Source organism: Saimiri boliviensis, chromosome 8, assembly GCF_048565385.1.
Source record: "Saimiri boliviensis isolate mSaiBol1 chromosome 8, mSaiBol1.pri, whole genome shotgun sequence".
NCBI classification, from domain to species: domain Eukaryota; kingdom Metazoa; phylum Chordata; class Mammalia; order Primates; family Cebidae; genus Saimiri; species Saimiri boliviensis.
The window spans coordinates 68,676,183-68,964,540 of NC_133456.1; the positions used below are offsets into that span (position 1 = coordinate 68,676,183).

The window sequence follows — 288,358 nt, forward strand, 5'->3', positions numbered from 1 at the left end:
TCTTGCTGTGACCGGGCAGGTGTCACAGTGGAACCAGCGATGGCACACTGTTGCGTCTGTGGAGGAGGGAGGGGCTGGGGCAGGGCGGGTTCTCCTGCTTGGGTTTGTCTGCTGGATGTCACGTCACAGACCTTTCTGTTGTTCCCTGGATCTCAGTTTGCTGACAGCCCCCTTAACACAGATAAAAGCAGAATGGGTACATGCTACGTCCCGAGATTTAGGTGTTTCTATGACACTGTGTCTCTAAGGCGTATGAGTTCTCTATTGCTGCTGTGACAAATTACCATGAACTAAGTGGCTGAAAATAATACATGTATTAGTATGGAAAATCAAGGTGTGGGTGGGGGAGCTTTAGAGAGAATCAGTTCCGGCTTTTTCTAGCTTCTAGAGTCTGCTCACATTCCTAGGCTCATGGTCTCCCCACACCACTGGCATCACAGCAGCCCCTGCTTTCACAGCCACAGCTCTTGGCTCACTCACTTCCCTCTTATAAAGACCCTGTGGGCCAGGCATGGCTTCTCACACCTGTAATCCCAGCACTTTGGGAGGCCAAGGTGGGTGGATCACTTGAGGCCAGCAGTTCAAGACCAGCCTTGCCAGCACGGGGAAACCCTGCCTCTACCAAAAATATAAAAATTAGCCAGGTGTGGTGGTGCACGCCTGTAATCCCAGCTACTTGGGAGGCTGACGCAGGAGAATCGCTTGAACCCTGGAGGCAGAGGCTGCAGTGAACCAAGATGGTGCTACTGCACTCCAGCCTGGGCAACAGGGTGAGACTCCATCTCAAAAAAAAAAAAAAGAAAGAAAAAAAAAGACCCTCGTGATTACATTGATCTCACCCAGATAATCCAGAATATTCTTCTCAAGATCCTCAGCATAATCCCATCTGCAGAGTCTCTGCTGCCATGTGAAATAACATACTCACAGGCTTTGAGTGTTAGCCTGTGAACATCTTTGCATGAATATTAGTTTTCCCACCACATAGGGTATGGTAATCGGTGCTTAAAAATCCATTCAGTGCTCAATTTTTTTTTTTAGAAGAATGAACCTATCTTTTTAAAAATCCAAGTAAATGACCAGCGTCAGTGTTTTGCTGTACGTTCTGGTGAGGGAGATAAAACAATGAGGGAATGATTAAGATAGTGAAGGATTATTTGCTACCAGAGAATGTTGAAGTTTCTGGGACAATGTTTGAAGCCCCCTGTTATTCCCATCCATTTTCTTTTCTTTCTTTCTTTCTTTTTTTTTTTTTTGATAGAGTTTCACTCTTGTTGTCTAGGCTGGAGTGCAGTGGGGTGAGCTCCCACACCCTCCGCCTGCTGGAGTCAAGGGATTCTCCCGAGTAACTGGGATTACAGGAACGTGCCACCACGCCCGACTAATTTTGTGTTTGTAGAAGAGATGGGGTTTCTCCATGTTGGTCAGGCTGGTCTCACACTCCTGACCTCAGGTAATCCGCCTCTGCCTCCCAAAGTGCTGGGACAACAGGCGTGAGCCACCGTGCCCGGCCGTCAACCTTCTCTGTCTCATCGTGCCGAAGGGGGGGTTTCCCAGTGTGAATCTGCACTGTTGAATCTTTGGTCCTACTTTTCAGTGCTGTTGGTGACACACTTCAGTTGTGGTGGGAAAGCCATTCTCATCCCTGGTGCCATGGTCATTTCAAAATCAACTAGGAAAAGCCTGTGGTTGTGGCGGGGAGGCGTCCAGGTGTGAAGTCAGCTCTTGTTTCCAGCACTGACTAGCTGTGTGACTTCGGAAACACATCATTTCCTGAGATTCTTTTCATCTGTCCAGCGGGCATAGTAATACCTAGGGTGCGTTACATAAAGCAAACGACAGTCCGGTGAACACAGGCCTGTTCACACCACCGTTTCCAGCCATTTGGCATTGATTTTATGGAGGTTTTGACAATTTGTTTCAGTCTAAAAGATTTTTTAAAATATCAGAATTATGCCAACATTGATGACTTTTTTCCAAGAGTATTTTTCTGGAGATAGTGTCATTAAGTCAGTTAATTTTGTTGGTGTAAATAGCATGGCTCATCACCCAGTAAACAGTAAACATCTACTATATGCTATGCATTCTTTTCTTAGAATGTACCTGTAAATAAAGGTAAGATTCCTGCCCTTGTTTCATTTTATTTCTTAGCAAGGGGAGATAGATACGAAACATGAAAAGTAAGTAGAATCTATAACAAGAGGTATTAAATGCTGCGAAATAAAACACACAGGAGCGGTGAGGGTGCAGATTGCAGTATACACAGGGTCTGTAGGAAACAGAGCATTTGGAGGTGAGATTTGAACCGAGACTTGAAGGAAGTGAAGGAGTCATCCCGGGGGGTATTTGGGGAAAGAATATTTGTGGCAGAGGGACGGGCTGGTACACAGGCCCCACAGTGGGGGGTGTCTGCCGTCAGAGGGGCATCAGAAGGCTCAGTATAGCTCAAGAGGAGGGAGCGAGGGGGAGAGCAGCTCAGAGAGGGGCCAGCCTGCCCGGGCCAGGAAGCCTTGGAGAGGGCAGTGGGGCGCCCTTGTAGGGCCAAGGGCAGAGCAGTGACCCAGTCTCACTGAAGTTTCATGGATTCAGATTCATAAATTCATAAGTTCAGATGAGATGCTAGGAAGGCAAGGATGAAGACTGGGGCTCCTGTGGTCGGCAAGGTGGGAGGGTGATGGCTCAAACAGGGTGGGAGCAGCGAAGCTCGTGAGAATGGTCACAGTCAGGATGCATTTGAAGGTGAGACTGCAGATTCCCTGATGCCCAGGGTGTAGGCTATGAGGGAATAAGCATAGCTAAAGCTAACCTCAAAGTTTTCATCCCGAGGAGCTGAAGAGTGTAGTTACGGTGAACTAAGTCAGGGAAGGCTTGGTGGGGCTGGGGTGATGATAGTGGAGAAGGATGTCCAGTTTAAGACACGCTAAATTTGAACTCCGTGGTTGATGTTGAGTAGGAAGCTGGATATCCAACTTGATTTTGGGAGAGAGTTCTGGACTAAAGATGGAAACTTGGGACTTGGCATCTTGATGATATTTGAAACAATGGGACTGGGTACAGTCAGCAACAGAGGAAGACAGGACACAGCAGTCCAGGGACTGTGAACACGGGGCGTTTCCACCCAAGAAGCTGGGGACAAGGCGAGCTAACGAAGGAGGCTGAGGAGTGACCTTCTCGGTGGACGAAGCCGGAGCATGGTGCCTGGAGTGGACGCTGAGAGGAGGAGGCGTCTCACGGACACGAGTGATCCACCTTCCAGTAACTGTTGTGGGGTGAGTGAGCAAAGGGCTGAGAACCCAGGTCCTGGGTGACCTCCGTGGGAACGGTTTTGGAGGCACGGTGAAAGGGTGGGTTGAAGAGAGAATGGGAGGAGAGGAGCTGCAAATGCAGCCAGCTCTTCGAGGAGTTTCAAGCCAACGGGAAGTAAAGAAGGGAGGGGTGGCTGATGGGAAACGGGGTGAGGTCAAGGGAAGGTTTTTGTTGATAAATGTGAGAAATAAGTTGGTCAAATAGAAAACGAAATATTGAGGGTGTAAGAGAGAGATGGAAGCTGTCCTTGAGCTAATCTGATGTTCTCGAGCAGGGAAAAGGGGATGGGATCTGGTGACAAAGTGGGGAACTGATTTAGACGAGGACACAGCAAGACCGTGGGAATGGAAGGCAGAGGCCAGGGCAGTGGGGAGCTGACTTGGGAAGGACACAGACCGTGGCGGCAGAAGGCAGACCAGGAGTGCAGCTATTAGCGCTGAGAAGACACAGTCCTGAGAGAGTCTGACAGGTCTCTTTTTCCTGCTTCATTTTCTCAGCAAAATAGGAGGCAGTTTCATCAGCTGAGAGCAATGGTGGGGGAATTCAGGGATTTGAGGAGAGGAGAGGTGTCAAATAGTCCCAAACTCCACTTGCCAACAAATCTCACCCCAATTGCCACATAAGAGGAAACTTTCCCGACCACCTACAGATACAGGAGCCCCCGATGTGTTCTCATGGTAACTTATTTGCCTTGTGCTAGTCCTTTGTAGCACATGGCATTCTTATTTGTTAAAGTATTTGTGGGTGTCCTTTCACAGAAATCTAAGTTCTTCCATGGCAGTTTTGATTTCATTTACTTACTATTGTGTCCCACGCCCAGAATGGTGCCAGCACATAATTTGTACCTAAATATTTATTGACCGACCAAAAAACCAGAAGACCCTAAAACTGAAATTTATTTTAATATTTTTATTCTAAAAGAATCACAAAATTCAATTCAGGTTAGATAATATTTTAGTCTTAAAAAATTAACAAAGGAGGAAGATTTTTGAAGTTTTGTTGTATATCCAAAAATGCATTCCTGATTTCCAGATAACTCATGCAAAATCATATGTAGTGACATTCAATAAAAGGACCTTTAGCCAGTAGTACAAATTGGATTCCATTTGATCAGAAGCAGTTCTGATCCCCAAATCCCATTTTGAAAGATTCCTGAAAAGACCTTGAAGCTGCAAAGTTTATTTGAAACCATAGTTTAAAACTGCACAAATATAAATACATTTTAATAATGTGAAAAAGGGAAGGCATGCTTCCAGTAATAGTACAAAAATACTACCTTAATCTTGGTACGCAAATTAGAAGCCAGCTGAGTAAACACATCGATATGATGAGGTTATTTTTATGGTAGTAATTTTATTTCAAAGAGCAATGCAGGGAAATACTAAGATGAAGCCTTAATATCCAACAGAGTTGTGCTATGATACATGTTATTTCGCTAAATCACTGATACAGTATCACATAATATGCCAATAACTTTAAAATCCACCCCCCCATTGCCATTAATTTACTACAGGGCACTTAATTTAAATTGGTATTAATTTAGTACCTCAATGTAAACATTTAATTTTTTCTTATCGATTTCAGCTTGAAAATGAAATCCCAAGATGTTAAACATTTGCAAGCATGATGAGGAAGCATCACAGAAGAATTTGTCTGAAAACAACATTTTTAGATTAGATAAGTAATACTCATACGAAATATATAGAAATGTCTTTTCTAAATAGTTAAATGTTTGTTACAGTTTGTAAAAAGTTTAATAATGGGTTTTTTTTCAACCAATGTAAACAAATTTGGGTGATGTGAATTGAAGAAAGTTTGGGTTAGATGATATATGAGGAAAATGAAGGATGTTGGTAAAAACTTAGGTTTGCTGTATTTCCTTTAACTACTGGTAATGTAGTCCATCATGGGCACATTTTTCACGTGGCAGAGTTCTTGTGTGGTATCTATGTAAAAAACGTTCTACATCTCAGTGAAAATGCCAAATGCTCACGTTACCTCATCGGGTGTGTGTACCTCTTAGTCTTTTTGTGTGACACCATTTCCCTTTCCAAGACATTCGAAGACCACCACCACTCCCCCAACGGATGATACACATTTTACAGTTGAGCAAAGACCTGCCTAATTGTTGTTTTCATCTGACTGTTTGGAGGGCAGGCTAGGTTTTGCTGTGACATTCTGCAGCATTGCAAGCTAGTTTTCTCTTACAGAGAAGGTCCTTAGAAAACAGTTCTGAGACTGGCACACTTGTCTTTGGACTGAGTTATTTTGGTATTTCTGCAGAGGGTGCAGGGAGTGGAAACTTCATTCAAGGCAAAATGCCACGTGAGGTTGTTAAACCTCACGGTTTTTCTTTTTTTCTCCTCTTTAACTGTTTAATTCCTCCCCACAACGGTCTTTGCTCTGTGTGAATGTGTAGAATTCTGGGGTGTATGGAGTGAGGAACAGAGCTGTTCTAACGTAAGACCCTATGTGCTCACTAAACTTTGCTCTCTCCCTTTCTGGTCTCCTCATAAAATAGGGGTTACAGGAGAAGACAGCAAGAGGATTTCAGAGTTGGTTGTGAGTGACCATGAAATCACCTCATCACTCTCTAAATATCATGTTTTTAGACCTGGTGATCAAGTCCAGCTTCTCATGGGACATTTAGCCCAAGCAGTTCACTACCATACAAATAGGGCTGCATCAGAACACTGTTGTGACACCTCACACACTCACGATGTGACATTTGTGGAAATTAAGGCCCCATATCTACCTGGCTGTGTGATGATTTTGGTGTGCCTGACATTACCCCAACCTCCTCACCTTATTTAGAATATCAGTTTTTCTAATGTATTCCTAAACTTTTAGAAAAATTTTAAAATGCATTATTAAGAATTTAGAGTCCAGATCTTTATATGCTGAGACAGTCAACAAGATTTAGTTTAATAGTATCCAGACACTTGGATTTGTTTAGGTTTTGGATCTGTTGTGGCTCAACTGGTTTTTAAAAAAATGTTTAGATGTCTAAGTACCCAGATTCTTCAGAGGATTAGGTTGGCACTGGGAACCCTGTACAAAATATCTGCCAAGTTCAGTGTGACAGCACGAAATGACCTCAAGGATAGGATAAGAAAAGCAAACAGTCCACAAAAATGCTCCCTTGTATGGAGGCAAGGAACAGTAAAGTAACCTATGAGACTTAGTCATGCAGTGTGTAAATTTACATTCAGTCAAGTTATCTTGCATGCTTTGGTTAACATTTGAGTAGGCAGATTTGCAAGTACTAATGCATGCAATATTTTTGTACCTGAGGTTATATGTTTTGCTTTAAAAAATTGCATTTTTACAACCTTTATGCCAGAGTTTATCTATGAACACTCTTTAAAAAAAAAAAAATATATATATATATATATATATGTATGTAGCTACTTCTTAGTTCAAAACAGTTTAATTTCAGCCAGTTCTATAACTACTGAGATGATAGGAAATGAATTATTTTACAAGGTTGAAATCATAAGTGTGCATGTGTAACCATTTCTAAAATAAGAGGGTTCAAAAAGGATGGCATCTACAGTAAGCCTTTAGAATACCCTGTTTCTAGAATGTTTTAGAAGTATCTCAAGATATGAAACCACCACCACCGCTGCCAGAACAGCCAACTTAAAGTCCAGTTCAATCTTGGGGAACAGATTCAGGGGCAAATGAGGAAAGGTCTCAGCATGATCAACTTGCCTCTCTGTATTCCCAAGCTCACGAAGTTTATGATAAAGAGTTCGGAAGCTCTTATGATAAGTGGGACTAGCTGCAACTGTGCTCTAGTCTTGCTTGTATGGGAAGAATATACCAGAAATATTTATCTCTACAAGTATTTAGCCATGGGGCCCATGATTCAATATAATAGTTCTCCTAGAAGAATGAGGGACGTGGCGTGAAACTCTGAGGTGAGTGTGTGAAACGTAAGTGGACGTTCCTGCCCAGTTACGTTTCCACGCTTTTCTCTTCTAGTAGAATCCGGATTGGCTGGGAAAGCACAGCTCATCATTTTCTTTTAAAGTTTCTTGGTGGACAAGATCTGCCCCGTTTTCAGGAGTAATGGGGAGTGAGTTCTGGAGGAAGTGAAGGGAACGAATCAGTGTGGCTGGCCCAGTAAGAGGGATATTTATTCCTCCTCCTCTCCCGTCCCTCCGCCTCCTCCTCACCAGAAAGGTACAACGGCCCGTAGAAGTCGCCTACTAGGAGTGGTTATAACATGTTTTGAAACTCAGCAGTGATCGCTGGCTTTCTCTATATTTTCATCCAATTTACCAGCAAAGCCAGCCCCTGAAAGTCACTTCTGTGTAACTGAGTGGCCATTCTAGTAAAAAATTATCTTCTAGGAGCTGTCAGGCCATTATATCTTACTACATGAGAAAGGAAATGCAAAGCCTTCTCAGAGTCCCCTGGAAGGCAAATGAGGATGCCTTCCCCTTTCAAATGGAAAGAGTAATTTAAATGACAGTCTCACGCCGTGCCAAAAATAGTTTTGCAAAAAACTAAAGTAGATGCCCTTTAAAAACCCAAACATTCACCGTATATGATTTACACAAAAAGACTGTTCTAGAGTCTTGTTACTTATTTTTTGGTGGTGTTCTAGTCCTATAAACTCGTTCATTTTTAAATAATGGTTTTTACTTAATTTTGTAAAAGATATTATTGAAAAATGCAACTATTTTCCTCTTGGGCCGTAATTCTGGACTTCTTGACAGCCTATAAGAATCTTAGATCTGACGGATACTAGATATACTGGAGAAAGTCCTAGTAAAATGCTCTGCAAATTGCCAAATGATGGTGAGAACGGAAGATGTCTAGTCTTGCCTAAAACTCCTTGGAGTTTGTGTTCCAATAGCAAAATAAAACCTGGGCCACAGAATTTGCCACCATTTAGCAACAGATTAATTATCTGACATTTATACTAGTTTCAGGCTTTAAATTCAGGCTGCAAATTCAGTTGCTGCTCAAAGTGTAGAATGCATCACGGACAGAATGCTTGCAGAGTTTGCTTTGACTCCTTTGTTCAGAGGATCCTCATGGACTGTTGAAGCCGCCTTGCTGGCCAAGGTATGGAGATGGTTGGAGGAAGGAGCAGAGGGGGAAGGATGCTCTTCCATCAGGCATATTTTCCATCAGGCATAGTCAAGCAGCCCCTGCCGTGACTTGGAGGCTGTCTCCGAGAGTCCCTACTGGACTGAGTTTCTCAAATTCTACAACTCTCAGATGCCATTCTTGAAAATAATGTTGAGCTTCTCTTTGCTGCTGAGATGGCAGCGAAGCAGGGGCTGAGGCTGGATGGTCGCTGCTGCCCCTGATGCCGGAACACCTCTGCCTCCTGCTGAGCAGCTGGAGCTGCTACCTGGCCCAAGTGAGCTTTGACGATGAGTGTCAAAACCCGGCATTCCCATAGTGCCCTCCGCGCTCTGTCTTTATAAACTAGAATAGGTCATAACATACGTAAGCCTCCAGGATCTGTAGCTTCTGTTCGGCTGAGGGCCCCTCACAACCCAAGGACTTCAAATGTGACAGAGGAGAGGATTTATTCCTGCACCTAGCATTCAATTTATATGCGTGTGTGCACACCTGCCCCTCAGGAGAAGCTAATGACTCAGGCAGTTAGACTGTTTCAACCCCAATTCTGTGGAGTTTTTGTTGCTGTTGTTTTGTTTTTCACTGGGCAACTATAATCATGAGTGGAATGAGCTATAACTAATCAAAGAACAAAGACAAACTTAGGATCAGACTACATTGGGAAAGGTTCTAGACAAAGGAAGGAGCCAAGGTCAAGAAGAATGGGCTAACTTTCCAGACCTGACGTTGGTAACATTGTATTTCGATTAGCATTTTGCAAACAATGTTCCTTATTCTTTAAGAGCATGCTCTTTCTTTCTTTCATTTTTTTTTTTTTTAAGACAGAGTTTCGCTCTTGTTACCCAGGCTGGAGTGCAATGGCGCGATCTCGGCTCACCACAACCTCCGCCTCCTGGGTTCAGGCAATTCTCCTGCCTCAGCCTCCTGAGTAGCTGGGATTACCGGCACGTGCCACCATGCCCAGCTGATTTTTTTTGTGTTTTTAGTAGAGATGGGGTTTCACCATGTTGACCAGGATGGTCTTGATCTCGTGACCTCGTGATCCACCCGCCTCGGCCTCCCAAAGTGCTGGGATTACAGGCGTGAGCCACCGCGCCCAGCCTAAGGGCATGCTCTTTCATATCAAGTCACTGGCATCCAGCTGCACTCTCAGAGAGAGTGCGATTCTGAAATTCGGTTTGAAGATGTTGCTCTTCCGTCACTTAGAATGCGAGGGAATAAACAGTGCAGATTATTATGAAACTAAGAACACATACTTTTTAGGAAAAAATGTTATTTATCACTCTTAATAAATATTATGTAAAATAGTTATGGTTTAAAGGAATATTGGTGTGCAGGGCAGTTATAAAGCCAGTAAAAGAGGACCCTTCAGCAAGTTAAACTGAACTCAATAGAAATCACGAGATCACCAGACTTTCTCCCTGCAGAGAACGTGTGGAGAGACAGTACCTGTGTCTTCCTTCTGTTCGTACAGTCCCAGAAAGCATGTGAATGAAAAGATCTGTTTGCCATATTTACACCTACGTCATCATATCTGCTTTAAGAAAAACACTCCCTCAAAACCCTACACTATGAAAAACTATTTTCAGGAATTGTTTATTTGGTCCGTTGATCTAATGAGGCTAAGTTCTCAAATCTTCCACCCCCAAGTTAAAAATTGGAGCAACGAAACAGAACTCCAGCAAGGCATAGATAAGATATTAAAGTGCGTATGTACAATCCCAGAAAAGTTTAGATTGGGAACAGCAAAAATTTCTAGTGCAAAAACCGCTTCTGCCAGCAAAGCTCCCTCTCTGGAATCAAGGGCTACAGTAAAAGTTAAAATTGGAACAGGTTTAAGCAATGCCTGTCTTTAGTCACGAGTTAATCTATGTGCATGCACCAGTGGCCCCAGCTCAGTCTTGCAAAAGGAAACAGTTCAGAAGCAGCCAGGCTTTCCCAGTCTGAAGCAGTGCTCTCTCCAGGTTTCCATGAACAACTCAGATGTGGCATCAGCTGCAAGTGGAGACAGAAACCCAAAGAACACACGTCGCAGTATGCTTGCGGCTTGTGCAGAGTAGTCCATACATGGCTTCTTCATCTCGGTTTGTCTTGAGTCTCTCAAGTCTTCTTTGGAGCCTGACCTTGACGCTCTAGACAGCATTTTGTGCTTTTGGCTCTGAACAGAGACTGGGCATTGTCTGTAGGAATTAATTTCCTTGGGCTATATGACCATGGGCTTTCGAATATTTGATTTATCCTTTTGAAATTCATAATAAAAGCTTTTCATTTTTCAGTACAATTACGCAGATCAGAGATGATTAGTACGGGTGTTACTCCTTCTTCAAGGATCCAAGTTGAAAGCTCTTAAGAGGACATCCAGGTCACCAAGACTCGCCGCCTGGAAGAGTTCCGGTTGGTCCATCAGAGACAGTGCAATTCTGAGGGCAGCCCAGATGTTCCCAGAGATCGCAGGATGAGGGACTTGCTGTTGATTCCTGCTCTTTCTTTGCAAACTGAGGGCAGTGAGAAAATTGCTGACCGCTTCTCTAAGAAGGTAGAGAAACAGATATTTTAAAATTCATCACATTTCAGAGTTAGCAAATGTAAACAAAACAAAACAAAATTGGATTAAGCGATTTTAGCCTAAAATCACCTCCTGTGGCGTTCTGGATGGTCAAATGAACAACTTTCTAATGCTTTTATATTCTTTAGTGAGCAATCATTGTTAAATATAAGAAAAAAGAAAAGCAGGCTGGGCATGGCGGTTCACACCTGTAATCCCAGCACTTTTGGAGGCCAAGGCAGCTGCATCACTTGAGGTCAGAAGTTCAAGATCAGCCTGGCCAACATGTTGAAACCCTACGTCTACTAAAATTCAAAAATAGCTGGTATAGTGGCATTTGCCTGTAATCCCAGCTACTTGGGAGGCTGAGGCAGGAAAATCGCTTGAACCCAGGAGACGGAGGTTACAGTGAGTTGAGATTGTGACACTGTACTCCAGCCTGGGCAACAGAGTGTGACTATCTCAAAAAAAAAAAAAAAAAAAAAAAAGCAAATTTTATTTTAGGACTGTCAAGTTGGAGAGAAAGAATAATAGCAAAACCATGCAAATTCATTAACGCATTCAATCTCCCCCTACTCCAGGAATGATTTGAACACTTAATCCATCTGCAGATTTGATGTCTACACCTAGGTTTACGAGGAAGAATACAGCCCTGCTTAAAAACACAGTGGCCTAATTTTTTCCATTAGTGATGCACATAATGGAACACTAGAGGGATGAGTTTATTATTGGGCACTGGACTCGAGTCCCAGTTATTTAGCAGGAGGCAAAGTTCTTGTCTTTCCCAAGCCTTACTTTCCCTGAGTGTGTAACAGACATTTAAAGATTTTGTGAGATGTGGTTGGATCAATCTACATGCCAGCTCTCACCACTAAGATCGGTAGTCCTGAGTGGGTCTGGAGAAGCTTGGGGATCAGTGAGGTCAAAATTATTTTTATGATAAAACTAAGATGTTATTTGACCTGTTGCTTTCTTTTCTTTTCTTTTTTTTTGCATGCTTACAGTGGAATTTTCCAGAGACTGCTGGCGCATGATTTCAACGGAGGCATGCAGAAGCAGCTGTGGGAGTGTGTCTTCTAGTAAGCAAGACATTAAAGAGACTGGCAAAAATGTGAAACAGTATCATTCTTCCCACTAAACTGCTTTTGTTTTGGAAAATTATTTTTTTTGCAAAATATATTATTTATGATAACATGCAGTGAGTTTTATTTTTTTAAATTTATTTTTATTTTTTGAGACAGAGTCTTGCTCTGTTGCCCAGGCTGGAGTGCAGTAGCACAATCTCAGCTCACTGCAACCTCCGCCTCCCAGGTTCAAGCGATTCTCCTGCCTCAGGCCCCCTATTACCTGGGATTACAGGTATGTGCCACCGTGCCTGGCTAATTTTGTATTTTTAGTAGAGATGGGATTCCACCATGTTGGCTGGGCTGGTCTTGAACTCCTAACCTCAGGTGATTCACCTGCCTCAGTCTCCCAAAGTGCTGGGATTACAGGTGTGAGCCACTGTGCCTGGCCAGGTTTCATTCTTTTTAAATGAATCGTTAAAAATGTTTTTAGTTTAATTTCTAATATGGTAAATACTGATAGATGTAACCCACATAAACAAAAGCCCCTTGAGGTTCTCAATACTCCTTAAAAGTATAGAGGGGTCTTGAGAACACTGAGTTAGAGACAAGCTGAGTTAGATGCTGTCCGCAATCCTGCTGGCTCCTCCAGCCCACAAGTCCACTCTGCTGCTCAGGTGCCAGGTGAACCTGCTGGGGCTGCCCTCTTCAGGACCCCCACTCCACCCCAGCCTTGTAGAGTGCCTCTGACAAACATCCTTCCCAAGAACGATTACGCCACTTTAATCTGCATCCACTTTACTGTTCTCAAAAACCTTTCATACGCTTAATCTCATTGAGTCCTGGAAGGCAGGTATTAAGCATCTGGTAAGAAACTTAGAAAGTGACGCTGGATTTCTAATTCTAACACAAACAATCCAGGAACTTGCTCATTTATATAGTTAGATCTGCCTGACAATAAAAGGAAAGTGAGAGGCGGTCATGGTGTATGTGGCAACCTGGATAATGGAATGGAGTGCGTGTCCTAGTCCCCCCACTTTTGGGTTTCTTGCAATCAAGCAAGAGAGGGCAGTTTATAAGTGGATGGACACAGGGGTCTGCCTGAGAGGCCCTTTTTACCCCCGCTTCACAGATGGCAGCTCTACTGATGTCCCCCAGTTTTCTCTCATAGGCTCAGAGCTGCAAGAACCCAAGGGAAAGGAAGATCTTGAAAGCCTCTCATTCTCTGGCTTCTTCCAGCCCCAAGTATGTGGTGATGTGGAGAGAAGCAGAAGGGTTGAACTTACCCCAGCAAATGACTCCAGCCTCCCCGCCATCACCCGTAAAGACAGTCTAAACCTCTCCCCTTGCTTGTGAACTCAGAGTCCTTTCGGGGGACTCAGAAGGTTATACCTGTGTATGTGCGAATAGTTTTCGAATGTTTCACACACATATGTATAAGTAAGTTTAAATCGTTTGTGGACATTGTCATGATTAATAAAAAGCTCACTCACTGAAAAGCATTACGTTACAGCTTTCCCTCATTTTACTCATACTAAAGTATTACTATCAAGGGGGTTACAATTTTCATCAAAAGGAGTCCTCAGTTTTGAAAGGGTTAAGACTGGCTGGTCTCAGCGCTACTCTGGAGCTCTGCTGACAAAGGTGTAACATTTTGGGCTACACCCAAGTTTCACACCAACAGTCTCCTCTCCTTTTTGTGACTGTATATGTACCAGGGTAGTGCTCGCCTTTGACTCTCTGCAGAAAATGTGAGGTGACAAGCAGCAAGTGTCACAGCTACATACACCGACACCTGCCGTTCTTGAGGGAGCGGCCCCATGACATTTGTGAACTGGAAAGTACTTATGTCAGCTCCTCACTTCCTTCTGAGCCCTTTCTCTGTTGAGGGTTGTTGTTTCCGAGCCTGCACCTATACCGCTTTGCAGAATCCATTTACCATTTATGTCTCTCTCGCCGGGCACAGTGACTCACGCCTATAAGCCCAGCACTTGGGGAGGCTGAGGCAGGCGGATCATTTGAGGTCAGAAGTTCGAGACAAGCCTGACCAACCTGGTGAAACCTTGTGTTTACTAAAAATACAAAAAGTAGCCAGGCATGGCAGTGGGCGCCTGGAATCCCAGCTACTCGGGGGGCTGAGGCAGGAGAACTGCTTGAACCTGGGAGGCAGAGGCTGTAATGAGCCGAGATCGCACCACTGCACTCCAGCCTGGGCGACAGCGAGCCTCCATCTCGAAAAAAAGAAAAAAATCTAATTCTCACTTGATGGTCTTTTTTTTTTTTTTTTTTTTTCTTTTTTTTTTTCAGGAAAAAGCACAAAATGCTTACCATTTCTCAGATTTCCCACATCTGGCATGACAACAAAAGACCCACAAAACTCAGTTGATATGTTCCAAAGAAGCCAACTGAGTAGTGTTGCCAGACTTAGCAAATAAAAATACAGAATGCTTCATTAAATCTGAACTTCAGATAAACATCCCTTGGTATACATGGGGGACCAGCTTCACAAACCCCTGAGAATACCAAAATCTGAGAATGCGCATGTCCCTTGTATAAAATAGCACAGTATTTGCATATAATCTGCACATAACCTCCCATATACTGTAAATCATCTCCAGATTACTTACAATTAATAAAATGTAAATGCTATTGCATTTGTTATACTATATTGTTTTTTAAAAATTGTATTTTTTAATGTATTCAATCCACAGTTGGTTAAACCCATGGATGTGGAACCATGGAGGGGTGGCCCAGCTGTACAGGAATATCTCACGCAATGTTTGGAAAATACTTACACTAAAAATGTACTTGTTGTTTATCTGAAATTCAAATTTAAGTGAGCATTCTGTGTTTTATCTGGTACCCCTAAAACTAACTTGCTCCAGTATGGAAGACTTTCTGCTTGGGGATTTAAAATTTACGCCTTAACAGAGTTGGCCATTTTTACCAGTCATGAGCCTTCATGGGCTCCTGCAAATAGTGACCCTGATGAATTTCGTAACCGTGAATGCCAATAAAGTACTTCATTGATCCTGCAAGTATTTTTTTCTAACCCTAAGAAGTTACAATTAAGAAAAACTCATCTAGGAGCTTTATAAGAGCCTCCTTTAACTGAGGCTTTATATGTGTATAATATATAGTGTATCTAGATAATATATAGTGCATACAGGTGTTTAATATATGTGTATGTATCAAATACAGTATATAAAATATATAGTGTATATATAACATGTATGTAATGCTTGTATAACATTCCCTTTGAAAGAATTATAACAATCACATTATATGTTTTATATATATGTTATATATTTCCATCTCCCATCTCCCTTGTTCTAAAAAAAGGGACTCTAAGGTGTCTCATAAAATACATATACACGACATATTTAGAAAAAAAATGAATGAAAGCGGTAAATAGCAAATCTGGTTGGGAACATGAGACGAAGCCAGGAATGAAGCTAGGATGGGAGGCGGACATCAGGGGCTGGGACAGCTGGTGCGTGGTGGGTGGCACACAGCGCATAGCAGGTGGCACACAGCGCGTGGCGGGTGGCACACAGCGCCAGGCTTCTGCACAGCGACGCACAGAGCCTCTGCAGTGGCACATTTCACAGTGTCCACAAAATAAGCCACTTGATAAGGAGCCATTCAGCTCTTTGTGGTTTTGATCTGAGAACATCCTCCCAATGTAATCCAGTGACTCAGGCTCTTTGTAAGAGTTTGTTCGTATAGGGCAACACCTGTTCCCTAGGCCCTCAATGTTTGCCAGTGGCAAAATGCATCAGTGTAGTTCAGAAGCAGTAACTCTTCTGGGCTTGAACTCCCAGCCTCAGGTGATCCGCCCGCCTCGGTCTCCCAAAGGGCTGGGCCCACTGCGCTTGGCCTCTCTTTTTAACAAGTGAAGAAATTGAGGCTAAAAATTATATACTCAGAGTCACAAAACTGGCCAGGGCTGTGATGTTAACCCCGGCTGGCCTAATTATTAAAGCCTGGCTCTTTCAGAGAATGAGAAAGGCTTTTACATTTTTCATGGGGTTCAAAACGAATATTTAGTTCCTTTTCCGATTATGAAAGTCAAACCTGTTTGTTTAGAAAATAGAAAAAATGGGAAAGAAAGAAGAAAAAAGATGACCCATTCTTTCATTATCTGAAAGAAATAAAGGTCGTTTGTAGTCCCTGGTCACGGGGAAAAGGCGGGGCACAGAGCTCAGGGTGTGGGATGAGGGTGAGGGGCGTTTTAAACGATGAACCAGTTCTGTGTTTTCCCTTCCTCCCAGCTAACTCTGTTGGAATATTAGTTCAGAAAACCTGGATTCTTGGTTTTGCTTCGCTAGACACTGGTTCTGGGACTTTCTGAAATCATTTTGCTGGGCGCCCCTAAGCCACACCCCCAAGGCTCTTATTTCCTGAGGCGGAAAGTGAAAGATTGGCTGGAAGTTTTTCTCGAAAGTTGCCCTGGAGGCTGCTGAAAACCCTGATAACTTGTCCTAACCCAGGCCGATGAATCCAGATCTCAGGGGCCAGGGACTGGGAGTCCTCGTCTCCCCAGACGCTGAGCAGACGGCCGCTCTCTAAAGACTGAGACCCGGAGCAGCTCAGGGCTCCTGCTGACCCAGGCCTTGGGAGCCGCAGGCTCCACGTCCACCCTCACCAGCAGGAGGAGGAGGAGGAGGAATACCCGGACCAAGGCAGGCGTTTCTGCTCGGAAACACCCTCTGGGTAACCAGCCTGAGGCCCGCGGCCACACCTCACCTGTAGGCGCCCAGGTTGATGCAGCTGATCCCCAGGTTGTATCTGGACCGGATGAAGCCCGGCTGGATCTCCAGCGCGCGGGTGTAGGCCTCCACGGCTTCCTCGCTGCGGTCTCCGTTGGCCAAGGTCGCCCCGAGACGGTTCCATAGTGAATAGTCCTGATGACAAAATCAGAGCTTTCTCACAACCCAGTGCGAGCCACAGCGGCAGAGCCCTCCCAGACTTCTCTGCAGAGAAAGGAAGACGGCTAGACATGGACTCAGTGCTCATGGTGGAGACCGTGGCCAGGGGAATTGCTACAAAATCTTCACGGACAGTTTTGTCCAGTGACTTTCACTCATTAACAAACAGCCAGCACTGGAGGCTGTCATGTCATCCATGTCTCTATTTTAGGTATTTCAGTATTAACAGCCACGTAGCACATCGTTAGTACCCATCACTTGGAACCACGGGAGGTAGAAGGACTGCCGGCCGTGAACACTGGTTAAGGAGAACACTGGTTTCTAGGTGCGCCTGCCGTCTTACCTCCGGCCGGACAGTTAAGGCAGCGTTAAATGCATCTATTGCTCTATTAAATTCTCCACTCAGGTGGAACAGGACCCCGAGCCCTGTCTGTAGGTCTGGGTCGATCATATCTCCATTTTGATGGGCAGCTTCCAGATATAATTCCTTCACTCCTTCCAGAACAGAGCTACGAGAGAAAAAACCAATTAGATTTGTAATCCCAACAGTCAGAACAGAAATGATTTACTGTTAAATCTCTTGACTCTATTTCAAGAAATCTCTTCATTACAGACTGGAAAACTTTCCTTAAAATAACTTAATAAGAGGATTATTAATGCTGAGTGTTTTACAATATGGCTGATTTTCATGACGTGGGTTGTTGAACACAGATACAGACTGCCGAGTAAGGTCTTCCCGAGGAGAGTTCTGCTCACTGTGAGCGCCAATGTGGAAACCCCACAGCTAAGTTTCCCAGGGCCTCAGTGAGCAAGAATTTGACCTAAGGATTTATTGTTGGCAGAAAACAAACTTTCTAGAAGACCAGACTTTCATTTTTCCCATTCCTAATTCTCAGGCTTGAGAAAACTTGGAGCATTAGCATTTCTTATACTTTACCTTGGGTGAATTATGTGTCCAAAGCATTTGACTCTAAAATGTGGCACTCAGATAAATGCCTGTGTGTGCCCGCAATGTACGCCATGTGCCTGAAGGAGGTTGGCCCTGTCTAAGTGTCAGTCTTTCTAATGAGCGATGCTCCTCAAGCAGAATTCCCTCCTGCAAACCATTCTGGAGTGGGTGGTGTCAGGGACGTGAGGCTCATTAGTTACCTGTTAGGTGATTCATTGTATCTATGGGTGTTTACTGCCAGCTGGAATGTAACGGGAAGGATACCTATCAACTGGGGACTTAGACATCCTGCGGGTGAGGCCTGGGGATCCCTTCTTGCTCTTCACAAGGTACTTGTACTTGGGATTTTGCTTAATCCAATTCTTCAAAGCTTCACAGGCATCCTGCTGATGGCCAGTGTTGGTATGACTCACGGCCAGTGCCATCAGTGCTTTTAAGTTGTTGGGCTGTAATTCTAAGCACCTGAAAAAAAAGGAAGCCAATTTCAGATTTTTTTTTTTTTTACTTCTAACAGTTCTTTAGAAAATGTGGGGTCTTTATTAACTAAATACTGCAAAAGCATTGTTAAGCTTGTTACGTCAAGTCCTTGGAAAGCACCATATTTATCCACCTAAAAACAGAGACCTCAGCATATTTTTAAGACAGTTAAAACTTACCCTAATGACTGCGAGGTTTGGTAATTTTAATAAGCGGCTTTAAAACTATGTGGCTTATCCATGTACATGATTTATTAGTGGTTAAACTAATAAGATCTAATGAGAAGTAGGGGATATCATTATTTTAATGCTGCTCTCTCTTTTTTTAAAAAAATGGAATCTCACTCTGTCCCTGAAGCTGGAATGCAGTGGTGTGATCTCTCTCGGCTCAATGCAAACTCTGCTTCCTGGCCTCAAGTGATTCTCCTGCCTCAGCCTCCTGAATAGCTGGGATTACAGATGCCCACCACACCCAGCTAATTTTGTATTTTTAGTAGAGACAGGGTTTCACCGTGTTGGCTAGGCTGATCTTGAGCTCCTGAACTCAAGTGATCCACCCACCTCGGCCTCCCAAAGTACTGGGATTACAGGTGTGAGCCACTACACCTGGCCTTTACTATCAATATATTAAAGGTATACATTTATACATATAATATATAAACGTTCTCTTTTATATTTGTATATTAAGTGTATAAATGTGTATATTTATACATTAAATACATAATGTATAAATAGATACATACAAACATATAACATATGGGATGTGTGTATATATGTACACACAAACATTAAAGGTACTTATATATTTATACATTTAATATATAAATATAAAAGAGAACTGACTTGAATGTAGACATCTAGAGATGAAAGACTGTGCAGTGTTTTGCAAAGGAGAGAGGAATCCTTGTGGGGTCAGAACTGCCAATGTGGGTTTACAGGAGACAGTGGCAAAGCTACTCCCCCCCCCATTCGATTCCATTGGACTTTAGCAGGGGATTTCCAAATTGAAGGGCATGCAAACCACCTGGGGCTCTCATAAAATCTGCATTCTGATGCAGCAGGCCTGCTGGGGTGGTTTGACAAGTTCTCAGGTGAAGATGCGGTCTCTGGATAAGACTTTGAGTAGCAAGCCCTAGGCAGTACCTAATGCCGCTCTGTGGTGAGCCTAATCTCCCAGAAACTTAGCCGCGCTGGGTAGAGAGGTTCCTAAGACTGGATGCACATCACGAACACCTGGTGAGGTTTGACAATGATTGCTGCCTGGTTCCCAGCCCTGATCAATTAAATGATAATCTCTGGGCTGTGCTCGGGCATCATTTTCCCCTCTAAATGATTCTAATGTGTGTGTGTATACAGGGGTAAGAACCAGGGGATCTACCTTGACCTTCCTGACCCCCAATTCTCTCATCTGTAGGAAAAGGCTCTGAAGGCAGGGCCATACGCTAGGCATTACCTCATCAGATACCAACAGAATCTTGAAATCTAGGTTTCCAAGACTGTAAAGCCCTAGAATTTCAAGAGTCTAGAATTCTTACAATCTAAGATTCCAAAGCTATAGGAGTTGTACACATACATTATATATGACCATCCATATAAACATATACATATAACAGATGGTATATGTGTGTATGTATACATATATATGTATGTCTACACACATATATTCTCTTCCTATAGCACTATATTAAAGGTACTTACAAGAAAAGGTAGGGAAAGGGGAAGTCTGTTTGGTAGAGGCTACTTTTCCAGGGTTTAAATAGGACTCTAATCAAGTAGGGTGTAATATTACACACACCCTCTCTTCCCATCCTTCCTTTCCCAACGTCATGCAGACCATTAGTCAGTATTCCACTTCTGTTTTTTTTGAAGAATATTTTCAGATGTTTCAGAAGTCTAAAAAGTTAAAAGAAACTATTCAATGGGTCTGCTTTATGACTGGGCTTAACACGGTCTTTCTCTGGTCCCAGTCACTGTCCACTGATTTGTAGATAGCAAGACATGGTTAGGAACGTTGTTTCACTACAAGCTGTTTTTCAGGGCGACGTGTGAGTCATATGCGGCGTCTCAGCACGTGTCTTGGCTAAATTCTTTATATTGTACTGCAGTAAAGATCAAAAGACACATCTGAAACAGCAAGTCCATTAACAAGCATCCAGCAGGCCCCTGATTGTGCACTTAGCTTCACTTACCTCTGGAGGGCGACAATAGCTGCTTGCTCGTTTTCATTCTCTGCCTGGGTTATCCCGAGGAACTGCCACGCCTGGGAAAGACAACGGACGTTAATACCGCAAGGTGAAGCAGGATTACCAACGGGCTTCGGTTGGTTTGTTTACCTGGGATGGGTCCCCTGTGCAGAGCAACCTGTCTCAGATGTGAGATCTGCATAAAAGGGGGAAATGTCGCATGCATTTCTTCATTCAGACTCTCTTGTGACGTCTGGGTCAAAATCCTCCGTCGTTAGTTCAAAACCCATTCAGTGTTAATCCTTTCCTATAACCCAGTGTGACGGAAGCCTCTGCATTTCTGAGATTTCATTATATTAGGTATTTTAAAACCCAAAGATAAATATATAAAATTCTACAATTATGAGAAAAAGGGGTGGAAAAATAGCCCAGAAATGTAGCTAAATAAAGTTTACAATAAGGAATCTCAAGATGTACAATATGAACTTTGCTTGTGTGAATGAAAGTCAAACAGTTACTAGAAAAATTCACAGGAGATTCAGGAACTAGGAAAAGCAAAACAAAACAAAATCTACGATGTGTTCATTCCTCTAATGTAATCACTGTTGAAACACACAAAACACACATAAACACAACCATAAGGTAGACATAATTTTATAGTCTACATTTACACATTTCATTGTCCCTTAAGCCCCTTTTCATGTTTCAAAATCCTCATAATTTTTAATTTGGATTTTGTTGAACGGACATTTGATTATTTACCCAACAATTTCCTTATTGCTCTAAGTTGGTGGAAATCATTTGCTACTGTAAATAATTTGAAGAACATCTTCAAGCAGATAGCTTATGTTTTTACATCTAGAATTAAAGTTTTTAATATAGCAAATTTTCTTTATATGATCATAAGAACAGTAACTGTCATACTTTTCTAAGAGTAATACTCACAAGCAAAAGTCTCTTATTATACACACTGTCCTCAGCTTTGCTGAGGGTGGAGATATATTAGGGTTGTAGGGATTTAAAAACGTTTGGGGAGTGTGTAACTCTGCCTCCCAAGGCTGGCAGAGTTATACGCTCCCTAAACATTTTTACACACTCCCATAATACCATTTTAAAACAAACCTCTAGGAAAGCAGTTATCTTAAAGTGTCATTTGAATGGTTTTGGCTTTTCCCCTTATGGGTTATTATTGGATATATTTTATAAACTCATAAAAATACTGATTATGCCCCCCTCCAAATATCCTTTATTCTTTAAAATCTCTTAAACGTACATAGAGCAACCTCTATTTTGACTTCACCTTCCATGTATCTTAGAATGCTTCTTAAGAAAAGCTTGATGAAATTGCCTTTCTCTGGGGGCATTTTTCTAGACAGTGGCCATGGTGTCATTCTCACTGTGTGCAGTATTATTATCTCAGCTTGAAGGTCCCCATAGATTCAGAAGCCCTGGGTCCTTGTCTGGGGTTCATTAGTTACCATAGGCTCTCATTTTCTCATTTATGAATCTGAGATCATAATACGTCATTGAGAGAATCTTCTAGGGCCCTTATGTCAAATAATATCGCATATTTGAAAACACCTTGTAAAACACTTAGCAGTTACAAATGTAAGATGGCATTATTATTTTTGGGGGGTGGCCTATAGTTTCATATTAGTGTAATAATTTCCTCTTCTACAATGAGCATATATCTTTATTTTATTTTTGAGACAGAGTCTTGCTCTGTCACTCAGACTGTAGTGCCGTGGCATGATCTGGGCTCACTGCAACCTCCGCCTCCCAGGTTCAAGCAATTCTCCCACCTCAGCCTCCTGAGTAGCTGGGATTACAGGCACAAGCCATCCACCCAGCGAATTTTGTTTTGTATTTTTAGTAGACACAGGGTCCTTCCATGTTGGCCAGGTTGGTCTTGAACTCCTGGCCTGAAGTAACCCCCCTGCCTTGGCCTCCCAAAGTGCTAGGATTATAGGCGTGAGCCACCACGCTCAGCCTATGTTTTAAAGATTCTAATATTTTGGTTCAGAATTTCAGCTTTCAATTCGATCCCATTTCACTGTAAACCTTTTGACCAACAAGATATTACAAGATTTAACTAGTGACCAGTTTACTCATTCTTCCTATATCAAGTACAGCCAATGATAACGATGAAGGCGAATGTTGATGTGCCAGGCACTGAGCTGAGCACTTTCTTTGTGTGAACTAATTTCATCCTCGCAACACATAGTGAGACAGTTACAATTAGGATTTCCACGTTACAGATGAGGAAACTGAGGCTTAGAGTGTTTAAATGACTTGCCCTGGGTCCCACTGCTAACAGGGAGAACAGGGATCGGAAGCTATGCAGCTGGGGTAGCATGGCCTGGGTGCTTAACCACTAGTCTACGTTGTGTTCTCAGCACCAACATACACACCTGTGCCTACAATTTCTGCAGATTCCCTTGGAAACATTCTTACATGATGATTCCCGAAAATTACAAACGAAAGAAGAAAGCATCACACTCCCGCTATCTTAGGATGGGCCTTTGCAGGTTTGCGAAACCCAATGGACGCGGGCGGCAGAGCTTCCTGCTGCCCTCCCAGTCTGTCTCATGGCTCTTCTCATCTCTGAGAAAGGGGTTTTTCTAACACGCAATCCGCTGGTACACCTTTCCTGAGTACAGGCCCCAGTGCTTTCCCACAGCCTTCAGATGAACGTCAAATCCTTGCCTATCTCTCTGCCATTCTCCCTCCCCTCTTCCACTTCACACGATGCGTCACGCCCGTCTGCCTCCCCACGCAGCATTCTCTGGACATGAAAACGGGACTCCTCTCCTGCCTTCCAGTCCCACCCCACGCTGGCTTCACTGTGCAGACAGGCTGATGTTTTAGTCTCCCAGCACCGTGTGCTCACGTGGACCCCGCATTGATCACACGACACCCATGTTGCCACTTGTCTTCCCAGATAGACCGTAAACATGTTTTTCCAACTCATAACTTCTCCCAGCGTTTCAGTATTTTGAGCCAGGACCCGGCATAATTTTTGGGACATGGCATGTGTTTAATAAATGTGGGGTGAGTGAACCAAGGGTGATGTACAGTGTGACATAAGAACCAGACATCACGATACACTGTCCCTTGAAAACAACTGCCAGGCGCAGTGGCTCACGCCTGTAATCCCAGCACTTTGGGAGGCCCGAGGCCAGTGGATCCCTGAGGTCAATAGTTCGAGACCAGTCTGATCAACATGGTGAAACCCCATCTCTACTAAAAATACAAAAATTAGCTGGGCATGGTGGTGGGTGCCTGTAACCCCAGCTACTTGGGAGGCTGAGGCAGGAGCACCGCTTGAACCTGGCAGGTAGAGGTTGCAGTGAGCTGAGATAGCGCCACTGCACCCCAGCCTGGGTGACAGAGCAAGATTCTGTCACAAAAAAAGGAAACTGCTGATGAGCCTCCAGGTTGGTGATCTTGATTTTTTGTTGCCTGTCCCCAACCTTTATTTATAGGCACTATTGACACTGCCGATTAGAAAGTAGGTTAGAAAACAGGTACCTATTGGTAACTTTCAAACCAGTAGGCTAAGCTAGATTAACTCCTCTGGGAAGCTTTACTTGATGGAAAGGCAGAGTTCAGCGTTTTCTGCCCCTTGCTGGCACACACCCTTCCTGAGTCTGGCAGAATGAAGGGAGAAAGGTACCTCTGCATCGCCAGGGTCCTGAAGAATTGCTGCTTCCATGAACAGGATGGTGACCGGCAGGTCCCCTTCCTTCAGCCTTTTTAAACCTTCTTCAAATGCTCCAGGCCAGTCCTTGAAGGGGTTTTCAGTGTGAAAGTAATATCCCTGCAACACAGAGACAGACCAGTGCACAAGCCATTGATTTCTCTTTTCATTGTTACATCCAGGAAGAATGTAAATTAAAAAGTCAGGAAACAACGGATGCTGGAGAGGATGTGGAGAAATAGGAACGCTTTTACACTGTTGGTGGGAGTGCAAACTAGTTCCACCATTGTGGAAGACGGTGTGGCAATTCCTCAAGGACCTAGAAATAGAAATTCCATTTGACCCAGCAATCCCATTACTGGGTATACACCCAAAGGATTATAAATCATTCTACTATAAATACACATGCACACATATGTTTATAGCAGCAGTGTTCACAATAGCAAAGACTTGGAACCAACCCAAATGCCCATCAAAGATAGACTGGATAAAGAAAATGTGGCACACACATACCAAGGAATACGATGCAGCCATAATAAAGGATGAGTTCATGTCCTTTGCAGGGACATGGATGAAGCTGGAAACATCATTCTCAGCAAAGTAACAGAAGAACAGAAAGCCAAATACCGCATGTTCTCACTCATTAGTGGGAGTTGAACAATGAGAACACGTGGACACAGGGAGGGGAACATCACACACTGGGGCCAGTAGGGGGATGGGGGGGCTAGGGGAGGGACAGCATTAGGAGAAATACCTAATGTAGAAGATGGGTTGATGGGTGCAGCACGTGTATACCTATGTAACAAACCTGCACATTCTGCACAGGGACCCCAGAACTTAAAGTATAATTAAAAAAATTAAATATTTATTTTGATTTTTAAATTGAACATTTTAAATTTCTGCTTTTCCTTATTATGAATGTAGCACATTTTCATTGTATAAAGTTTAGATAAAACCAAATAATATCACAAGATACAAAAAGAATGACAGGTATACAATGCCACAACCTAGATATGACCACTGCTAGTATGTTTGAGTTTGCTTTCTTCTGATATTTCTTGTTCTTTTTGTGTTAACAATTCTCCCTCATGATTTCAAAGCACTGACTCCTCACGTTTTCGCCGAGTGCTCCCACCCACCCCCGAAACACGAGCCCCACGTGCTGGATCTGTGTACCTCCCGTGGCCCTCTGGGGAGGTACAAGCCACTGCCATAGCTGAGGGAATTTTGCCTTCACCCTGGACCAGCTTTTTTTTTTTTTTTGAGATGGAGTTTCGCTCTTGTTACCCAGGCTGGAGTGCAATGGCGCGATCTCGGCTCACCGCAACCTCTGCCTCCTGGGTTCAAGCAATTCTCCTGCCTCAGCCTCCTGAGTAGCTGGGATTACAGGCACGTGCCACCATGCCCAGCTAATGTTTTGTATTTTTAGTAGAGACGGGGTTTCACCATGTTGACCAGGATGGTCTCGATCTCTTGACCTCGTGATCTACCCGCCTCGGCCTCCCAAAGTGCTGGGATTACAGGCTTGAGCCACCGCGCCCGGCCCACCCTGGACCAGCTTTTGCCTGTGGGGGGCTGTATTGCCCCTGTTGAGAATGCATGTTTTAAAGTTAAAGGTTTTATAACTTCAAAAATTTAAAGAATACAGAATGTACAAATAATTGTCTGGTATTTTCTATGAGTATATGAATTAAACAAATAGGCACATATTACATACACAGTCTTACAGCTTAGGCCTCACTTAGATTTATATTGTGATCATTTCTCTATGTTATTAAAATTATTCCTATGGATAGATATATTTATTTACTCAATTCCCTATTGATAAACATTGAGGTCATTTAAAATTTTTTGTTATCATAAATAAAACAACGGTGAAAGCCTGATGCACAAATCTTTGTCTGAACTTACTTATTACCTTAGGGTAGACTCCCAGAGGGATTTATTAGGTTAAGGTTATGAGCTGTTTTTAAGCCCTGGATATATGTAGCTAAATTGTTTTTGAAAAAATGTGTCCCCCTTAAACTCTCATCTGAAGTATCTAAGAGATGTTATTTGTTGCAGTTTTACTTGCATAGGTCATCATAAAATCCTTTAAATTTGATAGATACAAATAAGCTAGTGTGTTGATGATGTCACTAAGGTTTAAAAGCAGATCCAGTGGAGGCCTTTGGGCTCTGTAGGTGCTGAGAAAGACAAAATCCACGATCAGCCACAAGGTCTGAGGGCTTATGTGGAGTTAGTGTGGTTACGGGGTTCATAAGTGCCACAGACCTCAGGAGCACGAATGACAGCCCAGAGACTGATGATCTGAATCAATGTCCTGTGTTCGCACTTAGCTTGGTTTCCTTGTAGAAAAGAGTTACTTTTAATGAGATGGTTGTTCTAATTTTATGAGATTACTTGGCCTATTGAGGAACAGAGTATTTGGAGGAGAGAGACATTTTAATGGCTCTGTAGATTGCAGATCGACTAAAATCAGAGACTATTCACCATCACACCCCCCATACTTAGTGTAAGAGTAAATGCTCAATAGATATTTGTTGTATAAGCAAAATATCATAAAAGTTGCCCAGAACTGAGTCTTACTGAGATGTCCTCCACCACAAAATAATAATACATCCTTATCTAAATACAGTTTTTCTTTTTCTAAATTTATTTTGATTTTTGTGGGTACCTCGTGGGTATATGTATTTATGGGGTACATGAGATATTTTGATACAGGCACACAGGCCTGCACATATGTGATATGCGTAACAGTCACGTCAGTGTAAATGGGATGTCATTGCCTCAAGCGTCTATCCTCTTTATGTGTTATGAACAAGCCAGTTACACTCTTTTAGTTATTTAGAAATGTACAATAAGCTATTGTTGACTGCGGTCACCCCATTGTGCTATAAAATACTATATTTTATTCATTCTATGTAACTATATTTTAAAAGCACTGACTCTTTAGACATGTTTTATCATTAACCATCCCCAGCTCCCTCCCCAACCCTTGCCTATTACCTCTCCCAGCCTCTGGTAACCATCATTACCCTCTATCTCCATGAGTTCAACTGTTTCATGTTAGTTGCCACAGACAGGTGAGAACAGGTGAAGTCTGTCTTTCTGTGCCTAGCTTATTTTACTTCAAGTGATGACCTCCAGTTCCATCTGCGTTGTTATAAATGACAGGGTGCCGTTCTTTTCCGTGGCTGAATATGACACTATTGTGTATATGTACCATGTTTCCTTTTCCTTTTCTTTTTCTTTCTTTCTTTTTTTTATAGACAGGATCTCATTCTCAGCTCACTGCAGCCTTGACCTCCTGGGGTTGAAGTGTTCCTCCCGCCTCAGCCTCCTGAGTAGCTGAGGACTACAGGTATGTGCCACTATGCCCAGTTAAGTTTTTTCCTTTTCCCTTTCTTGTTTATTTTTTTCGATAGAGACAGGGTCTCACTCTGTTGTTCCGGTTCACATTGCTTTTATCCATTCGTCTGCTGATGGACACCTAGGTATCCTCTATATCTTGGGTATTATGATACATACTTTCTCTAGGTAAGAAAATTCCACATCTTTCTTCAAGTTATTTATACCTAATCCTCAGTGTTCGCCCCAACCCCATGAAGTGCTTTTTAAACACATAAATGCTAGAGCAGCTGGGACTTCAGGAGTGGTTTGGCTGGTTGTTCACTGTCCTTATGTATTTGCTGGGGTCCTATCGGGGAGTATCTCTAAGGAATGTTCTGGGGACTTGACCTCGTTGGGAGAGAGTCTTCTCCACGGCATTTGTTTGCTAGCTGTATAATGACCACCTGTGAAATACGGCCCAGTCTCCACTCCACTCCCATGCACTGTATAGTGACCACCTGCGAAATACAGACCAGTCTCCACTCCACTCCCATGCACTGTGTAATGACCACCTGTGAAATACGGCCCAGTCTCCACTCCACTCCCGTGCGCTGTGTAATGACCACCTGTGAAATACGGCCCAGTCTCCACTCCACTCCCGTGCGCTGTGAAATGACCACCTGTGAAATACGGCCCAGTCTCCACTCCACTCCCGTGCGCTGTGTAATGACCACCTGTGAAATACGGCCCAGTCTCCACTCCACTCCCGTGCGCTGTGTAATGACCACCTGTGAAATACGGCCCAGTCTCCACTCCACTCCCATGCGCTGTGTAATGACCACCTGTGAAATACGGCCCAGTCTCCACTCCACTCCCGTGCGCTGTGAAATGACCACCTGTGAAATACGGCCCAGTCTCCACTCCACTCCCGTGCGCTGTGTAATGACCACCTGTGAAATACGGCCCAGTCTCCACTCCACTCCCGTGTGCTGTGTAATGACCACCTGTGAAATACGGCCCAGTCTCCACTCCACTCCCATGCACTGTATAGTGACCACCTGCGAAATGCAGACCAGTCTCCACTCCACTCCCATGCACTGTGTAATGACCACCTGTGAAATACGGCCCAGTCTCCACTCCACTCCCGTGCGCTGTGTAATGACCACCTGTGAAATACGGCCCAGTCTCCACTCCACTCCCGTGCGCTGTGTAATGACCACCTGTGAAATACGGCCCAGTCTCCACTCCACTCCCGTGCGCTGTGTAATGACCACCTGTGAAATACGGCCCAGTCTCCACTCCACTCCCGTGCGCTGTGAAATGACCACCTGTGAAATACGGCCCAGTCTCCACTCCACTCCCGTGCGCTGTGTAATGACCACCTGTGAAATACGGCCCAGTCTCCACTCCACTCCCGTGTGCTGTGTAATGACCACCTGTGAAATACGGCCCAGTCTCCACTCCACTCCCATGCACTGTATAGTGACCACCTGTGAAATACAGACCAGTCTCCACTCCACTCCCGTGCGCTGTGAAATGACCACCTGTGAAATACGGCCCAGTCTCTACTCCACTCCCGTGCACTGTGTAATGACCACCTGTGAAATATGGCCCAGTCTCCACTCCACTCCCGTGTGCTGTTTAATGACCACCTGTGAAATACGGTCCAGTCTCCACTCCACTCCCATGTCACAGGTATCACTTCTGTTGTTGGCGTATCGACAGGTCTCACATGCCTGGCTGTCAGAGCATGATGTGAGTAGCCCAGTTCTTGCTCCTAGCCACCCTCATGTCAGCTAGTTCGGGAACTCTCTAGCCAGCGGGAGGCAGGCTCTGGTCGGCTGCCACACTGTCTGTCTGAATGCTGATATCAATAAGAGCATTTCATTCTAACTTGGCTTCCTTCAGGCACTGGATAATTACATTGTCTCATTCTATCAGAATTTCTTCTAGGTCACAGCGACATTCAATTGTCTTTTTAATTCCTGTGTTTTTCACAAAATATCTATTGACTAAATCTATAAAATATGATTCCAAAAGCTAGAGAAAACTAGTTGGCATGTAAAGAAGCAGCACTGGTTACCTTCTCACTAGCCGAGATGGTTACTTGGTTCTGAGCTTCCTGGTTCTCAGATATCCAGTTCCTCCGAGCCATTTCTTCCCATTCCGCTTGCATCTTATCCCAAAACTCGGTATCTGACTGGGAGACAGGAAAAATGAACAGAGATTGATTTAAGAACATGCCACGTCAGCTGTTTGTTTTCCTAATAGATGAAAGATGCTTCTCAGGAGGAATAAAATGGTGACATCCAGTTGATCGGCATAGCTGGAGAGCTTCTGGAGTGTGCTCATGGGCCAGGGCATTGGGGTGGATTAGCTGTGGCTTTCTCCAGCAGGAAAATAACTGCCATCAGAAAGACCAGGATCACAAATGCCAAATTCAGCTGAAAGCCCACTACTTACACACAGTTCCACGTGTGGGCACTAGGCCACATTTTAGGAAGAGCAGTCTCTCCTAGAATTGCTCCTAGCGTGTGAGGAATTAACGTGACCGCTTTGGGCCTGGCCGAGCAGTGACCTGGGAAGACAGCCAGGAATGGACAAAGGAACGAAACAGGAGTTGATCCTACTGCGTGTCAAGCACTGTGCTGGCAGAACACCGAGCCTGGAGGGCCACGGTCCCGAAGCTGGGACGCGCGGGATCTGAATCCCATCTGCCTTCCAGACCCACATTTGTCAGCTTACGGCAAGCTAGGTCCACGGGTGCTGAAGAATGAGGGACCCTGGTGTGAACCCGACTGATCCTCTCCAAGGACTTTTTTTTTTTTTTTTTTTTTTTTTTTGAGATGGAGTCTCCCTCTGTCACCCAGGCTGCAGTGCAGTGGTGTGATCTCAGCTCACTGCAACCTCCACCTCCCGGGTTCAAGCAGTTCTCCTGCCTCAGCCTCCCGAGTAGCTGGGATTACAGGGGTCCACCACCACGCCGGGCTAATTTTTTTGTATTTTTAATAGAGACGAGGTTTCACCATGTCGGCCAGGATGGTCTTGATCTCCTGACCTCATGACCTCCCACCTCGGCCTCTCAAAGTGCTGGGATTACAGGTGTGAGCCCCCGTGCCTGGCCCCTCTTCAGGGACTTATGTGGCAGGATGAGTTTTTGAAAAACACTACTTCATGTCCTTGTTTCCTTGTTGTTTGCCACACATCTTCTGTAAGAGAAATCAGGCCATTTGTTCTTTTCTTCCAGGGAGGTGTGCATTCCTAGACTGAAGAAGATTTTTGCTGCAAGAGCTGTCCCTGGTGGGCCTCTATTTTATCAAGCCTGAAAAGCGTACTTTAGGTGGCCCAAGGGGCAGGAGGAAGCAGCAAGCATCTTAAAGAATTTAAGAGATACAGGGCCTGGGAGCAGTGGCTCACGCCTGTGATCCCAGCACTCTGGGAGGCTGAGGTGAGTGGATCACAAGGTCAGGAGATCAAGACCATCCTGGCTAACATGGTGAAACCCCATGTCTACTAAAAATACAAAAATTAGTCGGGCGTGGTGGTGGGCGCCTGTAGGCCCAGCTACTCAGGAGGCTGAGGCAGGAGAATCACTTGAATGCAGGAGGATGAGGTTACAGTGAGCTGAGATCGTGCCACTGCATTATAGCCTGGGTGACAGAGGGAGACTCCATCTCAGAGAGAGAGAGAGAGAGAGATTTTCCAGGTTAGGGAAAGAGAAGGAGGGTGAAGGTTCTGAGGAGTGGGAGGCTGGTGTTCAGTTTTAGCTATTTCCCAGGCAAACCAGCCTGATATCAGAGAGGATGCCCGAGGGTGTGACAGATCGGGCACACTTGAAGCCCTGTTCCACATGGCCAGGAAACAGGGCGAAATTCAAGGAACCACTTTGGACTTGGATGACTGTTAGTGGTCACCATGACAGATGGCAGGGGGTGTGGGGAGACTTAGTCTTTGTTTTCTGACACTATATAAGCCTTCCATATTTCATGCCCTAGACAAAGTTCCCTGCCAGCCTGGTAACAGAGACACTTGGAAATCGCTTAATTTTCTTAAAGAAAACAATGAGCATTTCTAGAACACCTGAATCTGGGACTGAAATTCATACTCTTTACAAATTGCACACCTCCGTTTCTGTTGTGTGAAGGTCTGTGACTTGCTGACACACCCTCATACTGACTTGAGGTCGGCCTTCCCCTGTGAACCATTCTGGTCTGCCTGGGCGGTGTTGTTCTGCAGTGAGAGCCCTTCTTCTGAGTGGCTCTGAGTGGTAATGATAACCTTATTTCTTTTAGATATAAATGTTCATGGACTAAGAACCAGCTCAATACGATTATCCCAGCCTACTAAATAAATAGTAGGTCTTGCTCCTGCTTTATTATGTCCAGAATTCCCATTCCTCCCACAGAAACGGACTCTGCCCCTTTGGCAAACGCCTCCTCTCAACAAGGCGGCAGGCATCTTGACAGCCGATGCCCATGATGCTGGGAGGACACGGAACAGCTACTAGGTATCCGGGTTCAGCTCAAAAATAAAATTCAAAATTTCTTTTCTAAGGCTTTTTCTAGTAGAATACCACACTGTACAAACAGAATTATCTCAAATATACAACAGCAAAAGCTAGATGATCCCAAATATACAACAGCAAAGGCTAGATGATCTCAAATATACAACAGCAATGGCTAGATAAAAGACTAGGAAGAAATATGCCACCATATTAATAGAAATGTGTCTTTGAATTGAAGAAATAATGGGGGATGTTTTTCCTCCCTCTTCAAACTTTTCCTGCTTTCTGAATTTTCTATGAGCATGCTTTGCTTTTATAATTAAACAATAAGGTTAAACACAACACAACAAAAATATCTTTCCTTTTTTTAAATACCTTGAAACCTGAATTATTAGATACTAACGAGTTTGGAAAAAATTTGCGGGGATTCATTTTTGAAATAGCTTTTCAAAGATGCAGGTTTAACCTGCCTGCAGTAGAAAGGAAGCCAAGTCTACCAAGTGAATTTTTATACTGTTTGCTGACTTCCCCAGACTCCCACTGGGTGACGTGAGATGCCGATGACTGCACATACTTTCCAAGGCAAATCCGTTCATCTAGTGAGAGTCCTTGGAATTTAAAGCATATTACCAGTCTTCTGCATGAAAGAATGAGAAGGATTTAATGATGTGTACATCTGAGTTACCAAAGGATGCATTACCTTTCCTGCAGCTTGAAATCAGAGCAGTAGATACATATAAATAAAGCTGCTGGGGAAAACAGACCACCTCAGCTGAGGTGGAGCTGCTGGGCTCTCACTTAATGAGATACACCAGAACTCACTGTTACCACTTAAAATGAGTTACTGCTGACTAATCAAAGTCCACAGCACAGCTTTCATTTAATTACAGAGACTACCTTTAGCATAATCAGTTTTCATCCAGCTGCAGAATCCGGACTTCATTCACATAGCTACAATGAACGCTGCTTTCCCTCCAGGATTTTAAATGAATTTTAGAGAAACCTGAAACATTTCAGTTCTAAAGATATTAAACATAACTGAGGGGATTTCATTTACTGATGATTTTCTTAGCCCTCCCGGGATTTTGGTGGATTGCTGTTCATACTCCGTGCAACAAGCTATCTGCTTACATCAGAAATAAGCTATTACTTGCCCTCCATAACCATTTCTAAGAATAGCCCTCTGATGATAAAATATCGTAGGTACTCGTAAACGCACTAGGACATGCAGCACGGTGGATGAGGACAGCGACTCTCCCCTTGGACGGGCTTGGGGTCAAATTCTTGTTCCGTCATTGCCCTTTTGTAGATATCTTAATATTCCTTTTTTTTTTTTTGAGACGGAGTTTTGCTCGTTAGCCAGGCTGGAGTGCAATGGCGCGATCTCGGCTCACCGCAGCCTCCGCCTCCTGGGTTCAAGCAATTCTCCTGCCTCAGCCTCCCGAGTAGCTGAGACTACAGGCACGCACCCCCATGCCCAGCTAAGTTTTGTATTTTTTTTTTTTAGTAGAGACGGGGTTTCACCTTGTTGACCAAAATGGTCTCGATCTCTTGACCTTGTGATCCACCCGCCTCGGCCTCCCAAAGTGCTGGGATTACAGGCGTGAGCCACCGCGCCCGGCCATCTTAGTATTTCTAAGTCTCATTTTCCGTATCTTTAAAATGAAGATATGATAGCAATTTTGGTTAGTTGTTACGACAACTAAATGAGAAAATGCATCTGTGGCATAAAGGACATGGTAGACGCTAAAAACTCTCGGCGTTCTTGCATTGTGTTTTCAAAGCATTGAGAAAAATACAGAGAATAAAACAAAAATCACCCACAACTGCAAAGCTCAAATAAAAATGCTGTGAATAGTCTGGTGTTTTAACCTGCCATGAAAACATATTATTCTTTGAGACACTTTCCTTCTCTTCATTTAAATCTTTCCCTTCCATCTAATTATTCAAAAATAGGATCAAGGTTAAGAAAACTATGGTGAAGCATCTATAACGGATTGTATGTAGCAAATTAAAATGGTGTTTATGAGCAGTTTATTAAAATATTGATAGTCCTTGAGTTATAATGTTTCTTGCTAAGTAGTATAACCACAATAATAGAAAACCAATCGCAATAATGGTCCGAGGGGTGGGGGAGACTGCAGGGAAGCCACTGTAGAACTGCTTTTATGGGGTACCCGCCCCTTTTATGGGGTACCTGTCCCTTTTTCTTGTACTTTTTACCATTTCCCAAATTTTCTATTGCTAGCATGAGTTATTTTGGTGGAAAAGTAAGATTTGGCTTAAAAAATGCTTACTTCTTTTCAATTTCAGTTCCCCCATGAGGTCTTCTTCAACATTCCTGCACTAGAGCAATCCTTTGCCTCTGAATTCCTTCATCACTGATACTCTGTGTTAGTGGTTTGAAAGAAGATATATGCTAGAAGTTGAGCAAGTTGTTTTAACTCAACTGTAAGTTATTTTTCCTCTTTTGTAAAGTGAAAAGATTGCGTTCCTTAGACAGCAGCTTAGGGTTCTCTACATGGACTGACTCAGATCAGAATAAGGCAGAAGAAGGATCTCAGCACAGAATCACATTTTTTATTTTTGAAGGGGGCTTTTAGTCTATTTACTAATCTCTAAAAATTATACTTTAAAATGTTTCCCGAAAGTACACTGGACATTAATTTCCTTCACTTTTTTGATTGTAAAACTGGAAAAAAAAGTTTTTTTTAATAAGAACCAGGGCAATATTAATTAAACATTAATTAAATTAAAATATAAAGATAAGAAAAGAAGCAATTTATTTTAGAACAGGAAAGTTTACGGGATGGCAACATATTATCAATTCCAATTCACCAGTTTATTCACTCATCTAGTTAACATAGAGCTACTTTTGATTTTGTGGTCAAACGTAAATGTCAGAAAGATCTTGGGTTTGTGCTACAAAAGAACGAATCAATGTGAGATTATGAGCCAATTCTGCCTGGGAGGTGTCTGGAATTCTTTTTGCCTACTAGACTTCCATTGATTAACTGTCACTGGATCAAAACTTGAGAAAACCAAACCACACCAACCAGGTCTGCACATACAGAAGCAAGAAGCAGTACTTCGTTTACACGGCAAGGAATGAGCACCACTATGTAAGTCTAGATTAAAAACTTGCCATGCCGGGCGCGGTGGCTCAAGCCTGTAATCCCAGCACTTTGGGAGGCTGAGGCGGGTGGATCACGAGGTCGGGAGATCGACACCATCCTGGTCAACATGGTGAAACCCTGTCTCTACTAAAAATACAAAAAATTAGCTGGGCATTGTGGCGCGTGCCTGTAATCCCAGCTACTCAGGAGGCTGAGGCAGGAGAATTGCTTGAACCCAGGAGGCGGAGGTTGTGGTGAGCCGAGATCGGGCCATTGCACTCCAGCCTGGGTAACAAGAGCGAAACTCCGTCTCAAAAAAAAAACAACAACAACAACAAAAAACAACAACAACAAAAAAAACTTGCCACAACATGATTGTGCTAAAGGGAAATTATGTGCATATCGGTGTGGGGCTTCCCTGCCCTGGGGTCCAGCAGTCCCGGCGGGCCAGTGGGAACTGTTTCTGCTCACCACATCCCGGTTGACTAAGAGCTCAGCACTAGCCAAAGATCTTACATGGCTGCCCCAGGAACATATTCCACCTGGAGCTGCCTCACAGATGAGCAGTGTTCTCACAGAGAATGGGGTAGAATTTCAACCAGTCAGAATTAGTTTGAGCTCTTAGTGCTGTGCTGGTGTCCCGTGTAGTGAGTCTCACTGACATACTGGAGTCTCTTCAGGCGTGAGGGACCTTGGGCAGGCGTAACCCTCCTGACGAAGAACAGGCAAAGGAGCATCTCACCTGCTGACACAGTCACGGGGGATGGCGAGAGCTGAGCGAGCCGGCCTCGCTTGGTTTGCAGACAGCAGAACTAGGATGCATGAATGGCAGGTCTGGGGGGACGAATTTCTATCAAATGCAAGACAAAACTGCCTGAAAACGGAATGGGCTCCCCGGCATTAGAAGTCTGCAGGGATGGAACGACCCATGCGAGGAGGGCTGGAAAGACGATTCACAGGTCGGAAGGAGATTCCACCTAAACAATTCTTTGGTCTCTAGTAACTTCGAGTGTCTCTGGTTGCAATGTTATTAATGAATTGATTTACTGAGCCAAACAGGAAGGCCCCAAAGTAGTCAAATCTCTGAGATAAACATAGATCTGTCATGCATTCCCCTTTCTCAATCTAAACAGTACAGGTCTCAGTATTGGTGAGGGCATGCTGTAAAAATAAGATTTAAATTAAAACAAAACAAAACAAAACAAAACAAAACAGTGTAGGAAGGAAAACAGATGGGTTTTGGCCTCAGGTAGAACAGGCTGGAATTCTAGCTAGGCTCCTTGTCATGTGACCTCGTGCAACTTAGTTCCCCTCTTTAACTCAGTTTCCTCATCTGTAAATTGTAAAACTTCTCTTAAGAGTGCCTGAAAGGGTTAAGTGAAACCATGCCTGTGGAGTGCTTAGAACCTGCAACATCTAAGAGCAAAGGGATCGGCGTTAATTTAATTTTATTGCTTAGAAACGAAAAATAATACTTCCCAGGTATAGAGGGAATGCAATCTCATCAACTGTGACTTGCGTGGGTCAGAAGTACTGCAAAACAAACATATTGGTACTAGCATTTAACACAGATTTTTCTGGTTGCCTCTGGGGTAGACATGCTTCTTCCTTGTTTCAATGGAGGCAGTCATCACTGCAGTTGCTGGCAGGCACCTGGGCAAATAGCCTGAGGGGCTCGCCAAGCAAGGTGCCAGCAGGGTAGCTGCAGAAATGTGAGGAGGAAAGACCGGAAAGGACGGGGAGCGGAGGAAGGGGCACAGGAGGCTGGAAATAAATGACATGAAGTGCAGTTTGGCAGAGGGAAGTCAGGAGCCATTTCTAACAGGAAATCTGAGATCGTTTTCTGTTATTTCCTTTCTCTTCCTCCTTCCCCGACAAGGGGGCAAACAGAAATGGAATATTAAAGAACAAAGAGCAAAGTATGTTGTCTAAGTAGGAAGGAGTCACCTTTGAAAGGTTTTTAGCTTATTCATTAGCAAACAAATGTCTTTGCAGAACTGGAATTTCACATGATTCCATCTGCGTTCTGGCTCCTGTGGCACTTGCCTTCACAAAAGAACGTCTGCCTGCTAACGTGCCATGGACTACGAGGAAGCTTTCTGTGCATCAGGCACGAGGTTCTGCGGGGCTAGCTTCTCAGTGGCTGCTTTTTATAGCAGGCAAGGAGGGGCAGGTCACCAGAGCTCCTTTACCACGGGCATGAGGAGGTGGCGTGTGAGGAGCTGGGCAGAGGTCCTCGGTTCAAACCTTGGCCACGCTCCATACAGTAACAGGTCACGTGATGAAAAAAGACAGCAGTCCCTGAACGGGTTTCTTTTGCTTTAGATGTGTTTAAAACTCCTGAAAACTCACCGAGAAGCTCTCTGCTCATTTTAAAGAACAAGGTAGGAGACACGTTCACTAAACCCACACTGCGTGTTTGTCACTGGGCTTTGCATTACGAGAATATTTAGGAGACTAAACAAGCCAGAGCCAACACACGGAGGTGTGGACGCTGCCGTCAGGAAGCTCAGCGGGCCGAGAAAATCAACAGAGTGGAAGCTGTCATTCAGGGCAGGGTGAACAGTAAGATGCAAAAGGAGACGAAGCTAGAGGCTCAGTCTCACACTGTTTCTGTAGTCTATTTTGATTTCTATTTTGTGGTGTTCTATTTTGGTTTCTGGTAAATGACAGAACCAGAAATGATAATATTTCATTCTGTTCTTTGACAGCACATCGCGTCTTCCCCACACGGCTGCAGCAGGTTTTCTGGTCTCCCGTCTCCGCAGCACCTTGCCCGCTCCACTGAGAGGTGGTCTACTGACCTGCCGCTGGATGCCTGCCTTGTGAACAGAACACAAGTGGAATACCCTGGCGAGCCTTTGGAGGCTAGGTCCTATCAGGTAGTACTGTTTCTGCCTGCCTCTTCTGAGGACACTTACCCTTGGAATCTAGCTACCACCTGCCAGGAAGCCCAAGCCTCAAAGAAAGGCCACGTGGAGGAGTTCCAGCCATCAACCTCAGCGATGTTTCGAGTAAGGCCAGGCATGATCCATGCATGAATTCGTTTGTGAGTGAGTGTGCCTTCAGATGACTGCAGCCTTCAAGCCACTCTGAGACCCTGTGGAACCAAGAGGAACCGTCCTCTCTGAGCTCTACCCAAATTACAGAGTTTTGGGCACCACAAATATTGCTGTTTTGAGCCACCAGTGTTGGAGTACTGCATGACACAGCCACAGTGACTGGAACATCTTTTACTGCTTTAGGCCAGAGGACTGCAGAGGGGGAGGAAGATGAGGCTTAGACAAGGGAATTTACTTTGCGGGCTTCTCTGGAGGGTTGGGAGGCCAATGAAATGCAGGAGTATCTCCCAAAAGACTGTTCTAGGGACAGAGTTCTGTGGCCAAATGAGCTTCAGCTACCTTAGGGTAAGTTTTAGGCTGCAAATTAGTAGCGCACAGGCCAGATCCGACAGAGCTCCAGTGACCAAACTTTAGTAACCTCCCCTCAGTCCTCTTCTCAGCTCGGTTACAGCCCCAGATTTCCATATCTGTCTTTGCAGAGTCTAGTTTTAGCAAGGATCCTGCTGAGTCAGTCTAGATAGAATTCCTCTCTTGATACCTGATTGCCTCTGCATCTGATCAAATCCCCGGGTGATGTCTGATCACCTGGCCTGCCTTCAGCAAACATCCTAAAAAGGTGGGCTCCAGTGAGAACACCTGGACACAGGGAGGGGAGCATCACACACTGGGGTCTGTGGGGGGGGGGAACTATGGGAAGGACAGCGGGGGGTGGGAAGTTGGGGAGGGATAACATGGGGAGAAATGCCAGATATCAGTGATGGGGAGGAAGGCAGCAAACCACACTGCCACGTGTGTACCTATGCAACAATCCTGCATGTTCTTCACATGTACCCCCAAACCTAAAATGCAATAAAATATATTAAAAAAGGTGGGTTCCACCAGAAACCCCTCAGCCCCTGAGTCCCTAAGAAGGGACCCCCTCAGTCCCTTCTTAGTGATTCCCCATTCACTGTGTCTGCTCTTCTCTGGCGGTAAATCCTGCTTGTTCAGAACTGAGCCCAGTTTTGCGCTGAGGTCTTCCCCTGCTGCTGCAATCATTTCTGAATAAAATCTGCCTTTACTGCTTTGACTACCGTGTGGCTCTGGTTTTTCTTAGCAGATCTAGCCCAGATACACGTTTTCTCCCTTCTTTATCCTGGATGAGAAGTTTCACGTGAAAACCCAGATTTCAGACATTTTGTGAATATCTGTTAACACAAGGCCCACATTCCCAGAAGCAGCAACTTTCGGATGCTACACGTGGTCTCCACCATAGTCGCCACCAGGCCCAAGCTTTACCTGCCTGGCCCTGTAGCTAACTGGGTTGCAATTTCTGGATGTAAGTAAACAGGTCCCTTACTATGTGACTTCCCAGGATCTTCATATGCTAATGTATATTTTAAATCTCTGAGGGGGATGTGAGTAGGAGTCTCCTAAACCTATTTTGCCGTGAACTATCTGCATGTGTGTGAGTGTAGTGTGTGTGTGCGTGTTCTCTAGAACATAACTTAGAAAACGTTGAGATAAAGCCTCAGTGTATGAGCATCTGAAGTTCCACAAAAATAGAGACCTTTGGTGGGCTAATTTCCGTGTATCCCGCCAGCAGCTCTCAGGGAGGGACAGGAGTCTATGACAGTTTGTTTTTGTGTGATTGCTCCCAGTGAAACTCATCTCCAGCTAGCCAGCAGGTTTTCTCATCCTCACATCTGCTGTGTGAATCAGAATTCTTCAAGATTTTGTTGCTGTTATTATTCTAGAAAGGGAAATGAAACCCAGAGTGTGGAGAAAAAAATTAAATAATTTTTGGTATGTTTCTGAGAAGAAAGCTCATTTGACATATTCATCTTCTCAAAACTAACCAGTCATTTAAAATGGCCTTTGCAACTGCATATAATTATGTATACAGAACAGACAAAGACTGGAAGAAACATGAAAAAATAAAAACAGTTAATTTGTTAGTCTGGTGGGATTTCCGGGGAGTTCCTGACCTCTGCCAACTTCTTCCAATCCCCTCTTCTGTTTGTTTTTCTGTTTCAGTTGATGCTGACATACTGTAGTTGCTTTTTAAAACTACTTAAATAAGAGAAATTCTCTGATTAAGAAATTACTTTCTGATGACCAAAAATTTATAAGTTCTATGGTTGGTTCAGGGTCTGCAAAATTAATAGCGCCAAACTGCCTTATATTGGGAACAGTGATTAAGAGCAGAATTTTGGAGTCGGATCAGGTTAGAATCTCAGTACTTCACGATGGTGTGACCCCAAACAAGTGACTGAACGTCTCTATGTCTCAGTTTCTCCACCTTGAAATGGGAATGACACTTTCCTGACATGGCTGTTGTGAGCACTGAGTGAGAAGGAATGTCACGGTCTGGCTCGGAGCATAGGAAGTGCGCACCCAGGGGCGGCATCACAGCTACAATAAGCAGCCTCGTGTCTAGGAACCAGCAGGGTCTCTTCTTCCTCCTTTCCTGTCATGCAGGCAAAAGTCAACAGAGGGGTTAGTTTAGAAGCAGTTTCCTTTGTAATATTTTTTTTTGGTGATAAAGAATTTAAGCCTGCTATATCTTTTTTTTTGAGACTGAGTTTTGCTCTTGTTGCCCAGGTTAGAGTGCAGTGGCACAATCTTGGCTCACCGCGACCTCTGCCTCTGGGGTTTGGGCAATTCTCCTGCCTCAGCCTCCCGAGTAGCTGGAATTACAGGTGCCCGCCACCACACCTAGCGAATTTTTCTGTTTTTTTTTTTGTATTTTTAATAGAGATGGGGGTTTCAGCATGTTGGCCTGGCGGACCTCAAACTCCTGACCTCAAGTGATCCACCCACCTCGGCCTCCCAAAGTGCTGGGATTGCAGGCGTGAACCGCCGCCCGGCCTTGAAGTTGCTATATATAATGCCCGTGTAGATACTACCTTTTACTTTGTGGAAATACTTTTTTCCTCTCATTCTTTTGTAATATTTGAAAGAAAAAAACCGTTTCAGTCATTTTGGGGGGAAAGGTCCAATTTAACGAATCACTTACATTGTATGATCATATTGCCCTGACATTCTGATTTCCTCCCTTTTTTAAATGACTACCTGATTGTCAAAACGGCTGACGAAATGTAAAGGCAAGGTCTAGATCTGCCTTGTTATCTCATGAGGCTACTGAGTAGGAGAACGGTTGGCGCTGAAATCACACCGGCTGACTCAACAGCAAGGCAAAGGTTCTGAAAAGCGGCAGGAGCTCCCAGCCCTGGACCTGTCCTGGTGGCATCACGTGGGAAGGACAGCATGTCTGTGCTTCCATGAGCGAATATACAGCCATCCGTGGCTACTGTGGAGCTAGGTAGCTTCAGTTACACCCAGCAATGCCTCAGAAAAATTCCAGATGGCCAAAATCGCCCCACATTTTCCTGGTGTATTATTTATTGCCCTATGAGGATTAATTTGGATGGGATAAGAGAAATGTTTTCTCTGCCCAGGATACCAGGCATTGGATCTGGCTTCCTGGCAGCAGCTGCCTCATTCCTGTGTCAAAACACAGAAGAGAGGCTCCCCAAAAACGCCAGGCCAGAGACTCTACTGGCCAGGAAGAAACCCACTCTCTGAGCACTGTTTCCCACAGATCCTGACAGGATCAGAGGAGGCTCTAGATGCACCAGTGTTCCTCTGTTTTCAGTCACTTGCTAGGCTGCACCTGCATTCATCTCTGGCGTATTATGTAAGTAAGATCACATTTGGAAAGCCAGGCATAACATTTTAAAAAAGAAATATGGCCAGGAATGGTGGCTCACGCCTGTAATCCCAGCACTTTGCGGGGCTGAGGCAGGTGGATCACAAGGTCAGGAGTTCAAGACCAGCCTGACCAAGATGGTGAAACCCCATCTCTACTGAAAATACAAAAATTAGCTGGGTGTGGTGGTGGGTGCCTGTGATCCCAGCTACTTGGGAGGCTGAGGCAGAGAATCACCTGAACCCGGAGGTAGAGGTTGCAGTGAGCCGAGATCATCGTGCCACTGCTCTCCAGCCTGGGTGACAAAGTGAGAGTCTGTCTCAAAAACAAAAAACAAAAAAAAAAAAAAAAAGAAAGAAAAGAAAAGAAAAAAGAAAAAGAAAAGAAATACATCTACAAGATTATAGTGCTTTTCCAATGTCTTCGTAAGATGGATTTTAAAAAATATGAAACCTCTTTGAGGGTATTCATAAAATTTGAAGGGTAGCATCTTCTCAGAGTAATTGTATACACCTTCACATTTAATTAATTCATTCAGCAAACACGACAGCAAGCCCACTATGTGGGAGGCAGTGTCTTAGTGAACTAGAGTGACGCTTCCTGCTGCTGGGGTCTGCAGTTTGCTGGGGCACAGACAGAGGCAATCCAGCATTATAAGGGCAGGGGCAGTGGGGGGAAAGGCTCTGGGAGAGGAGAAAACCCACCCGGCCCTTCGGAGTTCAGCAGTCTTCCTGGAAGCAGATAACATCCACTGAGACTCTACAGTTGAGCAAATGTCAGAAGGTAATGGCATGAGGAAAGAGCATTTCCAGTCGGAGGAACAGCACGTATAAAAGCCAGGAGAAGGACGACGGGACACATTTTGGGAACCGACTGTGCCGAAGCCAGTGTAGACTTCCAGGCAGAAGGATGTGGATCAGAGAAGACCTTACACTGTTACGTGAATGAGCCTGGACTCTGTTCTAAGGACAAGTGTGAAAACATTACTCAGATCTGTGTTTTAGAAAGATGGCTCTGGTTGAAATGAGGAGGACAGAATTGTAGGGGATTTCATTCCCCACACTGAAGGCTACAAGACGGCTATGAGGCTTTTACAGTCGTCGATGTAAGAGACGATAGTGACCAGGGTAGGTGCTGGCAGTGGAGAAGAAGAGAAATAGGGAGATTTGAGAGATCTTTAATAGAATCAGTAAGACTTGGTGTTTGATTAGATGTTGGGGTGGGGGATGGGGAGAGGGAGGGAGGGAGGGAGGGAGAGAGAGAGAGAGAGAGAGAGAGAGAGAGAGGCTTCTTATTTGGGGCATCCTATTCCCCACCTACCTACCCACCAACCTCCCTACTTACTTAACACCCACCCACCCACCAACCTTCCTACTTACTTATTTTGCTTTTTAGCTAATCTTCAACTGTTAAACTAAATAATGGCTTATTTGAATCGTAGCTAAGACAGAGGAGAGTGGGGAAAGGAACAGTTATTTATTTTTTTTTTCCTGCTTATTGTCTGATGGAATCTGGGCCTTAGGACACCCAGTCCAGTTCCTCCTATGGGGATGGATTGTGGCAGTAGGGCCAAAGAGAGAGAAATTAGGAAGCTATTGCAGTAATCTGGGCTTAGACTGCTTGATTACCGTGGGAATGGAGAGGAAAGGGTGAATCTAAGGTTTTCTGAGTGAAAAAATGAGAGGATTTTGTGACAAAACTGCATTCCCTCCTACAAAGAACAGCAATATTGAATATGTATAGTTTTTAAAGAGCTTTCAAGTGGCCTTAACATATTTGACCTTTACACGCTACTTGTCCAAGGCCAATAGCTAGCTGACGGCATAACCAGGGTCAGGACCCACATCTCAGTTCTTACTCCTGCACACTTTTCATTAATGCAACCTTGCTTCCCCGCGATGCTCTCTGCCTCTCCAGCCTGGTCTTTGCCTTAAGGATTGATCAATATTGTAGCTTGGCAAATATTACCTTGGTTGGAAAAAAGAGCAGAACAGAGCCCTTCCGTCTACCTCTTGTCCCTTAATTTTCTGAGACAAAGCAAGTTCATTCTGTTTAGAAATACAAGGTCAGTGATTCCACTCTCTAGCCACTTTCCTACCAAGAATGAAAGAAACGACAATTGAATGTTAAAATGGGACTGTGTCAGTTTTGGCTGTGGTTCCAAAAGAATGAAAAAAGAGAAAAAGAATGAAGCAGTAGGTAACCGACTACCTCGTCTACCTGTGCTGGACTTGCAAAAGGAATGGTGAAGCCTCTCTCTCTCTCTCTCTCACAAACATCCACCCCCACACACATACCTCTCTCTCACACACACTTCCACCCACAGTTTCTCATTTACAACATTAAAAAATTTTTCACTAATTATTTTTTTGCCCAGGCTGGAGTGCAGTGGTGCAATCTTGGCTCACTGCAGCCTCAGACTCCCTGGCTCAAGTGGCCCTTCCTCTTCAGCATTCCAAGTAGCTAGGGCCACGGGCACATGCCATCATGCGTGGCTAATTTTTCTTTTTCTTTTTTTGTGGAGACAGAATCTCCATATGTTGCCCAAATTGGTCTAGAACTCCTGGGTTCAGGCGAACCGCTGTCCTCGGCCTCCCAAAGTGTTAGGATTCTAGGTGCGAGCCACTGCACTCGGCCCAAATACAGGCTTTCAACATTTCACCTCTAACTCTGATGAAATGGCTGAAGTTGAAGGGGCCAAGGAAGAGCATTCCAGGAAAAGAATGGAGGACGTGTGTTTCTCAGGGGTCAGATCTGGACCACCAAGGAGTGAGGCCACCTGGAGCTATCTTGAATTCCACCCAGCTGCCTTCCTGGAAGGGTGGGGATTGGTGACAGTCTCACTGGAATCGCAGGAGGATATTCCCTGCAGGAATCTCAGAGGGACTCACAAAAGCAGAACATGAGAGAACGTGCTTGTGGTAAACATTCCCCAAGCTCAGAGGGCACCCAGGCTGGCTCATGACTGTGCCCACCACACAAGGCTGGGTCCCTTGCTGCCCTCACTGCTCCGGCCCTGCTGTAGAGGGCTTGGAGACCATGGCTAGTGAGCAGAGGGGGAGGGAGCAGGGTCGGGAGCGAGAAGGTCCCCTGTGCAGGGCACTAGGCCTAAAGGTGCTCCTAGCTCGGGGAGTGGGAAACTCTAAATTGTGGCCGTGACGGAGCCATACAGTTATTATGGAGGACTGGATAGCTTACTGATTGAAATGACACTGTCCTTGAGACCAACAGCGTGTATGCTTTTTATCCTCTTAGAAGGACTGGAAAGGCGATGGGACTGTCACGGGTTGAACTGGGCTCCTCACAACGATATTTTTAAGCTCTAACACCCAGAATCTGTAAGTGACTGGAAATCGCTTTTGCAGATGTAGTCCGGTTTAGACGAGGTTCTCAATCCAGTGTGGCCGATTTCCTCATAAGAAGGAAATGTAAACAGAGAGGAGACGCCACATGAAGACGCGCGAAGGCGCAGAAGGAAGACGCCCCGTGAAGGTGCAGGTGGGGACTGCAGTGGTGCGACCACCACCAAGGAACGTGCGGGGGCAGCTGTGTTCTTAGGCTATGAAGCTGAAAAAGCCACTTCCTGACCTCAAGGGCTCACAGTCACTTGGAAGGAACGGCTGGGTGCTGAAAAATATTCTGCACCGAGTCAGAAAGCGTACACTCTGGTCTTGGGGCTACCGCTCCCCTAGAGACGTGATCTCAGCCCAGTGAAATAACATTTCCTCATATCCAAATGTTTGGAAAACTCGTGTGACTTGTGAAGAGTTATACCAGAATTAGGTGATGTTATTGTTGTTGGTGTTTTTTTTTTTTTTTTTTCCTAAATAAAAAAAGTCTTCTTCTATCACTTGCATGTCCACAGAGATATGAGACAGGGCATTAGTCGGCAGTGGCCACTGCTAACCAGCACAGCAGAAACGATCTAAGTTCTGAGAGGACGAAAGCGCAATGGTGGCTTTGTCTTTCTTCTCTGGGCAGCAGAGCTCGTGATGTATTTTGTAAAAGTATTTTTAGAATCTGAAGAACATTGCTGACTCAAGAGAAATGTGAAGGTCAACAGTTGCATCTAAAGTTATGCTGCTACGACATTTGAATAATTAAAAGATTGTTTCCAGGGATAATTGTAGTCCCACATTCTAACTAAATATTTAATGAAAATAAACTGTAAACAGGCTCTGTTTTCATATGGGGAGCTCCACAGAGCCCGTTAACTGTCCAGATGGCAGGGAAGAGGATGAAAGCAGATTTAAATTAGGGATCACTGAAATCTCCAAAACCAGATTTAAAGTAGGGATCACCGACATCTTCAAAATCAGATTTAAGTGGATGTTAGGAGAATATTTTAGAGACTTCCCAAAGTGCACTGAAAATATGAGAAGAGAAAGATTTTTACTTCATTTAGGTATCTGTATTGGTATTTTTGATCAAACACTTCAGAAATTTTTTAGAAAATAACGTAGGCAAACCAAGTTCATTGTAGGCAAATTTGAAAAATACACGAACAAAAAGAAAAAATAACCTTCTGAATTTTGCTGTCTAGCCATAATCACTGAGAGCCTCCAGTCTGTCTCACTCCAGGTTTCCCCTGACACCCACACAGGAAACCTGCTGCTCATCAACTCTGAATCCCAGGCCAGTGATATAATTCTGTGAGCTGTAGTTTTCTCACGTATAAGAAGGAGTTAAAATGCTTTTTAATGCCTTAACTTCAGGAGGAACATGTTTTGTAACACTTATAAAATATTTAGCAGAGTGGCTGGAACATAATAAATGCTCAGCAAATGTTAGCTTGATACTTACGTTGTGAAAATAGAATCTTACTGTGCACATAATTTTGTAATCCTTTTTTACGGATATATTTACAGATCAATAAAGAGACCATTGATTTGGACTGAGCTCCTATCCCAGGCCCAACAGACCCAATCAAAATGGAGTGACTCATTCTAAAGTTCCAGGCCACCAAGACTCCGTTATTTATTTCACCTTTTGAGAAATCAGGAGAGAGAGAAGAAACTCTATATGCTGAAGGTGAACAACTCCATAGAAATTTCAAGGGACACGTCTCCTTCCTTATATGCAGGCCACACAGAGTTTACCGAAGTGCCTGATGCCATAGCTGCGACCTTCAAACTGCAAATCAGAGTAAGTTGCTGACTTCTGACGATTGACAGCTTTTCCCAAGACATTGGAACAAGACTCCTCATCACAAGGAGACTCTCAACTCTCCTAATGTTTCTTCACTTCCGCCTCCTTCCTTCACTTGGCAGGATAATGCTGTCACTTCACACTCAGTAGCTTCTGAGAATAACTTGATGACGTCCTGGATCCATTACGTCATCATGCCACACCCAGATCTTTAAGTAGCCTAAGAGATCCTTTCGTCCCCCGTGGCTAACTTTAGCAATGTCTCTTACATATCGTTTGTTCAGTTTGTACAAGTGGTCTCTTTTGTAGAGTTAGACTTTTAGACCAGCTTGTTCTCACTATCTGTTCTGATTTAACCCAGTCACGGGAGGCTAAATAGTGGAACTGCTACCTCTAGTAGAAATCTGTGCAGTTGCTGGCACTTCTTACTGCACATGGAAAAATCCATTGGGTATTGTCAAAACTCCATTATAAAAATTAATAAGATCGATGAGATTGTGCATGTAATAAAAGTGTTCGGAGCCCAGAGCTCAGGGCTAATGCTTGCATTAGTCCCCTGGACCCATGCTATGTATATATATATATATATATATATATATATATATATATATATATATATACCTGCCTCGTTAAAACAGGTAGACTCCTCATCTGGTTCACAGTTTGATCTATCAGATTTTAGCTGATTTGGTTCGTGAGGCCCTGGCTAAGGAGTGCAGTCCAGACCCCCAGTATTATCCTCCCGAATGCGTGCTATGGTAGTCCTCAAGCAGGCTGCATTCTCCGGAGAGTTTCACATGTTTGCATGTAACCATCCATCAAACATCTACCTTGGCCTTCCAGTGTTTGTTGAAAAATCATTTTTTATACATAGATTGTTAATAAAGACGTTATGTATCTTTCCTTTCCAGAATAATCTTAAAATGGTTTTGAAATTCTTCAACATTTCTGGCCTTTTAATGGCATTTGTTCTTATTAGCTAGTACTAACAAAGATTTTTTTCCACTTATGTTTTTGTTTGTTTATTTCAATAGCAATTTGAGACAAGGGAATTAAAAACAGGTTAAAATCAGAGAACTCATACAATTCAGATTTCAGAAAATTAAAGTTTCCATAAGTTGCATTTACCTTGGTTGCACTGGGCTGCCTTTGCACACTGATATGTCCTCAAAACACATACATTCAATTTCAAGCGTATGAAAGAGTTACGGTGACCTTTACTAAGCTTCTCTTAAAAAAATGTCAACAGTCACTTTTTTTAAAGCCAAAAATTCATTTGCTTCTGATAAGTTCTGTGAGTTTGACTAAAAATTAAAAGGTTTATGCTGGATGTGGTGGCTCACGCCTGTAATCCCAGCACTTAGGGAGGCCAAGGCCGGTGGATCACCTGGGGTTGGGAGTTGGAGACCAGCCTGGCCAACATGGTGAAAACCCATCTCTACTTAAAAAAAAAATAAATAGCTGGGCATGGTGGCATGTGCCTATAATCCCAGCTACTCAGGAGGCTGAGGCAGGAGAATCACTTGAACCTGGAGGCGGAGGCTGCAAGGAGCTGAGATTGGGCCATTGCACTCCAGCCTGGGTAACAGGAGTGAAACTCTACCTCAAACAAACAAACAAACAAACAAACAAACAAACAAAAGAAAAGATAAGAAAAAAGGTTGAGGTTGTAGCCCTACATCTTTTATCAGACCTGGGACGTCGTATGCACATGACATCACTATCCTTGTTGCTGCAAGGCTTGGGTTTGAATCTTGACTGCTGTCTAATAGCTGTTAGAATTATTTTGAAGATTAAGTAAGATAGAAAAGGTGTGTGCCAAACAGCACAAGCATGACAAATAGTAGATGCCTGAGGCTTGGAGAGGATGGTAGGAGAAGAGCAAGTGAAGATATTTCTCAAAATAAGACATTTTAAAAAGAAAGACTTTAGCCATCTATTGATTGTTTTTACTTAAGAAAGAAACATTTTATATACATATATACTAAAATATTACCTTTTTCCTCAGTGTTCTGACATAGCTTGCTCTCTAATGACAGGCTTTTAAGACAAAAAAGTTTCCAATACAGGCTGTTAAATGTATTCATTGCTACGGAGACCACAATCTCTAAACTAATCGAATCCAGACTTTGATAAAGAAAGTCTTTCTCATTTGAGAAAGAAAAAAATCCACATTTTTTCCAGTAGAAAGAAGAGAGGATACATTTTGCAGGTGATATATGAGATGCAATGTTATTGATTTTCCTTTCCATTTGGCCTTGAGGCAAGGAAATATAAGGGTTTGACTCTAAATAAAGAGATTCAAGAAAAATGCCAGTTCTAAGAAGATGATTCAAATTTATTTACAAAATTAGGTATGGATTAAAAAACAGTGACATAAATTAAAGGTTTTCAACTAAAGACTTAATTGTTCCCAGGCCTTTATATTCTTTTTCTTTAAATATACGGTAATTCAGCTTCACATTTTTCAAATGGTGACAAAAATACCAGTTGTATTATTAGCTAAAAATGACATTAAAGATGAGTTGAGACCCACTTCTCAGTCAGCGTTTTACGAATGTAATTGCTGGATTCCAAAATAATAAACACTGTCACTTGGTCAACTTTTTCCAAAGGAAGTAAGACAGAAATGTCACATTGAGTGCTAGGCCATTAAATCTTAACCAAATGTAGCTATTGTGCTCAAGTCTTGTACTGAGAAAAGGAAATAGGATTCTTCTGATCCATTCACAGAAAGCTGAGTTCTATTTTTCAGTGCCTTCTGTACTTTTCCTTCACTTGCATTGAATAGTCTGTGATTATCTCTCTGCGCACCATTCCAGGGAATGGAGATACAGCAGGAAACCAGGCAAGGCTTCCTGCTCCCTCAGAATTTCCAGTCCGGGGAAGGTTATTACAATAAAAATACACAAATAAATGAATAATATAATTTCAGATAGTTATTAGCACTGCAAAGAAATAATTATTAGAATAATTATAAAATTTTTTTAAAGAAAAGTTGATGAAATAACACTTCTCAAAGAAGGTACATCTGAGACGACACCTAGATAACCTGGGGAACAGCTTTCTAGGCGGAAGCTGCAGAGATGAGAATGAGCCTGGACGGTGGAAGGGTAGAAAGGCCAGTGTGGAGACGGAGGAGACAAGAGGAAATGTCAGCGGGGCCAGGTCACATCCCACGGGCCGTAAGAATTTTGCATCTTATTTCATTTGTAATGGAAAACTATCATCGAGTTTCATTTGTTTTTTTGAGTTGGAGTTATGCTCTTGTTGCCCAAGTTGGAGTGCAGTGGTGTGTGTGATCTCAGCTCACTGCAACCTCTGCCTCCTGGGTTCAAGTGATTCTCCTGCCTCAGCCTCCTGAGTAGCTGGGGTTATAGGCGAGCACCACCATGCCCAGCTAATTTTTGTGTTTTTAGTAGAGACGGAGGTTCCATCATGTTGGCAGGCTGGTCTTGAACTCCTGACCTCAGGGGATCCACCCACCTCGGCTTCCCCAAGTACTCGGATTGCAGGTGTGAGCCACTGTGCCTGGCCTATTGTCAGGTTTTAAGCAGGGAAGTAATAGGATCTGATGTACACTTGGGGAAGAGACCTGGAGTGCTGTGGTGAGCGGGGACTCTAAGGAAGCAGGAGTGAAAGCTGGGAGACAGAGCAGGAGGCCATAGCAGGGGTTCAGGCCAGAGATGCTGCTAAAGTATGGAATAAGGTTTGAGCAGGTGGTCTGATGCCATTAGTTTGGAGGTCTTTCCAACAGGACCTCCTGCGGAATTAGCTGGGAGCCTGAAGGAAAAGGCAGGGCATCCTCCAGGACTACAATGTGAGAAGATCATGGCGCAATTACTGAAGTGCGGTAGGGATTGGTGGGGATGGAAAACCAAGAGCAGGGTTTTAGATATGTCAACACAAGGAAGATTAGACACCCAGGTAGCAGTATTGGCAGGCAATGGGATATTCATTCAATTTTGGATCTCTGAGGAGAGGTCAGGGTGGAAAAACCAGATTAAGAGCCATCAGGATATTTAAATCTATGGGACTGAAAAGAGATGGCTAAGAAGAAAAGGTAGATGGAAAAGAGATACGTGTCAGGGAGCCAGAAAAGGAGACAGGGAAGGAACAGCCAGTGAGGTGGGAGAAAAGCCAGGACCTAACACAGGCGTCCCCAAACTACGGCCCGCCGCATGCGGCCCCCTGAGGCCATTTATCCGGCCCCCCGCCGCACTTCAGGAAGGGGCACCTCTTTCATTGGTGGTCAGTGAGAGGAGCACAGTATGTGGCGGCCCTCCAACGGTCTGAGGGACAGTGAACTGGCCCCCTGTGTAAAAAGTTTGGGGATGCCTGACCTAACACAACGCATTGCCTGGCCCAGAGCCCACGTTCCACTCCAGTCTGGGGAAGGAAAGCTTGAATCATCCGGTTTCTGCCTTCTCTGCCTGCTTCTCCGTCTGATCTCCCGACACCCGCAACCCAAACCTGCATTCGAACCACACACTCATCTGTGCCTCTGTACGTTCTTCACTCTGCTTCGAATCTTTCTCTTTCCATTCTGCTCCCACTCCCTATTCCAAATGTGTGTGTGATGCCTGTTTTGCCTTCAAGTATCAGATTCCATGGGAAACCTTCTGTCTGTGTAGGGCCAGGTGAATCCCTTCTCTATGCACTCCGAGGACCAGGGGCTTACTTGTGTTATAGCACTTAATATGCTGTATTAGGATTCCTAGTTATCTTTATCTGCTACCAGATTTTGAGCAAGTTGAGGGCAGAGATGGTGTCTCTTATTTCTTTTTCTTTTCTTTTCTTTTTTTTTTTTTTTGAGATGGAGTCTTGCTCTGTCTCCCAGGCTGGAGTGCAATGGTGTGACATTGGCTCACTGCAACCTCTGCCTCTGGGTTCAAGTGATTCTCCTACCTCGGCCTCCTGAGCAGCTGGGATTACAGGCACATGCCACCATGCCCAGCTTTTTTTTTTTTTTTTGTAGGGGTGGAGTTTCTCCATGTTGGTCAGGCTGGTCTCGAACTCCTGACCTCAGGTGATCCACCTGCCTCAGCCTCCCAAAGTGCTAGAATTACAGGCATGAGCCACCATGCCCTCCTTGCTGTCTCTTATTTCAATATCTCTCATGCCTAACCTAGGACAGATGACAGTCCCTTAGCAAGTACAATGCTAGTTAAACAAATGAATGCCTGATTAAATTTTGGGAGATTAATTCATTCAACTTCTTAAAGTACTTGAAGTTGTTTTCCCTCACCTATGTATCACACTCAGATTCTATGAGTAGGTTACTGCCTCGTTTATCAACCCAGAACAAAGTAGCGTGTTCTGGTAACATGCTGAGAGCTTCCTATTTGGTGCATATTTTCCTGAAACAGAAGATGCCTTCTGTATGTGTCATATACATATTTCATACAGGAGAAACCTCCTTCAACAGAGCTTTAGAAATGTATCCATTTCGCCACCACAAATTAGATGTCACTGGTATCCATGAGATAAATAGCGTTCAGCATGGTTCAAGACATGCCATAAATGTTCCTTGGCAGTCAGCATAATTTACTGGATTTATGTAAAATGTTCCCATTCCTTTGAAAATACTCCAAAGGTCCTGTAAAAATCATGACATGGCCCAACAAACTGGAATAATTTTACTGGATCACAATGCTGCTCAACTGATCTCATTTTAACAATGAGGCAATATTGTACCTGCGCCAGCTGTTCAGAGCTGCTGCCTTCTAGCCTGCTGGTGCTCAGGCACAGGTGTGGCACAGCTGTGCTGCGGAACCACGGCTTTCCACGCACTCCGACTGAGTTAGGGCCCTGCCATCAAAGTTCTGTAACTAGGACAGGTAACTGTTCCTAGTTTCATTTGCAAATGAATGGACACAGCAGGACGTCAGACGGGTTCACATCGAACGGTCATAAATATACAAAGAACAAATTTAGCCTCAGAGCTAGTGTTAGGAGCTAAAACAGGAAGCTGTCTGATAAAAATTTTAAAAGAGGGCTTATGTTTATGTCATCCATCCTTCCTGAGTCTTGGTACAATTGTAAAGAGCATCAAACCACATTTTTTTTTTTTTTTTTTTTTTTGAGATGGAGTTTTTGCTCTTGTTACCCAGGCTGGAATGCAATGGCGCGATCTCGGCTCACCGCAACCTCCGCCTCCTGGGTTCAGGCAATTCTCCTGCCTCAGCCTCCTGAGTAGCTGGGATTACAGGCACGCGCCACCATGCCCAGCTAATTTTTTGTATTTTTAGTAGAGACGGGGTTTCACCATGTTGACCAGGTTGGTCTCGATCTCTCGACCTCGTGATCCACCCGCCTCGGCCTCCCAAAGTGCTGGGATTACAGGCTTGAGCCACCGCGCCCGGCCAAAACCACATTTTAATAAATATTTTATAAATGTTTTTATAAATAGAACAATATTTAGAGTCATTTTATTGAACCTTGAGAATCTACCCAGAATACGCTTTGTAACATGTCCCTTCTAATTAGTTTTGTTGAGACCTGTTCACTTCAATAATAGACTAAAGAAGGCAGGAAAACCACCGCAGAGTGATGACTAAGTAAAGCACCGTCCACCACAACAACATTAAAGGATGAAAACGCCTTGTCCTCAAGGGCTTCCCATGACACAGAGTAGGAATGATTCTGGCAGGAACTGGAAACATACTCCGGGCAACACGGCAAAGAGAAATCCTGCACGTCCCCCCTTACTTGGAAAGGGGCTTGGTAGGTAAAGATTTGGCAATGAGAATTTAGTTGGGAGCTGGTGACGTAAGTTCACGGAAGGAACTCAATCACAAATGCAATTGTACAAGATGTTCTCTTTTCCCATTGCAGCTTAAATTGCTGCAGCAGGAATTTAGATTAGACATAAAGAAAATATATTCTGATTGAAACGATTGCAAGACATCGAAATGGGATACCTGGGAACGCTTCGAAATTTCTTTCTTAGTGATCACTAAAAAAAGAACAGATACTCAGGGCTGGCCCTAGGCAACGATGAAGAATCAGACTCACAGATCATCACGGCAGGACAGCCTTGGAAATCAAGGAGTCCAGAGATTCCCAAACTTGTCTGCACGTCGAATCACCTGCAGATCTTTCCCAAATTCAAAGCCAAGTACAGCCAGGACTCACTAAATCACGGCCTCTGGGGATGGGACACAGGTACCCAGACTTGCGGAAGCTCAGCAGGCAGTGCCAACAGCAGCCGGTCTGGGTGTCATGATGTAATCTAACAGTCTCCTGCTACAGAGGAAGAAACCGTGGCCTGCAGAGGGAAAGGACTTTTCCAAGACTGCTGGGGTGGCAAGGAGCGGAGAATTAGAACCTGTCTCCTGACTCTGATCTAATGCACAAGGCATATTTTACGACAACAGGCAAACAACATACTGTATAAAATTAATACATTCTCATAGATAAATTTTTTTTGAGACAGAGTCTTGCTTTGTTGCCAGGCCAGAGTGCTGTGGCGTGATCTCGGCTCACTGCAACCTCCGCCTCTTGGGTTCAAGCAATTCTCCTGCCTCAGCCTCCCGAGTAGCTGGGACTATAGGTGCCCACCGCCATGTCTGGCTAATTTTTGTATTTTTTGTAGAGACAGGGTTTTACCATGTTGGCCAGGATGGTCTCGACTTCTTGACCTCGTGATCTGCTGCCTTGGCCTACCAAAGTGCTGGGATTACAGGCGTGAACCACCGCGCCCGACCGATAATTTTGAAAAAGTATTGAAATTGTCAATGAAAAATAATGATTCCATCTCAGCACCCAGGGGCACGTTATTCATCACTGCTGATACTTTTGCATCTCCTACTCTTTCCCCAAGGTTCTTGGGGACTTAATAATTTTTGTAAAAGTTAAGGTCAGCGCTTACGGGAAAGGCTTTCTGGGAAGTTACAGGTACAGATGGTGCCTGGGGATATGGGGTCACAGACCTACCTTTGCCTCCCCTTCCGCCTATGGACACACAGCGTGAGGTCCCATCTTTCCTAAGACCTGCATGTAGCCTGATAATTAAATGGGTTCAGGATGGATTATGCCAGTTCTTCCTGAGTAATGAGGCAGAGGCTGGGTGTAAAAGGCCTCCCTTGCAGAGGTGGTGTCAACCAAAGTTGGACACCCGTAGTCAGGTCTCTGGGACCAGAGGAAGCTACACGGAGAAGCTGCATCTGCTTCTGCTCATGTGACCAATTTGCTTCCATCATGCTCCGGATCCTTGCCTGAATAAATCCAGAACCCTGACTTTACAGCAGTCTGTATTTATTTGAGTGTGTGTGCCTCACCCATTTCAGGCAACCTGAAGGATGCAAAGCCATTATTTAGAACGGGGTTATGTCTTTATTATTTGATGCAAATAATCACTGTGATTTGGAGCTATAAAATGAAACTTCACAGATGAAAGAAATAACTCTAATTTTGAAGATCAGATTGTATTATTGCCACCTGGCTAGTTGAACCTTCAATCTAATTTGTAAGGTGACTTAAACCTCATTCTTATAATTCAGTGTCTATTCATGATAGGTAGAGAACAGATGTTTTAGTATTAAAAACAGCTCATTTTGGAAAGGAAGACGTCGTCTTTAGAAGACAAAATGAGTCACAGACAAGGAAGAGGTTAACTTTAAATGCATCTTTCCCAAGTGTGTTCTTTATTCACTTTGGAGGCTACATAAATGTCTCTAATAAGCACCCTGCTACCATTCCAGTTTAACTGGTGGAAACACACTCAGCTTGGTCACACCTGGTCTGTGAAAATTCAATCTTTTTTTTTGCATTTAGGTTTAGAAACAGTGTGATCTATCTGCATCTCTTCTGTAGGCAGATCAGAGATCCAATCCTGTACGTATTTGCACGGTCATGACTTAGACGTGAAGGTCAGGCGTTCATTCCTTTTGTACGGCTACTCAAGCTCTTTGATGTAGGAAACAACTTGTGTGTAATAATCATGATATTCTAATTTTTTGGGCTTGACTTGGGGTTATTTATTCATTTTTTACTCTTTTGATACAAGTTAACTAAGATAGGATATCCCTATAAATGTTTTATTCCAGATTTCACCATACGACTCAGCTTTCCACAGGAGGTCGCATGCATATCCAGTTATCTGCTGTGGCTCATGTGTGGTGTTAATACTTTCTGGGTGTGTTTGAACACTCCACGGCACCCAGTCCCTTTCCATGCCTCCAGTTCTCTCAGTCCATTACAGGTAACTCTGCCCTTGCCACTGACTAATGGATATTTCCAAGAACATCAAGTAATTTTAATATAAATTAAAACAGATTGATAAAAAAATCTGAGATAAGGAAAGAAAAACATATTTCCAACCAAATTCCAAGTTCAAATAATTTTTAGCACTGTTTACCATCTGAATTCAGAATCTCCTTCTTCTAACACAGCTCCAAGGAAAAGTGCAAATGCTGCCAATAACCAGCCGCAAATACCTGCTTCCACGGCCCTCAACATCTCTGGATTTCAGCCCCCTCTCTGCCGTGATGGGTTGGGCCCTATAAATCCCTGATATGAGGCCCACATTTTAACATGGCCTGTGACATTTCACAGGACAGTACCAGAGGTTCCAGAAAAGACACTGGGCAATGTCATTAACAACTATGATGGGCCGGGCACGGTGACTCACGCCTATAATCCCAGCACCTTGGGAGGCCGAGACGGGTGGATCACCTGAGGTCAGGAGTTTAAGACCAGCCTGGCCAACATGGTGAAATGCCATCTCTGCTAAAAATACTAACATTCCCCAGGCGTGGTGGGTGCTTGTAGTCCCAGCTACTCAGGATGCTGAGGCAGGAGAATCACTGGAACCCAGGAGGCGGAGGTTGCAGTGAGCCGAGATCGTGCCACTGCACTCCAGCCTGGGTGACAGAGAGAGACTGTCTCAACAAACAAACAAAAAATCCAAAAAACTATGGTGGTTAGTTTAAAAAATTCGTTATTAATACATAATATTTGTACATATTTGTGAGGCGTATGTGATGTTCTGACAGATGCATACAATGTGTAATAATCAGATCAGGATAAAGAGTGTTTCTGACAGCTCACACACTTGTCATTTCTTTGTGTTGAGAACATTTCAAATCTTCTAGCTATTTTGGAGAACACAATAAATTATTGTTAACGACAGCTGTCCCACTGTGCCCTTAAACACTAGAACTTATTCTTCCTATCTCACTGTATTTCTGCACCCATCAACCAGCCTTACTTCATCACCCCACCACCCTCCCCAGCTGTGTCGGTTAATTTTATGTGTCAACCTCACTGGGCCGTGGAGTGCTGAGGTGTTTGGTTCACACTTCTGGGGGTATTTACGAGGGTATTTCGGAAGGAGCCTAGTGTTTGTATCCACAGACTGAGTAAAGCACATTGCCCTCCTCAACTGGGAGAGTGTCTTTCAACCTGTTGAGGGCCCTAATGGAACAAAAGGCAGAGGAGGGGAGAATTTACTCTCCACCTGGTTGGGTGAGCTGGGATGTTGGTCTTCTCCTGACCTCAGACTGGGTCTTATACCATCAGCTATCCTGGTCCTTAGACCTTCAGATTTGGACTGAGCTTACACAAAGGTTCGCCTGGTGCTCAGTCCGACCTCTGCACTCAGACTGGAATTACACCACAGACTCACCAGGGTCTACAGCATGCAAATGGCAGCTCTGGAGACATCTCAGCTTCCACAACTGTGTGAGCCAATTCCCGATAATAAATCTATATATGGAGATATCTATCTATCTATCCATCTATCCATCTCTACAGATGTAGATGGCCCTCTCCCTCCCTCCCTGCCCCCGTGTATATTATGTATATTCACCCACCGCACCCAACTATTAGGAAATATGTCTGAATATATTGATACATCTTCCATTGTTGATATAGTGTGATATTAGATGGGGTGAGTGGATATATATGTGCATATATATTTATATATAGATATCTCTATATTATTATACGGATATTGATCAACAGATATATCTCCTCTTGGTTCTGTTTCCCTGGAGAACCCCAACTAATAATTTAAGATCTAAGGTGTTGATGACTGATCACCTGGGAGGAAGAGGTAGAACTGGTTACCCTCCCCCATCAAAAAGTGGGCGAAGGATATGAACAGACACTTTTCAAAAGACGTATAATGAGGCCAACAAACATATGAAAATATGCTCATCATCATTAGCCATTAAAGAAATGCAAATCAAAACCACATTGAGATACCATCTCATGCCAGTTAGAATGGTGGTCATTAAAAAATCCACAGACAACAGATGCTGGAGAGAAAGTGGAGAAATAGAAACACTTTCATATTGTTGGTGGGAGTGTAAATTAATTTAGCCATTGTGGAAGACAGTGTGGCAATTCCTCAAGGATCTAGAACTAGAAATTCCATTTGACCCAGCAATCTCATTACTGGGTATATACCCAAGGGACTGTAAATCATTCTATTATAAAGACACATGCGCACATATGTTCATTGTGGCACTGTTTACAACAGCAAAGACTTGGAACCAACCCAAATGTCCATCAGTGATAGACTGGATAAAGAAAATGTGGCACATATACACCATGGAATAGTATGCAGCCATAAAAAAGGATGAGTTCATGTCCTTTGCAGGGACATGGATGAATCTGGAAACTAACATTCTCAGCAAACTGACACAAGATCAGAAAACCAAACACTGCATGTTCTCACTCATAGGCGGGTGTTGAACAATGAGAACACATGGGCATAGGGAGGGGAGCATCACACACTGGGGTCTGTTGTGGGGTGGGGGCCAGGGGAGGGATAGCAGTGGGTGGGAACATAGGGGAGGGATAATATTAAGAGAAATACCTAATATAGGTGACGAGGGGATGGAGGCAGCAAACCACCATGGCATGTGTATACCCATGTAACAATCCTGCATGGTCTGCACATGTACTCCAGAACTTAAAGTATATTAAAAAAAAGAACTGGTTATTCTCATGGAAAAGGATGATTCTCTTAATCAATAGGAAGTATTTATTTGTTAAACAGCTGTGTACCCAGCATATTATAGCATAGCATATGAATAAAGTCAAATTTAAGGTGTCTCTTTGCCCCCAGTGAGTTTACTCACTTTCCATCGAACCATGTATGGCTGTGTACTTGAGTTTCTACATATTAAACCAGTGAGCAGCTTAAGTGCTTTTAGTCAGAAAAGAGTAGTCACTCAGTATTTTGATTTTACTTTATAAAAGGTTTTTGTTGAGACAAATTTTGGCTTGTTTGTTTTGAGACAGGTTCTCTCTCTCCATTGCCGAGGGACAAGCAGGACTCACTGCAGCCTCAGCCTCCGGAGTAGCTGGGACTGCCTGCATCACCACGCCTGGCAAATTTTTAGATTTTTTTTGTAGAGATGGGGTCTTGCCATATTGCTCAGGCTCATCTTGAACTCCTGGGCTCAAGCAATTCTCCTGTCTTGGCCTCTGAAAGTTTGGGTAAAAATTATTTCTTATAAAAACCAGAATAAGCAGATAGCTCTATTGACTTGAATACAGAACTAAAGACTAAAACTATTTTAATGCCTGGCTTCACCATAAGGCAAAAATAAAGTGTGTGCCCTGCAGATCTAATTATGGTTCCTTTTCAATAAACACAGAGTAACAGTATTCAATGCTACAGAAAGTTTTATAGAATACTGATGATTGATTTAACCAGTGAAGCATTGCTAAGCAAAAATACAGGATTCGGAGCATTCAACAGAAATAAAATTATGTTATTCTTCCTATAGAAACAAAAATTTGGCTGAGTGTGGTGGCTCATGCCTGCAATCCAAGCACTTTGGAAGGTTGAGGTGGGCAGATAGATCACTTGAGTTCAGGAGTTCAAGACAGCTAGGGCAACGTGGCAACATCCCGTCTCTACAAAAAATATACAAAAATTAGCCAGGCCTGGTGGTACATGTCTATAGTCCCAGCTACTCAGGAGGCTGAGGTGTGAGGATTCCTTGAGCCCGGAAGGAGGTGAGGCCAAAGTGAACTGAGATTACACCACTGACCTCCAGCCTGGGTGCCTGAGTGAGATCTTGTCTTAAAAAAAAAAAAGAAAGAAAGAAAGAAAAAAAGAAAAAGTTTTAATAGTAACTGCATTCAATAGTGAAATACATGTGACAGAGAAACAGAGGGATGCTTTCTAATATTCCCACAACTCAAAGTAACTAGGCGATCAGAGCTGGAAGGGCCCTGTGGCAGAAAGTGCTCACTGCCAATCAAAACGCCCTCTAACTGTGGTAACTGAGCTGTTTCTGGTAAAGCATGTCTCAGCTTCCCTTGTATTGGGGTAGGGTCCGCGGGGATGGTAGCAGTGTGCTGTGCCTGACTCAGTACCTGCCGGTGAAGTGTGAGGAGATGAGAGTGGAGTCAGAGCTTTCAGGAAAGTGCTGGAACTACCTCCCCAAGCGCCCTCTTCCCTGGCCTGGAATGGAGCAAGAATCGACCACGCAGATGAGGCCGACACCCTTGGGGATGGAGGAACAAGAAGTTACGAGGAACTCAGGACCTGGGTAGTAGCACTGGCTAGATCTCTGCTAGTTTGGGACTTCCATTACACACAAAAGAGATAAACTATATTGTCTGAACAACTGCATTTTTGGGAATCTTTTATAGGTATTAGTGTTACCCTAATTCATAGATGCACCTCAAGAATCATCAATACCAGTTTCCTAAAAGTTCCTTTGCAACGTTTGTCATTTCTCTACTTTATTGCTCTTTAGGCAATGTATTCTGTAATTAATACATTTTTTAACTTAAATAGGCCAAATCTCTTAAGCATTGCCTAAATTATGTCTGTGAAATCACCAGTTTGAAGTGCTAGCTATGTTTTTAAATATATATGCAAACAAACGCACAATTATTAAAATAAAATGTTTATCTGTTTTCCATCTGATCTCACAGTACATGAAATCCAATTTAATTTCAACCATGGATTTTCCTGATGAAAAAGCTGAGGCTCAAATGCTGCATTTTCAAAATTAGAACCAGGAACTACATGTACTTTGAGGCTTTCTCCACGTTCATTATTACACTGCTTTACTTTTTAATTGTAAGTCGGACATGTGACTCTGGACACAAAGCCTTCCAACATATGGTTCAAACGACTTGTAAGCTACATCTGATTGGTGTTTACAGAATCTCTTTGAAGAGAAAAGAGTAAAAGTTATTGTCCTGGTCATCAGTGGACAAACAGAAGCAGAGGAGTCTGCCACTCCTCAAGGCTGGCTCAGACAGAGCTTCTGTCTTTCCATGTTCATGTTCTTCTCCACCTGTTTGCTTGCTAAGTATTGATTGATGAGATCATGTCTAGAATGCAGAGCCTAGATTTCTCAGATTCAAAGTTAAGGGAATTTTCCAAGCTACTTTTTGGTCTGGAGGTAGTCTACAAATCTGATGGTCTCGAAGAGTTACCTGTGAGTAACTAAGGTTTTGTTAGAATGGGTTAAGTTAAATATTTTTATTACTTTAGGATTTACATAGCAGATATCAAAAAGAAGTGAAAGAATATGGCAACTACCCATAAAAAAATACAAAAAATAATTTTTTTTGTATTTTAGTAGAGAAAGGGTTTCACCATGTTGGCCAGGATGGTCTCCATCTCCTGACCTTGTGATCCACCTGCCTCAGCCTCCCAAAGTGCTGGGATTACAGCTGTGAACACCGTGCCTGGCCGGAAGTGCTTTCTTGCTGTATCCTCACATGTTTGTGGGACACACAAGCTCCCTCAGATCTCTTTTATGAGGGTGTTTTGCTCCTTCATGACCTCATCCCTTCCCAAAGGCCTCATGTCTTCATACCATCTCACTGGGGATTGGGCTTCAGCCTATGAACGTTAGCGGGACACAAACGTTCACACCACAGCAATTGCCTCTGTTTCTGAAACAAGGAATTACTAGTTAGTAGTAAACTTCTTCACCGCCCATGTTCTTATAACAGTAATTACCAATTTGCTATGATTTTTCATGAAATGTTGTTGGAGGCGATGTTAGCTTGAAGCCTGAAGAGGGGGCTATCTTGAGGACTGTGTCCTCTTCAATAGGACATATCCATGGAGATTGTCATGAAGCAGGTGTAGGGGCTTTGCGGGAGCAAAGGCAAAGGGTCCTCAACCAGCTCCTTGGTGAAGGGCTGAACCGAATGTCCCCCGGGAACATGGCCTGTCATGAAAAAGGTCTTCATTTATTCTCCTTTGGGGGTCAGAGAGGACAAGCTTAGAACTAGCTAGAAGAGGGGGAACAGTTGAAAACGTCCCATCCAGAATGAATGAATACCTCGCTTCTGTGCTACAAGGGTAATCTTCCAATTCTGGGAGCGCTAAAAGGTGCTGGGAGCGGGGATAAGGAAGACTGCAGCGGAACGGATGAGGCTGGGGACCGTGAGTAGTTATCCATGGCTGCTCAGCAAAGCACCCTGCACACAGCAACTTCAGACAACACATGTTTACTCTCTCACACTGTTTCTGAGGGTCAGGAATTGGGGACTCACCTAGCTGGATGGCTCTGACTTGGGGTCTCTTATGAAGGTGGAATTAAGCTTCTGGCTGGGCCCGCAGTCCTCCCAAGGCAGGTTGAGAGAATCCGTTCACAAGATGGCTCTGTGACGTGGTAAGGCCAGGAGGCCTCAGTTCCTCACTAGCTGTTGGTGGAAGGCCTTGGCTCCTCACCACATGGGCTGCCGAGGGTCTGCATGATGTGGGAGCTGGGTTTACCCAGAGCAAGTGATTGAGGGAGAGAGCACGGAGGAGGCATAGAATACACAATGACCCATCTTGAAAGTCACACGCCGTGACTTCCACTTTGTTCTATTGGTGAGAAGTGAGTCACCAAGTCCAGCCCACACTCAAGAGGAAGAGAATTCATCTCCCATAGTTTGGAGGGAGTATCAGATAATTTGTGGACATGTTAAACTGTCACAAGTCACGTTTCATGTAAAGCTAAAGAAAAGAGAACTGGGGGACGAGGAGAGCTCAGAGCTCTGGAATTGAAAGGTCTCAGTAGAACGTAGCAGTCTCAGTTCATCTGCCGGAAGGGTGTCAAGGTGTGCTTCCTGCTCTTGCCGCTGATGACTGAGCTGTACCCTCCTTCGTCCACACGTCCTCATGCTTCCTCATTTACGCATTTCATTATTCTTTAAAACAATTGCTTGTAAGAATGCTTCCTCAGGGTAAGAGTCAAGCCGTGAAAACGTTGCTTAAAGGCATAAAACAAGCATCATGGTAACACTGGAGCTCAGCGGGATGTGATTTTGAATCTGGGGGAAGAGCGCATCCTTTGTTAGGCGGTCAGTAAGTTAGCCGTGTATCACAAGCAACTGATGTTTAGATGAAATTGATGCATTAAAATAATAAACTGTTAATTTGTTCATTTATCCAGAAAAAATTTGCAGCAGGTTCCATCACAGGTGCTGGGAGCATAAAGAAGAGTGAATAAAGGAGGCCGCAGACTGGCATGGGAGACGGACGTGAGACCCGTAATAGCTGCATCCCACGATAAGCTATACTTGCGTGAGCACCTGGTTTGTATTTATCTGTGATTCTTCACCTTAGTTACTCCTTAAGGGCAGAGTTGGTCCTATTCAATTTTCCATTACTAGCACCCAGCACAGTGCCTGGTCCACAGAAGGAGCTTAAGGACGTCTGATGCATGTGTTGCTAAATCCAGTGCATTCTAAAGGTTGCAGCACTTAGAGAGTATAACTAGCGAAACATGATACCGGTTGCTGGCTGGCTCCCTCCTTTCCCGCGAACGGTGATGAAGTAGGTATTTTTGGCTTTTGTTTGCAGGTGTGCCGACTTCTTACGTGACCTTCTCTCTCTTCTGCAGATGCAGCATAGTTCTCTCCAGGAGTCTCCACTCTCGGGAGGCAGCCTTGGGCCTCGCTGAGCTCTGGAAGCTCCTTCGCAGCCTCTCACTCCTGGGTCTCCCTGTGCGTCCTTCCTAGGGATCCCGGGGAGCGGACAGTGCATTTAAGCTGCTGGCTGTAAGGAAAATCCAGGAGGACGCATAGACGAAGCTCCTCTCTCCTTTGTTCAGGGAAGATGCATTTTATTTTTTAAGCCCAGAACAGGAGTATCTACCTCTGTCCTAAAATTGCAATACTGTAGGCAGAGATAATTTTTCTTTTCTCTTCTTATTCTTCAGAGATAAGGTCTCATTCTGTCACTCAGGCTGGAATACAGTGGCATGATCAGGGTTCACTATAGCCTCTACAACCTCCTGAGCACCTGGGATGATAGGGATGTGCCACCACGCCTGGCTAATTTTTCTATCTTTCCATAGAGATGAGGTTTTACCATATTGTCTAGGCTTGTCTCAAACTCCTGGGCTCAAGAAATCTGCCTGTCCAGGAGTTTGAGACCAGCCTGGGCAACATGGTGAAACCTCACCTCCCAAAGGGCTAGGATGACAGCCTAGGATGACAGGCACGAACCACCACACCCGACTTAATTTTTCAGAATGATGTTAAGCTATGGAGGCAAAGAGCCTCCCTCATATGAGGCTTTCCTAGAACTAAGAGTTCCGTGCAAGCTGGGCAATGACAGTCTTTGCACATCAGCAGGTTCCCAGGTCATTCACTACAAATAACATGCTTACGTGGTTTTAGTTGTCTTTTCTCCAAGAATGGACAATGTATTTTAGGGCATTTCAGCTCAAAAATTAGTCAATTTGCACATTTCTAGGTATTACTTAATTTAAGTGAAAATGAGTTCATACCATGTAAAACACAAAATAGGCCCAATGTTATTGGCAAGATTGGTTAGAGCCTGCATTCTTATAAATGTGTCTCAGACTGACACTGACACCAAGCCACCTACAGAGGACACTGCAGCCAGGTCCCAGGCAGAAATCTGCATGCTCCAGGCAGAACTGTTTACATCAGCTATTAAAATGGAGACACCATTATGACGGAGGATTATACGGAACTTCACATACACTAGACAGATGGAAAAAAGTGTGACCCATACAAAGTGATTGACATTCATTTATAAACAGATTCCATTCGCTTCATTCATCCATCCATTCATTCCACAAATACTTATTGATTATCTGTAGGTACCAGAAATTGTTCTAGATACTGGGGTACAGTGGTAAATAAGAGACAAGGCCCGTTTTCTCCAGGAGTCTGAATTTTTAAAGTAGAAAGACAGATCATAGACAGATAAATAAATAAAAACAAACAAGAAAGGACCCAGTGATAAATGCTAGGATGAAAAACCAAGGCCCAGGTGATGTGATGGCAGCTGAGTGGTCAGGGGCAGTTTTTCTGAGGCATTGGCAATCCAGCTAAAGTTTGAATGGCATGAAGGAACCTGCCCCTGGGGGAAGAGCACTCCTCAGAGACAGAAGAGAAGGTAGGGACGGTGGGCAGTGAACTCGGGTGTGGGAGAGGAACAGAGACAAAGGCAGGAGCCAAAACACCTTGAGCTCAGTACCGGGACTGAGCAGCAGGAGAGAGAGCGGAGAGGTGGCCAGGGGCCCATCGTCAGGCAGGACGATGACGAAAAATGGAACAGGATGTGAAACAGGAAGAACATTGGAATCAGATGACATAAAATCATAAGGCAGAGATTTTGGAACAATTCAACTCGCTCCAGGCATGATTTTCATCTGGAGCTTCCCAGGATTGAAAATTGCCTCTGATGAAGGCAATCTGCATCACCATTCTTTCCTTGTCTTGAAATAAAGAAGAAGACACTTTCAGTCCTTTTAAGAATCTCATATCCCACTGTAGAGTCTCTGACTTACAGCTTTCCCCTTGATTACCAACAGAATACATCTTTATGATGGAACATTTGGAAAATACAAATAAGCCAACAGAAGAAGGAAAAAAACCATTCCAAATCCAGCCACCCCAGAATAACCACTGGCAACATCTGGGCACAGAATCTGCTATGGTCTGAACGCGCGCTCTCAAATTCCTGTGTTGAAAGCTAACTCCAAAGATGGTATTGAGGGAGGGCCTTTGGGAGGTGGTTAGGTCATGAGGGCGGGCCTGTCATGAATGGGGTTGGCGCCTTTACACAAGAGGCCTGGGGGGTGTGTTAGCCTCTCTCGCCCTCTGCCATGTGGGGACACAGCAAGATGGACACTGCCATCCATGAGGAACCAGCCCTCAGCAGACACCAAATCTGCTGGCAACTTTATCTTGAACTTTTCAGCCTCCAGACTGCAAGCAATACACTTCTATTACTTATAAATTACCACGTCTCAGGTGACCTTGTTACGGCAGCTCAAACGGACTACGACAAACTATCTTCATGTTCACACGATGCAGTGGTTCAGAACACAAACTCCGGAGTCTGGGCGAGAATTGCTGCTCTGCCACTTGCTAAACTTGTTTTGAAATTTGCTAGTTGACTTTCAGTCTATCTTAATTGCTTATAAAATGCTATGTAAGTGTCTGCCATGTCTTAAGCCTCAGTTCTCTCATCTGCAAAGTGGGGAAGTAACCTTACTTTCTTCATAGGACTGCTGTGTTAGATAAGCCATGGAACGCTCCTGGTTTAGGGCCCGGTATGTAGTACATCCTTCTGCACGTCAGCTTTTACGCTATTATTTTGCAAAGTGGGGATTACACTGTAAGACTTTCCATGCATAAACTACTATTCCAATTATCACTAGGCATTTTTAATCATTACATAGTATTGTGCTATAAGGATATAATTCAGACAAACTCTGTTACGGGACACTTTGGCTTTTTCCAAATTTTCACTATTTAATGAAATTCTACAGATAAAATATTGCAACTTTCAGGTTACTTCTCCAGGACAAATTCTGCAAAGTGACAGGGTCGATGGGCATACATATTTCCAAGACTCTTTTGAGGCATATTATTATGTCTTCTACCATGAATTTAGATAATACCTTGGATAAGAATAATGTCTGGAAGTAAATAATCCACATATGTGTGCAGTTTTGAAGGCATGATTTACCATGAGCTGAATGGAAACACGTTATCTCCTCCCTCCCCATGCATTCACACACGTTCTTCCCCACACCTGTTCACACCTGTGGTGGGCACCACCTCCCTTCATTCCTCAGGGAGGCTTCTCAGCACCAGGCTTCTAGTTAAGCAACTTTGCTTACTGTTTTCTGATTTGCTGGGAATTCTGTACTTACCGTTCTTTTAGACATAAACTCATAAAGTTTCAGTATATTGGGAATCCAGGCCGCTCACCTAACAGGCGATGTGACAGCAACACAGAGTGAACAAGGGGCGTGTCCAGACTGGTCCCGTGGACCACACAATCGTTAGACTGCTCAGTCATGCTGGACCATTTATTTATCTGTAGAACCCAGACCAGCAGCCAGTGTGGTTTGCTGGATGAATAACTGCTTGAAGTAACTTATAGCCTCCTAGGATTTTGTAACAGGAAGGGATCATAGAGGCACAAAACTGAAGCCTGCATTGGTTAATGAGATATAGGTTGTTATATAATATTAGTGACAAGTTGAAATAACAACTCAGTTCCCAGCACAGACAAGGAGAAGCCAGGAGATGTGGCTTGCTGGGGTGAGAGGAGCATGAAGAGAAAAGCCTAATTCTGACTTGCTCCAGGGCGGGCAACACTGAGACCAAGCAAAACTGCAACTTGGTGGCAGGCCAACTTCAGCAAAATACAAGAAAGGACTCTTTGGCTGGGCGGGTGGCTCACGGCTGCCATCTCAGCAACTTTGAGAGGCCGTGGTGGTGGGTGGATCACAAGGTCTGGAGATTGAGACCATCCTGGCCAATATGGGGAAACCCCATCTCTACTAAAATACAAAAAATTAGCTGGGCGTGGTGGTGTGTGCCTGGAGTCCCAGCTACTCGGGAGGCTGAGGCAGGAGAATCGTGTGAACTCGGGAGGCGGAGGTTGCAGTGAGCTGAGATCACACCACTGTACTGCAGCCTGGGCAACAGACCGAGATTCCGTCTCAAAAAAAATTAAAAAAATAAAAATAAAAATAAAGAACTTTTTGATAATTAGTACTGTCCAAAATGGAAGTGAGTTTTCTTGAAAAACAGTGAGTTGCCCCTAATTGGAAGTGTTCAAGTAGAAACAGGGTGATAATTTGTGAAGTGTTTTCATAGAAAAAACTTTTTGGTTTGTATGGGGGATAATGACTTCTAAGGTCTCTACCAAGGCAAAGATTAAATGACTGGGGAATACATATATCTTGATAGATATTTTTATCTTGTTGATCTGTTACTGTGTAATTAAGTCTTTGAATGTGAATTCATTAACTTTCTCATTACAAATGAGACTTGATAAATTTAAATTTCTTTACTTACCCAAGATTCAACAGGTTTAAAATAGTCTTTTTAGTGGTATTTCAGTGTGCTATGCACAGTAGGAGTTCAAAAGATAAGATTTAAATTAGCTCTTAATTTTGGAAAACCTACATTTAAAGTAAATTGGGCTACAGGCGCTATGCATTTGAACAATTTGATTGAACTCAGCTGGTCTCAATGAAATACATCAGCTGATCACATTCAAGGGCACTAAATATTCATTAGCTTTTTTCTTTATTTAAAAAAAAGCTAAAATTAAGGAATTTAGGTAGAAAGTATTGTGGTGAGATAAAAGTGTTCTTTTATTGGCTTTCTGAATAATAATCTGAAATTGCAGCTGGAAGTCTTTCAGAATAGAAAGAATCCTTTTAATATGAAACTGCAAATTTTATCACACTTCAAGTATAGAGGGACTGAAAAACCACCCTTTAGTGTAATCATTTCATCCAAATTCTAGGAAGACAAATCACATAAATGAACCATATTCTAGAAACGCTTTCAATTTTCAAGATTTCATATCCGTCATAGAAATGGAGGTTCCAACAAGTTCCTAAGTTCAGTGAAAAGCTCCACTCTCAAACAGCAATCTAGCAAAGCTCTGATGGGTTGCAGAGACAGCATCTGTGATGCACTCTTTCGGAGTCTACCCACGAAGGAAATGGATTAAAAAAAACAGCAAAAGCTGCTTTCTGTTTATTTAGGTTTTTTTTTTTTTTTAAACTTCCCTTCTTTCCTCCCTTCCTTCCTACCTCTTCCCTTTTCTTTCTCGCGCCTTCTTATTAGAAGGCTAAATATAGAAATCAATGTTCCAATCAGGTATTCATTTGAATTATCAACAATGTTTTGGACATTCTTATAATACAATTGGCTCAAGTCGAGATGAACTATCCGTTAGCTAGAATATTCCAGCCATGCCCTTTGCTCACCTAATTAGGAAAAGATATATCCTATGAGCAGCAAGACCTTCGGTTTCAGACCCTGTGTTAGATGCGAGAGACAGAAAAATATGAGGCATGAACCGTGGCCTCACAGAGGCCCAGCAAATCCACAGCACTGCTTCACCACAGAACCTAGACCAGACTCAGAGTCCTTTCTGGCCCAAGACTCCTGACAGTTATTGGTAATCGATCGCCAAACTGACTCCCGACAGTCTCTGCTCATCTATTGCCAAATTGGCGTAAGGGATCATATGTATCTGTCATCTCTGGTGGGAAATCCAATGTTCTCAGGTACACTGATTGTACCAGATTCTGTACCAAATGACTGTCTCATTCTGACAATCACAATCATAGCTATTTCATGTCTATAATGGAAGACCCGTTTCATTTCTATTTTGCCGACGTTTGGTTTCTGAATGCCATTCTCAGGAGCATGAAATAGAAAAACTGAATTTGAAGAAAAGTTACCTCCACCGCCGCTTTCGCCCTTTCAAACTCTTCTTCTAGGGAGTGGTTTCTCGAGAGTAGCGCGCTTCCCCAGCGGTGCTCTTTGGTGAGCCGAGCCTGGAATCAAGCACACACACGGTGTGTTGGAATCACGTGACACCACACAAACAGACAGGTACTTTCCTTTCCCATTTCACTTCCCTCGCCTGTAGGAATCATCTGTGGTTGATGACATTTTGGAGTACTGTCAGGCACGGTGCTGCCTAAACCGAGGTGACGTCCATAAATACGTGTGAACATGCATGCGTGATCCTTCCCACAGTGGGTCTCAGCCCTGGGCGTATTAAAACCACTCCTCATGCCTCATCTCCCAAAGCTCTTATTTTAATTGGCCTCTATTCCAGGCCTTGACATTTCAGTAAACCTCTCCAAGTGACTCTGATACACAGCTAGGACGGGCAGTCTCCATCACAAGTCTAGTTTGAGAATCTGATAGTCAAGCTTTCCGCTTGCGAGGAAGATCGGCCTCCGGGTGAAAGCATAAAAGCTGCAGAAGGGAAAGTGGCCTCCAGGCCTCTCCCTGTGCGCGCACAGCAGATCTTGGTGCGGAATTCTCTTCCTCTGCTGGCATTGCCTTATGCATCATTTCTTAGGATTCTGCTCTCTATTAAATAATAATGAACCACTTAGATATCAAAATCATGTCTGATAAGGCCAACTGCTTTGCTACAATTAACAGGCAACGTAATACCTACATAACTTGGCCAAACGCAAGGATTTTCAGAAGACCTTTCCCCAAGAGTCTGCTGTAATTTTAAAAAGGTGATTAATTTTTAATTTCACAAAAAATACTTACTTTGAAAAAAAAATCAGTCATGGAAATTAAGAGGTGGACCACTAGACCTTTCTGCAGTCACACAAACATTTGTACAGCCAGAGTGCTGTGTATGGTAACACGAACAGGAATGTGTTTCAAACAACATGAAACATCAGAGGCTTGCCATTCTTTAGTTTCTCACTCAACAATTTATCTTGCAGAGTTTCTATTTCTGTGTTTTTGGTTTTGGTCTACTGCTCTGGTCAACCAGGGATCCATGGGGACAGCAAGCTTGTCTGGCAGCTTCTGTACTCTGGATGCCCAGCACAGGGCCTGACCTGGAGGGAGCGCTCACATAGCCCACGGGCTTCAGGTTGAGGGATGCACTGAGACAAGCTAGGCCCTGGGGAAGAGGAGAGGGCCTTGGGGTAAATTTCCCCAGCCCTTTGGTTGTAGAGTGGAGGTGGGGTAGGGTGAGTGACTTCTTGGTGTATGTGTGTTAGGTCTGTAGCAGGGACGCTCAACCCTGGCTTCCGTGGGAATTACCTGAACAGGCCTGGACCCCACCGCAACCTATTAAATAAGAAATTCTGGGGCTGGACCCTGGGCCTTTTGATGTTTGAAAAGCTCCTCTGATAATTCTGAAAAGCAGTCATGGTTTGAAAATCACGGTTCTACAGCGAAACTTTCCTCTGCACACAGCACTCGCCTCCACATCGCTCAGCTGCTCTCTGTTCGTCTTCCTACCACTGTCGGTCCTGTAGGACACCCCCTCTTCTCTCATGACACGATAGCACTACCAGACACTGCTCTCAGTACTTTAGACCAGGCGTCCCCAAACTTTTTACACAGGGGGCCAATTCACTGTCCCTCAGACCATTGGAGGGCCGCCACATACTGTGCTCCTCTCACTGACCACCAATGAAAGAGGTGCCCCTTCCTGAAGTGCGGCGGGGGGAGCGAATAAATGGCCTCAGGGGGCCACATGTGGCGTGCGGGTCATAGTTTGGGGACACCTGCTTTAGACATTACAACGTATTTCACTCTTTCAGCAACTTCATGAGGTAGGTATCATCAACTCCATATTCAAGATGATGATGTTGAGATACAGAGAACTTAATCCCCTTGCCCAAAGTTACACAGCTAGTAAGTGACAGGGCTGGTGCTTCAAGGCCATGCTCATCACCACTGCCCTGCACTGCCTTTCCCAAGCCATGCTAGGAAGACAGAAAACACAGAAAAGCTGCCCCTGGGGGGGCCAGCGCATGGGTGAAGAGTCAACCTGGAAGCCCTAAGAATACTGTGGATTGCAAGCAATAATGATGTGATTGTAACTGTAAACAACAGTGTTGGGGGGTTGCTTTAATAAATGTGGAACGCTTATTTATTGAAACATTAATTTAATGTTTTAATAAATGTTTCTTTCCTTGTTGGGAATACTCAGTAACTCCCAGCAGACAGTAGCTGCTCCATAAGTAGTCGATAAATAGTTGTTGAAAATATGCTGTCAGTGAAGAGAGGAGTGAATGAATTAAAGGTATTTTCTCTCCTCAACCCCAGAAACTGTTTTCAGCCAAGGTTCTCTGGTCAGTCCAGGAGACTAAGGGGAACTTACAGGAACCTGAGAGGGGTCTTGTCTTTTCGTCCTGGATCTGGATCTGGAGTGGCAGAGGGCTGTGTTAGCAAAGTCCAACTGCCTGGGCTTCAGAAGTGGGGAAGAGCAGGTGACCGCCCGAGGGGGCTGCCTAGCAACACGCAAGGCCCACAGACAGCACAGGGAGAGGCACCTGCACGGGTGTGTGCAGTCAGAGGTGGGAAGAGGGAGGGATGGTGGGGCACCTCTGGGCTTGCAGGAGTATCTGTGCCTCACCGTTGGGTGGCCCAGGCTCATGGGTCACCACGAACAAGAAGTCTCCCTTTCTAGGCCACGTGAAAGCTACTAGCACCTCCTCCTAACCCAGACACCTGATACAGGGAAGGTGACCTGAAATACGAAAGTGAGATCAACTATCATATCATCCTGGCAAGTGGGGTCTTAGGGTCAGATTTAATATCAGCAAATAAAAGTAACAGGACATTGCTTGTGCTCCAGGGTTGTGGCAGCAAATTCATACTCATTGTAAAAGCAAAAGAACTTATGATAGAAAAATGTATGCCCAACTCTGAAAAAGGCAAATTGAGACTGTGGGCTTTCTTCATATCATGGGAGAGGATTTTCTGTCTTCTTGATCCTTGTATTAGTTTCTTATGGCTGGTGTAACAAATACAAATTACCACAAACTGTTTGACTTGAAAAGACAGAAGTTTCCTCTCTCAAAGTTCTGGAGACTAGAATTCTAAAATCAAGGTGTTAGCAGGGCCACGCTCCTCTGAAGGTTGAGGGGGAGTCTGCACCCGGCCTCTCTGATTGCTGGTGGCTTCAGGCATTCTCTGGCTTATGGCTGCCGCCCTCCATGCTGCCTCCTCTTCTCTCTCAAAACTCTGTCTGCCTTACTCTTACAGGTACATGTGGTTGCATTTAGGGCCACCCAGAGAGTTCAGGAAAGCCTCCTTCTCTCAAGACCTCTAATTTAATCATGTATTTTGCTATATCTGGCCACCTTTCACTCAACTACAACCCTGATCTGACACTTTTGGGCCACAATATATTCGATGAACAAATATAAGCAAATATAAAGGGGAAGATGGCTCACAGCCTTTTAAGATTAAGTTGTTAGGATGCTGTACCCCAGTAGAGATGTTAACTCTAAGGATGACATCTTACTGTCTTGCAAAAAGTTAGCCAGTCTTGTATCTAACTAGGCAAACTCATTTTGACATTTCTTTCCCAGCTGGATATATAAAGCTCTATTCCTCATTACTTTGCTTTTGCAACCCACTCTATTATCTTCCTATGAGTTCCTTCATTAATAAAACAAACAAACAAAAATTTCAAGTGTGGACACATGATAAGAAGAAGCAGACTACGGGAAGATACATATGAGTAATGCTGATAAACTGGTTATATTGCTTAGCAGTATAGAGAGGAATGGGGAAAAAACAACTGCACATTACACTCATACGTTAGAGTTGCAGCATCTTGAACACAGTGATTTCCAAGCCTTTGTGGGCATCAGAATCACTGGAAGGCCTTGTTAAAATGCAGATTGCTAGGCCCCACCCCCAGGGGCTCTGATTCAAGGTCTGAGGTAAGGCCTCAGACTCTGCATTTCTAGCAAGTTCTCGGGTGACACTGATGGTGTAGGCTCGGGAACTGCACAGACAGCCTCTGATCTAGACGCTGGCCTTGTGTGCATACAGCTCACAAGTGCTCTGGAGTTCACTAACGGACTCTCACATAGCCACTTCTTTTCTCTTTTGCATGGTTTTGAAGGATGCTCCACAGCTCTAGCAAGCTCCTGGAAACGCCTGGGCTCCACAAATGGCATTTCAATCAGTTCAGCCTAACTGGATGATAAGATACTGCACTCTCCAAAGAAGAAAGCACTAAGTTCCCCTGACTGTTGACTGTTCTGAATGATAAGCACTAGGTAAAGAGAGAGAAGAAATAATTTAACAGTTTTTTTTAAAGGAATGCTGTGTTTCATTTTCTGTATTCAAAATTATGATTGTGATCAAAATTATCATTTGAAAATGTCTGTATTTGTGGCTGCGCCTGTTCTAGCAACGCTCTGTTGGCTAATCACAACGACCACTGTTCACAGCTTCTTGTACAATTGCCTTTATATTATTGCTGGAGGAGAAAAAGCAATGTTTAACTGCAGCAAAGGAAAATATAACAACTAGCAGACCTTGAGTGACAGAGTAACATGGTCATTAAAAGCATACTCTGGAGTCAGACTGCCTGAGGCCAAATCCTGGTTTAGCATTTACTACTAGCTGGTGACCTTGGATAAATAACTTAATCTATTCTCATCTGCAAAGCGTGTGTTCACAGCTTGAGTCCCTGTTAGGACTGATGACAACAATTCATGTAAATACGCCATGCACAGCACATAGTATGTGCTCAATACAACTGTGCTCTCACTATTCTCTTTCTGGTTAGTGCCTATCAGGTGTGACTTTTGGAGTACTTTTGCTTAGCGGTTGGTGGTGACTAATTGGAGTCTTATATTAGAATAAATACTTTCCTCACTGACATACTCAGGATTATTTTTTTCCTTAAACAGTCAACAAACATTTGTCACTGAAAGTACACACAAAAAGCTGTCCCTTGTATGTCAAATAGCCAATTCCTAGAGCTCTGTATAAGGCACGGCAGCAGACAGTCCATCTCCCTTCAACTGCGAAATTCTATGTTGCAGAACATCAAGGCAAGTGCGTGCTGATTTGTGAACAGTCTATTATCGGGCAAAGCTAAAAACTATTATTGAAACCAGTTTTAAAAATGATCCAGAATAGAATTTTGCTTTTTTTTTTCTGCCGTTTTAATGAACTTCAGCTGCTATTTCCACATTGTTAAATTTGATAAGCTGTTTTCCCTTTTTTTGTTAGGATCCCTTATTTTTCCATTTCCACAAATATTTGAGAATGTCCTGTGCACAGATTTCCTGCTGTGTTGGAAGCGGCCCTTCGGATTCCCGCCTGCCCGCCCGCCTTCTTTCTTCCTCACTTCCGTCTTGTTTCATTCCCTCCTCATTCATCTCTCACTGTGTGTGGCCTGGAGGGAAAGGCCATGTTGAAAGGCTCCTGCACTGTATTCCCACAAGCAAAACTGTTGATATTTATAGTCTATCAATTGTTTCTGTTAGACACAAAGATCTCAACGCTTCTCATAGTCTAACTCATCTTTCCAGCCTTTTCCTTGCCTGGCGGAGAGCAGACATTCAAGCACATTTGTTGAACTGAAATGGAATGAAACGGAAGTCATCAATGTTTCTAAAAGTAAGGGCTTGAGAATCATTTAGGGAGAGGAAGGCACACAATTGTGTGTGGCCTGAAATTAGATGACAATCTTTGTTTTACAAACGAAAAATTGTTTACAATTCGTTTTACAAAATTCTGGAATAAAGTGATACACATTCTTTAAAATTACTTGTATCAACCCTGTAAAATAAGTAATTATCAGAGTTTGCAGTGAGAAGGGAAACTGTGAATTATCTCTGGTGGATAAGCATGATGTGTCTGATGGGAGGTGGTCTGTAGTTAAGAAAAAAGGCTTTATTATTTATTTTTCTTTTAGAGATGGGGTTTAATCATGTTGCCCAGGCTGGTCTTGAACTCCTGAACTCAAGGATCCACCTGCCTTGGCCTCCCAAAGTGCTAGGATTATAGGCACAAGTTACCGTGCCCAGCCCAGTAACAAAGGATTTGGGAGCTAATGGGCTTATTTGAATCCTGGATCCTTTCTTCTTTAGCTGTCACCTGGGGAACATTTTGCTAAGATGCATTTTTCTTCTGTGAAACGGGGATACTATTAGCTCCCAAAGTTATTGTAAGAATTTCAAATAATATATAAAAATAGAATCACATAGTACACATGTGCAATAAGTCACATGTGCAATAAATCACAGCTATTAACATGCATTTCCTTGTACATTACCCCTTTAGAAATTTAGAAAACATACCTCCACTTAAAGTTTCAGTTACTCTGTTTGGGACTGAAGGAAGTAAAAATATTTTATTCCAAACTGTATTTCTTTGACATAATCTGAAGTGGCCCTGGAAAGCTGTCTTCTGTTGGGGAAATCGCATCTGTGGCTCTGCAGAGAATCTGTCTTAATGCAACCAGCACTTCCTTTGTCCAGACCCTGGAAAGACGGACTGAGTCTGACCCCTTTAAAGGACTGCAAGGAAACATTTATCGTGTCTTCTCTCTGAGACTCCTACCTGCCAGAGGTTGCATCTATAGAGTGAGGCCGCTTTGCTAGGCAAGCCTCTTTCCTTCTCCCTCCCATAACCTGTCCCCTACCAAAACGTGTTTTTGGCCATGCTCTGAGCTCATGTTCTCTCTGTAACCTCAAGATGGTATAGAAGCCTCTGGACCTCACTCAGCAGGGATGGGGGGTTGGGGATGGTCTTCGTTCTGAGGGCTCCTGTGTGTAGGTGGTAAGAACATCTGTGTGCCTTTTCTCCTGTCAGCCTGCCTGCCTCATGTCAGTGACTTTTCAGCGAACCCCTCAAGGACCAAGGGCTTTGATCCCCTCTGGATAGTCCCAGAATTTAAATTGTTCTGGTTTGGAATTAAGGCTACGTGAATGGAAGTATTTGTTGTACCGAAGTCAGCAAAATCAATGAGTTACAAAATTGTGACTTGGCACTCGGAGAATTGGCTGCCGTACATCCCAGCGGAGTCTAACCGAGGTCGCGTCCCAGCGGTGTCTAACCGAGGTCGCGTCCCAGCGGTGTCTAACCGAGGTCGCGTCCCAGCGGAGTCTAACCGAGGTCGCGTCCCAGCCGAGTCTAACCGAGGTCGCGTCCCAGCCGAGTCTAACCGAGGTCGCGTCCCAGCGGTGTCTAACCGAGGTCGCGTCCCAGCGGAGTCTAACCGAGGTCGCGCCCCAGCCGAGTCTAACCGAGGTCGCGTCCCAGCGGAGTCTAACCGAGGTCGCGTCCCAGCGGAGTCTAACCGAGGTCGCGTCCCAGCCGAGTCTAACCGAGGTCGCGTCCCAGCCGAGTCTAACCGAGGTCGCGTCCCAGGGGAGTCTAACCGAGGTCGCGTCCCAGCGGAGTCTAACCGAGGTCGCGTCCCAGCGGAGTCTAACCGAGGTCGCGTCCCAGCGGAGTCTAACCGAGGTCGCGCCCCAGCGGTGTCTAACCGAGGTCGCGTCCCAGCGGAGTCTAACCGAGGTCACGTCCCAGCGGAGTCTAACCGAGGTCGCGCCCCAGCCGAGTCTAACCGAGGTCGCGTCCCAGCGGAGTCTAACCGAGGTCGCGTCCCAGTGGAATCTAACCGAGGTCACTTCCCAGTGGCATCTAACTGAGGTCTGCAAGAGCTTGTCTTGGAGATCCCCTTCCAAGTGCCCAAATGCAAAGAGCCTTGCACCATCAGTCTCCAGAAGAAGCTGAATTATTTTCCCTTTGCCTCACGTATCACTATCTTAACCTATTTGTGGAGAAAGGTAATTTTATATTGCTTTCTGTGTTTTTTCTTAATTCTTCAAGTGTTTTCTAATTTTTTGGGAATGTGTGACTTTTTAAAACAATTAACTCCAGGGAATTTTGGTTACACAGTTTGGGTAAGTGTCAAGATACCTTATTCTTAAAGATATAGAGATTATACAATTTAATATAATCTCTAGTCACTCTGATTAGCGTATTGTTGGGGCTCAGGAAAATGATACGCCAAAACATGGCACTTTGACATGCTGGGTACTTTGAACTAAAGAGGCAGCCTCGGAAGCAAGGTGTCTCTGACCTTCTCCCATTCCCCTGTCTCTTGCCCCTCTGCCTCCTCTGAAGCACAGGTAGTGACTTTCTCTGAAGTTCCCAGAAGGAATGCAGTCTCAGCAGAGAAGATTAAGTCCCAGGAAGGAACACGAGAGCCGACACCACACCAGCTCAGTTAAAGATCCTGAAACTTTTCTGCACCTTAGCAGTGTGCCCAGACTTGCTGGTTTAGGATTGAGAATGAAATGCAGATGATAACACATGGTGAAGATCAGCCTTCCCAATATGGCTTTTGTTATATATAGATATCTATATAAATCGACTTCTTACATATTTTAAGTTCAGCCTAAAGATTTCTCTGTACGTAGTGAAATAACCTAAACGGAAGTGTAAACGGACTGTAACCTACTCTTGTGCCAATCAAGGCATTTTGGCTGATCGAAGGGGACCCAGATGAACTTTGCCCCAGGCTGAAACTGCCCACACAGCATTGACAAGAATTGCATGCCAGGTTCTGGATAGAATATAGTGATAATTAAGCACTAATCAGGCTGCGCTTTGTCCCACTTCCTTGTGGCTAAAAGTCACACAGCAGCAGATACTGACCACTTATATTCTTATTGTTCCTACAGACAGGATCTCTGACATTCAAATCATAAGGCTTTTGTTTAAGGATCATTAAGATGTTTTCAGACCCTGAATTCCAGCAACCAGTGTGAAGACCCCCACAGCAGAATGGGGTCAGCATGAGAACACGGCATCTTCACCTCTCTGTCCTATGACTTCCCCCAGGTAATCATTTCTACACTTCTGCCCAATCCAAGACACGTAAAAACCCTAGTCCTGAACTCCTCGGGGAGAGGGGTTTGAGGTTTCCTTCCATGTCCTTCTTCAGTGACACTATGATCAAACCTCTGTCTGTGTTGCAACTTGGTATCTTGGCTAGCTGACTTGCACTGGGTGATGAACCTGTTACAGTTACGAGGCTATTGTCTGTTCTTCAGGACCCTTCATTTCCCCTAAAAATCATTTCCTCGTCCTCTAAAAGTACCAACATTTGCCACGTCCCTCTCCTCTAGGAAGAGCACATTTTGGTTCCAAGCACCTGGCCCTTCTCTGAGCTTCCTGCTTTGTGTGACTCTGCCTGCTTTGGCATCAGGCTGTTTGCCCGCCTTTTTTCCTGTTTATCAGTTTGTTTTGTGGACTCAAATTTCAGAGGTGGAAGGGAAATTCCTTTTATCCCTACAGGATTCAAAACACTATTTGAAAGAGGTTAGACTACGTTTTCCTTTTCCTCATCTTGTGAAGAAAATTTGAAAACATCAGTTCTCCACATTGTGAGCTTCCAGTTTCTCTGTGATTCTGAAGTACAATTTTTAAAGGAATCTGGTAAACAGGTCTTCACCTGTGGGGTCACTGCCTTAGATAATTTATGTTAGCTTGAGAGAGAGGAAAACATCTTGATTTTCCTGTGAGCCATCTAACTTATACTTTTTTTTCTTTTTTTTTTTGGAGTCTTGCTGTGTTACCCAGGCTGGAATGCTGTGGCACAATCTTGGCTCACCGCAAGTTCTGCCTCCCGGGTTCAAGCAATTCTTATGCCTCAGCCTCCTGAGTAGCTGGGACTACAGTCACGTGCCACCACACCTGGAATAATTTTTGTATTTTTAGTAGAGACAGGTTTCACCGTGTTACCCAGGCTGGTTTTGAACTCCTGACCTCAAGTGATCCATCCACCTTGGCCTCTTAAACTGCTGGGATTACAGGCGTGAGCCACCATATCTGGCCCCATCTGAATTATGCTTTTAAGGTGAATTTTTATACCATCTTCATTATTTTACTTTATCTATATAGATAGTTCATAAATGAAAAGACAAAATATTTATGCTTCTAACAGTACATTATTAAATCAACTCCTTACATATTTTAAGTTCAGCCTAAAGCTTTCTCTGTACGTAGTGAGCCATAACCTAAATGGAGGTGTAAACAAACTGTAGCCCACTCCTGTGCCAACCACATAGTTTCGGCTGATCAAAGTGGGGTGATTGTTCAAACCGGGTTCAAACAAGGCAGATGCCACGCTGTCATCAATATGGCTGTTTCTGTTCCCCACTTCGGTTTTCTAGACAAGTTATAACCAGTGAGACCGTTCCTGTTCCTCACTTCGGTTTTCTAGACAAGTTATAACCAATGAGACTTTCTGTTCACCACTTCGGTTTTCTAGATAAGTTATAACCAATGAGACTTTCTGTTCACCACTTCGGTTTTCTGGACAAGTTACAACCAATGAGACTTTCTGTTCACCACTTCGGTTTTCTAGACAAGTTATAACCAATGAGACTTTCTGTTCCCCACTTCGGTTTTCTAGACAAGTTATAACCAATGAGACCGTTCCTGTTCCTCACTTCGGTTTTCCGGACATCACTGTCCTTTCACTGCCTGTAAATCTTCCACCAGGTGGCTTTGCTCGTCTCTCTTTGCCAGCTCTGGCTCAGGAGGCTGCCTGATTTGTGAATTGTTCTTTGCCCTATCACTCTGTTAAATTTAATTTGGCTAAGGTGTTTCTTTTTCTTTTCTTTCCTTTTTTTTTTTTTTTTCTTTTTTTGCGACAGGGTCTTGCTCTGTCACCCAGGCTGAAGTGCAGGGGCTCACTCTTAGCTCACTGCAGCCTCTGCCTCCCAGGCACCATGATCCTCCTACTTCAGTCTCTTGAGTAGTGGGGCTTACAGGCCTGCACTACCATGCCCGGCTAATTTTTGTGTTTTTTTGTAGAGGCAGGGTTTTGCTACGTATCCCAGGCTGATCTCAAACTCCTGGGCTCAAGTGACTCACCCGCCTTGGCCTCCTAAAGTGCTGGGATTACAGGCGTGAGCCACAGTGCTCAGTCAGATTTTTCTTTAACATCTTTCTGTCTTTTATTACAAGTAGAGTAACCAGGTTATTCTCTTGCTGTTTGAGTGACTTGGTGTTTCAGATCTGTAAGTCCCAAATTCATGAAATTTTCCTAATTTAACCATAGGCTGAAATTAAAACTAGGAGATTAAGAATTTTCTTAGTTTAGGCAAATCTGCCTAGGTAAGCAGGCAATGTTTTTTAAAGAAACAAGCAAAGAATAAATTCTTTACAAAGAATTGATAACTCTCTAAGGATTCATTAAGAGTTACCTAGATAGAAAACTCTCATTGTGCATTTTAAACTATGTTTTGGAGACAATATTGTCTCAGAAAAATTTTGTAAAGTACTTTGTCTGCGGAAATAAGGTGTCCTTGGTGCGCCAGAGGAAGGAGGTACGAAGCTGGACCACCAGCAGGAGGGCAGCAGCCACCAGAGTCGTAAGAGAAAGGCATCGGGGTCTCCATGGCAACCAGGACCCGCTGACCTTCCCCTTCAGCTCCCTGGAGAACAGCCTGCCTGTGCCAAGCCTCACCCGCTTCAGAAACAAACGTTTTATCGCCCCATTAAATTGTTCCAAGAATTCCGGTTTACGAAACAGTACCAATTACTTTAGCTGAGCCTAATCTCTGCTGTACTCACCAAGAAATGCTTTTCTGATACAGTAAGTGCAATAAATTTTCTTTTAAAAAGCACATTTAGAGTGAGCACAAAGGGAAAAACGACACTTTCATGCTACATTTATGTTCATTGAGGTTTGCAGGGTGTTTGTTCAGGAAGTGAGTGGACTTGTTTTCCAGCCAAGATCTGGGGGCAGCACCAGCTCTCCGTGGAGAGTGGGTGCTTGCCGGGGGCCGGAAAAGTTTCCAGCGGCCATTTGCTAAAGATTTCTGTCTGTGTCCTCCCTCTCTCCGCCACTTACTAGTTGTGGCTCACAGACAAGTTTCTTCAGGTCACTGCACCTTAGTTTCGCTGTCTATAAAACGGAGGTAATAATTGAACTGACCTCATCCAGCTATTTAACAGAAAATGAGCTAATATATAAGAAGTCCTTATTATAGCAGTCAATAATATCTGCTATTATATCTCTTTATTATGTTATTATAATTATTAAATAACTATTATGTAACTATATTATATAACTATTATATAAATATTATATAACTACTATATAATTATTATATAACTATTATAATTATCTCTTTATTTCACCTCAGATAGTATATTTCCTCCTTTAGTTTCAGCATCTAGTAAGCTCAATTATTATTATGTAACTATTATATAACTATTATAAAACTACTATATAATTATTATATAACTATTATTATAATTATCTCTTTATTTCACCTCAGATAGTATCTTTCCTCCTTGAGTTTCAGCATCTAGTAAGCTCCAGAAAATTTCTCTTGTTCATTTTATCACACTTATTTTCCTTAAGCACTGAGTCTCCTCTCAACCAGACTGTAGAATGCATGAACTTGGAGGCACACACTTTATGATATCTTTGCGGTTTTAGATCAAGGCCTTTAAAAGTCTTCAAGGGAATAAAAAGACTCAGACTGACTTTGGCCTTCTTAGAACCACAGGAGATACGGTCTTCACTGTAGAATATAACTAGTTATAAAAAAGCTAGTTGGCCAGGTGTGGTGGCTCATGTCTGTAATCCCAGCACTCTGGGAGGCCGAGGTGGGTGGATCACAAGGTCAGGAGATCGAGACCAGCCTGGCCACATGGAGAAACCCCATCTCTACTAAAAATACATAAATTAGCTGGGTATGGTGGCATGTGCCTGTAATCCCAGCTACTTGGGAGGCTGAGGCAGGAGAATCGCTTAAACCGGGGAGTTAGAGGTTGTAGTAAGCCAAGATTGCACCATTGCACTCCAGCCTGGGTGGCAGAATGAGACTCCATTTCCAAAAAAAAAAAAAAAAAAGCTAGTTAAACTGGACTTAAGGGTTAAGTACTGGACATTCAGACCTGGCTCATACCCTACTTCCTCCAGTGATATAGTGGAGTGTCCCAGGAAAGTACGTTTGATGTCACTGAGACTAAAGAGTATCTTTAAAGTGAGGTTAACAACAATTCACAGCATTATTTGAGTGTTACACATAACACTTAAAAACACATTGTAAAGTCCCTGATGCTTACTAGCACTCACAAATAGCAGCTATTATTATCATCATTTCTGCTAATACTATAATAATATATTTTCTTAGCATGACATTTATTTTCATGTGACAGGGTACCAATGTGTAGTGTGTTCCACAGGGCATAGATGTGAATGAACACTCAAGATGTAATTTCCCCTCCATCGAGTTCTGTTATGTAAATAGTGCTAATAATAGAGTAGAACACATTTTTGTATTGCAAAATAATAGGACAGTAAATGGTAGAACAAGGAAAAAGTACTAAGTACACAGTGAATTCATTAACACACTTTCCAGCCAAATGTGTAGATACACGCAGATAAACCTATATTTCAGCTATTTCAAGCACTGAGATAGCTACTGAATGAAACAGCACGTAAAACACAATGTACAAAAAATACTTCAAACCTTTTGTACCAAATTAAATAAAACATGTATGCTATACGGTATCAATAGGAAAAGACGGGTTCACTGAATAATCCGTTTTGTTACCTGAGTTGGAGCCACTAATTCCAAGTCTGAGGTCGACTCAGAGTTGAGAGCGCTTTTCCCGCCACTCAGTTCTGGTTGAGATCTGTGCTCTGAGGACCTATAAGGGATGCATTAAGGAAATTAAATGTACCTCTAGAACCAAATTAAGCTATAAATCCAGCCAAGAAACCGAGGTCTTTGAATCATTGAAAGCCATGATGTCAAAGCTCTCATCAAACTTCTGACGATACAGATTAAGTGTTGTGTATTTCTATGATAATGGCCACTTGCACTTTCCGAATGTAAGAGGCTACAACGTGCTAGGTGTTATTATCTTGGATTGACTAAAAACTCCATTCAACTATGGGCATAAAGTAAACAAATGAAATACATTTTTGTTACAGAAATCCTATTTTATTAAAAAATGACATATTTTTTTGAGGGGGAGGAACTTCCCACAGAGTGTCTCAGGAGAGATTTTATCTTTCTGTAGAATTTGAAATGTCGTGATAAGTGAAGGTGTGGAAGGTAAGGAGGAGACAGAAGCCGGACCCTGCCCTTTAGGAAGCTTCAAAAATACGGTATGACTCGGGTGGCCAGACTTTCTCATAAGCGTCCATGCCTTATTTTTAACTATTTCATTATCTGATAGTGGATGATTGAGCAAACCAGAAAAAGGCCCCTGAATAAATTGCAAACATTTAAGCATTACTTATGTAACACGTTGACTATGCTCATGCATACACATCTGTTTTTACTCATCAGCACAGTTTCGCATTCAGAACATTATTAACAACGTTGAATTACAAGTCTCTCAAAACTCTTACTGACTGAGTTGAATTAATTTTTGATGGTTGAGATGAAATAACCCACGCTGGTAGAAGCCACAGTAATTAGCACGGGTATATAGGGGTTACATGTGACGCCAAGTATTTGCATTGACATAACTCATTGGTTATTTCAGTGCCAGTCAGAAAGCTGATACACAAATGGGCATTTTCTGGCATTGAAGAACCTTACCATAAGAGCTCTTTTGATCCAGTTCTGGATGAGCATGATTTTCTCTCTGCCATTGGATGTCCCTTGCTGTTTCGATCTCCGTGAAACTTCACATCATCCCACTTTTCCAGCTGTGTTTGAATGTCTAGTAAGCACAGAGGAAGGGGGCGAGCAGGCGGGAGAGCATGTGGTGCAGAGAAAAGAGAGATTTGTTAAGATAGAAAAATCTGATCCAAGTGAACTTCATTCAACCGATGTTCTCAAGCCCCAAGACCAACCTTTATCTTTTCCATGTTGCATAAAAATTAAAACTTGTGCAGCTAAATAGATATCTCCTATTAAGAGAAATTGCATTGCTTTTACAGTTAAAGCAACCAAGCTGTTTAACTGAATTTATTTCTGAAGCTGTGTGCATTGTGAATCTTGCATATGGGCCTGTGTGATCTGGTGTGGAACACGGATCTGGAGGACTGCCCTATCAGTCTCTGGCTAAAGAGGGGGCTTCGGGGCGTTTCCAGCATGATTCCAGAAAGAAATTCTATTCAAACAGATGAGCTTCAACGTTAAAAAGAGGTGGGAATAAACCAGGACACGTTCACAGCTTTTGAATAAAGCATGTAATTTTCCACCGAAGGAGGGCATTTATAACGGGGGAGAGAGAACAGAGGCAATGAGGGCAGCCAAGGGAACGCTGGAACCGTTTTACCCCTGTGGCTTCGTTCCTACACATAAAATTCTGGCTAGATTCTCTCTCATTAACAGGTGTGTGGCTGTGCATAAACCACTGAAGCAATCGTGGGGTTCAGGTTTTTAGTTTATAAAAGGATCAGGTCAGGCATGGTGGCTCATGTCTTTAATCCCAGCACAGTGGGAGGTGGAGGCGGGTGGTCACCTGAGGCCAGGAGTTCGAGACTACCCTGGCCAACATGGTGAAACCCTGTCTCTACTAAATGCAAAAAAATTAGTGCGGTATGGTAGCGCATACCTGTAGTCCAGCTACTTGGGAGGTTGGGGCAGGAGAACTGCTTGATCCCAGGAGGTGGAGGTTTCAGTGAGCCCAGAAGGCATCACTGCACTCCAGCCTGGGTGACAGGGTAAAACTCATTCACACACACACACACACACACACACACACACACACACACGATAGGTTTGCAGTTGATGTTCTCCAAGGTCTTTTTTTCCCTTCTTTTTAAAAACTGTGGTAAAATATACACAACAAATTGACCATTGAAACCAAATTTTAGCGTACAATTCACTAGCATTAGTACACTCACACTGCTGTGTAAGCATCACCACTGTTCACCTCCAGAATTTCTCATCATTTCAAACCAAAACTCTTTACTCATGAAATGCTAACTCCTGATTCCCCCTCCCCCACAAACCCTGGTAAAATTTATTCTACTTTCTGTCCCTATGAACTTGGCTGTTGTAGGTGACTCATACACGTGGAATCATACAATCCAGGTCTATTCTTCCTTATGCAAAATGTTTGGGACCAGGAGTGTTTCGAATTTGGGATTTTTTTTCTTAGTTTTTGGAATACTTGTCTGTGACATAATGAGATATTTTGGGACTGGGACTCAAATTTAAACATGAAATTCAATTATGTTTCATATACACCTTACATGTACAGCCTGAAGGTAACTATGCAGTATTTTAAATACTCTTATGCATGAAACAGAGTTCTGACTGTCATATGAAGTCAGGTGTGGAATTTTCCACTTACAGATTTTGGAGGATTTCAGATTTCTGAATGAGGGATGCTCAGCCTGTATCTGTCGTTTTGTGCCCAGTTTAGCTCACTCAGCACGATATCTTCAAGGTTCATCGTAGCGCGTAAGCTATTCCTTTGCAAGGCTGCATAGGTTAACTGTATGTATATACATTCTGTTTATCCTCTTGTCTCATGATGCGTTTCAGCCGTTTCCACCTTTACACTGTTGTGAGTAACACCGCTATTCTTAAAGGTGCTTTTTCAACTAAGTACTTTTATAGCTTCTTCAAGGACTTTTTTCTTCAGAAGCAGAGAAATAAATGTTCATCATCTGCATGTTTATTGTGTTATACTGTAATATATCGGTATATTACTTTTTAGGACAACGTCTTACTCTCTTGCCCAGGCTGGAGTGCTGTGCTGCAATCATAGCTCACTGTAGCCTCAATCTTTTGGGCTTAAGTGAGCCTCCTGCCTCAGCCTCCCAAGTAGCTGGGACTACAGGCTTATGTCGCTATGCCAGGCTAATTTTCAAATTTTTGCAGAGATGAGGTCTCACTATGTTGTCAAAGCTGGTCTCAAAGTCCTGGCCTCAAGCAGTCCTCCTGCCTCAGCCTCCCGAAGTGCTGAGATGTCAGATGTGAGCCACTGCACCCAATCAATGTATTAACTATTCTTACGTAAACTTATGAATGTTATTAACTTACTTGTACAACTGAATAAACCCAGATGGTGAGGAAATAGAAGGGACAGTTATAAACTTTCCCTCCAAAGACAGACCTCAAAGAGGGATGGCAGGGAGAGGGTTCCTGTGCATGCCACTCATCTGAACGAGCGCTTGGTTCTCGTCCTGTTTTTTACAATCGATTCCTGGCAGAGCTCATCTACACCCAGGTTCCAACACCCATGCATACCCAGGCTTCTGATTCACTCCGCTCTTTTCCTCCAGTTCTAGAATTCTAGACGTAACAGTCTGTTGGAGGTATCCAGGAGAAGTCCCATCACTTCCTCAAATGTAGCAGGTTCAAAGCTGAACTCAACAGTTTGCTCCTGCTCTTCCTCTCTCTTCCGGCAGGGAGCCTGGCACATTCTATCTACACGCCCCCACTGGCTCACATACACGTATTATCTGAGTTTCCAAGTCTTGTTTTTATATGTTTTGAAAGCTGTCTCTCTCTTATTATCCCCCTTGTTCCTGTCGGGTCTCTGCAATGCTCTCCCTGCCCCGATTCCTCATCCATGCATCCACCAGAGCCGGATTTGTTCTAACACAGAAACTGCTGCCGTCATCCCTCTTAGCAGAACCCTTCAAACACCTTCCCTCCTCCCCCAATCTTAAGGGCACGGCGTCCAAGAACTCCCATCATCTTACCACTGGGGACTCTCAGACGTTTTCTCTCGCTATTCTGCCATCCTTGAGTACCACTGAAATATGTGTATTTACTTAAAAAGACATCTTTCCGTGTTTATCTGTGTGTGAACCCCTTTCCTTTCTGCCCCAGGGATGCCCTTCCTCGCTCTCCCCACCTCTCTCCTGATCTGTCTGGAATCTGGCAAACTCCGACGCATTCCTGAAGCCTCAGCTCACACAGAGCCTCTTCTAAGACGCCTTCTCCCACTGGCTGGGGCCATGGCACGAGGAGGAGGCTCAGGCAGTAGTAACTGATCTGGGCTTTCCTTCATTGCAGCATATAGTTAATCTTTTATTATAATCATTTAATCATTTTTCTGTCTCCCTGCTAGACTGTAAATTGCTAAGGCACAGAGAGCTTACATCATTTATCTTTGTATTCCTAGTGCATAGTATGTGCTGGAAATATGGTAGACACAGAGAAATGTCTACTGAACAAACGAATAAATTAATGATGACAACTTATCATGTATATATCATAGTAATAAGTAATAAGTGATGTCACGTATAGATCTAATTTATCCTTCACAGCCTTATGAAGAAGCTATGATTATGATCTCCTTGTGAATGTATAAACAATATTTACCTCCCCCCACATATATACACACACACACAGCAGTCAGTCACAGCCAGGGAAGATTCATGTTCCCCTGGGCTTTCTAAAATACCTGTCACTGTTCTTTTCTCGAGAAACGAGGGCTTAATGTGTCCAGTTCCAGGAGCTGAGAATTCAGCTGTCTTTTCTCAGAGGAGGTAGAATATGGTGGAAAACGTATGGGCTTTAAGTTAAGCAGAGCTAGGCTCAAACTTCAGCTCTTCCTCTTATAAACTGCGAGACCTTGGGCAAATTGCTTAAATTTTGAAACTTGGTTCCTCACATATTTCAAAGGATAATTTAATGAGATAATATACGTCAGTAACGTAGTGTGGTTCCTTAGGCATTGTAACCCACCATCAAATGGGGGCTGTTATTATCGCAATGCACAGATTCCCACACACATTTGTCACACACTGTTTCATCCGCTGACGCTGGGCCTTGCATTAGGGTTGTTTACTCACAAGTCCCCCTTTCTCATCCTAGGCCAAGTGCTCCTAAAGAGCAAGATGCATGTTTTATCTTTATTTGTGACGCTAGTGTCTAGCCTGACGTACCTATCAATAACTCTATATTTGTGGGTTGAATACATAAATGAATCAACCAGTTATGCAAAGTTGAGCTCCCAATGGCTCTATAATTCAAGCCAGGTCCTGCCCCGTTTCCACCATGGAAGACGCCTTTTCTAGCCCTTGTTCACTGTTTAATGCCATTGGTGGAACTTTCCTCTCGTATCCACGCCAGCACAGCAAGTTTGAACATCCACAGCCACAGGTGATTGCCTTACCTAGATCTAAGGATGAAGTCTCTGGGGCTCTGAGAGGTTGGCCTCTCTGCTCAGCATCTGTGCCGATGAGGTCAGATACGTCGGCCTTTTTCTTGAGGGATGAGGTTTTTGATGAGGGCTCTGACTTCTTGGCTTTGGTTTGGGTCTGAGAGACTGGTTCACTCAGGTCGAGGAGATCTAAGCCAGTGGTCAATACTATCAGAAATGGAAGAGGTTAAGAGAAGCCCATTTATTACTCTGAACTTATTATTATTATGATTATTTGAGATGGAGTCTTGCTCTGTCACGAGGCTGGATCACCGCAACCTACCCCTCTCGGGGTCAAGCAATTCTCCTGCCTCAGCCATCAGAGGCACGCGCCACCACGCCTGGCTAAGTTTTGCATTTTTAGCAGAGATGGGGTTTCACCATGTTGGCCAGGATGGTCTCGATCTCCTGACCTTGTGCCCCACTTGCCTTGGCCTCCCAAAGTGCTGGGATTACAGGCGTGAGCCACTGTGCCCGGCCTGAAGTTATTTTTTAAAATAGGTTTCAGTTGGGTACAGAAAGATTTTGTGTTTGTAGGATAGGTTAGAATAAAATTAAGTCAGCTCACCACTGATTTATAAAGACTGCTTGTTAGACTGGGATGTTCACTGCATCTGTTCTTATATTTGGTGTAGCACAAATCAGTAAGAAAGGACTTAGACCAGCCTCAGCAATGACGAAGCTTTGAATGACATTAAAATGATCAAACTGAATCTGTGTTCAGGTGCTATTCACTTTACTGCTTTATTTCTATCAAGGTTATTTTAGATTGCAGTTTCCCAGAAAGGAGTCTATCATATTCAGAGATTTAGTGAAGCTTTTGAATGTCTTTTTGTTTTAATTTTAAACAATAAAGTATATGGGATGCAAAGCAGTGCTGTTAATCATCTTTTATTTAATTAAGCAGTTCAATCAGAAAATGGCACCCTGTTTGGGTTCCCACAAGAGAGGTATTTTATACTCCACAGTCTGATGAATAGGTACACACGTTAACACCTTTGCTGTTGAGTATGCAAATTTAAATTTCAATGTAACAAACTATAAAACTGTTACACTTTTACTTCCTAGCAGGTTGATTACATTGCATTAAACACGCTGATGAAAGCAGAAATAATAACTTGTTCAAATGCAAATTAGGCACATGAGAATTTAAAAAGCAAGTTTTATAACCTTCACTGCTTCTTTCTTTTACAGTGCCCATAACCAGGCGTGACTAGCTCATTGCGAGAAACAGAAAATTCAAACTGAGAAGGTCCTCACAGCTCTGCCTCTCCCCCTGTACCTGCTGTTCCGCTGGCCCTGGCACTGCCCTGGAGAGACTAGCTTCGGAGCAACACTGGTGGCTTCCTGGCGTGGAATCTCTGCACCCAGCTACTTAGGCAAGCCACAGAAAGACAAAGCACACTATTGCATTAACCCTCCGTGGCGGTCTGCAGCAGTAACCGCACAGCTCCTCTTTCATCTCCAGCCTTTTTCTCTAGGTGGGGAATGGGTTTTTACTCTTGTGTCTGCTTCTCCCTTGTACTCAAAGGCAGGGGCAGGACTCCACCGAACTCACAACCCGGATTCCTTTCGTACCGCACTGCCTCATGAGCTAAGCACTCCTTCGGGATCTTCAGGACGGTGTGTCAAACTTTACTCTTAATAACCTTGCTTTCTGATTCCAGTTCCAAGTCGCAGTGGTTGGATGCTGTTGGTGAAGTGGAAACGGCTGTCTCTGTCACTGCTCAGCTGTGTGGCATGAAGTAAGTTTCTTGACCTCTCTGAGTTTCAGTTTCCTCATTTGAAAATGGGGAATTAATTGTCTTTTAGGTATAAGATGAAGATTAAATGACTGAATGCATGTAAATTGCCAGGCATCCAATAGGTACTCAATAAATATGATTTCCATTCTTCGGTGGCTAATTTGTGATGTTTTTCTGTCCTTTTAGTTGCTGCTGCTACGGTTGTTGATGTCCTCCTGTTTTCTCTGTTTCTTTTTGAGACAAGAATCAGATCCTCACACTGACAGAAAGAAAATGCTACTGGGAATGAAACTGGAGATGAGACAAGATATTGGTTCTGCAGAGGATCCTCTGAAGTCAATTCATCATAAAATGGCCTGAAAATGTCAGCTTATCTCAACAGAATCTTCCTGAGGCAACAGGAAGCACTCTCCAATACTAAGATGCCCTGAGATACCAGGGACGCTCTGTGGCTAGGAAGTACTTCACTGCGGAGGGAAAGGAGTGGCATTCAGAACTGACATGCCTGGCTTTACGTCTCAAATGGAGGTATGGCAGACAGCCAAAGCAGGCTGGAATGCCTCTCACTTCATACCCCCTGAGCATTCACACAGAAATGTCCAGACCACTATCACGCTGGTAAGGAGTCTAGGCACAATGTGATGTTCCTATAAAGGAGGAAAGGAAACTGATGACAGCCTATGGAACGCCATATATATCTTTTTACTAATCATACAAACAATTAAGAGTTAGTCACTTGCTCCTAGACTTTTAGGAGCAAATTACAAAGGAATTGTCTACTTGAACATAGGAAGTACATTTGTAACAGAAAAACAACGGGCGCGTACTAATTTAATTCTCTGTCTGCTTCTCGCCATTCAGAATAAATGAATTACTAAAAGGGTAAACTGCGCATTCAAACTTGGCTCAGTCAGGTTCTCTCCCCCTCCAAAGCGTCCTGGGCACTTCCTGCGTTTGTTCTGAGCTCTTTGCCTCTTTGCTCTTTTCCTTGCAAATGTGAAACAAATGCTTGGCACATATAAAAGGCCTAATTGGTTAGCCAGCTGATGAAGGAGGTGGCTTGAAGGTCAAATGGCAAGCTCTGAAGCTGGGAAAGTCCCTGCAGAGTACATTTTCAGAAGCAGAGAAGGGTGTGTGCGGCCCTTTTAGCATGTGTGTGTCCTTTAGTTAAGATTTAAAAACCAGGATCTTACGGCTCCACACATGCTTCAAAGACAGCATGCCTTAGTATGGAAGGGCGGTGTCCGCTCTCCTGACTTTAAAGTCCTATTGTGAAGATTCTTTAAGCACGTGAAGGTTTGGGTTTCAGTATCTGCGTGCTTAAATTAACAGCACCAACGTGTGTGTGTGGCGGCTTACATTTTAAACCCCAGTGCTTTGGGAGGCCAAGGCAGGAGGATTGCTTGAAGCCAGGAGTTTGAGACCAGCCTAGGCAATATAACAAGATTCAGTCACCACAAAACAATTAAGAAAATAAAAAATAAATAGCCAAGCGTGATGGCTGTCACCTGCAGTCTCAGCTGCTTGGGAGGCTAGGTGGGAGAACTGCTTGAGCCCAGAAGTTTGAGCCAGCCTGAGTGACCGAGTTAAGACCTGTCTCTCAAAAAAAGGAGCACAAAGGATAATCTCCTCTTATAGTGAATGTGAAAAGTGTGTGCTTGTGTGCGTGCATGTATGTGTGTGCATGAGTGTGTGTGGGAGTGTGCACATGTATGTGTGCATGCATGTGTGCACGTGTGTGCATGTATGTGTATGTGTGTGCATGTATGTGTGTGCACGAGTGTGGGAGTGTGTGCACGTGTATGTATGTGTGCATGCATGTGTGTGTGTATGCATATGTTAGTGTACACACAATAAAATACCTAATGGGTGCAATCGTGTTTTCACATACGCAGCCTTTTCCCTGGACCGTCAGTCCCCATCACAGCTTCACAGGCTGCGAGACCCCACTGCCCGAGGGCTGCCACTGACTGCACTTCCATCTGTGCTAGCCGGGGAATCCCAGCTCAGTTGCTTCTAGGTGGTTTTGCCAGCCACCCTCGTAGCCTGCCTTCTTCAGTTTAACGCATCTGTTTCGGGGTCTTGATGTTATGTGTTTACCGTGCATAAAACACGGCTGCCTGGAACAGTGGTGAAGGCTGCCTGCGTTCAAGTGTCTGCCTCGCCACGCACCAGCTGTGTGATAGGGCAAGCTACTTAGTCTCTCTGAGCCTCAGCTTCTGCCCACCTAAAAGAAGAAAAAAACTACTTTACAGGGTAAAATATTGGATGAAGTGCTTATCTAAAGCTCTTGGAACAGCACTGTAAGCATAGTCATGATGCAAATAAATATCTATTGCTACCAGAAGACTACGGAGAGCATTCATGCTTGGAGCAAACTGTAGACATATGATGTTGTAAATGATCACAAAACTACGTATTGAAAATACAGGATATGGTGAAAGTGCTTACGAATGTTTTCTTGTTTAGTCTACGTAACATTCCTGTGAAAAAGGTATTCTAATTTCACAGACGAGAAACCTGAGGCTCGGTAATATTGAGTAACTTGTCCAAAGTCACACAGCTGGTGTGGTAGAAAAACATTCAAATCCCCAGGACCTGTGAATATTTACCTTGACATGTCACATGGCAAAGGGACTCTGTAGATGTAATTAGGTATTTGGAGATTGAAAGATTAACCTGGATGACCCCTGTGGGGTCCTAGGTCATCCTGAGAGTTCTTATAAAATGCAGTTGGGGGGTCGGAGCCAGAGAAGGAGCTATGAGCACGGAGACCGAGGTGTGTGTGAGAGGGCAAGCGAGGGCTGCTGGTTTTGAAGACGTAGGAAGGAGTCATAAGCCACGAAACTGCAGGTGCGCTCTAGAAGCTGGAAAAGGCAAGGTAGCGACCTCTGTCCTGGACCTCCAGAAGTAACGTACCTCTGCTGACGCCTTGATCTTCGGAAGATAAATTTCTGTTGTTTTAAGCATTATTTGTGGTAATTGTTACAGCAGCAATAGAAAACTAATGTAACTGGTATGTCAGTGTGCATACCAGGATTCAAACACAGGACACAGGTCTCATCTCTCCAAAGTCTGTGTTCTTACACACTCCTCTCTAGACTTTATCTGAGCCTTAAGGCAGTGCGCCGACTTTATTGATAAGGTTAATTCATTTGTTTGTTTAGCTTCTAATTATTTGGCAGTTCGAATAGTCTGAGGCATGATTTATTTTAAATGGTTGGCACTCTCAAAAACTTTTGTTTTTCAGATAATCTAATTGAATTGGGTGGAAAAAATTATAATTGAGAGCTTCTATGAGGCAAAACATATGTTCTTTCAGGGTTCATAGAGAAAAAAATCATCTGACCTCTGGAAAAGGTAAATATTTCCTACATTTTTTATTTTGCATTGATTTATATAAAAACTAGATTTCTTAGGAATTACAAAATATATAATATTTTTGCCTTGAGATATACTCTTAAGATTAAAAATGTGCTATGAAACAAGAGTCTTTCTTCAGGATGAAAATCTGTGTGAACCAGGTGCACTGAAAAATGAAGGTGAGGAAAAAATCCCTGCCCTCAGAACCCTGTCTCTGCTGGAGTGTGTTATGGGTTGAGTGGTTTATGTAGAAGTCTTAACACCAGAATATTATCTTATTTGGAAATAGGGTCATTTGAGATATAATTATAAACATGAGGTCATATTAGTTCGGTGAGCCCCTACTTTAATCAGACTGGTGTCCTCATAAAAAGGGGAAATTTGGACACAGAGCCAGACCTGCACACTGGGAGACACACACACACAGAGAAAACACCATGTAAATACTGGAGCTGCACGGCCGTCAACCAAGGCCGTACCAGGAATCAGAAGAGAGGCGGGGGACAGATCCTCACTCAACGCGTTCACGGGGCGCGTGGCCAGGCGCTTGGGCTTCCAGCCCTCAGCACCGAGACAGCAGGTTTCTGTGGCTGAATCAGCTCCGTGGGTGGTACTTTGTCACGGCAGCCCCAGGACTAGTACGGAGGGCAATGTTGTAGATATTGGGATTGTGAGAAATTATACTTTCTTTTGAATTTTTTTCCTTCAATTATTTCACAGGTCTTTCTGTTATATATCAGGAAATCAAGCTGAAAGAAGCTTTTGAATCAAATCTTACATTGCTCTCTCAGGCTGGGTCCTTTCTAAGTGACTCTGTTTTCTCATCAGTGAGAATTGGAGCCTGAAGAGGAAATTCTCAGTGCATACAATTCTCAGGGATTCATCTGCAGTTAGACACACAAGATTCTTTGTATCCTTCTGGGTAGTTCTTGAGTTTTGAAGGGGCCAGCTTCAGTTTCATAGATTGGGGGATGAATCTGATCTGATAGTATCTGAACTTGTTTAATTTCCTACCTAGAATTTACCAAGTGCCATTTAATTTTTTGATTGTGGAAAGTGATAGCTGAATTTAGAAAATGATTGCTGTCGTGTGAAATAAACAAGTCAATGGAACTGAAAATGAACGTGTAGGGAACACATGCTGTTCTCAGCTAAATTCTAACAGAATGGTTACACCAGTTAAGAGTTTACATGGAGTTAAGCTTTTTCACAGAGTGCTTCCTTGAATCTTTCCAATGAACTTATGAGATGTAGATCTTACTATCATTAAACAGATGAAGAAACTGAGGCGTAGTGAAGCCATAGGCCCACTGGATACGGAGCTGGGGTTTGCATTCATGGAGTTTGAACCCACAAACTGTGAAATATGACTTCACATAAGGAGCCTCTCTCACGCTAGTTAATCATCTTGTAATTCTTGGCATTTTGGAAAAATCATGATTTCCTTCTCCTGGGATTTTATTCACTAGAAATATAATGAAAATATGCAAGTCAACAACAAACTGAAGCCAAGATGACAAAATGGAAGGAATTGAACAGACGGTGTATGATTATCCTCTTCTTTTTCCATTAAGTTCCACTCTGCACATCCCACATAACTTTTGTTCTTTGATTCTGAACTTCATTTTTCGTTCTTATTTGAATGACATGACTTTGAGTGTGAATGCTGACCGAATGCAATCACTGCGGGAGCCTCTGCAGGGGAAGTGTGATTTATACCACTGGCATCCTGTGCTCACTGGATTAATCCTTACTGAGTGGCTATTCCTACGTGTCACAGGCATGGAGCAGGGGGTGGCTTACTGTTTGAGAATGTTCAATTCCAGGAGAACGTTTCAATAAATTGTAAGGGGGAGCAAGTAACACATTATATGACAGAAAATGAAATTGTCCCTATGCGATCCTAAGGCTGTACGATATTTTGTCATTTAAATCCACTTGAAAAGATGGCCATGTTTTTTACTTCCTGGACTTCTATTATAAAAATATGTCCAGAAATAACTGGACCATCAAGCCAGAACTTGAAAAACCTGACTCTAAAATAGATGTTTTTGTTTTAAAGATTTTTCTAATGTGATGCGACTTTAGACATAAATACGTAAATATGAAAGTATACGTGAAACACGATTCATTGCTAATAGTGGTATACTTACGTTCAGCACAATTGGTTGAGTAATATACATTGCAATTTCTGTGATTTATTGGTTTATGCTAAATAGCATACATCAGAAAGCTTCATTTGGTCACAAACATTATTCCCCACTTAAAAGGCATTATGGAAAAAATGTACATTTTACTATAGTTAGAATTAACTCGACTTGAGGAACGGTTAAAAGCAAAAGAATTACCAGCTGTGTTGGATGTTACTGGCCTTGCTATTGCTTCCGATTTGGTTTCACAGAGAAAGTCATCGATGGAGGGACTCAGGAGGGGTCTGCTTTCTTGCTGCTCATTCACCAGCTGAGAACAAATGAACACAGGTGTCAAAGGGCTTTGTTAAACTGCAGAATCAGAGGAATTAAAATGCAGCCTTGCAACAAAAGGAGAATGGCAAGCCTACCAAAAATAAATAAATACATAAATAAATGGGACGGGGGCAAGAAAGAAAAACGTGCCAAGAGGCGGGGAATGGGCCTTTTAGCACTGTCAACAGATTTCTGATGCAGCCAGCTTCAATGTTTAAAGCTCAAGCTGTTTTTCCCCCTCCTGAAATAGAATTATCCTCTACTTTCAGTATGTAGAAAATGACACCTATTGAGTCAGGGTTGCTGAGGGCCAATCCCACTCCTCACCTGGACAAAAGCTCCCACTGAGACCTGGAGCAGTGGCTTCACACTCGAGGTGACGTGTTCTGGTTAGCACTGCTCAGTCAGTGTTGATGTGCAGGGTGCAAACACACGACCAGCACACACGGGTGAGTGCCTGCCTCTTCTCCCTCTCTTAAAACGCTCAGGTCACCTAAAAACACACCCTCTACATTGCCTTGGAAAGCTTTGGTATCGCATAACACATACTATCTTGGGAGAGTAGAAAATACTGTTATATTAAGTGTATAGGCGTCTAGATAGGTTTGTGAAAAATCTACTTGTAAAACGGATCTCGGTAAATTCAATCGTATTTTCCCATCAGTTTATTCCCTAATTTCAGCAATCTTCCAGTTTGGTTTTTTAGTGGGTCTCTGATCATCAGTGCCAACCACTGTTCCCTTTCAGTTACTCTGCACCTCTTTGAATTCCATCTTGGCTCGAGGATGTTTCTGTGGTTAAGGGAGAAAACACACTTTTGATACTCAGGTGGTTGATCCCTAAATTAGCTGCCTTCATTTTTTGGGAGTTTTTATATTTGCCTTTCTTAAAATAGGCATAATCATCTAGTTTTTTGCTTAAGAAAAAGATGCACTTCATAATCTTCAGTTTTAAAAAAATTATTTATTTTATATAGGGCCAGGGTGTCTCTCTGTCACCCTGGCTGGAGTGCAGTGGCATCATCGTAACTCACCGCACCCTCCAACTCCTGGGCTCAAGCTATCCTCCCATCTCAGTGTCCTAAACAGCTGGGAATAGTGTGCACCACCATGCCTGGCTAATTTTTTAAAATTTAAAATTTATTTTTGCAGAGACGAGTTCTCACCATCTTGCCTAGGCTGGTCTTGAACTCCTGGGCTCAGGAGTTCAAGTGATTCTCCAGCCTCAACCTCCCAAAGTGTTGAGATTACAGGCGTGAGCCACTATGCATGGCTAATCTCTAGATTTTTGAGACCTTATTTGTTAAGTTGCATTTTGAGGCATAAAATGAGAAATGGAGTGCTTTGGAGTGTTACCAAATAAAAATAATGTTTTATCACTCTACTCACTTTCACTATATTGCGTCTTTGGCACAGTGTCAGTCATATCATAGTTTAGAGCCTATGGAGGGTGGCAAGGGACCTGAGTCATGGTAAATACGGGGAGAGAAAGTGCAATTCTTTTATTTCTGAAAGGGCAACATGGAAGCATTTAGTGGTCATTTGGAGACTGGAAGCCAAGAGACACCTTTGGTACTCTAACGTACGCACGCTATGTAAACATGGATACATCTCATTTAAACATGTGTAAGCCACAGATGTCCATTAGCGTTTAAGATTGTGGCACAGAGTTGGTAACTTGATTTTTACACATATTGATTTGTTACTGAGGGACAGGCTTTGAGAATGCTTTTCTTCTTTTACCTTCAAGTTACAGCGATAGGCCTTTCTTCAACTGTTGCAAGCTTTGGTGTTGCTTATGTATAAAACCTCACGGGTTTTGCTAGGAATCAAATTACCCAAGGTCTCCTTTGGTATTCATCTTTTATTTAGGGATGCTGCTTTAACTCATGAGTAAAACCCTGAGTCCCAGTGCTTTTTATTTTTTCTGAATTTGAACATTCCTAGGTGTCACCCATTCTATTCATATTAAAGTATTTTTAAATGTTGAGGGACTATGAGCCCCTATGTTTCTGGAACAAAATGTACTTGAATTTTTGTAGATGCTATGGTCTATTTGAGTTTAGGAATGATTTGCGATACTTTCTGGTATACAAGTCAATTTTATTATCTGGAAATGTAGCTGAAAGTACTGGTGTAGAATATAATATAATAGAACATGATGAAATGGCAAAACATCAATGATTCTGTGAGCTCATCTAAAAATATGATTAGTGTCCCGGAATCTGTATTTCATTTATAGTTGGTTCTTGTCCAAACTGTACATGTGTAACGGTTTCCAAAGGACCTATACATTGATGCATATTTCCTGGTAGAACTTGCTTTTTTAACCACTATGTGCTTAATGAAATGAACTCACCTAGTGTGATCAGCACAGTGATGAGGTCCTACCTTCACAAACAATGCTCACCTCCAGACTGTGGCCTGTCAAGTGTGATATGAATTCCGCTGTGTTATAAGCATTCACAGAGAATGAAGGTAACCATCAAATATGGCACCACCCTAAACTCACAGAAGTTATTGTAACAGGGTTGCATTTACTAAGCAGTGCATTCTGATGACTGGCCTCTTATTTACCCATTGGCAAAAGCATATAGAGCACAAAGACTAAGCTCAACCAGTACAACTGTGACTTTCGAATTATGAATATGTATGGATGATGTCGTAACTATCTCTTTGAGAGCCATTATTTCTTTGAAAAAAAGTTTAATTTCACTGACAGATGGCTAAGAATAACTGAGTTCTCTTAGTCATAATTTTGAGAAATATCAACTGTATCCTTACTTTGGATACAGTTAAATGCCTTTAAAAAAAAAACAACAAAAAACCAAAAAACAAAACAAAACAAAACCCTAAGAATTTATCCCTAAATCATAGTTCTGTGTACATATATGTGTGGAATAGTGAAATAGGCCTACATTATTTATAGTTTTCGAAAACCAGGGTGTTAGATTTCTGCAGATACTTTCAGTTGCAAATACATAAAAACTATAGTCTAAATTTGATAAAGTAATTCTAAAAGCAAAATTTTTGTTAACATCCAAATGGAAAGCAAAGGAAAAGGCACAATTCAATGAGGGCCCTGTCCTTGTGGGTCTGTCTGCTTTATCAAAGGTAATGAATGTATTTTTTTTTTTTTTTTTTGGAGCCTGTCTTTTCATTCAAACTTTAGACAAATTTTCTGGAGAAAGCACCACCAGCACTCCCAGATTTACTCGGCATACAAATAAAGGGATACCAAAGGAGAGGCTGTCCAGAGAGACTCCGGGGAGCCCAGGACAAAGGCATGGCATCTTCAGGCGTCTGCTCCTCTGCCTCAGGAGGTCTGTGTCTCTTCCACACCTACTGTCCCACTTCTGACCATAGCTCACACCTGGACTGATGGAACTGTTGTGACTGCCCAGCTTCTACAGCCATGCTGCTCCTGTGGCTTTCTTCCATAAATTCAAATCAAAGGAGTAACAAACGACCTTCTGCGTCAGTGTCTTTCAAGCTGGAGCACAGTTTAGCTACCGAGAAATACTTGGGCTGACATGGAGGATAATGGCAGGGCTCAAGGGTGAAAGGCCAGATTACAGATAGCATGGAAAGGTAACTGAAACGGAAGGAAAAGTGTTTTGGATTTGATGGGAAATACGGAAGATGAAACAGGAGGTATTATGAAGATACAGAAATTTTGGCTTATAAGCTCTGAAGCCAGAGACTATCTTACTGACATTCATATTCTTCACAACTTCAAATAGAATGTCTACATCTAAAAGGGGTTCAATAAATGGCTATTAAATGAGAAAGTGACTTTGCAGAAACTGCAGATGTAAAAATATCTGTCTAAAACGGTCCAATTTTAAATTACATCTTCAGTTGCACGAATTTAAGAATGATTATTTTAGTCATAGGAAGTCCCATTTTATTTATATTTGTATAGCTAAGAATAGCTTTTTCCATGCCCTCTTCTTCATTTTGAACAAGTTTATGATATTTTCTTCGGTGACCTGAGAACAAATAAATCTTTTAGATCATAAAAGAACATTTCAAATTGAACTGAATCTCCCAAGGATTCCCTTTAAACTTAATTTCCAAATTGTATAACATTTGCTCTTTCCTTATGCATTAGTAATATAAGGTTTCTTGACTTCCTTTTAGTTTGAAAATACCTTTAGGACCTCACCTTATTTTGTCTCTTGGGTATGAGTACACTGATGTTATACAAATAATAAAAATTTAAAAAAATAACTGAGGTGAAATGATTGCAATTTCAGCCTAATCAGATTATCATAGCTGAGTTTAAATGATCCCCTTCATTAGTTGTTAAAGACTTTATCTCAGTTTATTAACATTTCAAATTTTTATTTCTTATCCTCCTCTTTCCTCTTCTCAATATTTGGATCAATTCAAAGAACCTTCTGTTAATGGCGACAGATTCTTCTTTCTCTTTCAGGGTCCCATTCAGCTGGCACACTGTCTAGGATCCTTCTTCAGTGCCAACCCGTGAGGGCCTCTTTACAGCACCTGCATGTCCCCATGTCTTGCCCAGTGTCATCATCTTAGTTTTCTCTGTTCCCCTCCAACCGCCAACTAGACTGTGACTCCCTTTAGAGATCTCATCCAAGCATTTTTTTTGTATTCCATAGCAGGAGTTTAATAAATGTTGACTGATTTTATGCAGTCTAACTGAATGGCAAATTGTACAAAAGAATGATTGCATGGGTGTCCTCAATTTAATGCTGGGGTTGATCGATTCACAGAGAGGTCAGTGGCCCTCAGAAATGTTTGCCAATTTCTTTGCAGTTTTTAAACCACACACTTGAGCCCATTTTCTCCAAGTCACAGCTTTTAAATGTTTGGAGACCTACTGATACCTAAGGAAACATTTCCAAATACAAAGCTTCTACCCAGAATGTGAAGCCTTCTACCAAGAAGTCAAAGCACCAAGAGAGAATGACCAATGAAAAAAATTAAAATAAAGGCCTACGTCTGCCCCATTCAACGCTTGGAAAAGGACTTGGACCAGTGTGAACGGGAGGCCGGCCACATGGCAGCACAACCCTCTTCCCTCCCTGCTGACTTCAAATCAGACATTCAAATCTTGAGATTCTGAGGTAAAACCCTTAAGTGGTCGACTGACACAGACACAAAAGAAAACTCTTTTGTTCAAAAGTAAGAAGATAGGTGATAACTTACATGTAAGGGCTTCTTGTCCATCAGAATGCAAAAGACTATTGATCCGTTACAACACCTTCCTTGTAATCAAATATTCAATCAGATGATTTCAATTGAACTAGGCCTTAGACTGGCCAGCTGATGTGATTAATATTAGCTACCACACCACCAAATTGCTTCATATGTCACTACAGTGTTTTCTTTGTGTTGAACAAACGCAGCATACGCCACCCAGCTCTTAAAACTTTATCTGGAACTACATTTGCCTAAGCTCAACTTGAACTTCTCAATTTCAATGTTTTAAGATTAAACTATTAAATAATCTAAGCTATAAGAAACTAATAAGATGAAAAGATGTTTTGCTTTTAAATATCATTTGTTACTTAAATTACAATGTATATTTATATTGTTTGTTTTGTGACTTAAATCTTTGTGTTTGTCTTTAAAGAGAGATATTGCTTAGATGTTTCATTCAAAAATACAGAGCTCAAGGTTTGTGATAACATATTACTAAGAATTAACCCTAAAGCAAGATACATTCCAGATGATAAAACAATGTCTGTAAAGGACAATAATCCGTGATTCTATAATTTCACATTTCGGGTTGATTTTCTTGAATCATTTTAGTTTTAAGTAAAATATCCTATTTTTATACTTAAGCATTTTGTACTTCAATAATAATTTTTAAAGTTAAAACAATGAAGCTTAAAAGTTTAAAGTTAAAACAATGAAGTTTAAAACAGCTAACAAATATCTCATATTTGTAATGTTGATTTAGAAAATTTGTAATACTATGGCATGTCTTTTTACCTCATTTAAATAGAAAAATTTTATAATTGTTTTGTTTATATGTGAATGAAACACAAATATCTTTTGAAATTCCTTTATTATTTGTGATATGGTTTGGTTTTTTTTTTTTTTTGAGATGGCGGTCTTGCTATGTTGCCCAGGCTGGTCTCAAACCCCTGGATTCAAGTGATCCTACCATCTTAGCCATCTGAGTCGCTGGGATTACAGGTGCCCCCACTTCACCTGACTCTGTGACATTGTTAATTTAAAGTCATTTGTTAAATAGGCTTTCATTCATAATTTTATAATTGAACTACTTGTTTATGGTTTTATTAGTCCTATTCAAGTTTAGAAATTTATTCAGTGCCTGTCAATACAGTGACCATACTGTGAGTGATTCATTAATATGAAAACTGAGTTACTGGACTCAATCGATGGAAGAGATAAGACAACTAAATCATTATCATGCAACCCTTAAAAATCCAGATGTGTGGAGCTCTGTCATGGTAACTCTGATGCCCACAGAATTCATTTCTTCTGAGCTTACAGGACTAATGGACTGCCCCACCCCCCACTTCCTATTAGTCTTCTGGTAAAGGGTAACCAAGTGATAACTTTCAACTCTTTGACTTGATCTAGATGTCAACCAACTACCTACAAGTACTTTTCTGACAGGACAGCTAGCTAGGCTTTTATAAAATGTGTCTATTCACAGGGAAATGAACAGATCACAGCTTGGGTAGTGCTAACAGTAAAGGGTAGGCAGGAGAATGTAATTAAGGCAATTGTTTTAAGTTAGAAATAGAAGCCCAAACAAAGCTATATTTAGTAGCAGTCCTGAAAACATTCTTCCCATCGAGGACATTACTGTTTTTACCAGACACAAAAATTAGATTAATACTGAGGTATAATCGGTGATGACAGAAAAACAAAGGCTTGGTTTGAAAAGAAAAAACAAAAAGTCCCTTAATAAGAAGAGAGCTGGAATGCAGTTTTAAGATCCTGTGTTCTACAGGCAAAGGTAAACAGGCTATACCTTGCTAAAACTGTAGCCGGGAGACACGGTCAAACACAAAACTTCTGAAGGCTCCTCAAGAGAGAGAGGCATTCACTAAAGTTATTTCATTCTCGTAAAGAGAATACATGTTTCCTATGATATAATCCATCTTCTGGCACATGGCTTTCCCTTCTATTCTCAAACTGAATTTGTTTATATTATTTCCCTTTGGAATAGACTACTCTGTTCAATAGAATTATGATGAGGGCCTCATGTTTTAAAATTTTTTAGTTGCTATTTTTAACAAGTGAAATTAATTTAAATAAGATATTTGATTTAGCCAATATATCAAAAAAATCCAAAATATTACCATTTTAACATATGATCATTATAAAAATCGTTAATGTGTAGTTTACACTATTTTTTTTTTATTACTCTCCAAAACCTGGTGTGTATTTTATAATTGCAGAACATCTCAATTTGGAGCAGCCACATAAGGCTCAGTAGCTCGCGGCTACTGTATCGGACAGCGCAGGCCCAGAGAGACTTTTTTCCTCAAAGACTTGATTCACATATTTTCTTCTTGAAATCTTTCCTCAGCATATTCTGAGAAAATATACAAACTCTTTTTACGTGTTAGTATTGGACAGCATGAAGCTGAGCTTCTATGAAGTCCTTGCATACTGTTTGCTTAATATAGCATTAATCATTATTTTAAGCAAAAAGAGCAGCTCTCAGTGGTCCAGCAATTTGAGTTCAGGTCTTCTAGCCAATACTTCTGCGTTATTCAATGTGTTTGGTGTACTATAAGCTGTTTCACTGGAGGATGTTTGGCTTAATTCCTCTAAAAGTTGAGGAACACACAGTAATAATCACATAATACAAAAATGTTCCAGAATATGGGATTATTCTACACTTACAGTCTGTTGAGTGAAAAGTTATGAAATAAGATAAAAGCTCAGTGTTTCAGTGATTTATTTTCTATTTCACGTATCATAATTGTCCCAATGACATTACTGATGGAGCAGCAATGATCCTCAGACATATCTGGAATCTATCTTGTGAGCAGCTGGCACTGGCACACCAGTGACGAGGATGAGGCAGTTACTCAGTGTATGCAGCACTACGTCATAAGGTGCTTTACGGGAGACACTGGGACAAACAGGTGTGAAGACACTAGTACATTCACACAAGATAACAAGCAAGAAAGCCGTGTGGCACACGGAGCAGATGCTGTGGTTGCCATGGGAAGTACTCACTTTTTCTGATCATTCTGCTTCTTTTTGGTTTTGCATGCCACTGATGCATAGCAGGGAAGAAGCCACGTGTGTACAGTGGAAAAAGTATATCCACTAATAAAACTGCATTTGACTGAGAAATCATTGTATCAGAGCCGTCACTGAATTAATTCTCTAATACTATCAACACAACAGGTGCATTAAATTTGATCAATCAGAACTCTGTTTTCTGTTTCATAAGCTGGCCAGTATGCAACAAGAATATGATTCATCCAGTAAAGCACTGTATCATCTCCATGCAGTAAACGGTAACTCATACCTCAGGAACAGTTAATGCGACACTAGACAGGGCTAAGAACTTGGTACAAACAAATGTTCTGAATATGAGAAAATGGAAATAATCACAATTTCTTTTCCAAATAAAAAATATTATTTTGCATTAAATTGTAAATGCAAGCTTAGGTTATAATGGTAATTTTGGACATGTGAAAAGGTTACTGGAATGTACATAGCAATGCTTGATTTTGTGAAAAAGGAATCTTGGGTACTGGGGCCTGGCCTAGATTGTGACGTTTTGAGATGACACGTCACAGTACAACTGTGTCAACTGCAGATTTGGTCAGGTCTTACCTACCGTTGTATGGCTCTGCCCTTCAGCAAGAACGTCCAGGAGTTCTCACCTCCCATAGCATTCACCTGAGAAAGTGTGGACTTAACATTTTGGATACGGGAATCTATAAAGGTCTAACTTTGATAGACAGGGGATCAGCATAAAACTGTATCTGTTTTCCCACAGATATTAAGTGAAATTGAGGAATTTCGTAAATATCAAGCAAATTTCTTTCCAACGATTACTATGTGTTACAGGGAAGAACCATCCGTCTTTTGGGATAAAACAACTGAAAACATGAAATTTATCCCAGAGTCCTGGGAATCTTTAATAACTTTAAAAATTATTTAATTTTGATGTTATATGTTATAATTTTTATAACGTACAACATAGTATTTAGAATAAAATAAAACCACATATGTTGGCAGCAGCTGGGGATGAGATCTGCTGATACTCTAAAAATAAGTTGCCATAATTTAGATTTGATATAAATGCCTTTCATGAGGACTGTCAATGGACATTTTTTGAATTCCAGGCATGTTCATATAATCGGAACTGAATCATATAATTGGAACTGAATGGAAAAAATGAAATGTTTAAAATAACAATCTAATCTAAATTATAAGATAAATGCAAGTAAAAATATTTTTCATTTGCAATTTTAAAACTGGTATTCCACAGAGTGGTGATGAGAACATTATACATATTTATGTAGATTTTACAGGGTGTTTCAAAAGTCCCCGAGGACATATAGGATTTACAGTCTCAACATCTTTGCATATAAATGCAGACTTTTTTTTCTATACTTTTTATAATAAATGCTGAAAATGGCTCTCATGTGCTTATAATAGAGATGACAATTTTGTTCTCAAGGTCACTGAGTATAAGAGGGGTCACAAATGCCATTTTCTGCATGGAGACTCAGGGACTTCTGGCCCATTCCTGTAAATTAGTCATCCACATCAATATGTATAGACATATATGTAGTATGCATAGCCACAACATAAATATATTTAACATTTAAGAAAATTTAGATATTCTACTGGTAAACTGACATATGTATGCAATATAACTTGTATTTAGTCACAGGAATTTTTTTTTGTTGTTGTTGTTCAAATGTACTGTTAGCTTGTTATTTCTTTCCCAAAGTTGTTAACAAGACTCCTTTATAAAGAAGCAACATGTTTTACTTGCACATACATTTTCTTTCTCTTTTGTCTTAACTAAAGTTGAGTCATAAAATTAATATTCACAAATAAATAACTAGATGGTGAATTTTTTCTTTTTTTTTTTTTTAAGCAATTTTGGTTTTCATCTGTATTTGTATAATTGTTTCATTGAAACTGTCTTTAAAAAAATTGGTTCAAGAGTTAAAGTTTTTTTTTCTAGTTAAAAATCACAATGTCTGCTATATTAACATATGTCAGCTTCCTACAGGAATCCTATGGGTCTGCCCACCTGTGATGTCATAGTAAGGAGGGGCTTTTCTTCTGCAGACTCCTCCCTCGGTATCTCCTTCATCACCATGGCAACAGCCTTATCGGCCGCCCTAGAGCCTTTTCCCTACAACAGTGAAATCAACAATGACTTGTGTCAGGAGAGATCTTTAATATTTATCACAAGATATTCTAATGTTTAAAGAGCAATCCAACATAAAGGAAGAGGCAGGCTGCTGCAAGTGAATCTTGAGGCTTTTGGCTGAGGAGAAAACACACAAAATCTGAAAAAAGATGACTGAACTTTTAGTTAGCTGCCTTTTCACCTTTACAGCTGACATATTACATTTAATTTTAACATAGTATTTTATATGTATAATATGTTTTAAGGAAATTAACATGACAACGTTTTTATAATACCAATTTAAAAACACTATGGGTTGCCTGTTATGTTCATTTATAAATTATTACTATGTAATCCCTATGTATTTTGACTGACAGGAGTTTGGGACAGAGACTAGAAGCAGGAACCAACTCCCACAGAGGGCTTTTGCGGGGTGATCTCTGGATCTTTGCCATTTTTGAGTGGATTGGAATAAAAAGAGTAAAAATGTTGTAAAATCTCTAAAAATACTTCAGTGGCTTGACATAGCAAGAATTCACCCGGCCTGTTTTCTGGAGATGGTATAAACTTGATGAAAAAAATTTGCAACTTTCAATGTTTGTGAGACCAAATAATTTTAATAGAATTTTAGAAATGTGTTTTTAACTGAAGAACCCCATAAATGCAGATGCCAATAAAGGATAATTAATACTGAGGCACTAATCTATCTCTCTCTATGTATCTATAGATACATATGTATATGTATATATAGAGATAATGCATACACATACATACCCCTATGTTATTTGTCTCAAAGAAGTAGAATTATAAACTGTAAAGGGATAGGCTGGTTTTCTGTTATTTGAGTTTAGCAGATTATTACATTTTTTGAGACTAGATATGATATAATGAGAAACACCCCCAAAAATATTACCTTTCCAAACCAACTAGAAAAATGTTATACTATGTAAAAATTAAATAATCCTTAAATGCTTCAAAAACAAAAAACTTCAATTTTCTCAGGTCTCTTGGTAGAGCCGCCCTGAAGAAAATAATTTTATACTAAGAACACGTATGAATAATTGTGTTGTAAATCTACTTAAAATACAAAGGTAGCAGACAGACCTGTCACAGGCAAAGAAACAAAAACGGACTTACGGGGTCTAATGCTGGAAAAGGGAATTAAGAGCCGGGGTCCATATTAACCCAGAGCTTAATAAAGCTTGATTGTTCCCATGCAACAAAAAAGGATACAGTTGCATCATTATCTTGTGTTTTCTAAGGGATTTAAGTGTATAGAAGGTAGGTTTACTCTAGGGATCAAAACATTGCCCATTTTCTCAGGCACTGACTTTCTAAAATGTAGCCAGAGGCAGCTTTTCTTTATTGAAACAAAGAAAAACTTTTTGTATAGTTAATAGATTTTTAAATGTGTTTTAAGTGAATTTGTTGACAATGGTGAAAGTTTGTTTCTTTGTTTTGCTTTGACTTTGTAACTAGCACTATTGAATTATAATGTGTTATTTCCAACATGGGCTATCAAATACTAGAGATTTCATTCAGCAGATATAGCAGTAGTAATTTTCATATATGTATGTGTTCTGTAAAGTTTATGTGGCCACAACTCATAGAATAACTGACTTCTGGAAGAATAAAGGAAAACTTGATTCACTGCGTAACAAACTGAGGTGCATAATGATTCCAGGTTTCTTCTTTAATGAAGCAATGTGAACTTCCTAAAATGGAGATACAAACAATTCTGAATTCTGGGGAAATATTTATGATGGTACTATTAACTTGTTTAACATTTTATCAAAATATAAAAATTATCAGGATGAAACATTGCACACTATAAGCTTAGTACATCTTTATAAGCTACACTCATTTACAGACTAAATATGATTTATACCAAATATTTTTGCAGCTTACGTTTTTCAAAAGAATAAAGTCATTTGTGAAGAATTCTTTCCATGCTTCAGTAAGTTCTAATAATATAGCAATAAACAAAGTGGCATGCTTATATTTCAATTCCTATTATGTTTAAAATAACAAATCTCATGTTACAAGGTATAATTTTATTTAAGAAAATAATAATTTAGATTCTTTTCTTGGGCTAAGAAAAAATGTCAATTGATAAGCATCTCAAAAAAATTTCAGGTCAATTTTTCTATACATGATTTGAAATGCTACCAATCCATAAACTACATAGAGTTTTTTTTTTTTTTTTTTTTTTTTTTTACATGTGCAACTATAAGAGCTAGAATTAGCAAGGGACATGCCATTTCACTAAAACGAAAACAGAAACAAAACAAAAATCAGTCCTTTCATGCTGAACTCTAGAACAAAGCAGTGGTCAGCTGGAAAGGATGTACAATAAATACATGCGGTGCTTCGTATTTCTTGCAGAAAAAACCCACCAAAGCCAGGGTCAGGTCACTTTTTTGAAGACAGTGCCACTTTTTCTTCAAGGTTACACCTACTACCTGAAAAGAGTCACGACACACCCATGTTAGTGCCTGCCAGCAACGTTTTTCTTCACAGCCTTTTGGCTCTTCTTGAGATAACACCCCATAAGCCTCAGCGTCTTACAAGTGTGGTACAGTCTGAGGACAGAACGGGAAGATGTGCCACAATGACATCTCCATGGTACCAGATACAGTGGCTAAAACCACCGCTACATCAAGCGAATACTCCCATGTGTCAATGCACGATTTCCCCAAACCAAATGCCTCCTCCACCTGGTATCGTCAAATTGAGCTGTGTTATTTCTGGCTTGTCTACTTATCTCGCGGGATAATGCTTCCAGAAATCAGAAGCTGACTGATAACTGGCTTGGCAATTCATGAAACTTTACAGATTTGCTCTGCAGGGCTGATGGCAATTACACCTGTGCAAATTTCTTTCTTTTTTGAAGGCAGTAGCTTAAAACATTGTGAGATACCTATGTAACTGTTCAGACTTCAAGCTCAGTTTTCAACATAGAACCACACCAAAGGGTCACTTTTCATCTATTATGTGAGACAACATGAAGACAGCAAAAATAAAATATACACTGAATATGCAAGCACGTGAGCGGTTTATAAACATTCGATAACATTAAGTCTGTATGCTTCTACGCCACTCAGCAACAATGGAAAAGAACAGGGATATTTCAGAAGTTGATTATCACATTGTGGCATCCTCCAGCAATGATTTCAGCCTATTTCATTTCAAGTAATATTTCAAAATCACTTTTCCCCACTTCCTTGTTCAATTTCTTGAAATATTTTTGACTGGAAAAACAGTGTCAGCATTAAGGAGAAACTTATTTTTCTCGAGGCTTTCCTGTGGAAAATTATGTGATATTTCCATTTCTTCTGTCATTTGTTTCTTCACTTAGGAAAGAGAATGAATGACAGTTTTCCTAACAAGGAATAATTCTAGAGAATAATCTCTTTATTATGTTCAATGATAAGAGCAGGCACAAATGAATGAAACGCAGGGCATCTAGCAGTGCCGTTCACGTTCATTGAGAAATCCATCATGGCCCACTTCTTTCCTTTTTAAAATGGAGAACATTTTAAACATAATGAAACAGCATACACAATACGGGACATCACAGGACCCTCTCCGGCTGGACACCAGGCCGTGGAGCCACCAGCTGTCTTCAGATAAGAAGGTGTCGGGCCCGTGTCACAGGGAAGGGACTAAACTATTTCAAGAAGCCACCACATGCGGGACACTCTGCCAAATGTTTGACATAATTCCATTCGTCTGATCTCATGGTAACTCTGTGGGGTAGATATTATCTTCCGTATGGTGGAGGGCACTGAAGCCCAGAGACAGGTGTGATGTGGCCACAGCTTCAAAGCCATTCTGTGGCCGAGCCAGGACGGGGGCCAGCCCGGCTTCCCAGGCTGTCCTGCTCTGTCTCTACCACACTGGTGTCTGTGCACGTGGCCTGGGGGAGCTGCAGGCCTCAACCGCCTGGGCTCATGTCGGTGGTTCATGATCTCGCTGAAATTTGGGGCAGCAGTCACCTCCCACTACCATCACACACTCTGGCTCTAAGCACACATTCTCTGAGAGTCCTTCTTTCTCTGGTCTGGAATGGTCAGCAGCTGCACTCACAAGCGCGTTTCTAACAAAATGCTTTCGCTACTTTCATCTTCACAGAAAAGTAACCTAAGTATTTCATATACGTACAAACTTCTTTGTTATTCTGCAGATCTTAGTAGGTTCATAAGCTTTAGCACCTGTCGAATTCTTATTGAATGCTAACTAAATGCCATTAGCGGCCACCTTTACTAAGACTTGCCTGAGATCCGCTGTGGTGCATAAAATACTTAAAGTATGCAGTTCCACTTCCACAGGCCAGTGGTAAGCAATTTTCCAGTTGCAGATTCTATTACTGCTATCATGGAATTTGTAATTTAAAAATTATTTTCATTATTTTTAAACTATCAACAATTATCCAGAGTTTCTCTGTCAGAGATACTAAACAGAAGAAATTGAGATACGTTAGATTAGGGAAAAAGTAAAAGACTGTAATACCAGACATCTCTGCCAACCCCAAATCATCTCTAACATATGAATTTTTAAAATAGCCTTCCTTTTATTCTGATTATAAAAATTAATATACTATTGCCAAAAATGGATAAAAAACAGAGCTAAGAAAATAAAAGTAACAATCTTAGTATTTTCATGAATTTTAAAAAAATTTATTTTATTTTATAATACCAGCAATTAATTTTTTAGGTTGAATGTTTTAAGGATAGACATACTACTATAAAGTCTACAAGTATGAATATATTGAATGTATTTCTTTATATATACATACATGTAAACAAACTCCTGGTATCTATATATTTTTGTTTGTTTTTGAGACAGTGTCTTGCTCTGTCACCCAGGCTGGAGTGCAGTGGTGTGATCTTGGTTCACTACAGCCTCAACCTCCTGGGCTCAAGTGATCCTCCCACCTCAGCCTCCTAAGCAGCTGAGACTACAGGTGTGTGCCACCACACTCTGCTAATTAAAACTTTTTTTTTTTTTTTTTTTTTTTAAGAAATGGAGACTCACTATGTTTCCTAGGTTGGTCTCAAACTCCTGGGTTCAAGCAATCTTCCTTCCCACCTTAGCCTCCCAAAGTTTCGGGATTACAGGTGTGAGTCACTGTACCTGGCACAGTTGTTAGTTTAGCGTATGCTAAAAAATTCTGGACCCTGGATGATTAGCACCTGCAAAACACTGCCCAGCAAAAGTGTAATTTTTGATGGCTGTTCTTGTCTTTCATGCACAGAAGCAGGATAACCTGCCTGCTTTCCCTTGGTGAGCTAAATGTCAGAGTAACGGTCAACTGTCATACTCTCTTCAAACTCCCAACACAGGAAAAGGTCAGGGCCATATTTTACAGTGTCCTTTCCCAGTAAAGTGTGCTCCCGTAGAATTCCTCCAGCACAGATCAGGGTTCAGGCCATCTTGGTTCTATCTTAACTATTTCCTTCCCAACAGAATGTTTTGTAAGTTTTAAAAGTGGTACCAATAGCTAAATCTTGACATACTGGTCAATCCTTGTTTCTAAACATTCTGAACGATGCATAGATCTAGGTATAAATCATTGGGAAGCATGGACAGAATGTGCTTTTCTTAAATAGAGATTCACCTGCGGAATTTACAGTCCACGATGAATTCACCATTGGTTCAGTGATCTGTTTGCAGCTGGAAAACGTGATTTACAATTCCTTCCTAAGGGTAGTCAAGTCGCAGCAAAGAAACTGGTGTCTATCTAAAGTAATGACACAGGACATTGAAAAGAAAGACTTCTGACCGACCCTGTATTTCCCTCTTACTGTCTCTTTTTCCCACCAGCATTGTTTTCTCCATGAGACAGGTGCACATTTCTTCAGCCCTCATCTTTTGCAGGAAGTCTTCCGGGATGAATGAGGAGTTACACTAATTACATTCTGTTATATAGCTCCTGTGCCTTCTGTCTATGTTATGTGCTAATTGGCACTACCTGTGTTACCGAGAATGTGATCAGGTGGGGGAAGGGGCAGGTGGGAGAACAACCTGGATACCGATCTCCACGGTCTTTGACTCTAAGCCTCCACTTAGGAACATTGCTGGGACCCCACGCCCACCAGACACATACTCCATTTCCTTGGTCTGAATGACTGGAGCAGCGTGAGATTATGACTTTCACAGGCCCTCGGCACTTTTGGCTTCATGCGATATTTCCTTAAAAAAATCATATTCTAGTGCTACATTGGTATAAAGACAAAAATAATCCAGACTGTATCTATTATTGCACATTAATTGTTAGAAAATAATCCATTTTGGGGGGGGGTTCTGATTTTAAGAGAGAGTGACGTTAAATCATTTTCATGGGTCCTTAAGAGCCCTGTGGGCCCTATGCACTGTGTCCACTCTGCCAAGTGGGTAAACTGGCCCTTCCCCTTCTGAGGGGGCGTCTCCTCAACAGTAGGTGTGCCATCCCGACGGCTGCCGTGCTGTCCCTGGTGTGACCGTCCTGGTGGTCTCGGGTGATCGATGCCACTTCCACATTCTGCATGGCCATGATGGCTGTTCCTGCCCTAACAGCCCCCTGGCTACTGCTGCTGGCCTCACTGTTTTTGTTAAGGGAGTCTTTCCTAACAGTACTCACAAGCCTTTGAAAAAAGATGTTTTCAAGTGACGAACAATGATTGCATGTGCTCAGACAAGCAGCTTTCATCTTGTCGTTCTTAAAACACGCTCTCTAAAAGCCTGGAGCATCTAGACCCTAGGCAGAAAGCACTGGCAAGTAATATCCATGGCTACTCTTAAGATGAAACCTCCCACCAGAAAACAGGCCTCAGCCTGCCTCAGAGTGGACTCCTGACCATCCAGGAGCACTTCTGAGGAAACTAAGTCAATCTATGTCCTTTTTTGTTGTTGTTAAAAAATTTAGTCTATTAGTCTTTAATAACCAGAGTCACTGATTGGCTCCAAAGTACTTCTTGCCATTTTTTTTTTTCCTGATTATGCAATTGGTCACTTGAGGAACAGACCTGCCCAATACCCAAAATTTCTGAGTTGTGCCTGCAGGCTAAGCTCCTCCTTGGGACCTTGTTATTACCTTATATCTTGTAAATAATCCCTTGGCTGTGTCTCACTAATAAAACTGCCTGGGAGAGCAAAGGTTGTGGGAATATCTTTTGAACCATTTCTGTCTTGTTGGGTATCAGTCCCTGTGGGCACAGAAACACTCAAGTGCACTCAACAAATATATGTCCTGGATATCAAATTATTTCATCCTGCAATCACATACGGTATGTGGCCAACTTTTACAGAAGGCGATTTTGAATTAGATGAAAAGTTTTAATTAGACTTTTTAGGAAATAAAATAGTTTCAAGCACCTAAATAAAAATTCATTACAAGTAATACGATGTTGCCAGGTAAAGATGCTTACAACTTGCCCTGAAGGACAGAGGAGGCTTTATTTTTAATTAGTAAGATCCATTTGTCCACAAACAATTTTCCATTTGTTTGTTCTTTTGAGAAGATTAAACATCCCTGATCTCACTCTTACCATGTCCCAGGGTTTGTTTATCCTGTCTGTTTTGCAAGCAACTAACCACAGCAGTCAAGGTAATTGTACTTGACCTTCATTCACTTATAGCTGGCTTTGAATTAGTAAAGTTTTGCTATCAGGTTTCCTCTGATGAATGTGTCTCTAAGTTACCAGAGATTATTTTATCCTAAGGATGAGCTCCTCTATTACATACCTGCAAGCAACTTTTCCTATCTAGGGTGGTCTGCCTTCAAACCATTTTTTTTCTTTTGCCTTTGGCCTTATATTGAGGCTGGAATAAATAATACATATTTCATAATTAATGAGTAAATGTAGAATGATGTTTTATTTTTTATATGATAAATTCCAAGTTTGTTATATTTTGAGAGGCCTTTGTGGATTGTCTGAAATATGTCACAAAAAATGTAATACCAACTAAAGGGTTACTGGGATTATTTTTCGATTCCTTGTCAAATATCTCAGATGATTTGCAAACAGCCACTTTCTTGGTGTTATTTTTAAGAAAAGGAAAATGACTAAAATACAAAGATATAAAAATTACTTTTTCTAAAAATTCTGCCCTGCGCCCCCAAATATAAGAACTCTAGACTGTTTGTATCTTACTTGCACAAATGGATGGACACCTTAACATTCAAGAGAAAGTAAAGCATGAAAATCATTCATCATCAACATAGGTAGTTGCTTAGACTATGCTGAAGCAATGGTGTTTTGGGCATAGAGGGAGGTGAGATACAGCCTCTTTTGGAAAGAAAGCAGGGAAGGTCTTGAGGCCTGGTTTCTCAGTATATTTTATGATTGGAAAGTATTCCAAAGTAAATAAAATAAGAATCCCTGCAGGCAAATACGGGGTCAAGACAATGAAAATGTTCCCTTGGATTCATACCTCTGGAATTCTTTTACTTATCAGGGATTAGATGTACGTCTCCAACTTCCTGCCTCTATTAAATATACATACCAAATTAAGGAAAAATAGAAAACAAGGCACCAGGAAGAATTTTATCCTCTTACCAAATTGGAGGCCAGTAAATGTTGAAGGTCATTATTTTGGAGAAAGGAGATTAAATTCTCCTTTTTCCCTTTGTTTTCTTTTTTGAGATGGAGTTGCACTCTGCTGCCCAGGCTGAAGTGCAGTGGCAGAATCACAGCTCACTGTTAACTTGAACTCTTGGACTCAAGTGATGCTCCTGCCTCAGCCTCCTGAGTAGCTAGGACTACAGGTGTGCACCATTGTGTCCGGCTAATTTGTAAGTTGTTTTTTTTTTTTTTTTTGTAGAATTGGAGTCTTGCTATGTTGTCCGGGCTGGTCTCAAACTCCTGGCCTCAAGCGATCCTCCTGTCTTGTCCTCTCAGTGTGCTGAGACTACAGGCATGAGCCATCAAGTCTGGTCTTTCCTCCTTTTTTTAAAGTTAAAAATCCTGTACATTGAATATACTGTTTTTAAATTATTGAATCTAAGACAGTAAATTTGCCCAGATGCCATAGGGTAGAATACTTTATCATTTTTATTCCAGAGGAAGGTGGTTAACTAGTGAATTGGAACTCACTCCTTTACGAATGTTTAAGGCATATTCTACTGCGAATTGCTGAGCCAGAATTGTAGCCTTGAAGCCTGACTATTCAGTAGCCTCCTCTGTGGCTTTCCTCATTTTCTGGCAGGTGCAAGTGTTTTTATCAGCTTGTTCTCCAGTCACCAAATGCCCTGGTTTTGTTGATATAACATAAGAAAACTGCAAAAACTAGGCCAAGTTTACAGGCTACTAGCCAAGGCCTACAGCTAAGGTACTCCATCTGCCTGACTCCCTGAAATGGCTCCAAGAGAGAAGCGGAGACTTTGGGAATTCCTGTTCTAATGTTGTGGAACCAACTCTGGCACCTCTGCTTATCCACATTTCTCTAGGGGTCACTGGCAGTGTGTGGGTTGGCTCTTCATAATGCTGTTGGGTTCCTTAAAAGCAGACGAATAATAGCCTCTCACCTTATGGAGAAGAGTTAGGAAAAATATAGAAAGACCCTGAAGCTGCAAGCCCCGGTGGGCATGGAGCTGGGTGTGGTCAAGGTGATTACCAGCTAACGGAGCCAGTGGGGCCTATGTGGTCAGAGGAGGAGAAAGTAGGAAGGCCACGTGGCATGTTGGCACCAACACCCAGACTGGAGTCAGAAGAGAGGAGTTTCAATCCCAGCTCCGGCTTTTATAAACTCTTCTCTCTAAGCTTCTGTTTTACCTTTTGAAAACAGGATAGCATTACTGTCTACTTCATAGATTTTTCAGAATTACAGGAAGAGTATACACAGAAGCACTTTCCACAAAGCGTGGCATGGAGTGGGTGCCGAAACATTAACTGACTATGAACTCTGACTGCCGAGCTCGTGAGCCCTGCTGGCTTAATCGTGTCTATGAGATAGGTGGTAAAGATGCCATCTTCTGCTTGTGTTTATCCATGGAATATGTGGCAATGGTTCTCCTGGTCTTACTGCTGCAGTGTATTCTATCATCTCAATGTGCCACAGTTTACCCATTTAACTGTTGATGGATATTTGGGTTCTTTGGGCGATTACAAGAGAACAGCGTAATGAACTTGAATTTAGAAGCCACAGGGGACATAACAGGACCAAATAAAGGAAACTGAAAAATAGAGGTGAAAAGAATAGAGAGACTTAAATATCAGCAACAGAAGCAGCAGACAGTGAATGTATGGAGAAAATGTCTTATCCTTGAGCAAATTAAGAGGAAGTCTGAGTCTCTGTAGCCAGTAAGCAAAGACAAATGTTGAGATGACTTAAATTAAAAGAGAGTAACAGCGTATGGAGACCGAGGATCAGAAGCAAGACCAGATGCTGAATCTAGCCACCAGCAGGTAACAACAAACCAGTGTCTAATGATTTGGGATTAGTAACTGTTATGAGCTGAGCTGTGTACTCTCAAAATCATGTTTTCTTCTCATAGATACTAAGCACCAGTGCCTAAGACTGGCTGTGTCTGGAAACAGGGTTGTTAAAGAGGTAATTAAGTTGAAAGGAAGTCATCGGAGTGGGTCCTACTCCCTCATGACCGGTATTCTCACAAGCAAAGGAAATCAAGACACAGACATTCACAGAGGGAAGACCATGTGAAGACACCCATTGACAGCCAAGGAAAGGCCTCAGAAAACCACCCCTGCTGACACCCTGATCTCAAGCCTCCAGCCTCCAGAAATGCGAGCACGTAAAATAAAATTCTTTTGCTGGCCAGGCGTGGTGGCTCAAGCCTGTAATCCCAGCACTTTGGGAGGCCGAAGCGGGTGGATCACGAGGTCAAGAGATCGAGACCATCCTGATCAACATGGTGAAACCCCGTCTCTACTAAAAATACAAAAAATTAGCTGGGCATGGTGGCACGTGCCTGTAATCCCAGCTACTCAGGAGGCTGAGGCAGGAGAATTGCCTGAACCCAGGAGGCGGAGGTTGTGGTGAGCCGAGATTGCGCCATTGCACTCCAGCCTGGGTAACAAGAGCGAAACTCCGTTTAAAAAAAAAAAAAAAAATTCTTTTGCTTAAGCCAGCAATCTGTAGCACTTCCTTATGGAAGCCCTAGTAAGCTAATACAGCAACAGAACCACCACCCATGAGTGACGGCAAAGTGATCTTACTCTTACCTCTCTGTTTAGAAAAATCCAAAAAGAATTCACTAACAACGTTACTTTAAGCCTTTCAGCTAATTCCTTCTGTGGTTTCTAGTCTGTTCCAAAGGACTTCATAGGTATCGAAAATGAGGAATGTGGAACCCATGGCCACCTACAACATGCCATGACCTAACTGTCAGGGAGAGTTGCCCAAAATAAATTTAAATGAAGATCGTGCTGTGAGTGGCAGTCAGTGCCGGGGGAGCTGAGCTTTCTCTCACTAAACAGAGGTTTTAAACATGACCTCAAATTATAGTTTGGAACTGCTTGAAAACAATTTTCTTGTGAAAAAGCAAATTTCTTTTCATTTCTAAATGTAAATGCTCCAAGGAAGTTGTTTCCAACTAAAAGTTTATTAAATTATATACACTTAGAAGCTTCATTAGTTAATATAGACATTAGCCAAAAGATAGAGTTCATATGTATGTAAACGATTGTATTTGAAGAAAGCAATTGCTAATATCTCTGTAGTGTATTTTGGGGTAGGGTTTACACCTGGTCTCTCCTGTCAGACACGGCCTGGCCTGTTTCAACTTACATATGAAGACATTAGCTTAGATGATATCCACGGGGGACTTTAGGTGAGTTAGAACCCTTAGAGTGCCAGGATGTTTTAATAAAGCCAGTTTCTCTTTTTCTAATCACCATAAACGTATAATTCACATTTCTATTGGTATGCAGATGATGGACAAATTCATTTTACTTTTCTATCAAACCTTCTGGTTATAATCACAGTACTGATTAGTTTCAAATGTAGAACACCTGTTATAAATGTCAACAGATGTATGAAATTTGCTCTTGGAGCTACCATTTAAGTACTTATTAAAAAGAAAAAGAGCCTCTCAGTTCTCTTCCCCACCAAGCTTATTGACGTTTGTGAAGATGAGAGGCTAGGCTAGGAGCAGAATCAGGGAGCCCACTCCAGACAGAAGAATTCCAGTGGTTTCAAAGCCCATGCCTGGCTGTGCTTAGAATCAAGTCCCACAATCTATATTCCGTTTTTCTGTTCTTAGAGGTTTGCTTCAACTGACAAAACAGAAGGGGAAGAAAACAGTTGTCAAGTGCCTGCCTTTTCTTGGGGATTATGCTATTTGCTCATCAACCACAAGCTACTGCGGGATGCATCAGCTCAGCGGGTGTGGCCACATGGCTTTACAGATGGGTGCTTGCTGAGGGTAGGTGGGATTTCTGTTGATAGAATGTGGGACCTGGCATTAGAAAACAAGGAGTATGAGACTCAGACACAACAATGCTTTCTTGTGTTATCTTGGGCAGAGATCTTATTTTTCTCTAAGTTGTAGGGTGTCAATGGTACTAATAACTGCCTCACTGACATGGCAGGGTTTTTTGAGGATCAAGTCGGTAATATAGGTAAAAATGAGCATTCAATATGCTCGAATAATGTTATAAATCAGCAAAATACTATTACCTGAGTAAATTATTTTCCGTGTGTATTTGGGAGGCCATGGAATCTGAAAGGACTATTTATAATTTGAAAGAATAACTTGATAATGCTATATTATAATCAGAAAGTTAATGGACTTCTCCTAACAACAGAAACCCAAAGCAAGGTTCGATCTGGCCGATTATAGCTGTAGCTGCGAAACTCTAATGTACCATAAGATTGCTAATAAATTCACAGAACTGACAAATAGAGAACCATGTTAGGAAATCTATCTAACCACAGTTATATAATCACAATAAAAAAGATGACTTTCGACTATCAAAGTCTAAGAAAAGATTCAAAATAGAAGACTTTAAGACTGTTGGAATGTTTCAGGCAATTTCAAAAGTATACATTTCTATTAATTAGTACACTGGTTTGTCTGATGAACTATAAATAGGCATCACATATCTTGTTTCCAATTTGGAAAGACGAACATTTTGGGGGACCATCTAGTTCCTAAAGGTGTTGGACCATTTCTATTCTTTGTACATGGTTGCCTGTATCTCTGTATTCCCTGTATAGGAATACTGGAAATACGACCATACTCTGTGTCTCAATCCATTATTAACAGACAGAGGAGTAATCTGGTAATATTGGTTTCAAGTTGCTTATAAAGTTTTTCTCAATCTGCTACAAATGGACTCCCCGAGAACCCCTGCATTTTCGTCTTTCTGACTCTCAGATATATATCAAAAGAGACTAAATTAACATTTAAAAATGATTTGGCCTAAACTCAGTTCAATCTGCCAAATAATGCACTGTGGCCTTTTAGGTCCAAAGATAACAGCAACTACATGACACTGATATTTTATAAGACAGGTTGAAATTGATACTAATTCTAGGTAGATGTTATACATACAAAAAATTAATCCTTTAACTTTAAGATTGTAGTTATTCCCATATAAATATATGCCATTTATTTAAATTAAACTTTTAAAAGGTCCTGAGAAAGTAGAAGAGGTTTTAAGTCTTCCGGGGAAGCTCTTCCTATAAACACTGAATTGGAGAAAGCTCAAAATGGTTTCCGCCTATTAAAATTTAGGTTTAAAATTTAGAATTGCTCAAATCTCCACTCCCCCATTAACCATATCAAAGTATTTCCTTTCAGTCACATGTAACCTGTTAAAGTACCATAAGACAAAAAACTTGATTGACCAGCCATTTTCAATGACTTTTTCCAAAAAATTTTCTGTCTAGAAAAAAAAATGCCAAGCAAACCTGCTCATTTAAAGGATTCTAAAGATTCCAAGTTATGGTCCACAGTCAATATATATTCAGCCCCAACTCTGACAACTACATCTAAGGAACCACCCATCAAAGAAAGATGAGTGGGTAATAGTCCTCAGGCCTGTAATAGCCTCATCCTTCAAAGAAAAAACTAGGTTTAGTGTATTGTACTTAGTGATATAGAATGAAGTATTCACACGTTAGAAAGGCTTGCTATGAAGAAAAAATGCTTTGTTCCCTGTAGTCAGTCTTGAGGTGATAAAAAATTTCAGCTAATTAGAATAGCCAAATGTCTTTGAGTGTTCTCATTAATCAAAATCATATGATATTTCTTTTGCTAGACTTCAAAACACAGAGACTTGTGTTTAATTTCTTATGCTTAATGGCTGATTTTCTCAGATCTTGCACCAAGGTCACAGAAGGAAGTGATTTTAAAGGCTTACTTCCTTGCCTTTTCCCTTAGGCCGTTGCAGTTACTTTAGGTATAACTTATAAATGTCTACGGATAATTTATTCAATGGTATAAAAACAGACTCCTTTTCTAGTTTTGTTTCCATTTATAATAAACTTCTTTAAAGATCTCATTGCAAATTATTTTAAGAGATCTTAAGTTACAGTAAAAACTTAACCTAATCTGTTGTAGGGCTTTTAATAGTTAAGTCATCAAGATTTAGAAATTACAGACATGCTTTTTCTTTTTTCTCAAGAACTTAAAACGATTTGCTCATTAGGTTTAGAACTTGATCTTTGAAAAGTGAAAATAAAGATGTTGGCATTTTCCTCATTAAAAGTTGCTTATTTTCTTAGACAATATTTAATTGGAAATAGAAATGTATTTCTTGCATTTGGATATTTTAATATATAGTTTCGTTTTGCTACAAGAATAAAACAAAAACTATGTCACAGTAAACAAAGAAAGTGATGGACAGTTCTTGCAAGAACTTAACTTGGATTCTTATATTACAGAATTCATTGTCCAGACAGGTCTCTTTTAATTAGTACCACAGAATTTTACTTACTTATTTCTTTCAATTTAGAATCTGTGAATGTTGATGATTTTATTTTCAAGTTATATCATGTTAACATTTTTAACTCTTTCTCCTTTTTCCAAAATGAGCGATGAAATTATACGCTTTAGAACTTCCGGTACCTCAAAGAGTCTTAGGCAGATATATTACCTCTCATTCTCTATGTATGATATTTGTTACTGTACAGGTGAGAGCAAGGACTGATAAAAATGTACCAACTAGATCTTTTCTTTGATGAACAGAGATGGGTGTTTTAGATAGCAGGCATCTCCTTCAGCGCAAACATGGCTCTTCGAGTGCCAGTCTTATTACAGAGCACCAAAGTGTCACACAGCAGAGTCCAGACTGCAAGAGTTGCCTGGTGTCATGGAGGGTTCTTGAGGAAAGGGACTCTTGGAACTCTTTTTCCTGTTTGATGTGGAGGCTCTTCTTCCACCACTTCCTCCCCTGCAGCACAACACCCACAGCTCTGCTATGCTACTCACCATTACACATTAAGTCCAAGTGACTGAGCTCTGTCTCTGCAGAGGCTGCTTCCTTCACTTGGAATACCCTTCTTGTCATCTTTGCCTGGTGAATTCCATGTATTCTTCCAGATTCAGCTCAATCACTACCTTTTTTTTTTGGACAGAGTCTCATTCTGTCACCTAGGCTGGAGTGCAGTGGCACAATCTCACAACCTCCACCTCCCGGGTTCAAGCAATTCTCCTGCCTCAGCATCCCAAGTAGCTGTGACTACAAGCACCTGCCACCGTGCCCTCCTTTTTTTTTGTATTTTTAGTAGAGATGGGGTTTTACCATGTTGGGCAGGCTGGTCTTGAGCTCCTGACCTCAGGTGATCCATCCACCTCGGCCTCCCAAAGTGTTGGGACTACAGGTGTAAGCCACTGTGCCTGACCTTTTTTTTTTTTTTTTTTTTTTTTTAAATTGAAGCCTACACTGTGATTTTCTTTAAGTTAGATACTGGGTCTCATTCTGTTCTGTGTTGCCACTAACAGTCATGTGGGCACAAAGGTGTTAAATGAAAGCTTGTTGGATGAATAAAGGCATGAATGGACTGACAGGTGTTATATCTGCCTAAGACTCTTTGAGGTTTCTTCCAAAGCCACGTTACAGAAGGATAAAACCATCTCCTTCCAAAACCTCTCCACCAACATCTGAGGCAAAGACTAGGGATGGTGGCAGCTCCTGGCTGTAACTGAATGGAGTTCTCCTCCGTGATCATTTCAAACCTTTTGATCTCCGTAGCTAAAAGAAAGATTGTTATGAGTTTACGGCTCTGCCACGGGACATTTTTGTATTTTCTGCAAATCCCTTGTAAGGATAGTGAAAATTATATTTACTTTAAATTAAGATATAGTAGCAGTTTGGACAGGGAGAAAGGAAAGAAAGAAAATTGGCTAAAAAATCCTCTACATTAGCTAATTAAATTAAATAATATAAGTACCTTCTGTGAGATGCAGCCTTTTTGTGTGTGACTGAGAAACTGACCCGAGTTTTGCACTCAGATTGACAAAGTGTAGAACAAGAAAACAAGGAAGTGATGTCTTTGTATGCTTTGCTCAGTGTCATACATGTGAAGCCAAGCAGAGCACCTGACACACGAGTAGGTTCTCAAATATTTGTTGAATGATTTTTTAAAAATCCACAAAAAACCCTGATAAAGCAGAAGCAGGAGCTCAGAGCCAGAGAAGTTAGTAACCGCAGAGTCCACAGAAGTCTTGTGAGGTGGTGCTGGGGTGGGAGGGTCTGAATTTTACCATGCAGCCGTGCTTAGAGTCAGTCTTGTCTGGATCTGCAGATTTAGGGAGACCTAGCTGGCACAGAGATTACATAAAATAAAAGAGAAGAAGCTATAACTTCAATCAAAGATGCCTTAAGGAAGAACTAGCACATTCACGTTCAGTGATACTGAAACCAACACAAATTACCTTAGTGATGAGAGATGAGGAGAAAAGTCACTCAATTTTTGAAGATGATTGGAACAAGCTGAAAATTGTAGTGATGTGTTAGGTGAGGACAGAGTGATTATGTGCTGTGCCTACAGGAAGGTAGAGAACATTTTCTGGCTTTCTGAATTAAACAATTTCCTGAACAACATGAGAATAAAGGAGGCAGGGGAATGTGTTCGGAAAGGCCACCCTGGAGAAGACGGCTGTGGGTGAGATGCATTCTTTACTTTGAAGTCTCCAAGAATAAAGCCCCTCTTTATTTGGTATGTGACAGTGAATATCTCATTTCTGCTTCTGAAGAAACTACTCAGAACTGTAAACTTATCTGAAGAAGAGATGGGCATCAGAGCATCCAGTTAATAAAAATCACTACCAAAATGTACTCAGCATGTTATTAACAGCTTCCGGGTGACTCTCACAAATGCCTCTTTGACGTGGATACAATTACATCCTCATTCTATAAAAGAGATAATTGAAGCCTAGAGAGAAAAACTTAAATCAAAGACAGCAGCCTAGCAATAGAAGTAGTAGTAATGGCAGTAGCAGTAATAATCATTTGTTGCGCATCTAAAATATACGAGGTGTTATGCTAAATGCTTCACATGTATTTTGGTAGCACAGTCCTGCACTGCTTTGTGACAGGGATACAGTTTGAGAAATGTACTATTAAACAATTTCTCTGTGGTGTGGACACCATAGAATGTGCTTTCCAAAACCCAGATGATACAGCCTCATGCACACTGATGCGATACGGTAGAACCTATTGCTCTTAAACTCCAAACCTGTATAGCCCGTGACTGTACTGAATACTGCAGGCAATTATAACACAACGGTAAGCATTTGTGTATCCAAACATACCTAAACATAGAATATGTACAATAAAAATATGATCTAAAAGGTAAAAAATGGTACACCTACATAGGGTGCCCACCATGAATGGAACTTTCAGGACTGGAAGTTGCTCTAGGCGAGTCACCAAGTTTGAAGGCCAGAGACATTACTGTATACTGCTGTAGACTTCAGAAGCACTGTACCCTTAGGCTACACTACATTTATACAAAATACTTTTCTTTCCTAATTAAATTAAGCTTAGCTTACTGTAACTGTTTTACTTTATATGTTTTTTAATTAACCTCCCCCCAACTTTTTTTTTTTTTTTTTTTGGAGACAAGGTCTCACTCTGTCCCCGAGGCTGGAGTACAGTGGTGGGATCTCAGCTCATTGCAACTTCCACCTCCTGAGTTCAAGTGATTCTCCTGCCTCAGCCTCCTGAGCAGCTAGGATTACAGATGCCTGCCACCACTCCCGGCTGATTTTCATATTTTCAGTAGAGAAAGGGTTTCACCATATTGGTCAGGCTGCTCTAAAACTTCTGACCTCATGTGGTCCACCCACCTCAGCCTCCCAAAGCACTGGGATTACAGGCGTAAGCCACCACACTGGCCTAAATAAAAAACCTTTTTGATCCTTTTGTAATAACACTGAGCTTAAAACACAAACACACTGTACAGCTGTACAAAAATATATATTCTTGGTCTCCTTATTCTAGAAGCTTTTTTCTCTTTTTATTTTTTTTCTTTTTAAAATCTTGTTAAAAACTAAGACACAAACACATTCATGAGCCCAGGACTGCACAGGGTCAGGATCATCGAGATCACTCTCTTCCACCTCGGCAGCTTAAGGGCAACAATAGGCATGGATAGATCATCTTCTACGATAAAAGTGTCTTCTTCTGGAATCCTTCCTGAAGGACCTGCCTGAGGCTGCTTTACAGCCTTGTTTTTTTTTTAGTAAATGGAAGAAGCAGACTCTAAAATAATGATAAATGTGTGGTTAAGTAAATACATAAGGCAGCAACGTAGCTGTTCATGATCAAGATCAAGTGTGTACTGTACATAACTGTGTGTGCTCACGTGTACAGCTGACAGCAGGCTCGCCTTCACCAGCATCACCACAGACAAGTGAGTAATGCACTGAGCTATGACATTAGCACGGCTGTGATGTCACTATGTGATAGGAATTTTTCAGTAAAATCTCATAGGACCACTGTCGTATAGGTGGCCTGTCTGTCGTTGACTGAAACGTCTTAATGTGGAGCACGACTGTACCTCAGTCACAGCTCTTTGAGGTATATGCTTTCACTATGACCATTTTAAAGATGCAGAAGCCGAGACACAGAGGGCTCAGCTGGGAAGAACCGGTGAGCAGCAGAGTGGGAGCCAAGGCCAGGCGGGGTCTGTGCTGCTAGCTGCTGCTTCATTGCCTCTAATGAGAGCTGGGATGAGAAGGCAAGTGTGTCTAGACTTGGGCCCAGGCTGTCGGCCACGCCCGTCTCCCAGGGCCAGGTTCTACTCGGGGGCACCTCACCATTTCCACTGTCATCTGTTTCCCTCTTGGGCAAAAGCACGTGGATTGCACGTAGCAAAATCTGGATACGTTCCTATTTTTATACAGGTCACACCTTTGGTGGGTATGGTAAAATCCAGGATTTGGGGACAGGCACATTTGACCTTCAAATGTATGTTCTTCCTTCTAAAAGGCACTGTGATAGCTTTATGTTAAAACAAAATTCTTGAAGACATTGTGGTGCAGTAGCTTTTAAAAGTGTCCCTGGAGTGGTCCATTAGCAAACCTCCCTTTCTACCTCTCTCTGGACCAAGAGACAAAGCTGAAGCTTAAGTCCCAGTCCCCCCCGCCCAACCTCCGCCCTTAGAAGGGTGTGACTTGGGGTGCGGTAGCCTGCTCAGCTCCTCTGTTCTCATCGGTTAAAATGGGAATCATGATGCCCATTTCACAGTGTTGGTGGCAAAGAACCCAGTGCAGGAAGTTAATATTGTGGGCATCTGAGAATCATTAATTTCTTCTTCCTTTTTCCCTCGTTCTCTCTCATCTCTCTCTCATCTTGGGCAAGATAGCAAATATGAATTTTCGATGGTATAAGCACTATGCTACAGTTGGCGTGTATTTGTGGACACTTCGGAGACACATCTGCAGACAGTGGCGAATAAAAGAAAAGGGTTCTTACGGAATGAAAACGTGAGACTTTTTTCAGAGTCCTCAAGTTCTACTCAACTCTCCAATGTACTGTCTGTCTCAGGCCCGCTTAAGGACAGCTGTGGATTTGGAAGGATATTCCACAGATTCTAGGGCTTCATCAAGTACTATCTCATTCTCTTATCTAGTGGCTTCACAGCTGGACATCCTGGATGGTGCACTAGTTACCAGTAAAACAGAAAAGAAGATCAGGGAAGTAACAAGACAGTGCCGAACTCTTCGTGTGGGAGATGAAACACAGTCCTTGAAACACTAAAGCGACGCAGATTCTAATGCTTGCTTTAATAACACTTCAGTTAAAGTGGCAGTGTTGGGATTTGAATCTGGCTTTGCTTAACGTGGAAGCTGGAGATCTTCCCATGACCACAGCGAGCTGCCTCTCTCTAGGTACTTGATAAGTATGCATGAGCTAATAGAAATCATTTTTAGGCTTGTGAAAACCTTTCCGAGACTTACTCCTTGTCAGGGAGCTGGTCTTGCATTTTGGCAAATGGTTATGGGATCTTTCACAGGCACCATTGAGGCACACTTGATGGAATTCCAGCTCCATTCTGCTGACGAATGCAGGGACAGAGTTTAGGAGAATGTTTTTTTTTTCTCTTGAGTAATTTGTCCGCAAATAGGTCAGGCTGAGGCTGCCACTGGGTGAGCAGTCGCTGTGCCTTGAGCAGGGGGTCATGATCAGGACATACAAGCAGGCACTTCCACACAACTCTATCTTTGGAGCAAGAAAAGAACCGAAATAAATACAAACAAATAATTTTTTTTTTTTTTTTTGAGATAGAGTCTTGTGATGTTGCCCAGGCTGGAGTGCAGCGGCACAATCTCAGCGCACTGCAAGTTCTGCCTCTCACGTTCACGCGATCCTCCTGCCTCAGCTTCCGGAGTCTCTAGGACGATAGGTGTGTACCACCATGCTCAGCTAATTTTTGTATTTTCAGTAGAGACAGGGTTTCATCATGTTGGCCAGGCTGGTCTTGAACTCCTGACCTCAAGTGATCTGCCTGTCTCAGACTCCCAAAGTGCTGGGATTACAGGCGTGAGCCTTTGCGCCTGGTCAACTTTTTTAAGATAGTTAAGTGTTATAAGTGCTTGCCTTTCTTAACTCTCTAGAGAGACATCTGACAAAATGTCCATCAGAAAAGCAACAAGAAGCAGGCGTTCCTTCAGGCTCTCGGCTCTCAAAGTTATTCTCTGGAGGCAAAACCGAATGGCCTGGACAGAGGGGGGCCCACAGCCCTGATCAGAGAGGAACCTTCGTTACATCTGTTGGCCATCACTCTTCCCAGCCAGAACCAGTGTGCTCCTCTCCAGGTGGCTTTTCCTTTCTTCATCCTTTTCTTTTTTGAGGGAAATTTACACAAATTTCCTCCTTTCCCTTCTCAATTTCTCCTTGACTGAATTGCGTTGGGCCTTTTATAACATCAAATTTGTGTTTAAGCCTCCATCCCTCAGCTTTAAGTAAGGATCTGAAACATCGACTTTTGTGACGCAGTTTAGATCAGAAGCATTTTAAAAACATATATTATGCTTTTAAGCAGGAAAAGAGATGGGCATTGACAGAGAACCTGTTTTATAACAGATTAACAGGTATACATTATGTGTTTCATCAATTACAACTGTAAATGATCTAATCAATTACACAATTTTTTGGTTTCCTTAAGATAGAAAGCAAACCAACTGCTCAAGACACATACAGCTCTTCCAGAAATAAATCTTCCCTCTTGGGACATTGTGCCCTCAATGGTGGTATTTGGTATCATAATGAATGAAGTCCTAAAAATATCTTTAAGGGAGGCATGGTAAGAAATGGGATTATTTTAGGACTCCAGTGTGATGCTATTGGCTAATGTGAAAAGACACAGTAAGCCAACAGCATGGCATCAGCCAATAGTATCTCTTTTCACATTAGCCAACAGCATCACACTGGGGCACAACACACAGGCATCATCATGTAAATCAAACAGGTGCTTAAGGAGCACACGGAACAAAGGCTTTTCCTTGAAGAATCAGTCGGTGCAAGCAGTTCTTGGCTTTCTGATGTTGGCAACTCACATTTGAACTAAATCACAAATGTATTCTGTCCAATTATCTGCTTGGAGCTCACCTGAAGTTTTTCATGTCTGACCTCTCGATCTTTATGCTATTCTTCCAGCACCTTGTAACCTCCCAAGTATCATCACGAGAGCTATGAAAGTGAAGAGAGACGTTGTTATCTAAGCATCTGCGAGAGATGACTCAGTTAGCGTCCTCTCCGTGAGCGTACCCTGGTAGGAACAGCCACTGTGTCCTCTGGAGCATGACAGTGAGCATGCAGACACTGGCTTGTCCTGATGTAGCCTGCGGTCCATCTGGGCTTCCAGACGTTCCCTCGCATTTGCATTCATGTGCGTCCCCACTACTCCAACTCCTACACCTTCTGGCAGGAAAGATCCACACAGCTGGACTGGATGCAGAAGATGTTTTCGTTTTTTGCCTCACTAAACCCTAGTTTCTCTCAAGCAATGTGTGTGTTCTTTCTTTATATTCCAGCCCAGAAATCATTTAACAGGAAGAAGGCATCTTAGAGCTGTGCTTTGAGAAACGGCCGAGGAACGGGGCACAAAAGCATATTGCATTCACAGAATTCTCCCTCCTCTCTTCACCACCCCTGCCCCCAACACATAAGGTATATTCTGTAAAAAGTTCTCTCCGGAGCTTGCTAGGCTGACTTATAACTGCTGGGATTGTGATTTGTTGCCTGGAAGATCATGGATCACAGAGCAGTAAATCAGTCAGTCAACAAATATTGCCAAGCACTGTCCCAGGCTGGGGGAATGTGGCCAACAAGGCAGACAGATGTAACCCTCGTGGAGTTCAGGATTTGGAAGAGATGAGAGACATCACACAAAGAATTTCAAGCATGGTAAATGCCATTAAGGAGAAGGCGCGAGATGCTCTGGAAGAGAAGACAGCAGGATGTGAGGTGAACACCTGCGCCCGGAAGACAGCTTTCTCCTGATCGTCCGGTACTGCTTTTAGAATTTGAGTGCTTCCTTTTCTTTTCTTTTCTTTTCTTTTCTTTTCTTTTCTTTTCTTTTTGAGAAGGAGTCTCGCTCCGTTGCCTAGGCTGGAGTGCAGTGGCGCAGTCTCAGCTCACTGCAACCTCTGCCTGCTGGGTTCAAGCGATTCTCCCACCTTAGCCTCATCAGTAGCTGGGATTACAGGCATGTACCACCACGCCTGGCTAATTTTTTGTATTTTCAGCAGAGGCTGGGTCTCACCATGGTGGCCAGGCTGGTCTTGAACTCCTGGTCTCAAGTGATCTGCCCACCCCAGCCTCCCAAAGTGCTGGGATTACAGGTGTGAGCCACTGTGTCCGCCCCTTTTCTTAATTCTCATATGTCTGTTTGAAGGACAAAATGTTCACTGAATCTATTATAAGCTGTGAACAGAATGTTATTCAACTAATTTAAAAATCTTCATAATTCATGTAGAAAGATCAGCCTTGCCCTTAATGAAAAAGAATTCCATATTCATTTGGTAGGAAATGAATTATTTAATTGGGAATTTTAATATATTGGATATTTGCTTTAAATTCCCTGTGAGTCAGTCTGTTGAAAGGCCTCAAGTGAATTTTTGATTATTCCAATAAGGGGAGAATTGGCATAAATATTTATCCAGTGAGATTGGGTTCAAGTTCCTCCCAGGAACACCGGGGAAACTGCCCTTAGCGCAGCGTTCCTCACAGTGCAGCAGCTGCATCCAAACCCTCAGCTTCAGCATCACGTGGGAACTCATCAGAAATGCAAATTCTTGTGGCCCACTCTCAAACCACGAAATCGGAAACTAGGGTGAAGCTATCAAGGTGTGTTTCAGTAGCCCCTTCAAGGGATTCTGTGCATGCTAAAGTTTGACAGTCACTAGCCTAAGGCTTAAGATCACGGATCTGACGTCACACAGATCACAGTTGAACTAGCTCTCCCGCTTCACCGCAGCTTGGACTATAGATGATTTCCCGATGGCTCCGTTTTCTCATCTGTCATATGAGCACAGTAATAACTGTCTTACTTGTAAGTCTGACATAAGGACTAGATGAAGCAGTGCTTTCAAAGTTAGCATAGTAAGTATTTAAAAAGCATGAGCTGTTAGTTTAATGAAGTTTCAGCTGTTTTTCATCTATGTGGCTGGACTAACAGGAGTTACTTGCAGGACAAAATGGAACTCTATTTATTTCTAATCAAGTGAAGTCATGTTCATGCTGGCAGTGAATATCAAAACCTACTCAGGCATCAGAGCGAGCAGCGTACTTCAGAGACTTAGACAAACCTCAAAACTAAGACATAATCAAGAGATCACCGTAGCTGCCACACTGGGAACCCTGGGTTGAGAAGCTGCTCTCACTAGGCTTTCACAGGCTTCCACATCAGGGATAGGTTTGATCTAGACCACAGCTGTGACCTTTGCCTGGGACTTGAGGTGAGATTTTGTTGCTCTGGTAGCTCAGCTGATACCTGTCTGTTTAGAGACCTTTATCTGAACCTTTCCTGAGACACTGATCACTCTGCTATGTACTATAGTTATTTATGGGCGTGCCAAGACTCCCCAGCTGGATGCCACCTTCTTGGGACGGGGCCCAAAGCAGAGTCATCTTCATACAGCCCTTGCTCCTATCATCAATGCTTTGCCCCTGGGAGAGGACTGATGGTTTTGAAATGAATAAATGAGTGAAAGCATGTTTTCAAACCGAAACACAAAGCTGAAATAGTTCACTTCATATTCTTACCATGGTAAACAAACACTCACTGTAAGAAGAGAGACAAGCTTTTCCAAAAGTGAAATTTGATCCTTCTCATGACCTAGAAGGGCAGTGGAAGCGAGTGGATTTCATCTCCTAGACTGCACTGGAAAGCTGCATGTGCTGTTCTTAGGAGCCCTGAGCCATTTCAGGCAGGACCATGGGGATATACTCACCTGCAAAGAGGGAGGCATTTCCTTGCCTCCTTACACTTTGAATGTATTAAGAGGGTCAACAGAAATTACCTTAATTTTTATATTTTAGGATATAGCACAGCATGTTGCACATAAGAGATCATATTTTTTGGATAAATGAATTTAGAAAAGTACCACAAAGCACTTAACTTGCCAAAGCAAGAGGAAAGCAATCAAGCACATATAATAAGATTATTTATTTATCACTTTCATCTTAGAATCTAGATATTTCAGCTCTCTTTCTTACCCAAGTTGGAAGGCTGCGTGCAGAATTTGAGAGGTAAGAATTGGAAAGTCCAAAGGAGGAAAGAGTTCCCATTAGAAACTCATTTCCCGTTCCCAGGGAGGTTGCTCAGAGGCCAGTGGAAGTGCCTTGCTTAAAAAAGTTTTTACTGGCAACACAGCATGTTTTCAATAATAATTCTAGTCATTCTTTAAACTCTGCCTAATGTTTTCTTAATTTAATTTTTTGAATAGGTGTTACATTGCTATCGTCCAAAAATTTTAAAAAGGCATCTAGTAGAAAATCTTCCTCATCCCCCTGTTCCCCATCTGCCTAGCTCACCCATCCATCATGCCCTGTCCATAAATAAGCACTGTGATTCGTTTTTTGTGTGTCCTTCAAGAGTTTCTTTATGTTCACACAAATGAACACAGATGCTATACATATTTTTATTTTCTTCCCCTTCTAATGGCAAGAGATAACATACTGTACCAATTATTGTATACTTTGCCTTTATTACTGGATACATCTTAAAGATTCTCCTATGCCAGTGCATAAAAAATTTATTTTTGCTATATCTGCATAATATTCATTTATAGAAATATATTTATCTAGTACCTTATTGATGACAATTTAGATTATTTTGTATTTTGACACTAGAATCACTGCGTGTAATAAATAATTTTGTAAATAGTGCTACATATTTTAAAGAAACAGTTTTAACTTGCTATCTCTAAATTTAGAAAAAGTAACTTGGTATTAGGCAAAGCAAGGAAAAATAATACCAATATTCTATGCCAGTATTAATTTTTCTATTACTTGATTTAATTATTCTATTACTCTGCCCAAATCTGCTTATTCACATACTTAATATACCACAGCATATAAGCACAGATGAAATTACTGGAGAAAACGTCAGCATCATGAGGTTTCTGATGGACCATATTGAAACTGTTTTCTCTGTAGTCTACCCTGTGTGCTGTTTACTAGACACGTGGCTTTACTCTGGATTTAAAACCAGTCTCCACCCTCCAAATGTTCCTCCTGAGTCCTACAGTATTTCTATTTTTAGCACGAATATTCACTCAGTCACTCAAGTCAAAAAGCCTGGCAATTATCGCAAGTTCTCTTTTCTCCTCACCTGGAATAGCCAATCCATCAGCAGAGTCAATAAATCTCGGATGCCACCACTTCTCACCACCACCACAGCTGCTCCCTGCTCTCCTCCCTCACCTGGACTCCTGAACGGGCCCTTGCTGCTGGCCTGTTTCCATCTGACCCCACATGCTCCCCTTAAGAGCCAGAGGAAAAGGCAAATCCGATTACGTCAGTGCCCTCAGACCAGACAGCCAAGATTGGCTCCTACTTTCTCATCCGTCCTGGAGTCAGAACCTCCGCCTGCCCAGCCACTTGCTGTTCTGGGAACTTCCTAAGGCTTCTTCCCACCTCGAGGCTTTGCAGCTGCTGTCCCTTCTGCCTCCCGCCAGAACGCCTTGGCCCCTTTCCACATTCGGGTCTCAACTCGAGCATCACCTCCTCAGACAGGCCTCCTGATGACATCATCCAAAACAGTCCCTCCTTCGCTTTATCTTGTGCTAATTCCGTTCAAAGTCCCTCCATCCCTTCATCTCATGCTAATTATGTTCAAAGGACTTATCGCCAATTATGGGCATTTTTCTGTGTTCACTCTTGTCTCTCCTACCAGAAGGAGACTGTTCGGCAAACCCTAGGCTTTCTCCACGTTCACTGCCACGTTCACGTTTCAAGTCATGCCTGATACATGGTGGGTGTTCAACAAATGTCTGTGAAGTGAATGAATAGATACAAAATAAAATGCTGCTTACCTGTGCAAACGTTCTGGATACTTTTGGAAATGGCTTCAACTCTCAGAAGTGCTCATCATCCATAACAATGTTTATGACTTCTGGGTAATGCCCTATTTTAGTGGGTTTAGGAAAAATGTAATGGCGTGGACTTAGGCAGATCTGGGTCTTACTTTTGAATATATATGTCCGTGGAAATCTTAAGCAAATTACAGAAACTCTCTGTAGGTTAGTTTTCTCAGTTACAAAATGAAGGTTTGAATTATGTGAGCACAAGTTATATTTTAACTATCTATTAATAAAACAAGTGTTTATTGAACATATCCTAAGCATCTGGGATCATTGATGAACAAGACTGATGCCATCACTGTAAGCTTACAGCTTAGTGAAGGAGTCAGGTTCTTCCAAATGGCGAAACGTGTGATAGAGGTACATGGCACAATGAGAGAAGAGACAGGGGCCCCAGCTAAGCGAGGCTGTCAGGGCTTGAGTTCTGAAAGGTGGTTCTGATTAACTAGGCATGGAGGGGTTGGGAGTGCTGTCAGTACAAGAGGCGTGGCATATTCTAAGAGGGAAACAGGCCAGTGTGGCTGCCTGCAGAGAGTGACAGGGGGAGGTGGGCCAGCCTGTGTCACTTAGAGAGTGTGTGTCACTCAGAGACGGGCGTGTGTCACTCAGGGCTGTGTCACTCAGAGAGTTTGTCACTCAGCGACGGGCGTGTGTCACTCAGGGCTGTGTCACTCAGAGAGTGTGTCACTCAGAGAGTGTGTGTCACTCTGAGCCTGTGTCACTCAGAGACGGGAATATGCACTATAAATTGTTTGCTTCCCTACTGGGGATGAGGCAAGGATAAAAAGGGAAAGTCTGCACTGTAGAATTGTTTATAGCCATTTCAAAAAGTAGTTTTATGTTTGTTAAACTAATAATAAAGTTGGGCTTGCATTTTGTGTGACTTTTTTTCATTTCACTTATTTAGATGATTTTTTTTTAATAAAATCATCAATCTGCAAGGAATTGGACATTAAAGAAACAAAATCAAACAAAACCTGCCCTTTGGCATCGTTTGTGTCACCCTGTGAGCTACATTAAAGATTTTGGTTTTCAACTTGTGAGCGATAGCAGTAACTCTGTCAAATGCTCATGTCACCAGCACGCTAGTTTACAATTTCAATGGGGGGCAGTTTTAGCCAACAATTTTCTTTTTTATTGTAATAATTTATTTAACCCAATATATCAAAAATTTTCATTTCAATATGCAATCATACAATATGATTAATTAAGTATATATTTCTGGGACTAAGTATTTCGAAATCACTCTGTATGTTAAGCTTCCAGCACATCCCAATTCAGACACTGCCTGTGAATGCACAGGTCTGGTTTCCCCACTTTTTTTATCTGAAGGTTGATCAGTGGATCCAGGGACTCTCTCCCTGTTCCTTTCATATAATTGCTTAGCATTTGCCAACAATTCTCCTTGAGTAATAGCTGAGTAAACCCAGTCTGCATGCACTTACAGACCGTGAGCCTCTGGGTGGGCCTGTATGTTTCTGCATCATCAGACTACGAGTCTTTGTGTGGGCTTTTATGTTCCTGCATCACCAGACTGTGAGCCTCTGGGTGGGCTTATATGTCCCAGCATCACCAGACTGTGAACCTTTGTGTGGGCTTATATGTTCCTGTATCACCAGACTGTGAGCCTCTGGGTGGCCTTATATGTTCCTGTATCACCAGACTGTGAGCCTCTGGGAGGGCCTATGTGTTCCTGCATCACCAGAGTCAACTTCGTTACAGAGAGCAGCCCAGTAACATATGCCAGATTAAATTATAACCATAATTCAGAATAGCCATTCTCAATATTTTCAACCTGTGATCCCAATGGGATCACCTGTACACATCCTTTTTGGAGGAGGTTCCAGGAAACAAACAGCCATTTACGCATGGCTGAGGGTGGGGAGTGGGATCATGCTGGGGCCTTACAGGAACACACACTTTTCAAGCTTTGTACACTTGAGCTTTGACAGTGTGTAGAGGGGTCTCTAAAAACCATTTGCAACAAGTGGTGGGTAGGGAGAGGACAGCCTTTAAACAGCTGTGTATCCGAGTTACCATCTCAGCTCTCCAACTGATCCTGGAGAGAATTTTCAGCACTTTCCGTCATTTCCTGCAAGCCACCATCAGCGGCCACCGGCGGCACAGTTCCATGTCAGATCTAAAACTCAGTGATTCTTACAAAAACCCAGCAGTCTCTTTTGATGTGAAAGAGAAAAATTGAGGGCAGAGACCTAGGGCTGGCTTATACTCATCCCATTTTATCACACAGAGAACAAAACTACTGGAACATAAGCCCTAGTTTTTGTTGAAGGCAATTAAATCCCAACTCCAGCAAAATCATCGAGATCCAGGCTTGAAGCCCCTCCACGCCATTACCTTGCCTCCATTCCCCTTAGCCTGATGACTGAAATTTGTAAACAGCCGTCCCTGTCCTGAGTGAGTTACTGAGAGTCCAGCTGTGACTCTATCCTCCGTTTCTAACTCTGCAGTCATATCCAAAAAGGGGACATGTCGGGCCAGTAGGGCTCGTGTAATAATGACTTATCCCACCAAGTCTCAATAATCTTCTAATAGAGAAAAGTACTGGCAAGGATTATCCAAAACAAGGGATAATCCTAAGTGACATGTTTAGAAACCCTGTTTTTTTTTTTTCAAAGGATTAGCTCTAGCCTCCTAGTTAAAAGTCAGGTTGCTTCCCTGGCTGACAGCAGGGGGAAGCAGATCAGAGTCGGTTCCATGAAAGTGGTTACAAGGATGGAAAATCTGTGGTGGAAAAATCCTCAAAGTGCTTAAATCTAAATATAGAAAATCTAAAAGTTGATTCCTCATTTAAAATTTATTTGACAAAAGAGGAGAGCTAAGTATAAAGAACTCTGCATTTATTTTCAGTTCACATTCTATATCACATTTATTTTACAGTTCATGTTGGATTAGGTTGCATCTCAGGAGGTCGCCATTTTTTTTGTAAGTTAAAAACTGTTAAATATTAGTAATTTTATAGGGTCAAACCTTAGAGTTTGCAGAAGAATTTAGATATAGAACTACTTTTTAAGTACACACAAAGAACAGGCATGTGTTTGCTTCAGAGAGATGGTGATGAGTCCTTTCGGACCTTAAGACCAGTTCCCGCCTAATGCCCCTGCTCCTGGCTCTTCCTCCTCCCCCAAAATTGGGATCACAGGTAACCTTCAGTTCCCATGACATCTTTTCCCAAACCAATCACGACTCCAGTGTCAGTCACTCTGTCCCCACCGACTCTTTTTAATCTGTCCCGGTGACCTGCGTAGACCTATCTTGCTCTTCCTGGTTCTCTTGCTGTTTATCAGACTGGGACACAGCTGGGGCTAAAACCACAGGCTTCCACAGTATTCCCCTGCCTTTCAGACTCCCTGTGTTGAAAACAAGATGGTTTCATGTCTGAGTTGCCGAGCCTGAGTGAGTTCTTGGTCTGTTCTGTAAGTGTTTCTCAAAGTGTGGTTCCTGGACCAGAAACATTGATATCACCTAGGAACCTTTTTGAAAACAAATTCTTTGGCCCCACCCAAACCTACCGAATCAGACATTCTAGATGAGGGAGTCTAGCAGGATGAGCTTTAACAAGCCGTTCTGCTGATTCCGATACGTGAGGAAGCTTGAGAATAACCGCACTAGGCCATAAAGCTGTGTTTCTCTTTTTTGTTTTCTGTTATTAACTGCCTTGTATGCCTTATTGTTTTTCTCTAGACAGTGTGTAACTGCCTTTCCACAGGCTTAAAGTTCAGTTTACTCCTAGATTAGGCCGGGCACAGAGGCTCACACCTGTAATCCCAGCACTTTGGGAGGCTGAGGCGGGTGGATCACCTGAGGTCGGGAGTTTGAGACCAGCTTAGCCGGGTGTGGTGGTGCACACCTGTAATCCCAGCTACTTGGGAGGCTGAGGCAGGAGAATCACTTGAACCCAGGAGGTAGAGGTTTCAGTGAGCCGAGATCGTGCCATTGCAATGCAGCCTGGGCAAAAAGGGCAAAACTCCATCTCAAAAATAAAATAAAATAAGACAAAACAAAATGAAATAAATATCCTAGATTAGTAGCTGCACTCCTGTTATACGTGGAATAACTTCCTAGTTGCAAAATTCCAGCTTCCCGGGATGCTGAAATCACCTGTCTGGGTCCTGCAGTGTGTGCCTCTGCCCACATGCTAGAGAAACTGGCCACTGGTGTCAGTACAGCTGAAGGGAGTGGGACTCCGTGAACATGGGGTGGGCAAAACCTACCATGAGTCTCTCACTGACTGGCACTACCCCTGAGACTTGTCCTGTATGATGTCTGGTCTTTTTCTAACCTATTAGGACAAAATAGCCATGTTTGGGCCTTAAATATGCCATATGCCTTCCTGGTTGTTGAAATTGTATTTAAGCTGTTAAAATAAGAAGAAATGTTAGGGTCTGTCATTCAAAGTGGATAATTTTACTCTAACAGAGGTCCAAATATTTGCGGCTTTTTTGAAAGACATTTTATGCTTGCTTAAACCTTGCGTCATGCTTATCTCGGTAGCAGCGTGGAGGTAAGGGTAAAGGCCATCTCCTACAAATGTGGATTTTGAGAAAGAAACAGTATTAAAGCACAGTTTTCTTTCAGACAATCCTGTTCGCTTATTTGTCCATTTCTCCCCTAGATACTGAATTCCTTGAGGAAGGAAATATCTGTCTTGTTCAGCCTTGTATCTCCAGCAGTAGCCTACAAGGCAGTAGGTACTCAATAAATGTTTAAGAAAAGAATAAATTGAAAAAGACAGACACATACACAAACCCCCTCACATACAGAAATAAAGGATATGTTTCTCCAACTTGTCTAGATTATTAAATGCTTTTCAAATAAAAATGGATTCTTCGCATTTAATCAAGATTTAAGCTGAGTGTCTATTGTTATATTCAAGATAAGGGGCTAGAGTTGAATTGGTGCCAGGGTTGCAAGCTCTGTCAATAACGGACCTGGCAAAGCTACTGTCCTGAGAACACAGATCACTGTCACATCTTAGGCGGCAAAGACCTCAAAGGACATCTATTCAATCCCTTTCATTTTTTGGAGGAGGAAACTGAGTTCCACAGAGGTGAAGGCAATTTCATAAGGTCACTGAGTTGGCTGGGGGCAGACTTGGAACAGAGAGCCAGGATTCCTGACTTTTAATCTCTTCACAGTCTGCTTTTGAAATAGCTTTTGGCAATTATTTATAATGATAGAACCACATTGGAAAGTTTGACTTTTTCCCAAATACTTTTTTCAAGATTATAAATATCTTAGAAAAATGACAAGATGCCTGAAGCCGTATGTTCTGATGTATTTAAATTATTCTTATCTGTTTCCTTTAGCAGAAACTTGCTAAAATTTTTTTTCTAAAGAGCTTTAAAGACACAATGTCTCCAAACCTATAAATGAAAAATTCATTGGATACAGCACAGTCCAATTAACTCAAACATTAACAAGAGGGTTCCTGAGATGATCAGTTAAGTTCACATGTATCTAAACTCAATTTTCTTTAACTTCATTTATAATGAAAGAAATAAAAATAAAAATGAGGCAACAATTGTTGTCTATCAGATTGGCAAAGATTGAAAAGTGTGATTATTTTTGGAGGGCAGTTTGCTGATGGAATCAAACTTCTAAATGCATATGGCCTTCCAGTACTAATTTCATTGCTAGTTATTTCTAATAGTGATAAAAGTAGAAATGTGCAAAGATTTCCATGTACAAAGATATGTTTATCCCAATCTTATTTAGAGTCATAAAAACTAGAAGCAACCTACATATCTATAAATAGGTAACATATCACATACATTATGTTAACCCAGTAAACAAAACATTATGCAGCTATTTAAAAAGATAAATTATATTTATATTTACTGAGACTGGAAGATCTCCAGGACATAGGGAGCAGGGAGGAAAAACAGGGTTCGAAACCTCAGGTATAGTAGAATCCTTTTTATATAAAAGTGTGTGTGTGTGTGTGTGTGTGTGTGTGTGTGTGTGTGATTATAAAGAGACGTAGGTAAGAATGTCCTTTAAAATATTGACAGCAATTACCTAGGATGAATTTGAGCTGCTTTTTATTTCGCTGTTTACATTTGCTTGAGTTTCACACATGAGCAGGGATAAGCTTTAAAATTAGACCAAAAAATCCCAAACAAAACAACCCCAATTCCCCACAAAAGTTCTATCTTCATGTTTTAAACAAAATAAAGGTAAATAATGTTTTGGTATTCCCAAATTCTGCTTTATGATATTCTGAGGAATGAGTACTAGGCAAATGCATTTAAGACATTTCAAACGAGATAGGATTTCAAATATAATCTCATTTGATTCTTATTTAAAATTGGAAAAGTAAAAGTTAATTTAAGCTCTATTCATGTTCCTTTTTAAAGATACCTTTGATGAAATAATTCATGACCCCAGACTTTTAAAAAGTAATTATTTAAACTGATAAATAAAAATTGCATATATTTATTATGCACAATATGATGTTTTAAAATATGCATGCATTGCGGAATAGCTTCATTAAGCTAGTTAGCATATACATTACCTCATATATTAGCATTTTTGTGGTTAGAACAGTTAAAATCTACTTTCTTAGAGATGTTTGAGAATAGAATACATTGTTGAAACTACAGTCCTCATGGCGTACAATAGATCTCTTGAACCTATTCCTCCTGAATAACTGAAATTTTGTATCCTCTGACCAACATATCCCCAACTCCCCCCGGCCTTACCCCCACCCTCTGGTAACCACTATCCTACTCTCTGCTTCTAGGAGTTCAGCATTTTTAGATTCCACATAAAAGTGAGGTCACATGGTATTTGTCTTTCTGTGCTTGGCCTATTTCTGTTAACATAATGAATGACCCGAGTTTAATCCACATATATCTTGAATTGTTTTTAGCCCTGATGGCTGTTCTGGACCACGTGTGTTTGTTTTGCTTATGTACCCAAGTGACTCCTGTTACCAGGAAATCGACAGTCAGCCATGGAAATGACTATGGCCACCTGCTGCGTAACTGCTGTATGCACATTAGCCTTCTGCGCTGAAGCCGCCCCCACAGCACCAGCTCACGCTGTCAATGCTGGCATTTTCCGGAGAAGTTTGTCCTAGATGAAGTGACTGGAGATAATGGAGCGATACACATTCCCTCTCTTTTTTTTTGAGAAAACTAATTCCAATATCAGTGAAACTTCTATTACTAATAAGGAAGGACTTTAACTGAATTTTTAAAATTCTAAAAGAAATTGAAAACTAGTCTGAAATTTGGAAAAAGGAACATTGACGAAATGCAAATGGAATTTTAACACTTCTGGGTACTTATGTCAAGTCTTTCCTTTCCTCCTCCTTTTCAAGGTTCGGCAAGAAAGCCTGTGTTTTTGGTGACAAGTGAGTGATGGGGAGAGATTCAGGAGCTCCATTAACATTTGCTGAATGAATAAAGTTTCACTTTGAATTAAAGTGCAATCAAGTTAGAACTCAGAATTCAGAAAGTAACTCAGAACCTCACAGCTTCATGGAAACTGAACAACTTTTAAATGTTGATTGGATAAACAGTGAAATGAAGACAGAAATAAAGATGATCTTCAAAACCAGCGAGAATGAAGACACAACATACCAGAATCTCTGGGACACATTTAAAGCAGTCTCTAGAGGAAAATTTATAGCAATAAATGCCCATATGAGAAGCAAGGAGAGATCTAAAATTGACACCCTATCATCAAAATTGAAAGAGCTAGAGGAGCAAGATAAAAAAAACTCAAAACCTAGCAGAAGACAAGAAATAACTAAGATCAGAGCAGAACTGAAGGAGATAGACACACAAAAAAACCCTTCAAAAAATCAATAAATCCAGAAGCAGGTTTTTTGAAAAGATCAACAAAATAGACAGACCACTAGCCAGATTAATAAAAAAGAAAAGAGAGAAGAATCAAATAGATGCAATAGAAAACGATAAAGGAGATATCACCACAGATTCCACAGAAATTCAAACCATCATCAGAGATTATTACAAACAACTCTATGCACATAAACTAGTAAACCTGGAAGAAATGGATAAATTCCTGGACACTTGCATCCTCCCAAGCCTAAACCAGAAAAAAGTTGAAACGCTGAATAGACCAATAACAAGGTCTGAAGTTGAGGCAGCAATTAAGAGCCTACCACCCCAAAAACGCCCAGGTCCAGGTGGGGTCACAGCTGAATTCTACCAGACATACAAAGAGGAGCTGGTACCATTCCTTCTGAAACTGTTCCAGACAATCCAAAAAGAGGGAATCTTTCCCAAATCATTTTATGACACAAACATCATCCTGATACCAAAACCCGGCAGAGACTCAACAAGAAATGAAAACTTCAGGCCAATATCCATGATGAACATAGATCCAAAAATCTTCAATAAAATACTGGCAAGCTGATTGCAACAGCACATCAAAAAGCTTATCCACCATGATCAAGTAGGATTCATCCCAGGGCTGCAAGGCTGGTTAAACATACGCAAGTCTATAAACGTAATTCACCACATAAACAGAACCAAAACCACATGATTATCTCAATTGAGGCAGAGAAGGCCTTTGACAAAATTCAACAGCTCTTTATGCTAAAAACCCTCAATAAACTAGGTATTGATGGAACGTATCTCAAAATAATAAAAGCCATTTACAACAAACCAACAGCCAATATCACACTGAAAGGGCAAAATCTAGAAGTATTCCCTTTGAAATCTGGCACTAGACAAGGATGTCCTCTCTCACCACTCCTATTCAATACAGTATTGGAATTTCTAGCCAGAGCAATCAGGCAAGAGAAAGAAATAAAGGGTATTCAAATAGGAAAGGAGGAAATCAAATTGTCTCTATTTGCAGATGACATGATTGCATATCTAGAAGACCCCATCATCTCAGCCCAAAATTTCCTGAAACTGATAAGCAACTTCAGCCAAGTCTCAGGATACAAAATCAATGTGCAAAAATCACAAGCATTCCTATACACCAATAACAGACTTAAAGAGAGCCAAAGCAAGAATGAACTGCCATTCACAATTCCTACAAAGAGAATAAAATACCTAGGAATACAACTAACAAGGAACGTAAAGGACCCCTTCAAGGAGAACTACAAGCCACTGCTCAACGAAATAAGAGAGGACACAAACAGATGGAGAAACATTCCATGTTCATGGTTAGGAAGAATCAATATCGTGAAAATGGCCATACTGCCCAAAGTAATTTACAAATTCAATGCTATTCCCATCAAGCTACCAATGACCTTCTTCACAGAACTGGAAAAAAACACCTTAAACTTCATATGGAACCAAAAGAGAGTCTGCATAGCCAAGTCAATTCTAAGCAAAAAGAACAAAGCGGGAGGCATCACACTACCAGACTTCAAACTATACTACAAGGCTACAGTAATCAAAACAGCATGGTACTGGTACCAAAACAGAGATACAGACCAATAGAACAGAACAGAGGCCTCAGAGGAAATACAACATATCTACAACCATCCGATCTTTGACAAACCTGACAAAAACAAGCAATGGGGAAAGGATTTCCTGTTTAATAAATGGTGTTGGGAAAACTGGCTAGCCACATGCAGAAAGCAGAAACTGGATTCCTTCCTGATACCTTACACTAAAATTAACTCCAGATGGATTAAAGACTTAAACATAAGCCCTAACACCATAAAAACCCTAGAAGAAACTCTAGGCAAAACCATTCAGGACATGGGCATAGACAAGGACTTCATGACCAAAACACCAAAAGCATTGGCAACAAAAGCCAAAATAGACAAATGGGACCTAATCAGGGTCCACAGCTTCTGCACGGCAAAAGAAACAGTCATTAGAGTGAATCATCAACCAACAGAATGGGAAAAATTTTTGCAGTCTACCCATCTGACAAGGGGCTGATATCCAGAATTAACAAAGAACTAAAACAGATTTACAAGAAAAAAACAAACAAGTCCGTTCAAAAGTGGGTGAAGGATATGAACAGACACTTTACAAAAGAAGACATACAGGAGGCCAACAAACACATGAAAAAATGCTCATCATCACTGGTCATTAGAGAAATGCAAATCAAAACTACATTGAGATACCATCTCACGCCAGTTAGAGTGGCGATCATTAAAAAATGTGGAGACAACAGATGCTGGAGAGGATGTGGAGAAATAGGAACACTTTTACACTGTTGATGGGAGTATAAATTAGTTCAGCCATTGTGGAAGACAGTGTGGCGATTCCTCAAGGACCTAGAAATAGAAATTCCATTTGACCCAGCAATCCCATTACTAGGTATATATCCAAAGGATTATAAATCATCCTACTATAAGGATGCATGCACATGAATGTTCACTGCAGCCCTGTTTACAACAGCAAAGACCTGGAACCAACCCAAATGCCCATCGATGATAGACTGGACAGGGAAAACGTGGCACATATACACCATGGAATATTATGTAGCCATCAAAAACGATGAGTCCGTGCCCTTTGTAGGGACATGGATGAACCTGGAAACCATCACTCTCAGCAAACTAACACAAGAACAGAAAATCAAACAGCGCATGTTCTCACTCATAGGCTGGTGTTGAACAATGAGAACACATGGACACGGGGAGGGGAGCATCACACACTGGGGTCTGTTGGGGGGAAATGGGGGACAGTGGGGGGTGGGGAGTTGGGGAGGGATGGCGTGGGGAGAAATGCCAGATACAGGTGAAGGGGAAGAAGGCAGCAAATCACGCTGCCATGTGTGTACCTATGCAACAATCTTGTATATTCTTCACATGTACCCCAAAACCTAAAATGCAATAAAAAAAGAAACATCTTATGTAATAACTGAGATAGCAATGTAATTGGAAATTCAGACACTTAAGCTTTTTAAATGATGTAGAACTTTAATGATTTTTACAAGCACTATTTCAGAAATTATAGTGTTTCATAACTTGAGGAGAAATCACAAACTAGAAACTGCAAGATTCAGTAAAAAATAAAGACCTCAAGCTATTCTCATCAAATAGAGTTAAAAAATTGTGGAGTCTTCTTGTTTCTATAAAACAATTTTGTTAAATAATAAATTGACAAAAATTTAATACCAAAAAAAAAAAAAGTTCTGCTAGGTCCAGGCTCACCTGAAGAGCCTCACCCTCAAAGATTCTGATTCAGTGGGCCTTTGCAGAGTCCCCAAATTTGCTTCTAGGTGGTGCTGATCTGCTCGTCTTGGGACCACCTTGAGTAGCATTGCTTTAGATTGCTGTCTGTTCTCTATGTTTGAATGTGACCCACTTTGAGATGGCTGATGGAGGACACTTCTCTGTCCAGGAAGGTTGTTCCAGGACTCAGAAAGACCCAATGGGACAGAAAAGAAAGGGATATCCTCCCCGACAAGCCAGGCAGATCTGCTGTTTGGCCTGGTGACTGATGAGCAGAGCAAATGCTCTGTCCAGCTTGCTGTTACACCCAGCCTTCACCAACTCTATCCAGATCAAGCAGGTTGGCATACAATTCATGCATATGAATAGCTGCTACTCTGGAGGATATCTTATACATATTTTCATAGAGTAAAACTTGCATTTACATATAGCACATTTCTGCACGTGGATATGGCAAGATCTATGTATATACATAGAAGGAAGACTAGGAAGATTGTGTGTACTGAACCAGGGATTAAGCTAAATGTCTGTTGAGTAAACCAGGCTCTTTAGGGAAAAGAAATGGTGGTGAGAATTAGCATTTATGAAGCCTCTGTTATGTACCATGTGCTGTTAAGAACCTTCACGCACATTGTCTCAGTTAATCCTCAGCACAAATGACACGATAAGGTGGACACTGAGAACCTTATTTTGTGGATGAGGTCTCTGAGCCTCAGAGTTTAAATAACTTGCTTAGTAAAAAATGAAATTACTGAATGGCAAACCTGGAATTTGAATTCAGCTACTGTTTGTGAAATCTATACCCTCTCCACTTTACTTCCACTGACACGCCATGAAGCAAATAAACATGAATCTAGTATCAATTTGTATTCCCTATACTGTTTATTACTCTCCTTGCTTGGGTTTTGCTGAACACACAGCAGGACTCAGTACCAGCATTCTGACTGTTTGGAAAGTAGCATCTCAAAAATATTAACTTCCTTGTGTGGTGGTATTTTATTGAATTAATGTATTTTAAAAAGCATTTTCTTTTTACCAGTTAACTATCATAAATTAGAGACTCACTGTGTTTATATGCCTCCCTGTTGTAAATGGTCAGATGTCAATTTTAAAGCACTTTGGAGAGCAGAGGACCTGATTTTGGCACAAACAACTTGGCCATTAATAAACCTTGAAGTGAAACCAAGCTTATGAAAGCCTGTATGATCTTTTCATTATATGAGAATTAAATTAAAAAAAAAGGAACTGCATGCAGTGTAGTAGCAAAAGGGGCAGAGTGGCAGACTTACATACAACATGAAACATATTAACTTACAGTGTGAGTCCCGACTTACAACATGAAACATACTAACTTACAGCACGAGTCCTGACTCACAACATGAAACATACTAACTTACATTACCAGTCCTGACCTACAACATGAAACATACTAACTTACAGTGTATGTCCTGACTTACAACATGAAACATGTAAGTCCCGACTTACAATATGAAACATATTAACTTACACTGTACGTCCTGACTTACAACATGAAACATACTTACAATATAAGTCCTGACTTACAATATGAAACATACTACTCTAGTCACAAAAATGATACTTTGAAGAATTTATAATAACATGGGAAAATGATAATGTATAATGTTATATTTAAAAGTTTCAGAATTAAAGTGTGCATGCAGTGTGACTTCAATTAAAGAAAACCAAATATACATAGAAAGAAAGATTTGCGGGAGCTACAACCAAATGGCTGTATTGTGGGATATGCTTACAGGCCATTTTTGCTTTCTGTTCAAAACTTGTAAGTTTTCTCTGTCATTTTCTACCATGAGTATCTGGGCCATGGGGTCTCCACCCCATGTGGGATATGTTTATGGGTCATTTTCACTTTCTTTTCAAAGCTTGCATTTTTCTGTTGTTTATTTTCTACCATGAGCATATACCACTTTAATAATGAGAAATACATCTTTTTTAAAGTCAACCTACTAATTCTTTTCCTGTCTATAAAAATTTGCAGGTAGTCAGAATTATTTTGGTAGTTGCATGCTTTGCGTGTCCCCACTAAAACTCATGTTGGAACCTTAATTGCCAGGGCAGCAGTGTTGAAGGTGGAACTTTTAAGATGCGGAGCCTGATGGGAGGCATCTGGGCCGTGGGGCCTCACCCTCGTGGGGAGCTTGATGCTATTCTTGCGATAGTAAGTTCTCGCACATGGGCCTGGATTAGTTGGTGTGAGAGTGGGTTGCTATAAAGTGAAGTTCCTCCTCATTTTGGCTCTGTTTTTGGCACACCCACTTTCCCTTCTGCTTCTCTGCCAGCTGCATGAGGCCCTCACCAGAAGCTGAGCAGTTGCCAGCACCACGTTTCTTGGACTTCCCAGCCACCAGAGTTGTAAGCCAAATAAGTCTCTTTTCTTTATAAATTATCCAGTCTCAGGTATCTTGCTATAGCAACACAAAACGAACTGAGACAGTAGCTGTCATGGCAGCCCACTGTATACTACACGTGTGTTTCTGTCTGTGCGGGTGAGAAGGAGATGGGGGTTGGGTAGTGAGAGCGGTGGAAGGGGCCAGATGGTTCCTTACTGATGACAGTTTTCTCCTGCCATTATTTTCAAGGGGTCTGGAATCAAGTTCATGTGCTGGCAATGTACTTCATTTTTCAAGATGAAATATACTAATGAATTTCAGATGGGACTTATCTACGCATTTGAACACGTGGAAGAGGAAGAAATAAAAGAAGTTTCTACATGCGTAGGAGAAAACCTATCTCTTGGATTTTTAGAAAATAAAGTGAGTTAGTAAATCCAGGAAAACAGTGCCTGGCATTTAGGAAATGTTAGCTATTATTATTTCATCAAAAGGAGCTGGTTTTAATTTTAAACTAAGCTTTGGATCTCATAATTTTCTACTTTATGTTACTTCTGAGTAACTTAATTCTGCCCTGTTAGCTTTCAGGAAAAAAACCTTCAATTTGCAAAGGAAGCTGAGCTCTGAAGAAATGAGGCCTTTGCTAGAAGGGCTGGACACAATTATGTAGAGGTGCTCGAGAGAGAAGGACAGGGTGCCATATGCCTCTCCAAGAGCCAAGTCGCCAAGGAGAAGAGTCAAGGGGAGCAGGGACTGAGGGGGTTCTGGAGCCCTCATCCTTTCTCTGTTGTGCTCTCTTTAGTGTCATCTTGAAAGGCTTAACCCTTACTCCACGCTATCACCACTATTTTCAGCTCTGAGATTTAGGTTGGGCTTTCTGAAAAGAAAAGTAAGCAGAATACACTTGACAGCTTACATGATAGCATGAGGAACCTTTGCTACTCATTTATATTCTAGGTATATAAAACTGTTACTAAACTGAGTGAGGCTGGTGAATTACCTTGTACTAAAACAGAACTAATGGGGTATTATAGTAACCTATTCAGTCAACACATGTTTATTCTGCCCCTCATATATACAAGGTGCTAAAAGAAATAAGAACAAATGTATATAATTAGAGCCTACCTTAAGATACTGCAAGCCATCTTGGGTGATGGAGTTTACTATGTCACAAAAGTAAAAAGTTCATATTGTTTTGTATTTAGGGAAATACAGATGAAATTCAAATGAAGTGTGGAGTCCAGTTAACAGTAAGTACCAAAGGACCAGGGCTGGTTCATTGGTTGTAACAAATGTACTACAGTTCTGCACGATGTTAACAGTAGGAGAGACCGCACGCAGGGTACATGGGAACCATGTATTATCTTTGTACTTTTCTGTAAATCTAGAACTATTCCAAAATAAAAAAAAGTTTATTGGAAAAAAATAGCCTCTGTGAAGCACTGGACATTTTTGCCTGCAAGCACACTTATAACCTTTCAACTCTGGCTTCCTTTCATGTGACCATAATAATAAAATGACCAATCATCTTAATCGTATTTCTCCAGGAAAGACCAACGTGTTTGCTAGTTTCATCTGCACTGAACCGAGGCTTTAGGGCTGCCCTTGCAGTGTGTACAGGACGCATACAGCCTGATGAGGAAGAAGTCAGGGCAGCTCTTTGGCTCGAGGAAAGCAGACCGTCCCAACTTTTTCTGAATACCTGGTTGTGAGGCTTTGGTAACTCTGGAATTTTAATTCAAGAGTTTTGGTATTATTTGTTAGGACTACCCAATATTAACCAGGTCTGGTGCAAGAGGGACAGAAAAGCGCAGGGAAGTAAGTTTTCTTGTGTGAAATGACATGTCTCTCGGGGCTTCCGTTTCCTCAACTGGAGAGTGGGGTGGGATCCGCTGGTTCCAGCGTCGCCTGGCTGCACCACCTCTGCCACACCCAGGTCTACTTCTATCAACTCCACCCCCATCTCCACCTCCACCGCCACTATCGCCACCACCTTCACCACCTCCAACATCACTCTCATCAATACCATGAAATTACGGCACCAGAAGGCATACTACACAGTACAAAAATGAATTCTGATGAGGTAAACGTCTTAAAGGTAAACTCTGCACAGGTGAACATACAAGATGGGGCACAGCCTCTCACATGGAGATTCATAGAGATTAAAACTGCTCATGTCATCTAGGCAGGAAATTCTTCCTTTCTTCTATTAAAATGTGGGCTGGCCGATCACCCTTTTTCTCACTAGGTTCAATGGAGTCGAGATGCTAGCAAAGGTACCCTTTCTCGTAATAACTTGTATAGATGAGAGGTTAGAAGGCATTTCATCTGTTAATCCCTTCAAAATTGTGCATCTACACAAAAGGCCTTGAAATCCGGTTCCTCTGGAGATTCAACAAGAGCTGTCTAGTATAATTAGATCAGCATGATGAATATAAACCTCTAAACTCCCATTTAACACTTTGGTGGGCAAGGGAAATAGCATGTTTAAAACTGTCTGTCTGCATCCACGGGGGTTGGCATGATAAGGCTTATTAACACAGCCACACAAAATAAGAGTTTACATGAAAAATACAGAGCAACACAATGAAAAAGGTAACGACTTTAAGTGAGGCAAAGGAACTTTCCACAGAGACATGCCTCCAGGAGGGGATGTGAATGTCGGCTAAAAGCTGTAAATGCCTTTCTTAAAGCATTCCAAATTGATGGCATTGCTTCATTTTGGAAACTGCCTGCTGGGGCATGGAGCATTCTGTAAAGGCTTTACGAACTGCAGCCTCTGCTTCCTGCAGGGTGTGAGACCAGCGCTGGGCTGTCTGAAGCCATTACAGCCCAGTCTTAACTCTCTTCTGGAGTTCAGTGCACTGTCACTTATTGCATTAGAGGTTAAGCTCTGAGGCAGCAGTTGTCAGAAGTATTTTCTTCACAGGGACCATAAAACATGAGCCCCGAAAGGATGACCTGGTCTAGCAAATGGCTCAGGGGCCGGGAGAAGACTGCACCGTGCTGCTGAAACTCTGCCTCGGGAAATTCACTGCACCTAAAAAGTATACTTCAGTATCCTTGTCCTGAAAGTTAGACTTTCTATATGGTCTTCATTTTTGATCGAGTAGGCATCCTTGGAAATGAAGATGCTTACTGAAGAACCAGGAGTGATCAGCTCTGAGAAAGAGGATTGACACCTCTTACAAGAACGAGTTGGAAGTGTCTTCCCAAATTTCTTAGTCCAGTGGCTCTCAAAGTATGGTTCCTAGTCCAGAAGGGCCCACATACCCTGATAACTTGTCAGAATAGAAATTTCTCTACTGAATCTAAAACTCTAGAGGTGGGCTCTGTAATTTGTATTGATGGACATTCCTGAAGCCTTAAACTATTGCAAGATATTCAGAGGGTTCAGGAGAGAGGAAATAAAGTAGTTAGGTCTTGGGAATTAAAGCTTCAGAGGAAGTCTGAAGCAAGTGGACACTGGGCTTTAGGGGTCATGTATGTGTTAAATGGAGACACACAGACTTTTAGTCCCAGAGGAGAACTCAGAACACACAGCCCCGTTAGGCCCCTCATTTACAAAGGGACAAAGTCAAATGATTTGGCAATTCATATTCCTAGACTTCTTGATTACCTAGAGCCAAGTGTCCCAATTAGCGTGTTCACAAACCATAAAGAGGTTACAGCTGTGTACCCAGGCCCCTGCTGAGTGAGCAGACAGGGCCAGGCAGCCAGTCCCCTCGGTGAGTGTCCTGAGAAGGGCAGGTCTGGTGCTGTGCATAACACAAAGTTGGGAGGCATGAACCCAGAGGAAGGCCAGAGAAAAAAGAGGTTGGTACCATTTTGATCTACTTAAGGTTCTATAAATGAGGGCAGATAAAAAGTAAGAGGAAAGTATGACAGCCAAACAGTTCTCCATGAGCACATCCTAGAAATGCTAGGTATACGGGCTCCTCAGCATCACATGAGGTGCAACATTTTAATTAAATTATTTTTTTACCAGGTTTTCAGGGAGAGGGAGGGACTCCATGCTGGTTCTGCCTGGGTACTGGCAGGTGCAGGTGACCTAACGTTGCTTCCTCCAGCCTGTGTGCGAGGGAACGTCGTGCACAGTGAGCCTGGACTTCGAAGACAGGGAGGTGTGCACGGCAGCATGGCATGGGGGAGGAAAGGATGCCTGAGAATGAGCTTGCAGGAAAGGAACGGGTAAAGGGAAAGAAAGAGAGGGAGAGCTGGGAAGAGAAAGAAAGAGGTGGTGAGAGAGACAGAAGAGGGAGATTGATTTGAGCAGTTACTCTGTGTGGGGGGAAGTTTAATGAGATGGAAAGAGATCTATCGAAGGCTTTTGAGAGGCTTTCTGCGTGAGGTGCTGTGGGATTCCCTTAGTTGCTACTGTCAGGAAACTTCATTAATGGTCTGCAGTTTCTTCAAAGCTGATGCCATCTGGCTACTGTTTCTTTGAAATGGTACTGCATGTAGATTGAACCATGTGGGGCTCCAGTTATATACTGGATATAGAATACTCTATACAGTATTAATTTCCCTCTAAAGGAACAGGAACCCATGCTCCACTTTGCTCTGCCTGTATATTTAGAGCAAGATGTAACTCCTCAAGAACAACATGGAGCCGATCCTCAGAGACCTAACTCAGAGAAATTTCCCCTTCATTTATTGAAGCTTAAATAACCCAGTACATTTGTACAGTAGTGTGAACTTACTATTTTAGTCCAAAATAATGATCTTCTAGTACAAAAGGAGAAATAAGTGACCTTTTACAACGTGGAGAGGTTTTAAAATGTAAGAAATAGGAGGGGAAGGGCCTTGAGCAAGCTTCTTTCCCCCAATCACGTAATGAGTGCTCACCATGTGGCAGCCATTATGGTAGGCCGGAGGTAGAAAAGATGAATAAGATGTGATCAATGGTCTTGTCCTTTCAAGAAGACTGAAATGTAATAGTAGTGGCAGACACAGTGGGTAAAATACAGCACAAACAATAGCAAGTGATACAAGCATGTGAAGAGTGGGGCACAAGATGGGAGCCATCTATTGTGTGCCAAGCTCTATTGTAAACATCTTACTGTTTATTTTGTGTTAAAATATACATAACATACATTTACCATCTTGCCTGTTTCATCACGTACAGTTCATCAGCACGCGTACGTTCACATCGTGTGATCATCTCCACACCTTTCCCCCAACTGGAACTCTGCAGCCACTTAACAACAACTCTTGCCCTTCCCCTCAGCCCGAAACTCTCTAGGAAATACTTCATGCACGTGGAACCACACGGTATTTGTCCTTTTGTGTCTGCCTTATTTCATTGACCAGGATGTTATAGTAAGCATTCAACATTCAGTACTTCATGTAATTCTCAAAATAACTCTATCAGGTTGGTGGCGCTTCCCCCATTTCACAGATGAAGTTACTGAGGATCAGAGAAGATCTTTGTTCGAAAGTCACAGTCAATAAATAGCATAGTGTGAATTTTAACCCCAGTCTGTGCAGTAACACAATCCAATCTCCTAACCACAACACTCACTAATCTGGTAAAAAAGAGTGAGTAGAAAACTTTCCAATACAGCTCATACTAGCTAAAAGAATAGAATATTTCTCACTTTGAAAATAAGATTATTTGGCCGGGCATGGTGGCTTGCACCTGTAATCCCAGCACTTTGGGAGGCCAAGGTGGGCGGATCCCGAAGTCAGGAGTTCGAGACCCGACTGGCCAACATGGTGAAACCCTATCTCTACTAAAAATACGAAACTCAGCTGGGCGTGGTGGCGGGTGCCTGTAGTTCCAGCTACTTGGGAAGCTGAAGCAGAAAAATCGCTTGAACCCGGGTTGCGGTGAGCCCAGATCGCACCACTGCACTCCAGCCTGGCAGAGTGAGACTCTGTCTCAAAAAAAAAAAAAAAAAAAAAAAAAGTATTTTTCCAAGAAAAGCTGACTGGAGGAAGAGGGTCTGGATCCGAGTTCACCGCGTGCTTCACCCCGGAGGAAAAGCTGGTCCCCCCGGGTGCCCTTCGGAACCCACGCAGAAACCGGCCGCCTAACGTTCACCGCGCGGCGCCTTCTGCGTCTGGTCTCGAAGCCGGGGCCTCCTTGCGCCTCCGAGGGCACGTTCGTGGCTGTTTCCGAGGCTCTGAGGTGCTGGAGCACTTGGGCCCTGGCGCCTGAGGGGTCCCCTCTGTGCCCCACGCCCGGCTGGTGTCCTCAGGCCTGGGAACGGCGACCGCGCGGCGGGGGCGCGGGGCTGAGGCTGAGACTCGCTGCGCGCAGGCCCAGGACCCGGCTTCTGCAGGGCGGCCGCACCGCCCGCACTCGCAGGCCGGAGTCTGCTCTCTCGTGAATCCTTTGGTCCCCACCTGCTACCCTGCACCCGGTCGGACTCCCCCTCTCGACTCAGGCGCTTGAGAGGGATGGTTTCCTCCCAGGATCCCGGCCTTCACTGGGGACGGGGACAGGGACAGCGCTCGCCTTTCCACGGTGTCTCCCGGATACCCCACCCTGCACCAGCCCTTCAAGGCCAGCTGCCTCCTGATGGGAACGGGGGATGGCCTGTGTGGTGACCGAGCTAGCACAACCAAAGGACACAGTTTTCAGCTTGATCCTTTTCCTCTCCGTTCTGCCCTTTTGTTACTTACGGTACACGGAATGGAAAGACCATGTTATTTTGGCATCAGGAGCCCTGTGTTCCATTTCTGGCTCTGCTACTTATGAGCTGTGTGTCCTCCCTCCAGCAATGCAGTAATGTCCCCTGAACCTGTTTCCTTATCTGTAAAATGGGGATAGTAACAATACTGGGATCCAGGGTCCTTGTGTGACAATCAAATGATGTAACATGTCCCAAAGCACTTGCAAAAGTCATGAAGATTGCTCTGGATTTCAAGCAAGTGTCTTTACATTAGGTTAGTGCCATCATCGGCATCTGCACTGTGTGAACCCTGTCGCCTGAGGCCTAGCGGTCACCTGGCAGTGGGGAAACAAATCATTCTGCCTCGTAGCACAGAGCTTCTTAGTCCTTGCACGAATGAGTGAATTGTTCATTTGTTGCACGATGAATCACATCTACTTCCTCATTTCCTAAAATGAAATCATCTAATGAACTGAATGAATAAAGAAGAAAACTGGCTTTTAATTCATTTATCCAAAGTATTTAAATGTGTAATAATTAGCCTGCAGTAAATTATTGCGAGGAGAACAGAAACTCATGTCCAATTAGTCAAATCCTTTCCTAAAGTATTTAGGTATGGAAATTCAGTTTCTGCTCACCGGAAGCTAATTTTCTGGGAAGCTGAATGTGGTCTGCATTCTGTGTTCAGTGTTTTTTTCTACCACGTGGAGAATCACAATAAGACAGCAGAGGTGGTGAACACTAAGCACGTGGCATCTGTGGCCCACTGCTGTCATTATATATGAGAGAGAAAAACAAGGCTTGAATTCTTAGATGCTTAAGTCAGACAAAGGTCTCTTGAAGGACTCAGTGACAATTCTCAACACAATGCTTAATTCTACCAACTGTGCTCCATCTCCTTTCCCTTCCACATCAGCTACTCAAATTCCCTGGGTAAAGCAGAAGGAAGCAGGACCAGATAAGGATTACTGGTAAAACTCGACAACGGAAATATTCAGGACAAGAGATGCTTACTCTCAATGAGACTCTCTCAACAAACTTGCCAGAAGAATATATCCTTTCCAAAAATAGTAACTGGAAAAGCATATAAACTTATATTCCACTCAGATTACAATTAGAACAATTTATGAATTCAAAGACTACTTTTTATCATGATGTCAGGGTGTGTTCATCAGGAGCCACTCCAAATTTTAGAGAATGCAAGGAATATGTCAGACATTTTAGAAATGTGTGTTTACAAATGTCTCTGTTGGAAGAGCAACTATTAACTCAGATGATAGCAGCCTGCTACTTTCAGAGAGGCACGAAAGAAGGAGGTTTACACTCAATCCAGCCTTCTACGAAGAGACTTTTGCTCAGCAAAAATTAATAGACACTATGGTCCCCACTAGAAAGGCTCAGGTGGTGTGGGGACTTGAGCTCAGCTCCAGTCTTGAACACTCAGGCAGTTTTCTTCACCTCACCGTTTGTGAGAATGGGGATGAAAATGGCTCTCTTACAGGACTGTTATGACAAATAAATGGAATGTCTGAAAAGGTCGAACTGACCCGGCAGAGACCAGGAGCTTCTTAAATGTCAGTTTCCCTTTCTTATCCCTTCCTCTTCCTCCATCCAGTTCAATAAATGCCTTTTTTTGTTTATTTTTTGAGACAGAGCCTTGCTCTGTCACCCAGTGTGGAGTGCAGTGACACAATCTTGGCTCACTGCAATCTCCACCTCCTGGGTTCAAGTGATTCTTCTGCCTCAGCCTCCTGAGTAGCTGGGATTACAGGCACCAGCCACCATGCCCTGCTAATTTTTGTATTTTTTAGTAGACAGTTTCACCATGTTGGTCAGTCTGATCTTGAACTGTTGACCTGAGGTAATTCACTCGCCTCGGCCTCCCGAAGTGCTGGGATCACAGGTGTGAGCCACTGCCCCCTGGACTTTGTTTTTAACAGAATTATGTTCCATTAAATGACCTTATCTCATGTTACTGATACACGGAGTTTATAAACCAATTCTGGTAAATCTCGTAAGGTTCTAATTTACGCTCATTTTAAGGCCCCTTTCCCACAGTTTTCAACTGATGTTTAAGGAAGGAATGTAAACATTTATCAAGCACCCACAACACACTGAAGAGGCTCCTCATAACAATCTGCAACCTCCATCTCTACACACACAGAAACGAAAACACTGAAATGAAGTGAAATGCAAGATGACACCACCAGTAAGCGGCAGAATCAGGACTCCACTCGGTCTCGTAACGCCTCCCTCTGTGTCCTCACTGCAAGGCTGCCTGTCAACCTGGTTATTTCTTGATATCAGGTTGTCATGCTGATTTCAAAGTTTAACTGGACATGAGAAAAGCTGTGCAATGCTTGCACTCAGAACTTCCATTTTATAATCTTCTTTGGACATAGCAGAGTGAAAAATTGAAGGCAATTTACAATTGGTTCCCTTGTTATTCAATCAGATAGAGCCAAGTTAGCTGTGGTTTTCAGATCACATCTCTAGCCACCAGAAGAAGCTGGCAGAATGGGGATTCTCAGCTTGCTCCTTCTTGGTACGGCTGGGACAGGGTGAAATCGCCTAAGTTTTGAGTATTGTGACACCAGGGCTGGGACAGATTTCCTGAGTGATGACTCAGGGTTCTGAGCTGGTGTCCCTACTGAAGGAGGATATTTGGAACAGTCATTAAGAGCACAGACTTTACTTCCTGGCTGAGATCTTTCCCTGTCACTTCATACTGTGTGCCCTTAAATAACTTTCTAGATCTCTCTAAGTCTGAATTTCCTCATCTCTTAACTCAGGTCAATGGCATCTACCACTTGAGCTTATGACAAGGGTTAGAGACATAGTTAAAGACTTGTTAGCATGATGCCAGGCTATCTAATAAGACTGCAGCTTCCGTGGGAGGTTTTGTATCTGAACACTTCCCACAGAGGCTAGTACAGGGCGTGGCACATGCTGAAAGGTCAATAAATATCTAACAGAATTGTACCTTCCATCCATGGAAGACACCTTTCCTTGGGAGTGCTACAGAGGTTTATTCCGCTCTGTCATCTTGGTGTGAGCTTTCTGCTTCATGGCAGCCAGTTCCTTTGCTGGAAAGCTCTGATAGGAGAGTCTATGTAACATATCAGATCAAAATTCACCTCCTTTTACTTCTAGCCACTAGTCCCAGTTATCCCACTCAAGGTCACGTGGCATATTTCATGCCTCATCTGTGTGGCTGCAGAGGGAAATGGCATGAATATTCTTTTGTAAAGTTGGAAAAATAAAGGCTAAAAGCTGGTGACTTGCAAGCCACATTCAGTGGATAGATAGACATGTTTTGTTGATCTGTAGTGTTGATTTTTTTTTTTTTTTGCATCTGAATATTCTAGGGGCCTCCAATCGTTATTTGCCACTGTCCTTACCTCTCCTCATTGCTCTGTACTTGGACAGCTTCACTCTGCTATGTGACCACCTCTACCATCCCCCAGCCTCACCCAAGGGCTCTGATTTTGTGATCCACTGTGAGTGGAAAGAGTCTTGAAATCAGAATAATCTGAGCTTGAATCCAGGCTCTTGCTGGCTGTATAATACAGAGTAAGTGAACTTATTTTGGTGAATTACAGTTTACTTAATGGTGGATGAGGTGCTCTCACTTGCCTTCCAAGATTGCTATAAAGAATAAAGGAAATAAAGTGCCTACAACAGTGCAGGACGCAGGGCAGGTCTGAAGCAGTCCACCTCCGCTGGACACCGCCCCTCACCTCCCAAACGAGACGCCTTCTTTACAGGCCAAACAGAGACTGAAGAAAGAAAAAACAGGGGCCGGGCGCGGTGGCTCATGCCTGTAATCCCGGCACTTTGGGAGGCCGAGGCGGGTGGATCACGAGGTCAAGACATCGAGACCATCCTGGTCAACATGGTGAATCCCCGTCTCTACTAAAAATACAAAAAATTAGCTGGGCATGGTGGCACGTGCCTGTAATCCCAGCTACTCAGGAGGCTGAGGCAGGAGAATTGCCTGAACCCAGGAGGCGGAGGTTGCGGTAAGCTGAGATCACGCCATTGCACTCCAGCCTGGGTAACAAGAGCGAAACTCCGTCTCAAAAAAAAAAAAAAAAAAAAGAAAAAAGAAAAAGAAAAAACAGTATGGATAGAGAAGCTCAATGAGAAATTGTGTTAGAATAGAAGTGATAATGACAAGAAGGGAGTGAGAAGATAAAACAGCCAATTCACAAAGCACATATGGATTCTTAACACTAAGTAGAGTCACTAACAGGGTTTCAATGGCTACTCAAAAAGCAGAAGCTCTTGGGGGGTAAGCTAGGGCCAAGCCTTGCTTCAGACTGATTAAATCAGAATTCCTGGGGGCGGGACCTAGGCAGGCATCAGTATTTGGGTTATTCCAGTGTGCATCTGTGACTGAGAACCAGAAGGTAGAGGCTCTCTCTTTAATGTAGCACACAGCTACAGGTAAGAAAAGCCTCCAGTTAGTGGAGGCAGCTTTTGCCAGTTTGGGTTCTCCTACACCAACGGTCCACCTCTAAATGGTGTCAAATGCAGCTGCACTAAACATGGATTTTTTTTGCATTGACAGAAAGAGAAGAATCAATGAGCAATATTTGATGTATATTATTAAATCTGTCGGTAGCAGTGAGTATCTATTGAGTAGTCTGGCTATAAGGCATTTCACAGTATATGAGACGTGGACCTCCTACTTGGGTAATTTTCAACTGAGTGGAGACTCATCCACATTAGTGAACACGGCAGACATGGAAAAGTCTCTCATTGAGGTATTGTGAAAGTATACTCATCTGAAACTGGTAGTGCCCTTTCTCAGTTCCACAGGCTATATATATATTTATCAATCAACTGGAAGCAGGATTGAAATTTCTGGACACTAAAAAATTTTGCAAGGAGTTTAATTAGATTCTGAAACTAGAAGATAACATGGCAAAACCATCCAGGATATAGGCATAGGCAAGGACTTCATGACTAAAACACCAAAAGCGATGGCAACAAAAGCCAAGATAGACAAATGGGATCTAATTAAAATTCAGAGCTTCTGCACAGCAAAAGAAACAATCATTAGAGCAAACTGGCAACCAACAGAATGGGGAAAAATTTTTGCAATGCAATGTTCCCATCTGACAAAGGGCTAATATCCAGAATCTACAAAGAACTAAAACAGATATGCAAGATAAAAACAAACAACCCCATTCAAAAGTGGGCAAAGGATATGAACAGACACTTTTCAAAAGAATACATTTATGCAGCCAACAAACATATGAAAGTATGCTCATCATCACTGGTCATTAGAGAAATGTAAATCAAAACCATATTGAGATACCATCTTACACCAGTTAAAATGGCGATCATTAAAAAATCTGGAGACAACAGATGCTGGAGAGAATGTGGAGAAATAGGAACATTTTACACTGTTGGTGGGAGTGTAAATTAGTTCAGCCATTGTGGAAGACAGTGTGGCGATTTCTTAAGGATCTACAAACAGAAATTCCATTTGACCCAGCAATCTCATTACTGTGTATATTCCCAAAGAACTATAAATCGTTCTACTATAAAGACACATGCACACATATTTCATTGCAGCCCTGTGTACAATAGCAAAGACCTGGAACCAGCCCAAATGTTCATCAATGATAGACTGGACAAAAAAAAATGTGGCACATATACACCATGGAATACTATGCGGCCATAAAAAACGATGAGTTCATGTCCTTTGTAGGGACATGGATGAATCTGGAAACCATCATTCTCAGCAAACTGACACAAGAACAGAAAACCAAACGCCGCATGTTCTCACTCATAGGCAGGTGTTGAGCAATGAGAACACATGGACTCAGGAAGAGGAGCATCACACACTGGGGGCAGTTGCGGGGTTAGGGGGGGAACAGTAGTGGGTGAGGAGGGTGGAAAGGGATAAAATGGGGAGAAATGCCAGATGTAATCAAATGGGGAACAGAGGCAGCAAACCACCTGGTTATGTATGCTGCTATGCAACACCCCTGCATGACCTGCACTGTACCCTAGAAGCTAAAGTAAAATTAAAAAAAAAGATTCTGAAACTTGAAAGACAGAAACATAATAACAATATAGTTACCATTAATCAAATAACAATTATATTTTTATAATAAATATTGCACAATTAATTATTGTTACCATTAATTGAACACCTACTATTGCTAAGAATACATTATTTCAAATCCTCACACCAATTATGGAGGCAGATGTGACTATCCTTGATTTTAGCCAAAGAAAAGAGTTTCAGGGAACTTAAGAAACTTAACCATAATCTCAGCTAGGAAGTGGGCACTGACAGAGTTGTCATCTGACCAGAGAAGATGAATGAGGAGATGAATAGGAAGGCAGCATGGGAGAAACACAATTAGATGTGTGGACCCATGGAGAGAATTAGAGCTCAGCAAAATTTCCTCCCTGCAGGAGCTACCAATTCAATTCTGTAAAATTATAAATGATGCTATCACTTTCACAACTGGGTAGGTGCGGCCCACATTTCTTCACTTCTTCCCAATCCCCAGTCCCCACCAGCTGCTGAGAAAACAAAGTACTAGATAAACAAAAAGAATGCCTACCTTGGATTTTCTCTCTGTGGAAGCACTGGACTTGTTTATTAATCTGAAGCTTCTAAAGCTACTAATGTTCATTGTTAAAATGCAATTTTAACAGGATTATATAAACTGGCAACTAAGAAGTTTTCTGGAGCATTTTTGCTAATGTTGATTTTAAACACAAGCAATCAGTGTGTCTACATTCATGCAAAGGGACTTTAATACTAACTAATTAATGCTACATTATACCACCAGTTAACAGATCTCATGACTAGCTTTCCCAGTTATGGTGCCATTGTGTCTCTCCTATTTAGGTGAAATACATGGCTGTATTTGTAGCTGAGGTTTGGAATAGCATTTTTTCTAGTCTGATTAATTGTCCAGGTCTTTCTCATACTTTTAAGTCATTTTGCAATATTCTATTTTAAAAAACTGTTTTGGGAAGAATTAATGAATGGTAAAGTACAGAACTGAGAAGAGCAGAAAAGTAGTTCTTAAAAAATAATAAGTAGTTAGCCCAGCATCCAGAGATAATTACTATTAATACATCTATTTTTTCTAACCACTAGACCACCAGGGATACTATTCATATTTTAGAATGCTTCCTTAGAGTCCTTTTTGTTAAGGATCTTAACACAGTGGATCTTTCCAAGTTTTTGTCTTGCCTTTGTTTTCTTCTTAATATGTTTTAAGCATTTTTGCCTGTCAGTATAAACTCTGTCAGCATGATTTTAAGTTGCACATAGTATTCTACAATATGTAAGCACTAGAAATCATTTCCCTGAAAAAATAAGACCAAGCAACGGCTCCTTTTAAAATTTAGAGCCCATTAAGCATGACTTTCTATAGAACATCTGGTAGAACGACACACTGAATTGCTGTGTTCACAGTGGATTGCCTTACGGAGTATCACACTTTGTCTCCAAGCACAAAGTAACTGAGTGGGGACAGGTGGCCTTCTCGCCCCAGCTGCTGCCTTTTTCATGCAAAGTAAGACTAAACCCTCCGGGGTAGGAGGGATGGAGGGCCTCCTCTGACAAACAGATGAAGTCTGAGATCATCTCGTGATTATGGACAGGTTACCCAGAGGGACGAGCATTTGCTAAAACCTGCTGTAAGCAGGAGCGTGCTAGGTGCTAGGAATATAAAAAGGAGTAAGTTGCAGTTTTTACCTCAAGAGGGCTGGCAACATGGGCCCAGCCTGCACACGTGGGTCCAACTTCAGTCTCTCTGGAACTCTGTCCTCACCTTGGCTGGGACTCTGACATCTCACCTACCACTTGTGAGCCTGTGGTAAAAGGACTGGTCTCTTGGTGCTGTGAAACCGTGGCTGAAGGACTGCGACTCTCTGAAACCCAGTGCCACCTGAATTCTCTTGGTCAGTGACCCTGGCATCGCCCTGCAGGCTTCTGGACGGTCCGGTCAGCTGAGTCTTTCCCTCTGCCCTGTGGTGCTTGGTCCCAGCACGTCTCCTAGTCAGACTTGTTGGGCAATCAGTGCAGCCTCATAAAAAACACCTCCTTCCCAGCTTCTCACATCTGTTATCTGATCTACTAGCACCTGCTGCGGGCCCGCTGCATACACTGTCCGCAGCGAGCACACGAGGGCTGAGCAGGAGAGACTGGACTGAGCTGCTGAGGCACTTACGGTCCAGGTGAAAACACTCCATGAGCACGTAGGAAACAAAGGCAAGATGATGACAACGTGCCCCTTGCTGGCACTGCAGTAAGCCCCACGAGGCCAAAGAAGTAAAACAATAGCAGTGCAGGGGAGATTAAGGGTCTCCTGGCCACGTGAGTGACGGATGAGGAAAGGCTGGGAGGAAATTGGTGAGTATTCTGAAACACGGTGGCATAGCAAGTGCATTAGAGGCGTTGTGTGGTGCCAATGATGAAGGGTGCCAGACTGCACCGGAACAAGGGACCCTGTGAGATGTAAGCCCTGCTGGCCTTTCCTTACTTCAGAATATGCATGGGTTAGTCTGTTCTCTTTTGCAGGGAAATGCTGAAAGCTATCATAACAGATACTTTGCATATTCCATAAAAAAGTTCTTCTCTTTTCCCCACTCCCAACCTCAAAGAAACAAATTTGAGCTCTGTGACTTTATAAGATTGAATTGTTAAGAAAATTCCACAACATGTGTGACATATGCTTGTTTTCTTCTGTCACTGACTTTAGAGAAGACATTTATTTTTGACAGTTTGAGCGTGAGCATTAGAATTGAGATTACTAGTATTCTACTTCAGTATCCTTCTTCCTTAGTAACATGCTTTTCAGGTAGATATTTTACATGCAGAATAAATGAGTCTATTTCCTAGGGGAAACCCATCTCCAGGAGCCAGTTTTGACTGCTTGATTAAATTCTGTGCAATGAAGTATAAGCAAATGGTCTCTATGAAACTTCTACAGATTCCATAAAAAAAAGAAAAAAAAAAGGCAGGGTAGATTTCTTTTTTACCTTTCTAGCTCCACCTTTGCTTCTTCTTGCTGCCTTGAACTCAGAGATGATGAATAGGAATTCAGCAGCTATTTTAGAATATGAGGACTACGTATAGCAGAACAAATTGCTGGAAGAGCCATGCATTTCTGACTATTTAGGAGCTCTTATACAAGCCCTGCATAGTATAATGCCAGATTTCCTTTTTGTGAGAGAGAAATAAACTGCTGTTTTATTCAAGCCACTTTGTTTAGATATGAATTTCTTAAGTACATAGACTGTACACTCTTCAAAATGAGGAACAATTTTTATGCCATGTGGTCCATGGGGAGTGTTCAATGTTGATGATGATGGTCATGATGATGATGAAATACAACCAAGAAAATAAAATGGCTTAAATAACCATATATATATATATACACACACACACACATATATATATAATTTTATATATTATATATTTTATATATTTATATATATTATATATTTATTATATACATTATATATATATATATATATATATATATATATATATATATATATAATTTATCTTCTTTATTCCACATCCCAGCTCCTTCCAACATATTTCCAACAGTGGAAATATCACAAATTTATCATTGATAAATTTATCATTGATAAATTTGTGATAATTCACAATTACAAAGCAATTGTTAACCATAGTGACTTTTTCTCTCAAACTCACAGTCTTTGAGTGCAGAAGTAATGCTTGCTTTTCCTACTATGTTTACACTGTGGACTTGCAAGAAAGCTTCTTGGATCTAACAAGGCAGATTTCCAAAGCAAAGGCATTTAGCTGCATTTAATTTGGATTGTGTGATATCAAGGAATCTGACACGACAACATATGAAAGACATATTCTCATCTCTCTAGGAAACAATGTACTCACTGAATTTTATTTCTTTCTTGGCTTTGTTTCAAATGTTGAGAAAGAACTATTTTTGTATTTTTTTAAACTGAATATTTGAGAAAATGTCTACCACCTTTGTTAATATCCAGCACCTGTAGCAGAAAGAAAAGCGGGTGGTGAGGGAAGACAGGAAGGAGGCATATACAGCAGAATGACAAAAAGACTGTTAAGAGATAGTTAATAATTTGTAAGTTCATCTAATCATTTACTTTTCAATGACTCTTTTGAAAACAGCATATATCACATTGATTCAACAATGACCTCCTCTCCAAAGAGAACTACAGACCACTGCTCAAGGAAATAAGAGAGGACACAAATGGAAAAACACACCATGCTCATGGATAGGAAGAATCAGTATTGTGAAAATGACCATACTGTCCAATGTAATTTATAGAATTAGAAAAAACTACTTTAAATTTCATATGTACCAAAAAAGAGCCTGTATAGCCAAGACAATCCTAAGCAAAAAGAACAGAGCTGGAGGCATCATGCTACCTGACTTCAAACTATACTACAAGGCTACAGTAACCAAAACAGCATGGCACTGGTATCAAAACAAATATATAGACCAATGGAACAGAACAGAGGCCTCAGAAATAATGCCACACCTCTACAACCATCTGATCTTTGACAAACTTGACAAAAACAAGCAATGGGGAAAGGATTCCCTATTTAATAAATGGTGTCAGAAAAACTGGCTAGCCATATGCAGAAAACTAAAACTGGACCTCTTCCTTACACCTTATATAAAAATTAACTCAAGATGGATTAAAAACTTAAATATAAGACCTAAAACCAAAAAGCTCTAGAAGAAAACCTAGGCAATATCATTCAGGATATAGGCATATGCAAAGATTTCATGACTAAAATACCAAAAGCAATGGCAACAAAAGTCAAAATTGACAAATGGGATCTAATTAAAGAGCTTCTGCACAGCAAAAGAAACCATCATCAGAGTGAACAGACAACCTACAGAATGGGAGAAAATTTTCTGCAATCTATCCATCTGACAAAGGACTAATACCCAGAATCTACAAGGAACTTAAACAAAATAACAAGAAAAAAGCAACCCCATCAAAAAGTGGGCGAAGGATATGAACAGACAGGTCTCATTTTTTTTTTTTTTAATTTAAAGATTTGCTGCTGATGCCATTCAAATCTGTTGCATGCAGGTGTAACCAAGGAGGTTTACATTGTTCAATAAAAAATCTGGATCAATTTAACATTAATTAGATTTCATTTTGTTTTGAGAAGCAGGAGGGCTGTATCACTCATAAGTGCCTCTAAGTTGGTTTCCATGATGCCATAGGGAACATCTCTAAATGATCCATCCTCAGTGATGAAAAGACTGTCAGGTCTGGGGCCTTATCATGACTCAGGATGGAAATGGAGTAGTGACGTTAGAAAAGAGAAGCCGCAAAACAAATAGTTGGCATCAAGGTGGACACCCAGTAAATCATAATGGAACAAGTGAAAGAGCTGAAAAGAGAAACGATGATCAACTGGCATGAATATGTGAGAAAGAAAATGTTTAGCAACTAATGAAGCTAAAAGTCAGCAAGGTATTATAAATATCCCCAAAGGCAAACTATTTTGCTTCCCTTTATCTCCCCGAGTCTTCTAGAAATACAGGAATTTTAACCTTGTATCTCTTAATGTTGTTAATTCTATAAATCCAAGAAGGGATGTGAGGCGTGGTTTCATCTGGTTGCAGGAAATTACAGCTTCTTAAGTTTCAGAGATTTCTTTTTTCTTCTTTTGTAACTGCCTTGGATATTTTTACCATTTAAGTTCCACAAGAACAAGCCCAGGAATTAGCTGTTAGTGGGGAAAAAGCTGGCCCTGAGTAAAGGAGCTTCAGCACTCTCAGAATGGGGGAAAAGCCTGGCAAAATGAGTCATCTGATTTTTCTAGTACAATGTGTCTTCAGGCCAATTATGAGTAAAATACAGATATATCTGTGTGCAGACTAGGAAACAGAACAAACATTCCTTATTTTTATGAGTTTCTTATGTTTTGGGAGAACCCATTGCTTGCCCTATTCCATGATTCAGTACTGGGCTTCTTCCAAAGAATCTCCACAAGCAACTAGAAAGTGGCAGCAGGTGACCAGCAGGGGCTTTCTGGGAGACTTTTTTGTTTTTAATTTAAAGAAGGCTCATTTATTTAAATGCCTGTGGGTACTAGGCATTGAGCAGTAACTACTGACTATCTGCAAATTCACCACAATGCAATGCAGTTTAGTTTTCTTGAGGGCTGGTGGGAAGGTGGTTGACAGGTGGAGGGAGTGTGGGCTTTGGAAGCAGACAGACCTGATTTTAACTCCACGTTTGGTGCCTCACTAGCTATGCGACTCTTTTCCGGTTTCTCAACCCTTCTAAGCTTTGTCTTTTTTTCCTCATTCTGAAAAACTGTTAATCATATCCCTCAGGACGCTGTCTGGCACGTCATAGGTGCTCAACACTGTGAATTCCCTTTGTTCTTCCCTCCTCCCTGTCCCACTTATAGAGTGACTAAACTGGACGGTTTCGATGTAAAGCATGACCCACTCAACTCTTCAGTTTCGTCTACAGTGTCTGTATGTGTGTTTTAATGACCTCTGCACAACCTCATTCACCAAAATTTCTCTGCACTCCCCCTTTCTCTAATTCCTGTCCTATAATCTGACTTCACCATGAACCTTAAATCATACATATATATGGGACGAAGTCTCACTGTCGCCAGGCTGGAGTGCAATGGCATGATCTCGGCTCACTGCAACCTCCACCTCCCAGGTTCAAGTGATTCTTTTGCCTCAGCCTCCCAAGCAGCTGGGACTACAAGAGTGTGCCATCATGCCCAGCTAATTTTTGTTGTTTAGTAGAGATGGGGTGTCACTATTGGCCAGGCTGGTCTCTATCTCCTGACCAACATGGATAAACCCCATTTCTACTAAAAATACAAAATTAGCTATGCATGGTGGCACGTGCCTGTAACCCAGCTACTTGGGAGGCTGAGGCAGGAGAATTGCTTGAACTGTGTAATCTGCCCGCCTTGGCCTCCCAAAGTGTGGGATTACAGATGTGAGCCACTGCACTCGACCATATATATATTTTTATTTTTAGATAATTTCGTCTTCCTGATAGGTTGGAAGTTCTGAGGAAGCTAGTGGCAGGCCCTTCTTGTGTCACAGAAGCATATTTCTAAATAAGGAAGCACAGTAGGCACTCATTTGCGATTACTAACCTTTAGTACAAGCATAGCTTGAAATAATTGTTCCAAAGACAGTTTATTGATAGAAGGCCTAATTCCCTTCAAAACTATACAGCGTGGTTCTAAATGTCAGCTTACTTTGTGAGAGAAAGTTCTCCTTTTCTTTGGCACTTTGCTGAAGCTAATTGGGTTTCTTTGTGTTTTGAGCGATGTTATGTGACTTTTTTTGCTAAAGACTCATTATGAGTTCTGCTATACTTTTTAATTTTTTTCAGAAATAAGGGTTAGGTGTTAACGAAATTCATCTGAGAAGTGTTTTTCTAGTGGAGGGGGACAAACATCTTTTTACATGAGCTATATAATTTCTTGACTGCCAAATAAAGTCTGGGAGCCTCAGCATAAGTTTGCTGTTCCAGGAAAAATACCGTGTTCATTTCAGAAAAATAGAATCTGTAGTGATTAAAGTACCATTATTTCTTTAGAACTATGCATTATAACATAACCTTTTGCGGCAGTTGAAAAACATAAATATGAGAATTCATCTACCTTTTTTTTTCTTATGATTAGAGTGAAAGTTATCTAATCACTCGAAAATATTCAATGTAATTAATTTGATCACTTATAAATTCATAAAATCATGCTATACTTTGCCCCGCTCCCCAACCCCCGGCAATAACTACTGATGTAAAAGTAATCATTATGGATGTGTTCACTTTTCTATAGGGGATTTCATTTTAAATTGCTCTTTAACACAAGAAAGTGATTCATAACCCTTGGGCATGAGTGCTTTCCTTACAGATGATACCATCTTGGATTTATTCACAGGAAGTAATCCTCCCGAGTGGCTCAAATGATTATTTTTACAGTTTTCCTAAGAAATTCTTCCAGAATTCTTGGGAGATATAAGTAGGGAAACTATTATCGTTTTGCTGATAGAGAAGTCAAGGTTTAGCGATTTGTTCAAGGTCAAGTAGAAAGTCATTGGCAGTGTCAGGAGCTTGAATCTTAGCACCCTCCCTTGCATTTCAGCTCTGTGTCATAGACCCTGATAACTTTCTGTACCTTTGGTTCTTTATCAGCTTAAGAGATTGGAAACCTAGGAAAAACTGTAAAATCTAGATTGCTTATAACATAATATATTCTAAAACTAATTCCTGATTATTTCTTTTTTCACTGCCTTTCAATATGAAGCAGTCTTAGGTCTGAATTCCCTTTAGTGGTAACCACTTCATATTATTTGCTTAGACTTCAATATGAGTTTCTAGAGTTTTTGGCATAAGAATATCCTAGTGTGTGTGTGTGTGTATATATATATATATATATATATATATATATATATATATATATACACACACACACAATACACACACACACACACACACACACACACACTCTCATACACATATATCTGTGTCCTCAATGAATAAGGTACTAAAGTTAATTATCTCCTAAGTTTTATGTGGCTGCAACAATAGTTTCTTTTCTCAGTAAACTTAAAATATTCATGCCAACTGAATTTATGCAAATCCACGTTTGTGGTTTGGCTGTGGTCAGCCTCAGGAAACAGAAATGGCATGTAACTGCCACCTAGAATGTGTCTTACACCTGAGGTTTCACGGAGCCATGCAACCTGCATGTGCCATCTTCAGAGATGCTTAATGGTACAGCAGGGACATGAAAAGATGACACAGCAAATTCCCACAAACATCATGCATAATTCATGGTAAGTCAGTACGTGTCTAATCATAGTAACGCACATGATTTTTTTTTGCAATCCCTTCTTTTCCTCTTTAATTTCATAATTTGCATCTTGAAAGAAGGGAAAGGTTTGAATGGTCACTGCACGAGCCCTGGAACATTATAGGAAAAAATGCCTGAGGATCACCTTGATTCAATATAAGGCAGCCAGTAAAATGACATTTATAAAAACTATACAGCAATGTGGAAAAATGAGTGTGACATAATGTTACATAAAGAAACAGGTACAAAACTGCATACTGCAACTATGCAAAAAATTAAAATTATGCTTGCAATTATGCAAAAATGAGAGCGTATGCAAGAGGAAGCGTTCTCGGGATCATGGGTGATACTTTTTGTCTTGTCCAAAATTTCTGGAGAAAGGTTTTATATATACATCATAAGCATAATGCAGCTGGGGAGAAGGGCCCCCAAGGGTGACTGCCAGTCATCTAGCATTAACAAGGCTCAGGGAGGAAGGCTGGAGCACTGCTTTTGGGAGGATCATGAAAGGAATCACAAGGAGCTGGGAGGGGTACAGTCATGTTGGGTGAAAGTCTAGAGGGGTGGCTAAATATCAACTCTCAGACCACTTCTGTAGATGGGCATGAGTGACACTGGACACGTGCCAACAACTTGAGATAAACCAGCTCTGCTGTTGAGCAGGAACTTCAGCCTGAGAAGAAAGGGGAGCCCCTGCAGGGCAGCTGGCAGTGACATTTCCAGAGCACAGAAGTCCACTCCCATAACAGAGAGCTGCTCAGCAGACCCTGAAGTGATGGGCTTTCTGGTTTTGTGCCAGGTGTGGAATTTTTCAAATGTGGTGGGTGCAGAGGTAATTCTAATGCAAGGGAAGGATTTATTGTAAGTAGCACCTCAGATACAAGGACGTGAAGCATGTGTCGCCACCCCAATGCAAGGCATGGTTGTTCCTGGTTATCTTACAGGGCTGTCTGGTCACCTGGTCCCAGACGTTCAGTATTGTGTCATGCCCCAGTGGCCTCAGAAGTGGGCACGTGTTTAAGGACTGGGCATCTGCCCTTTTCTGCAGCTTTGCTTTTGATTATGTATGTTTATGGCTATGTATCCACATATTCTCCTTTTCTCTATTTCTTCTCTCTCTCTCTCTCTCGCACACACACACACACACACACACACACTCAAGAATACTTTTTTTTTGGAAGGAAAAATACATTTTCCAGTTTTCCCATCTTTATGTATTTATGCTTTTCTTTATCACATATGGTATATCTTTCCTTTAAAATTTTTCAGATTTTACCATCTTATATTATTTCTTAACAGTCAAAATTGCAAGAAGTTTCCTTACTGAGAGAGAGGTATGATGAAGGGAAGTTTTTAAATGTGAACTCACTTGGCCCAGCACTGCCGTGTACTGCCGCATAGCATAGCCCTCTGGAGTTGTGCAACTCAGCAGCCCCATGTGAAATACCTTTGCCCTGGTGTGTACTGTAAAATGGATACCATAGTAACCTACATGATGAAGTTGTGCGAGGATTAAATGAGGAACATATGGAAAATCTTTGGAACAGAGTATAGCGCACACTGAATGCTGTACAAGTGTGTCTTGTTATCATTAGTCTTTAATAAAAGTGGCCTAAGATCAGAAAAGCTTAAGACAACTATTGGGTTAACAAGCCTCACCTCTTGGTCTCCATCATTTATGCTTTGTTTTTGTTACAACTTGGGTTACAGGATTGATTCCTGAGTAGGTTTGCTTTAATGATGAGGCAGGGAATGACTATTTGCAAGGTTAGGAACGTTCAGATAAAGGATTTAAGACACTTGTCTTTATTCTCTTTTGTAGGCTTTGAAAATAAAAAAAAGTTAATGTCTTTATCAAAGTATAAAAAATCCTTTCCTGACACCAAAAAACTGAAATAACATAAACCAATGCTTCTTAGGAGCCGCAGTGTGGATGAGGTTCCTCTGCAGGGCTTGTGAAAACAGATTGTGGGACCTCCTCCCGAGTCTGAAGCTCAGAGGAGGAATTTCTAACAAGCTCCAGGTGATCTGATCTGTGGCCCATGAACCAGTCTTTGAGTAAACTGGTTCTAAGAAACATCTCTGGCAAGTGTCCTCCCTGCCCAAGTCTCCTCCTGGGAACATGTGGAGCACTAGAAAAACTTGTAGCTTTTTCTGAACTATGACTAGGGGAGGAGGGAATAGTGCACATCTTAGTTCTTAGAGTTCTGAGGCTCCCAAATGCTCCCTGGGAGCCCTTGGTTTCAACTGCTGCAGCGCGGGCACTGTGACTGTGTGCTGACTGTGAGTCCAACCATGTTGTTGGCTCCTGAAGGACTATGACTGTGGTTACGCCATCTCTGTGTTCCAGCACCTAGCAAACGCCTACCAAAAAATTAGGCAGTAAATAAGTTTGTGTAAACTAAATAAAATAGATTAAATCATTTCCATCAAAATAATGTTGTGTTTTTTTTTGTTTTTTGTTTTTTTTTTTCAAAAGCAGCATCCTGTCTTCCTCCTGGAGTTATTTCATAATAGAGAAAAAAAATTTTTCATATAGCTTCTCTCTGGATCAGTTACAAAAAAATCTGATTCCCTATTTAGTGCTCTCTGAGGCTGAAAGTCATCAGCGTTCCCTGACCTGGCTCTGCTGCTCCTCCTCAACTAACCACGTGGGAAGAACTAGCTGGGAGCAGAGCAGAACCAGGGCCAATGATTTTTTACAACGATAGCAGGTATTAATGTACTCAGTGTAACTATGTGTTTTCCCCAAGACTATGCCCAGAACGTATGTAGCAAAATTGTTTTCATAACAAATTTCTCCAAATAATAGATTCTCAGATTTTTCTGTTTCTTCTTTTCAGGAGCAGCTTATATTTTTGTTTTGTTTATTTCTTTCTCATTTCTCCCTTATATCTGTAAGGCTGAAGAGTCTGTTCCTCTACAGAAACTAGGGGGACTTGCTCTTTCCCTCTTAGCTCTCTTACCATTTGGATTCTCCAAGGGGCCAGCCTTGGTCAGAACTATGAGGAGATCTGCCTCCTTGCAGTCTATACCCTCTACTTCTAGCAGATATGTCTAAATATTTGTGATATGTGTTATATCCTTACATGTAGGCAGAAGGAAGAGCAAGGGCAGAGGCATGAAGGGAGGAAGAGCATCAAACACTAGATGCTCCAAGGTGTTCAGTATGGACAGGGCATGGTCCAGTGGGCATTAGATAAGCACGATGAGATGGTCAGGAGCCGGGTGGCAATGAACAAACGGCCTGTAAGTTCAGTGGAGGAGTTTGCATTGTATTTGGGAGATAGTGGGAACCATTAGCTCTCACTGTGTCTTGGGTGCTCGCCTGTAAGCCAAGCAGTGTTGGGGTCCATGGCATTGCTACTGCTGTTGACAAAAGTCCTGACCCAGGGGCATGATTTTAAGTCAAATTCCTTGGAGTCTGGATGCAGAAGTAAAATCGCTCATTCATCTGGACAAAAACAAGTTGCTTCCTTTTTTAAAAAATGCAAAATGTCCAAGGTTTTACACCTTTAGCTAAAAAATTTAATAATATCTACCTGTTTGTGAGCTCAATTTGCTTTATCTTGTAGTAAATGGTTTGATTAATGAAATCCATCAACTTATGCAACATAACTCATTTTTTTTTCAGGGACTACTCCCATAGTTAATAAAAATTAATGTGTCAATTCTGGGGACACACTTAAAATTTAAAGAGAGAAGCTAAGAATGCAGGGAAGTGATCACTGAACAACCCTTGACTGGAAGAAAACGACTTTTATGTTTAGTGTTTTTCTACAACAAAATTCATTAATTATTCACAAATCATACAAATGAGATAATTTTGTTAGAAAACAAAGTGATGAATGAATGTTTTTTCTATTCAGAACATCGAGCACAAAGCCTGGATGGTACATTCTCTCACCATTTCTTTAATAAATCACTTACTCACATATTTCAAGAATGAGATCACTTGGCCAAAAAATACGATGAGGAATAAATAACAATTGTATTGAATGATCACTTGTGTGTGTGCGTGTTTGTGGGGGCGTGTGTTTCCTAGACAAGACAGGAAGGAAGTGGTACCCATTCCAAATGGGGGTATGTGAAACTTTGTGAAAAATTAAACCAAAAATAGAAATGACAGAATTCGAGTTGTTTTGAAGAAAAGGAAGAAAGCAACAGAGCATTAAGAAAAAAAGGAAACACAGGTTTGCAACCACTGCATTTCTGTCAAACCTTACACATGCAGTGTCAGGATAAGAGACACATTCCAGAGGCAGGATCAGAGCGGTGCTGCGGAGAGACGAAGGGCACGTGCGGCAGTGTCTGCACGGGAGGGAAGGAAATGCACAGCCGCAGAGTGACAAGGTCAGGCAATGGCAGGCGGGCGTCTCGGTCCAAAGACAGAGGAGAGGAAGGGACGCGGACTCTCGAAACGCTCCCTGTTGTTCACGTATAAAAATAAGAGAAAACATTGTGTATGGTCTTCCTGATCCTTTGTCGTTTTTATAAGTGATAAAATACAACTGGATCTCAAAGCCCTTCTGACAACAGACGATAGATGCTGATTCAATCAGTGATCACTGAGGTCACCTGCAGGTTCATTAGACAAAAATGGATGGCCCAGGAAGCTCAACTGTGGATACGACTCACAATCTCCATGGCCAGCTGAGGGGGGATGATACACTGAGCCCGGTGGGGAGGCCCTGAGAGGTGAGCTGCAGAAAAACCGTCTGTGTCAACTTGGAGGAAACACTTTGTTAACCTCAGGGCAGGTTAGGAGATTTCAAAGTTTACTTTGAAAATCTTTAATCTCTGTACCATGATGGATACTGGGAAGATGTCACAAAGTTTGTGAGAACCATGTTATGAAGAATTAGGAGGTATCTAATATAAACATCTTTTTATAAAAATCTATCAAACAGACTTTTAGCTGTGCACCTGAAATACACACTATGAAAATTCTGGTTTGATTACTATGCTTACCTTACCAACATAGGACACTCAGAAGAAAGGAGAGGAAGCATCATCATTTAGAAAGGCAGTTACAGGAGTGCAAGAATGAACTCAAGACCAGAGGCTGCCGACCCAAGTTCAAATATTGCCTGTGATGTCAAGTAACCTGGTGAACACAGTCAAGTTACCTTTTTACTCCAAGACTTGCTTAACTTATTTTGATTAGACAAGAACCAACAGGGTTAAGCTCCTTAGAAGCATCTTTTTGTCAAACAAAGTTGATCTGTACACCTAAGTTGCTCCTTAAGTGCTGTTACCATACACAAACACGCTCCTTCTCCTATTAAGGGGGCTAGAAATGGGCTCTACAGGATGGAACTTTTCATTTTTAAGTCCACTGGATTAGATTACCTTCTGAAACTCCTTCCAGCGCTAATATTTACAGTTCTTATTTTGATCAGATGAACCTACTTAAAAGTCAACTGCAAGAATAAATAAGTACTCCAACACTCCTTCCACAATAAAAGGCTGGAGAGGTTTCTTTTCAAGTTGTATACCAAATGGCTGAGTGTACTTTTAAGTACTACTGTCTCTGACTGTTACTTTCATAGAACACATCACTTTTACACTCAACATGTCAGCTCGTGTCATTTCAATTATGCATTTGTTTTCTCACTGACTAAACATGGTGCCAGCACTTTTCCCCATCAGATTATAAGGAAAAAAAAAAACGGGCTATTTGAAAATGACTAAACAGCGATACATTTTTCCAACGTGAAAGTCCAGTTGTTCTCTTTTACACTGCATGTAATGAACATAGGCTGTATATTAATAGTCTTAAAGATACCTGATAGCACTTCAGATATTTGTTGAACTCAAGTTGGTAACTCATGCTCTCTCTCTTAGTGATTACAGTTTTTAACTGAGCCCTGTGAGTTAGCTGCATTACTGCTTGGAAAATTGGGGAAGAGGGACTGGCAGAGGAGAGCTTGGTGTTTGCTTTCTACTCAACAATGCTAGAACCTTGTTTTCTCACAGAGATGGCCAGGCTGGCAGGAGCAGAAGGCAGTAAACACAGTCCTGCATAAGCAGAAACATCAGCAGTATCTCCTGCTCATTGTAACTGCCCTACTCATTTTATCAAATGGGGACGTTTTTACATTTTAAGTTGGCTGGTTTTCTTTGGAGGTACTTCAATTTCTCAGGGAACATAAGGCCAGTTGTCAATTATAACTTAATGTCTGCTAATTTAATCAGATCAACAACTAGGTTAGGTTAATTTTCAGTGGGGAAGGTATAACCCAGGAGAGAAGCAGGAGAGCACACAGTACCCTTCCTGAGACGCATGAGTGCAGTCAGTCATCGATGGGAGCCCCCTGGGCTGTATACAGTCTCAGACAGTTTTCTCTGATTACATACTGTTTAAAATATTTTTAAAAAGTAAAAAAAAAGCAGAGATTAATGCTTTTTTTGAAAAGTTCATATGTGTGGGGACACTGAGCCCATTTCCAACGAGGTGACAATCAGCCTAAGCTTGGTAGGCGCTGCCACACTGGGCCAGCCCCCACCACGCAGCCACAGGCTCCTTCACTCCCTGTGTTTCTTATGCACAGTCGACCAGCCTCATTTCTGCACCTGGATGACTGGAGAAGACATCTGCCTCCATGACCCCAGACTAGACTTTATTATTTAAAATCATTATAATTGGGTGTCCCAAAATTCCAGGAACATCTTTTTTAATGTTTATTTTAGGTTCAGGGGTACATGTGCAGGTTTGTTACATAGGTGAGTTGCATGTCACGGGGATACACTGTGAAGACGACTTCATTACCCAGAGAATCTGCTTATTACCTAATAGGGAGTTCTTTGGTCCTCACCCTTCTCCCACCCCCCACCCTCAAGTAGGCGCTGGTGTCTGTTGTTCCCATCTTAATGTCCATGTGTACTTGATGTTTAGCTCCCACTTAAAATGAGAACATGTGGCATTTGCTTTTATGTTTCCGTGTTAGTTGGCTTGGGAAAATGGCCTCCAGCTCTATCCATGTTGCTGCAAAGGACATGATCTTGTAAAAACCTGGGAAGATAACCTAGGAAGTACCCTTCTGGACACAGGACTGGGAAAAGATTTCATGATGAAGATGCCAAAAGCAATTGCAACTAAAACAAGAGTTGACAAATGGGACCTAATTAAACGAAGTAACTTCTGCACAGCAAAAGAAACTGTCAACAGAATAAACAGACAACCCATAGAATGGGAGAAAATATTTGCAAACTATGTATCTAATGAAGTTCTAACATTCAGACTCCTTAAGGCACTTAAACACATTCACGAACAAAAACCAAACAACTCCATTAAAAAGCGGGTAAACAAAATGAATAGACATTTTCAAAAGAATGTTGGCTGTGGGTATATTCGCATATACCCACAGTCAACAAGCATGTGAAACAATGCTCAGCATCACTGATCGCTAGAGAAACACATACCCAAACCACAGTGGGATTCCAAGAGGAATCTCACCGCTATTCAATCCAACTGTCAGCTACACTGCCTGCCACATATTAAGCACTTACTGCCTGCTATGTACTTTGCTAAGCATTTATATACAAGAACTTATTTATATACAAGAACTTTATGAGGCAGATATTATTTTCCTCATTTTATAACAGAGCCGCATGTGGCTCGGGGAGCTGGCTAATTTTCCCAAACAGTTTCGACATGGCCGTCGCCTGTTTTCACCCAGATGAGTGACTGCCAAGGCCCTGCTCTTCACCATGGTGTAGGAGTGACACACACACATCCTGTGTTACATTCACAATGCCAAGCACATGGCATGGCAGAAGAGCTGGCACCACTGAAAATGTGCTAGACTAGAGTATCTGATACTGCTCCACAGAAGGCATGCAGAATGCCTAATAGTAAACCAGTGGAAATAACCGAAGTGAAAATGTCACGATACCACAACCATCTCCAGCTCACCATTCAGGAGGCATGAGTTACAGAGGAAAGAGTCTGAAGACAGAGGACTGGTGGCCCTGGATTCCAGACTTGGGACTGACCACAGGAGGCCAAGCTGGACACAGGACTCTACAAGGGGGCATCCCCATTTGGCCTCACAGCAGCCATCTGAGCAGATGCTATTACTGAATCATACAGACAAAGAAACGGAAACTCAGAGAACTGAAACTGCTTACTCCAAAGTCTTCTGCTTAGGAAATGGCAAAGGCAAGACAAGAACCCAGCACGATGGGCTCCGAGCTGTCTTGCCTGCCTCTGTGCCACTCTATGACATGTGACTCCCTGTATTTTCTGTCCTTATACCATCGGACTTTAACCATCTGTCAGTAGATTCTGAAATGAAGATAATAAATTTGCCCTTTGTGCTTCTCCTGAAGTCCGGTGATGCTTAGGAGAATCAGTACACTAAATTGAAATGCGTGAAGTTAAATGAACAAAAATAAACTCACCATCGTGGGTTTACAAGGAAAATGCGAAGACACTTTGCATTACTGTAATTTTCCCCTCCAAATTATCAGTATCTCAGGATTATTTTACATTACTTGATACAAATAGGGAATATTTAGGAATGAAACGCAGGGTGATCACGCTTCCACTCTAGTGACTTTTCTATTTAACCTAATGGAAAAATTTTCCCCTTCCATGTACGATATTTATTGATGACAAATAGTTTGCAGACAAGATGGGATTGATTGGACTGCAACAGTGAATCTTTGTTTACTTCAGTGCTGATTTCAAATAGATAGCAAATTTGAATAATCGCTCTCATCTCAAATAAATCTGGCTTCTTTTCATTCAGTCATTTCTCATCGATCAATCTCTCCTGAGGAAAACACTAATGAGCCTATGTCTGCTGTGAGTGTAATTAAGGCAACTACAACTGCATAATGTGCTTTGTCCTTCAAATGCCTCAGAGTCCCCAGCTTCCGAATCTGCAGGCTGACTAGGTGGTACCCTTTCTGCAACTCTAGAGGGGGTTTTTGTTCTTCTGACCAAATACAGAGCTCTGAGAAGGTCCCCAGGGACCGTGTTACACCTAATACCAAGAGACAGGGTGTCATACTTTGTACGTCTCCTCAGGGGTAAATGGAATCTGAATTACTTTAAATTAAGTCACCACACTGATGACCAAGAAAGCACTGGCCAGATGGGACTGGCCACCACAACACGGCAGGAACATGTACGACCCTCACCCTTCTTAACTGCGTGTGAGTCTGGGACCCAAGTTACTCACTTAGATGTTGGTAAGATCGCACTACCTATTAGCACCAGATGGACGCTGGGTATTGTCTCTGTTAATCTGCCTTTCTTGTTCTTCCATTTTAATTTCATGTTGGCCGATATTTTTCTCCTGAGGATCCGTTTTCACCACAATCACTAGGACAGAATTGTAATTTGACTTGAATGCTTATGTGCAATTGGAGGCACAAGGGTGAGGTTATAATTTATCTCTTCTTTTTCTTCAGAAAAAAATCACAGAAGTTCTATTTTCCATTGTTTTCTGCTCTGGCTTCCCTTACGAGTGGAAAAAGAGACTCTCAAAAAGGTCGGAAGCTGGGAAGAGTGTGTGTTGTCTCCTCATGCCTGGCGGAGCTTCTCCTCTCCTGGTAGAGGTTGTGAGAGGAAAGACAAGTGGTTTTCACAACTACCTTTTAGCTCTAGTTTTAATTACATTTTCTTTAAAGGGCATGTGTCTCCTGACAAAGCCAGAGGGGTCAAGAGGGAAGTAAACAGTTAAGGAGTGTTTGTGGAGAGGTTTATTCCTGTGAGGGTTCGATAAATAAACATCGACGACTTACCACAATTCCTGGTAGATGGTTATTTTATATAATTAGAGCCCTGAGGCTAACAGATTCTGAATCCATTTATAGGATGATCAGGAACGGGCAATGGTACAGAGCTATGTGAGAGGACAGAAAGAGCGTGGGACTGGGTGTCAGGAGGGAGAGCTGGCTTCTAGGGCTCTCTCTGCACCTAAGCAGGGACGTGGTGACTTCATTCATCTTTCTGGATCTCAGAGTTCCTGGTTGCTAAATTGGGGATAAAGGGAGGTGGGGAGTAAAGTGGTGATGCCTAGCTAATTAAAATGACATAAATGATATACACTTTATAGAACATTTCTACATATTTTAACTCAGAGGAACTCTAGGAGGTGGGAAGAGCAGAGTATCATTTTACAAATAATATAAGAAAACTTGTATTTGAAAACTGAGCTCAGAGAGGTTGAAGATGACCAGGTTTCCACGTGGATTCAGCCAGACTACAACCTGGTTCTTAAAAGTTGCCTTTGGTTGTGAGTGACCATGGTTTTCCTGTTTTGTTATTATGTTAAATGCTGATGAATTCCAGTGTTTAGATCCCTGGGTAATGCCAAGTTGAAGAACGTTAAATTTTTCACAAGTTACATATTTTTTCCTCCTTTAGAACTGCATTAGTTTTCTCCGACCCAGTGATTCCCAAAGTGTGGTCTGGAACCAGCAGCAGTAGCTGAATACTTAGAAATGCAAATTCTCAGGCCGCCAGCAATTCAGACCCACAGAATCAGACACCCTAGGGGCAGGGCCCCTCAATCTGTGTTATATCAAGCCCTCCTGGGGATGCTGAGCAGCTAAAGCTTGAGAACTATTGCTGACTGTACACACTTGTTCCCCTTGTGACTGGCTGAAATTTGACATTTCCCCACCTACTTGCACTAAAGGCTGTGCAGCTGGAACTCTGACCTATAACCAAGCAAATCCCCAACACGCTGTCAAACCCGTTTTTACAGTGCTTAACCCTGTGACTCTATCCATCATGTATCAAAATATTCTACAGATTTATTAGTCTTTGTTACCTCCTTTAAGTCTACTTGGAGTTTGAAAACATTTTTAGAAAAGATGTCATCTAGGTCCAGCTTATCATAAACCTTGAGATAAGTTAGCTCTAGTTAAAAATAGTAATTTATAATAGAATGAATGTACTCAAAGTGCTTAATGCTTAAGTAAAGGCACTCTCCTAGCTGCTCCTCCACGGCCAGTCCCACACCTGAAACCTCAGTAATGTCCGAAGGAAATGCATGTGTACACGAAACCTAAACAAGACCCTCCTCTCCTCCGTTAAGGAAGGAATAGTTTCATAAATTACAAAGATATACATCTTTAAACTTTATCTTTCAATATTTATTTTATAAAGCCAAATATAGCATTTACTAATTACAGTTATATTATTTTTATGTCAAATGTTTGGGTTTTGGAGGTATTAAGATTTTAATCCAATACATTCCCTTTGATTACTTTCTATGCTTAAAGTTTGAAAACCTTTCGGGTTTCTGGTGGAAACTATGGATTCTGACCCCAGTGTAATATATTTCTATTTAAATAATTCGTGTGTGTGTGTGTGTGTGTGTGTGTGTGTATTATATGGCAGCTATTACCATAGGACACCAACACTTATGTAAGTGTTTACGGAAATGCTTTTATATGTATCTCAAATAAATGTTGTCAGTACAACTTCACAAAGAGAGAAACACAACACTGTCTTTAAGGAATAGAACCTTACACATTTCTGAAATTTACCTTTTTTCCCTTGTTGAAATAACACAGAAATCATCTTTTACCTTCTTGAGTGAAGGCAGCCAGGGAGAACAAAATCCACATACACGGCACTGCTTCTGTTATTACTTTGCTTCTATAAGCAAGACTGTGGGCTTTCCGTGGAAGGACAAGATTTGCAAATCACATGACTGATAAAATGGCTTATAGCTTACACAGCATTTGTGGAGTGACGGCTTCAGAATGACGGATTTAAAAAAATTAGGAGACTTCTGCCCATTGCAGCACTCCAGTTATTTTATTCATCCTCTTTAGATTTTCTTGACACCACTTACTAGAAAAGCTACTTTCAGTTATATGAAGATTGACTATGACACATTTCTACCAGGTTTTTGAAAAAAGATACGGGAAGAATAAACTGAACATAAAGATTCCTGACAAAATAGCATATAATGCTATAGTTTTAATTTTTATTATACATATAAAACATATATGTATAATTTTATAATATGTGTATAACTCATATCTATGAGATTAAGCAATATTCCATTTTTGGAACACAAATGTACACATGCATACACATATGCTTAATTTGTTGACCTCTTAAACTTTGGGATAATTTCTTATGGTTTTATAAAGACGTATGACAGTGTTTCCCCAAATATTTTCCTTTGCCATACCAACACTGTCATTGTTTCAACCTAGGATTTGCTCATAACATCAACACCAAATCTCTCAGAAAAAGGAAGGACTACTTTTACTGCCAACAGCAAACACCAAAGCCAGCTCATATTCATAATTACTCATCCTTTGAAATATGTTTTGACGTGAATAACTCAGCAAAGCTGAGTCACTGCCAAATGGTACCAACTTGTGCAATGGCACTGGAAGAAACATGATAACTAGAGGCAAACAGCGACTCTGAGAAAATTGAATCCACCCTCACTGGATCCAGGTAATAACAGTGCTATTTTCTGAAGAAGTGGGAAGGTTTTGTTCTCTTCTTTTTTCTCTTTAAAATTCCGTAACAGTTAGTACAATGCGTTTAGCCACAACAATATAAATTTTGTCAAAGGTGTCATGAGAAAAAAAGAACACTGGCTTCCTTTGGCTTTTTACCACAAGGATCTCAAAATAGAACTTTGTAGTTTTCTCGACACCAAAACTCAGTTAAAACGCAAAGATTTAGTCAAAAACGAAGGAAAGAAAAGAAAAGCTTTGTGGTAGGAAGATAATAAAGAAGAAAAAAATAAGAATTTAACTTCTATATGATTAAGGAATTAACTAATTTTTCATTCTATTACAGAAATGTACACATATCTGTATTCTCATAAAATACCCAGATGTATTTTACTAGTTTATTTGCCAGGTGGGTCAGTCCTTTGACCAGAATCCCAGTTCAGGGGGGATCAGTGTGAGGCACAGATTGCATGCCCCAAGTAATTAATTAATCTGGCATAAAGTGATAGTTAATAGCCCAGGAGAGCACATGGGCTGAGGCTCCACTCACCTTGTTAACTAAACTGACAACTTGGCGCTGAGCAGAAATACAGGGCCAAACCCACACATTCCCTACCCCGTTTTACACAGGAGCAGGAGAGCAACGATGATACAAGAAAAACTCGGAAGCAGTTTGAGTGAATACCATAAAATCAATATATTCTATGCCTCGGGGGAGAGATGTTTTGGCAAGTTTTTCCAGAAGACCACCTCAGTTACCTTAATTATTCCAAGCCTAACAAGTCAGTCAGTTATGCCTGGTTGTTACCTTCTGATGGTCATTTTTCCTCTTTTTTTTTTTTTTTTGGAAATACGTACAATAGCTCTCTGAATGCAATTGTTATGATGAGGAAATTGAGCAAATTCAGGTGCCTTTCTGTAAATTACTGACTGCTTTCTTTCTAAACTCTTAATCTACTCAGATCCCTTTGAATTATTTCTCTCTGCACCTTTTGCAACACTCTCAGACACTGTGCCACTTAGGCATTAAATAGATGTGCAGTTAGCTTGTCTCCTGGATAATGGACAAAGATGTTAAGGGCTAGTGCTAACTCAGTGGCAAGGCCTGGAAACATTCCACTACCTGGTATGTCATTGTTTATGGTCTGTTAAGCAGTTTTCATTTCACCTTATGGGCCCATAGAACATCCAAGCTAGAGGTTTCTCAGATTACAGGTGGTACTACAGATGATTAAATGGCCTCTTCTTTTTGTGTTCAGAATCATTTCTACATATATTGCAGACAATCTGGAAAAGTAAAATGGGCACTATATATGTCTTAAAGTTCTCAGTTTTCTCTCTCTCCCTCTAAATTATATTCATTGTTTTACAAGATAGAATAATGGCAGTGTTTCTCATTTTCAAGATAATATATTTTAGTGTTCTTGTTTTTTTCCCAAACAAATTATCATTGTTGTTTTGATTCATTTTACCAAGTGATGCCTTTAGTTTTCCAAAAGTTCTCTTGTTCTAGCTTTATTTCCATCACTCTTACATATAGGACCTGCATGTTGGCATCATTTAGAAGTCAGTGAATCAGAGGCATCATATGGAGAGGCTTAGCTGCTCTCAAAATCTTGTTATGCAGGCTTTAGACAGACTAATACAGCTGCTAGAGAAAGGCTGAACACTCAAAAGGCTTTAGTCATCAAAATATACAGTATAACGATAGAAAATGTATGTAAGCGTTCACTTACCTGCTTCTGATCAACAATTATTTCGAGGTCTTCATCACTGCTTAGTTTTCCATATCCTTGTTCTTTACTTTTCTTGTGAAAGAACAATTTTAAATGATCATTTAGTTTCTCTCCATTAATAATCTTAATTCCTACTTAATATTTTTCAAGATAAAAGTCTTTACTTAGCCTTGTTCACTAGTCACAATGCAACGTTCTTTGTATCAAGCTCTCATTTACAACAGCAAATGCGTTTATTATTAAACTGCTGTCTTATAATTATTTATTAACAATATCAGCTTAGCCCCCACTATCCAACTTATACCTTTAATCTTTTACTCCATATTCTTATGCTTCTATTTTTAGTCCTGTAGTATCAGAAAAGATACTTTAACACTTTGAGATAAATAAGCAATTCTTTGAAGAGTCCTAGCATACTTTTCTTAAAGATTGAAAATTCATTCAGTTTTATACACAATACTTCCAACTATTCAATGTTTTGTTTTAATGTCTTACGTATTTTTAAGAAAAATAGAAGTATTATGCAACTCAGATAATGAATCTTCAGATTTTCAACACTTGCTTATAAGTCAGGTGAATACTGGCTTATGAAAACCAACTCAGAAATAAGTTTAAAAAGATAAATAAAAGAATTTTTAGAATTACACGTTTGAAAGGCTGGAGGACAGACTATTTTAAGAGTTCATTAAGATGTACTTTTTTTGGCATTTTGTCATAAGTAATTTTGTCCCAATGACCACTCTCCGTCTATTTCCTCTGTAGCAAAATCTATAAATTCTAAAGTTAGAAAAGGACACAGATAACAATAATCACTTTACACATGTGCTACAGGAGAGAGATAATATGTCTGCACCTTTTTTTTCTTCCAATGCAATGGTTGACAAGAATACTAGAAATGTCATGTTGAGTCTTCATACCAGTAACAAATGAAAAATAAAAATTACTACACCGTTAGCTGTAGTTCAAGGCTACTTAATTTAACATTCTTGCTTTAGTTATTAACCACATCAATTTGAATTAAGGGAATTAAAAATACTTCTGTTTGCACCCACTGTGTCGTATTAGGATCCTTGTCTCATTGGGGGAAGAGATACACCCTTCAGTGAACATGATAGAAATCTTCACACTGTAAACACAATTCTTATTTTTTTCCCCATAACATTCAAAAACCAGATTTACACATTTTTTTCCGCAAAAACGTATCTCCAATTTTTGTGGGTTTTTTTTTTACTGTAATAAAGAGATTTCTGAATTTTCCAAGTATTAGGATGCATAAATAAAATCCAAATTCTCATTCATATATTAATGAACTTAGCCACTCAGAACAGAACAGATGGCCACAGCATTTCTGCCTATTATTATTCTTGTCCTCATTTGAGGTTCCATTTCAAGACTGATGGAAAACAAAACAAACAAGGTTGGTTTCAGTCAAGCTGACTTCCTTCCTATCACTTTTTGTATTCTTTTTGTTCACTGGTTGCCATAAGATATTGTCTAGAGACCCTCTAATGCAAAACACTTAGAAATGCCTTTCCAAATATTGATCTGTATACGTACCAAGTAGCTCATTTGCATGGCCCGGTTTCTGGACAAAAGGACATTAAGTAGAGAGGGAAGGTGGGTCCTTCCATCCATTTCACTGTCAGACATCCCAGAATTCTTTGTGCCACTGGCAGTGGCTTCCTTGCCAGAACTTGCTGACCAGAGAGCCACAGATCTTGCCCAGCAACAGCATTAATAATGTACGACCATAATTGAAGTATTCCTGAATCATCGTCTTGGCTTTGTAAACATTGTGAAATTTTTGGCTCACACAAAAAAGTCACTGAAATGAAAACTTCTTTTTCTAACTAATTTTTATCCACGCACTTTGATGCTCCTCCACTGTTGTTCCCATTTAATGTTTTAAAAAAATCCATCTATTTTATAGTTTTTATATTTACTTCTATGCATATGGACTCTTCAGCCTCCTCATCATAAAAGCTCTCGATTTCCCCTTTTTAATGCCCTACCCTAAGTTTTCTTGACAACCACTGCCAGTAGACAGAATGTCAGCGCTCAGAGAACATCATTCAAAACTGCAATTTCTGCAATACCAAATTCCGCCCCTCCAATCTCAACGCCTTATCTAATTTAGCAGTAAATTTTCCTGGGGCGAGGCTAGTTCAGGGAAGGAAATTATGTCCCCCAACTAATCTAAATAGAAGCTGGCATTTTCCAAGAGTGGGAGGAGGCATTTAGAGCTCTGGTTTTGAACTTAAACCTCTGGTCTCCAAACAGCACACAACAGCACGCAAAGCCGGAGCCTGACAGTTTCACTCCACAATTAAGCGGTATTTTCTAGTTCACCCTATAACCCCGGGGGGATTAATCCTTTTCTAAGCCATCACGGTATTCGCTCACTTACTGCTTACTTCTAGTGCGAGCATAATCCTCTCCCAAGCACTCAGCTTCCCACTTGGGCTGCTTAGCTCAGCCAGCCCAGGCAGGATCTTCAGCCTCCCTCCTCCCAGCCGGGAATCCCTGTCTTCTGTCTGTGCACTTTTGCCAAGCACAAAGGGCCAGTCCACAGCCTCTGCCTGGTCCTTACAGCAGCCAAGGGGCTGAACCAGAGGGAAAAGCAAGCTCATCTCCACCGTGCCAGTGCGAGGGGCAGGGCTTCTGCGGGAGGAGAAGCCGAGGGCAAGCGCTGCCTGCGCTCCTCCCACCTCAGTGGCCAGACAGGGAGCTGAGGACTTCCACTGAGGCAGGGAGGGCGGGCCCCTGTCCACCCGGCCCTTTATGGTGGACCTTGTGCACTGCTCCCCAGGTGCACCCGAGAAGGGGGCATCAGTGCAGTGACGTGAGGCAGTGAGGACCGAAGGCAGGAAAGGCGAGCAAAGAGGAAAGGAAATAGTGTCTCTTGGCTGACCGTGCTTCACCCCATAAGAAGCTTTCGGCCCAGGATGCCGTGTCCACTCTCTGAAACCCCAAACACAGTATCTGCCATCTTTCCAGGCCACTCTGAATCCTTTCTGACGAACCCACGGGAGACGTATTTTTCACGGGAGACGTATTTTTGTTAGTTATTTGTCAATGCTGGTCACTTTTTTGATACTATTGCATTAGATGCGTAAGTTAAGAAACCGAGCCTAACTCATAATCTTACCTCTCTGCAGGCTTCCACCATCTCTCCTTAACCCTACTTCCTGTTTCCTGCTTCTTTGTTCTCGCTGCCACAAAAGTAAAACAGGTGAGTTTATTTACTTTAATTAAATAAACTTGCAGTAAACTTGGAAACGCTATGGAAAAATGTCAGGCCAGGTGTGGTGGCTTAAGCCTGTAATCCCAGCACTTTGGGAAGCTGAGGCAGGAGGATCACTTGTGGCCAGGAGTCCAAGACTAGCTTGGGCAACATAGCAAAACCTCGTCTCTATAAAAAATTAGCTGGAGGTGCTGGCATGCGTCTGTAGACCTCGCTACTCAGGAGGCTGAGGTGGGAGGATCGCTTGAGTGCAGGAGTTTGAGGCTGCTGTAGGCCATGAAGGCACTCTTGCCCTCCAGCCTGGGTGACAGAGTGAGACTCTGTCTCTAAAATTAAAAAAAATTTAAAAAGAGAGACAATATTGTGGCCACAGATAGGAATGTATCACATAGGAACATTTTGCAAGTAAGTATCACAAGAATGAAATCTGATGGGCTGGAGACCTGAAAAAGGAAGTAACTCCTGTTTGCTGCAGAATATGAATTTCTTAAAAAGTAAGGGCTTTAATTGAAAAATGCTAGTTGTGTATCAATTGAATTAAAAGGATTCTTCATACTCATTAGAAATGGAATATATAAAGAACATTTTTAAAGGGAAAAGGAACACTTGATTTAGCTAATTGTACAAATTAGCCCTAACTGCAATTTTTGCCTAACTACAGATGTCAAAATAAAGGTTTGCATGCAAGTAATTCAAATTTTTAAAAATCAATGCTGCTGTGACACACAGTAGACATGAATTTATTAAAGCGCATGTGGCATATACAATATAAAATACAGCTATAAGAAGAAAAGACCTTCTTCCTGTCTGCTTCATGGTTGTCAGGATTCAGTTCCTGTCCTCTCATTGCCCCCAAATTCAGGCTCTTCTCTACCACCTTCCTTCCCACAGCTGCAGAATCGCTTAGATTTTCCCTGTCCTAAAAGATGATTCCCTCGTATCTGCTTTTCCCTGAAGACTCTGGTCTAATCTGTTGAAGGGCTGAAAAAGAAGAAAATGTACTGAAAAGTTGCTTGCCGAGTGTGTGGTGTCTTTGGAAAGTTCATCCAGCGGAATGGGCCAGTCACCATCTGGATACAGGTGTCCGTATCTAAGAAGAGAGGTGAGGGCAGTGCGGCTAGTTCACTAGGGATAACTGAATTGCAGGCGTGGAAAAGCTCACTAAAGATGCAAACACAGAGAAGGAAGAGATGAGGGCTAGGGCCAGGGTCCCTGAGAACGGTTTAAGTAATGGGCAGAAGGAAAGAACTCTGAACACATGGAGGAAGAGGGGTGGTTGCAGTGCGGGTGGTGGGCCAACTAGTGGAATAGTCAAAGGAAACAGTTCTGACGGTGTCAAATGCTGATGAGAGGTTAAATAAGGATTTGAACTGCAGGCTTTCAATGCCTTTGGCATTTTGGAAGTCATTAATGACTTTAGGAAGAGACGTGAAGATGGAAGCCACATTAGAGTAAATTATTGAATACCTTGGTGGTAAGGGTAGGAAGATAGTGAGAAAAGACTTATCTTCCTTTAGGAAATCTTTAGTGTGTGTGTGTGTGTGTGTGTGTGTGTGTGTGTATGTGTAGGAATGGAGGCTCGCTCTGTCACCCAGGCTGGAGTGCAGTGGCGCGATCTCGGCTCACTGCAACCTCTGCCTCCTGGGTTCAAGCAATTCTCCTGCCTCAGCCTCCCCCGAGTAGCTGGGATTACAGGCACACACCATCACGCCTGGCTAATTTTTGTATTTTTAGTAGAGACGGGGTTTTGACATGTTGGCCAGGTTGGTCTTGAACCTCTGGCGTCAGGTGATCCACTCGCCTTGGCCTTCCAAACTGCTGGGATTACTTGTGTGAGCCACTGTGCCCAGCCAGGAAATCTTGAATGGAAATGGAAAGCAGGAGTAAGAATGCTAGCTAAAAGATAAAAGATGCAGAAAGAATACTGGGAAATGTATAACTGTTTCCTCCTTCCCTTATGTAAAGGTATTGATTGTGTTCATAATTCAGGAAGGAACTAGTAAAAAAAAAAAAAAAAAAGTGAAAACATAGATACCAGAGAATGAGTGGGGATAATTCATGAAGCAAGAAAGTAACAGCAAAGATCCTTCGGAGAGAAACTGGTTCTCTTAAAATTTATTAATACAGATGTGTGCTGTATAATTGTAAAAAAAACATATTGAAGGATATATACAAAATACAAAAAGTTTTTTTCTCTTGGATATGAAGTTGTACATGACTTATGCTTTTCTCTTGACACTTTTTGAAATAAGAATGAATTTTTTTTTGTAATTAAAGAAAAGTAAACAAAATGTGATTTCTTGAGAGCTCCATAAAATTGCCACAGAAAAGATTCATTGAAAGGCTACTTTTCAGTAAAAAAGACGGGGCCAGGACTTTACCCCTCCTGTATGATGTTCCTGAGAATGAAGGTTTTCTGTTTGGTTTGGTTTTTAGATGCAGAGATTTATGCTGCAGTCTTTGCTTGTGCCCCTTGCGGTAAGCGTGGTCAGTGGCGCACCCAGTGCTTTATTGCATTTAATATGGCCCTCTCCTCTTGACTCTCCCGTATAATGTTAGGCTTCTCAGTTCTTTGGCAATATTTTGGTTCATGTCCCTTCTCTTTTAAAATGTCCACAGTGTCAAAACAGCCACAAACTCATTGCTGTGGGAGCCAAAGAGACAATGAGGAGAGAAAACAGGAAATGAGGAAGAAGCATACATTTTTTCCCAAAAAGCCTGGAAGAAGAGCTTGAGAGTGTTCGACTTTGAAGGATGTAAGCTCAAATAGACCTTTTGAATAGAAAGTAACTGCCTCATCAGTTAAAAGGGCAATTTTCAGATTTAAAATTTTTCTTTGGTATGGGGGAGATCAACTTTCTGAAGGGAAAATATTATTTTTACAAAGAATCATTTACAGAGGGGCTGGTTAAGTCTGGCATTTCTTTAATAACATTTTTTGTCTCATCTTTTTAAAAGACAGTCATGGCCTTTTTTCCCCCTCTCCAGCTGTGATCATGTTATGGTAAAGCAAGCAGCCACAGAGCATACTTTTTTAGTTTTGGGTCAAACATAAGCAAAGAAAACTTATGGCAATCAGACTCAGTTCTCAATTTATGCTGTTGGGTGAGAAAAGAAATGCAAGGACAAGAAATACGTTGTAGCATTTTAAACTGTGTTTTGTCACATGCATAAGCCCAGATGTTTAGTAATTTTTTTTGAATTTGAAGGTTAAATCTAATTGGAAAATAGATATTCCAGTTACTAACTAGTTGGATAATAAGATGGCAGGGAATCACAATACTACAGGCTGGCAGTTTCCTTTAACGCTGGTTTTTCTACCTGGAGGGTGGCTTTTAGTCTGTACATTAATAGTCTGAAGAGTTTATAAAGCATCTTGAAAATATTTTCTATTTTCCAAGATTTCAAAAAATAAGAATGTTCCAACATAAATATCCAGTAAGATTACACAATCTCACATCATTGTACAGTGACATTTTCTTAAATATATAAATTCAACTTTAGGTATGTACCTTTTTATGTATCTTTTCTAGTATTTTGAAACTTTCAGCTTAAAACACACTGCAAAGTTAAAATAATTTTTACAGAGACACCCTGTATATTCAAATGCCTAGATTCTACTACTTTTATTATACTTGCTTTTCCCCCAAATTTATTCATCCACTTGATATATTTAATTTAAAGTATACCCACTATCACATTTCTACTCATTCTTTCCTTCGAGGTTTATTTTATCTAATTTACTTTTAAAAACTCAGAAAAGCAAGACTATTGTTTCAAAAAGCTTCCAAAATAAGAGCACCAAAGTTTAAGAGTTGTTTTACTGAAAATGTTTGCCTTTATTTGGAAAGCAAATCAGTGAACTATATTCCCAGCATTAAGTGCTAGTGATAGGTCCCAACACTAGGATCAGGAAGGAGGAGTTTTGATCAAAGTGTTGGGATTTTTATAGCTCTCAGTCAAAAGCTAGTGATCAAACAACTCAACTTTCTGGGATAAATCCACAGAATGATAGACAGTTCAAACTGATATTCATCACCATGTCCTCAATTTTATGTCCTTTGATCATGGATGTTTCCTACGTCTATGAAAAACAGCAACAACCTCAGTCTATGCTGGGCTATAGAGCACATATTCACTTCTGGTACTTCCAACAAGTGTGCCCAGTGACTTCTCAGAGGGGTTACATTTGCTTTAAGGGACAGAACTTGGCTGGCATATTGAGATCAAGTAGGCAGAAAACAAAAATTAAGCTTGAAATTTCAATCGTGTCAGATTCAGCAATGTTTCACATTACTTGGAGGACAATAACTAACTTCTTTTTAATCCTCCTTCACCCTTGAAACCAAATTCAAATGAAACAAACAAAGATAATGTTCTTTTAAACAGAAAATTGAGTCCAGTTTTTCTCTCAGTGGCATGTTCTTGTCTTATTCCCTACAGCCTTGTCTCTAAAAGCTGTAAATGTCATCACAGGATGCAATGACTGATACGTAAAAATGGTTTTCTGTGGGCTGAAGATAACGATGATTGAAAAATTATATATTTTAATCTGATGATCCCTCGTCATTATGCAGTCTGAGCGCTATTTCCAAAACAAGATGAAACTAGTGAGCACTCCTTTTTGGTGGTTTTAACTCTGTCGTCCCCACCCGATAGGACTGGAATGACTGTTGGTGGAAGATGGTCTAAACTCTAAGAGAAGTGACTTCTTATCTTGCATCCCAGTGGCAAGGGAACACTTCTATCCCCCCACCAGATATATAAAAAAGTACATACCTAATGCTAAATTTGTATATTTAAGAAAATGTAATTGTACAATGATGTGAGATTATGTAATCTTAATGGATATTTATGTTGGAACATTCTTATTTTTTGAAATCTTGGGTTTCAAAATTATCCCCGCACTCCCAACAGGAAAAGGGTAAATTGTGTCTTCTGTATCTCTGCAGTCTGAGAAAAACAATAAATACTCTATTATAAATGAAAACTTCCTGCTTGGTGCTCTGCTTCTGATCCCTGTTGACAACTGTTTTTTATCTTTGTATGCAGTGGCCCTGGTGGATGGGGGTGAAACCTAGCTGCAGCAATCTCAAACCACAGGTGTACTTATCATCCCCTTTCCAGTCACTCCTCTTCCTTCTCACTGGCAGCCAGCACACCTGGCACCCCACACCTGCCACTGGCTTCCTTTTAACAACTGATCTGGACGTCATGATTTTATGACCTTGCAACATAAAATGCGATCTGTTTACTGTAACAGAAAGAAAACACCAACTGCTTCTATAGGCATCCTATGTCCTAACTATATTCCCCTTCATGCTCATACCTTCTCTAAACCAGCATATTTTTTTGGACACTCTGATACATGCTTGAGAAAAATTTGTCTATGAAATTTTGTTTCTGACAAGATTGAACCCAAGGTTTGTGCTTCAGCCATAAAACTCATCCAGAAAGTTATTTATTTCTAAGCTACATGTATGTGACAAATGACTTACAGTCAGCATTTCCATTATGGCTCAAATGAAGTTTGAGGGTTACTATTATTAGTTTTAGATTTTATAAGGATCTGTACACAGTCGTGACAGCTTAGAATACATCTTTCCCGTGCCTGAGTCAAAACACTTTCTGGAGGTGTGACTCGTTACTCTCCCTCCCAGATTCTCCTCCATGGCCTTGGTAACTGCAGGCATCCTAAGTTAACATCACAGTTCTTGTCATTTCTCTATCAGTCTCCTCACAGCTTCTTTTCCTCATCCTTTTTCTCCAGTGGCTTATATATTCACAACAACAACATTACAGAAAAGACGTGACAATTGCTAGAGGGTGGGCATGCCTGAAGCTGCTATCCTGCTATCCATCTTCTTCATGATTAAAGGATTCTGGACTCTTCTAAGCTCCAGGATAATGTAGGAACAAGAAAGATCTGGGGCCACAGACAGCTGGTTCATCCACTGGACATGTGACAACCAGTTAAGAAATTGAACAGCAGAGTCTAGAGGGTGCACAGCCGAATCCAAAGCACAGCTACTGCTTTACCACAAATGCCAACTCACACCTTGCAAGATATACAAAATATTACTGCTGACGAGGAGGACGGGGGGGCTGGAACAGAGTTGCCCTGGGTTGTGGGGGGTGACGCCAGACAGGCTGGAGAGGAAGGCCAAGTCTTGAAAATCACATTAAGGCATTTGTTCTTTATGTTAAGAGCAATGTAGAGCCATCGTGGGGTTTAAGCAAGAGAGTGATGTGATCAGGTGTGTGCTGTAAGAGGTCCACTTGGGCTAAAGGGGAGGAATGGATTCGAAAAAGGAAGGCTGGAGTCAAGGAGAGAGGCTGAAAGCCACTGAAGCGGTCAGTGCATGACAGCCTGGAGCCTATTTAGACGGCGGTTCACAGAGATAGCTGACCACACGCCAATTTTTTTTTTTTTTTTTTTTTTGAGACGGTGTCTTGCTCTGTCGCCAGGCTGGAGTGCAGTGGTGTGATCCCGGCTCACTGCTACTCTGCCTCCCGGGTTCGAGTAATTTTCCTGCCTCAGCTTCCCAAACAGCTGGGCCACCATGCCCAGCTAATTTTTGTATTTTTAAGTAGGGACGGCGTTTAACCATGTTGGCCAGGATGGTCTCGATCTCTTGACCTCATGATCTGCCTGCCTCGGCCTCCCAAAGTGCTGGGATTACAGGCGTGAGCCACTGCACCCGGCCCACACACCAATTTTATAATGATTGCTTCATTCATCACTTTGTGTATCATGAGATTACTTTTTCAACACCAGATTCTCTAGGTGATAAAAGCACCTACATTTTTCTATAGTCAAGAATTAAATTAGCGGTATACGGGCCTACAACAGACACATCCTAGGCACTCAACTTAGTAATATGAAAAATTATTTTAGGAAAAATTCAATGAAACAATAATGAGAGAAAGAGAAAGAAAACAAAACTTTGGCTAACAGGAAAAAATCTGGTGCTGAGTGAAGTATACATGTTTTTTTCATTCCGTAAGCAGTATCTAAACTTTTCTTGTCATTTCTTGCTATTTGGAAAAAAAAAAACAAAAAAACAAAGGGAGTCTGTTTAAAAGGATACAATGTGAAATTGTTCAGTGCTGTACAGCATCTAACAGGATTTATTGTGTGTGTGTGTGTGTTTTTTTTTTTTGGGCAGCAACAACAGGAACTGTTTATGCAAATCTAAGAACTAACTCTTCAGGGGATCTAAAATAATGAGAAGAAATACGTTTACTTAAATGTATTTGGGGATATCATCACACCTAATGTGTTGTTAAAAGAATGGAGATGGCATGTTTAAAGTGTGTTTAAAAAGCCAGTGATTCCCTTGCATTTCACTTGTTAATGTATCAGAGGATAAAACCTTCTAATCGGAAGGATTGGCAAGGTAAGGTAGAGTAAGGGACACTTGATCATAATTCTCATCCTCTTACTCAAAGTTTGTAATCCTCTTACTCAATGTTATCCTTTTACTCAAAGTTTGATTTCTGCTTCTTAGTGAGACACTTTTGTCCTTAAAATTTAAGTCATAAGGTGTTACATGCAAAATGTTGCAAAAGTATATTCAACTACATGTAAGCAGACCTCAGAGTTACAGAATAGACTTATTTCTGCAGGGTCACAGCATCCCAGTGAGTACAGATGACTACTGACCATCTTCTTTCATCTGCAATTGTAATCTTTGCATCTTTTCTATTTTTCTTCTTTAGAAATCAAATCCCAAATCTTAGATGCTCCTGTTAGGGAAGTTGCCACAAGATTTTAGAGAGACAGTGAGAAAGACTTCTTGAGCAATACAGACTAGAAACATTTCAGTGATGAGGGGCATGAAGCTCCTATTAACTTGAGAGCACTGTAAGGGTTCCCTTGATGAGTCTTCTTGCAATCTCTGATTAATATCCCACAGTGAAAAATGTATTGGTAATATACTGAGAGACAGAAGAATGACTGATACTTAAGGACTTTAAGTGCATCTTTAGAAATAGATACAAGTTTTAACCAAAAGTCTTTTACAAACTTTATTCTTATAAAATTGTCCTGGGTAGGTGAGCATGGGGATTTTAAGGAGGGATGAAGCAAGGCTTTAGTAAGAAACAGCAAAATTGCCATGGATGGTACCATGGCCTAAATGGAGAAAAGCCTTTTTACATGATCAAAGTATCATTTTCTTCTTATAAAAAACACTAAAAATTTTAATCAAGTATACAAGTGTACCTATCACATTATAAGTATTTAGTAAGTTTTTTTGAATAAAAGCATTTGCTTTATAACAAAAAGGAAAGTATTATTTTCACTACTCTTAACCACTCTTACTGTTTCTTGCTGATGCTATTACAAAAAAGTTGTATAACTACTTTCAGTGTATATTTATACCTAGACATATGTATGCATGCATAAATACTTATTTATATATAAATATACTAATATATACCTATGTATTCAATGATGTGAACATGACTATACTTTTTAATCGAAAATATATTGTGACTACCTTTTCACATTAACACACATTCATATCCAAATCTACCTTAAATTAATAATTTTTATGAAGAAAGCTTAAGAAATCCTAGAAACCATCAGAATAATCCATTTAACCCTTAAGAGACAACAGCTCCTAAATGTTGTCTGCAGAGCCCTGATGGTTCTTCAGAAACTCTAAAGGGGACTGTAAAATGAAAACTATTTTAATAGTACTAAGAAATTATTTGTCATTTTCACTGTGTTGAAATTTGCATTGGTGTTATAAAAGCAATATTGTTAGCACCTTGGCATGAATCAAGATAGTGGCACCAAACTGTACTAGTTGGGAAATAAATTATCCACTTAAAAAAAAAAACTCACCATTTTTACTTAAAAGTATGACAAGCTACGATGACTCAAACTTGGGAGCCTGGCTTTTTTCTTTTTTCCTGAACATTAATGAAAACAGTCATTCATTTCAAAGAAAACAACCGATTATATTTGTTGCCAAAATTAAATATATGGACGAAAATTCAAGATTTGGAAACTTGAATCAGCCACTGTGAGCTCAAGAGCTTCTCAATAGTTAAAGAGGTTTTTGATAAGATCAGTAGTGACATTAATGAAGTATTTTTAGATACTGTATAATGAGGTAGGGCAACACTGGAAGATATGAACAAATAAACCAATACCTCAGTAAACCAATATTTTTCAAATGATCAACACTAGAATGTCTCCAAAATCATGCATGAGTTAAAGATTCATTCAAAGTATAAGGGAGACCAATGGATTTTAACATAAAATGTGTACAAAATTTATTAATATGGTTTCAGATTTCACAGTGCTACTAAACCTCAAGAAATTACATTTCTCAAGTTTTGGTACAGTATGAAAGAATATCCATAATGATTTCAAAAGGCTTTTAAAATACTGTTTCCTTTCTCAACCGTATATCTGTGTAAAGATTTTTTTATTCCTATATTTCAATGGGAAAAAGCTACTGCAAAAGATTAAATGCAGAAGCAGATATAATAGTCCAATTTTCTTCTTTTAAGCTCTTTTATTAAAGAAATTTGCAAAAATATAAAACAATGTCATACATCTCATGAAAAATTTTTGGAAACAAAGTTTTCTTAAAAATTGTGTAAGTATGTACATGTAATGAGTTTGTTACTGCTATTTTTCAATGATTTTATAAGTAAATAATTAAAACGTTTCTTAATCTTTTTTCTAATACAGTGCAAACAGATATAATCCACATAAAAGATCTTTGGGGTATTCAATTATTTTCAGAACGATATAAAGGCATGGAGACAAACGTTTGAACCACTGCTATTCTAGAAAGAATGTAAACTTTTTCTGAGTTGGTAGAATAATTTGCCTTTGGAAAATTAATTTTTCTTTTTCCTTTCTCTAATAATTATAAAGTCTATTTATCTTTTTTAGATTCTCATGGAAAATTCTATAATAGGCTATGCCAAAAATGATCTCATTAGCCTTATGATAAATAGCTCTGTGTTGCTGAGTAGATATCTGAATTGTATTTAATGATAATAGCTTTAGTGTTTACAAATACTTATATTTGAATTATATCCTTTAATTTTCATAGGTGATTCCAGGAAGGTAGGTATTTTTCTCCCCATTTATACTGAGGAAATGAATTTTAAGAGAGGAAAAGTGCTTTGTCTATCTAGAAAGTGCTTGAACACAAAATCAAATGCAGTCCTGCTAACCCTGTGTTCCTGTGCTCTTCTTTTACCTTTGGATGGAAAAAATAGCTTTTTGGTTTTTATCAATGTAGACTATGCTCTTCTGCTCTTGTACAGTCAAAGCAAGGGCTGAGTCTTGAGACAGCTTTTGGATTTGGGCACAGCTCCTGGCTGCTTTTCTCCTAGGCCATTTCCTCGTATAAGGATGATAGGAAATAATACATTCAAGGCCTCCAGAATAGTGCTTAGTATATAATAGTCGCTGTTACTGTTTTTCATGATTGGCATAACAACGTAACTCTGTACATGGCCAGGGAGATTTGGCTTCATCCAATTCAAGCATGAAAGGTCATCAGAGTCACCAAGACAGAAATTAGAAGAATGGCATATGCAAAAGCTTCAGAACAATTCCAGGTCTGAACAATAACCAAAATGCAGCCTTTTCCAGGCTGAAAGCCAAAGTTCATTCTATATATGCTGTTGATCTTCACCTCAGCTCTGCGTTCAAATTTAAGGGTGACCACGTAGGTCAAAAGGTCACTCTTCTGCTTGTCAGCACTGGTTCAAACCAGCTTTGAATATCTGCTGGGTATCACCACCTTTAATGACTTCCTCCCTGTCCTGATCAGAGGCTGCTGGAGTCACGTAAAAAGCTTTGGGAATCCAGGTAAAGCCAGCCCACCTTAGCTTAAAACCCCCTTTTCCGCTCAGTTCTCTAGTTTGGGTCCTGTTGGCTTCACGGCTGGAGCCTCTGTCTGCCCGGGACCTTCAGAATACGTGCTATTTGAATGGTCCTGATGGCTCTTGAGTGACAGCTCTCTGGTCCCTTTTGCCTCCCCTCAGTCCCACTTCGGTTGCACACAAGGAAACTGCTTCTGGCCCAGCTTTCAGTCCACATTTGTGGAGGCAGCGCCAGGGCTAAAGAGGTTCATGGCGTGAGTCAGGCTTCCTGGTGGCCCCTGCAGAGCCCTTCAACTGCTTAGCATTCAGGGGCTATGCTGGTAAGATCTGGCTGCATGTGGATGTTTCTACAGAAAGTAGTTGGTAAGCAGAGGAATATTAACAGTATTGATTTGGCTCTCTTTGCATATTGATCCCAACATAGAATATGTACATACAGATAAGAAGATAATAACTAACATTGATAGGAACAATGTCATGTGATTTAAAAAATACAGAGATATATAACTTTATGCAATAATAGTAAAATGAGAATGAGCCACTAAACACTGTGGTTTGTTCTAGTAAATTTACCTTGGGGAGGATATCTTGCTATGTGCTAGAATGGAATTTGAACATTTTATCACATTTAATGATCAAATAATTCCTTGAGTTCGTTTATATGTTCCTTGGTTTCCAAATGAGGAAATGGAAAGTCCTAAACATTTAGCAATTTTTTGTTCAGGATCATATCAAAGGTCACACAACCTATAAATGGCAGAGCAGAATTAGAACTTAAGATTTTCCGACACTAAAGGTTAGAATCTCTTCAGCTCAGCCCCCTGCCCCCTGCATATTTCTATTTCATTGAAAGTTCAAATAACATCATGCAAAAATACATATTTGATTAAATAAAAAGAAAAAAATGTTAAAAGGTCAACAGCTCTTTATTACTTTTTTAGAAAAACTTTCAACTCAAGAACTCAAGACATACACTGGAATAAGTAAGAGTTCAGTCTCTGAGGTCATGCTGCTTGGTTCAAAGCCGATTCCACCATGTACTAGTTGTACAGCTTTAAGTGAATCCTTTACCTCTCTGTGCCCAAGTTTCCTCATTTGGGAATAATAATAAAGCCTAGCTCCTTGAGTTGTCAAGAAAAAAAATTAATACATGTAAACTGCTTAGAAAACTGCTTGGCATATTTAATAGCACTCAGTAAATATTATTAGCTGATCTTTTCCTCCCTCTCTCCCGCTGTCTCCCTCCCTCCCTCCCTCCCTCCCTCCCTCCTTCCCTCTCTCTCTTCTCTCCTTCCCCCCTCCTTCCTTCGTCCTTTCCTTCCTCCCTGTCTCTCTCTCCCCATTTAACAGGTTGAATTAACAAAGTGTAAACACTAAATAATCTTTTTAGCAAGTTAGAAAGACTCACCAAAGATGGCTCAAAAACTCAGTACTGAAGTTTTGGGGTGCTGGGATTTAAAAATAGAACCTGGTGAGAAGCATTCTTGCTGTGTCAACTCTTAGAATTCTGTATCAAGAAAACCCAGAAGAGCTTTATTTTAAGAGGACTCTGAATGGCTTAGCTGCAGTTCATGGATGCATCAGAACATTCTCTTGATGGTTCACTTTCTTGTGAACTTAAAATCAAGCAACATGAAGAGTTCTAGTTCTGGTCTGACCAATCCTGCTACCCCCAACCTCACAACAGGCCAGCTGAACCAAACTCAGGTGCTGCTAAGTAACTGGAGCAGGACCCCAGCGGCGAGCCTTCACTGCCAAGGCTTTTGAAGTTCTTTGTTAAATCTTCTTTTAACACAGACGGGATTTTTTATAGTATGTTTCAGGGATGATGCAAAATATTAAGGATACAGAAAAAGAATGACTACAGATGGTGGATCTGGAAAGTGAGCAGAGAAGAACTCTGATCTCTGTCAGATCTGGGTCCTAGCCTTGTTTTGATCACTTTTTTCTTATAGAGCTTGCCATTTCACCTCTTCTGAGCTCAGTTTTTCCCATATTCAAAGGTCTGTGCCTTTGAGGTACCTGAAGGCCAGATAATCTCTCATATTGTTAATCGAGCTATTGGGAAGTCAGTTCATTAGTAATTTTTTAGTGATTAGGAAAGAGGCCAAGGCGTGTGGAACTCCTGAGGTCAGGAGTTCATGACCAGCCTGGCCAACGTGATAAAACCTTGTCTCTACTAAAAATATAAAAAAATTAGTGGGGCGTGATGGCGGGCACCTATAATCTCAGGTACTCAGGAGGCTAAGGCAGGAGAATTGCTTGAACCCAGGAGGTGGAGGTTGCAGTGAGCCGCGATTGTGCCACTACACTCCAAACTGGGCAACAGAGAGAAACTCTGTCTCAAAAATAAATAAATAAATAAATAAAATCCATTGTTAATTAAAGCAAGATGCTAACCCTGATAAAAATACACTATTAATTCAAATACTCAGGAGGATTTAGTGTCTTCTACCAGCTGTTATGTATACTTCCCCCATATCTATTAATATTTCTTAATAACCAACTAAAATGGCTGCAGCAAACCCAAGTCTCCATTCTAATGTAACAAATAAAAGTAGTTGAAATTGGATGTGTAAATATGTTTCTCCAGAAGGAACATGCTGGTGCTCAGTTGTCTAAGTGGATATGTAAACACCTGCTTTAGAAAACTAAGCCAACGACAAGATGTAGCATTCACTGAAGGCAGTGAAAAGTGGGGACACAAATGCAGTTAGGAGCTAAATCACAGGCAACAGCCCTGAAAGAAGGTAGCAGCAAAAAGAATGGAATTGCCAGGTTTTGGCAAGTTGGTGATTGTAAAGAAATAAACTTGGCTATATATTCTGGTGCTATTTTTGGAGATTATTTTCTGAAAAATCAGTAAAATGCCATTATCAAGATAAAACTTTAAAGTGCAAATATACATATTGTCTCACAAAGAATGGGGGATGGACTTGGAATGCCGATTCTAGAATTGGTCTTGCAATTGGCTGACTTCATTAGCAGTATCTTGCACAGGCCTTCAAGGAAACAGAAATCAGTGGTAGGAATAATTCTGAGGCCACGCAACAAAGCTAAGTTGTCTGATCCTGCCCACTATAGGCAGATGGGGACCATGGCCTGGCTTCTTAAATGTATTCTTCAGCACATCTGGGAAAGTTTGGATGCTTTATAGAATTAAGAAATGTCGGCTCGGTATGGTGGCTCACGCCTGTAATCCCAGCACTCTGGGAGGCTGAGGCAGGCAGATCACTTGAGGTAGGGAGTTTGAGACCAGCCTGACCAACATGGAGAAACCCCATCTCTATTAAAAATACAAAATTAGCCAGGTGTGTTGGCACATGCCTGTAATCTCAGCTACTCAGGAGGCTGAGGCAGGAGAATCACTTGAACCCGGGAGGCTGAGGTTGCCGTGAGCCAAGATTGCGCCATTGCACTCCAGCCTGGGCAACGAGAGCAAAACTCCATCTCAAAAAACAAACAAGCCAAAGAAATATCACCATGATCTACTAGGAGAGCATGATAACACTTTAAATGAGACCATCTCTACTAATCATTTACTGTTTTGAACAGAGTTCCTATACATAGGTTTAACGTTTTCAGAAATGCTCACCATGTTCAGTTTATATGTTCAACCTTCTACTTAAAAATCTCTCATGACATATCTAATAGATATATGGGATTCCCTCTTTTATTTTCAGTAAAAAAATGAAAACAGAACTGTCAGATAACTAGTATATGAAATTTACCCATTTATACATTATATTCCTAGTATGCTAGCTATGTTATGAGATGCCTAAGCTTATCATTTTCCTTAATGACATACTTGACATATTTATATCTAGTATTTCTAATGATATAAAGCAATTTTTATTTCTCAAAAACTTTGCCTTATGCACTTAGATTATGGGAATGACTGAGAACAGTGGCTTATCCAGTCAACTTTCACACAATTATTCCATGAATATTGTTTATCAAAAGCATAGTCACCTAAAATAATTACATTTAAAAAATCAAGTTTGGCTGTTTCCACAGCATATATCAATTCAAATGATAAAACTGTGATTTGTGTATCAATGTGGAGGTACCCTGATGTTAAGAATATGTTATTTTATACCATAAAATCACATTTAGGTTTTGCCATTTTCTGATAAACTCCTTACCGCACATTTCCCAACATTCACATGGAGGATGACACTTACTAAATTATAGCATTAAATGTTGCCTAGTTGAGCTGAAAATTATACATAGGTGCAGATGACAGTGCTTAGTTGCCAAGAGTCAGTACATCTTTATTTTAGTGCTGCCATGGACAGGCAGTACCATTGAATCTTGTGTCAGTTACTTAATGCATTTGAACCCTCATCTCCTCCTGTGTAAAATGAATCATCAGATGAGATTATTTCTGGTGTCTTCCAGCTCCACTATTCTAAGCATCTATGCTTATAAAAGCATGTTTCTTTGGTCGCATTGGGAAATTTCACATGGGTACTATTGATCATTTGCACTGGAGAAAAGATCTTGGCCCATGTCTTCCTTACACATTTTCCCCATATTTTAATGTAACACTAAATTTCTTTCATTAGTTTATATTTTTCATCATGATATGTCATCCTGATATCTTTTTGTTTTCTTTCAGTGATAGGGTCTTGCTCTGTTGCCCAGGCTAGAGTGCAGTGACACGATCAAGGTTCACTGCAGCCTCAACCTCCTAGGCTCACATGATCCTTCTGCCTCAGCCTCCTAAGTAGCTGAGACTACAAGTGCACACCACCACACCAAACTATGTTTTTTAATGTTTTGTAGAGACAAGGTCTCATTATGTTGCTCAGGCTGGTCTTGAACTCCTGGCCTCAGCTGATCCTCCCACCTTGGCCTCCCAAAGTGCTGGAATTGCAGACATGAGCCACCACACCTAGCTCATTCTGATACCTTTACTGTTGGTTGTTAGTACCAATAATTTCTTGAGTGCTTACCTTGTCCCAGGAACATTGCTCAGTATTTTACTTAAATTATTTTTAACTTTCACAGATTCCTGAGGTAAGTACTCTTATATTCGTATTTTATTACAAGGAAACTGAAATGGAAGCGTGCAGGGTATATTTCCATTAGCTCACATGGCTAGTCAGCTTTGAAGCTATGATTAAAACCTGTCCATATAATTCTTATCCCCATCTATAAACAACTCTATAATACTCCCAGGGGATAGAGGGTGTGGAGCCCAAGATCCCCGAAAAATCTGGGGGACCACCATACCCCTTGCATTCTCCATGTATTCCCGAGTGTAGTTGAACACTCTGGAGACTCCCGGCAGCCCACTTCCTCACCTCCACTCAGGCAGCACCAAGCCGCCTTTCTGTCTTCAGCCTGACCCGGAGCTCCTGGACACTTCCCCATTTCACCTCTGGCATCTATTGATTGTGTAGCACTGGGGCAGGCCACAAATCATTTCAACTACGTGCGTACTGCATCCTGGATGCACTGTCACTCCAGCTCATTAGGTTTTACAAGCAAAGTCACAAGGCCAAGGTGAGTATATCCACTGCAGACTCATGCTGTCTTATAATAGCTGGGTCCTCACAGGTGCTGGGCAATTTCTTATCATCACAGCTACAAAGACTGACCCCTTTTGCCAACTAGAGCTCTTTCTTCTTCAGGATGACCTGGCTGCTTTTCTGAGCTGCCCAAGGTCTCAGCATCCTTTTCTCCCCCTCTACTCATCTCTGGGTCTTTACCCTTTGGTTCTTTCTTCTTGTCTGTTTTTTAAAGAGAAACCACTGTTGGGCAGGATGAAGCTCTTTGCCTGTGGTCCAGATCTCATTACCCTCACATTGATTTTGCCACTTTGCTTCACCAGCTATTCATTCACCTGCACCTTCCATCTCTGACTCTCCCTCCATTCTTTCCCTCTGCATATAAACAGTCCTCACTCTTCTAAGTAATTTCTAAGACTATGCCATCCATTCTCTTTCTCCCTGTCTCTTTCTTCTCTTTAGAAGGCACGATGTTTCTTTTGTTAACTTTTCAAGACGGTAAGTCATAGGAAGACATAACAAAGTATATTTTCTTAGCTTTAGTTATTTATTTGATGCAAAAAATCAAATCTAGGCTCATTCCTAGTTCCTAGGTATTTAATTCCCATTGCACTTATTTATAAAAGTAGTATATTAGATATTTGTTTTTGTTCTTAAAACATAGAAGGAGATAACACTGATGCCATCTCCTGAGCCCTATTTATGTGTGAGGGTCTGTGAGACATAGGTGTGAATCAGACCCAGAGAACAAATGTCTAATCATCAAAATGAAGACAGAGTAGAGGCGTAGACAGCAGACACGCCCTAAATTGATAGGAAGTCTACTACATTCCTACTTAATTTATATAAGCCGAAAACTTCTAGGTCAAATGGACAAAATACTAATTTGAATTGTAAAACCAGAGAATCACAGCTCCTCAATCAATTTCCAGAGTTGAGTCAGTTTACAGACCCAGAGCCCTTGAGTGAAGGGCAGACCCCTTGAGGAAGAACCCCACTGTACTACGAACAATTTATGCAGTGAATCTTTCTCTCACCCTTCCCCCAAAATACCTCTAGCCTTTTATCAGGGAAGCAGTGCATTGGGGAAAGGGAAATAATCAGACATTTTGGGGACTACTGGACACTGACTCTGAGCTGACATTGATTCCAGGGGACCCAAAACGTCACCGTGGTCCTCCAGTTAAAGTAGGGGCTTATGGAGATCAGGTAATGAATGGAATTTCAGCTCAGTTCTGACTTACAGTGGGTCCAGTGGGTTCCCAGACTCGTCCTGTGGTCACTTCCCAGTGTGAGAATGCATAATTGGCATAGACAGACTTAGCAGCTGGGGTGACTGGTAAAGTAAGGGCTGCTACGGTAAAGGTCAAATGGAAGCCGTTAGAGCTGCCTCTACCTAGAAAAACAGTAAATCAGTCAATCAAATCAATCAATCTATCCATCCATATCCTATGAATTCTGTCCCTCTAGAGAACCCTGACCAATAAACTCACCTTCTCTCTGATAAAAACCAACCTGGTAAATAAACTCTTTGTGCACATGTTAGGAGAAAATAGCATTTTTTTTGGTTGTTCAGAGAGGAACGCTTCAAACCATATCTTTGTAGCTGAACCTATGGGCATATCTTTTGGACAGAGGGTTGATAAACAGTGTTCATTATGTTTATTATTCATTGTGCTTTTAAGTATTGGCCTGTAACTTTGATTTAAAACATTAAGTTTGAATCATTTTAAATAAATTCTTTTATGCATATATTTTATGCACATATACACCTTGACACAAATGCTTTAATGGGGTAATATCCTATGTGCTGTTTTTATAATTTAGTCTTTTCTTTTTTGCTTACTTACCCTTCCTGCTTCCCAATAAATTTACATCATCAAATACACACTTATCCATCCATGAATAATCAACAAGATAATGTTTATTTTATCTGCATTATCCATAGTCATAGCCAAACACACATATTTGTAGGTAAATATATTTAACCATATACATATAGACACTAGCTGGGGTTGTCATTATTTTACAAGAAGTGTGATACTGCACATACTTCTTTGTACCTTGTTTTTCCTCTCAAGTATACCTCATGAATAACCACCTAAGTTCATCCTCACAGCTCTATTTCATTCTTTTAATGCCTGCATGTTACTCTAGGTATGAATGTACTGTGAACTTTTCAACTTTTTAACAAATATGAGCATTCCTTTGTTTCCCCTTTTCTCCCTGCTCTGAACAATGCTGCATTCAGGATCTTTGTGCATATTTCCTTAAGTTCTGGCTGCTTCAGTGCCCTGTGATAGATTCCTAGGAATGAGATTGCTGATTAGAAGAGTGTATTTTTTCATTTAAAAATTGTTTTACGCTGTCGAAACTGAATGCTACACGAGCCTTTCTTAGTTATGCCTTTTGTCCTATTCTTGACAGAAATAGGTATTATTGCTTTGAAAATATTTTTAAGTCTGGTGAGTGTAAAGTTCTTTCATTGCATTTTCCTGTTAGTTAGTTTGATCATCTTTTTATATGTTTGTTGATCATTTGAAGGTTCTCTCCTAGAAAATTCCCATTTGCATACTATCCCCAGTTGTTAACTGTGTTTTGGGTCTGTTCACAGGCAATTTGTGAGAACTTTTTGTGTAGTATGTCCATTTATCCTTGGTCAAATGTGTTGGAAATAACTGTCCAAACCTGTATTTTTCTATCTATATAATCCTCTTGGGATGCATATTCTTAATTTTTCCATCAAGAAATATATTTTCTTCAGTTTTAACTACAGCTAGAAATTCAGCTGCTCTAGAATTGTGTGAAGGTTACCTAACAAATAGTATTTAACAAGAGAAGAATGAGATAATGGCAAATATTAATAATGTCTTCCTTGCAGGAAAAGTTAGCAAGTATAGTAAATAATCTTGCTAAATCAGGAAACAATTGCAATAATACAAATTGTCCTATAAAGATCTAAATTATCTTACTTTTCATAGCTTGTTAAATTTGGAGAGTTTCTTATCTTCACATAAATTCTCATTTCACAGGGCAGGAAATGATTATAAATGAGACCAAGGCATTTCGCTTTTCAAACAGAGGAAAGAATGATAAAAATCAAATTCATTCCAGGTTATTAACAGAGATGTAAAACTGACACAATTCAGGTGAGGATTTACAGCCTGACTTCAAATACCCTATTGAGACTTTTCTAAATAAAGCCAGTCTCAGCAGCTCTGTAAACAAGCTGATTCAGAAAACTCAGTCTCTAAAGGGAGCTTAGCTCATTCTAACCTATCATGTGAAACATGGAAAACATCTGGGATTTAATCCATTATTAGAACAATCTGTATTATGCACCATGCTTATGTGTTACTGAATGAGGAGTATATTAGGTTTTGTAAATGACTAATTTATGTGGGTTCAGACCAGGCACTTAAAAAAAAAAGAAAAAATAACCTGCTGTATATTTTAATACCAAATTGCAGAGAGCCAAAACATATTTATTTGACCAAGTTTATAGTACCAATATTTTAATCTTTTAAATAAAATGCCACAAACATATGTAAATTGGAAAATGATATATGTAGGTCTTCTTTCAAACATTTAGTATAAAATAAAAATGATTTAATCTACATGTCTAAATGCTTCAGAGTCCTCAGGTCTTTGATACAAGTTTAAGTATGATACAACTGTTTTTCAATTTGGAAAATATTTTTATTATTTTATATGAAACTGTTATGAATTTAATCTAATTTTTTTCAATAAGAACTAAAAGCAACTAAATAATAATGACATCTTAATGCTCCTTAAAAGGCTACTTTTGGCTTCATTGGCTACTAAAGTGATATTAAAGAATAAATAAATTTCTTAATACCCAGCAGAAATCTGTTGGACAAATAAGTGAAGGGAATTTACCCAATAGCGATTTGAACTTACAAATGAGCCATGTGAAGAAACGCTAGCAGCTTCTACTGACCACTGCTTTTATCCCAATTAAATCCTCATTGACTATTTATCCAGGACATCTTATATTTGTTCCTCTCCTAAGAGATCTGACAATTTCAGTTACGAAAAAAGAGTGATATTTGGAATAGCCTTTTCAATTTGGAGGCAATGTTATTTGAATAGTAAGAGTTTAGAAAGGTCATTCTACAAATTTATTTTTTGCCCTTGAACTTACAAAAAAAAAAAACAAAAACAAAAACAAACAAAAAAAAAACCCTGGCCGGGAAATTAAATCCTGAATATCTTACCAGTAGATTTCTATGGTTCTCAAACTTAATGTTTAGAGAACTCTGACACTAGCTTCAGTGATGATCAAATTTAGTAACATGCTTCAGATTGTATTTTCACAGTTTCATATTCATAATAGGCAAGCCAAATTTGTTTTTAGTGATGGGTTAAGAATATTTATTTTATGGTAAGCATTTGGTAAAGTCTGGAAATAAGATGGAATCTAGACTCAAACTGCAGATAAATCTTTTTGGTCAAGCTAATGGGAACTGTACGTGTTTCACAAAGTACTGAAATAATGTCTAAACAACTAGGTATACTAATATGAATGAAATGGTTCCAATTCTATAGTGGGACCCAAACTCATACCAAACAAAATGAAACAGAAACTTGGTGCTGAACTATCTGTTTTTTGTTTTGTTTTGTTTTGTTTGCCAAGGTTCAAAGTCTGGCTGTAGAAATCAGAACTACCTGAATTTATGTTAAAAAACAACATCCCTGTGCTCCACCCAAGACATACTGAAGTTAAATGTCTGGGAGGGAACCAGGGAGCTCCACTTTCAAAAGCAGCCCCATTGGACTATTGATGCAGTCAAATTTGAACATCACCAATGTAGACAAAGCAGAATATCTAGTTGCCTTCATCAGCTGTTTAATCTGAATCATGCTATAAGAATTTGAGTAAAAGAAATGTGAAATGCATACTAGAATTAGTTAAAAATTGAGCATTTTATATTTAATCTTAGGTAAAATTTTGCTTAATATTTTTATAAATGTGGTGTCTAGAACACATTAAAGTAACTTCACAAAATATGTCAGAGGTTTTAAATACATTTAAAAATGGAACACTTAGCTCATGAACACTTTCCCTATTATTGTGTTCATGTTTAAGCATACGAGAGTAACAATTTTTTCTCAGAACATATAGCAGGAATGTGAAATCTTTCTGATTGAAAGAGAAATAATGTATTAAATATAGCATACAGAATGGCAAAATTATAATGAATTACTCTGCATCAAATTACTACTTCTGAAAACAGCTAAGTGTAAATGGATTGAAGAGCTGGGTTTTTAAAGGTTTATTATTATTATTATTATTATTATTTTCATTTTTAGAGACAGGGTTTTCCTCTGTCACCCAGGCTGAAGTATAGTAGTACAATCATAGCTTACTGTAGCCTCAAAATCCTGTGCTCAAGGGATCCTCCCACCTTAGCCTCCTGAATAGCCATGACCACAATCATATGCCAACATACCTGGCTAACTAAAAAAATTTTTTTGTAGAGACCAGCGTCTCACTGTATTGCCCAGGCTAGTCTCGAACTCCTGGTCCCAATATGACCTCTCAAAAATGTTAAGATTACAGGCCTGAGCCACTGTGCTCAGCCAGGTGAGTCTTCATTTTTTTCTCAAAAAGGTATGCCTTTCCTTCTATCTTTTCAAAATAGAAATTTTTACAAATGTGATATATTGTTATTAGACATGAAATATCTAGGCATTAGAACATCCATATTTTTACCATGTTCATCTTTTAGAAGCCTCCTATTGTTATGAAATCAAACCTTTTCAATACTGCCTCAATCAAGTGACACAAAAGATGACCCATTTTCCACGGGAATAGTACTCCTTAATGTATTCATTGTTTTCGGGTTGTTCTGTGCTTCAACCTTGAGTAATTAACAAAACCTCTCTGCATTAATTGCTGATCCTTCCCTTGATGGCAGTCTATGACATTTTTAATTAATTGCTTCGGCAACCTTATTTCCAGTCATATCAGGTCTTATATTCCCTTCACCACTTGCTTCTTTATTTATTATTTTTGCTGTAAGTGTACACAAAACCTAACTTCTGAAGTAGTGAAAAAACATTATACAAGGTCAAAAGCATGCCCTAACCTGTTCAAGAGAAACATACCTATAGCTTTAAAAAGTGTCAAAGTCAGAGGAAGTTGAGGTTAGGGCCTCTGAAAAGCAGAAAACAGAAAGTGGAAGCAAACTCTTAGATCCATTTTTTTGGTGCCCTTTCTTGTGTATTAGTCCTTTTTGATAATGCTGATAAAGACTTACCCAAGATTGGGAAGAAAAAGAGGTGTTTTTGTTTGGTTGGTTGTTTTTGAGATGGAGTTTCACTCTCGTTGTCTAGGTTGGAGTGCAGTGGCGCGATCTCTGCTCACTGCAACCTCCACCTCCCGGGTTCAAGTGATTCTCCTAACTCAGCCTCCCAAGTAGTTGGGATTACAGGCATGTACCATGATGCCTGGATAATTTTGTATGTTAAGTAGAGGTGGGGTTTTTCCATGTTGGTCAGGCTAGTCTCAAGCTCCTGACCTCAGGTGATCCACCCACCTTGGCCTCCCAAAGTGCGGGGATTACAGGTATGAAAAAGAGGTTTAATTGGACTTATGGTTCTGCATGGCTGGGGAGGCCTTAAATCACGGCAGGAGGTGAAAGGCACTTCTTACATGGTGGCAGCAAGAGAAAATGAGGAAGAAGCAAAAGCAGAAGCCCTTGATAAACCCATCGGATCTCATGAGACTTACTTGCTATCAAAAGACTAGCATGGGAAAGACCGGCCCTCAAGAGTTAACTACCACCTCCTGACTCCCTCCCACAACATGGGAATTCTGGGAGATACAATTCAAGATGGGATCTGGGTGCAGACACAGCCAAACCATATCATTCTGCCCCTGACCCCTCCAAATCTCACGTCCTCACATTTCAAAACCAGTCATGCCTTCCCAAAAGTCCCCCAAGTCTTAACTCATTTCAGCATTAACCCAAAAGTCCACAGTCCAAATTCTCATCTGAGACAAGGCTTCTGCCTGTGAGCCTGTATAATCAAAAGCAAGCTAGTCACTTCCTAGATACAATGCTGGTACAGGGATTGCATAAATATAGCCATTCCAAACGGAGAAACTGGTCAAAACAAAGGGGTTACAGGGCCCATGCAAGTCAGAAATCCAGTGGGGCAGTCAAATTTTTAAGCTGCAAAATGATCTCCTTTGACTTCAGGTCTCACATCCAGGTCATGCTTATGCAAGAGGTAGGCTCCCATGGTCTCGGGCAGCTCCATCCCTGTGGCTTTGCAGGGTACAGCCTCCCTCTCGGCTGCTTTCACAAGCCGGCATTGCATGTCTGTGGCTTTTCCAGGGCAACAGTGTCAGCTGTTGGTGAATCTACCATTATCAAGTCTGGAGGACAGTGGCCCTCTTCTCAACAGCACCACTAGGCAGTGCCCCAGCAGGGACTCTGTGTGTGGGGTCCCACCCCACATTTCCCTTCTGCACTGCCCTAACAGAGGTTCTCCATGAGGACCCTGCCCCTGCAGCAAACTTTTGCCTGGGCATCTAAGCATTTCCATACATCTTTTGAAATCTAGGCAGAAGTTCCCAAACATCAATTCTTGACTTCTGTGCACCCACAGGCTCAACACTGCGTGGAAGTGGCCAAGGCTTGGGGCTTCCACCCTCTGAAACAGCAGCCTGATCTGAACGTTGCCCCTTTCAGCCATGGCTGGAGTGACTGGGACACGGGGCACCAAGTCCCTAGGCTGCACACAGCATGGGGACATAGGCCTGGCCCATGAACCACTTTTTTCTCTTGGGCCTCTGGGCCTGTGATGGGAGGGGCTACTGTGAATATCTCCGACGTGACCTGGAGACATTTTCCTCATGGTCTTGGGGGCTGACATTAGGCTCCTTGTTACTTATGCAAAGTTCTGCAGCTGGCTTAAATTTCTCCCCAGAAAATGGGTTTTCTTTTCTATTGCATAGTCAGGCTGCAAATTTTCCAAACTTTTATGCTCTGCCGCCTTTATAAAATTGAATGCTTTAAAAAGAACCCAAGTTACCTCTTAAATGCTTTGCTGCTTAGATATTTCTTCCACCAGATACCCTAAATCATCTTTCTCAAGTTCAAAATTCCACAAATCTCTAGGGCATGGGCAAAATGCTGCCAGTCTCTTTGCTGAAACATAACAAGAGTCACGTTTGCTCCAGTTTCCAACAAGTTACTCATCTCCATCTGAGATCACCTTAGCCTAGACCTTATTGTCCATATCGTTATCAGCATTTTGGGCAAAGCCATTCAGCAAGTCTCTAGGAAGTCCAAACTTTCCCACACTTTCCTGTCTTCTTCTGTGCCCTTCAAACTGTTTCAACCTCTGCCTGTTACCCAGTTCCAAAGTTGCTTCCACATTTTTGGGTATCTTTTCAGTAACCCTCTACTCTTGGTACCAATTTACTGTATTAGTTCATTTTGATGCTGCTGATAAAGGCAGACCCAAGGCTGGGAAGAAAAAGAGGTTTAATTTGACTTCCAGTTCCACATGGCTGGCAGGCCTCAGAATCACCGCAGGAGGCGAAAGGCACTCCTTACATAGTGGCAGCAAGAGAAAATGAGGAAGAAGCACAAGTAGAAACCCCTAATAAACCCATTAGATCTCGTGAGACTTATTCACTATCATGAGAATAGCGTCCAGCCCTTGTGATTCAATTACCTTTCCCCTGGGTCCCTCCCACAACACGTGGGAATTCCGGGAGATACAATTCAAGATGAGATTTGAGTGGGGACACAGCCAAACCATATCATCTTGCCTTTTCATTCAGCTCTAACAGTTGATTTTAGAGTAAAATGTTTTGATTAATATGTTTGCATACTTCAGATTAATCAAATAGTTGCTAAGGTCTACTCATTTCATTGTGTATAAAACACAGTGTTGATGAATAAAGGAAGATTTTACTCATCACTGCTATTTCCGATTGGTTAAAGGCCAGTTATGAAATAACTTAATTTTTCCTACTCATTGGAGTCTGACCTTCATATGTTATGCTCTCTTCTTTGTAATATTCTTGGTTACAAAACTGAGTCTGCATTTCTTTATGGATTCATTTACTAAACAGATAAGTAATTATTATACAAAGGTTACTTGCAGGGGTTGTTTTCAGATCACATTCCTTAACTTTTCTTACAGCTTTTAATGTTTGGTTCTATCTTGTTACATGTCCTGTAAGGCACAACAGATTAATTCTCCTCTCCCAACTATGAATTAACAGAGGTTATCCCTATCTACTCTCTTACCATTTATTAGATTACATTCAGACTTCCTCAAAAAACCTTTTGAAGCAGTTTTACAAACCTAAGCAAGGAAACGAGCAAAAAAATTTTTAAAAATAAAAACAGAAAAGTCAGTAAAAATGATCAAGGAGGCAGAAGTTTGTAGGAACTCAGCATGAGTTACTTAGTAAAAAAATTTTTTCTTTTTTTTTTAGAAATAAGGTGATAGGATCTCACTATGTTGTCCAGTGTGGCCAGGAACTCCTGGGTTCAAGTGATCTTCCTGCCTCAGCCTCCTCAGCAGCTGGAAGTATAGGCACCTGTAGTTCCATGCCTAGCTCTGTTTTTCTTTTCAACACTTGTCATTGTGCTAAATAGTTGTTTCTTTTTTCCCCTCTGTCTCATCATTAGGATGTAACTTCAAGGGCTTAATTTAGTTCACTTCCAGTTGTCTGACCCGTAGAAAGTTCTCAATAAACGCTTGTTTATGAGCATGGTTCTCCATATTGGGCGATTTTTCCCCTCTCCCCAACTTGCCAGGGACATTTGGTACTGCCTAGAGATTTTTTTTCTTTTTCTTTCTTTTCTTTTTCTTCTTCTTCTTCTTCTTTTTTTTTTTTTTTTTGTAGAGATGAGGTCTTACTATGTTGTCTAGGCTGGTCTTGAAGTCCTGGGCTCAAGCAGTCCCCTGCCTTGGCCTCCCAAAGTGTGTATAAAGGTATTTTTGATTATTATAACTGGGAGGGTGCTAGTGGCATCTAGTGAGTAGACACCAGGCATGACAGCACTCTACAATCCACAAGACAGTCGTCCAAAATAAAGAAGTATGTGTCCTGAAATCTTAATAGTGCTGAGGTTGAGCAACCCTGGCATACCCGCTACATAAATTGACACTGAGAACACATTAGTCTGGAGAGACATAAAGTAAATTTAAGTGGTTTGTCAAATGACTCCACAACTAATTTTTTCCTCCCAGTTTACTTACTTTTAAGGCAAATGAAATGAAAAGATATCTAAAACTGCTCTTCTTCAGTAACTTCCTTCTTATCTAGTATCAATCTCATGTATTTATCTATACAGAACTGCCATTTCATCAGAAGACTTAAATAACGGCCCCTCTTTTAATTTTTGCTATCTCCCATTGACCCAACTGACTTTTCTTGTATCTGCTTTGTGGCATTGTTAATAATTTTGTGTGATTTGTTAAAGTACTTTGTACAAACATACTGCTTGACAATACTCTTTCTTAATCTCATGTATGAAATGAGTTATATTTATAAAAGAGAATTGGCAAGAAGTGGAAGGTGTGCTGGTCTGTTGAAGACCTGTGTTCAAATACAAGGTCCTCCACTCATTAGCTGGTTAAATGAGACATAAGTACGAGAGTACCTCACACAAGGCCCAGATAGTGAAAGACTGCAACCATCCATACCACCTTCCCTTCCTTTCTATCAAAACTCTATGAATTACATGAAACTAAACACAACTTGAAAAACATCCTTAGTGATCTTCGCCTAAAAGCAAGGTTAGTTCTCAAGTACAGTGTATTACTGAAATCCAAATCATAATGAGTCTAACAATTTTCTGGGAAATGAAACTTCAGAAGCAAAGTTGGATTAGAAGTTTCTTCGTATCTTTTTGTTGCTAAGAGAAAAGCTTCTAGGCATTAACGATGATTTAGCTATTCAGAGCAAGTGGCTTCATTATCTTAAAATGCGTAAAATTACACTAATTACCAAAAAGGGCAGTGCAAGCTACTGTACGTTGTAAGAAAACTGTGGCATACTCCCTGGAAAAGAGACTGAGGAAATGCATATGACTGACGGTTGCTAAGATACTTGATCATTTAGAAGTTGCCAAGCATTTTGCTAATGTAACCTTACCCTTCTTCTCCATCTTTTACCATTATAGAAAAAAAATTAGAAATATGGAAAAAGGAGCATTTTTAGTAGGTCTTTGTGATAATTTGCTTAAGTAATTGTAAATAAAACAGAATCTTTAATTTTGAATAGAAATGTGATACAGTTTGCGAATGCAGTCTTCTACCCCCATAACTGAACTGTGTGGTTCAATTAGACAGTGAGCTATCTCTCATTCCTCCTTCTATCCCTTCCTCCTGCTCCCTTCCCTTTATATCCATTTCAAAGAAATGACAACAGACCACATTTAAAGGGCTATTTTTTTAAACTCAAAAAGACTGAAAAGAGCAAGAGCTTTTCAAAGGCAGAACGCCACCAGGCACTGAACTTTGGAAGGCAAGAACAACCATGAACACAGCTTCTTAGCACTGGCCATCTGAGATGAAGCCATAAAATTCAGTACCCAACTTGGCAGCTAGTATTCTTATAGAAAGAAAACAATCTTGCCCCTTAATTTGATTTTTTCCTCTTATCATCTCATGGCAATTTGTCTAGTAGAAGGGAAATGTGTGGCCTAAAATAACTTAATCCTTAAATGGATTTATATTATCGTAATCCCATCTGCCCAGGTTTGGTAAATAACCCATCACACAGTAGTGATACAATCTCTAATTAGGCTTTTAGAAAATACTCTGAGATGAACAGGAAAAAAAAAAGGGGTCCTAATTTAATTTATTTGTAAACCTTATGATATGATAATAGGCAGATATTTTGCCTTATCTATATGTTAATGCTAGCATCTGTCAACCATGATCTATTGAGGGTTATTTGAACACTACTATAAAACAATACTGATTTAAGCAGAGTATTTTTGTATTCTTTCTTTTTATGGGAATGAGGAAAATAGCCCTCCCTCCTCCCATCACAGTAAAATAATAACAGATAAAAATTTTATTTTTTAAAAAAGGAAAGAAACAAATGGGTAGGTTTTGTTTTGGAGTTGGTGCAATTTAAACCCAATGTCTTCTTTAGAGGAATTATATGATCACAGCACTCAGCAAGAAAAAATGATGCACAAAATGCTGACCCTGGTCTAAGGTTTAAACTTAATAAGACAAGTACATAGCGTAAAAAGGATCTCAATAACAACGAGGAAATATAAAGGTGAATGACACTTATTTTACAGTATACTATATGAGAGAATAATAAATTCCAATATATAAAATATATAGCATATATTTGAAGAACAAATTAAATTACCTATGATAATCCATTTTTAATACCTATATCTCATTAGGTTGTAAACCTAATAGTAAATGTTTTCTAACTTTATATAATCAAACTATTCTTTGGGATGCAGAGTTAATTTTTAAAAAACATCTCTGAATCACACTGAAAAAATCAAGTATTCATAATATGAAGCTAAAAAGAATAAAATTCTATTCACAATTATGTTACAAAGGTATTTTTTAAAATTATTAAGCAATCTTCAATAAGAAACTGCAGTGGTCCTCAACTGAGTTTTCTCTAGCTTTCATAGTAGTATTTCTTTCTGAATTGAATTCATTTTAGAAAAAATGATCAGTTTTGTTCTCTTGAGTAAATTAGCATTTACATTTATAAAATTAAACATGCATGAATTATTTTATACAAGCACAAAACTATAATTAGTTCTTAACAATACGCTACAGCAACGTATTATCCATTTAGCAATGTTAAATACATTTAGTAATGTTAAAGCATTAAATGCAACACATATAAGTCTTTATGTGTGTGCATACAACTGTGTGTTTAAAATTAACAATACCTTATCTTCTCATACCCACATTAGGTCTCAGTAAATCAAAATGATGGAAAAGAATATATGGGCAACAACAATATATAAGTTTACCATGCTTAAAATTCTTTTTCTTACAAAACAAAACCAATTCCTTAAACCAGTGTCTTAATCTTTAATTCCTCATTTGAATACTTATTTTCCATAATATTTGGATCACTTGTGACTAAGGGCTCCATAGTCACAAGCGATCCCAAGTAGTTGTGACTCTACCTGGTGTCTTCAACTATGGTTTGGAACTACAAAACGTTTCTTTAGAAGTGGTGGCATTGCCAGATTGAAGTTTGTATGTGATATGCTCAGTAGACTGCCTGGTATATGGCAAGCATTCGAGACAATTTAGCTATTGTAATTATTCTTCAAACAATCGGGATAAAATGTAATTTGTATTTCATGGTTCCCTTAGGGTATTCACCTCCACTTGTAGAAAGAATATAGGAAAAACAATTAGAAGAAAATATTAATAATGATTGCATTATGAATGATTTTTAACTTTTTTCTTTTTGTCCAAATGTTCTATAAAGAATGTGTGTGACTTTTATAATAAAAGCCAAATTTTAATTTTGTAATTGCTTTTTACATTTTGTTGAACCTCTTTAGCAGCTCTGTTTGTCATATTCTGTGGCAAGAATTACAAGTATGAACTGAAGGCATTTAGAAATCTTGGCACCATTGGATGGGAAATGGAATAATGCACCCGTGCTCATGCCCTTGAGGAGTCTGAAAGCAGAATGAAAATTAATGAAACACGTTCTATGTTTTCTGTGTCATGTCACTAGTTTCTCTTCGAAAACAATTAGCTGAGGAATGAACCACCCTTCGGAATTCTGTGTTTGAATTAAGGGACAGTGTCCAGTGCACATGACCTTAATGCCAAAAAGAGATTAAAGAATGCAGACACAACACTCCCAGATTACAGGAAAGTAGAGTTACCACTTTCATTAAAACTTTAAAGATAAGCTTAGAGTTATAGTCTCTATAAAGCATGTGTAAAGTTTAAATCTGGAAAGTTGCTTGGAAAAACAAAATAAACCACAGAAAGTAGTCTAGCTTAAAAGCAGCTAAACTTTCAAGTCATATAAAAATAGTTTTAAAATGCATTATAAAAAGTATGTGTTCTATTTTATTTTTTTTAATTATACTTTAAGTTCTAGGGTACATGTGCAGACTGTGCAGGTTTGTTACATAGGCATACACATGCCATGCATGAAAAAAAAAATAAGGCAATCTCTTTCCATTAAATTCTTTTTTTCTAGTAGAGGAAAAAGAAAAACCACAAACAAACTATGAAATCTGAATTGAGATTATTACAGTGATTTTGATCTTGCAATTGCAGCTATTTTACCGAAGGTTTTTATTTCATCCTTGCACTGTACTTACCATAAGATGCTTGCTACATGTGAACATCAGTACCTATTTCCATTGCTGTAGAAGCATTTTATTCAGCATTGACGTAAAGTGTAAGTACGAATAAGGTATATTCTTTTTAAGCAAGAAATGTGAGGGGTAAACACAAACAGCAATAACATACTTGTAACAGTGCTGTGAGAAAGATGAAGTGCTGTGGGGATTACGGGCAGAAAGGGCTCTGTCTCATTCCTCAGCAGAGCCTTAGAGAAATGTTTTGCTGAAAGATGAGTTGGCTCTGTAAACCCCTTGAGGACAGGGACCATACCGCATTCATCTTTGTATCCCTTCCTGCTAACATTTGATGAATGCTTAAAACACGTTTGTTTAATAATATTGTATACAAGGGAGTTGACTCTGGAGCCGAATTTTCTGGTTCAAATCCCACCTCTTCCAAGTTACAGAATGAGCTACAGGATTTTAATTGTATTTTATAGAAAACTTGTTTTCTCCAAAACAAGGTGTGTGTGTATGTTTTAATTCTAATGTCATACTCTTAGTATAACAGAAGAAAAACATTCCCTATTGAGGACTCCATTCATGGCAGAAGTATCCATAATTGTCTATGTGGTGAGATAGTCTTTAAAATTATCATCTTTGTGTATTATTAAAAACTAAAACAAAGCAGTATCCCTGATGCCTAATTATAGTGAATTGTTCCTTAGTGTTCTCTTGGACTTCTGGGCATTCACAAAATAAACAAACTGAGAGGCTGGCCCTGGTTATTCATGAACTAGAATCTCAGAGCTGGAGGGGGCCTCAGACCATTCTATATATTAATCTCCTCACTATTGGTGAGGAAGCCAAGCTAGAGAGAAGACTCAAGTCAGAAGAATGAAGGGCAATGATAGAAGAGATTTGAAACTAATTTTCTTGACTTTTGTCTTGATACATAGGAGGTATTTCATATAATAATATATAATATGTAATATTACATAACACACATATAATGTTATATAATAAACAAAAGTGTAAAAGTAGAAAAATAATCAATGTGAAATTATGGAAATATTGGGATATTTGGGTTTAAACTATAGAGACAGAGAAATAATGGCTTATAGTGATTTAGGTCACAACAAGTGAGCATGACTAATTTGGGGGAAAAATACATTCTTTTCCACAAAGAGAATTAAGTGCTGTAATACCACCATCACCACCACCACCAATACTGAATATCCTATCTTTTTGTTCTTCATTCTATTCTTAAATTTATTCTAGTGTGTTAATATTATCTCCAGAAAAATGCGGCTAGGTCATACCGTGGTGAAGAATGGCTTTGATTAATGGTTAGATCATAGCACTTAAAATTTTATTAAATCCTTGCTGCTACCGCTAATGTTTAAGTTAGCCTCCTCTTAATTAGATATCAGCTCAGTGCTATGAAATGTTTTTATATATCCATCTCTCTATATATGTGAATGTTTAAGATCATGCTCCTGTCTTTAAGAAACGTCTAATTTAAAATAGATGAGATTCATAAAGTACTAATACAGTTCGCCTATCTGCAACTGACCTTTAATTTGTTGTTTAATTTGTCCTTGAATATACCTGGTTCAGTATTATGCAGGAATGAGCAATACAGAAAAATTCCTGCTGGTTTCTATCGCAAAAGAAGTGGTCACATACCACCAGTGCAGCTGGAGACAGAGGTGACCTGCTCTCAATAAATGCCTGACCTTGACCTTCACCCAGGAAGTGAATGGTGCTGAACTTCCAAGGACTCAGACAGGATTGCTGATGGATTTATCACCTTTCTGATGTAAATGCGATACTTAGTTGTAAAGTGTTATTCTGAAATGTTCCTGCTTATTAATTTAGCTGATTTATTTGCATTTACATTTGAATATTTCTTACAAATGTAAACAGTTTTCTATTTATGGCTTTCGTCATTCGCTTTCTTAACAAAAATGCTTAATTCCAAAGGAATCCTAAAGAACAGAGCATTATAGATTCATAAATCCAAATATTTAACTTAATATTTTATTGCTAACTTTTTATGCAGAAAGAGTAATGTTCATTAACATATCATATTTGTACATGAAGGTATACTTTCATGATGAAATTTTATACTAGATTAACATCTATACAAGATTTTCTCTAGTGGGTAAACTGCTGTGTCATGATAAAATAAAAAAAGATTTGTTTACAGATTTGTGTCTAAATTTTGGTCTAAAGGAAATCGGGAGAACCACTCTGCCGCTATATTTTTGACTTATGAATAGCTTGAAATGGCTGTTTACCAAACTCAAATGTTTATGCATCCCCAGACGGAAATATCTTTTATGATTTTCTTTCTGCTGTTTGAGGAAAGGGACATTTTCCTCACATAACATCTAGGTTTTGAAATAACACTGGAAAAAAGAATATATGGATTACTGATTCAAGCCCCAGGATGCCTTTGCAAGTTTCTCTCTTTATACATTCCTAAAATGTATTTTAAAGCTGTTATCAATGTGAACTATGTGAAAAGTTGCCATTTTTAATAGAGTTTTTTTTTTTTCCCCATTCTAGTTGGGGACTATCTATCTCTCAATATTTAATTCAAAACACTATATATGACCCATTAATTTACTCTCAAACTGAGTGTGTAACTACTGTCACTCGTGCAACTGAGCCACATTTAAAAATTCTAATTTTCCATGAACTTAACATTTAATTATAGTTCCATATAAAAGTTAATTATTTCTTTATTTAAATCTGATCTTTCTACATAAGTTTGATTGTGTCTTTTCAGCTAAATATTAAGTTCCCAAATGAGAGGGATTATCATAAAGCTATGCTCTGTAAGAGGATAAGGTGCTCAAAAATATTTAATAATGAATGAATATGTATTTACCTCTATAAACATGACTTTGATAAGCACTTCTGAGAAAAGGTGGAGGTTCAGAGAAAGGGATCAAGATTCAAAATAAAGAAAACTTAAGATGAAGAATGAGGCCTCAGGGTGGGTGGATATCAGATATGCTGAAGAGATCCATTTCTTATTCTGCTCTGTTTCTCAGATTTTATTTTAGCACCCACAGTTTGGAAATCAGATAAGCTTTTCTGGGAGTGTAGCCAAAAAATAAAGTAGATTTCAGCGATTTCTATTTATTATGGTTGTACAGTGTGTCAGGAACTGTATGGAACACATACATTATATTAGAATGTCCTTTCTCTCCAAAGGCAGTGTTCTGATTCCGCATCTATTATATACCACATACTTCATACAAGCAAAAGTAAAACATATGTTGTTTCATATCATATTTTTATACATGTGTGTTATGTCATAATCAGTTTTATACTTGTAACGTTCTCATCATTTGGTAGGTCTGTGTTAACCTTTCTATTGAATGGGCTGGAACCATTTTTGCAGTGAATATCTCATGTAAGAATATTCTAAAAGAAATAACACGGAATGTAACATAGTCCTGCTCTACCACTATCCAGTTAATGACAAGTAACTAACAACCTGTGCCTTAGTTAGTGATATGACCAGTCCTCCTGACTTGACAGTGTTATGAATATAACCTAGGATATAAATGAAAGCATTTTTTTTTTGAAGTGAAATCAGGTTAAAGATAGTGCCAATATTTATGGCTGTGTAAGATATTTCCAAACCCGCCTTTCATTTTGTTTTTAGAAAGGAGAAGAGCTTCTGTTGGCCTGGGAACCTTGTTCATTCTAATAGGAGAGTAACTGCTGCTCTAGAATGAAAAATGAAACAAATTTTCAGAAAGCTTGAACTAAGCATTTAGATGGCTCACATGAAGCCTGTCACCCAGGCCTGCCTGTCTCACAGGGCGACATCCAGCTGCTCTGCTTCTCAAAGGGCTCCCCCTGCCTCTTATACGGCTCTCTAAGGTTGTTGCAGATTCAATTTGTTCAAGTTGTCTCTTTTTTTCTTGTTGTTTGTTTGTTTGTTTTTTAAAATCCAGAACAGCAAGGCTAGAGTTTTTGGGCCACTCTATTAAAGGGATCATGGAGGCACAGAAATTAATACAATCAACTTAATTTCATAATCAGGTGTGAATGGCCAATATGCAGAAAGTCGTTTCTTCTGCTCTGTGTATTGTTGTGTATTTCAATTGTGTGCATAAAGGAGTGAAGAGTGAGAAAGAGGAGTGCCAAACACTCTTTTCCATTGCTCATTGGGGTAACATCTTACAGGCTGTGTTTAGGGCCATGGGATGGGACATAAGGGTTATTTTAACGTCATATAGGGTCATAGTTGGAAATAAAGTCAATAATTTGAAGTCTATGTCTCTGGAATTTTAGGTTTCTGTGTAGACTGTAATTCACTTACAGAATCATGCTTACTTAAAGATTGCATATATAAATGCATAAATATTCCTCCCAGTCAACCAACATTTTCTGATCTCCAGTAAATCAATGTTTGCCAAGAACTTTCACTGCCCCAAGATATTAAATTTGCTAACATTCTATAAAAGGTGTGCTCCTGGCTCTGGCTGGAGTTTTAGCCTCTGGTTTCTACTTCTGACTTATGAGAATACCTCATTTTAAATGTGCAAACAGGCAATTTCAGTGATTTAAGGTAGAAGCATAACTTAGGGTTCTAGTTTCCCATTTTTATTTATCATTATATTTCCTCCTTCAATTCTCTCCAAATGGGTTACCAAAGGTGATTCACAAAGGGTCTGCATCTGATACAACTGTCAGTGAAAATATTTATATTTCCTTGAGAGTGAAGAAATCAGAGGGATGAAAGAAAAAGGTATTTCTTATCGCAACTAACTTATTCCATTAATGAATTTGAGGGTATAATTTCCATATGATCATCTTTTTGTAGAATTTTAAATGATGGGAAGTAGTGGTCTCTGTTTTAATGAGATAATATTTATTAACTGGATAATGTCCACCCTTAATACTATAAAGACATTTCTAAAGCAGAGAATCCAGTATTAAAATTTGGCAACAAATCTGTGTGTGTTCTTATTGACAAGAGTCAGAAATCAAACAATTAGACTTCTGAGTGAAGTAATGCACATTTCAATTTTCTAATTTAAGATGTTCAGAGAGATTAAGAAACTCATCCAAGGTCACAGGGGTAGGAAGTGTTACAACTCAGATTAATACCTTACCAAAAATTTCCCCCATGTCTTAAAAACCAGAAGAAAAATATGAAAATAATCTTCTCAGTCAAACAATGCCATGATATTCATTTCACTTACACTAATCCATGCAAATAAATAACAGATTATCATTTTACATAATGAGCAAATCATGCAATTAATTGGTAAAATAAAAATTCAAACCCACACAACAAAGTATTACAAGTAGAAAAAGTAGAATAAATATAATATTGGTCTAATTTTATGGTAAAGTTAAATCAACAGCTTCTCCCCCAATAAAATCTAATTTTATAACATTTATATGCATGATAAACTCTAGATACTATTTAAATTGCTTTTTTATTACATTAAGTACTATCTCAAAATCTTAATTTATTAAATTTTAGTTTAGGATAAAATTATTGTACTGGTAAAAGACTAAGATCCTACCTGGTCATTTTGTGATGAGAATGAGAAAGTCATGTACTAGTTAGGGTAGAAACAGGCCTGGGATGCAAGTGTTCTGCCCATTGGCTTCTATTCTTTCTTTGGTTCTTCATACTTGCCACCAAAAAAATCAGACAGGAATCTGAATGCATTACTCAAGAAGAATTGATTTTTAAAGGGAGTAGTTCATTTTTATAATAATTTAATTTCATCTTCAAAGATGCCACATAAAATGCTTAATCTATACTAGTCCACAGGAATCTTCAGAAGTTTAAATCAAACCAAGCAGACTAATTAAGGCTAATTAAAAGATGAATTCGTTCAACTATCCATTATTTAATCCAACATGTATTGCTCACCCACCATGAGCAGGCTCTGTGCTAGGCACCAGGGTTAACAAGATGAACAAGATATAGCCGAGAGAACCACCCAACCAGGGAGCAGAGTAAAGGGAGCTGAGACAGAGTTCTGCACAGGCTCAGGTGCTGCGAGAACATAAGGAAGGCATCTAACCCAGCCCTGGAGGTTTTCGAAAGACTCTTTGTAGGAAACGATACGGTCAACTGGATTTTGAAGGATAAGCAAGGATCAGTCAAGTAGGTGAGAAGGGAGGTGTCCCGGTCAGAGAGAACATCATTAGAGAAGGCCAGAGGCATGGAGGTACAGGTCCAATTGGAGGACGTATCCAAAATCTAGTAAGGTTCGAGTTGGGAGTAGTTATGGGGATATTGTGGATGAGAAAACAGAAAAGTCGGCCTTGTAAGTCATATCTTATTGTGGATGCCAGTGTTTTTTGCACTTCAGTGTGCATTGAGTTCAACTGTGGGATGTTTGTTAAAGGGCATATTCCCAGGCCTCATTCTCAGGGAGCCTTATTCAACAGGGCTGCAGTGGGGTCCAGGAATCTACATTGTTAATAAGTATTCTAGACAACAATTCTAAAGATGGACTTGGAAACACTGCTATAGAGGATGGTTAACATGAAAGGACTTCAAATAAAAGGGTGATATGGGAGAGGAGAGGATGACTCCTAGGTTTCTGACTTAGGTAACTGAGTGGATGGTGGTACGATTAGACAATCCAGAAAAACAGGGGAAGAGGCAGGCTTTACAGAAGTTGGTGGTGGGGACAGTGAGTCCATATTTGAACATACCGACTTTGAGTTGGAACAGGCAGAGGTAGTCAGTTAGTGAGACTGGTGTTAAGCTGGGGAGATATAACTGGTTTGTAAACAAATAGGGAGGCTGAGCATAGATTCCAGTTTAATTATGCTTTTGGCTTACTTTAAGATTTCTTTATCTGCAAACAGGCTATTTATTTAAGCATTTATTAAAACACCAGAATTACGTGCAGTACAAGCCACAGGTAAAATAATAATTTTGGACAAATGAGGCACAAAATTCATGTACTTTAGCTCTTAAAATAGAAGCTGAGTGTAATGGTTCCTTGCTATAACACAGAATATTTAATTTCTTTTATTTATTGATTCTGAAACCTGAATATAATTACAAGAATTGCTAGAAGTTGATTTCTAAAATATTAATTTTAACAAAATCAGCTGTGAAATAAAACATGACTTTTTATTTGGGTATTTTAAATTTTACATTGAATAATTTGATTAGTGCTAGTGCTATCACATCCTGATTTTTGTAATGTTACTTCTTAGTCCTTCCACACTCTTAAATTAACTGAGAGTTCAAAATTAATTTTAAGACATTAGGGAGCAAATGTTCCATTTAAAATAGGTATTTCAATACGAATTAAGATTAGTAAAATAAGATCTGTGCATATTTCCCCCACAATAATTTTGGTCCTGCCATTTAGAAGTAGTTTCCTTTCAGCAAAGCTGGTATTTTCTCTCCCTGCAAAAATGGATGTCTAAGATCACAAGAAATTAAGAGAACTCGCTCAAAGAAGCAGCAACTAATTTTTCACTAGTAAAGTCTTGTATTTAAAAGAGGGGTTAATCTAAAGGAGGTTAAAACATTAAAGTGACACATGAAACATTTGGTGAACTACCTTATGAATGCTGAATATTTTACAATAGCAAAGTAAAAAGTAAAACATAAAAACATTTAGTTAAGTAATAGAATTCTGAGCAGGGATATTTCAGCTTGGCTTATACATACGATCAAGATAATACTGAGGTTCTTGCAAACTGTCTCCACAGTGGGCTTCTGAGCTCTGGTTAATCCCATAGCCTCAATATGATTTTGGCCTCCTGGGCATTTCTGATTCTAGAGAGGATTTCTGCATAAAAGATGGGTGTTTCGCGGATGTTCTGTACTTCCAGTAAGCAAGAGCACCTATCCTACACAAAGGTGCTCTCAGAGCATTAAATGTGTAAATGTTACAGGTGTTGAGTGCCGAGTACTGGTAAAGCTACGTGGATTTGACATCTGTGTTGAGTAAGTGGTAGAAAGAATGCATCACTGGTTTGTCCTCTCCAAGGCCAATGTTCCAGAAAACTTGCAAAACCCTTTCATCCCCTGTTAGTTGAGTCATTTTGCCGTGGCTGAGGTACTGACATGGAGATGTGGCCTGAATTCGCTATGCGGGTACAAGCAATACAGTAAAAAACAGAAGATGCAGATTCTATCCTCAGTCCCCAGCTGATTTGACAAGGAAGTTTGGGAGAGGCAGCTGATCCTGTGTGCTGCATTCTCTTTATCAATGTGACAGAGATAAAATATCTCTTTTGCCAACCTCTCTCAAGCATTCTAAAGATTAACTTTTGTGAACCTCTCACTCACAAAAAGTGACTATAGTAGCAGAGGCATCAGTATTATATCACAAATAAGAATCTAGTATATCAGGGACAGCTTTACAGGAAAATTTCTTATTTGCAGAACGAGAAGACAGACGACAGCACGCTTCCAAAGAGCACGTCCTTTGAAGAATTACGAGAGGTTGATTTTTGGCTTTGTAAGAAATATTGAGCATCTTGCTATTAGCAAAATTTTAAAATGTATTTTCCATTATATGGTTAGTAGTAACCTGGAAGAATCGGCCCTGACCAAGCACTGACAGATGTATTTTATCACTAATTACAGGCCTGATAATAATAGAATCCTAGAGCTGGAAGGAAAGCCAGTAATCCTTTAAAGAGACCAGTTTCTATGAAAGCCTTAGCAAACACATCCAATCTGTGTGTGAATATATTTGGTAAAATAAAGCTAATTTATTCACCTTTCCCCCCTCATCAACACACACACACACACACACACACACACACACACACACACACACACACACACCAGCTCCTTCATAGAGGTGGCCCCCTTCAAAGTCATGCCCATGGTTGTGCAGATTGGCTGCTCAAGGATGTCTGGATGAGGGGCACTGGTCAGGTCTGAAATCCAACCCTCTATCTCACATACCAAGTGTGTGCCTGGGTGTGGGATTGTGTCCTCCAGGAAAAAGCATAATCTTTGTATATTTGATTCACCCAGAAAAGGCACATTCTTATTGTTTGCCCAGAGGTAGTACATGTCACTAGCATTGGTATTTCTTTCTCCTTTTAGAAACACCACACCTGTAATCCCAGCACTTTGGGAGGCCAAGGCAGGTGCATCACCTGCGGTTGGGAGTTCGAAACCAGCCTGATCAACATGGAGAAACCCCATATCTACTAAGGATACAAAATTAGCCAGGCATGGTGGTGCATGTCTGTAATCCCAGCTGCTCGGGAGACTAAGGTAGGAGAATTGCTTGAACCTGGGAGGCGGAGGCTGTGGTGAGACGAGATCGTACCACTGCACTCCAGCCTGGGCAACAAGAGCAACAGTCTGTCTCAAAAACAACAACAACAGCAGCAACAAAAAACACAACAGAAAGACCTCTGTGTTGACATGTGATTTTTGGATCTTCTAACCTGTAACTGAATGGGAAGAATCACTCCTCCATATTTTGGGCCCACTTATCAGAGTAACTGTGGGAGATACAATAAGATCCTGCAGTTCAGGTAGGTGCAAAAAATAGACCAGCCCACCGGATGACTACTGTATGACCATTGTGAGTACAGCTCCTTCCCTGGATCTGTGAAAAGGTGTGTGTGTGTGTGTGTGTGTGAGAGAGAGAGAGAAAGAGAGAGCGCGCATGAGAGAGAGCACGCACATGTGCCTGCATGTGCCTGCATATGTAACTGGGGAGGTCAAGGCTGGCAGTGTGAGCAATCCTTACAACAGGGTGTAAGCAAATGACAGCTTTCTGCAGCAGTTCCAACATCGCAACATTCTGTCATGGTCTCAGTTGTCTCAGGGGTGTGTGTGTTAGCATTATTATCAAAATTGCTGTTGACAACCAGCTGAAATGGTCAGGAGGTGTCTAGAACTTTAGAGGGGTGGCTTCCAACTCCACATGACTTTGTCAGGTTAGAGATATAGTTAGAAACCATCAGAAGAATCTATTATATTTCTAAATCTGCAGCCCAGATTGTCCGCCAGCTTTAAAGAGGTTGAACCCATTAAACTGTGTAGACTGCTTTGACAGTAGAGTGTCAGTTAATTACAGCGGCAATCTAATTATAAGGTTTATAAGGTTTCCCTGTAATTGATTCCATTTCAAGTCTGTAGAAACTTCACTTGACATGCATTTGCTTCCACAGCTCATGGGAATAGACTAGATCCTGGGGCTGTGTGTATCTTACCTTCAGGGAGACCATCACAACTGCACTTCAGAGTCCTTACATGGGACAGTAAAGACTCTTCCAAGTAGTTCATGCATTCATTCACTGTTTCATTCATTTAATCGTCAAGTCATCTATTCGTTCAATAAGTGCTACATGAAGAACATATACTTTGCACTATTAGTCTCCAGGAATATAAAGATGTATTGGATATAGTCACTGCCACAGATGGGCTTACAAGAAGTTGGGGAGACTGACAAAAATAAATAATTAAAACTATACATTAATGATGGTATTGTCAATGCAGAGAAAGTGCTAAGGAAGCGGTCCTGCATTGCTGGGAGCAGCGGTGGTGCAGAGCAGCGCACGCTGAGGAGGGAACGTCTGGAGGGAACAGTGGGGGATGAGCAAACATTCAGACTGGATGTAAGACAAGGAACTGAGGATGAAGACATTTAAAAAAAATCTAGAACTGTGAGAAAACAAGAAAAGAAAGCGTCTGCCACCATTGTGAACAACAGGTATCACAGGCATGCTGTGGCTAGACTCTTTATTCCACAGAAGATATGTAAGAAACACTTTGGTAGCTCTATAAAAACATAAGAGCTAGCATAATTGAGCAATTATTATATGCTAAGACCCTTACACCTTTGTTATCCCATCTAATCTTTACTAAGTCATCACAAAGTGTGGGCATTTTTCTTATCTCCCTGTCACAGGTGAGGAGTGCGGGAGTTAGGGAGGGTAAGTTTGAGCAAAACCACAGACACGGTGTGGGGAAGCCATGATTTGAACTTGGGGCCATTACGCTGGAGCAGAAGCTCTTATGTTTTGTTCCCTCTTCAGATGTGAGGAATTATTCAGTGATGTATGATGAATGGCATCAAAAGCATTTCAGCATTCTTTTTTTTTTTTCACTTTGGGAATAGGCAATCAATTGAAGAAGTCGAAACCGTCAGGACCCGGCCCTTAGCTTCCGCACACGTGGAGTGACCATGTTGTGCTATGTGAACTCTAATGACCTTTATACCTCCAAGATTCCATTTTAATTTAATCTTCCCCCAAGCTTAAGAACACTTTCTTTCTTGTCTTACATAAATCTTCCTAAAGGGTTATATAAGACACTGCATATCAGTATTAATGACTCCAATGCAGAGGGCATCCTGATTATCATCATCCTTTGGATGAATATGAAACATGAATGTTCCCAATGTTTTACATTAACTCCCTGGAGATGGAGGAAAAAGATGTTCTTATCACTAAGGTACATGATACATATTTTAATTCCCTGATTAATTACTGAATTCTTCATATGGCTCCTTCTAATATCTCAGAAAGAAGAGTGAGTAGTGGATGGGCACTGATGAATGACAGAGGACTCATTCCGCTCCTCTCTGCTATGTGATTTAATCAGCCAGTGTAAGCTAGCTCTACCATATTCTCTTAGAGTCCTGTCTCTAACGACAAGTAGTACTGAATAAACACAGGCTTAAAGAGAATTATTTCCTTTTAACTCTTATCTCTCAAGCCAGACCAGACCCTAGTCAATTCAAGATAGAGACCTAGGCGTCTATTTTACATTCAAGCAACATCTAAACATGTTGCAGTGGACATTCACTTTAGAACACTTCCCCAAATCTAAAGTCTCTGCATTTGGGAAACTGCCACACTCTCAGTCTTAGTGAGAAGCCAATAAGCACTTTTACAGACTATCCTGGAGCCCGAGGATGCATGTGCAGCTTAGCTCCACCAATCAGCCATATATGCCCTCCATTTTGAAACAGGATTTTGGACACAGACACACAGCATGGTGGAGAGTCCATTCTGACAGTAAAGGCAGCCACAGAAGCTCTATCATGGGGCTTCCGCGCGCAGCAGGAGCAGCATCAGTGGAGTAGTGGCAGAATCAGCACCCCAAGTCTGCTGAGGCAGGGTGCAAGCTCTGCGGCTCTTTGTACCGTGAAGGCAGCAGTGGGATCCACCCTGACCTGTTCAGACTTGGGTTCAGAACCTGAGCACACCTGGGCTCTGCCCGCCTGCTGCCTGCACCCTCACCCCTAGCCTTGATCTAAAAGTCTGCAAGTGCCCCAATGTACTTTTTTCCAACACATTATTTATTTTGAAATAGTCTCTCAAGCTCACAGAAAAATTACAAAGAACAGTCCAATGGACTCTCACATACCCTTTCCCCAGAAGTAGCAATTTTAATACTTTGCTGTACTGCTTTATTCTCTTTCATTACCCCTCCCTCCGTCTCTGTATACACACACATACACACAAGATTTATAACGTATACACCATGCTCTTTACCACTTCATCCAGCAAGTGTGTGCCCTATGAACAAGGAGCTTTTTTTTTTTTTTTTTTTTTTTTTTTTTTTTTTTTTTAACATAGCCACAGTACAGTCATCCGATTCAAAGATGTAAAGACAAACATGACACTAACCTGATTGAAAGTCCATATTTGAGTTTTGGTCAAGAGTTTTTGCCAAGGGTATCCTTATAGCAATTTCTTTCCCCCTGCCCAAGGTCCAGTCTAGGATTGTATTTAGCTGTCATGTCTCTTTGGTCTCTTTTTCATTTGTAACAGCTTCTCAGTTTTTTCTTGCTTTCCATGACACTGATATTTTGGAAAAACACAATCTGTTCATTTTTTAGAATATCCTCTATTTCGGGTTTGTCTGTTTTCTCATAATTAGACTCAGGTTGTACAATTTTGGCACAATTATTACCTGAATGATGCTGTCTCTTTTTTAGAGCATCAGATTTAGAGGCGCATGCCCCACCTGTCCATTATTGGTGATGCTGATTTTGATTGTTTAGTTAAGATGCTGTCCAATTTAACCATTGAAAATTCTCTTTTTTCTTTGGAATGCATGGATGACATTTTGGTGCTATGTAACTATCTCGCTCCCAATCAAACTGCCTTTCTCCTCAGATTTAATATCCATCTCTCATTATTATTTGAGTCAATTTTACTATAGTGATTGCAAACAGTAATTTTTAAATCTGATCATTCTTTCTATGCTTATTCAAATGGCCAGTCTAATCATTCCAAGAAGAAACAGTGGTGAACACCGTTAGAACAAGAAAGGGTCTACGTTTCCAATACGATTTTTCAGGGCCCTTTATGTTACGTGTGGAACATGCTTATGGGCCAGATTTTCTTCCACTGTTAGCCAAATGACGGCTAAAGCAACATACAAAATGTCAAATACTTATACTACGACTGACAAGCAGAAAAACATCACTTTCAATGACTGAATGCCAAACATCCAGATATTTGAAAATTGTCAGTGGTTTATTCTAATATTTACTTTTCACGTTGATTTTTTTTTAATGTAACGAGCCTTAAAATAGAGAATAATGGTGTCGTGAAAATGATATACCAGGGCAAAGCAGATTTCACGTCAGCACGAGCTCTGCTAAGTACTTTCTGAGCAAATCTTTTAACTTTTCTGGACCTCAGTTTCTCCATCTGTGAGATGAGATGGTTGAAGAAAATTTTTTCAGAGGTTCTTCAACAAAGAATTGTATGACCTCAAAACTGAACATAAGCACAACTGTTGGAGACATAATGAACTGTTAATCTAGAATATTTTAATCAGCACGTTTAGATTTAAGATTATTTTGGTATAAAGACCAAATACCTGTGAAATAACTCTCAAGTGATTTAGAGAAGAGAAACATCAGAACGATTTATAGAACAATTTAATATAAAGAAGCTAATGCAGTTTTAGGCTGTCTGAATAGGTATCTTTCCCAAGAGATAAATAATCTCACAGTGCTTGGGATTCTCCTGATCACGTCTCTAGCAATGTGTCTTGTTTGGCTTATTTTCATGGAGCCATTAAAACATCAGAAACGTCACTATGAGAAATGATTGAATGCACTGTTTATCTTGGAGGATATAAGATTTAAGGGAATGGGGACAAAATCATTTCTCTAAACACATAGTTTATTTAAGGGAATGTTCCCATTCCCTTAAAATAAATTACATATAAATAAAACTATTGATTGATTGATTATAAATAAAACAAATAAATGTGTTAAGTGAAGCATTATAGGTTTGTTATGCATTTTTCCAGAAGGAAAAAACTACAACAAATTGCCTGGTCATTATGGAGACATTTTTATTCAAGTATAGTTGTGATAGCTGCTCTTTCCAGCTCCTCTTTCAGGAACTTCATCATGCCTCTGTGAAGTCAGAAAGCTACCTATGAATTAAGCTTTCTGCTGGGATCTCAGCTCAATAGATCACACACTGGTTTTTACCTATGGTTTTTCTCAGACCAGTGCTTCTTAAATGTTAATGTACATATAAATCACCGGGTTTCTTGAAAAAATCAGTTCCTGATTCGGAAGGTCTGGAGTTACACCTGAGACTGCATTTCCAATAAGTTCCCACGTATCTCACGTGTACATAATCCCCTGCCAAGTCGAATGTTCTGTCCCCACAGGAGCAGCAGACCACTGAGGATGGGGGTGCACGCTGCAGTTGACACCATGTGAAAGCAGGTGAAGGGATGCTTTGCACTTCTACAACTTCATGTGCTCATGGGGTTTTAATTTTTCTTTTCTTTCTCAAGGAGGCTGCATATGTTTTACTGTTTCTGACTGCTTTTCATGAGAGTAGTCAGAATGCCCACCCAAATACTGACAAACAGGGAATATTTCCCCAGGAAAGGTTGGATTTTGCTGGTCATTACTTGATTCAACTACCACCATTTTGATAGGGACACAAACTCACAGATACCAAGTGTTTGGGTGCTTCTCACTGGGTTTCTCCACAAGGCATAATGTCTTGGAATAGGAGCCTGTGTGTGCACAGTGTCACTGTGATCTACTCACCCATGTCTCTCCCTTCACCCTGGGCCTCTTCCATCCCCAGGAGGCCATCTTGCCAAACTGGGTGCCATCTGTGGTACGCTCTTACTGTCTCCATCTTGAGGAAACTTTTTATCTTACCCTGATTTAACACCAGTGTTAACCCTTAAGGCTGTACAGAACAATTTTATCCCTTTCCTGAGTAACAGCCCTTCAAATACTGAGTCATCACAGTCTCCTTGAGTCTTTATTTTCCCAGCCAATTTCCAGTTCTTTCAATCATTACTCATACGACATGGTCATGAATTCCTCTGCCACACCAGTTGCTTTAAGAACGACATGATTTTTAAGAGGATGTGTGGGAGTGGGAATTTTGTGACTCCCTAGGTAGATTTCTGGCATCACAATAACACCATTCTTCTCCTGGAATTTCATGAATCATAGATCACCATATGGCAGTCTGTTTGGGGAGAATACTTTGCTCCATCAAGTCTCACTTGCAGGGTTTATCTGGTTTTCCAGAGGTGTATGCACGTAAGCAGAAACTTCAGGGAGCTGTGCATGCACCTGAAATTCAAACTATTTCACTTGGGACAGGGTTACCTCATTTTGGAGCTGCTGGCAGGGATTTTTGTCTTTTTTTTTCCAATTAAAAATATGAAGAGGCTGTGCCATATGTGGTACGTTCTTATTGCCTCCATCTTGAGGAAACTTTTTATCATGCCCTGATTTAACACCAGTCTTAAACCTTAAGGCTGTATAGAACAATTTTATCCCTTTCCTGAATAACAGCCCTTCAAAGACTTATACAGAGTCTCTTCTTATCTAAATGAGCTCATTATTTTTCATCTGTGCTATTTCTAACAGTGGTCTCTAAAAAATAATTCAAAAGTTTGACCCATTTAGTGAAATAAAACATAGAGTATGATATTGGACATTTATCTAATGGTATTTTAATAAAAGAAATAGTGTATTGGTTACTACCTAGAAGAATTAGTCATCCTGACATTATAACATTGGCAGTGTGTCATATTATTATACCGTGAGCTTTGAACAATCTGCAATTGTCTTGATATTTAATGACTAGAGCATTAACTGCCTTCCTGCTTATACTCTCCAATATGGTAATATATAAGCTATAAGGATTTTTCTTAGCAGACTGGGAAAGAAAGTCTCTCATTTTGTATCCCTACTAAAGCGGACGGTATAGGTGAGGTGAGGTAGAAGGGGATGAGGTGGGGGTTAAGAGAGAGATCACTGAAAGAAACATAACCCCCAGTTCACAGCACTCTGGTCTCGGATCCATGAGTTACATGCTATAATAGCTCAAGATGATTCTGTGTTTCCTAAGCTCTGAACTATAAAAAGGTGAAAAATGTTTCAGGAACTTGGTAACTAGTTTTCTCTATCAGCATGTTTGAAGTTATACTTTTAGATGCCCCAAACATTCAGACTGGACTTAGATCTCTTAATAAGGACATACTAGGCCAGGTGTGGTGGCTCAAGCCTGTAGTGCCAGCACTTTGGGAGGCCAAGGTGGGTGGATGACCTGAGGGCAGGAGTTTGAGATCAGGCTGGCTAACATAATGAAACGCAGTCTCTACTAAAAATACAAAAAATTAGCTAGGCTTGGTGGCAGGTGCCTGTAATCCTAGCTACTAGGGAGGCTGAGGCAGGAGAATCGCTTGAACCTGGGAGGCAGAGGTTGTGGTGAGCCAAGATTGTGCCACTGCACTCCAGCCTGGGTGACAAGAGGGAGACTCTGTCTCAAAAAACAAACAAACAAACAAATGAAACTAAAAATAAGGACACACTAGGCTGGGGTTCACCTTTACATTTAGTGTAAGAATTGCATACTGGGTATCCTACAAATGAATCAAGAAGGTAGTTTTTATATATAAAACCTTTTAACAGTTTTCGCTTATGTTGGAAACATATGATCTCAATGAAAAGTGTAAAAAAGTCGCCTGCCAGATGTTTTGACTACCTGGTGTATCACATCTTAATGCTTCCAGCGTTGGCAGTGGTCATACTAGAGATTCAAAATTGTAGAATTAACAAGTTGTGTTTTAACCTTTTCTTTTTCTTTACTTTAAAAAATGTTTTATAATAAAATCATTCATTGGCTGAAATCTTTACTTTCAAACACACATTTTTAGGAGGAATATTTATAAACTGTAGATAAAATTTATAAAGACTGTATTGTGTTTCTTACAGTAAGTATATAAACTGTTAGCCAGTATGGCTGGGGAATGATATTTTCAAGTTAATCAAGTATTCTTCTAATTCATACCATAATTATTATAACTTTCACATGTTAAAAGCTCAACCCTACTCCCATACCATGTAGGATTTGCATGTGCATATACACGAAGACACTTCAGAATCTTGCTGAAGATTGTGTCATAATTTTGAGCAACAGCTTAAATGTATATGAATTTGCTTCAATAGAGTTCTGGTTAATATTTTATTATACTCATGCTCACCGTTACTTATAAGATGACTTTTGAGGAAGACCAGTTGCCACTTGAATGGAGGTAAAAGAGGGGGAGAAGAAGGTGACCCAAAACAACACAAGCCCCAGCTTTGCTCATTCTGAAAATGTCACCCTCGCTCCTACTCCAAACTCAACTCAAAGATTCACCTCTGAAAATGTGTGTGTGCTGTATTGTCATTAGTTATATCTTTGCTAGCAGCTAATGCCTTAGCAAAGGGTTAATAAAGAAGTAACACAGGTTAGGAAAGGGTGGGCCCGGTGCTGTGGTACATGCCTGTAATCCTGGCGCTGTGAGAGGCCAAGCTGTGTGGATCGCTTCAGCTCAGGAGTTTGAGATCAGCCTGGGCAACACGGCGACAACCCGTCTCTACACAAAATACAAAGATTAGCTGGGCATGGTGGCATGCACCTGTAGTTCCAGCTCCTCAGGAGCCTGAGGTGAGAGAATTGCTTGAACCAGGGAGGCAGAGAAAGCAGTGAGCCGAGATCGGGCCACTCCACTCCAGCCTGGGCGACAGAACAAGACCTCGTCTCAAGAAAAAAAAAGGTGGCATCAGGAGGGGAAAATGTGGATCTGTTAGAGAGGTAGAAGTACCCATGATAAGTATCATCTGCCTTACAGTTTTGCTGAGGGCCTCACTTATGATAACCTACTGCTTATGGTACTGAAAACAACATTCTACAGTCTTACCTTCGCTTGGTTTCTCATGCATGTTGTTTCTAGTGAGCCTAAATAAATCCCCAGGGGCGAGATCTAATGTGCTAACATCACTTATATTACCTAAGCTATTCACCTTTGTAAAGATTTTATGAAAAATCTTAAGTAAAGTCATATGTAAAAACAAATGCAAAACTCCCTTGGGGGCGGTGGGAAATGGCTACTTTTCAAGCTGTTAATAATCTTATAATTTTTGTTATTTAAATTTTCTTTAGTTTATGTCTTGTGAAGCTAGAGGGTGTGCAAGGATTCCCCAGACAGCTTGAATAAGTCAAAAAGTCTGCCTTGAATGCCTATAATAAAGACTGGTTACAATTACAAAGAAATTTTTTGTCTGATTGCCTTCTGAAATAACTTTCTTTTTTAAGAATAAAACCAATTACTCTGGATTCTTCAATAACAATTCAAAAAATTTTAGTAGAAAATTGAAATTATATTTCTATTTATACCACCCCAGAAAAAAACAGCTTGGTTAAGAAAATATTCAGAGACATATAATAATTTGCTCTAACTGGAAATGTTAACTCATATGCACATATGAAAATAATCACCTCAGCCCTGAACATACAGAGGTACTGGTGGAATTAAGACCACAGGCCATCTATGATCAATAGAGAGTCTTGTCAGAACCGATGCTAAAATATATTGAATCATCATCAGTATCCTTGGTCAAAAAAAAAAACAAACCTAAAACAGTCACTACAAAAGCAATCTTTGCTTCAGTTACTGCGGTGACTAATTCCCACTGGAAATAATTGGTAAGGCAACTGGAAAAAAAATACAGCTCCAGGACCCTGCTCATAAGAATATACCTGTGGCTTTTAGTATGAAACCAAGAAATATCTGTTACTCTATGCTCTATCTGTAACAGATGCCAAATTTTATCTTCTAATGAGTTAGCAGAACAAACCAAATGTGTGTTTTTAAAAGTTTGTGGTTTCTAAAATGAATTCAAATTCTACCATAAGCAGATGAATTAGCCATATGTATGAGAATTAATAGACTTTATTTGCAAATTCATTAAGTTGCAGAAACAAAGGCACCACAGGAGTTTTAAATTAGACTATTTTTAAGTCTTCCTGAGAACACCTGCCCCTACTTCAAACTGCTAATTTACAAAGCACTTTATTTTAAAATCGCTTGGATACAGAAACCAATTAGAATGCAAATATTTCTGTTCTCACTCTTGCTTTAAGATATCAGTGAAGTAACATTAAGTTTCAAATAAACTCTAAAGCTGGCAGAAATGTTAGTATGCCTGCTTATTCCTGGTCCACTTTACCAAATATAGATTCAGATTTTAATTATAAATGTTTTGGAGTGTTGGGAATATGTTTCTTCTTATCTGTGATAGAGTCAGGTACATACAGGAAGATGATCCTATCTCTGATAAAGGAAACGTTCTTTAAGTATACCAACACAATAGAAATTTTGCCTATAGGCTAAATAGTATTCTTTGGGGAAGAGATTTGAGAAATGTAAGCCAACAAGTACATTATAAATCAATCTGTAATAGGCATTTTTTGTCGTTGCTGGGGGGAGCAGATGCCCATTCAGATAATCATGCTATTGAATTAACTACTAAGGCCTCAGAAGTTTTATGTTTAACATAAATGGTTAATAGTAAGTAGGAAAAAAGTATTATGCTCTGACATTTTGGCGGACACATTGATTACAATCTTTATTTAGTAATGTTTTAAGTTAAGCTTGGCAGCAAAGATCTGTGAGTTTTACTGCAAGTCATCGTATTTAATGTTGCAGCAGTGCACAAGCAAAAGACATTAAGTCGGGAGAATATGCAAAGACTTGTATTTTGTCTATTCATTCTAAGTGAAATGAAACCCTCAGACATTGTTCTAGGCAACTCAAGTTTCAATAACATTCTCCTTTGAAATATTGAGAAAACTGAGCTAAAATTGTTTCTGAGTGCATGAATTTACCATATTGTTGCTTTGATTCTTCATTCACAGTAACATATTTTTTAAACAACAAAACAATACCATGCAAAGTTTTTGTAAATTTCCCCTTAGTGGTCAATTGCCAATTTTGTGTAAATAAACAGTTTTTTAACGGTTGACTCTATTAAAATCTTCCTGTTTTACCCTTGTGAAGAAACTGTTTAAAAAACAGATAACATATAAAATTTAAATTATCATTCTTGGGTGAAGATGAAGAATAAAAGTATAGTAATAATTCTTTGTTGATTTTTTTCAGCAGTCATTATTTGAATTTTTTGTTACTAAACTTTTCCATTGGTGTAGCTTTTACAAGAAACACGCAGATCACATTGATTCTACATAATGTTGAAAAATATACTTTGTTCAGTAATTTTTGTCTATCAAAATGTGATATAATTACATTAATAAGTTTCAAAGCAGGATGATGTTAGTAATATGGGAAATCTTTTGGAACACTGGTACTGCGTATTGAGAATTCTCATAAAATCTGAGACGATGATAAAATAGTTTTTATATAAAAATGAAGTCCAAAAGAATTTCCCTAAAGTACGGAGATTAAATACTGGCTAGTACTAACTTATAAATGTACAGCAAATTTACCTATTTCCAATGGCTCTAAAAGACACAGAAAATCCTCAGTATTCACAAATGTTGCACAGCAGGGTCCCGGCATCGCACATCAGGACTGCGTGCGACCGCCTTCGGAGGGAGGGGAAGCCCGGACACCGATCCCGACCCTGCACAGCTCCGGGGCCGCGGGCTCCGCTCACGCCGGAGGAAGCCGAGCGAGCGTTTCATTTTTCCCCCAGAGCATCTCCCTGCTTTTTCGAGAGCCGGGGTCGAGGCTGGGGTAGCGGTCTGCGGGGACCGGGGACAGCCACGCCGGAGCTTCGGACGTGTCCGACGCGCGTCCTCCAGGCCGTCCCGCGACCGGCGGGCAGAGGTCCGCGTCCCGCCACTTGCGGCGGGCGCACCGCGCAAAACGGTCTCTGACTCTAAAACACGAAATGCCGCCGCCGCCGCTCGCCCTTCAGCGTCCCGGGGTCACCCTGGGGTCTCCCCTCGCGCGGGTCCCGGGTCCCGTTTCAGGAAACGGTCTCGGGAACGCACAGAAAACAAACTTGGCGGCGGCGGCCCCGGGTCCCCCCGACCCTCCCGCCGGGACCCCGCGGGCGCCCCACTTGTTGAGCCGCGCGGAGGGTCTCACCTGCATGTGTCCCTGGTACATGCTGCTCGGGGGCCGCAGGCTCCGGAGGCCGCCGGACGCTCCCGCGCGGACCCGCCCGCCACAGCCGCGGGGAAGGCGCGCTCGGCGGGGGTCTCGCGTGCTCCCGGCCCGCGAGCGCGAGTTCCCGGCGGCCCCTGGCGGCGCGGCGGCGCGGGGAGCTGTCCTCGGCGCGCGGTGCTGAAGCTGGACGCGGGGGCGCGGGGGTCGCGGGGGATGCGGGGGGCGCGGGGCCGGAGCCGGGTGGGCCGCGCCCTCCTGCCGGCGCGGGTCCTGCCGCCGGGCGCCTCCGGAGCTCACCGGGTCCCCGCGGAACGCGCCCTCGCCGCCCGCCCGGCCGCCTGGCACTCGCTCCCTCCGCGGCGCTCCCTCCGCCCAGCCTGACGTGGGCGCCGCCGCCGCCGCCGAGGCCGAGGGCCGGGCACGCGCGCGCGTTCCCCGAGGGCGGCCCGGGCGGCGCGCGCTCCCCACGCGCGTGCTCGGTGCTCGGGTGCGCGCGCACGCCGGGCGCGGGGCCGGCGGGCGGGGGTCGCGCGGGCGGGAAACGCCTGCGGCGCGGCGTGGGTCCAGGTGCGGCGCGGCCGGTCCCCGCGGAGGAAGGGCGCGCGCTCCCCGGGAAGCGCCGGCGCGGGCCCGGCGTGCTGCGGGCTGAGGCCGGGCGCGGGGCCGCGAGTTGACTTCGGTGCGGACGCGTTCTCCAAAGTTCCCTCCGCTGCCCCCCGCGCCCGGCTCTGGAGGGCGACCCCGAGTCCCCGAGGCTCTGCGCGCGCCCGTACCGACGTCCTGTGTGTTTTCCACGTGTAACTGACTGTCTGTCTCTCCCTCTATGCGGTATGTCCCTGAGGTCAGGGACATTTTCGGGGTGCAGTGTTGCACTTGCTTTTGCACGGGAGTGCTCAGGAAGGTGCTTAGTACTTCCTGACACACGGCAGGCACCCACTAAATGTTTGTTGAAGGAACAGACCTTTGCTGCTACACACGCACGCACACACACGCGCGCACACACGCGAACACGCACACACGCCCGCACACACACGCACACGCACTCACACACGCGCGCACACACGCACACACGCGCACACTCGCACGCACAGACCCGCGCACACACGCACACACACACGCACACACACATGCACACACACGCACGTACAAAGTGCATTGACACCGGTTCGTTTGATGTGTCTATACAATAAATGCGCATATATACACACACACACCACGGGGTGGTGTAGACCGTGATTACGTCATTTTGTTGGTAAAAACATCTTCAATTATATGTACGGCATGATATAATCCCCAAAATATTGCATATAGCGTAGTATGCTTTTTATAAAGCTAAAAAATGAGACTATAAACTCCCTAGAAATGTAAATGTGTACGAATACACAACGATACAAAAAGGAAAAGCAGTGGAACAATGAATATAGTGTTCACAATGTCGGTGACCCTGGGTGAGGGGAAGCAGGGAAGGAGACAGGGAAGCATTTTACATAAAGGTTAGTTGTTAATGTCTTAGTTTCTATGCTGGGTAGTGATTCATAGGACATTTAGCATCCTGTTAAAAATTACTGCATAACTAAATAAAACGGATGGACTGATGAGGAGAATGTGAACTGAACCAATTCAATGCATCTGAGGTCCTAAAACAACCAACCGAATAAACCCAAAGGTACTAAGACTTGTAAGCAGGAGACAGATTCCTATTACATTCCACCAGTAGTTACCCTTGGACAATTTCCTTCTACTACTTTGGACATCAGTTTTTCATGTCTAAACTCTGTAAAAAAAAAAAAAAAAAAACCTTATGTTTTTATCCTGAAAACTGAGATATGTTCATAAGCACTGTAAACTGTAAAGCGCCGTCCAGTTCTTGTTGGATTATTCCTCACAGGATGAAGCACAGAACTAGGAGTCAGCAGGCAGAGGTGCTGGCTCCATGTTACCACCTCACTGCTCTCTTGGGCAAGTGTGCCAAGTCTCTCTTTTCTCCATTTTGAAATAAGGTAAATACCTACCTAGCATGCTACACAGAGCTGCTGAGGACTGAATGCATGTAATGGAAGTTGTAAATCGCCAACCATGATATATGAATATGCAAACAGACATTTTTTTCCCAGTTCAGAAAAGATGAGGACTGATTTTCTGAGACCTCAAGTACTGCCAATTTTAAAACGAGACTAATTATCACAGAACACTATCATGTTGATAGAAAAACGGAAAATTCTAGTGCTTTGATTCGAAAGCACTAGAAATCTGTGAAGTAACAATAGGGCCAAATGTTTCAATCCATCATATGCTTATTATTACCTAACGACAGGTTCAAGGAGCAGCAGCCATAAAGGCATTCGGATCAGAGTGGCAACTGCTCAGAGTGGGCGCTGGAACCCAACACACTCTCTTTTTAAACCGAGTCACTCATTGAGTTACTGCCTGCATTCTCCAGTCACAGGAGTGACTGCTTTCCTTTGTGAAGAATTCCTCTTCACACTTATTCCTTCTGTTAGAAGATAAACTAAGGCACATTAAATTTTTAAAGGGTTTTTAGCTAACAGTCATTCATGAATCAGGCAGCAGCAGACGGAAAGCAGTTGGGGACTCTGCCGGAAGTCGCTGAAGGGAAAGATTTTATGGGGTTAATGTGGAAGCAGAGCAAAGAAATTATTTGGTTAAAGAGGAATACCGACTTTATTTGGATCATTCTAATGGAAAGTCCATAGTTCGAGGTTATTGGTGGTTTCTGATTGGTTAACCTCAAATTTCACTTTCCTGGAATATTTCTTAGAATAGGAATGAGATTTGAATTGTCTTTATTTTCCTCAGAAACAATGTATGCCTGATAAATATAAGTCCAGAACAACATTTTACAAAATACTTATTTTGTAATTAAATTTGAAAACCTTTGTAACTCAGAACGTGTTGTGTGGACCAGCAGCATCAGCATCTCCTGGGATTCTGTAAGAAATGCAGACTCTTGGGTGCCATTTCTGACCTGCTGAATTAGAATATGCATTTCAACAAGATCCCCAGGTGCTTGTATGCACCATAAAATCTGAGCAGCCCTGTGGCCTAGAAGGTTTATTTACTCATGTAAATGTGTGGCAAAGCTAGCTTTTGCCTTTTGAAATGATAACACATGAGCAACCTCAGTATCACGAGAGAAACGCAATTCATACTGCACTCCGTTTATAAAATAATCTCCCCGTATTTTGAGTGGTCAGTGGATTTGGCATAAAGGCATAGCACATTCAGCTCTCTTAGAGCAGGAAATGTGCTTAGTACCACTGCAATTTTAATCACTGTAATACAATTAAATAATTGAGAGGTAGCAGTAGCATCTATTTTATATTGACGAAATTTAATTTTGCTTAATTAGTAAGTGAATCCTCCTGCATATCAAATGGGTATTGAAAATTCAGGATTTATTAAATCTTTGAAAAAGCTGAGTAATAATGATGAGGTCAGTGTTCTTGTGGACTTAAAAAATCAGAGATAAGAGTCTTTTGATGATTCAATCACTTTTATAATCTGTACAATTCAAACCCTGATGCTAAAAGATGGTGTAGGTGAGAACAAACGTCAAGATAGCTGTAGACCGAAATTAAAATGACTAGTTGGTTTTTGTTGTTCAATCAGAAGGAGGAACATTTTGTTAAAGTTTGCCCACTTTCCCTTTTTGTCTCTTCAAGACATTGAATGAAATTAGCTGGTGCTCAGGGCATTTGATCTGGAAAAAGTGGGAAGCCCACACAGCCAACCCAGCCGATACAGCTCAATAATTGTGACTAAGAAAAGCAGGTGGACGCTGATGGCTAGGAGGTGGCAGCAGCGTTCTTCCAATGAGCAAACAAGCCGGACGCCTCCGAGCTGGGCCTCCTATTAAACTCATTTAAGAAGTCACACTACATATGTTTATTCTTTAGGACAATGTTCTTTCAGTGATTCAGTATCGCTTTTAATATTAAGTGTACTTTCTAGAGCTTCTGAGTCCCAGTGAGAAAACATTTGTGAACAAAAGTATTTCTTGCTTTTGGCTACTTCTTTCTACTTTTACCACTGCCATCCTAGCACAGATGCCATAAATCTCTTATCACGTAAAGCTAGTTTATCACCTCCATCCACCTCCTATGCCACCCTATCATACACATCGCAGCCAGATTAATTTTATAAAGGTCAGCATTAATCACAACACTGCCCAGTTCAGAAATCTTTCATGGCCTTCCATTGCCTACTGATGTCCCCAGACTTCAGCTTTTTATTCATAGTCACGGAAAATCATTTGCTGTCCAGAGCCACATTCTCTTCTAGTGGCAGGAAGCCTTTTTTCTCAAGGTTCTTTGCTTTGAAGAACCATCTCATTCTCTCTCTGGTCCATTTCTGTGATAGGAAACATTTTGCTACCAGGCTTTGGGGGTGCAACATGGCACCCAAGTTGAGCCAAACAGTGTGTTCCATCCTCACTGGCCACAGTTGGAGATGGGGATATGACCCAATCAGCCGATCAGGGAAATGAACTCAGCTCCAGGACTACTTGGGAGCAGAGTGATTCGTCCTCTGGCCTGGATGTTCTAATGACGTTAGCTTGGAACTGCCAGAATCCAGCACACCCATCCTGAAAAGGAAAACAACCTGGGTGGAAAAGAATCCAGGCAGGCTCCAGGAGACAAAATTTGAGCCACTAAATAAACCAACACTAAAAAAAGTCTAAAGTAGCCTTTAAGTTGTTTCAGCTAGTACCATCTTTTTTCTGGTTTAGTTGGACTTTTGGTCACTTGTAATCAAAAGAATACTTATGAATACAGTGGCTTTCCATAGACTGAGCCTGTCTTTTTCAATTCTGTATGTTCTCTACCTTTTGCAATAACCTTGCTTTTATATTATTCCCCAAAGTCAGCCCAAGTTATGCTCTTGCCTCTCCTTAGAATGTACTCCTTCTCTTTACTTCTCTTGAATAAAAGCTCATTCATTTTCAAATTTGGTCTCAAATTCCATTTCCTTCCTGAAGGCTTTTTCATCCTCTGATTGAATACTTCTCTTTGCTGGGAACTTCTTTATGATATGCCAAATGACATTCTTTTAATTATAGTTTTTCTTTTTCTGTTGTCTTGGAGACAGGGTCTTGCTCTATTGTTCAGATTGGCGTGCAGTGGCATGATCATAGCTCACTGCAGCCTCAAACTCCTTGGCTCAAGTGATCCTTCTGCCTCAGCTTCCCGAGTAGTGAAAACTACAGGCATGCACCACCATGCCTGGCCAACTTTTTTAGAAAACTTTTTTTTGTAGAGATAAGAGTCTCATTATGTTGCCCAGGGTAGTCTTGAACTCCTGGCTTCAAGGGAGTCTCCTAACCCATACTCCCAAAGTCAACACTTTTACCGGTTTGAGCCACTACACCAGGCCCGGTACATTTGTTTTTGTTTAGTTATTCCTGTGCTTTTAAACTCTCTATTAGATGTAGGCAAGAACCTTGCTTTATTCCTTTTTATTCTTAAATAACTATGATATCGTGTATGTAGAAAATTCTCAGTAATGATTGTAAACAATAAATTATTTTAGAAGAACTGAAACTTTGAAAACTGTGAAAATAAAATAATTCTGAAATAATTTATTCTGAATATGAATTTAAAATATAATTCTTTTGAATAAAATATTAATGAAATGGTCATTGGTTTTATGTAGAATCACATAATATTAAGGCTGGAGAGAAAAAGCTTATAGCTCTGTGGACTGATTCCCTGCCTTTTCAAGTAAAGAATGCCAAGACCAACAAAGTCAAATGCCCAGTTCCTAAAGTGATTTTTTGATGGAAATAAACAATTCTATTTATGACTGAATAAAGGAACTGGGGGGGGGGTATAATTAACTCAAAGTACACTAGCAATGACAAAATTCAATTCATGTCACAAAATAGTGATATCTGAAAAATATTTGATAAATTAGTACATTAGGGAGGAAATATAGTGGATAAATGGTTAGATTTTAGAAAAGGTAGCTGTTCGCATGAGGATTTGCAGAAAGGAATTTCAGGAATATTATAGAACCGAAGCTCAACTTTATATCAATGAAAATGACATTGGTTTTGCTACTCACAGAAAGAAGGGATTTGATTTTTAAAAGAGTTCACGGTGCAGAAAGAGATAGGCAACGTTAAAACAGTTACAGAAGTGATGTAATCTTACAGGAATTGGGAATTATAGTTTCTAATCCTGGTTAAAGTAATCCTCTTTTCTTGAGTATCCTATTCTGATTTACCTCTTTTAAAACAGACAGTTGCCAGGAGGAAAATGAAATCTTAAGGCTATTTTTGAAAAAATAACTAAGATTTTCATGTGATATATAATGCCCATGTGTAAATGCTTATAAAATTAAAATGTTTTAAAAAATAATCTTGGTATTTGTTAAAGCCTATGGCACTTTGCAACTGAATGCTAGAACTTAAATGCTTTAATTCCATGAAGAGTGAATCACTAAAATACTATATATTATTGTAATAAACGTTCATAGTATCTTAGTTTTGACTCATATCTCTCTTGGACTATTTGTGAAAGCCTCTTACATTTTCTGTCCTCCTCTTTCTCTTCATTCTAATCTATTCCCTATGAAGTAATGAAAGTCAACATTAAAAAATAAATGTAAATTATTTTTAAACATATATATACATATATATTTAAAATAAATTAACTTTTCTCCACTAACAAGAGAATAAAACCCACATTTTATTTTTTAGAGCAAGCAAAGCTCTTCACTATTTTTCTTTCCAAACTTCTTTCCCTGCAAGTCCTCAATTATAGTCTGGGCTTACACAGCTAATTGCAGTCCCCTGAGGGTGCCACACTGGGTCACACTGTGACGTGGTAAAACCCCATAAAACTGCATGCCTCAACCATACCTCGGCTTTCTGTTGAAACTGCTCTCTGTAACCCTAATGTGACAGGCAAGTAGTCCAAACCCATGCCATCTTGGCCCCTGCGAGTTGTAATAAGTAACTAAGGTCTGTAATTTCCACCCTACCCAGGCGATGTGTAAACACTTTAGTAACAATCGGAATGTCCAAAGTCCCCTGGCCCTTGGAATGTCCGAAGCCCCTCACACCCACCCCGCCCGGGAGGTGGTTTACGGGCATAAAAGGTCTTAACACTCTCCTTTCGGGGCCACGGGTTGGAGAGACCCTGCAATTTGGCGTACTTTTGTCTTGGTGTTGACTTTCTGTGCTCGCCCTGGTACAACACCACCTGCATGCCCGAGTGCTTCGTGTTCCTCTACCTGCGGCTTGTGCCCTTCCTTTCTTCCTTCTCCTTCATGCACCAGGAAATACCTATGTTTGCTTCAGGCCTTTGTTCAAGTGCCAGCTCCACTCTGATGTTTTCCTTACTCTGCCTGCGTTATTCATGATTACGTAGGGGTTTCGTGCGCTCCTCATCAGCGTTCTCTCACCAGAGTGTAACTGTTTATTTGCAAACCTGCCTTATCCACTGTGCTGTACGTCCTAGCAAGCAGAGATTGTTGGTCTATACCACTGTGTCCCCAGGGCCGAGCACAGGGACAGCATTATTGGATGACTACATTTCCATCTTTCCATCAAGAATCTTTTCCGTTTTCCAAAGCGATGCAGTCAATTTTTAGTCAGCAAGTATGCAAAAAAGTTAATGCTAATCAAAAAAGAAATTATGAATTTTACCCATTTGGCAAAATAAGGAATTCATCATTGAAAACCAGTAAGGTCTCTTAAGCCCTCTAATGAAGTTATTTTCAAGCATATGTACTATTAACTGCATCAGGGACAAAACTAAAATTTTACAGATGAAGAAACTGAGACCTGGACAAGTTAAGGGACTGCCTTGATCAAGGTCTCAGCTCTGGCCAGCCATCTTTGTCGACCTCAAAAGAGCTGGAATCTCTGGGCTTGAGTGCTTCGGGAAAAGGAGTGTGAGCATCACTTGGCCAGCCTATCAGACCTGCCTGAAAGTCAGGGACACCTAGGCCAGTGTTGAAGATGTTCTTCTACCCAATGTGAAGAAAGAAAAGGATTTGAGGTGTGGGAGGGTGGGTGAAAATTTGGTAGATTCTCTGCTGTAATGAATGGATGAGGCTCATTTTATACCAATAAATACTCGTAAGGAAATTGTTTGGTAAATGAGAATATACCTGAGCTTTGAAATTTCTCAGATTTTGCAAAGAAAAAATATTCACCACAAAAATCACAGACAATGGGCAATTATACTGCAAATACCTTTTATGAATACATTTTTGAAAGACAAAAAATCCAGTAGGAACATGGGCAAAATATGAAATGAAAATTCAATAAAGAAATTTAAATCATCAAAAATATGAATGATTAATAAATAATTTAATGCAAATGGTAATGAAAGAAATGGTTACTTAAACATAGCAGTGCCATTGCTGCTTATCAAGTTGGCAAAGTTCTTTTTTTTTTTTAGAGAAGATTTTTAATATTGGAGAGGTGCTTGAAATTGATCCTTTTCTATGCTGCAGGGGGTTATCATCCTTAGTGCAACTTTTCTGGAGGATGATTTGGCAATATGGATCAAGAGCTTCAAAAATACTCATGTCTAGTGACATAATATTTCCACTTTCAAAAATAAGTCATGAATTTACACTAAGATTTATGTGTAAGGAATTGGTTTTTAATAATGGGAAATTGGAAACAACTTAAATGACCAGCAATAGGAAAATGGTAATTTATTCATTTGAGTATGATAGAATACCATTCATCATCTAAAAAGGATGCTTTAGAAACTAATGGCATGGAAAATAAGTCAGCAAGTATTAATGAAAAAACGGATTTACTTTATAATATATATAGGAGTACACATATACATAAGGTATGTGTATGTATACATATATATGCATATATATAATATACAACTCTTGTTGTCTGACTCTAAATGAACATTCACTATAATTCCTTTTGAAAACAATTACCAAAATTTGACAAACCAATTCACTGTACAAATTCATTATCTAAATTTAAAAAAGCTTATGAGGAATTTGCCAACACTAGTTGGGGAAAACTAGTAATGTGCTAGACAGAAGGTGTGCTGACCACTGCAGGCAGATTGCACCTGTTCCCCGTAGGAGCTTAAACATGTGGTGCATTATCATTTATGGTCTTTTCAACTCTTTCTCTGTGGATCTAGAGATACCAGGGTACCTGTGATTGCTCCAGTGAGGCACCTTAAGGGGTCTGCCAGCCCAGGTTTAATTCAGATGTTATTTTAATTATCTGATTCATTTTGTCACTGTTTGCATTACAGACACACTTTCTGTAGTGTAGAAGAAAGGTAATTTACATTTGCTAATGTGCAGTCTCCATGTGTATTGCATGCTAACATGCTTACTAATGAGTTCATTTAGAGTTTAATAATTAGGTAATTGGTGTTTTATATGCTTTGTATTATGCAGAAATTCTTGGCAGCTGTTATATTGCTGTTTAAGAGTGTTTTAATGATATTTGAGGAAATTATTTGGAGGGTTTTGATGGGTTGAAATTTTTTTCTGTATTAAAGTGATGAGATATAGGCTCCTGTTAACTGAAAATTTACTATTTCAATATTTTTTAAGAAGCAGATTATTTTCAGATAATGAAGATAATGAGAGATGCTTATATGTGTGTGTATGTTTGTTTTCAGCATTTAAATAGAATTAAATACCTCTGGGATGCTAGTGATGCGTACTCTGTGACACTGAGTTTATGTTGAGTTTTACATTTTATTTCCACATTTTCTGTTTTGCAAAATGAGATTTGCCCTGAAGTTTTGCCAATAAAACAAAACAAAACAAAACAAAACAAAACAAAACAAAACAAAAAGGAAGACAGATAAATGAGGGTCTCAGACTTTACTTCACTAACTTCAGTAAGGAGGGAAGAAGTTGAGCGCTATTTGTAAAAGGGGTGTGGTTTTTGCAGAAGTTTAACATGGTAAAAACCTAGGGTATATGGTTTGAGTTCTGAGAAAGAAGTAAGTACTTACTAGACTCCTCTGTGTTGCTCTTTCGCATCTGAAACATTCATGCAGTTTTCTGTCTTTTGAACACCAGTGCTAGGCAGAGAGTAGGACTCAGCAACTTCAGGGGACAATCACAAAGGTGTTTAACATTAGGCTGGATAACTTGTGTTTATATTATCTGTAAGGAGCTAACATGAATATTGACAAGTAGAGCTGAAAATCTGTAATTCAGCTGTTCCTAAGTTCTCCATGTTAACAGCAGTGAAGGCTCCTTGTCTGACTTGATTAGGAGGCAGTCCTGTTTATTACCTACTTCCTGTCTATGAGACTGTCCAGTAATACTTACATGTCTTCTCATCTGGACAGTTTCCTTAGGTTTCTTGCAACCAGTTCCTAAGGCTTCTTTAGCAATTCACACAACACCTTGTTCCATGTGTGGACTGAAGTCCCATTCTAAATCCCAGACCTGTAAAAGCTGGGTGTGGTTTTAAATAAAACTTTATGAAAGGTTTGAAGTTAACAGAATGGGGTTTATTTATTTATTTATTTATTTATTTATTTTTTACTTGTTTATACATTTTTATTTGGAAATGTTTATATCAGTACAAGGAAACAATTTTGGAGACACTAAATGTCATCAGTTATCATTAGTTTATTATAAAAGAGAGATATGGAAATTATTTACATGATGAAAGACTTCAGAACTTCAGTGGAAGGGGCAGATTCACACTGATGCCATTTCAATAGTGACTTATTTCAGTCTACATACTTTCCAAGAACGTCACCATCTCTAAATAGGAAATAATCCTTGTCATCTAGAACTACTTTGGTGCCTCCATATTCTGGGAGAAGAACTTTATCTCCAACTTTCATGCTAACTGGTTGAATGTCTCCACTCTTTCCTTTAGAACGCGATCCAACAGCGACTACTGTTGCTTGCAATACTTTTCCTTGAGATTTTTCTGGAAGCATAATGCCTCCTTTGGTCACAGTTTCAGCAGCACTCCTTTCAGCCAGCACTCGTCAAAGGGCAGGAGAAACTTTCTGAACGCCTGTCCTGCCATGACTCCGTCAGCCTCAGACTCGTGCTCTGCTCTGGCGCACCGCGGCAAGGACAGACCCGCTACAAGTCACGACACGTGGGAAGGCCACCCTCGTGACACGTGGAAAGGCCGCCCCTGGGACACGTGGAAAGGCCGCCCCGGCGACACGTGGGAAGGCCGCCCCCCCGACAGGTGGAAAGGCCGCCCCCCCAACACGTGGGAAGGCCACCCCCCGACGCGTGGGAAGGCTGCCCCCATGGCACGTGGGAAGGCCGCCCCCGGGGACACGTGGGAAGGCCGCCTCCGCGGACATGTGGGAAGGCCGCCCCCGCGACACGTGGGAAGGCCGCCCTCGTGCAGCTCGCTGGCCCCGAAGTGGGCCCTGGGGAATGGGAGGCGGAAGGAAAGAGGAGCTGTTTCTATGCCTTTCTAGGCGCCCAGCCGAGGTGAAAGCCGGAATGGGGTTTATGATGCCAAAGAAAACCAACTGAAGATTAGATGCTGGCATTCCCAAAGGGCCATTCTCCTGCTGTCCTTGGCCAATGCCATGTTAGAGGGGTGTGCTCTTACCCATCATTTAGAGGTGGCATGGACCAAATGCTCTCTGTTCTGGGGCTCAGGGCCTCTAAAGTTGGACAATTTATGGTTTTCAGATGTAGCACTCAATAAAGAGGGTCCTTTATTTATAATGCGGAGCAGTTTAGCTCTTCATCGTCCATTTGAGACCAGGATATTAGTGTTATAGCTGCCTTGCTAGAGTCTATTGAATTGTTTTTTCTCAAATAAGAGTCCTGAGCCCTAAGGATGAAATCAAGCCTCAACCACGAGCAAGAGAAAGAACTGTAGAAACTTTGATATTAAAAAGTTTCAAAAATTTCAAAGCTCTTAAAATCAATTTCTTGGGCTTGGCTCAATTTCAAAAATCGGGTTACTCAGCCTCTTATCCTGCCATCAAAAGTTTTTGCAAACAGAAAACTTCCTGAAGCATTTAAATTAGTGTGCCATGACTGGTTGGTGTATATGGGGGGTGTTTTCTGAAGCACACTCCAGCAGTCATGTTTTCATTTTTCCTGTGACATTTCTAATGAGCCATAGATGGAAACTCAGAATTAATAATATCACGGTCATTATTACCCATGTAAGAAATGCAAAATGGCACTGAGTCTCAGCTCTTACACCTACTAGACATATGCGGCTTTTGTAGGTCACTGAATCTCATTCAGCCTTAGTTTCTTTACCTGAAAAATAGAGATAATACTTACCCTTAAGGTTTACTGCAAAGATTGTAGATCAGTTCCACAAATTGCTGGGCATGGTGTCTTGCACATCACAGAGAATGAATAAACTGTAGCTATCGTGACTATATGATGAGGAAGACATCTTCAGCTATTGTGACTGTATGATGAGGACGACATCTTCAGCTTTCTTGCTCCTCTTTCCCGCTGTCACAATCACCTACCAAAAACTCAACTTTGATTAAATTCAGCCTTCTACTGTTTTCATACCTGCAAAACATTGCTGGCCTCATTTAACGTTGGAAACCACAAGACATGGTGGCTCACGCCTGTAATCCCAGCACTTCAGGAGCCTGAGTGGGGTGGGTCACCTGAGGTCAGAAGTTCGAGACTGGCCAACATGGGGAAACCTACCAAGTACAAAATACTAGACACAAAAATCACTAACATACAAAAATTAGCCAGGCGTGGTGGTGCATGCCTGTAATCCCAGCTACTGTGGAGGCTGAGGCAGGAGAATTGCCTGAACTCGGAGGTTGTAGTGAGCTGAGATCACGTCACTGCACTCCGGCCTGGGCGACAGAGGGAGACTGCTTCTCACAAAAAAAAAGAAAGAAAGAAAACCACAAAATTCAAGTGCATTACCACTGCTGCCCAGCAAATGTTGCCACATTTCTTTAGTGAATTCACCATCAACCTCTATTGAGCCTAAGAATCTCCTTCGCCTCCTCACCTCAGCTGGTTACTTCATTTTTCAATTTCACTGGGTGAAGAGGGAAAATCAGGAATATAATTTCCACATCTCTCTTCCACATTTACTAACGTACTGGTATTTTGGCCTGAACGTTTTACTTTTCCATTTGTCTTAAGGACAAACTTTCTTCCCCGAGGCCAGCCCTTCTTGTTGGGGGCCGGATGTCCTCCTCCCACCTCCTCAGGAACCTCAGGCCTGTGCTTTTCGTCTTCGTCCCACACTGTGATCTGTCCCCCTCCACCTGGAAACGTGTGACATCCCCCACCTCCAAACAGCAGCTCACTCCCACGCCTTCCCATCATTCCCCGTCCACCATGCCTTTTCTCTGATCACTGGCAGCCAGACTCGCTGAGACTCCACGATTCCAGCTGTTTTCTTTCCCTCCTCAGTTTCTCTGGAATTGAATCTATTCAGGCCTTTGTCCATCCTGCACCACCAAAACTGCTGTTGTCAAAGTCAATAATGACCTTTATGTCATCAAATTTAGTCTTAACCTATTGTCGGCATTTGTCACAGACTGTCAAACGCTTCCTTCCTGTTACCCCTTGGCCACCGCTCTCCGTGGCTTCCTCCAGTTTTGCCGTCTGAGCCTGCTTCCTCTCCGTGGCTGGCTCTTTCTCAGCTGACTGTGGTCGTGCTCTGGGACTCAGTCCTGGGGCCCCGTCTTTATCCCCATGCATCCTCCAGGTGACCGGACCCAGTTCCTCTCTACACGGGTGACATTTTCATCTCCTGCCCTGTCTGTTCTCGCCCCTGAACTCCAGACTCCTATTTTCAAATGCATACCCGACATTTCTACATAAGTGCCTAATAATCATCTCAAGCCTAACAAGCCCCGACCAGATCAAACTCTTATTTCCTATCTCCCTCTAAATCTGTTCTTCCCACTGCTTTCCTCATTGGGAAATGGCGACTCCAGTCTTGTAGTTGAGACTGAAAACATGTAAACACCCTTGCCTCCTGTCTTTCTCTCAGACTGTAGATCCCATCTATTAGAAAATTCTGTCAGATCTACCTTTGAAATAGGCAGATTGCTTCTCTTCACGTCTCCGGCTACCACCCTGCTCTGGGTTGCTGTCATCTTTCACTTAGACATGGAACAGCTTCTTTTTTTTTTTTTTTTTTTTTTTTTTTAATTGCATTTTAGGTTTTGGGGTACATGTGATGAACATGCAAGATTGTTGCATAGGTACACACTTGGCAGTGTGGTTTGCTGCCTTCCGTCCCCTCACCTGTATCTGTCATTTCTCCCCATGCTATCTCTTCCCACCTCCCCATCCCCCCGCCCCTCCCCCATTTCCCCCCAGAACAGCTTCTTAACTGGCCTTTCTGTTTCTGCCCTGGCCCATCTGCAGACTCCTCTCCACAACAGCTAGAAGGATCCTTTTAAAACACTGTTGGTGGGAGTAAAAATTAGTTCAACCATTGTGGAACACAGTGTGGCAATTCCTTAAGGACCTAGAACCAGAAATACCATTTGACCCAGCAATCCCATTACTGGGTATATACCCAAAGGTATAAAGACACATGCACACATATGTTTATTGTGGCACTGTTTACCATAGCAAAGACTTGGAACCAACCCAAATGCCCATTGATGATAGACTGGATAAAGAAAATGTGGCACATATACACCATGGAATACTATGCAGCCATAAAAAAGGTTGAGTTCATGTCCTTTGCAGGGCATGGATGAAGCTGGAAGCTATCATTCTCAGTAAACTGTCACAAGAACAGAAAACCAAACACTGCATGTTCTCACTCATAAGTGGGAGTTGAACAATGAGAACACATGGGCACAGGGAGGGGAACATCACACACTGGGACCTGTCGGAGGGTGGGGAGATTGGGGAGGGACAGCATTAGGAGAAATACCTAATGTAGATGACGGGGTGATGGATGCAGCAAACTACCATAGCACGTGTATACCTACGTAACACACCTGCACATTCTGCACATGTACCCTAGAAATTAAAGTGTAATAATATATTTTTAAAAAAAAAAACATGATTCTGTTCAAATCCTCCCATCTCACAGTAACACTCAGGTCCTTGGGCCTGCAGTACTCCATGATCTGCCCACAGTAACTACTTTGACCCCTTCCCCTCTGACACGCCCTTTGGCACAGTTGGCCCCGGTCAGTCACACCCTCTTGCTGTTCCTTGACCTACAAGAATATTCCAACCTTGGGCATTTTTACCTAGAAGCATCTTCCTGCCGATATCTGTATGGCTTGCTTTCTCACTTCCTTTAAGCCTTTCCTCATAAGCCATTATCAAAGATACCTCTGCGATCACCCTACCTAAAATAACACTGTGACTCTCCATGCCCTTTATCTTGCTTTAATTTTTTTATATTGCCACGAGTTGGCTTCCGTATATTTTTCTGTTAATTTATTTTTTGTTTTCTCTTACTGAAATACTAGTTCCATAAGAGCAGAGACAAATTTGTCTAATTACTGCTACATCTTTAAATAAATACACACATGTGTAATACATATAGACATACATATACACACATGCATATATGTACATAAACATACATAGATGCATATTTTTTATGTGTATTTCTGTTTTTATTGAATAGATTACAATTCAGAGGACCTTCAACTAAGCACGTTTACCTGTGGAAGTATCCAGAGATCGGACCACTTCTCTGGGAAGCAGCTTCTTCCCATGACCTCTTGCTCTGCCTACTTCCCTACCCAGTTTTGACATCTGCTGAAACAAACCAGGTAGAATGTGACCACAACTAGTTCCTGTGACTGTTACGCTTGCCTGACTTTAAACGGCTTGTGCCCCTGCCTTGCCATGACCTGTGTTCCTGATGCCCCTGCTTGTTATGCTAGCAGGTCAGCTGCTGTCTAAAGCCCAGCTTCATCGAATTATCTCTGATACATATTCTGATATGTTACAGCAGAGATGCTCAAACTTTAGAATGTATAAGACACCAAGTGAATGTCATAGAAATCTAGACTAATTGGCTTGGTCCCCAGGGATTTTGATTCTGAGGGTCTGATGGGGCATTTTTCTGTAATCATTCCAGGTGCTTCTGATGCAAGAAGTTCTCAAATGATATTTTGAGAAACACTGAATACGCATTTTTTATGTTCTGCATCACTTTAATAATCCAAGTGCTACTGTATTAGAGGGTTTTGGATGGGTTGGAATAGCAACACTGCAAATGAGATCTTTGCTACATATTCAGCAATGTTTGTATTTGGGAGTTTGGTCTGGTAGCCTTATTTTTTTCTTGTAAGTTCTGGGTGGGTTGTGACATAGAGCATACATCATTAGCTCTGGAAATGTCACTCTGTGGACCTGTGTGCTCCCTATATCTTGCCACCAAGTGGCTTAGATGCATGTAATGTATCAATAAGTGAGATTAATTTTAAAATCACACAAACACCTACAAATAAATAGGAGACAGGGAAAAGGCAGCAGTGCTCACTATCTGAGAAATGCAGGTTGCTGCTGAATGAGCCTGGGCCTATAGAAAAAAGCACAGGGTGTTAGATGGAACCTCACGATATAAGCCAATGAGAACAAGAAATGTGGGTTGAATTCAGACTTGTCCTTCTTAAACATGTTCTCAGTATAACTTAACTCTTTTTTTTAAATGCTCACAGTTTTAAGCCTTACCCATCATAACACAGTGACAAAAAGTAAGCTACTGATTTCTGGTTAAATGAAATGCCTGTCACTTAAACTACCTTGTAAAGTTTGTAGAACATGGTTTGTGTCCAATGAGTAATCACTCTTTTTTTCAAACCTTGTCTTAAAAGGTTTTTTTTTTTTTTTTTTTTTTTTGGTTGCGATTTTTCTTTTTTAATGATCATCATGAAATTCGCTGGGCCAGGCCCTGGTGTTCTGCTGCCGTAGTCAGAGTGGAGGGATGACCCCACAAGGGGACAAGAAGCCAAGATTGGGCTGGAGAGCTGAGAAGGAGGAAGAGAAGTGGGAGAGGGGGCAGTGGGGCAGGCAGAGGAGGAAGTCTGGAACCCTGGAAAACCACGCAGATATAAGGTGAGGGCCTCCCTCTGCCACCCCAGCCCTGAGCTGCAGAGGTTGAGGTGCAAGCCGATGGGGGGGATTTTGGCCACAACCTGTTTCCCAGGTCAAAGGGAAGAGACTGACAGCAGAAAAAGGCCAAGGAGCCCAGGGGGACCAAGAACAAGCTAACAGGTAAAACAATTAGGGACACCACCTCTTTTCCCCAGCCCATTTTTCACATTTACAATGGAAGCAATTTGACAAGCGGATATAAAAATCTCAGACAAATTTTCTAACCCCTGGCTGGGGTGTGGATAGCAAGTGGTATCCAGTGATCCAGAAATCAACACCTAAAATCCAGAGGCAGGAGGGCAATTTCCCCTCAGCCCCGCCAAAGATCACTGCCAAAGGTCTCTGCTCTGTTGTTCTAACACATAAGTCACATAAGTAACTGCTATATCTGGTTACTGAGTAGCTGTGCCTAACTGTGATAAATACACTAAATTACATTCCAACATAACCAGAATATCACTGACAGTCTAATGCTAAGAATTGCCTTGAAAATATAAATTTACTAAGTCATTTATACAGGAAAATATGTAAGTAATAGTTTGCGTTTTGTTAGATGAATATTTATAAGTTAAACTCTAATAGCAGCATTCTTATTTTAAAAAATCTTGTAATCTTTTATGTCTGTTCTAATCGGGGGTAACTATATATTCAGTATTAAATTTCTCTACAATGATTAAAAGTGGAGTTAATCCTAGTGACATCCTCTCATTGTGAGAGTCTGGCATTTTTAATTTTGCAACCACAGAATATCTGAGAAGAGCCTGTATGTGTGGACTGGCCACCTGTACTTTTGACTTTGAGCAAATGTTTACTGAGAGCTTTATATTTGCAAGCTGCTGTGCTAGAAGTATAATAATAATCTCTAATTTATCATAATGCCTTACATAGTACCAACTGTTTTCAGATTCAAATGACTCTCACTTGATCTGCACAAAACCCTACCAACACTGCCAGGGAACAGGCCAGTATCTTCATGTGACTTAGCTACTACAGCTCTAGGCCACTGCTTCTCACCCTGGGATAAAATAATCACAGTTTAATCAATTGAATATCCATGACTTAAACAAGAGAAAAAGAGGAACCAGAAACCAAACCAGTGAAATTAGTTGTTCAATTTAAATTTCAGTATTGTTGTTACTGGCCTATTTTCATACAGACTTTAATTAATATCTGAGCATAAATTTATCAGCACATAAATTGATTGTTGTTAATGAGATGGAAGGAAATAAAAACAATTATCCCACATATTAGACTCTGGTGAATATGTTTTTCAATCATTAGCAGAATGGTGTCCTAAAAGTCATATTAACATTTCTGAATAACATTTACAAATATGGAAATTTCATATGACAATTTTAGGTATATATGAAACTGTATATGGACTATAATCTTGTTTTAAAATCTTGTATGTACATTATACACATACATAGGGGAAAAAGACTGAAAAATACATCACAATGTTAATAACAGGAATTCAGCTTTGTTAGTCATTAGGAAAATATAAATTAAAACCACAATATAACAACATTCTGTCTATGGAAATGGCTAAAGTGTAAAAGAGAACACCACGTTTTGGTGAGATGTGGAACAACTAGAGTTCTCATACTCTTTTTGTGGGAGTGTAAATTGGTCCAACCACTTTGAAAAGCCATTTGGTCATATGCTGAAGTGAATGTATGCACACCCTGTGTCCCAGCAATTCCACTCCTAATTGTATCTCTGACATAAATGTATACATATGTTTACCACAAAACATGTACAAGAATGTCTACAGTAGAACTATTTGTAATTGTCCCAAACTGGTGGCATATTCACAGCTAAGAAAATGAGTAAAATGTAACTATACAGAACAATATGAACAAATTTCACAAATGCCCATGTTGTCTTAATGCTGAGAAAATGAAGATGTATATATAAAAATATAAAGAGTCAGGCACAGTGGTGCATGACTGTAATCTCAGCTACTCAAATCTAGACCAGGCAACACAGTGAGACCTTTCTCATATATATGTTTAAATTGTTTATTAAAACACAAAGAAAACTGCAATAATTACATGTCTAGATCAGTTGAATATTCACAAACAACTCACCTGTGTAACCAGCATCCAGTTTCCTAATCATGAAATCGTATATTATCAGCATCACAGAATCTTTCCCATTTCATGTCTCCTTCTGTTACAATTCTCCACCAAAAGCATATCTTGACTTCTAATGCTAGAGGTAAGTTTTCAGTTTTGTCTGCTTTGGGCTTATGTGTGTGATTCTGAGATGCTGATAATACACGATTTCTTGATGTGGGAGCTGGATGCTGGTTACACAGGTGAGTTGTTTGTAAATAGTCAACTGATCTAAACATGTGATTATTGCAATTTTCTTTGTGTTTTAGTAAACAATTTAAAAATTCCAAAAAAGAAAGAAAAGTTAATGCTGTTATTTCTTTGTAGTGGGATATAAGCAAAGTTTAGATTCTTATTTATACCTTTCATTGTCTTTCAAATTTTATAAAACGATCATATGATACTCCTATAATTAGAAAAAAGTTACTGAAAAGAATCTTTTCTGGGTGAGTGTGGTGCCTCATGACTGTAATCTTAGAACTTTGGGAGGCCAAGGCGGGTGGATCACTTGATCCCAGGAGTTGAAGACCAGCCTAGGTAACAGAGTGAAACCCCAGTTACTCGGGAGGCTGACGCAGGAGGATCTCCATAGCCTGGAGAGAATGAGACTGCAGTGAGTGGAGATGTGTTGCTGCCCTCCAGTCTGGGCAACAGAGTGAGACCTTGTCTAAAAACAAGTCTTTTCCTATGCAGTTTCTGAAATGTATTAATTATAACAACAATACTTTACATTTCATAAAAATTAAAATTAAAAAGAAGTCTTTCAAATCTGCTGTCTCATTATCCCAAGATAGTCAAGGCAGTCTTCATTATTTCCTACTTTGTTAAAATCTCTTTGGGTCAGATTCAGGAATTTGAATTTTTTTCAACATCCCTGGGTTATTCTTATTCACAATTGATTTTGAGAATTCGGCAGTGCATAAGGTTGTCAAGGGAAATAAATGTCTTGTAACTAAGAAGGGAGAAATGGGAGAAGCCTGTTCTCTTTGCTAATCAAAGTCATGTTCACGGTCACAGGTGACATTACCTAAACACTTGAAAGCATTTTCACTTACGTGTTGCATATGTAAATTATGATGTCAGAGAAGATTACTCTGTACTGAAGGCTGGCTCTGTTATTATCTAAGAAGAGTTCATATAACATTGAAAACAATAAGAAGTTATGTGAGTTCATTGCCCAACCATGCCCAGTTTGTGATTTATGTGAAATTATGTCAAGAAAATCCTAGGAACTGCCTGGCGCCCAAAGAAAGTTTATTTGTAATAAACATTTATTTTAATCTGAATTCTCATTAAAGACATTATTGATCAGTACTTACTGAGTGTTCATTACGTATAAGGTATTGAAAACCAGAACAGAATGTCAAAGAACACAGCTATTCCCCTCTTCTAGACTCCACTGCTTCCAAGATAGTATTTGGCAATGATCTGTGATTGGAGAGAATTTCAGATGCAAAAATATCTAATCATGTGCGCCTGTGTAGAGAATAATGTGATTAGGCTGCTAATTTTTCACCTTCAATACTTCATAATTATGAAGCTCAGCAAAATTTGCATTGCTCTCAACTCACATAGTAGTTTCCAGACTAGATAAATCCATAGCACATAATTGTGAAATTACTTCCAAATGATAATCTTTTACTATTTTCTTCTAATCAATGCCACCTGCCTTCCTTTTAATAACCAGAGGTATTTATAATTTTTTTCCACTTTGTGCTCCTGTAAAATGTCCTTCACTTCAGAGGTAGGTGAAAACAATTCAGAAGAGCCTCTAAGAGTCTTCTGAAGGCATGTTTTTGAGCTTGAACAATATTATGATAAATTATTCCCCAAACAATACTAGTTGTGACAATCTCGACTCTATTTTTGAATGAAAAATACAGTTATGCTTCAAAATCCATTTAGGCAGAAATTTTAAAAAGATAAACATTTCACCTGAGTGCAATTTTGTAATCTTTTTTTCTAGGTTCTTCTTGAAGAGTCGTGCCTGTGTTTAATTAAGGTATCGCAATTATTTAAAAAATAATTATTTTAAAAAATATTTAAAAAATAAAAATGATGGTTGATTGTGATGTCAGGGATACCAAAACTCTTAAGAGAGTCGATTGGCAGGAATCAAAATACATTTTCTGTATGTACGTGACTTCCTTTACAGAGAAACAGTCATCTTTCGACTACCATTTGTCCATAAATAAATGCATCATGAAGTGATTCTAAAGAATAGAGAATTTTACTCTCATCTGTGACAGTTGTAGCAAATAAGTCCTGGAGATGTTAGGGGCCACATCCAAGCACACACAGCTAGTTAACGGCAGCTGTTTCTCGTTTTTAAAAGAAGTTCCTATGACTCCTCCTTTGCTCTTTTTTTCCCCCCTAAGACAGAGCCTTGCTCTTTTGCCCAGGCTGGAGTGCAGCAGTGTGGTCTTGACTCACTGCAACCTCCATCTCCCAGATTCAAGCAATTCTTCTGACTCAGCCTCCCTTGTAGTTGGGATTACGGCATGCGCAACCAAGCCTGGCTAATTTACATATTTTTAGTAGAGACGGGGTTTCGCCGTGTTGGCCAGGCTGGTCTCAAACTCCTGACCTCACGTGATCTGCCCGCCTCGGCCTCCCAAAGTGCTGGGGTTACAGGCGTGAGCCACTGCGCTCCACCCCTTTGCTCTTTTTCTTCCCACAGAATCAGTTCTACTTGTTCAAATGCATTGTCCTATGATAGTAAAAGGAGCAATGAAATATCCAAATAGTATTAATATTTATGATGTTAACCTATGATACCTTCTGATAAGAATCTAAGACTTCGATATGGCTCTGTAAGAGACAATCTATGTTTTAGCCAAGTCCTCCACCGTGTCGCTGACTGCTCATCATACTTCCTCTGCTCCTCAGCTGGCTGCCCACTGGTTCTCACTTCTTAGGATAAACTGCTAAATTAAACCTCACTGTATGCATAAATTTATTCATAAATGAAAAAGTGTGCCTTTGTCTGCACACTCTTTTCATTTATGAATAACTTTATGCATAAAGTGCATCCATCGACATGATAAATTGACACATGATAAAGTGCGTAAATATGCATCCGATGACAAATGTGTGCCTTTGTCTAGACTTTATGGGAGTAACAGAAACATCAAGAACATCAACAGAGGCCAAACCACAGCTTAGAAATACCCCAGGTGCATGGCATAGGGTCGTGTCGCAAACTTGTCAGAGGAGGCAGCGGAGGATGCTAAGCGTGGAATCGGTGAGTGTGGAAATTCCAGTGGTGAAAGAGAGCCGTGGGCGGACAAAGGAAGGGGCTCACTGGAGACTCACGCTTCTCCCACAGAACACAAGAGGATACAAGTCTAGTAGAAAAACTATACCATGCTGCCATTTTACCTGCCTCGATGTGGTTTTAATGGGAATCTGATGCACGACTGGAGGCAACATTAAGCTTAAAAAGAGATTGTGAATAACGCTCAGTGGAGGAAAGTAACAGATTTGCAGCCAGTTAGTCAAATCTGGGAAAGGCTGATCAGGGAGTCCGAATCGGGGAGACAGAACACTCAGTATAAGGTATCCTTTCTTTAGCAATTATGGAAAGCAGTCAGAGCAAGGTACTCCAAAAATTTACATAGAAGTAGGCAGATGAAATTTCCCCAGCGTACTCTTCACACAACCTCCTGCAAGTGAATGATTAATTAAGAGCTATGAGCTTGAACACTAGGTTTCTAGCTCAAAGCCTAAGGAAAAATACAAGCCATACCAAGGTAAACAAGTAATACAATCTTAGCCAAGTTCAACGAAAAATAAAGCCTCTTTTCACTAGATTGACATTAGGACACACATCATGGGGAAAAATGAGTGAGACCCAGGTCTTTTCAGCTTTACGAGAAGTTAGAAGATGATGGAATAACACCAGAAGGTTTTGAAGAAAATCGATGTTGTTAGTCTTGAAGGAAGAAGTTTCAGGCTTCTCTTCATTCCTTCTTCCACTCCAGGAAGGAGGGGAGTTGACCTTGTTTAGTCAGATGCCACAGCAACAAGGAGACTTGCTACTGGGGGATGTCATGTGTGAGAAAAGTTAAAAGGTAATGGACATGTCTCTTTTTTCTGTTTCCTGTGTGTAATGCTGAGGTGATAAGGACAAAGAACTTTGTTTCAGCATTACGGATGGAGGATAATCCAGATCAGCATCTGGAACAAGGAAAAATTTGTGTTTGTCTATACTGCATCTGGTGCTGGAATGTGTATATTGTATCAACCTGGGAAAAAGATAGAGCCTATCTTTAGCCTTAGTTTGCAAACGCTGTGCAAGCCCAATTTACTTATAGCCTAAGAATGGTTCTGATGGGCCATTCCAGGCCAATAGAGTTCTCTGCATTGGGCTCTGGGAACAGCGTTAACAGTAGTTAACTCTGAATGCCTCATAAAGGATTAGAGTTGGAAAGTAATCCACAGCTTCTGTTCAAGATGTGGTTATGATTTCATGTTTGAGTCCTCACTTGCCATTCTAAATATATAGCAATGATAAACTCTAAAATGAAAAAATTGAAAAGACATGGCTGAACTAAAAAATTATCCATGCATCTGAAAGTGTAAGAGAAAACTCAAAATAGTAAATTATAAGCCTGCTGAATTTTGGGACCAGAATCAGGCAAATTGGTACGGAGTCACTGGGACTAATGGTGGCTCATGAAAAGCAGGAAGCTGGGGCCAGGCTTACTGCTTAAAAACAGAGGCTGTGTTGGAGCTTCATAATTTATGAAAGGAGGTTGTAAAAAGCTGAAGCCAATGATTTCCTGGGTTGCAGACTGCACAGAGCTGAGTATTTTGAGAGACGCAATTACCATAAGCAGACACAGATTCAAACCCAGGAACTGGGCCAATCCGCCCACTGACTTATTGAATAAATACCAGGTGCTTGAAAGGAGCCCCTAGAACAAATGGAATTTGCTGATAATCTCGATGTTCTTTCACTGGCAGCTGCACCACCCTGGCTAAGATGGAATCGAAAGCCAAGAAGCAGGGTGTGAGGACCTATGGGGAGGTCCGAAGCTGGGGAGACATGTCGGCATAGGCAATTAGCAACTCAGTGTAAAAAAAATTTATACGGGCAGGACTTTTAAATCGGAGCAGAAGAACCTAGTTAACAAGATCAGGAAACACTGGGAGAGGAAGGGTAAAATAAGGGCTTACCTTATTTAAGAGAAAGAAAAACTGGGTCTGTCAGAGGAACTTATAGTTAGATAGATATGACAAATGGGTATCAGACAAATACAAGCAAAAAGAAGGCAGGATGTAACGATAGTCAAACAAAGCTGATTTCTGGGCAAGAAAGTGATAAAATATTAATGTTATAAACAGTACACATTCATGAATCAGGAGAAAAAGGTGAGACTTACAATGAGAAAAAAAATGAATAGCCCCATTACAAAATGGACAATGGTCATAGAAAGGTGACCAACAGAAAAAAATACCAAATGCCAAGAAACATGAAAAATACATCTAACTGCATTAATCATTCTCTCAGTACAGAGAGAATGATTTATTAATACATGATAAAATTTATTAATACAGAATAAAATTTACTTTCACTTTTGAATTAGTATAGGTTAAAATATAAACAAAACTCTATTAATAAAGGAGTAGGAATATAATCACTCATGATTTATTGATGGGAGTTACACTGGTAGTTCTTTCTTTAAGTAATTTAGTCTATGTATCAAATCGTAACGTGAGCAAATTATTTGACCCATGATACTATCCTACTTTTAGAAATTTAATCTAAGGAGATAATTACAAAGGTGTTCTTCATATGGTTTATAACACCACCTGGAGAGTTCAGATGGGATAAAGTAATCATTTTAAAGCTGGCAAGGCAAAGCAGCATAAAACAGGGTTTTTTTCAGGCATTTTCATTTTTCTTTTTAACTTTTATCTTAATAACTTTAAACCACTTTGTCATGAATTTTAAATGCCCCTTGCTATAGATTACAGAAACAGAAACTTTCCCTTTTAAATTGAGAACGTGACTGTATTGTCATAAACCAATAGGACACAGCACTCGTTTTCAGAAGGCAGGATCTGAGACCGGTTGCTCCCAAGCAGAAGTCGTCTTCCTTGGCAGACATCCTCCATCATATTAACTCATTAAGATACTTGCAGCTAGTTTGTGTTGAAGGATTTCATTAGTAGGTCAATTGTAGGACTGTGGTTTCAACCCTTTATCTGAAAAATGACCAGGCTGAAGTCACGTAGCCCTGTCCTGTGGTGAAGTCACAAACACGGACATACATGGGTGCCGGAGAGGTAAGGTAAGTGAGTAGACCAGCCTGGTGGAAAATGCAGTCAGCCGGGTGGCACAGAGCCCATCTCAAGGGCTCTGGATAATCACTGCCATGCTGGAATGTAGACTCAGGGTTTCCAGACCTTTGTATTGATCAAGGACTGGATGTATGTGTGTGTGTGTGTGTGTGTGTGTGTGTGTGTGTGTGTGCGTGTGTGTGCATGCATTGAGGTCCCCAATTTTTAAATACTGGTGGAAAGTTTAAAAAGATGTTTTGTGGGTCAAAGGAAACATGTCTGTAAGTCACGTCCAGTTCATTGACTATTTGCTATCTTGTATCGTGAGTGGAGGAAGTTACCTTGCTGACCCTTTTTTCTTCAGCCTTGCAGCTATGCCAGAACCTGGACGGAGGAAGACTTTGGCCTGCCGTCCTCACGCCTTCTTGCGGTTTACCCCACCTTCTGCTTCAACACACAAAATGGTTAAAATTTGTACTTTCTTGGGCCATTTTCGGCTTTGTTCTAGTTCAGCCAGGATTTTTTTTATTTTCCTAAGAGAAAATAGACCCTGTATTTGGCTTTGCTCATTAGTAATGCAGCAACGATCAGCCCTTACCTGGGAATTGGACTGCCTGGACTCCAGATCCTGCTGAAGACTAAAACCGCACCTTCTTTTGATTCCCCCCCCCCCAAATTGTTTAGACTTCATTGGGAGAAAAAAAGACTCATTATTTGCTTATTTCCATTTTTTTTTTTTTTTTTTTACTGTCATCTACTCTAATAAAGTCTTCAGCTTTAACACATTAGACTTTTTTTCCTTCCTTTGAAAGTTGGTTATAAATTTGACCTGCACAGTCCTGTGATTTACAATACTTTTAAATGCGACTGGGTCTAAAATACTGTGTGAGGCACTGATAACTTTAGTTGCCAGGTGTTTAAGCTCTCAGTGAAACGCCCTTCCTATTCCACATCTGCACCAGTCAGTCTTGCAGCATCACAATGATGTGCTTTGGTCAATACCCAAGGGCCTCTTTCCTGAATGGGGAATCAGAATTCCTTGGAATAATCTCCATCTAAATTTAGCAGTTAGGAAATTTGGTGGAAAGTCTCTCTGTTTCACTCAATTAATAACTCCAGACTTTGGGGGGATCCTGTGGCTGTGGGCAGTGAAAACCAATAGATTGGACATTAAATTAAGTGTATTTCACCGGGTCTCTTGCCCATTTTTCAGAAATGTTCTATCAGCTGAGATTAGCTTGCAACCTCTCAGGGCCCCTCTTTCCTGGTGATTTCCCACAAAAGTAGTATTGAGGTATATATATATGTGCCCAGGTCGCCATAAAATATTGCATAAATTTTACTGACTGGTCCAGAATGGTAATTTCCCTCACAGGATCTGGCCCAGCCAGTGAGGTAAGCTTCATCACTATCTTCTTCAGGAATCAGTGTCGTCCAAGGTAAGTAGTTTTCATTTCCCGTCTTTACCTTTTCAGTAGTTGAAGGCCATTTCTGACAAAAATGTTCTCCCTCAGCCCATTCTTGCCCCATGTAATTTGCTTTCTAGACTGCAACCAAAGTGACCTTTCCATGATGCAAATCTGATCATCTCATGACACTACTTAAATCATCTCAGCTGTTTTCAGGTAAAGGTCCCGAATGCCTTGCCATGGATGATAAAGTCTTTTAAAATGATACCTACCTACCTTTAAATCTCATTTCTCACCACTCTTCTTTGGTAATCTGACCATTCTGAATTTTGTTCGGTTTTTGGAATAATGCCTTTCTCTGTTTCCTTAATCTCTAAGTCTTTGAACATCATTTTCTCTCTGAAGTCCTCTTTCATTTGCTCTTCCCCTGGCTAATTTATGTGAACACGTCAGCTCTGATTGTGCTATCACTTGTGTATAATGACTTTTCTGGTCTCCAGTCCTGACTTAGATACCCACTCTGGCGTACTTAACCCATACTGCTTATTATACCACACTGTGATTGTCTATTTTCTTTCCTGTACGGAAACCCTGGTACAGTATACCACACATTCCAGAAGGCTGAGATTATCTTTGTTTTCTTTCCCTAGCACTGAACACAACGCTAGGCTAGTAAAATCCTAAATATTCACCAAACGCCACTCACTCAATGAATGAATGAATGAACTGGAGTAGATCTTTGCTAGAGATATTTACTGTGAGTGAAGTCTATGCCAAACTGAGGCTTTTGTGGGCATGTATATACAGAATCTTTTAAATCCGTATATAACAGCATTAAGCAATATGGGATATCTTTAGCATTTCGGATTGTTAAATATATATTGAACTAATGACAAACAAATATTAATGGCAAAATTCCTGTCATTAGACAGATGTGTGAACCTCTCGGCAGAATGCTGTGTTAGACGAAGTTTCTGTTTGGGAACTAAATTTGACAGACAACATGCAAACACAACACAAGCCTGAATTATGCTCAACAGAAGCAGAAGCTATGAGGTTCTCCAGATTGCATGTAAGCTTTTCCTCAAGAGGGTGTTAATTTATTAATGTGGAGAAGACTGTTTAGAAATCTGTTTCATCTGAAATCATGGGAGTTACCAGCTTAAGCTTAGGAGTCAAACAAAGGTTAAGTCTAGCACTGGCTCTTCTATTTACCACTTGGGCAAGAACCTTAATGATGCTGAAACTCAGTTTTCAAGCATGTAATGGAATAATAATAATACCTCTTCCCTAGAATTACTGCGAAGATTAGATGACATTAACTCTATTCTTGGTATGGTATCAGGTACAGAGCAAATGTTCCGTAAATGTTAAATACTGTAATTCTTGAGTCTGCCCCCACCATCATATAAATGAAACCCAGGCACCAAAGATGTTAAATGAAATCACATATGGTCTCACAGCTAGACAGTGAAAGACAGAGGACTATAAGCGAAATCTTCAATTCTTCACGTTTTTCTCTTATAGCTGGTGCCCTTCGCCTGCTTGTTTGATGAATGCAAACTGAGGAGGTGCCATAACTCAGAAGGAAAAGATTATAATCACATGGGGACAATGTTTTTATGAAATATGAGTGTTGTTAACTTCCTGTAACTCGTCCCATATTGTCTGTTAATAGTAGTAATAAGAGGAAAAAAGAACATAACTATAAAAGCAAAAACCAAAAAAAACCCCAAAAAACCATTATTTGAAGAAGAAAATGATGAAGTTAGAAAGGACTTGTTCTTTTGTGTTGTAAGTGCAGTACAGAGGTGGTAAGCATGGATTTGGTATCAGAGATGATCCCATGACAGGTAAAATATCTGGCAAAATGGAGACGGGGCAATTTGAGGATTAAAAGGAACACTCTTTGTCCATTAGGTTTTTAAAAATAAGTTAATAGAGGTGAATGAAAGCTTAAATACATATGCTTCTATTTTTTAAGGCTTTTCTCTTTAAAACATAATTTTTGAAAATGCAAATATCCTAATATGTTAAAAGGAGTTTTTCTGGGGAATGAGACTTCTGATAGGTAATGAGCATTTAGGAAGTTGCCAGGAGGCTGCTTAATAAAGCATACTTTAAAAATAATAGTTCCCAGTTTTGGCAAGAATTCTTTATTCATTTAAAAATGTTTAAGAAGACATTCATGTCCAGCTATTACCACGATATTGGTTTCATACTTACCCTTCGGACATAAACAACTGTAGAAGTGGACAAATTAGACAAGGTAACTCCCTTCTGGTGCGGTTAACATGCAACACACTGGAAGTCAAAAGTTTTAAAGACACCCTGAACTACTACACAGCACTGCAAACCATTATAAACCAGCAACTCAGAGAAGAATGTAAAGAATAAAGGGAACTGAAATCTGATAATCTGGTTATTTACTCTCAGTTTTGTCCATACATTTCTTTTTGAGTCTTTTTCTTGATTGCATTATGCCTATCATTCAGTGACAAGTTATTATGAAAATTATTTTTTTCAGCTAAAATTCTCTCTCTCCCTCCCTGTTCTGTTAAGTTTAAATGGATATCTATTGTTTTAGATGTACAGTGTGGTGTCAAGTACACCCTCCACCTTGTATAATGGACAAGTGTTCCCTCCACCGGCCATACGTCCTTAATTCCTTTGAGGTGTTTGATGTAGATTGGCCAAACATGATGGTAACCGCTAAGCCTTTGCCACGCAGGCTGTGTGTGGTCTAAGTACAGATAAATATTTCTGCAGAAACTGATGCAGATGTTGGAGGGAGAGAACCTATTTCCTTCTGAGATCGCTTACAGAGAAGACTGCTCTGAAGCAGCTGGCTGGGGGCAGCCATCGAGGCCTCCACTTGGGTGAGCCTGTGGTGAATGAAGTCAACACACAGGAAAGTCGTGCCGAGAGAACAAGAGACATGCTTGATGACCTCTTGGATGCAGCCTGCTTGTAGACTTTTGAGTTATGTGAGCAATTACACAGTGCTTCCTCCTTTGTTGCTGCATAAGCTAGTTTGAGAAGCATGTGTCATTTGCAACCAAAGGAGACCTGATTATTACCGCTAGCCTAGGACTGCTGTTTTAAGAAACTTTACACACAGAGTTCTAGAAGGAGCCTGCAGGAAGAATTCAATGACCTTATAAAACAGTAGGAGTTTGACTGACTTTTTGGAAGAATGAAAACTGAACATGCTCATCCTTATTCTCAAATCTGTTGGGGGAGAAGCAGATGGATCCAGCAATCTTCTGTAATTGCTTACTTGGCCCAATCATTAGAGACGACAGGGATTTGTCATTTTATGAATCTAGAAGAAGGAACAATAGGGGCTATTATCTAACTCCTGAAAAAGCAGATGGACCGGAGGTTCTCGGGCTTCTCATCAGTGCATCAGTCTTGCTGTAAAGCCGCACGCTCTGTGCCTTGCCGGTTAGCACCAGCGATTTTCCAGCTTCCACACAAGGAGGCTTTCCATGTTTTCCGGGAAAAGAGTTTACAATGCAAAGTGTTTCCATTTAGGTTTCTTCAGGGAAGAAAAACAGCTAGTCTGTACTACTGACTACGAAGAAATATTGGCTATGAAATCTCTGATTGAGATGTCTGAGAGATTACAAGCCACGCGGGCAGGGCAGAAGTTAAACGCAGACATCCTACAGGAAACCCTTAAATTAGGCCATCCTATTTTTGTGTTTTAACAAGATAGAACTCGGATTAATGCAGGCCAGGCAATAACTCAGTGGTGTCCTGAGTCTGAAAGGGAAATACCAGGAAGCTGAGGATCCCGGAAGGCTCTAGAGGAGGGCAAGGCAGTAGGGTCTCCTAAACCAGTCCCTGTGTGTGTCCCTCAGAGACACCCGCCTCCCCCAACATATGAATCAGAACGTTTGGAAAATAAAGAAAAACAACACTTAGGAGTTCGTAAGACCTTTCTTTGCAATGTTTTGTCGTATTTCCTTCTAGAATTTTTACCGTTAAATATGTTCTTTAAGTAGTTATTACTGTATACATAAAGTTTGGCATTGTACTTTAAAAATATTATAAGCATTTCCTCATGTATTTACATTAACTTTTGTAATAAGCGTTTTAAATTATTATATACTATTTTTATCTGCAAAAGGAATTCTTCTTATATTTTAGGTAAAAATCCCTTTGAGAAATATAATGAAACATCTACACCAGTGATTCTTATCCCTCAGTGTGCTGCAGAATAACCTGGGAGCTTTAAAAGGATGACTGTCCAGGCCTCATCCTCAGAAATTCACATTTAGTTAGTCAGGAATAGGGCCAAGGCATCAGCATTAAAAAAAACCCAGATGATTCTAACGTGTCCAGGATTAAGACAACTGATTAACCACCCCCACCCCCCGCCACCAATATATATGGCCTTAATAGTTATGTACAGCAGTGGGGTTCATAAATTCTTTGGTGTTAAGGACCCCGCGTTATCATCTAGTTTATGTAATCTAATGTATGTAATTATTACATAATTTTTAGACAGACTTCTTCCAAGTTTTCCCCATCATAAATACTGCAGTGCAGCTCTGGATGTGTGGATGTATGTAACACTTTTCAGAAGTAAGGTTTCCCTGGGTCCAAGTGTTTCACATTTTGTGACTCCTCCATATTGCCAAATGCCTCACACTGGGTCCTACTGCCACATGCTCTTTCCTCTCATATCTGTACATATCTGTACTCAGCCAAACACTGACGGCATCCCTCTGCAGATCCGTAGAGCTCCCGCTCTTCTGTCCAGCCTCTCCTCTGCACAGTACCCCTCCTCAAAATTTCTAGTAACTGTGACCTCGCTGAACTTCCACTTTGTCTCCTCACCTAATCTTAACGATTAAAGGGCTCTGTCTGGATTTCCTCTGGTTCTGCAGCTTACAGCACGGAACTGCCTCTAGGGAGTCGTCTGGTGCACTCATGATTGCTTTCCTTCCCCTTTATAACAGTTTTATGCTATTTCTTTTCTAATGTCTGAAAACCAGTTTCCTGTATTTTTTTATGGTTTTCTCGTTGTTTAAAGCAAAGTTGGTGCCCCTCTTACTCCATCTTGGCTGGAAACAGAAGTAAGTCTATTTGCATTTAACATAATTACTAATATGCGGGGATTTATTTCTATGAATTTATTCTGTGATTTCTACTCTTTCTGTTTGTTCTATTTTTCCTCCTTTCTTGATAGTGTTTTTCAGACTTTTCTTTAGGAAGTGCTCAAAGACTACTTTTGGCAGTGTGTATGAGAGATGTGTATACATGTAGGTAGGTTGTCTTATAAAATATATTGTTTGCAAAAGAGTGCACTGCAAATAAAAATTGAAAACCAACTAACCAAGACAATTTGTGATGAGTTATATAGCTAATTGGACGGTCAACTATGTTTATCCATTAATATTTGCTGAACACATGGATATCAAGGACAATATCAATTTGTGGTGTTAGTTATTTCAGGGATCTCATTTCTGCAATAGATTGCAAGAGCTTATTTCTAACAAATGAAAACTTCAGGCATGTTCTTTAGCCTATTGTCATATTGGTTTTCTGTGATTATATTCACCTTTGTATGGTAGTTATTTGTAAAGATCTGCATTTGTCTCCTTTATGAGACTCGGTGAATGAGAGGGCAGAGATCTAGGTACCAGCATGCGGCAGACGCAGGAGAAACATTTACCTAATTGACTTGCACTAAACTGTGGAAATAAAATGGTAAAAACATTGTCAAAAAGGGAAAGCTTATGGTTCTTCCCCAAGTTTTTCAGGCCAAAAGTCTTTGTTTCATCCCTGTAGTCCTGTTAAATATAAGGCTTTATAGATATTAATATGGTTGCATCTGTATTACATCTGTGAAGTGTAGTTCCATATTACATATAAATGTGTTGTTACGTGTGTGAATGCCAGCATCCCTTTTTATAGATTTGACCTGTGCTTACGTAGTGCGGCTCAAGCACCTAGAACAAAATCAAGTGCAGTACTTGTGAAAGACACAGATTTTTTTTGATCTGTACACATGGACTGCGCAATTAGACTCTCTAAGGAGGGTTACATGAAATGCACATTTTAAACTAGTGGTTTAGGCATATGATCCTGATTTATTCGGGAAAATAAACCACTTTTTTTGTTTTGTTTTGTTTTGCTAGGGAAGGGGTTCTCACTTACTCAGAACTGTGCCCTTATCCTCTTATCTCAAGGTGGGTAGAAGACTGTCCTTGAATCCTAGTGGCTTATCTATTTAGGAATAAGAGTATTTCAGAACCTGGCCCTCACTATACTGCCTTCTTTAGAGACTTCTAGTAAATTAATCTTAATTAAGAATATCAAATAAAAATGAGGTGCAGTTGTTGGTGCAGTAGCTAAGTGCTGTTCTTGCTAATGAGAATCAACTCTTCGCTGTTTTAAAGCAGGACTTTTTTGCATGAAATGCTTGGGTCAGAAGTCTTCACCGCCACCATAGCTCAGCTAAGCCCTCGGAGGTGACCTAGAATGTAGCCAGGAATGAAAGAACATCTTTCCTCTGGTTTATTCTGTGGGCCGACCTGGGCCTACTCAGTGGGTTGAGACCCGGTTTCAAAGTCTGAGCAGGCTTTGGGAACAATGAAGTCTGGCTGTGCGCTCATGTGGGCTTGGCATTAGATTCACAGCTTGGCCATGTCACTTACTGGCTCTTTGACTTTGGGCAAGTCCATGACTTTCACTTGGTTTTAGCTCTCCTGGAAAATAAATATAATCATACCCTACCGATTTCGCCAGGACACTGTGAAATCAATGAGACGATACCTCATCATGGTTTATGTTTCTGGCATTTCAGCAAGCAGGAAATGAAAATTTCTCCTTATGAATCTCACGTCTCACGTCCCTAATTGTATCTGCCTTTTGCCCTGACCTCCTGTTGCTCTATTTTTTTACCAGGTGTGAACTGGGGCAAGGGAGAAAACAATGATTTGCTCAGGCATATAAATACACAACAAAGTGTTAGTGTATGAAGCTAAGTACTGTAAGGTAGCCATGATTCATTTATGCATTTATTCATTTATTTGATAAATATTTATTAACCACCTACTAGTTAACTAGATTTAATTATGTTTTATAATATTTGTATTAAAAGTATATTTTTGGATGAGTGAGTAAAAAGGTGATTAAGTATAAATCCAGTGTATTGAAACTCTAGGTGGTAGCAGCGGCTGCATGGCTGAGTGAGGACATAAGCTGTGTCTGTGGAAATGCAGAAGTTGGTCTAAGCAAAGGGTACATACAGCAAGACTATGTGAACAACAAAGGACTTGCTAACTTGAATTCACACTCAATGGAAAATTACGCTTGAGCAGTGAATGAATGACAACCTGTCAATCAAAGTAAGTTTGAAAGTCCAGGGTAGGAGGGAGGGACATTAGCCCCCTTCTTTCCGCATCAGATCTGCCTCCCTTTCCACCCTCTTCTTCACTCACTTACTTGCTTACCCTCTAAAAGACAAAGAGTGTTAACTTGATTCCTGGTGGTCTTTTAAAAAATAAACCTGTATTCTACTTCTGGTTTCCTGCTTTAGCGTGAAAGAGAGGTCAAAACAGAGTCTGGCTCTTTGAAGCTAGCCAGGCACACTAAACTCTCACACATTTTTCTATCTCTTCCATACATTTAGCTGTTTGGATAAGTTAAGCCAGACCTAGTTTTTTTCTCTTCTTTATCCCTTCAACTTCCTTCTCTTTCATGAACAGTGAGACGTGGTAAGATCCCAGGATTGAGATTTGGAGGAATTAACTAACACCTTTTAGTCCTTGAGCTCTAAGTGGTGTGGAATCTACCTTTTACTAGTGCTTGTATGAATTTAGGTCTGTACTATAATAGGCAATCACGCTAATAACTAGAATAAAATACCCTATTTGCCCCAAAAAGAACAGTATGGGAAAAACTCCAAAAAATAAAACTTGGGCAAGGCTCTATAGTAAAATATAGTTGCCCAAATATCTCTATTTCATTTGGTTTGTCTAGGCAACTTGAACATTTATTTTGTCCAGAATCTCCAGTTAATCCCATTTATTAGAGCTTGAGGGTAAATGTGCAGTTATAACAGCTAGTACAAATATAAGCAGAGACCAGGATCGTTACCTTGAATAAAAAGGTACGAGTTTTCATAGAGCTTCTACTGCAGTTTCTAAAATAAATACTGAGAAGACAGAAGAGCCAAGAGTAGCCAAATGACTTTAAAAACAAAGAGTACAAGGGTATGTCAATCATTACTGCATACTTCCGAACTTACTAAACAAGGAAGACTATCACCGGAAGCCTCTCTGTAACAAAACATGTGCCTTAGAAAAATCCTGAGTTAGGAGGGACATTTCTTACCCCCCAGATTTATACACACAGATCCATGAACTCCCTGATTTCATAAATCCTGTTATTAACATTTCATGACTCTTCCAGATTCATTCATTCACAAATATTTATTGATCATTGCCTATGTGTCCATTATTTTGCCAGTCGCAGGATAAACTGTTCTTGCTTGCTTTCCTCATGAAACCTCCAATGTTGAAGTGAATTACCTAATGTGATAAAAAACCGTGAGTGGCAGTGTGAGGTTTTCTAACTCCAAATCCAATCTGTGAGGTAAACGAGCTTAGGAATTAGGAGAGATCTAGCAGACAGCATTTTACAAGATAGAATAAAACTCTGCTGGAACATTAGCAAAGATATTTAGGCTTGGACATGTGGGAGGGTTTCAGTGAGGGGTAGGGGAGATCAAAAACACGCTCTCTTCCTTTTGGGATAAAAATACTCTAAAACTAATTATGGTGGTGTTAGCACTACTCAGAAAAGTTGCTAAAAAAATCGTCAAACTGTACACTTAAAATAGATGAATTTTATGATATGTAAAATGTAACTCAATAAAGCTGTTAAAATATTTTTTTTTAGCTGTGACATGTAAAAAGCTTGGAAGTCATTACTCCCACGTTAAAAACGGTAAAAACATGGAACAAACTGCAAATCAATGACATTTCTTAAGTCCATCATACAAGTAAGGTTACAGGGAAAACTACCTCCCCACCGCTCTCTAAATCTGGAAAGACTGGCAAATACAAAGAATCACACCCAAGACCAGTTTATCTGAAGCAGAAGCCACTGGAACCACCAATGGGTAGAAACACTTGCATGGTAATTTTGAGGAATTTCTGAAGCCTGAGTGTGTACTAGCTTGAAGGTTAAACTCTCAGAGTCCTGGTCCCTATGGAAATCAATACTTTACAGATTTACCTCCAGCAGCCTCACCAGGTTCTTATCTTGAGGATCAGAGAAAAACTCCTATCTGTATTTGTAGAAGAGGGAGGGGAAGAGTAACCATTTTGAACTTATTCAGAATTCGCTCATAACGAAAGCCCAGCTCCCAGGGCAGGAGGTGGGCAAGATGGTAGAGTAGAAGGCTCCACCGATCATTCCCCTGCCTTATACAAGGACACAGTTTAAGAACTGTTCACAGACAAAAAACCACGCTGATAAGAAGCAAAAACTGATTTTAACATCAGAGTATCTGGTTTTGCCTTTATATTGCTGAAAGAGGCACGAAGAGGCAGCGTTAACAGTCCTAAACTGCTGAGGTTGCTGCCCCCACCTCCTGGCAGGGGTGGTGTGGTGTGGAGAGCATTTCTGGGTGCTGGGGGAGGGACAGCAGAGCAAGCATGAGACATGCTCAGTACCGTCTTGTGAGAGCAGAAAGGAACACTGGAACGAATTCAGCTAACACCTGCCGATGGAGGAAGCATTTAAATCAGCCCTACCAGAGGGGACTGCCCATCCCACGGTTGGAACTTGAATTCCCACAAACTTCGCCATCACGAGCTGAAGTGCTATGGGGACCAAAATGAACCTGAAAGGCAGTCCAGGCCACAGGGACTGCGACTCTCATGTGAGTCCTAGTCCAGACGTGGGCCCAGAGACAGTGGACTGGTGGGGCATGTGACCTACGGAGACACCAGCCGGAGTGGCCAAGGGAGTCTGGCATCACTCCTCCCTAACCTCAGGCAGCACAGCATGTGGTTCCAAGAGAGAAACTCTTCCTACTGCTTGAGGGGAGGACAGGAAAGCGTGGGAAGGACTTTGTCTTCCATCCTGGATACCAGCTGAGTCATGGCAGGTCAGGGATGGGTCAAAGACATGAGGCTCTAACTCCCAGACAACTTTTCTGGACACAATCTGGGTCAGAAGGGAATCCACTGCCTTAAAGGGAAGGAGCCAGTTCTTGCAGAATTAATTACCTGCTAACTGAAGAGCTCTTGGGCCTGGAAGAATTGCAGTGATACCCGCATCGAACGCCCTGGGTAAGACTCAGACTTGCTGGCTTCAGGTGAGACTATGCCCATTCCAAGCTGTAGTGGCTACAGGGCAGGACCCCTTCTGCTTGAGAAAGGCAGAGGAAAAAGAAAAGAAGACTTTGCCTTGCACCATAGGTACCATCTCGGCCACAGGGATGTGGAGTGCCAAGTGGGTTCTTGGGGTCCCTGATTCCAATATTTAGCTCTTGGATGGCATTTATGTACCTGCCCTGGGTCAGAGGGGAGTTTACAGCCCAGAAGTGTGGGTCCCAGGCCAGGCAACATTCATCACAAGCTGACTGAAGAGCCCACGAGCCTTAAGGGAACACTGGTGGAAGTCTGGCAGTATTTCCCATGAGCCGGTGGCTCTGGGCCGGTGGCTCTGTCATGAGGCCCCTCTGCCTTTGGAAAGGGGAGGGAAGAGTGAGAAGGACTGCATGTTGTGAGCTGAGTGCCAGCTCAGCCGCAGTACAACAGAACACCAGGTAGACTTCTTAGGTTTTTGATGCTAGTCCCTGGTTCCCCGACAGCACCTCTGGATCTGCCTGGAGCCTGGAGGAACACATTTCCCTGAAAGGAAGGACACAGGGCTGGCCGACTTTACCACCTACTGACTGCAGAGGCCCAGGGCCTTGAGCAAGCATAGGCAGTAGCCAGGGAATGGTTACCGCAGGCCCTGGGTGAGACCAGTGCTGTGCCGGAGTCAGGTCTGACCCAGCACAGTTATGGTGGTGGGGTCTTGGGGTGCTGTGCCGGCTTCAGGTCTGACTCAGCACAGTTATAGTGGGGTCTTGGGGTGCTATGCTGACTTCGGGTTTGACCTAGCACAGTTATAGTGGTGGGGTCTTGGGGTGACCCAGCACAGTTATGGTAGTGGGGTCTTGGGGTGCTGTGCCGACTTTAGGTCTGACACAGCACAGTTATGGTGGTGGGGTCTTGGGATGCTGTGCCGACTTTAGGTCTGATGCAGCACAGCTATGGTGGTGGGGTCTTGGGGTGCTGTGCCAACTTTAGGTCTGACGCAGCACAGTTATGGTGGTGGGGCCTTGGGGTGCTGTGCCGGCTTCAAGTCTGACCCAGCACACTTGTGGTGGGGTCTTGGGGTGCTGTGCCGACTTTAGGTCTGACGCAGCACAGCTATGGTGGTGGGGTCTTGGGGTGCTGTTCCGACTTTAGGTCTGATGCAGCACAGTTATGGTGGTGGGGTCTTGGGGTGCTGTGCCAGCTTCAGGTCTGACCCAGCACACTTGTGGTGGGGTCTTGGGGTGCTGTGCCAGCTTCAGGTCTGACCCAGCACAGTTATGGTGGTGGGGTCTTGGGGTGCTGTGCCAGCTACAGGTCTGACCCAGCACACTTATGGTGGTGAGGTCTTGGGGTGCTGTGCCAACTTCAGATCTGACCCAGCACAGTTATAGTGGGGTCTTGGGGTGCTATGCTGACTTCAGGTTTGACCTAGCACAGTTATAGTGGTGGTGGGGTCTTGGGGTGCTTGTGTCATTTCATTTCAAACTTCAGATGGCTTAGAACAGTGAGAGAGACTCTTGTATGTTTTGGAAAAATCGAGAGAAAAGAATAAGAGTCTCAGCCTGGAAATCCAAAGAATTCTCTTAGATTTTGTCCAAGACCATGCAGGTGGTACCTCTATCCATCTGTAAGAACCACAACATTATTAGGGTCAGGCTTCCTCACTAGAGCAGATACAGCTTAGATCACACCTAATTCCTTTTGAAGATCTTGAAAGCCTTCCTAAGAAGGATGGTCACAAAGAAGCCCAGACTGCAAACAATAACAAATACCTAACTCTTTGATGCTTAGACACAGATGAACTTCTAAAAGTATTATGGCAATCCAGGAAAACATCACCTCACCAAATAAAATGAATAAGGAACCAGGGACCAGTCCTGGAGAAACAGAGATACGTGACCTTTCAGACACAGAATTCAAAATGGCTGTGCTGAGGAAACTCGCAGAAACTCAAGAACATGGAAGACATTCAGAATTCTATCAGGTAAATTTAACAAAGAGATTGAAATAACTAAAAAGAAGCAAGGAGAAATTCTGAAGCTGAAAAAATGCAACTGACATACTGAATAATGCATCAGGGTCTTTTAATAGTAGAACTGATCAAGCAGAAGAAAGAATTAGTAAGTTTCAAGACAGGCTATTTGAAAATACATGGTTGGAGAAGACAAAAGAAAAAAGAATAAAAATATTCTTTTATATTTTTATAAAATATAAAAATATAAAAGTGAAGCATGCTTAAGGGTTTAGAAAATAGCCCCAAAAGGGCAAATCTAAGAGTTACTGACCTTAAAGAAGAGGTAGAAAAATTTATTCAAAGGGTTAATAACAGAGACCTTCCCAAAACACAAAGAAAGATATAAATATCCAAGAACAAGAAAATTAAACAACACCAAGCAAATTTAACCCAAAGAAGACTACCTCAAGACATTTAATAATCAAACTTTTAAAGATCAAGGATAAAAAATGAATTCTAACAGCGGCAAGAGAAAATAAACAAACAACATGTGAATGGAGCTCCAACACATGTCAGCTGCAGACTTTTCAGTGGAAACCTTACAGGCCAGGGGAGGGTGGCATGATATATTTAAAGCACTGGAGGAAAAAATTGTTTTCCCCACAATAATATACTCAACAAAAATGCTCTTCAAACATAGAGAAAAAATACTTTCACAGACCAAAACAAACAAATAAAAAACAGAGATTTCATCAACACTAGACCTATCCTACAAGAAATGCTAAAAGGAGTACTTCAATCAGAAAGGAAAGGATATACATTTGCAGCATAATGAACCTAACCTAGACCCTCATCTCTCACTTTTTACAAAAATCAACTGCAAATGGATTAAAGACTTAAATCTAAGACCTCAAACTATGAAACTACTATAAGAAATCATTGGGGGAAGTTTTCAGTACATTGGTCTGAGTAAAGATTTCTTGAATTATGCTCCATAAGCACAGGCTACGAAAGAAAAACTGGACAAATGGGATCATGTGATTCCCACAGAATGGGAGGAAATATTTGCAAACTACCCTTCTGACAAGAGATCAATAATCAGAATATATAAGGAGTTCAAATAACTCTATAGAAAAAGACCTGATAATCTGATAAAAAATGGGTAAAAGATTTCGATAGACATATCTCAAAAGAAGACATACAAATGGCAAACAGATATATGAAAAAGTGCTCAACATTATTGATCATCAGAAATACAAGTCAAAACTACAATGAGATATTATCAAGTTATAATGGCTTATATCCAGAGACAGGCAATTACCAATGCTGGTAAGGATGTGGAGAAAAGGTAGCCGTTGAACACTGTTGGTGGGAACGGAAATTAGTACAACCACTATGTATAACAGTTTGGAGATTCCTCAGAAAACTAAAAATAGACCCATATGATCCAACCATCTCATTATTGAGTCTATATGTAAGAGAAAGGAAGTCAGTATATTGAGGAGATAGCTGCACTCTAAAGTTTGTTGCAGCACTGTTCACAACAGCCAAGATTTGGAAATAATCTAAGTGTCCATCAACAGATGAGTGAATAAAGAAAATCTGATACATATACACAAGGGAATACTCTTTAGCCATAAAAAGAATGAGACCCTGTCATTTGCAACAGTATGAATGGAACCGAAGGTCATTGTGTGAAGTGAAATAAGCCAGGCACATAAAGATAAACATCACATGTTCTCACCCATTTGTGGGATCTAAAAATCAAAATGATTGAAATTATGAAGATAGACATTAGGAGGTTGGTTACCAGAGGCTGGGAAGGATAGTGGGGGTGTGAGGGGGGAGGTGGTGATGGTTAATGGGTAGAAAAATATACTTAGAAAAAATAAATAAAACCTGCTACTTGATAGCACAAAAGGGTGACTATAGTCAATAATAATTTCATTGTACATTTTAAAATAACTAAAAGAGTTATTTTAAACTTTGTAAAGATTGTTTGTAATCCGAAGGATAAATACTTGAGAAGACAGATATCCCATGTTCCATGATGTGATTATTACTCTCTGCATGCCTGTATCAAACATCTCATATACCCCGTAAGTATATACACCTACTATGTACTTACAAAAATAAAAAATTATATATTAAAAAGTCCTACCATGCAGGGGAAACTACATTACCAGGGTTTTATCGGATACCCTCACCTTACCAGGGGAGGGGCAATTGGCCAAATCTAACCCTCTCTAGCCTCCCTGCCACAGATAAGGGGACAGGGGAAAAAAAAGAGTAGTCGCTGAGAAAACAGTAAGAAAAGACACTTGTCCTTCAGTATTAAAAGGTGATTAATTCTCAGAACCTTTTCACCTGTGAATGCCAAAATCCAGAGATACTCAAGTTTTTTAATATAAAATTGCATGGTATTTGCATATAACCTAAGCACTTCTTCCCGTATATTTTAAATCATTTCTAGATTACTTATAACACTGAATAAAATATAAATGCTATGTAAATATAGTTGTTTTACTGCATTTCTCTTTGAGATAAATCTTGCCGTGTTGCCTAGGTTCACCTTGGACTTCTGAGCTCAAGTTTTCCTCCTGCCTGTAGGTCCTGAGCAGCTGGAACTGTAGTCATATGCCACTGCCTCTGGCTTGTTTATAAATTTCTATTATTTTAAATTATTTTTGAATATTTCAATTGAAAGTGGTTGACTCTACAGATACAGAACCTGTGACTACAGAGGGCCAACTGTAGTGCTGAAGGTCACAGCTCAGGAACTCAAGCTGAACACTAAAAATGAAACCTTAGCATAAGATTATAGAAAGCTTCTCATCAATAACATCTTACTATCTGTATTAGTCCATTCTCATATTGCTACAAAAAACTACCTGAGACTGGGTAATTTGTAAAGAAAAGAGGTTCAACTGACCACGCTTCTACAGGCTGTACAGGAAGCATGGCTAAAAGGCCTGAGAAAACTTACAATCATGGTGGAAGGGTGGAGGGGAGGCAAGCACATCTTAACATGGCAGCAGCAGAGAGAGAGAGCAAAGGCGGAAGTGCTACACACTTTCAAACAACCAGAGAACTGTACCAGGAGAACAGCGAGGGGGAATTCCACCTCCAGGATTCTATCACCTCCCACCAAGCCCCTCCTTCAACACTGGGAATTACAATTTGACATGAGATTTGGGTGGGCTCACAGAGCCAAACCATATCATTCCACCTCTGGCCTCTCCAAAATCTCATTTCCCTCACATTTCAAAACACAATCATGCCTTCCCAACAGTCCCCCAAAGTCTTAAGTCATTCTAGCATTAACTCAAAAGTCTAAGTCCAAAGTCTCATCTAAGATAAGGCAAGTCCCTTCTGCCAATGAATCTGTAAAATCAAAAACAAGTTGGTTACTTCCAAGATACAATGAGGGTACTGGCATTGGTTAAAACCAAAAGGGAGAAATTGCCTAAAACAAAGGGGCTACAGGTCCCACGCAAGTCTGAAACCTGGCTGGGCAGTTATTAAATCTTAGAGCTCCAAAATTATCTCCTTTGACTCCATGTCTCACATCCAGGTCACACTGACACAAGGGGTGGGCTCCCAAGGCCTTGCTTCATCCCTGTACCTCTGCAGAGTACGGCCTTCATGACTGCTTTCTTGGACTGGTGTTCATGCCTGCAGGTTTTTCAAGTACACAGTGCAGGATGTCAGCAGATCTATCATTCTGGGGTTTGAAGGACGGTAGCCCTCTTCTCACAGCTCTACTAGGCAGGCCCCAGTGGGAACTCTGTGTGGGGGTTTCAACCCCCTATTTTCCCCTCTGCACTGTCCTAGTAGAGGTTTTCCATGAGGGCTCTGCCCCTGGAGCAGACTTCTGCCTGGACATCTAGGCATTTCCATACATCCTCTGAAACCTACGCAGAGGTTCCCAAACCTTACCTCTTGCCTTTTATACACCTGCAGGCCCAACACTACGTGGAAGCTGCCAAGGCTTGGGGCTTGCACCCCCTGAAGCCATGGCCTGAGCTGTACCTTGGCCTCTTTTAGCTATGGCTGGAGCTGGAGCAGCTGAGATGCAGGGCACCATGTCCTCAGGCTGTACAGAATAGCTAAGTCCTGATCCCTGAAACCATATTTTCCCTCCTAGTCCTCTGGGCCTGTGATGGGAAGGGCTGCTGTGAAGGTCTCTGAAATGCCCTGGAGACATTTTCCCCATTGTCTTGGCTATTAATATTTGGCTCCTCTTTATTTATACAAATTTATTCAGCAAGCTTGACTTTCTCCCCAGAAAATGGGTTTTTCTTTTCTACCACATGCCCAGGCAGCAAATTTTCCAAACTTTTGTACTCTGCTACTATTTTAAATATAATTTCTCTTTGCTTATGCAAATGAACTAGGCTTTTAGAAGGAACCAGGCCACATCTTGAATGCTTTGCTACTTAGAAATTTCTTCTGCCAGATACCCTAAATCATCTCTCTTGAGTTTAAAATTTTAGAGATCCCCGGAGCAGGGGCATAATGCTGTCAGTCTCTTTGCTTAAGCATAGCAAGTGTGACCTTTGCTCCAGTTCCCAATAAGTTTTCACCTCCATCTGATACCACCCAGCCTGGACTTCATGGTCCATATCACTATCAACATTTTGGTCACAATCATTCAACATGTCTCTGGGAATTTCCAAACTTTCCCACATCTAACTGTCTTCTTCTGAGCCCTCCAAACTTTTTCAGCCTCTGCCTGTTAGCCAGTTCCAAAGTACGTAGCTTCCACATTTTCAGCTACCTTTACAGCAATGCCCCACTTCTCTGATACCAATTTTCTGTATTAGTCCATTCTCACACTGCTATAAAGAGCTACCTGAGACTGAGTAATTTATAAAGAAAAGAGGTTTAATTGACTCACACTTCCACATGCCATACCGGAAGCATGGCTGGGAGGCCTCAGGAGACTGACAATCATGGTGGAAGGGTGGAGGGGAAGCAAATAAGTCTTCACACAGTGGCAGAAAAGAGAGAGAGCATGAAGAGGAAAGTGCTACACACTTTAAAACAACCAGACCTCATGAGAATTCTAGCATGAGAACAGTAAGGGAGAGGTTCACCCGCATAATTCTATCATCTCCCACCAGGGCCCTCCTTCAACATGGGAAATTACAATTCAACATGGGATTTTGGTGGGAACGTAGAGCCAACCCATATCACTATGACAACAGCAAAGCTGCAGCATAGTATCAGTGGAATACAATGAGGGGAGCTGCAATACACTGACTCAATTTAAGAAGGAATCCTTAGGTAAGCACAAAGACAAGAGGGTAGTAAAACACACATACAAAAACTAGAGGCAACTGAAATCTTTGGCCTCTACAGCTATAGCAAGAAAATATTTAACACAGCTGAGAGCCTAGTTAGATTACTGTAAAAACTCACACCAAAGCCTAATTACCCCTGTTTCTATTACCCAGTACATTATGTCTGGCTTTCAACAAAAAGTTACAAGACATGCTAGAAGCCAAGAAAAAATATAATCTGAAGAGACAAAGTAAGCATCAGAAATAGACTCAGATATAGCACAGATTTTGGAATGATCAGATGGGAAATTTAAAGTAACTATGATTAATAGATTTAAAAACTTGAGGAAAAATTAGGTAACATACAAGAACAGGTTAGGAGTATAAGCAAAGTGATGGAAACTTTGGGAATTAAAAGAGAAGTTAACAACTAAAATCTTGTAAAAGAAATGAAAAATGCCGTTAGTGAGCTTATCAGCAAACTAGGCATTGCCAAGGAAAGAATCAACAAACTTGAGATATGTTAATAAAAGCTTCCCAAACTGAAATGTAAACATTTTTTAAAACGAACAATTATGAATACCTTAGTAAATTAGGACTACAGGAGATCATTTCCAACTTGATAAAAAAATAGCTATAAAAACTCTATAGCAAATATCATAATGATGAGAAACTCAAAGCTTTCCCACCAAGGTCAGTAACAAGGAACAGTATCCCCTTTGACCACTGCGATTTTAGCATCATACTGGAAGTTTTAACTAATGCAGTAAGACAGGAAATAGAAGTAAAATGGATTGGGAAGGAAGAAATAAAGCTGTTTGTTCACAGTTGACATGACCATCTATGCAGAAAATTAAAGAGTTGAAAAAACACCCAACTCCTGAAAAAAAAATAAGTGATCATAGCAGGATTGCAGATTACAAACACACAAGTCAATTGCTTTCCTATATACCAGCAGTGAACAACAGGAATTTAAAATTTAAAAACACAATAACATTTACATTAGCACTCCCAAAAGTGAAATATCTTGGTAGAAAGTTAACAAAATATATATAAGATCTATATTAGGAAAAGTAGACAAGTCTGCTAAAAGAAATCAAACAACTACTTAAATGAAGAGCTAATTCATATTTATAGATAGGAAGACTCAATATAGTCAAGAAATCAGTTTTTCCAAACTTGATTTATGAATTCAATGCAATAGCAATAAAGTCTCAGCAGATTATTCTGTTGATGCTGTCAAATTGATTCTAAATTTTACATGGAAAGGGAAAAAATCCAGTATAGCCAACACAATATTGAAAGAGGATAGCAAAGTTTGAGAATTGACACTACCTAACTTCAAGACTTACCATAAAGTCAGTAACCAAGACAGTGTGGTACTTATGAAGTAACAGACACACAGATCAATGGAACAGAATAAGGAGCCCCAAAATAGACCCACATTAATATAGTCAACTGACCTTTGACAAAGACCTACATAAATATAGTCATCTGACCTTTGACAAAGGAGCAAACAAGTAGACATTCAAATGAAATGCAATTAAATAAAATGAATGTTGATGCATACTCTCTTAGTTCATTTGCGTCACTACACAGTAAAACCTGAGGCTGGGTAATCTAAGAAACAAGGTTAGTTGGTTCATCATTCTGCAAATTGTACGAGAAGCTTGTCACCAACATCTGCTTCTGATGAGGTCCTCATGGTAGAAGGTAAAAGGAAGCCACTTGTTGCATGGTGGGAGAGGAAGCAAGGGGTGTGTGCATGTGTGTGTGTGTGTGTGTGTGTGTGTGTGTGTGTGTGTGTGTGTCTGTGTTTCCATACTCTTTTTAAGAATCAGTTCTTTTGGAAACTAAGAGTAAGAACATACTCCCTCAAGAATGGGCACCAATCCACTCATGAGATATTTGCCCCTATAACCCAAACACCTCTCAGCAGGTACCACCTCAAACACTGGGTATCAAATTTACACATGAGATGTGGCAGAGCCAAACAAACCATATCCAGACCATAGCACAAACCTTAAACCCTTCACAAAAATTATGGATAATAAACCTAAAGTGGATGACAGACCTAAATATAAAACACAAACTATAAAACTCCTAAAAGACAAAATGGAAGAAAATCTAGATGACTTTCGGGTTGGCAATGACTTCCTTGATACAATACCCATGACACACTCCATGAAAGTATTGATAATCTGGACTTCATTAAAATTAAGAATTTCTGGTCTACAAATGACACTGTTAAGAGACTGAGAAGATAAATCATAGATGGAAAAAATAATTAAAAATTTATATCAGATAAAACACACCTCTAGAATACACAAAGAACTCATAAAACTCAACTGAAACAGCATTCAATTAAACATTGGGCAAATAACTCACCAAAAACCATATAGATGGCAAATAAGTATATAATAAGATGTTCCACATCATATGTTATCAGGAAAATACAGATTAAAACAACACTGAATAGCACTAGATACTTATTAGAATGGCTAACATCCAGAGTACTGACAACACCAAATGCTTATGAGGATGAAAAGCAACAGGAACTCTCATTCATTACTGGTGAGAATGCAAAATGATATAGCCACTTTGAAAGATAGTTTGGTGGTTTCTTACAAAACTTACCATATGATCCAGCAACCATGCTCCTTGTTATTTACTCAAAGGAGCTGAAAACTTATGCCCACACAAAAGCCCACACACAAGATATTTATAGCAGCTTTACTTAAAATTGCCCATATTTGGAAGCAACCAATATGTCATTTAGTAACTGAATGGATAAACTGTGTTTTATCCAGACAATGGAATGTTATTCAGGGATAAAATGAATAATTTCTCAAGAAATGAAAAGACATAGAAGAAAGTTAAATGCACATTTCTATGTGAAAAAAAGCCAATCTGAAAGGCTGCATACTATATGACACTCTGGAAAGGGCACATCTACGGAGATGATAAAAATATCAGTGGTTGCTAAGGGCTGCCAGGGAAGGAAAGATGAACAGGAAAGTCTAGAGGATTTTAGTGCAGTGAAACTTCTCTTCAGATGTTATGATGGTGAATACACATCACCAAGAGTAAACTTAATGTGAATTATGGACTCTGTCTGGAAGTGATGTTTTAATATAGGTTCATTGACGGTCATAAATAAACCACTTGTGATAACAGGGGAGGCTATATATGAGTGGGTGCTGGGGGCATGTGGGAAATCTCTGTACTTTCTGCTCAATTTTGCTGTAGACCTGAAACTGTCTAAAGAATAACATCTATTAAAAATATGAAACAGAGTATCAACAAACCATGGAAAAATTACCAAAGGGGTAAAATAGATGCAATGAGAAAATGAAAAAGGGAAGAAAGGAAGGAATAAAAAAAATTGAAGTGATAATGTCTGACAACATTCCAAAATGAATGACAGACATGAAGCCACAGTTCCATGAGGCTCACAGAGTGCCAAGCAAGGCGAATATAAAAAAGAGAGAAAATCAAAGTCTAGGCGTGTAATACTCAAACTTCAGAAAATAAAAAGAGAAACGCTTACAAGAAGCCAGCACAAAATTAAAACCTTACTTGAGAAGAACAAGGATAAATGTTACATCAGATTGCTAGTCAGGAACATCCGAACAAGATGAGAATGGATATTTGAAGTCTGAAAGAGAAAATGAACTACCAGTCTAGAAATCTCTATCTAGCGAAATCGTACTTCAAAAGTAAAGGGAAGTAACGACTTTCTTAAAGAAAAACTTATGAACCAGCACAACTTCCCTGAAATACTTGTTAGGAGAAGTTCTTCAGAGAGAAGCAAAATGATATATGTTAGAAACTCAGGTCCACATGAAGAGAGGAAGAGCATTTGAGAAGAAATACATAGAGATTGCCATGGTTTGAATGTACCCTCTGAAAATCAGGTGTTGCCAATGTGATACGATTAGAAGGTGGGAAATTTAAACTATGATTAGGCTATGGGAGGCCTTCCTTTAGGAATGAGATTAAGACTTCTATAAAAGAGGTTTAGTACAATACTTAGCTAGCTTGCCTTTATGTATGCTGCTGCATTCCTCTCCTCCAGAGGTTGCAACCATCATCAGACAACTGAATCTGTTAGTGTCTTAACCTTGAAGCCTCCAGAACTGAGAAAGTAAACATGTTTTTTATAAATTACCCAGACTGAGGTGTTCTTTCATAGCAGCACTAATTGGCTAAGACAGAAATTGGTACCAGAAGTGGGCTGTTAATATAACAAATATCTAAAAATGTGAAAGTGGCTTTGGAGCTGGGTAATGGGCAAAGATGAAGCAGTTTTAAAGCAAATGCAAACAAAAGCCTGTATTACCATAAAAAGAGCATTAAGGGCAATTCTGGTGAGGACTTAGAAGAAGAGAAGAGCTTTAAAGGAAACCTTAATTTTCTCAGAGATTACTTAAGTTGTTGTGACTGTGGAGATTATTCTGATGAGGTCTTGGATGAGTGGGTGCAGGGGGCATGTGGGAAATCTCTGTACCTTCTGCTCAATTTTGCAGTAGACCTGAAACTGTCTAAAGAAAAACATAAGACTATGTTATTGAAAACTGAATATAAGATCATTCTTATTATAAATTGGCAAATAACCTTAATGAAAGGCAGAAGTTGAGAGCAATGAACTATGATATTTGGCAGAAGAAATCTGTAAACACTAAAGTATCCAGGAGGCTGGATGGCTTCTCTTAACTGCTTACAGCGAAATAAAATAAGAGCGATATTATTTTAAGAAGAAATTTATAATTTCAACGGAAGCAAAATACAAAGATCTAGAAAACTCTCAGCCTGGCCATGTAAAGAATAAATATAAACATGCTTAAGAGATAAAACTCAAGTTGGGGTCAGGCAACCATTTGATAAGGAGATTAGTATGGGTAAACAATATCCAGATGCTATTCATCAAGACAGTGGGAGAACCATAGTCAAGGCATTTCAGAGGTCTTCAGGGCTACCCCTCCTATCAGAAGCCCAGAGTGCAGGTGCCTGAGGGGCAGAATGATTTTGGAGGATGGGTCAGGGCTCCTGCTGCACCTTGCGGCTTGCTGCCATGGCTGTCTCTGGTCTGTGCTTCCTGCGTTCTGGTGGAGCACTCTTTGGCAACTCCTGCCACCGCTCAAGCAGGACCAGTTGCAACTCAGGTCCTGTTCTGAAGGGAGCGAGTGGTGACACGTCTTCACCATTGTAATAGGATAAAGAGAAGTTCTGCTGCGCTGAAAATCCTCTGCACTTTGCCTGTTCATCTTTCCTGCCCCGGCAGCCCTTAGCAACCACGGGTATTTTCCCCATGTCCATACATTGGCCCTTTCCCTGCGGGGTTATCTGCAGGCACACAGGGGATATGGTTTGGCTGTGTCCTCACTCAGATCTCGTCCTGAACTGTAATAATCAGCATGTGTCAAGGGCTGCACCGAGTGGAGACGACCGAATCGTGGGGATGGATTCCCCCATACTGTTCTCATGCTAGTGAGGAAGCCTCATG

At 41.0% G+C, this 288,358-nt stretch overlaps 1 protein-coding gene, 1 long non-coding RNA gene and 1 pseudogene across 16 annotated transcripts; 1 reads left to right on the plus strand and 2 right to left on the minus strand.

The window, feature by feature from the left end:
- Window positions 1–7,326: 7,326 nt before the first annotated feature.
- On the minus strand, window positions 7,327–238,761 carry PEX5L (peroxisomal biogenesis factor 5 like). 14 transcript variants are annotated; one of them, XM_039478910.2, is made up of 16 exons: window positions 238,384–238,739; window positions 183,055–183,126; window positions 109,290–109,355; window positions 106,792–106,896; window positions 96,424–96,535; window positions 88,941–89,135; window positions 84,452–84,575; window positions 83,453–83,549; window positions 69,797–69,892; window positions 29,671–29,787; window positions 24,231–24,374; window positions 20,561–20,631; window positions 18,160–18,357; window positions 17,290–17,455; window positions 16,765–16,922; window positions 7,327–10,934 (listed from the first exon to the last, which is right to left on the minus strand). In XM_039478910.2, the coding sequence occupies exons 1-16, from the start codon at window positions 238,402–238,404 to the stop codon at window positions 10,730–10,732; spliced, it is 1,947 nt and encodes a 648-aa protein (XP_039334844.1). In that variant the 5' UTR covers window positions 238,405–238,739; the 3' UTR covers window positions 7,327–10,729. The 14 variants fall into 14 exon arrangements, with proteins under 14 accessions (XP_039334844.1, XP_074260683.1, XP_039334843.1 ...); XM_074404582.1 differs by lacking the exon at window positions 238,384–238,739 and adding an exon at window positions 185,469–187,217; XM_039478909.2 differs by lacking the exon at window positions 238,384–238,739 and adding an exon at window positions 184,612–185,561.
- A 10,361-nt stretch (window positions 238,762–249,122) lies between these two features.
- Window positions 249,123–249,430, minus strand: LOC141585264 (10 kDa heat shock protein, mitochondrial pseudogene; annotated as a pseudogene).
- Window positions 249,431–261,342: 11,912 nt separating this feature from the next.
- On the plus strand, window positions 261,343–270,244 carry LOC141585398 (uncharacterized). 2 transcript variants are annotated; one of them, XR_012518836.1, is made up of 4 exons: window positions 261,343–261,652; window positions 264,232–265,492; window positions 266,205–266,348; window positions 266,804–270,244. It is a non-coding gene; the product is annotated as an uncharacterized LOC141585398 (long non-coding RNA). The 2 variants fall into 2 exon arrangements; XR_012518837.1 differs by having other exon boundaries at window positions 268,046–270,244.
- Window positions 270,245–288,358: the final 18,114 nt, after the last annotated feature.

Coding starts and splice junctions, on each gene's coding strand:
- PEX5L (XM_074404582.1), bottom strand. CDS start 185,684: ATGAGCTTGCTTTTCCCTCTGGTTCAGCCCCTTGGCTGCTGTAAGGAC. Junction 83,550..84,451: donor GGATCAAAAGAGCTCTTATG/GTAAGGTTCTTC, acceptor CATCCCTTATAG/GTCCTCAGAGCACAGATCTC. Junction 24,375..29,670: donor CCATCTCGGCTAGTGAGAAG/GTAACCAGTGCT, acceptor TCTGTGTTGCAG/GGATATTACTTTCACACTGA.